The sequence below is a fragment of the Dromiciops gliroides genome, chromosome 4, assembly GCF_019393635.1.
Source record: "Dromiciops gliroides isolate mDroGli1 chromosome 4, mDroGli1.pri, whole genome shotgun sequence".
In the NCBI taxonomy this organism is placed as follows: Eukaryota; Metazoa; Chordata; class Mammalia; order Microbiotheria; family Microbiotheriidae; genus Dromiciops; species Dromiciops gliroides.
This window is the reverse complement of record NC_057864.1, coordinates 489,042,275-489,330,632: the sequence shown is the minus strand read 5'-3', so window position 1 is coordinate 489,330,632 and position 288,358 is coordinate 489,042,275. Positions and strand designations below refer to the sequence as shown.

The window sequence follows — 288,358 nt, the reverse complement described above, 5'->3', positions numbered from 1 at the left end:
CTTTCTTTTCTTTTTCTTTTTTTTTTGCAGAGAAATGAGGGTTAAGTGACTTTCCCAGGGTCACCCAGCTAGTAAGTGTCAAGTGTCTGAGGCCCGATTTGAACTCAGGTCTTCCTGAATCCAGGGGCTGTGCTCTATCCACTGCACCACTTATCTGTCCCCTAGCTGCCCCTTACAAAATACTTTCAAGAAAGAGGAAGTACCAATGATGGAGGGGGGTGGGGAAGAAGGCCTTATGTGGGAGGTGGCAGAGGGACTGTGCTCGAAGGATGCCAAGGATTCTGTGAGGTCAAGGTGATGAGGGAGTACATTGCAGGCATGGGGGACAGCAGAGGCAAAACCAAAGAAGGCATCACCTAGAGCAAACAGCTAGTAGGCTAACCAAGCCTCTATTCCTTTTACCCAGACCTCAGGTTTTGGTTTTCCCCTTAGCTTTCAGCTCCATCCAGAGGGTTAGCAGTGTGTGTGTGTGTGTGTGTGTGTGTGTGTGTGTGTGTGTGTGTGTGTGTAGGTAAGCTGAGGCGATTGATTTTTCTGGATCTCTCTTCTTTGAGGCTGAATATCTCATGCAGAGGTCATGATCTGGGGGCTGCCACTGCTGGAATGGGGGTAGTCACAGATTTGCATTACATAAGCCCAGAGCCATGTGGCCCATTCCTGGGGGATTGGAGCCTCTTAAAAGGAGAATTCTTTTCCCCTCCCCTTAGTGTTTCAGTCAGATATAAATTGCAGGCAGATTTATCTAGCTTTAAATCTTAGGGTGCCCTAAACAAAGCTTGTTTTTGTTTGTTTGAGGAGTGACACAATTCCTGTGTCAGACACAGGTCCTTTTTACAAACCACTTTCTCTTTTCTATGTGTTTGCTTTGTATCTGATCACACAAGTCCATTTCCAAATGGCTGCTCTCATTTCCTGTCTTCTTTCAGTGGTTTCAAAGCTACTGACTCATCTCTGCTCCACCAGCACACTTTTGTAGCTTATGTGAAGGTGGGCAGAACATTTTACTGATGACATTGTCTCATTTCATCCTTATAGCAGCCCCGAGGAGTAAGCACAACACTATGTTCTCCCTATTTCATAGATAAGAAAACTGAGGCTGACAGGCAGAATACCTTGGGCAGAGGAAAGATTAGAACCTAGGCTGCTTCTACGTTGGGTGTTCTTTCCACTGTGTCTATATCCGCGCTGTGTATATACACAGGTGGTAAGTGTCACTGGTGGGATTTGAACTCAAGATTTCCCTGACTTCAAATCCAGCACTTTAACCACTGCCTTAGCATGACAGCTCTTGGCACAGCATCTGACACATGATAGCTGCTTAATAAATACTTGTTCACTCTCATTTTACATGGAAATCTATACCTGTATATATGGAACTAATTTGCATCTGCAAAATGACTAGCTTTATAATAGTGATAGCTTTACAACTTTTGTCTCATTTTATTCTTCCAATAACCCAGGAAGGTAGATTCTGTTATTATCCCCCTTTTAGGAAGGAGAAAACTAAGGCTAAGAGAGATGAAGTGTTGCCCAGGATCATCCAGCCAGTAAGTGTCAGAGTCAGGATTCAAAGTTAGCACTCTGTGCCCTGGACTACCCAGCTGCCTGGATCAGTCAGTGAATAATTGATGAAGTCCCTACTATGTGCCACACACTGGGTATACAAAGCAAGGCAGACTACAATATTTGCCCTCAAGGAACTCACTGTCTAATAGGCTTCTTTATTGGTTGTTAGTGTTGGGAGTCACTAATACTGTAAAATCTCTCTCCATCCATATGAGATGTAGCTATGTATAGATACATGGAACATTAGTAGCCCTGAATGATTTACAAATGGATCTTTGCCAGTAAGCAGGTTACCTGATAGTCCAAAAGTGGCCGGAGATTTCACCCGCCATTCCATCTCATTCTTATTGATCTCCAAGACTACATTGGCATCCCCATAGTGCTGGGCCATCAGTGGCTGGAGGCTTCCCAGGTCGCCGGTGACCAGGGCTGTGTGGTACTGGTCTGCAGGAGCAGAACTTCGAGGGGGGTCTCTCTCCATCTTCTGAAAGATTCGGAGCTTTGCCCTCCCTAGGGCTGGCAGCCCATCTGTGGCCATGCTGTTTATCTGAGCAAAAGCCCTCCTCCCCGGGAGGGGCGAGATGACCTTATACAGGAGCAGCGATTTCTATTGTCATCTCTTCATTGTAGTCTGGCCAGGGCTGATCAAGGGGGTATTTATAACTCCTGTGGGCTCCCAGGGGAATGCTGGCTTGATAGGCCCAGGGTCATGAGACTTTCTAGATGCAGGAACAGTTATCCAGGACCTCCAGATAATGTGTCATGTTTATTCTAGACACAGCTACATCTATTGATTAAAAAAATACTCCACAAACCCAGCAAGCTCAGACAAATATAAACACTGATATTCCTCTTTCCAGGATAGAAGCCTTTTAGACCAGATAGATTTGAAATTCAAGAAAGGATAGCATTATATACTTCTTTGCTTACTTTTCTTTTTTGAGGAGGGGGTCCAGAGCTTTCCTTGATTTTTTTAGAACTCCCAGTGTGGAAGCTACCTCCACCAATGTAGGTCATGGACTCATCAGAAACCCAAGGCTTCGAGAGTTGCCTGCTGCCCAGTGATAAATGACTTGTCTAGGTTCACATAACTTGGATGATTCACAGACAGGACCTGAACACAGATCTTCCTAAATTTGAAGTTGTCCCTCTGTCCACTGTCATACTGACCAAAATACTTATGAAATGTAAATTGTGTTACTTCAGTAATTTTTTAAATAGGAAAACTAATGCTCCAAGATCTGATCTTTGAGTAGGAATTCTGGGCTGAGGAGCCAGCTCAGCTGAACTTGGTGCCAGGGCATTGAAGTTACCACCTTGTACAGTGTTGAGGTGGACTGGATGCAGATCATGGGAGCTGAGGAGGTTGGATACTTGAGGCATTGGAAGGGGGCTGGGCTTGGGAAGGGTAATAATGATTAGGAAAAGAATAATAGTCAGCATTTACATAATGCTTTAATGTTTGTGATGTTTAAAATCTAAATGTGGGTTCTAATCTGCCCCCCCCCAGTTTTGGCGGGGGAAGCTGGCTAAAATCATTGATAAATTCAGCAAGAGTTTAGGCTTTTAAGGATTTATTAAAATATATTAGAAGTTAGTGAAGAGAGAGAGAGAGAGATTGAGAACAGATTCCTTATAGCATGGAAAATTCTAGCTTAGATCTATTTGGTATAGCCAGCAAGAAAAAACCCTTCCTTTCCTACCAGCTCATGTGAAGTTCTGCCACTAAGCCGATGTCTGAATGAAAACAGGGACCCTCCATTTTTTTTTCCTGTCTGCCACCACAAGCTGTTCCTCAACAAAAAGAGAGAAAATTCAGCGAGTTAACCTCCGATTTCTAGGTCCTGTCTCCCTCCCCAAAAGGCAAGGTCCTTCCAGCTGATTGGTTGAGAGTGGTCTCCTGCTGATGTCAGTAGTCCACAGCTTCTGAGAACAACACATCACTCAGGGCCAGCCAGGTGTGGTCTCCATCCAATCACCCTTAAGTAGGTACTCAGTCAGTTTCTCAGTCTTACCCAATTCAATCAATTCCAAATCAATCTTCAGGTGGGGCCCCTAGATGTCTGCCAAATCCCATGATTTTATCACAGGTTTGCAAAGACATTACATGGCTTATCTCATTTGATTCTCACAACAACCCTGGGAGGAAGGTGCTATTATTACCCCATTTTATAAATGAGAAACTAGAGGCCCTTGCCAGTGTCATACAGTTAGTAAGTGTTTGAAGCAGGATTCAAACTTAGCTCTTCTTGACTTCAGGCCCAACACTATATCCACTGTGTCTCCTAAGTGCCTCTGAAGAAGATAATGAGCCAGGCACTGGATTGATTGGGAAGAGGGAGAGTGACCTGAGGCAGTTTGTTGGTACAGTGGATAGAGCACCAGGGCTGGAATCAGGAAGACCTGAGTTCAAATCCTGCCTCATACCTTACTAACTGTGTGATTCCAGGCCTTAATGCATTGGAGAAGGACATGGCAAAGCATTCCTGTCATGCCAAGAAAGCCCCCTGGACACTGTGGTCCACAGGGTCAGATGTGACTGAACAATAGCCACCACCACCACTAGAGTGACCTGGGTGCTCACAGATGGCAGTGGCAAGAATATTTATGGGATGGGATGAACTCTAGTGGGGGTCGCTTGATGATAGGATCAGAGGGAGGGTCAGACAGGGCCAGTGGGGAGCAAGGAGTGTGCCAGTTCCCCTTCCTGGCCCTGTGTAGGAAGAGATAGAAGAGGAGGAGCAGCCAATCCTGAAGGAGGACTAAGAGATGGAGCATCTTCAGGAGGAAGTGAGTGAGCACCAGAAGCTGGAAGGAGCCTGAGAGGAGAGACCTGGAAAGAAGGGGAGTTTGTCAACAATAGAGATAGGTTCCAGAAAGCACAGTGGAGAGGATGGGGGAGGCCTAGGGCCAAATTTACCCTGGGCATGGGGCAACTGCAGAGGTAACACTTTGATGCTGATACCCCTAGATTTTAGGAGAAGGGTGTGCTTATCAGGGGACTCTGGAGCAGGCCAGTTGGATGTGGGGCAAAGAGAGGGAGTGTGCCCTCTTGGAGTGCTTCCCCAAGGAGGGAGAAACCCTTCCTTGTTCTGGCTCTGTCCATTATGAAATTTGTTCAGTAAACATCGATACTTAGAGGAGAGGAAAACAGGAATAGAGTAGATCCCAATTCAAAGCAGAGACTGTCCAAGGATGGGTCAACTTTACTGGGGCCTGATTACAAGTGACCAGACCAGGGGCTCTCAAATTAGAGGGGATGAGAATCTCAGCTGCTCCAGCCTGAACTCTATCCAACAAGATGAAATAACAATCAGTCATAAGAATCAGTGACTTCTAAAGCTCTTACCCAAATGATCTCAAATGAGCCCCCCAACCTGAAATGGGATGTCATTATTGCCCCCATTTAATAGATGAGGAAACTGAGGCATAGAAAATTAAGTGACTTGCTCAATGTCACACAATAAGTTTGAGAGATGTGTCAGAGGTGAGATTTGAACCCAGGTCTTCCTGACTCATCTGGGTTAGTCTTTGAGAACCTTGGGTCACCCTTGCCCCACAATAAAGGATGCCAATGGAGGTGGGGGGACAGGCCACATCTGTGAAAAGCTAACCAGGCAGCCTTTTTTCAAGTCCCCCATTCAAGCCCATCTGCTCACCCCCACCATGGGCTCCTCCTGCCTTCCTGTTTTAAAATTCCAGAGCTGTTCTGCTCATGCTAATAACATTTCCCTGCTCTTAGGGGGCTTCAGCTCTCAGAGGGTAGTCTTTTTGTCATCTTTTCATTTTTCTGGAGACTGATTATGTTGGTAATTAGACTGATTTCTGAACACTCTGGTGAGAACCTCTCTGGATCTGACCTGAGTGGCTGGGGAGTGGCCCATTGGGTGGGGTCTCTTGTCTCTCCTGTCTCTGGCTCTTTTGAAGGGTGGGGAGGACGCTGAAGGTAATTCCCAGGAGGGTGGCCATTCCTGGCAGGTTTTGATGCTAAGTTTAGCTTCTCCAGCATGATTTATCTACAGCTCCCAAAATACCCAAGTAGAGGGCCAGAGAGAAGCTGGTCCCGAAGCAGGCTGGCTTCTTTACAGAGAGCTTAAAAATAGCCATGGGGGCCCCCACTGGGCTGATGAGCAGGGTGTGCAATGAATGACCGAGGATTCTCTGGGTGACTTCAGGAGCAGGTGCCAAAGGTCAGCCATTATTACAGGATCTCTACTGGAAGAGAACTCTGTGGTTATCCAGTCTAACCCAGGCTAACCTCTGTAACCTTGGCTAAAGCACTTAAGCCTCAATTTCCTCCCGCATAAAATGAGAGTGTTGGACTAGGCGACCTTTAAGGTCCCTTCCAGCTTGAGATACAGGATCTTCTTTTCTTGGAACTCAACCAGAATCTGAGGACTCACGGGAGGTCATCCAGCTTACTCTTCAAGACTTGCGGTGGGGGTGCTCACCACCTCCCAAGGCTGTCCACTCCCCGAGGAGCCATGTATGAAAGTTTTAGGAAGGCAGACTTAGCTCAGACATTACCAAAAGCTTCCTAATAATGAGAGCTGTCAACATTAGACAGTCTAGTGCTTCCTGAATGTTATGAGAGGAAGCTGCCTCCCGAGTGGAGAGAGAATTATCTTCAGAGCCCGTGAAACCTGGGTTCAAGTCCAACCACTGATGCACTGAGGCTGTGTGATCCTGGGCAATGCCCTTCCCTTCTCAGTGGGCCTAGAAATTGGCCAGAGGGTAGAGGGGGTTCCCACATCTGGGGATTCCTTAGATCAGTGACATCCCAGGTGCAGTCCCTGATTCCGCCAGGTACTGAAGCCTATAGTGCAAAGAAATGAAGAACACGGTCCCTGTTCATGAGAGAGTCACATTCATATGGGGAAGGAAACACATAGACAACAAGAGCCATCCATGACAGAAGTTCATCTCAGAAAGGAAGATCCTAGGAGTTGGGGAGAAGGGGAGGCTTAAACTTAGTCTTGAAGGAAGCCAGAGAATCAAAGAGGCAGATCTGAGGCTGGACAACATGGTAGATGGGCAGAGATGGGAGATCGAGTATTGTGTGGGAGAAGCCATCAGCCTTCCAACAAAGCTCATCCCTCTTCCTTATGACAGTCCTTCAAATACAACTACCATGTTCCCCCTTCCTTTTGTTAAACTAAACCAAATGGAGTGTAAGACAAGTCAATTCCTTATTTTAAAAATTGAATAGGTCTTACATTCACCTGGTCTGACCTTTGACTAAGGAGAGGCCGCTAGATGGCGCAGTAGGCTGAACACTGGATTCAGAGTCGAGAAGAGATGAGTTCAAATTCTACCTCATACACTTATTAGATGTATGACCCTGAGCAAACCACATCGTCCAGACTCAGTTTCTTTATCTGTGAAACTAATAATAAATAAAATATCAATAATATTTACTTCACAAGGCTGTTATGAGGATCAAATGAGACAATGTTTTAAACCCCATTGCAATCTTTTTTTTTCTTTCTTTCTTTTTTTTTTTGCTGAGCAATGAGGATTAAGTGACTTGTCCAGGGTCACATAGCTAGTAAGTGTTAAGTGTCTGAGGCTGGATTTGAACCCAGGTCCTCCTGAATCTAGGGCTGGTGCTTTACCTACTGCACTACCTAACTGCCCCCTCATTGCAAGTCTTAAAGCACCTTTTAAAGAAATTGTTCCCCCTGCATCTTACCAGGCCATTGATTTCCTACCCTCCCAGTTCAGCCTGGATCTCTTGCCTTGCCTTGGAGCCAGTACTTCTCCCATCATTTCAGCCTCTCCTGAATATATAATCATGCCTTATATAGTAAGGACACTTTTACATAGCACCTTACCTTCATTATTTCGTTTGATTCTTCCATAGGCCAAGAGAGGTGGGTATAGCTTGTGCTAGATCACACAGATGGTGAGAAGCAAAGCCCAGTCTGGAGACTAGAAATCCGGGGCTCTACCCTTGACCTCCTGCTGTCTCATATCCTTAGAAGATCATTATTTGGGGCGGCTGGGTGGTGCAGTGGATAGAGCACCGGCCCTGGAGTCAGGAGTACCTGAGTTCAAATCCGGCCTTAGACACTTAACACTTACTAGCTGTGTGACCCTGGGCAAGTCACTTAACCCCAATTGCCTCACTTAAAAAAAAAAAAAAAAAGAAGATCATTATTTTACTCAGCCTGGAAGGGCCACTTCCCCTGAGACTCTCTGCTGGCCCCACCAGTCCATGTTGCTCCCCACTTTCTCTAGGTCCTTTCTGCTCTTAGCATGATCTGACATACACACTTCACACTTTCTTACCCTCTCTTTCTTTCACCAATCCTTTCTTTTTTGTGAAGTTTTTACATAGTTTATTTATGCTCTGATGAAAAATCCATATCTTCATGGATCAACATCCTCCGTAGTGCCTTTTATTCCTTCTTTTTGCCAGCACTGACATTTGCCTTTGCATTATCCCTGACTTTCTTCATTTTCTTTTTGCCTTCCTTTCGCCGCTTTCTTGACGTCTTTTTCTTATACAGGCCATGCCTTGCAAGTCTGTGCTTTGGTTCATTTTCTTTTGCATAGTCAAGGGAATCATAAATCAGCCAAAGCCTGTTGTTTTGCCACCCCCAAAATGGGTTCTGAATCCAAAGACAAAAATGACATCTGGAGTCATCTGGTGCGTCTTGGCCAGTTTTTTTCACATTTCAGTCTTGGGCCCTGTGGCCTTCCCAGGATGAAGGAAGTCTATAACCATCTGTTTATGCTGCAGAAGTCTGTTTGTCATGAACTTCCTGGTTCTGATGGTTACGGTGTCATTCGTGGTGGCAGCCGGCTCCTCGAGCAGCAGGAGGAGAAAGGGTTTCACCAGTTATTTCCCATTTTTATTTCCCCAACTGGGCTGCTGGTCTTGGACACAAAACTCCCTCTTTTTAACTTTGAGATTCTCTTGGATATCTAAGGGCAATCAAAATTTCAGGAGACCTAAAGGGCAATGGAGAGAAGCGAGGCTGGGCACAAGCAAGCTTTCTTTTTTTTTTTTAGTGAGGCAATTGGGGTTAAGTGACTTGCCCAAGGTCACACAGCTAGTAAGTGTTAAGTGTCTGAGGCCGGATTTGAACTCAGGTACTCCTGATTCCAGGGCCGGTGCTCTATCCACTGTGCCACCTAGCTGCCCCACAAGCAAGCTTTCTTACCTTACCCATGATGACTTTGGGAGTGAGAAGTCCTGTAGAGGATGTTGGGAAGGTCAAATGAGATAGTCTTTGAATACTTCAAATCTCTCCATACAGGCTAGCTCGTTAAATCCCCCCACCCCCTAGGTAAATGAAGGTTACTATCCAGTGTCATCAGAAAAGGAGGTGAAGAGGGAGGTGTGGTAAAAATTATTTATGATAAAGTTATTTTTGCCGTTTTTAGCTGACTCATTTGGGAGGAGCCACACCTGGCCCACTCTGAGGTTATGTATGCTACTGAGGTCAGAAGTAGAACTTTCCATAGGCAGTTTTTGAAGGATCTCCTCTTTTGGGGGAGGAAAGATTGAACGCTCCCTGAAGGGAGGTGGAGGGTGCTTCCGGAATGCGAGGGGTCTTCCACCCTTGTGGTGGTGGTGCAAGCAATTTCAGACTGTCCAGGTGTTGGTGAGTTAATTATGGAAAACCCTGAATTCCTTTGAACTAGTTTAATTGGAAACAGTCTGAGGATTGAATAGGTTAAGTTTAGAGTTAAGAGTATTTATCTTTATTTCTATTTTCCTATTTCCTTATCTTTGATTTTTATTAGTTTTACCTTTGTTGTTTAATTAATTCCCAAGTAATAAAATCTGATCCTTTTGAGAATTAAAGCTTAAAGGCTCCTTTCTTATTGGCCTGGGAGAAATATCTAAAAAGGGCAGTTCAGAGGGGAGGGTGAACTTAAAAGGTCCCTCATATTTCCGGGACCCCAATATTAAGGCGAGTCACCCAAATAATGCTCCATATATCAAATTTTGGCCTTTTGAGAGGTATGAGAGATGGACAGTCCTAGGACCACACTGGTGCCCTCAAAAGTAACAGGACCAAGAAGAGGGACTCCAGGATATTGGATGGCCCTGTGGAGGGTTGGATTAGTGGATATGTCTAGCTACAAACATGTATTAAGTATTTACTATGTTCTGGGCACTGGAAGACAAATCAAACAGCCTGTGCCTTCAAGGTTCTTATGGTCTGTGGGGGAAATGGCAAATCCAACTCTTGGATGAGAACCATACAAGATACAAAGGCATAGATGGATGGAGACCCCCTTTCAGTGAGATCCTGGATTCATTGAAGTATCGAAACACAAGAATCTTCCCAACTAGACTAGTGTTAGATTATTCTCTAGCACCTCATGCAGCAAGAAGTAGTGGGTGGAAAGAGTAATGAATCTGAACACAGAAGACTTGGGTTCAAATCTTACTTCTGCTGCTTACCACCTGTGTGACCTTGGAAACTCTCTGGGTCTCAGTTTCTTCATTCAAAAAGAGATGGATTTGCACTGGATGATCTCTGTGATACTGTCTGGCCGGGATATTAGATGACTTAGGATTGGTGGACTCCCCCCCGACCCCCCAGCATTTACTTGGCTTTGTGTTCAACAAGACTGATTGGCCAGTGGACACTTGATGGAAGCTGGTATCTGACCCTAGCCCAGGTGGCGAATGGAACACTAGTGTTGGAGAACAAGGAGTGCCTGCCTTGCCCCCTCCCACCCCTCACTCAGCAGCATGGTCTTGGGTAGCTCTTGTTTCCTGCCACTGATGAGATGGATGCCCAGTTGATCCCCAGAGCTACTGCAGATGAGCTGGGCTGCCAGTCCTCATGATGACCCAGACAGGCATCTTGGAATGAGCTGAATGCAGAGCTCAGCTTAGTATTACCTCAAAGTGCCTGCCACCTTCCAAGAAGCCAGGCCTTTAGGGCAGTATATGACTTCTACTTTCTTTTCTCCTGGGAAAGGGGAAAGAAGGACCCTTTATCCTGCAAGATCTCAGAGCAAGGGCTCAATTCCCATCTGGGATAAGCTATGCTGCTTCAGAGTCGAACCAGAGGATCCTTGTCCTTGCAGTCAGCTTGTTTGAGTGTGAATCCTCATGACCCCACTGGGACACTATGCACTAGGTGCCTTATGAGCACTGGCCACCCACTGTGCCATGGCACTGCTCCTGGAAGGAGCTGTGGTGCTGGGGACTAGATAGAGGTGGGAGCTGGGGTGTTGGGGGCTGGGGCGCTGGGGCCCTGGGAGCTGGGCTGCTGGACTGGAGTGAATTTCTTGGGCTATTATGCAGCTGGTTGGATTTCTCCCAATAACCCCAGCTTTCTAGTGGGATTCCTTTGTCCCCTCCACACCTCTGCTCTCTCTTCCATCTTTTCTCTCTTTGATTTCTAAAGAAAAAAATAGTTGATTTTTGAATGGACAGCAGGCAGTCAGGACATACATGGATAATCACACACACGGTGATAATCACAACCACACACAACACTCCCCCCAACACATATATAAGCACATAATCATATACACAAATGAATAATTATAAACACACACATAACAGAGATATAAATAAACAACACAATATAGAAACACACAATCAAATACATACGAACACACACACAAAATGTTAAATGCAATAAAATACAAGGTATAATCACATAATACAAATCCTAGATGTGCATGACATATAAAGACAACACACACAAGTCTACAAAATACACATAAAACAGGGGGCAGCTAGGTGGCGCAGTGGATAGAGCACCGGCCCTGGGGTCAGGAGTACCTGAGTTCAAATACAGCCTCAGACACTTAACACTTACTAGCTGTGTGACCCTGGGCAAGTCACTTAACCCCAATTGCCTCACTAAAAAGAATACATATAAAACAAACATATACAAAGACATGTATGCACAAAGATGATCAATGTGCACAAGCACATATATATGAACAAACACCTACAAAACACGACCACAACATATAATCATATACCTCACACACAAAGACATCGATAAAATACATATATACAAACACAAAATACATATTAATAACACACATAAAACATACATGGAAACACATGCACACAAACAACATGTATGTGAACAAACAAAATGCAACTACAAAATATAATCATGCACTTCTAAATCACACACACAAACACAGACAGGAAATACATAAACATACATGAACCACATGCATGCACAACATATAAAACGCACACATTAAGAAAACAAATACACAGAAACACACACCCACATGTAAAACTTACATGCAAATAAATACACACAGAAACAGGTACAATGACACACAAACACAGAGGATGCATATAAACACATAGAAAGCACATGTACAGACATAGCCACAAACGCACACACATACAAACATTAGCCCCCCCCATAGCCACCCAGTACTAGTCACATATCCATTAATCTCTAAGATATGAAAGTACCCTAACCTTCTTCCTGAATACCAATGTTTGTGCCACACACCTCATTTAACAGAACATTAAAACGTTTTACTTCCTTCGATCAAGTGAATCTATTAATAATGACTTAGATTGTCTGCTCTGATTTCACATTATTAGGAGAACTCATTGGCATCCTGTGGCAGAGCATGCTCTGCGCATGCGAGTGCTTGTGCATGCACGGGCACACACACACACACACACACACACACACACACACACACGCCACTCCAGTCCTGAAGCTGCTGAGGCCCACAGCATAGACAAAGCTCGAGGCTCAAACCTGAGCATCTTTACTGCTCTCTTGTCTACAGGCCTCCAGCCGTGCCGTGGTTCAGCTCCATGGGAGATGTGTACGTGAGGGAGGTGCTCCCCTCACTGCAAATGCAAACGCCAGTGATTATGCTTGTGATGCCCACTCATGGTCATCTGTGCTGAAGTCCTCTAGCCAAGACCTGCTCTGACACCATCACCTGAGGCCTCGAAGGGTGAGCCAGAGATACCCAGGCTATGGCATGTCCATCTTGGTTGGAAAGCTTTGAGAGCCAGGTTTTGTGTAGGATTACCCCAGGCTGGCCACAGGGTGATGGATTTTTCAGACCCAGCATCTTTCAAAGAACAATTAGCAGCTGTAAAGGGGTTTGTCATGAGCAAAATGCTTTTCAACATTCCTCAGGCATGTGTGTAGCAAGCTAGATTGGACATTAGAGAACCCAGGTTCAAGTCCAGTCTTTGTCACACTCAACTTCTATCAGTTTCACTTATTACCTATAAAATAGGAGAGTTAGACTAGATGATTAGGCAGCTAGGGGGCACTAGAGTGCACAGAGTGCTAGACCTGGAGTCAGGAAGACCTGAATTTAAATCCAACCATAGACACTTACTAGTTGTGTGACCCTGAGCAAGTCACTTAACTTCTGTCTGTCTCAGTTTCCTCAGCTGTAAAATGATCTGGAGAATGAAATGGCAAACCACTCCACTGAAACAACTTAATAACAGTTACAAGACTGGATGACTAGAGGAGGTCCCCTGCAACTCTAAACTATGCAAATATCACTTTCCTTACCAATGAATCAATTCATCAACGTGTATTTAACCAGCATCTCCTTCATGCCCAGCAGAGCCAAGATCCAGGGATACACAAACAAAAAAGGAAAACCTCCCTTCTCTCAAGGAGCTGGCTTGGTCCAGGACTTTATGCAGAACTCTCTTAAGGAACTGTCAAGCTGCATTAGGCTTCTTGGCCTCCCTATTACACTGTTGACATTTTTTTTAGTGAGGCAATTGGGGTTAAGTGACTTGCCTAGGGTCACACAGCTAGTAAGTGTTAAATGTCTGAGGCTGAATTTGAACTCAGGTTCTCCTGAATCCAGGGTTGGTGCTCTATCCACTGCACGACCTAGCGGCCTGACATATTTTCAGCCCTCAGATCTTTTTCAGATTGCTATCAAGTCATGTATCCTCCATATTATGCTTAAGTTGATTTTTGAATCCATTTTACCGAGACATTTTCATCCTTATAACATTTCATCTTACCAGTTTAGCCCAGTGGTGTAACCAATCATGATTTTTTTTTCCCATCCTCACACTGTCCTCCAATCTCCCAGCATTCCTCCCCAGCTTTGGGTCACCTGATGGGCTAAGAAGGGTACCACCCTCTACCTGTCCAAGAGGAGGGATATCACTGAGGGTCCACTTTGGCTCCTGTCCAGACAACCTTCCTCATACAGAGCTATCTTAAGGTGGTGCAGGCTGCCTGCGGAGGGTGCAGGCCTCCAAGCAGAGGCTGTATAACCCTTTGTCAGACAAGTGGAAGAGGATTCTCGTTCACGGATGTTGTTGCCCGAGAGGCCTCCGAGCTCCACGCTGGGTCACTGTGATCTGCACAATGGAAGCAGCTCTGAGGGGCTGAGGGAGTGTCACCAGCTGAAGTGTATCATCAGCATCCATTATCCCTTCATTAGTCTCCACTCCACTTTCCTGATTGGGGGCACGGAAAGACAACTCAGCCCCATCGGGCTGCTTGTCCAGCTCTACCAGTCCCTGGGGTGAGGTGGCCATCCCACTCCATCCCAGGCCAGAGCACCTTATTCATGGGAGAAACAACGTCCCAGAAATGTCCGGGGGGACAGCCAATGTATCCCGTGATTCTCGGGGCTGGGAGGCTCTTTTTGGCCCCTCCAGCCAGTTCTCTGACTGGAACCATTTTCTCCCTAAATGAATTAACAGTATTCAAAGGTAATCTGCTGTTATTGCCGGGAAGTGTATTCCTAATAAATCCCACTTGATCTGGGCAAATCAGTTCAGGCGGCGCATAATTGAGTCTGTTCGCAAGGACTTGAGCAAGAATTCCGCAATCAGCGTTAATTAAGGAGATGGGACAATAATTCCTGCATAATTTCGGAGCTTTTCCCGGCTTGTGAATCACGGTAATAAGGGCAGTACTCAGGCTGGTGCTGGGCTGCTGTCGTTAGAGGCTGATTTATAAGCACTTAGGAGGCTCTAATTTCCTTGAGCTCGGAGCAGGGTCTCCCGACCCCCAACCCCCTCTGAGAGAGGGGATGGGGTGGGGGTGGGGCAGGGAGAGCACACAGGACTGCCATTCTTGTCACTCACTCCTTCGTGATGAATTTGGAGTGAAAGGCTTAACCCCACCCCCGACCCTTTATTACCTGGCTGACCTTGGGCAAGTGCCACGGACTGGGGAACCTCCTATTTTAAATGAGGAGGTGGCAGGAAATGATCTCTGAGGGCCCTCCTAGCCCTAAATCTGTGGTGACATTACAGGAGAGGAGACTGAGGCTCAGAGAGGTTGTTTCTTGCCTGAAGCCTCAGAATTTACAAGTAGTAGAGCCAAGACTTGAACCCAGGTCCTTTGACTACAGATTCAATATTCTTTTCACTGGGCCAAACTCTCTACTGTTCCCTCCTCAGTTTGGGTTTCTGCTTTTGAATGACCTGGGTGTGCACAATCAGCTTTATAAAGACTACAGAAGGAAACAACAAGGACAATGACAACTAAGAAATGACAAGTAGGTCAGTGCAAGGGATCCTCTGTTCAGTTCTGTTTCTGTAAACTTTTCAACAGAAGCATCTACTAATTCTTTCATTCAATAAGAATTTATTAAGCACCTGGTATGTGCCAGGGATTGTACTAGTCCTTCAGGAGTCATTAAGGGAACAGCTCTCAAGGAACTTCAGGAGAGAAACAACATATATGTGTATACACAATACAGAAAGCTACAAAGTAACTTGGGAGGGGCCCTCATCGATCATTTAGCAAGTGCCATTTTTATTATGGGTCAGGCAATTTGGATACAAAGAAAAAACAACCCTGGCCCTCAAGGAACTTCCACTCTATTGGAGGAATCAACACTTATGGGAATAAATAGAAAGCAAATATACACAAAGTGGATGAAGAGTAACTGGGAGAGGCACTAACAATTGGAAGTGCTCTACACTCCAGGGTCCTATGAGAATCGGTTATATGTAGAGAGGGCTTGGTATGAGACCTGGAACACACAGTAAGAACTTAATAATGAGCTCCATGCCATTATTATCCACTGTCTATTGGATGCCTCCACTCATATGTTCCACAGGCACCTCAAACTCAACATGCTGAAAATGGTCATCATCATCTCTTCCCTTCCCCCCCTCAAACTTTCCTATGTCTATGGAAGGTCTCACAATTCTTCTGTTCAATAAGGTTCACAGTCTCAGGGTCATTCTAGACTCTCATGGAGTCTAGAGTCCACATCCTACTTCTCAGTCACTTATTAGCAGGTGGCCCTGGGCTAGACACTTCTCTTGGCTGCAGTTTTCTCATCTGCAAGATGGGGATAATAAAAGCATTTACCTAATAGGATTGTTTTAAGGATCATATGAGATAGCATAGGTAAAGTGCTTTGCAAAGCTCCACCTAGACCTTCCCTATCATTAGGCAACCTTCACTTGACCCTGGCATACCTACAACTATTATCCACATTCCTCTCTTCAATGGCCACACTCCCTTAGGGTCTGCATTCGATGCCTTTACTCTCTCACATACCACTCCCTTTATGATACCTTGAAATCTGCCACTTGACTGGGAATGCCCAGGGTTACCAGACATCAAATAATGACTAAGTTCCATGGCTTGCCATAAGTCCTCACCTGCATTGACCTCTTTGCAGGTTTGGATGCCATGGATCACTCAGGTGGTTTTGAATTCCAACTCTCCTATCTCTTCTGGTCACTCTTGTATCTCTTGGTTCTTCTCCTACCTGTTTCATGGCTCCTTCTCAGGGTCCTTTGCTAAGTCATGATCCGTCTCCCACCTTGTACATGTAAATATTTCTCAAGGCTCTTTTTTCTGGGTCTTTTTCTCTTTTACCCCCAAGTAAACATGGCTATGTCCCTTAATTCTTCACCTCTACTAGGAGAGGAGTAACGTATTTCATCATGAGTCCTCTGGATTTGCATTTGGTAATAGTTTTATGTAGACATTGGGTTTCAAATCTGGCTTCAGACACTTACTAGGGGCAAGTCACTTTACCCTGTTTGCCTCAGTTTCCTCATCTTTAAAATGAGCTGGAGAAGGAAATGACCAACCACTCCAGTATCTTTGCTGAGAAAACCCCAAATGAGATCACCAAGAGTCAGACACAAGTGAAAAATTACCAAACTGAAATAACAAGATTGTGGGTGTCTTTAGCAGGAAGCCAGCCTTGATCTCACAGACTGATGGATCTTTCCTCAGACATTCCAATATGTATCTCATAACCACCCCCACTCAGCCTCATTGTAGACTAGCCTGTAAAGTCCTTGAAGGTGTGAACTTGTTACTCATTCTTTCCCCTCCAAAAGAACTTAGTCTTGGCCCTTATGCAATGAGAGCATGAATGGATGAATGAACTCAAGATTTAATGGCCCTGGTGAGTAGTTTGGGTAAACAGCATGAGCCCAAGAATAGGAGCTGTGGAGGTGATGACTCTCTGATAGGCTAAGGTTCTACTGTTACTACTTCATGGCACTAAAGCATGGTTTGTTTGAGTCCAGTGAGCTTAATTTCATAAGCACTAGCAAGTAGGAGTGGAAAATGTGGGTTCTGAAATCAAAGGGTGTGGGTTCAAATCCCACTTCTGGTGTTTCCTTCCCTTTTGAACACAAGCAAGCCACTTCCCTGCCTTTGCCCTCTGTGTCCTCCTTTGTGTTGGGCTAGATGGCCTCTGAGACCCCTTCTAGATTTAGCCTAATGAGCCTGTCACTCACTCTGTGCCAGGTGTCAGGGAATAAAGACAGAAAGGAAACCCCTGGCTTCAAACAACTGACAAGAGAGACACAATGTTTGTCCACAAGTGAATAAAAGCAAGGTATAAGTGAAGGGATACAAAGTGATTCCAAGAGGGAGAAAGTCCAACAAGTGGAGGGATCAGGAAAGACCCTGCACAAAAGCTGGCACCTGAGAGGCGCTTTGGAGGCAGTCAGAGATTCTACAAGATGGAGGTGGGAGGCTGGATGTTACCAGTTGGGCTTCCCCACATAGAGGCATGTTTGCAGGTATTCTAGTGAAAAAAAATAGTCCACAGCTCTCTCACCCTTCCATGCCAGCTCAGCCTAAAACCCTCACCTTCACCCTAAAAATAACTCAGCAAGCATTTTCTAAGTGCTGACTGCATGTTAGGCACTGGGGCCAAAAACACACAGCCCTGCACAAATAAACAGCATTCCTTGCCATTGGGCTTTAAGGCACACAATCCACTGTCCCCAAAATGTCCTTGTGACATTCATATTGCAACTCTTAATCCCCTGTTTCAAGATAAGGAAACTGAGGCTCAGAAAGGGGAAATGAGTTTTCCTTAGCTGCACAATTAGTCAGGATTCATACCCAGGTCTCTCCTTACTCAGTGTCTGGTGCTCTTTCTGTCACCTTACACTGCCTTTTAAGGGGGACCCCCCCATAAAACTCATTAGTGGATATGGAGATTCTGACAATTTTGCCATATGGGCTCTGAAGAAGGTCCTGGTCATTACTAGAGCTCCAACTAGGACAGGGTGACTTGGGCTTTGCTCCAAGGTAGAAAATTTGTGGGAAACTGCTACTATTCTCCACATGTCCTCTCCTTCCTGTCCTGTACCTTTAGCTCATCCTAGGGGCTCTTCCTTCCCTCTTACTAGCTTTAAACCTCATGGTTGTACTCCAGTCTACCAGCCCTCCCCAACCCTACTCCTACTGCCCCTGTACAAGATGCTGCCTTATGTCCCAGGTGTTGCCAGCTAATAATTATTCCACTCTCCTCATACATTTGGGAGATGCAGCTGAGGAATCCAGGAGCAATCTCTTATGTGGAGAACATTAACAACGGCTCTCATTTCTACTCTACAGTTATAATTATAAAAGGTTTTCCACACAATAGGTCTGCAAAGCATTATCACCCCCATTTTACTGATTAGGAAGTGGGGGCTCTGAGCAGTCACCCAGCTCTTTTCATGCTTAGGAGAGGATCTGAATGCAGGCATCTGAACTCCACCTCCAGGGCTTTCCCCACCTTCCCCTGATGCCTCTTAGTGGGGCTCATATATAAGAGCTCAAAGGGATCTCAGGAACAATCTACTTAATCCCCTCATTTTACAGGTAAGGAAACTGAAGCCAAATTAAGTCATAGACTCCTGAATTTAGAGCTAGAGGAGTCCTGGGAAGCATCTATTTCAATCTTCTCACTTGATTGAAGAACGACAGAGAGACAAACAGGTTATTTTAGCATTTACTATTTACCAGGCACAGTGCTAAGTGTGTGTGTGTGTCTGAGTATGTGTACAAATGCTGTTGTTGTTGTTTGTCCTTTGTTCTCAAAGAGGATCATGACATCAGGGTAATGTCATGACTTGCACTGAAATGGATTTAAGGGAGGGAGGGCTGTACAAAGTCATCAACTTCACTTTCTCCTCCAGAGCCATCTGGGTCCAATGGTAAGATATCAGGATGACTGGAGATAGTCCCAGATGTTTAAGGAAATTGGGGTTAAATGACTTGCCCAGGGTCACATAGCTAGTGTCTGAGGTGAGATTTGAACTCAGGTCTTCCCAACTTCAGGGCCAGTGCTCTATGTCACCTAGATGCCCCATGTATACAAATAAAAACAAGACAGTGGCAGCATCAGCCCTCAAGGAGCACATCAAGGGGAGATGGGAAAGAGGGTGGACAGGAGGTATGAAGTGGAGATGGCCTGGAAGTGTAGGGTATTCCTGGCTCTGATAAGATGAGGTGAAAGCTCACCCAATAAAGCTTGGTGTCTCAAGAGCAGAATTCAAAGTTTTGATGGCCGTAATTATAGAAACAGATTTAGAGGCAGAATGGACCAAAGAAACAGGCCAGTCCAAGCTGCTCATTTTTCAGATGAGAAAACTGAGGTCTGGGGAAATTAAATGATTTGCCCAAGGCCAGAGGCAGAGCTGGGATTCCAAGCAGGGTTTTCCACTGTACCATGACCCCTCTGCCCTATCCTCTGAGCTGAGGAATCCAGTGTGTGTGTTTATAAGCATCTCCTTGCTAGTTCTCCTGGCAGCAGAGGACTTCTTTGATAAAAGGGCACCAATATAATTTCTTTCACCTGTTTCTGGGTGCTTAGGTACAATGACCCCAAACACAACTTCAGGAGCCTCATTTCTTATTTCAATCAGGAATTCAAGCACTATCTTGACTTTCTTCTAACAGTTCAGACAGGAATCATGGAATGCTGACACCCCTAATAATGCCAATTAGTAATCAGCTGTCTCATGCCTCCTCTGATTACAGGAGTGTGTGGTGGGGGGAGGGAAATGGCCTAACCCAACTTCCTCTCCTCTCCTCTGGCTCCCATCATTCCAAAAAGAAGAAAGGAAGACAATGGACTATCCTCAACCTGGAAATATAGACCTGGCTGAACCAAAATGTAGAAATAAGCATTTCATCAGGTAGAAGCAATAATAATAATAATAATAATAATAGTAATAATAATAATAAACAAGAATAATAAAAGCAAGAATAATAACCACCCTCTTGTTCCTATGGTGCATCAGGGTTTACAAAGCACTTGCCTTACAATAAGACTTCAAAGTAGGGAGGGTAGTACTATCATTTCTATTTTGTAGACAAGGAAACTGAGGTTTAGAAAGGGGAAATAATTGTTCATGACTAAATAGCTAGTAAGTAACCACAAATTCCTCTAGAATTTCTTTCTTTTTCTTCCCTCCCACCCTCTCCTTCCTTCCTTCCTTCCTTCCTTCCTTCCTTCCTTCCTTCCTTCCTTCCTTCCTTCCTTCCTTCCTTCCTTCCTTCCTTCCTTCCTTCCTTCCTTCCTTCCTTCCTTCCTTCCTTCCTTCCTTCCTTCCTTCCTTCCTTCCTTCCTTCCATAGCTAAATAGGAGTTACTACATCCTGAACAAGTGATCCTATGGCCTTTGCTTGATGACTTCCAATGGGAGAGGGGGAGCTCACTAACCCCGCAATGACACAGCCAGTTCCACTGTTGGATAGCTCTCATTCTTACCAAGTTTTCTTATGTTAAGCCTAAACCTGTCTCTCTGCAACTTTTTTTTTTTTTTTAGTGAGGCAGTTGGGGTTAAGTGACTTGCCCAGGGTCACACAGCTAGTGAGTGTTAAGTGTCTGAGGCCGGATTTGAACCCAGGTACTCCTGACTCCAGGGCCAGTGCTCTATCCACTGCGCCACCTAGCTGCCCCTCTCTCTGCAACTTTTACCCCTTGGGTGATAGAGCCAAGTAGAACAAGCCTGATGCCTTTTCCAGATATTTTCCAAGAAGACACTTGAAGATCCCTCTCATGACCCCCAGAGTCTTCTCTTCTTTAGGCTAAAACCCTTAAGTTCCTTCATGATGCATTTTATGGCATGATTTGAATGAAGGTTCTTCATCTCTTAGTCATTCACTCTCCTCTAGACTAGGGCTTATCATTGCTAAAAATGCAGTGCTTCTCAGAACTGAACACAGCGTTTCAGGGTCTGACCAGGGAAAATTTAGGTTAGGGAATGGCCCTTCCCTATTGAACACTATCCCTTTTTTAATGAGCTCTGGATTCACACTGTTCTCTTTTTTTAATGTGAAAAATTTTGTTGTTATTTTTTTTAAAGATTACATGTAAAACAAATTTTTAACTTTCACTTAAAAAAATTTTGAGTTTCAAATTCTCTCCCTTCCTCCCTCCCTTTACACCCCCCCCCATGGCAAACAATCAGATATAGATTATAAATGGTTCACATTTTTTCTTTTGGTTGCCAAACCATATTGTTGACCTATATTTAGCTTTCAATTCACCAAAACTTCCCAATGCTTGTTCAGATTAATTGCTGTCTATTTATCCCCCTTCATCTTCAATTTAGGACATTGACTTTTTGAATCTAAGTATAGGATTTTATATTTATCCCCATCACATTTCATTTTATTAAATTAAGTTTAATATTCTGATGAGTCTAGATCTTTTTGAATCCCAACTGTCATTCAACATGTTCGCTATTCTTCTCAAATTATTTGACAAGGCTTAGCGATGGACTAGATTTGGAAAGCAAGGAAGGAGAAGGGGAAGAGAATCTTAAGAATTCAATTCTGAATACTGGGAGAATGGTAGTTAGGAGAATTGGCAAAAATTGAGAAGGTATAGAGGTAATGCTCATCTTGGGACAATGATGGTAAGTTACGTTTTGGGTATATTGATTTCCTTGGAACAACAGAAGATATAATATGAGTTTCTGCTAGGCAGTAGGGAATATGTCTGGAGCTTGGAAGAGAAGACTGAGCTAGAGACATGGATTCGAATTCAATTACAGGGGCAGCTAGGTGGCGCAGTGGATAGAGCACTGGCCCTGGAGTCATGAGGACCTGAGTTCAAATCTGACCTCAGACACTTGACACTTCCTAGCTGTGTGATCCTGGGTAAGTCACTTAACCCCAATTGCCTCACCAAAAAAAAATTCAATTACAAAGAGACAACAGCTTAAATTCTAAGGAAAAAGTATAGGGTAGAGGCTTCAGGATACCATGGAAGCCTTTGATCAATGATCTGAATTGTTCTGGTTAGAAAATTTCTGCCTACTCTTTGTTTCTAACTAATGGTGTCCAGTTAATTTTCATAGACTTGATTTTTATTTGTCTTATGAATCCCATCACTAAGAAAGAGTGCTACAGTATCTTTGCTAATAAAACCCCAAATGGGCTCACAGAGAGTTGGACACAAATGAAATGATTGAACAGCTGTTCATTGTACCCCAGGGTACATAATGTTGTACCAGATGCTATACACAGAGTTTCATCTATACATAGTCTCCGTCATCTAAGAGTTCATGGTCTAAGATGGTGGAAACTCAGATATGGACACTTAAACACAGGAGACACATAGAGGGAAATAGCCATTAGAACAATGTCCATATAACCTTTGACCCAGTTTTCTGAGATGTGAATTTAACATGAAGGATGTCCTGTCTCATCAGGGGGTGAGGGGGAGAGTCCAAATCATTGCTCTCTTTCTGGTGTCCCCCTCCAAACTACCTTCTGGAAATCTCAGAATATAACTTGACTATTATAGACTATTACAGCTCATGTTGAGGTCTCCAGAGATGTGTGTAAAAGGATCTCCAGGACCTGTGTATACAAGCACTCAAAGCAACAATGTATATTACAGATCTAGGACAGCCTTTCTTCTGCTTCATAGAAAATGCAGTAAACACCTAAAGATCTCAGAGTGTCCATAAACAATTGTTACAATTCTTCCCTACCAATGAGTCCCTCCTATCAATCCCCAGAGTACTCCAGTTCTCCAGCCTCATAGTACCACCCCGTGGTTTAGACTCTCTTTTGATGAGAAATAACTTTGAGGTTGCTAGTGGGACAATCCTCTAATGTTCCAGTGAGTGTCTTTTTCACCCCATTGATTTATACAAGCATTCATTCTTATGCTACTGTCTTGAGGAGTTGGACTTCCCCTGGAAGGAAAATGATCTCCTTTCAGGCAATCAGCATGATCAACAGCTATCTTGGGACCTCAATGAACTTTCTTCCAACTTGTCTTCCTTTCTCTTTCTTGGGTTTTTTCCCATTCAGCTCCTGTCCTTCCTGTTTCTGATCTTTTACTTGCCATTTAGGCAAGCGAGCAGCTAGGACCTGGACCTGGAATCAGGAATACTTGAGTTCAAATGTGGCCTCAGATACTTGCTAGCTATGTGACCCTGGCCAAATCACTTAAGCATCCTGTGAGTCTATTTCCTCATCAGTAAAGTGATGGGATTGGAATTACTGGCCTTTAAGATCCTTTCTAGGTCTAAATCTATAATCATATGATCCTCAGTCACGTAAGCCCTCTGAATCTCAGTTTCCTCCTTTGTTGTTGTTGTTTTTTTTTTGTAACAAACATTTATTTTATTTTTTTCCAGTTACATGTAAAGGTAGTTTTCAACATTCATTTTCATAAAATTTAGAGTTCCAAATTTTTCTTCCTCCCTCCCTTTCCTCCCCACCTCCACAAGACAGCAACCAATCTGATCTAGGTTATATATGTACAATCCACAAGTGCTCTTTTTTTTTTTTTAGTCTGTGTTCAGTCAATATCAGTTCTTTCCCTGGGAGTGGAGTCTGCTTCATCATTTGTCCCTTGGGATTGTCTTGGATCATTGCATTGCTTCCTCCTTTGCCATTTAGTTCAAATTCCTCTTTTTACAGTCATTTTCAATTGTAGGTGGACAACACTCTCATCCTGTGACCACAAGGCCTCTAAATTTCCTTTCAGCTCTAAATCTATGATCTTTCAAGACATGTCTATGTTTAGACATCCTTTATGTGTTCTTTGTGTATAATTCAGAAAAAGCACTAAGAATATGAATAGTAGTTATTTTCCATATGTAGTCATACATACAACTCATTGAACTGGTGCATTTATAACTGTAACTTGGATAGATTCTGCAACTAGAAAATGAGCTAGGCCCAGAATTTTACAGAAGAAAGGAAGCTTGATGTATTACCTTTGGGAAATGGGGCAATGCTTTTAATGTTCCCTCCAACCTTCTCTCTGAGACAAAGACCCCAACACTCATAGGTTTCCGGTAATATTGTGTGACTGAATAACGAAATAATACAGGCTCCAGAGGACTGAAGTAGAGGTTTACCCAAAAGGTGTTGGGAATATGCATGGTGAACATAATGCATAATGCAACATCATGGCTCAAACAGGGAATCACAGGGAAAATGTCATCAAAGAATTGCATGACCAGAGAAGAAGATGAGCTGCTCATGGGGGTGAAGGATAATGTATCCTTAAAAGGAAGGCTCCCATAATCTTGGGTGGGTCCTTGAGATGAACTCTTGGGAGGACATGCACAAGAGTCACATGGGAAGGATGCTTGTCTGCCTCTTTGGTGGAATCTCCCAAATCAGTGAGATCCCAGCTGAAGTGCTAGAGCAGCCCTCTTAGTGCCATTCCCCCATCCCCACTCCCCCTAATATTATCTCATTTCCTTTTTTGCATATGCTCATTTTAAGCTCATGCTGTCTCTTCCAATCCAATGTAAATCCCCTGAGGGCTGGGACTTTAGTTTTTGTCTTTGATTCCCAGGACACAAAGCACAATGCCTGGCCCTGCATGACTTGTTCATCGATCGATTGAGTAATCAATCAGCCTTCTTGGCTGTCCCTTCATGCCTTCAAGAGGAGGAACCCAGGGCTTTTCAGTGGTGCTTCTCCCCACTTTTGATCACTTTCCAAAGTGATCCAAGGAGGGGCACTGCACTTCAAAAGCAGAATTTTTGAGAATTTTGCTGGAGTGGGTGAACTTTCCACAGACACATAGCAGACCCTCCATGCCTTACTTACTACAGTCTTTGGGAGTTACTGCCTGTGACCAAAATGTTCCTTATCTCCTGACCACTGGAGGTCAGGGGGCGTGAGCCCATATCCTAGCATACATCAAGAAAAATAGGATGCAAGCTTTAGAGCTCTAGTTTTGCAGAGGAGGAAACCAAAGCCCAGAGGAGTTAAGTGACCTGTCCAGGGCCACACAGATGGTGACAGTCAGGATTTAAACCTAGGTCCATTGACTGCAAACCCAATACCTTTTGCTATGCCCATTTGTCCCTGCTAGGATTCTCCTTCTGCCACCAACTTTCTGAAAATCAAATATGTTGCTGGAAATGCATCCTCTTCATTACCAGAGATATTCCTTTATCAAAGAACTTGAGAAGGCTTACACAATAGAGAGCAACCCAAAGAGCATTTCAAGGGCATCGCCAGGACTTTTATGCCAGTGATTTTCTGAGCACTGAAGAGAAGGGACAAGACTTGTGTAGCTCCCGTGCCCATGCCTTTAGGAATCCAGCCAGGTATTTATGATGGAGCAAAGGAAGATGCTACCCAGTCTGGAGGTCTGTTTGGGGTGATCTGACTCACTGTTAAAAGACAGCTAGGCATTCAAGTGACACACATTCTCCTTCCCTCAGTCACCTGCCCTTCTCCTTTCTCTCCTGGACATTGTCACCCATTGAGAGCCAGATGTGCTAGCCAGCCAGCCAGCGACATGCTTGGCATTTCATGCTTTCAAATCCAGCCCATTCATTCCAGTTACCTACTAGAACCAAGGGGTGCAGAGGCGCATCGGGCTCTTTCATCCAGTCATCATTGGCTAGTTCAATAATAGCATTCACGTGCTTCACTTCAGTACAGATCAAATCCAGCACTGCCTTCTCATCCCCGGCTTCCAGGGAGAACTTTAATCTCTTCACCAGATCGGAGTTGAGCGGGTAGTCAGGAAGACAGTCCGAGCTGGACATTTTTAGCAAGTTAGACTGCAGCAGAATATTCTTCTCAATTGAGTCCAAAGAGAGCAGCTGTCACTGAGAGAGTGTGCTGGGGGGAGGAAGGGTGTTATAAATAGGATCGGCTCAGCTCTGATTACCGATTACCATAAGTGGGGACCGAGGCACAAGTCCAGCCCTCCCCTGAAAAAGGAACTATCCCAGGGTGAGAGAGGTATGTTTGTTTGGTTTTGATCAAGTCCAACGAGGACAGCCTCACCAATACAGGCACTTGTGGGAGGGGAGCACAAAAGGGCAAGGAGGCACTTGGGAAACTGTCCTGCCCTGTGACTGAATGACTTGATTATCTTGAAGACTTGTACATTAGCATGAACGAGATTCTGTTTGGAAGCATCCAAATCTTTTGGGCAGCTGGGGCACTTTGTCCAACTCTCTGTGTGGATAGCTTTCCTTAGCTTACACAGCTGACAACCACTTTATTCAACTGCTCTCTGAAAACATCAGTTTTTAGGTTTAGAGGACAATCTTCCCACCCAATCAAACAATAATTCAAGTTCCTTAAAGAAGCATTTATAATATATAATGAGGCATGAGTTGTAGTGTGCTGTAACAGCTAGAGGGCTGGCCTTGGAGTGAGGAGGACCTGGGTTCCAGTCCTGCCCCTGATGCATACTGGCTAGCTGGGTGACCCTAGGGAAATCACTTAACACCTTAGGGTACCCAAGGCAGCCCTCTAAGATGAAATTACAGATAAGTTACTGAACCTGTATCAAAGGAGGGAATTTGTATACCATGAGTTTCCCATAGGTCTAGACTATTAAAAATGGGAGAATGCTATTGTGCTGTAAGAAATGATGAGCAGGAGGAGTTCAGAGAAACCTGGAGGGTCTTGTGTGAGCTGATGATGAGTGAGATGAGCAGAACCAGAAGAACATTGTACACAGTATCATCAACATTGAGTGTTGACCTACTGTGATGGATATTCTTCTCACCAATGCAATGGTACAGAAGAGTTCCAGGGAACTCATGATAGAAGAGAATCTCCAAATCCAAGAAAAAAAAAGAAAGAAAGAACTGTGGAGTATAGATGCTGATTGAACAATATTATTTCTTTTGTTTTGGGTGCTGTTGTTTTTTTTTTTCTATTTTGAGGTTTTGCATCACTTCTCTGATTTTTTCTCTTATAACAGGATTAATGCAGAAATAGGATTAATGTTATTATGTATATATATATGTGTGTGTGTGTATATATCTATATCTATATGTATATGTATAGAGATATATAGACATAACCTATATCAGATTACCTGCTGTCTAGGGGAGGGGGGAGGGAGGGGAGGGAGAGAGAAAAATCTGAAATTGTAAAGCTTGTATAAACAAAAGTTGAGAACTATCTTTACATGTAACGGAAAAAATAAAATACCTTATACATTAAAAAAAATGGGAGAATGTATTATTAAAAAAACAAAGGGCAATTCTTTCTATTTAACCATAGTTTTGGGAGAGGGGAGGGCACAAGAAATTTAAACATATGCTCTGCCTGTGTTTCTGGGTCTTACAGCTCAGTTTGAGACTGTGGCTGGGAAAGATCCAGGGAATTCCTGGTTACTGTCAGATCATAACCCACAACTGAAAATAGATGGTCACTGGGGGTTTCAAAACACATGGACATTAATGAACTGGGCTAAGCTGGGCTTCCTTGGAGACTGGGATGAGATCAACTCACTTCAAGTCAATCGACATTTACATTTAAATGCTTCTTGTGTCTTAGGTGCTGGGGATATGAGGCACCATTGAGAAGATGACATTTGTATCATGTTTTACTGTTTCCAGTGTTTGGTTTACATGATCCCATTGGATTCTGATAACAGTCTGATAAGCCATGCAAAGCAGGGCAAGGCTTATTACAGTCCATCCTATGGATTGTCACCTCAGGAACCTTCATTTCAGAGGCCCTAGGTCATACAGGCAGCAAGTGACAGAACCCAGATTGAATGTAGGTCTCTGGTGCTCTTTTCATTACCACCCCAAATGAGGTATGGTCAAGTCCCTTTCATTTTGTCTCTGGGGGCAGTTAGGTGGCACAGTAGATTCAGATTCAGGAGGACCTAAGTTCAAATCCAGCCTCAGACACTTGACACTTACTAGCTGTGTGACCCCGGGCAAGTCACTTAACCCCAATTGCCTCACCAAAAAATAAAAAAAAGATACTCACTAGATTATCTTGTCCTGCCACTAGATTTTGATGACTCTGGAAGAGAGAGTAAGGCTGAAGACTTTGTGCAACTCTGCTTCACTTAAATCCAATTCATGTGCAAGTCAAGACATAATCATTGGTGCTCTCCAAAAACAGGATGAATCATAAACAACACCTTGGACAGCTCATTACAGCTCTGATTTGCACCAGTGTGATGAGTTACACCTACCTCATGGAGCTGGGATGAAAGGGACTTGACCATATCTCATTTTGGGTGGTAATGGAAAGAGCACGAGAGACCTACATTCAATCTGGGTTCTGTCACTTACTGCACCATCTAGCTGCCCCTGCAAGACAAGATAAAAGTCAGGATGTCTGGTGATAGCCCAGGGTGCAGTGGATAATCTTGGTGTCTTCAATGCCTGACTGAGTTCTAAGTGCTCCATGGTACCTGCTTCAGTCGTCTTCCTGACGGTTGGAACAAATTGTTCTCGTCCACCCATTCTACCAGGAGAAGTCTTCACATGCTTAGGGTAGACATCCCATAAGTCACTGATGGTTTTGAGGCCTGTCAATTACCCTCAACCTGGTTTAGCCCATCTGGGTTTTACCAGGGTGTGGCAGCTGCTGATGCCACAGCTTCATGGAACCACAGGTGAGAGTTGGGTGAAAGGTGGACACCAAAGGTGGGTGAGCAGCCCTGAAAAGGGCTCAGCAAGCCCTCAAACCAGAGATGCCCAAGAAGAGACAAATAGCCAAGACTGTTCCACTCCTTCCTAATGCTTTCTCTCAACTGTTCCCTCCTTTCCTCTCTCTACCACAGCCTTGCTGACTTTGTCCCAAAAGCTTAACTGGAATTAATTGATGCTCTTCTGCACTTTATCTGGGGCCTAATGATACACAGATCTTTAGACCCAAAGTGTGGAAAATCTCCTTTCTCTTTGGTTCAGCTCAGTCTCATTTGGGAATTTTCAAAAGGATATCTGGGCAGCCAGGTGGCGCAGTGGATAGAGCACCGGCCCTGGAGTCAGGAGTACCTGGGTTCAAATCCGGCCTCAGATACTTAACACTTACTAGCTGTGTGACCCTGGGCAAGTCACTTAACCCCAATTGCCTCACTAAAAAAAAAAATTAAGATTATGGGGGCAGCTAGGTGGCGCAATGGATAAGGCACTAGCCTTTGATTCAGGAGGACCTGAGTTCAAACCCAGCCTCAGACACTTACTAGCTGTGTGACCCTGGGCAAGTCACTTAAACCCCATTGCCCTGCAGAAAAAAAAAAGGATATCTGGAAACCAAAGGAAATAGATACATTTGAAGTCCAGTGACACTTGTCTCAGCAGACAATTAAGTGTCTGCTGTGTGCAGGCACTGTGCAGGATACAGCAAAGAAGAGGACATGGTCCCTACCCTCAGGCCCTTACAGTAAAGGAGGGCGTGGTGATAAAAAACTTTTTTTGGGAGGTTATCTCATTTTTCTTGTGACAAGCTATCCTAGGATCATAAATGGAGAGTTGAAAGGGACCTCACAGGCCAGCTAGCCCAACCCTCTCATTTTGCCAATGAGGAAACTGAGGGGAAGTGAGTTGCCCAAGGTCATTAGGTAGTTTGTGGCAGAAGCTGTATTCAAACACAGAATCTCCAGCTCCAGATTCAGTGATGCTTCCACTGCACAGAACTGTCTCTGGCCTTTCTCCTGCTTGGTACCACATCAGGACAGGATGAAGGACATGTCATCCTTGTCATGCTGTCTCCTTCCAGAATTGTATCCTAGATGTTTTAAGGGAGCTCACAGAAGTTATTCTTACACTATCATTTCTTTCTCTTCAGGTGGGTAACGTTTCATCATGATTCCCTACAATGCATTATCTCACTTGCATCCCATTAAAAAACCTGAAGGGAGACAAGGATGAAAGGCATTTGGGCTGGCATGGTTGCCAGGCACCAAGATGGTGTGGTTTCCTTAACTAGATAGTCAGACTTTTGAAGACTGGGACAATGTTTTCAAGTTTTCTATCTCCTACAGGGCTTGGGCATTCGATAAACACTTAAGAAATACTGTTGATAGTTATATAAATTGTGGGACACAAATGTGATGGAATAATATAAGGTATCTCAAAAGTCAGTGCAGTTGTTACTGTGCTGAATGATGAATATGAAGACTTCAGAGAATCATGAGAAGACTTCTCTGAACCAAAGCAAAATGAAGTTGGCAGAACCAGAGAAATACAAGCCACAGCCAACTAAGTAGAAAAACAAAGAAAAATGAAACTGAACACTATGCAATTATAATGACTGGGCTGGGTCCTAGAGAAGAGATGTTCAAGCAAACCTTCCTCCATTTTTTTTTTGCAGACCTGGGGTGGGGGTGGGGTGGGCTATGGACATGGAACATTGCCTATATTCCCAGACTTGGTTGATAAGTTGGCTGGCTTTGCTGAAATGTAAAGCTTTCCTTCATTAATTCTGTTATAAGGGGAGTCTTCCTGGCTAGAGGAGGAAGAATGTAGATATTTGGACATGAAAATTATGTAGAACAAAATATACCAATAGAAACTTTAAAAAGAAAAGTTTTTGAAATTCACCTCATTGCTCAGATTTACTAATTGGTCATTTCCTTCATTGGATTTTGGCCACTTGAAACCTGAAGGGAGATTAGACATCCAAGTGATGTTGACACTACCCTCCTTGGAGATGTGTAGCTCTGGCCATGTCCCAGTGTAAGGGAACCAAGGCTTATTTTCCTTGGTAAAAGAAGCCACTCAGCATCCATTTCTTTTTCCATTTGGTGTCACAGCCTTCAAAACACAGAAACCCACCTGTGTTAAATTAGCCAATTAGGCTCCACCATCTTGGTGCCTGGCAACCATGCCAGCCCAAATGCCTTTCATCCTTGTCTCCAGGGCTCACTAAGCCTGTGTTGGCTTCTGACTAAACAGTATCTCTTAATTCATAGCTAGAGGGTGCCAGTGTGTGGCAACAATCCAAGTGATTTGTGTTGGGAATCAACAAAAAGCCTTTCTTGGTTCATGGAACTCTGGTGGAGAGTTTTCGACAACTGTCTAGTTTTCTTCAGTCCTCATGGAACTCCAGAGATATGAAGAGCTTTACTAAAACACGGCAGAAATATTGCCTTCAGGGTCCCCCCTCCCTCCTAGCTCTTCCTTTGTGTTCTTCATAATCATTCCCATTCTATTGTGGATAAACTTCCTTCTGTCTTAAGCCCTTGGGACAAATGGTCCCATCACCTCCTCTCCTTAAAGAAAAGTTGGAAGTCTTCAGAGGAGACCTTTGAACTTATTTCTTTCCATGAGAAGCCATGATTTCTCAAAGGATTATAGAATCCTAGACTTCCAAGGAGCTTCAGAGCTCACTTATTCCAAGGGAGGAAGCATGGTGAGGGAAACAGTGACAGGTTCAGAGTCAGAGAACCTGGGTTTGAATCCCAGATCTGCCAGTTACTGCCTCAGTGTCCTTGGAAACATCATTAACCCCAATGAACCTCAATTTCTTCATCAATAAAATGAGGGAATTAGACTAGATAACCTCCAGGGTCCCTTTTAGATCTGAATCGATTTCTAGGATACTGGCATTTCCTCTTTCTGTGACTCAGTTTCCTCATGTATAAAATGTGGGAATTGAACTAGACAGCTTCTAGCGTCCTTTTCACCTGGAAATCCACAATCCTGGGATCTGTCCTGAGGGCTGGAATTCTTTGGACACATTCCCAAGCTCTAGGGTAATGGAAATGGATGGGGCTACCTATTCCATCTTCACAGAAAACTATTGGGGTGAGTCCAGAATCTGCCTCCTCGTTTCATTCTGTAATCTGATGACTGGATTTGGACTACAAAGACCTGGGATTCAAGCTCTATAACTCAGGCCAAGTCACTCACCATCTCCAAGCCTCAAACTCTTCTGTAAATGAGATGCACATCCAGTAGATTGGGAAGTGTGGCCCTGCATTCAAATCCTGTCTCTGCCACCTCCTCCCTGTGCCATTTTGGGTCAGTCACTGCCCCCTCTGGACCTCAGTCTCTTCTTCTGTGAAATGAGGAGGTTGGACTAGATGGCCTTTCTGGTACTTCCTAGTTCTAAAGCTATGCTCCTGTTAACTGTGTGTTAATGTGATACAAGATTTCTTGATAAATTCAGCAACACAGAGATGGCTGCTCCATCGGCATCGAGCAAGATGGAAAAGGGAGGTTTGGGCACTGACCGCTCCTTTGGAGGATGCCCAGCATTAGGTCCCCCACAAGAAGGCGTCCTTAGGCATGGGCAGCTTCTCAGGTCATGCTCTTTGTGGACAACACTGTTACAGCAGGTCCCAGAACCCTCTGCGGCTTCCTCCCTGAGATCCTTGGCTACTCAAAGGAGCTCACCCTGAGAATCTCTATAGAAAAATCTAAATGGATGAAAATTCCCCTTGTCTAGGCTCTAACATGCAGTTTAGCAGCAGGATCATTGAGTATATAATGTCAGCTCACTGGTACAGCTCATCACGTCATATACCTCAGACAAGCGCTGCCAGTGGACAATGAGTCACATCCAAAATTGAACAGGAGTAGGATAGTGGCTGGATCCCCTTGGGGAAATTCTGCAGGACTTTGGATGATCCCAGGCTGTTTCCGGTGCCAAGGCCTACCCATTCCACACAACATTACCTCCCCATCCTTATGCTGTATGACCACCCATGGTCTCCAAAGACTGAAAGCTACTTATGACCCAAAGAGTAATGGAGGCTACAGTGTATCACCAATAGTGACCTGTGCACCAGGACTGGGATAAGAGATGCTTTTTGTCTATACTTTTGATTTGATCAGTATAGGGAGCTTCTAGGGAGTAAACTCCCTCTAGCAATACAAGTTGGTGCTTTCTCTGCAACTTAGAGTCTTAAAGACTTACTGGGGGATGCTGAGATATGGTGACTTGCCCAGGTCACACAGCCAGTGTCATCAGAGGTAGCACCTGGGTGCAAGTTGTCTTGACGCTCAGAGCACCTCTCCATGCACTATGATATGCTGCCTTTCCTGTGCAAGGGGCATCAGGGACATAATTAGAAAAGAAGGCAGGGCTAGTCACATGGCCTGATTGGGGGTTAAAAGATGGATAGCCTTTGTGCTATATTGGAATATGTAAACAGTAAACGTACCCAGTGGAAACCCTTTGGCACACTGGGCTGATCTTCTCTGGAGCATCTATGAAAGGACATAGAGAAAAACTGGGCAGATGGAGAATGCATAACTCAATCAACAAAGCAATCAACCAGCAGGCAATCATTGAATGCTTACCATGCCATTGTGCTAAGTGCTGAAGAGACAAAGAAAAAGTAAACACAGTCTCTTCCTTCAAGGAAAGCTTGGCTTCCACTGCACTTCCTAGCTGTCCGATTATGAATGAGGAAACTGGAGCCTGGAGAGACATGGAGCAACATGGGGTGTAAGTAGTTAGGCTAAGTTTTGAACCCAGCTTGTCTGATTCCAAATCTAGAATTCTTTTCCCCATGTCTCTTAGAAAATAAATGCAAAATTACAGGAAGTAATTTTAAGAAGGAGATAACACTAACAACTGAGTCAGGGCAGGGGATCAAGAAAGGCTTTGTGTTTAAGGTGGTAGCTGAGTTATGCTTTCGAGGAAGCTGGGGATTCTCTCAAACAGAGATGTGTGTGGTAGGGAAGAGTACATTTGGTACACGGGGGACAGCCTATATATGAAACAGCATGTGTAGTCAGGCTGGAACATCCATAATGGACAAGCCAGAGAGGAAAGCCACAGTGGAGTCCCTACAAGCTCTGCAGCTCCTTATTTCAATTCCCACCCTCATTGATAAGTTCCATCTTTGAGCAAGTCAACATCTCTCTCTAAGGGCTCTAGGGGTACCCCTGAGGGCTTGGGATGATTCTTCTCTAATGCCATTAGGCTGTAGCCTCCATTCTTGTATGTTCTTTCCAAAGTTAACCACCAGCCCTAGTAAGTATCTCTTATAAAACAGGAATAATAACACCACCTACTTCAGAGGGTTGTTAAGATCAAGTAAGATGATGTATGCAAAGTGTTTTGCAAAATGTAAAGCACTAATACTTGCTAGTTATTACTCTGATACATTGATACACTCCTGCAATTGGTGCTCACTACAATTTAACCAATTTACATCAATTAACTTTTACAAATGCATGTTTACTGAGAAGATAAAGAACACAAGTTACAGAGCATTCTTTCCCTCTACCTTCACCAACCCTCAAGGTCACCTTCTGCCCTAATAACCTTTGGGAAGAGTGTGATCAAATTTGTATTACTTCTTAAATAAGGCATTCATTCTACTGAGTTCATTTCCTAAGGCAGTGTAGCAGATTGGTTATTCTCTTTCCTTCTCAGTTGCTTTTCATCTACTTGCATGCTGGGTGGTCATGTAGATTGCTTGAGCCTTTCCTTGTCATTGGGTTTGGCTTTCCACAAAATTGGGCACCAGCTCTAGCTTCCAGCTGTTTTTCAGCTGGCTATCCTCATCTTTTGAAACTCAGAAGGTTGAAGATTTATTAGCTACACCTTCACCAAAGAGTATGGAAGAATAGCTATAACAGAGACAGAAGCATCAGCAGGGTCATGCCCTCATGGACCACATGGTAATGGCTCAGGCGGGAGTTTCTATCCCCACCTAGAGGCTTACAGTACTCCTCACTCAATGCAACCAGGGAGGACAAGGAAGGGATGAATATTTCATTTAGTGCCTTTTTGTAATCATTCTCAGTTCCAGCTCAACTATCAATCAAAAGGCTCCTCTTCTTGTTTTATTTTATTTTCCAGTTACATGTAAAAGTAGTTTTCATCATTAATTTTTATAAGATTTAGAGTTCCAAATTTTTCTCCCTCCCTCCCCCCCCACAAGATATCCCCACAACCAATCTGATATAGGTTATATATGTACAATCCACAAGTACTCTTTTTTTAGTCTGTGTTCAATCAATATCAGTTCTTTCTCTGGAGGTGGATAGTATGCTTCATCATTAGCCCTTTGGGATTGTCTTGTATCATTGCATTGCTGAGAGTACTTAAGTTATTCACAATTGCTCATAGAACAGTACTGCTATCACTGTGCACAATGTCCTCTGGGTTCTGCTCACTTCACTATACATCAGTTCATTTGAATCTTTCCAGGTTTTTCTGAAATCATCCTGCTTGTCATTTCTTATAGTACAATAATATTCCATTACAACCATATACCATAGCTTCTTCAGTCAATCCCCAATTGATGGACATTCCTTTTTTATGTTTAGAATTTTATTTTCCAAATTACATGTAAAAGCAAATTTTGACATCAATTTTTAAAACTTTGTGTTCCAACTTCTCTTCCTCCCTCCCTTCCCAGCCCCCACCCTCAAGAACTCAAGCAATTCAATATAAGTTATACATGAGTAGTCATGGAAAACATCTCCACATTAGCCATGTTGTGAGAGAAAACAGACACAAACAAAACTTCAGATTAAGGAACTATCAAAAAATTAATAAAAAATTGTGCTTCAATCTGTTTTCTGATAGCATCAGTTCTTTCTCTGTATACGCATTGCATTTTTCATAAGTCCTTCTGAGTTATATTGGATCATTGCATTGCTGAAAATAACCATGCCCTTCCCAGCAGATCATCTTATACTATTGGTGTTCTTTTGTATACAGTACATTTCACTCTGCTTCAGTTCATGTAGGTCTTTCCAGTTTTTCTGATAGCATTCTATTCATCATAACCTTTATATAGTACCTTAAACTTGACAAAGAATTTTCTTTGCAAGAGCCCAGCAAAGTAGGTACCATACATTTTGCCATTATAATCAATCATCATAACTATTTACCTCCATCCTATTCCAAAAGGCTCTTCTTCTTAACATGGAAAACAGACTGCAAACAATGCCTGCCATATGTTGAATTAGGGTGCAAGGTCCTTCCATTAGATGCCTTTAGCTTTCCTGGGACAAGGCTCCCCTATCCTATGTGAGGACTGACCATGATATACCTGTTCATAAGGGATGGTCTTGGCAAGTATCTCATTATAGTACATGAAAGAAGAGTGGAAAGGTGGGTGGGAGCTATGTAGGAGAGAGCTTTAAATGCCAGGCCAATGATTTTGCAATTTGTTCTGGAGTCAAGTAGGATCCTCTAGAAACACTAGAGTAGGGGAGTGACATGGTAAGGTCTCTGTTTCAGGACTATCAATTTAGCATCTGTGCAGAGGAAGGATTGGAAAGGGAGTTGGGAAGAAGAGAGAACTTCACAACTAAAGTGGTATATCTGTGGTCCTAGAAATTAGGACAGTGCCTGGCACCTGGTCTAGTAAGCAATTAGAAGATACTTGTTGGCTATGTTAGTGGAAAGAAGAGGAAGGTTGAGAGAGATGTGGCAATTGATTGTCTATGTGGGGTGAGGGAGACTAAAGGATTGAGAATAAATTCCAGGTTGTGATCTTGGGTCACTGGAGGGGTGCTGGTGCCCTTGACAGACACAGGGGAGTTGGGAGGAGGGCTTGGTTTGGGGAGAAACAAAAAGTTCCCAATTTGGACCATGTAGTATGGGACTTCAACAAAATGTCAAAAACTGAAATAAGGTAATTTAAAGGAATAAATGGGAATTAATCGAGAATGCTCTCCAACACCAAATCAGAAGGGAGGTAAGGATGGAACCCTCGTTAAGCAGATAATAAAGATGACAAAAGGCTCCAAATACAGAGCTCACAGATCTTAATTACTGAGCTTTCTGTTTGGTATTAATCAGTGGCACATACGCTGGGCTAATCACGCCAGCTAATTTTGTTATAATGTAATTCTTTGTCAACCACGCTATGTATAAATTAGGGATTGAAATGTAACTAACACAAATTATATTTAAGGCAACACGAATCTCTTTATTTCAGCATTGGGTCTTTCCATCCTTGTGTCTTTCCCTCTCCTTTCTTCTTCTAATCCTGCTGTCTGCTGTAGGACAAACATGTCTCAGCTATTCTCTTGGTGGCCAGTGTGAATCGGGAGGAATTGTACCACAGATTTTCAAAGGACTTGAAGCACTGCAAGATACCTCAAGGTCATGTAGCCCAACTTCCTCATTGTAAAGATGAGGAAATCAAGACCAATAGAGGTTAAGTGACTTGCCAAAGGTCATAAAGAAACTATCCAGCAGGCCTAGAATTTGAATTCAGGTCCTCAGACTCCAGATTCAGTGTTTTCCCCACTTGGAAACTTATTTTTTTTAAATACAGGGGGCAGGAAATCATATTGCCCATCTTCTTGTCACTCATACAGCCATCACCCTAGTTCAGGTCCTCCATCACCTCTTGCCTGGACTATTACAATAGCCTCCTAACTGGCCTCCCTGCCTCATGTCTGTCTACTATTTCCAATACACCATCCACACAGCTGCCAAAGTTATGTTCCTAAAACATAGTTCTGACCCACATCACTCACCTACTCAATAAACTACTGTGGCTCCCTATTGCCTCTAGGGTCAAATTCAAACTCCTCTGTTTGGTATCTCAAGCCCTTCACAATCTGAGTCCAACCCACCTTTCTAACATCATTACACATTATTCCCCTTCATGCTCTCTAGGGTCTAGCCAACGTAGCCTTCTCCCTGGGTCCTTCCTTCCCTCCACTTCTTAGGATCCTCAGTTTCCTTCCAAACCAACGTCAAGCACCCTTTTTCTCCATGAAGCCTTTCTGGAATCCCTCTGGATGTCAGGGCATTGTCTCCCCGTGAAAGATATTAACTTGGACTTGATTAATATCTATTTTCTGTATGCTTATATGTCCGTGTTGTCTTCTGCAATGGAGTGTAAACCCTTTGTGAATAGGAATACTTTATTTGTGTCTTCAGTGCCTAGCCTAGCACAGTGTCTGGTACACAGTAGGTGCTTAATAAATGCATATTCATTTGATTCATTGTTGTCCCTTACTGCTTGAGGAAAAGGACCATTTACTTTTAGTCTTTGTATATCCTGATCCAGTGCCTAACTCATAGTAGATGTTTAATAAATGCTTATTGATTGATACAAGTAGTGACTTGCATTGGAATGTAGCTTTTGTTTTTATACCCCAAGTGTTTGGCATGGTGCCTGGCACATAGTAAACAAAGGAATAAGCATTTATATAGTGCCTACTATGTACCAGGGGGTAACTAGGTGGCACACTGTCCCTGAAGTTGGGAAGACCTGAGTTCAAATTGCACCTTAGACACTTGCTAGCTGTGTGATCCTAGCAAGTCACTTAACCCCAATTGTCTTAAACATCCTGTGCCTTTGCCAGTAGTCCTGATGTCTATCTTGCCACTGGACCCAGATGGCTCTGGAGGGGAGAGTGAGGTTGATGACTTTGCACAGTCCTCCCTCACTTAAATCCAATTCAGTGCAAGTCATGACATGATGTCATGGTCTTCTTTGAGAACAGACAAACAACATCAACAAGTATGTACCAGGTATTTTACAAGTACTATCTTATTTGATCCTCACAACAATCATGGTAGGTAGGTATTATTATTATTATTATTATCCCTGTATTAAATTTGAAGAAATTGAGGCAAACAGAGGTTAAGTGACTTGCCCAGGGTCACACAGCTAGTAAGTCTGATGTTGGATTGAACTTAGGTCTTTTTTACTCCAGGTCAAGTGCTCTATCCACTGAACTACCTAGCTAACTCTAAGGAATAGGTACTTAACAAGTGTTTGCTGATTGACTGTTGGTCTGATTGGTGATGTTGATGATGGTTAAAGTCACTTATACCTGTGAGCATGTCCCTAGGAGGTGGGGATCAGTGAACAGCAAGGGACCCTCAAGCTAGGGGACCTTCGGTGACTACTTTTTGTTACCTCTATGGGATAAATCAGATAGGATAAAGGTGAAAAGGGTTTGAGTAAACCTGCCCCACAGGAGGGGCTTCCAGAGCTCCCCTTTTATATTAGAAATTGTGGATCATGGTACAGTATTGGTGGGTGAAGTTCTGGGAGGAGGATAAAGCACTTGCAAAGGACTCTTGAGGGTCCTAGGAGAACCTAGAGGAGCCCTGCAGTGAGGACGGTAGTTGACACTTGTCTAACCCTCTCAGGCTTACAAAGGCTTTAAAGGAAGGGCATCAATAATCACAAACCCATAGATGGGAAGGGCCTCAACACTCTTCTTTCAACAGAGAAGGAAACTGAGGTCCAAAGAGGTCATGGATTAAAAACTGGAAAACCTCTGCCTAGCTGGAGAAGCAGTTGCTGGCTCTGAGCCCCAGGACGGTTGCTTCCCACCCTCTCCACTATATCCCTTGCCCAGCTTTATGCCAATAACACCCGTGTGCAGCAGAGAGCCCCCCCAATTAAAAACTGGAAGAGACATTAGAGATGATCCAATCTAACCCCTTCATTTTACAGAGGAGGAAACTGAGGCATATGGAGGCCAAGTGACTTATGCAATGTCAGAGGCACTTTTAAGTCAGGAAAGCTTAAAAACTGCATCGAAGAATCTCATAGTTGGAAAGAGTCTCAGGGACCACGCAGTCTAATTCAAGCTAGAATTACCCCAATCATTTCCCTGACACATGGTTTTACAGTCTTTCCTTGCTAGCCTGGAGATAGTGCAATACAGTAGATAGAGCACTGGTTCTGAAATCTAGAGGACCTGGGTTTATATCCTGCCTCTTCAGCCAGTGCCCTATCCCACACACCAGGCTGCCTCAGTTTATAACACAGAATGACAGAGCTTGAAGGGACTTTGGAGTTCATCTTATCTAACACAGAGAAGAAAGCTGAGGCCCAGAGAGGAGTCACTTGTCCGATGCCACTTAGTTAATGGGGCACTAGGGAATACAACTCCTATCTCCTGACTACTGGTACATGAGCTTCTACTTGTCCATGGGCCCAGGAGGTGACAGTGGTCATACCATTTTACATGCCTCAATCTTTTTTAAGCTGATGAAATGCACCCCATGGTCTTCCCTATTTCTTTCCTATCTGGGACATTAACTCAGATGTTCCTCACTTTGAGACTCTCTATTAGCTACATCATGCTGCTTTGTAGGAAGCACAAAGACCATCATGCCCATTTTAGAGATGACAAAACTGATGCTCTGAAAGGTTAAACTACTTGTGTATGGGCAGACACTAAATTGTCCAAAATGACCTTTGATCCTGTTTCTCCTGATTCCAAGTCCAAAGCACTTTCTATATCACCATGCTTACCAGTTATTGTCTATGCATTGAATTTCCTTTAGAAATGGCGTGTCATTGTAGATAATTGGTCTCTGAGGCAGGAAGACCTGTGTTCAAATCCTGCCTCTGACTCATACAGGGCAAGTCACTTCACCTCTCAGTGACCTAAGGCAACTCTCCCAGACTACAAACTGAAGAAAAGGTGCTCATCTGCATTGGTAGAGGGAATTTCCAGTAGTGATACAATTACAAATTAGGTATGCCATGTTGAAGACACGGAGCCAGGCTGTGATGGTGCAAAGTGAAAGTGGAGGACATGGTGTTAACCCTCACTGGCTCACAATCTAGTTGAGAAGCTAAACCTGTACATGACTCATTACAACATCTATCTATCTATCTATCTATCTATCTATCTATCTATCTATCTATCTCTCTATCTCTCTATCTCTCTATCTCTCTATCTCTCTATCTCTCTATCTCTCTATCTCTCTATCTCTCTATCTCTCTCTCTCTCTCTCTCTCTCTCTCTCTCTCTCTCTCTCTCTCTCTCTCTCTCTCTCTCTCTCTCTCTATCTATCTATCTATCTATCTATCTATCTATCTATCTATCTATCTATCTATCTATCCATCTATCATATATCCATCTATCTCTACCTACCTACCTATCTATCTACCTATCTATCTATCTATCTATCTATCTATCTATCTATCTATCTATCTATCATCTATCCATTATCTATTTATCTGTCCATCTATCTTCTATCTATCAGCATATATACACACATATATAAAATATGTACATACATGTACCTATATGTATATGTACATATGTGTGTAGATATATACATATATATCTGTGTACATACACATATAACATAAGGGCCATTACTGTGCTTCTAGGACAAGCTAGTAGAATCCCCAGGAGAGGAAAAGCGCTCCTAGCTGGGGTAGGTAGTAAGAGGCTTCTGGCATCTCATCTGGGTCTTCAAGGAGGGTGAGGTACTGCTGGGTAGACATCAGTTCACAAGCATTTTTAAGACTGTATTCTGTGTGTTAGGCACTAAGAAATAGCTCCTGCCTTCAATGAGCTTATGTTGTTGATGTTGTTCATCCATCATTCTCAAAGAGGACCATGACATGGGGGTGATGAAATGACTTGCAGTGAACTGGATTTCAGCGAGGAAGGGCTGTGCAAAGTCACCAGCCTCACTCTCTCCTCCAGAACCATCTGGGTCCAGTGGCAAGATATGCATCAGGACAACTGGAGATGGCTCTGGATGTTTAAGGCAAACAGGGTTAAGTGACTTGCCCAGGGTCACACAGCTAGTACGTATCTGAGGTGAGATTTGAACTCAGGTCTTCCCAACTTCAGGGCCAGTTCTGTGTCTATTGAGCCACCTAGCTGCCTCAAGGACCTTATATTCTATTAGTGAAGGCAGAGGAATGGGAGTGAGAGGATGAAAAAAGCATGAGCAAAGTTGTAGAGGCAGGAAACACAAGATTATATTTACAATTGGGACACTTTGATAGGAGTGGTGAGTTTGTGTTGAGGAGTAGTGGAAGATAAGTTTGGAAAAGTTGGTTGTGGCCAGGTCATGAAGGGTCTCAAATATCAGTCTATTGAATTTGTGTTGTATTTTTAGACAATAGGGGGCCATTGTGGGTTTTTGTTGTGTTCAGTTGTTTCAGTCATTTCTTACTCTTTTTGCCCCATTTGGGGTTTTCTTGGCATAGATACTGGATGATACTGGTGATTTGCCATATCCTTCTATAGCTCATTTTATAGATGAGGAAACTGAGGCAAACAGGGTTGAGTGACTTGCCTAGGGTCACACATTTAATAAGTCTCTGAGGTTGGATTTGAACTCAATATGATGAATCTTTCTGACTTCAGGCCCAGCTCTCTATGTACTGTCCCACCTAGCTGTCCCTGGGGCTTTGGAGGAGGGTGAGATATAATGAGAGCTGTGCTTTTGGAAGATTCCCCTGCATGGAATAGAGTGGAGGGGAAAAAAGACTAGAGAGAGGTTAGGAGACCAGCTCAGCATCTCAGAAATCAGAAAAGAATGAGAAAATACCCAGCAGCTCCTGAGAGGCAAGACAATAAGATTAAACAGTCCGTGTGATTATGCATTTGAACTTCTAATTTTAAAACCAGCACCCTAATTAGGCATAAATTATTTTACCATTCAAATGTATTCTGGCTAAAAGCTATCTCTCACGTGGGGGTGGGCTTGGGAGGGGGAGGGACAAGAAGCAGGCAAACAGGCTCTCTATAGCTCCTAATGAAGAAGGCAGAAGGTCACCCCATTAGTCCTTGGGGGTTTTACCCTCACAGACATGACCCCCAAGGTTCATAGCCCTGTTCCATGATTCGTGGCTTTTTCTGAGGGCATGTTTTCAAAGAAGGATTTCATTTCCATTGAGCTAACCAACCCTTCTTTCAGTCCATAGAGGACAGCTCCTCAGGACAGTGTATATTCTCTTTGTTAACCCCAAATTTGAATCCTGCTTCTGTTACTCCCCAGTGGTGTGACCTTGGGCCAGTTGCTTAACTTCTCTGGGGGTCATTTTCCTCTTCTGTAAAATGAGGGGATTGGACTAGTTGACCTCCGAAGTCCTTTCTGGGTCTAGATCTAGGATGTTGTGATGATGTGAGACATGGGCAAAAGAGGATGTCCAGATGTGGATTGCTGAGGGCAAAGGAAGCAGGCTAACCTCTGTGTACATAAAAATGAAGGGTGACCCTCACAGAGAGAAGTGACAGGCCAAGGTAGAACCAGCAATAATAATCATCATATTCCTCCAATAGATTAGGATTTATGAGCCACTTAGTTGATATCACAATTAGCCTTTAGAAATGGGTATTTAGGGGCAGCTAGATGGCGCAGTGGATAGAGCACTGGCCTTGGAGTCAGTAGTACCTGAGTTCAAATCCAGCCTCAGACACTTAACACTTACTAGCTATGTGACCCTGGGCAAGTCACTTAACCCCAATTGCCTCACTACAAAAAAAAAATAAATGGGTATTTAATAAAGTGATACAATTGGTCAGGGGCACAAAGCATCTCCCTCCAATGTCTGTGACATGTTCTCCCACTAGTACCTACAGAGTCCAGGGGACAGTGGATGCAAGCTTAGAGAGCATATGGAGCAAAGGCTACATTACTCATTACTGCTTGTTGCTCTAAGTCCTTTCCTCCCCTCTGTGGGGAGAAGGGGAAGGGGAAATAGGCATGGGACTTAACCTGAGTTATTATGTCTCTTTTCTGCTGAGATCTTTGTATAACTTTGAACCTGTCTTGCTTCTTTGTGTTGGCCTTGTGCTCATTGCCCAGTGCATGTGCTGCTGCCCACTGTTGCTGTCCCATGGACCCTGCTAGATGTCAGTGAAAGAATCCAGATTCTCAGGGTCTCTGAAATGGACAAGACTCTGGCCAAGGGAAGGAAAGAAAGTGAGACCAAGAACAGGGCTTGGCTCCTTATCTAGTAATTCCTTCTCAGGGTTTGGCTATGAGGATTCCATCTAAGCCACCAGGTGTCAAAAGATTCAAAATCTTCCCTTCCAAACTAGCTTGATGATTTTATGCAAATAAGGCATGACTAAGTCCTCCAGCCAATCTGAACAGACTTCCTGTTTTCCCTGGTTGGAATGGAAATAGCCAGGCCTCGTTTTCACCTACTGAACCATCAGAATGTGTTCTCAGCTGGTAATGGTCTCAAGGTGTAGCATTTTGTCTATGACTTTCAGTGGAGATGGGGCAATTTTGTTAATTGATTCAATTGACTCCTACTCTAACACTAGGATTATTCCCATTTTACAGATGAGAAAACCTAGGCACAGACAGGTTAAGTGATTTGCTCAAGGTTTCACAGTTAATAAATACCAGAGCCAGGATTCAAAACCACGTTCTTTTCTTCCAATTTATACTTTTCTAGGAACCCATATTGCTATAGGATGGTAAGGTATCACCTAGGTGCCACTGCACCCTAAGGATCATGGAACTTTTCCATCTGATTTGTAAGCTGACATGTTCCATAAATATTGTTTCCCCTATTAGAGTATGAGCTCTTTGAGAGTAGGGACTGTCTTACCTTTCTATCTGTATTTCCAGTGCTTTGTACATATTAAATACTTAATAAATGGTTCATTCATTCTTTCAGTAGTACAAATACTGGTAGTCCCATTTTATAGATGGAGACATTTCTTTTTGATTTTCAGAACTTCTATTTTTATGTTTAGTTGGCCTGATTTATTGCTTTTCTAGTGTTTTGGGGTTTTGGGGTTGTTGTTGTTGCATGCCCAAATCATTAATCTGGTCCTTTTTTTTTTGCATGTAACTCTTCCCTTAAGGATTTTTTCAGCAATATCCCCAAAGTTTGGGCATGTTGTTTCATTTGTGTAATTTTCTTTTGTCACATGATTTATTGTTTCTATGAATTGGACTTTGACCCAACAGTTCTTTAGAATTCACTTGTTCAGTCTTCAATTAAGTTTAAATTCTTTCTTCAAAGGTGATTGTCAGTTTTAATCTTTACTATGTTTTATTCCTTATTTATTTAAAATATGTTGAATATTTTTGCTTTTCTGCATGTGTTTTTATGTCCTAGTACATGGTCAGTTTTAGTAAAAGTGCCAAGCACAGATGATTAATATGTATATATTGTATATATTATTACATATTGTATATGTATATATTCTATATATTAATACACACACATGTGTGTATGTGTGTAAATTCTTTTTATCTCCATTTTGTAATCACCAGAGATCTATGATATCTAGTTTATCATATCAAAAGCATAGTTGTCAACCCTGGTAAAGTAGAATTTAAGTGGTTTGATCCCACTCTACCTCCCTTCTTTTCTTCAACCTGTCCAGACCCTGACCACTATTTCTTATATTTTCTTTCTTTCATTTTTGGTCCTTTTAAAATGACACACCCTCTGACAATTTAGGTCATTTGTTTTCTAAATACATTTTCTTCTATTTAAGAAATCCTTTGATTTTGTTCTGATAGTTCTTGTTGTCTCTTAGAATAGCCAATTTCCCCATTCTCTTTTTCAGGGAGGAATCTACTAGGGTAAGGTTTTCCATGATTTCTTCTAAGCTATTTTCCTTCCAGTTCCCCCCTTCAGAGCTTTTATGTCAATTTTAATTTAATATTTTATCTTACTTTATTTCTTCCAGGCATTATAATGCTTGTGGCCAAATCATTCTTTTCTGTGAAGCTCTCTTTTAATTTGTTGTGGAATTATTGTCCTTCTGAGTTTCCCTTTTGGGCTTCTCTCAACCCATATTATTTCTTTGTGTTTAGTATTTTGTCTACTTGTATCTCCAGACACATTATCTAGACTGGGGCTTTGTGCTTCGACCAAACCTGGATCCCTCCTGGAGCTCTTGGATGGGGAGGTCAGGTTGAGATTGGTCTGTCTCCCTGTAGTCTGCATGCCCCTACTTTTCCATGTTCTGGCTTCGCTTTTCCTACATATGTGACCTTGGGCAGGTCATTCCCCCCCCACCCTAGCCCTGTCTGTGTCTCAGTATCTTCAGGTTCAAAATGAGGATGATGGATTACGTAACCTTTGAGGTCCCTGCTAGCTCCCAAATTCTAAGTACTTACTTCTACATCACAAGAAAACAAATCCTTGTTGGTTCTGGACTGTTTAGCATTTTTTAGGTATCAGGGTACGAGGTAAAGCACATGCCATGGAGGATGTATGAAGGTGAAATGAACTTCTGTGGTTGTTCCCTATGCCATTTGAGCCTCAGCACTAAAGGACTTGCCTTCTAGGATGGCAACAATCTCCTTATTAATTTCTTGGTCCCTACAATGGCAGCAGGGTGGAGAGGCCTTTGCTAAAGAGGATTTGTCATTGAGCAGCAAGAGATACTCACTCAGCAGAAGGTCTCTTCTCTCTCTTTTCTGAATATGTGACACAGGGCTCATGCAATTCCCCCCTGGCTTTCTTATGGTTGGGGAGAGAGAGAGAGAGTATGGCTAACCCAGTGAATCACAGAATCAGGATTCAAAGAAAATTGGATAGGTTAGAACACTGGACTGAATCTGCAGAGATGACATTTAGTCGGCAAATTGAAGGAGTGCCTATTGATTGGAGAATGGCTAAACAAGTTATGGTCTATGAATGTGACCATGAATGTGTTGTTCATTCATTTTTCAGTCATGTCTGACTCTTTGTGACCCCATTTGGGGTTTTCTTGGTTTATTTGACAGATGAGGGAACTGAGGCAAATAGGTTTAAGGTACTTTCCCAGGGTCACACAGCTATTAAGTGTCTGAGGCTGGATTTGAACTCAGGAAGATAAATCTTCCTAATGCCATGCCTAACACTCTATCCACTTTGCCCATACTAGTATGAAATAAGAGTTGATGAAGGGGATGGCTTCAGAGAAAACTCGGAAGGCTTTGTATGAACTAATACAAAATAAAGTGAGCAGGACTGGGGAAAAATTTATACATCCATATTATAAGAAGAATCTTGAAGACATTTTATAAACTGATGAAGAATGAAATCTGCAGAACCAGGAGAATAATTTATCTAATGACAACAACATTGTAAAGATGAACAACTTTGAAAGTTCTAAGAACTATGCTCAAGGTAATGGCCATTTATGATTCCAGAGGACCTAAGAGGAGCATACTGTCTACCTCTTGACAGACAGGTGATAGATTCAAAGTGAATAATAAGACACATCTTTGTTTTGTTTTGTTTTTTTTAACACAATGAGGGAATTTGTTTTGCTTGATTATGCATAGTTGTTACAGGGAATTCATTTTTTCCCTTTTTTATAGGGTGTGGGAAGGAGAGAGAATAGATTTCTGTTAATTAAAAAATAAAACATTATAAAATTGGTATAAATGTAAACTCTTATACTTGGGTCCAAAAAATCAAATTCTTAAGTTCAGGTAGACTATAGATTGGTTCAAAAAGCAACTCTAGTTTTAGTGTACTGAAAGCTCAATTTTAGTCACCAGCATTACATGGCAACCGAGGAAGTCAGCACGTTCCTTGAGAGGCATGTTGTCCAGAGAGCAGAGATATTTTCAATATACTATTTTCTGGTCAGACCACATCTGAAGTAATGTGGTCAGTTCTGGGGCTATATTTTAGGAATTTCATCGACAAGTTGAAGCATATCCATAGGAAGTCAACTAGGATGGTTAAGGGAATGGACTTCTTGCCAGACAAGGATTGGTTGAAAGAACTCAGTAAATTTAGCCTAGAAGAGACTTAGGAAGTCTTCAAGTCTCTGAAGATCTTCTACACTGAAGAATTATACTCATTCTGATCCAGAGGGTAGAACAAGGAGCAATGGATGGAAAGTACAAAGAGGCCAATTTCTGCTCTACATAAGGAAGAACTTTATTAAAAATGAGTGCTGGGGCAGCTAGGTGGCGCAGTGGATAGAGCACCGGCCCTGGATTCAGGAGGACCTGAGTTCAAATCTGGCCTCAGATACTTAACACTTACTAGCTGTGTGACCCTGGGCAAGTCACTTAACCCCAATTGCCCCACCAAAAAACAAACAAACAAACAAACAAAAAATGAGTGCTAACTAAATGTGGAATGGATGGCTGCCATAGCAGGTAGTGAGTTCCCTGTCATTAGAAGCTCTCACCAAAGGCTAGATGGGCTTTTTTGGGGGGAGGGGGCATAGTGGAGGGTGAGGAATGGGTTACAGTTGATGGCCACTGAATTCCCTTCTAACTCTTGATTCCTTTGAAGTACTTTTTCCCTCCATTTTTTCAGAATGGTGATTTATTTCTTGCTAGTAAATGCAGGTGAGTGCCACCTGTCAGCATTGATTAGTAGGGGCTTTGAGTGTGTCCCTGTGGATATCAGTGGCCTCTGGTTTCATGAGAAGCCATCTGGTTCCTTGCCTTTCTAGACTTTATTTATGATTTCCTTGAATGACTGGGAGGACAGGCATGATCCCTCCAGCATGGGCTTCTGCATTTGAACTAGAGATACGTTGCCGGAGCTATGTGCTAAATTACAGGGTGCTCAGGTTACCAGACCATGCGCCCAGACTTTGGAGTTGGATGCTACACCTGGCCAAATAGATCACTCTGTCAGCTCTCCACACTCAATTCCCGAGCTCTGTCCACAATGGTGAGCAATGGTCCCTAGACAGGCATCCCCCACCCCTATCTATTAACCAGACTTTTGGTTGCATAAATGCAAAGAATCTAAGGCATTTATTTCTATGTTGTCAGTTCTCTCACTGTCCACAAGCACTTAGAATTTTGTTTATTCAGAACAACGAGTCTCCCAGTGAGTTGGGTTGTATGTACTGAACAATGGAAAGTATTAAGCACAAGGAGCATTACAGAATCAGAATAATAGGATTTTAGAGTTAGAAGGCACCCTGGGGGCCAATCCAATTCAACTCATGCCTAGAAAAGACTCCCATTACAATATACCTGACGAGTGACCATTCAGGCTTCAAAAATACCCACCCCCTATTGAAAGACCAGGCAGAATCTTCGGAGGAAGCTCCCTTTATTCTGGGATGTTTTGGGGGAAGTTTTCCATCCAAACTAAATTTGAGCATTTCCATCTTTCCTTCTTGGCCCTTCCTTTTATCTCTGAGGATTTATCCTAGCTTCCATTTGTAGAGCATCACAGGGATCTGCAAATGATTTTTCTTACAATAGCCCTCTGAGGTAGGGAGATGTGAATGTTTGTGTTCCCATTTTACAGGGGAGAACACTGAGGTTCTGAAAGTTTAAATGACTTACCCATGACTCCACGGCTTGTAAGTGTCTGAGGTAGGATTTGAACCCAGCACTCCTGATTCCAAATTCAGTGATCTGTCTATGGCCCCCTAATGTATCTCTTTTCTTGGACTTTGACCTCATTCCCGGGTTCTAGAACTTGAGAAATATTTAATCACATTCAATACAAGGCTCTGGTTGATGTGGGATGGAATTTGGGGTTCAATTGATTGTGAGTCATCCCAAAAGAATTACAAGACTCAGTGACTCAGTTTCCCAAGTTTTATTGCAATACTGTGGGTGACCACAGGGAGAGAACCAGAATAGTGGAAAGGTATCTCTCAAATAAGGAAAGGAAAGACAGTTATATTTATAGTATAGATAAATTGATTATCAATTTCATTATAATAATCTCCACCTTGGGGAGCTACAAGGGAGAGCCTGTCCTACTCATTATACTATTCTCCACGGAGGGGTGTTACAAGGGAGAACTTATCCTAATTTGGAGTTCCTGGGGTCCTAAGCCAACCCCCAAGGTGGGTACCTTTTTCAGTGGAAGTGTGTTTTGGGGGTTTACATGTCATAAGGTGAATCTGAGGACAAATTTGACCTTTTCTGTGCATGTCTCTTTCTGGTTCCCATGGCCAGTTTCAAAATATAGTCATTTTTCATTAGAATTTCTATAGGTTGTCTTTTTCCTTTATTGTTATTTTGACCTGACCCGTTCTGGTCCATTATGGATGTTGATCATTATGGGTATGAGAACCTAACATAAGTTATCCATTAACTGGGATCTGACTCCCTTTTAGAGCTAATATCTGTACTAGAGCTTGGGTCTTAGATTTTTCTATTAACCCTTTTTTGCCTCCTACATCATTATGGCTCATGGCTCTACATGTTCTATGACATGTACACAGGGGTGCACTTTTAAAAAAAATTTCATAGGATTACAGAATTCAAAATGGAAGGGGCCAGAGAAGCTATCAGGTACAACTCTCTCATTTACTAAGGAATCGGAGGCCAAGGGAGGTTTGTCCAAGTTCATATTGGAGGAACTGGCCTAAATGGGAATGGGATGCCTCCTGGTCAGTGGAGGTCTTCTTGAATGTTTTATGACTACTTATCAGAGAAGAGCCAGAGACTTGTCCAAAAGCACACAGGTAGTTAAATGGCAGAACCAGGATTTGGGTCCCATGGTTCAAAGGTCAGTGCTCTTTCTAGTGAAATCCTCACAAATTGTTAGGATGGTGCTCACTGCTTTTAACTGCACAAGGCTTCAGGCATAAATGGGAATTGGTTGAAAATCCATTTCAAGGGAATAGTTCCTAGACAAAGTGGATTTTGAGCATCTCTGATTTCCCATAATGCTTCCCAAATGTTCCCAACCATTCCTTAGAGGACATGGGCCACAAACACAAAATAAGCCTTAAACTTGTTGAGGGCGCAGAGCACCCCAGAAGTTCTCTGGGGCACATGGAAGAATCTTCCCTTTGAGAAACTAAACCAGAGGACAAATATGCCTAGAGAGATAAGCAGAACCAAATTGGACTGAGCTAGATTTGGGACCTCCACCCTTCATTCTGATCTCCCTTACCCCTGGGGAGATAAATTTGAGTGTGGCTGCGGCCTTTGTGTTCTGAGGAGATGGCTTGAGAGATCAGCAGCCACCCCTCACCTGATTCCTCTAGCCACCACCAGTGGTGGATGGTCCTCCCTCACTAAAGGAACTTTCCACAGGCAGATGGTCACCCCCATCAGTCCCCTATAAAAGTACCTATCAGCCTCCTGCTCAAGGAGATTGGTACCTCAGAGCCACGTACCTTTCTCCCCAAGAGAAGTCCAAAGACTTGACTTGACTTGACTTGATTTGACTTGACTTGACTTGACTTGACTTGCCTTGCCTTCCTTTCCCTTCCCTCCCTCCCTCCCCTCCCCTCCCCTCCCTTGCCCCTAAATAAACTACCATCTTGTTCTAACTGCTTTTGTGTGCAAGAGGGTATAATTCTTTAAAGAGGAATTCCTAAGAACCCCAACCCCTAACCACCCCATACCCCATTTCCCCCAGAACAAACTCTTGTGAATGGTTTGTCAGGAAATACCCTCCTTCTCCAAATGTGGTATTCACTCCCATTGCTCAAAAGTAACTGGACACATCATTTCCCAGCCTTCCTCTGTGATTCCTAGCTGGGGTAATTCCCCAAGTGGAAAACCTTGACTCAAGTGTATGGTTTCTAATGAATTTGAGTGGAAACAGGTGGTTTGCAGGCCATGCTGTGAACCAGAGCTCAATCCACAGCCCCCTTGCAGTCCCTGGCCTCTATCCTTATACTCTTGCGCAGTGATCTGACAGCTGTTGCCCTCTACCAAATCATCAGTGAAGATGCCACATCAAAACTGAAGCCAAGGTTCACCAACTTCACCCTGTTTCATGACCAGGATGGGCGATGTGCCGCGTCACAAGAATCAGATCAGAGCTCCCAAAGGGACCTTGCCAGCTTTCAAGACCAGCTCATCTGAAGAGGAAAACCCACAATTGTCCCAACAAGTGGACCTTCCAGGAGGGGGTGCCCACCATTTCTTACAGCTGCCCACTCCACTGGGACAGCTGCAAGGGTTAGGAAGTGTATCATGACATGGAGATTAAATATTGTGATGATCAAAATAGTTTCTCAGTAATTTAATAATTTTATTGATAAGACCAGCAGGTTATTAATAAGAGGATGGTCATTTAGCTGTTTCTCTTAGACCAAAGATGATCATGGAGGTGGGGCTCACAGTTTATATACCCTTCTGAACAGTAGGTGGTCAATGGGGCTGAGAGTGAACCACAGAAAAATTATTTCTATACAGGAACCCCCCCCCCCCCATACCAGACCAGACCCAGCCTTGGGCTACCTAGACTAAAAGATCTGTCTCTACCAAAGCTTGAAGGGTCTGATCAAAATGCAGGAGAGTTAATGTAATCTCATTCTCAGTAATGTCCTAAAAGGAAAACTGGATTGTCAGGTCTTTGGAAGAAGTGGGGAGGCTCTGAATCTCTCCAAGGTCTTGGTTATTTATACTCATTTCTCACAATATGCCTTTTTGCACTTTGCTCCAGGTTCTGCCCTCCAGGTACAATTAGAACCAATTCTAATCCCTCTGCCACATGACAGGTTTTCAAATATTTGAAGGGAGTTCCCATGTCTCATCTGAGACTTCTGCTTTAGATACATAGGTAGAGTTAACATTTATTAATGCCTAGTGCCAGGCATACCAATACAAGTAAGACAGTCCTTGTGTCTCCAGCACTTAGCACAGTGACTGCCACATAGTTGGTGCCTAATAAATGCTTGTTGACTTCCTAATGGGAGAAGACAACATAAAAAGGGAGTCTGGACAAACAGATGGGGTGGCACCTGCATGGACAAGAGGTGACTGAGAAATGTTGTAGAGCCCATGGCCCCCAAAAGAGAAGACTGAACCTCACCTATCAGAGCTGGGAGCACCTAGTGATTCAGTGCAGGTTTCCAGCTTAATATCCCAGTTTCTTGTACAAGTCTTCATATGACCACCTCTCAAGGGCCTTCTGTATTCTGGTTGCCCTTTTCTGCAAACTCCAACTTGTCAACATCTTTCTTAAATTGTGATGCCCACAACCAAACACAACATTCCAGATGAGGTCTGACCAGGGCAGAGGACAGTGGGACTGGCCCCTCCTTATTTCTGGAAGCTGTGACCCTCCTAATGAAACCCAAGATCTCATTGGCTTTTCAAGCTGCTCTACTTCATTGCAGACTCATATTGAACTTGTGGTCCACTTTAACCCCTGACTCTTTTACAGAATAACTGTTTTCTAACTGTATTTACCCCTCACATACTTGTAAAGTTGATTTTTTTTGTACCTAAGTGATTTTTTTGTACCCAAGTGCAAGACTCATATTTATACCTATTGAATTTCTTCTCATTAGATTCAGTCTAATGTTCTAGCATGTCAAGATAATTTTAGATCATGACACTTGTCTAGTGTTAACTATCCTTCATTGCTTGTGGCATCTGCAAGTCTGATGACTATACCATTTGTACCTTGATCTAAGCCATGGATAAAAATGGGAAATAGCATGGGGCTAAGCATAGATCCCTGGGCACCACACTGGAGACATCTTATATGACATCTTCATTTCCAGGGTTTCCACTAGCTCCTGAAATCACATTAAACCTCCATCTTTGCCCCCAGGACTGTCTCCAGTCAGGATCACCTTACATTGTCATCTTCTGCCTCTTCTTTAGACTCTTTGACCCCAGGAGACATACCTCTGCTTATTCCTATTGGTTGTGAGGCAGATCTTCTGGGCCTCATGACATGTCTGCCATAAGGTTAGACCTCCAGGTAGGACCTTAAACTCTAAATATTTGCTTCCCTCAACAGAATTCTCTCCAGTCACAGATAGAGTATCTGCACTCAGTTTTCACTGGCTGACTTCTGCCATCTCTTTCTGCTCATTCTATCCCTATAATTCTGAACTCCTGGTCCCTGATGCACAAGCCCCCTTTCCCTTCTCAACTGCTATCTTCCTCCCAGCCATTTCAACCTCATACCCCAGTGTACCGTATTAGATCTCTCTGCCCCTTCCACTGTGCTCATGGGCACTCCTGGGCCATAAGGAACAAACTTGCTTTCAGCTTAAACCTCTTCCTTGCTTGCTTCTTGCATCTTCTTGCATTCACTGAGACCTGGCTCCCTCCTGATGGCCACCACTTCCCTGGTTGGCCTTTCCAGAAATGGTGGCACTTCCATTTATACCCTTGGCAAAATGGTCATATGGGGGAGGCAGATTACTCCTTTCTCCCCATTGCCCAGTAGATAAAGTGCGGAAGACCTGAGTCTTCAGGATTCAGGAAGACCTGATTTCAAATCCTGCCTCAGATATTGACTAGCCCTGTGAGCCTGGGTGAGTCACTTAATGTTTTTGTGTTTCAGTTTTCTCATCGGTAAAATGGGGAAAATTAGAATACCCACCTCTTGTGAGGATCAAGTGAGATACTTACAAAGTGCTTAGTGCTGTGCCTGACACATAGTAGGTGCTATATAAGTGTTAGCTGCAATAACAAAAACAAGAAGTAATAACAGCACTCACTTCCCAGGGTTGTTGTAAGGATCAAATGAGATATTTCTAAAGTGCTTAGTGCAGTGTCTGACACAGTAGGTACTATATAAATATTAGCTTCAGTAACAATAACAACAATAATTACAACAATAATAGCAACAACAACAATAATAAGTAACAATAGCACTTACCTCCCAGGATTGTTGCAATGAGATCATATTTGTAAAGTGTTCAGTACAGTGCCTGACACAGAGTAGGTGCTATACAAATGATAGCTTTTATTATTGTTACTATTGTTAATTGAGTTTGTGAGGAGAAGATAAAGCAGTTGGAAAGGAGAAGGTTGGGGGGGTGGCATACATTTTTATGGCTGTGGAGCAGGCCCTTGGAAACTGAGGCTACATCTTCTAAGCCCTTCCTTTGCCTGCACCCTGACTTCCTTTAGATTTTATTTCCAGAGTTGATTCCAACCATTTCTTAGGACTTCTCTCTTGAGCCACTGGTGTTGATGCCCAAGGCTGCAGGGGGTTGAGCTCAGATTTCTTCCACACCAGCATTAGCCACCCTGTCTGCATCTCCATGATGCATTGACTACAGTGGCTCTCCCTAGGAAGGGCCAATGCAGCCAGCCAGCCCTGCCCTAAGTGCCCCCAGAAGCTGGGGCACAGAGGGAGCCTCTTGGGGGACCCATGGTTCTTAGACTGGCCTGCATTCTTTAATCTCTGCTCCACACTGCATTTTTTGTCTCCTTTACATTGACTAGTGAATTGGGTGTTGAAATGTTACATTTAAAGAGCCAAAGATTTTTGAGTTGGAAGTGGTCTCAGAGGCCATCAAGTCTCTCCCTCTTCCATTGTGTAGAAGAGAAAACAGATCCAGAGAGAAATGATTTATCCAGGCCCTACTTGTAGTGAGTGACAGACCTGGGATTCAAATCCAGGTTTTCTGATTCCAAATTCAGTTGTCTTTCCATACCAGTTCCATTCCCACATTACTTTTGCCTTTGATGTACAGTGTGTACTGGTTCCCTCTTCCCTGGTTCTTTTTTCCTTGTGACTGTCTAGGTTGTATTCAGAGATTAGCAAAAGACAGATTATGTGGTCAGTATGGATGCTGCCAAGCAGTCTTGGCCAGGGTGAGCCTACCAGGATCTGAGTCGCCTGCCCCTATGGTGCCCCATGATTGGAGCCACACACAAGCAAGTCTGGTGACTGAGCAGCCACCTCCATGGCCCTATTTTTCCTCTAGCTCATTATCGTAAGGATTTCTTTAATCCCAGTGAGAGCTAATCCAGCCCTTTTTGTGTGCGTTGGGGGAGAGAAGGGAGGGAAGTAGGATTCAAAGTGTTTTGGTGTCATGAGGGAAATAAAAAGAATCCTCCGGTAGCAGGAGATAATTTGCAAGACCAACTTTGGCTTGAGCTTTTTTCTAATGAACTCCAGTGTTTTCAGGATTTCCTGATGGCCAAGGGTGCCTGCCTTTTGAAGTGCCACTTGACAAAAGGCCCAGGCTGAGCGCATTAGAATGTGATGCTACCCATTTCAAGGTACTTGTGCTTTCAATGACTTGAAGAGAAAGCCTAATAAGGCAGGATGTTGGCATTATGCTTCATAATAACACACATGGACGCCCATACATATACAAGCAAGGCTATTTTGTGAGTGCTCTTGGGGGGGAGGCAATTGGACACACCGTTACTGACCATAATATTGTGGAAGAGCCACACTTGCTGCCAGATGAACTGTCAGTTGTGGAAAGTTCTTGAAGCTGGGTGGGGATGAAGGGAAAGCAGTTTTCACTTGGTTTAAATAGACCTCCCAAGTGGGAAGGGTAATCATTTTCTACTGGACCTTTTGTTGACTCACCAAGCTGGCCTGTAGAATGTCTTCCTGTGCTAAGGAATGGCCCCCAAGCAAGAGTCACCCTTGGGTCTGGCACAGCTTGGTGCAGAATCATATGAGCCTGTGAGATTTAAAATTGGATACTAGAGCATTAACCTCCCCTTTTAACTGTTTCCCTTATTTATCTCCCCGACTAGTAAACGGAAGAAGCCTCTGGTCTCTAGTTAGAGCTTTTATTGTTTGGTAGTTACAAGGTGATGTTGATTAGAGGGATAGGAAAGTAGAAATACAAAACAAATAGTCTTAAGTCTAAGTTTAGTCTATATTCCGTATAAAACTCACCAAAAACCCAAGGCCACCTTTGTGGGGAGAGAGCCGCATCAAGCACGTGCTGCTACGGCGAGCCGGGCCGAGTCGAACTCCAGTCAGCGTCTATCTGTGCCGCACAGCCAGCGAACCAGGAGAGCCAAAAAGAGAATCCACTTCCGTTCTCTCCTTGCCTTTTAAGCTTGCACCCCGGAAGTGGAGTGCTTGGGAGCCGGACTGGCGTGCTTAGCCCATGCATGGCTGTTGGTCTCCTCCCCGAAAGGGTGGTCCTTTAAAAACTGGCGTCTTTCCATATTTACTAACCAACTGTTAAAAACTTTTTACCACAAGCCACAGTTGGATAGGGCTAGTGAGAACCCTTTTTATTTTAGAGGTGAGGAAACAATCCCAGAGAGGGTAAGGAGACTGGCCAAAGTCCAAGATTAAAGGCACAGGATCCTCAGAGTTGCACAAGTGATGATCTAGGTTTGATTAAAAATATCAAGTTCAGAATATCTTTAGTGAACTTTAATTTCAACATGAGTCAACAGAACATCACAGAGGCCCAAAATACCCAATCAACCAACCAATAAATAGGCCTTTATTAAGCAGGTACTAAGTGACAAGTTCTGTGTTAGGTGTTAAGCATACAAAGAATGCAGGTTCCTATTTCTTATTCTAATAGGGAATTCTAATAGCATTCCAATAATAGCAATAAGGAGCTATTACTTAGTGCTTTCAGGTTCACAAAGTACTTTAATATACTAATTTTAGATAATATATAATCAATATTTATTAATAAAAACAATTACTATATTAATAATGAACATGATTATATGTTATATAATAATTTATATCTTTTATATAATATACTCATTTATTATACTCATTTGGTCATTGCTACCCTAGGTTAAATTAAGAAGTCAGTCAAATGAATAAACAATAAGTCACTACTATGTACTAGGCACTGTGCTAAGCACTGGGGATACACAGAAAGGCAAAAGACAGTCCTGGTTCTTGGAACCAATGGTGCAGCATATGAGGTTTCAGTTTGGAGTGCCTCTATTTGTGAAGGCCATTGACATTTTGAGAATACATCATTGTCCTCACCATAATAATAGCTGACATTCCTATAGCACTTTAAGGTGATTGAAGCAATTAATATATATTATCTCATTTGATCATCCCAGTAGAATGTAAGCTCCTTGAAGTCAGGGACTTTTTTGTTTTGGCACCTAGCAATTAGAAGTCATTTAATAAAGGGCTGTCAAAATGAATTGAATTGACAATGGTCCAGAGAAGAATAATCAAATTGGGCCCTCAGGGCTGGATCATACAAAGATTGGTTGAGGGAACTGGAAGGGTTTTTTTTTTTTGGGAGGGGGGGCAATGAGGGTTAAGTGACTTGCCCAGGGTCACACAGCTAGTAAGTGTCAAGTGTCTGAGGCTGGATTTGAACTCAGATCCTCCTGAATCTAGGGCCGGTGCTTTATCCACTGAGCCACCTAGCTGCTCCCAAACTGGAGAATTTTAATCTGGAGAAAAGAAGGTATGGAACAGGACATGATTAAATATGTCTTCAGGTACTTGAAGGGCTTACAAGATAGACAAAGGTTTGACTTTTTCTGCATTTCCTTTGAGGGCCGAATTAGGAACAAAGGGTAGAAAATCTAACTAAAAAGATAGACATGAAAGGAGTGATGATCTTGAAATGACTTTTGGCCTCAGACACTTGACACTTACTAGCTGTGTGACCCTGGGCAAGTCACTTAACCCTTATTGCCCTGCAAAAAAAAGACTTTTAGAAAAGTTAGCAATTATAAGCCTCTGATGACTATTGAATGGGAATAGAAGGGAATATGTATATTCATAAACTTCATGTGACATCTTTTTTGGGGGGGTGGGCAGGGCAATGAGGGTTAAGTGATTTGCCCAGGGTCACACAGCTAGTAAGTGTTAAGTGTCTGAGGCTGGATTTGAACTCAGGTCCTCCTGAATCCAGGGCCAGTGCTTTATCCACTGTGCTAGCTGCCCCATTCATGTGACATCTTTACAAAAACTGATCATGCGTTAGAGCATAAAAACATTATAAACACATACAGAAAAGCACAAATACTAAAGATGTTTCTTGCAGGTGAAGTCTAACTCAGGCTGGTTCTCCGGTAGTTCAATATTGGAACAAAGTGAGACATGGAACATTCAGAAATTAACAAAAGAGAGTTTACTTAGATATAGAAAGGGAAGGATAGTCAGAGCAAGGAAAGGATATACCATGACGATGCAGACTTGATTCAGCTAAGCATAGCTCTCTTATAGTCTTGTTGTTCATTCTGCTGGTTTTTGGTCAGAAGCCTGAGGGAGGAGCTGGAGTTCTTTGTATTTTGGTAGTTTTGTAAATAGATGCTAGGGACACTATTCCAGTAACCTGAGCCTTGGCTTCATGAGCCAATTAAATTGCAAAAACAGCTATAATTTTTAAGGAAAAATTAGCCTAGATTACATGTGGTGGGACATTATGATATTGTTACCATAACATTGTTATTGACTAAAACACACAAAAATTATATAGAGCATTTGAAGAAAAGATTCAAACTTAAATGGAGGCTAAATTATTAAATTCTAAAGAACTGGTGTGTCAAAGAACATAGAGAAACAATAGACAATTTCATAAAAGAAAATGATCAGGTGAGAGAACATGCCAAAACATTTGATATGCAGTCAAAGCAGTCATTAGTAGGGAAATTTGCATCTCTAAATATTTTCATCAACAAAAGAGAGAAAGAAAAGACCAACAAATAGGGCATCCAGTTTAAAAACTAGAAAAGCAACAAATAAAGGACCTAACTAAACATAAAAACAAATTCTGAACATTAAAAAAGCAAAAATTAAGATAAAAAACAACCTCCCATTTAATTGAGAATTAAAACTAATAGATTTAAAAAAAACACCTGACAAAATAAACAGCTATTAAAATTTTTAAAGGTAAAGAAAACCAAACTGCCAATATTAAAATGAAAAAGTTTAATTCCCAAGAAATGGAGAAAAATAAAAGAGATTATTAGAAATTACTTTTGGGGGTAGCTAGGTAGTGAAGTGGATAAAGCACCAGCCCTGGATTCAGGAGGACCTGAGTTCAAATCGGGCCTCACGCACTTGACAATTACTAGCTCTGTGACCCTGGGCAAGTTACTTAATCCTTATTGCCCCCCCCCAAAAGAAACCAGTTTAAAAAAAATTACTTTCCCCAATTTTATGCCAAAAAAGTAATAACTTAAATGAATGTAATAATATTTATATAAACATAAAATATTCAATTTATCAGAACAAAAAATAGATAATTTAAATAACCCAATATCAGAAAAATAAATTGAACAAATCACAAATGAACTCTTAAATGGGAAAATCCCCCATAGATTCAGATGGAGTTCAAAATGCATTCTGTCAAATATTTATTGAGTAACTAATTTCATTATATAAATTATTTGCAAAAATATGAGAAGAAGTGATTTTAACCTAATTCCTTCTACGTAACAAATACAATCTTGGAATCAAAATCAGCAAGAGAAGTAGAAAAAGAAAATTAGAGACCAATGCCCTTAATGAATATTGGGTAGAAAGATTTAAATATTTTAGAACTATTAGCAAGGGGGTTATAACAATGGGTTAAAAGGATTATGCAATATGATCAAGATTTATACCAGTATGGCTAGAAGGTAGGCACATATTCACTATTGGTGGAGCTGTGAATTGGTCTCACCATTTTGGAAAGCAATTTGGAACTATATGCCCAAAGTGACATGGGCTGTGTATACCCTTTGAATTGTTGATACCATGACTAGGTTTATACCCCAAAGAGATCAAATAACAACGTACAAAGATAATTATAGCAGCACTTTTTCTTGGTGCTGGAGACAAAGGGGAAGTTCATCCATTAAGGAAAGGCTGAATGAATTATTTGAATGCAATGGAATATTATTACACAATTACAAATGACATAAGGCATGATTCCAGAGAAATCTGGGAAGACCTATATGAACTGATGCAGAGTGATGAGCAGAACTATACAATATTGCAAAGAAAAATAGCTTTGAATGACTGAAGATCTATCAAGCAATAACCAACCATGACTTTATCATGCTTCCAACACAGGGGAGCTGAAGTTTCTCCTATGCTTTAAGAAAGAGAGAAGCTCCCTCCCCCCATCTCCCCACCCCAATGCGGTCTATTACAGACCAGCATCCAAGCTGGTGGCGCAATTATACTGGTGGGTTTAGCAGTGAGCCTGAAGCCACAGACCCTGGAGGCCAAGCAGGAATGTCTCAACTAGGGCTCCCTCAGGGGCCACTGCTTCCATGAGACCGTTGCTGATAGCCTTAGTCCTTGGAACTTTCTCTACCTTCAAATTAATTTGTATAATTTTGCATATGTCATGTTTTTACTCATGTTTACATGTTGAACACCCTCCCTGGCAGAAGGCAGGAGTTGTCTTTTCCCCAGTGTTTATCCCTTTTGTCTTTAGTTACCAAGTGCCTGGCATGGAGTGGGTACTTAATATTTGTTAAATGGAACTGAAAATGGAGCATGTTGGTCAAGGTGGCAATCCTACAAGATTAGGATATGTAAACTGGGTTTGGTTTTCCAATTTAACCCAAAGGTTTTAACCCACAATTTCATGTTTATTTTGAGAGAATATTATCAACGAAAGACTCCACTAATGTGGACATCTTTGTTCTCTTTACAAAACACTTGTTAATCTAATTACACAGTCACCTGAAGAGAGGAACAAAGGGTTGTATGCTATGACTTGGCAGGCATTGGAAGCTGCACACAGCCCCCTCCCTACCAACTGGAGAGTTGGCTTTTTTTTTTTTTTTTAGTGAGGCAATTGAGGTTAAGTGACTTGCTCAGGGTCATACAGCTAGTAAGTGTTAAGTGTCTGAGGCTGGATTTGAACTCAGGTACTCTTGACTCCAGGGCCGGTGCTCTATCCACTGCGCCACCTAGCTGCCCCTGGAGGGTTGGCTTTTAACCAGTGGGCCAAATGTATTTATTTTCCATCTGAAATTTAATTTCTTTTAGCACTTGAGTTATTTACTGTTTTGCGCAAAGCTTCCCCCTTCTTCTCTAGTCTCCTCTCATTGAGAACTTGATGCAGATTTCATATTGAGATCTGCTTCTCCAGTTCTTAACACGTTGAAGTTGCATTACGTCTTTTATGCCCAGCAATGTTTATCGAGCATTACCAGCCCAAGAGCTTGAACAAGTGTGCTTTAATCAGCCTGCAGTCAGTTCAGCTGAGATTAAAAAAAAGAGATTGCTCTCATTTTGTTTTTTATTTAATGCTCATTTGTCTACAAATATCAAATCATATTACTTGGCAATTATGCTGGGTGATTCCTAGGGAGGGCTGTGCTTTAGTCAGCTGCATCTTCCCTTCTGTGCCCAGGGGAAGTTGCATTGAACTGGATTGACATAAGGTCAGGAGACGTCTTTGCTCAGGACTCCAGGGGGATATGTTTCAGACTTTCTTCAATGTTGGGGATGGACAGTCTGTTACTTATGATTCACATCAGGCCTTGACCCACAGTGGGAAGGTCCAGGGCTGGAGAGGTCAGAACTTGGAGTCCAGAAGGACAGGGAAGTTCTGGAGGATGTGGGTGTTTGGGCTGAGTGAAGGGTCACAACTAGGAGGCCACATCTAAGGGAAAGTATGTTTGGAGACTCTACATCCATGGACGTGCCCCCAAGACACGTGGATAGGAGGAGGCAGCTAAGGAAAGGCTTTCGAACACTAGGGTCAGGTCAGCCAATGGGTAAAAAGGGCTGGATCTGGACTCCACGGTCTGCCAGAAGTCATGCTACCTGTATGACTTTGGAGAACCATTTAAACGCTCTCAGCCATGCTTTCCTCCTCTGGGGAATAGGGTCAGGGGTAGGGTTAAGTGGCTTCTGAGGTCCCTCCCAGCACCTCCACTGATAATACTGTGATAAGGGGCCAGTAATAATGGTGCACACTTGGAGGGTTACAGAACGCTTTACAAATATGATCTCATTATTCCCCCCATTTTGGAGAGAGGAAATGGAGGCGGGCAGAAGGTGACTTCCCATATACTTAGGAAGTGTCTGAGGTAGGATTTGAGTTCAGGTCTTCCTGGCTCTTGGTCCAGTGCTCTATCCAGTGCCCAAGCCAGCTAGCTGCCTCATACACAGGACTGTCAGGAAAGACTCCTTAGGAGGTTCCAGTCACACAGGTTGGGCTTCACTCACCCAAAGTTCAACACAGATCGCAAGGTCTCTGGTTTAATAGAGTTACCACCCTTAATCCTAGGATAGAGGCTTTCCCTTCTCTGCCCTGGTGGGAGGCATCCTGCTTGTTATGTGCATACAAGGTTCAGGTGGCATTTGAATGAGAGAAGGTGGGTCCCACTGGTATTAGGAGCTGCTCGTAGCCTCTCCATGGGCAGGAGGCTGGACCCTCCAAGAGCTCCAACACCATGTAACCAAACCAATCAATAGATGACCTTTTCTTAAGTGCTATGTTCCAGGCATGAATCTGGACCTGGGAATGATAAGACAAAAGGGAGAGATCCTGCAACTAATAAAGTTCAGTGGCCCTGGAGCCATCCAGGGATGGACCAAGGAGTCTGTAGGTATGGTGGCTGTCCAGTTTGTCTCCAGCAAAAACAAGCAACCCCCCCAAACCAACCAAACAAACAAACAACCAAACACAAACACAAACAAACCAAAGCACTTGTCAGAAAGGTCATTCTTATAACTCTGGACAAGCACATTGCAAACCCCATAGCACTGTGGAGTGTGTTATACCTGCAGAACTACAGACTCTCACCACTGGAAGGGACCTTAGAGAACACTGGGTCCGACTTAGAACCAAATGGAAAGGCATGCATTAAGGGAGGCCCCATGGTGTCCAGGGAGGCAATAGTCCAGCTGTCCTGGACTGCTCTGGTCATACTATCCATATGGAGACCTGGGATCAGCTTTGGGTACCATATTTTAGTCAGGATGTACTGAAGTTGGAGAGTATCTAGTTGAAGGTGATCAGGATGGGAAAGGGTTTTGAGCACATGACATATGAGGACGGGGCAATTAGATGGGGCAGTGGCCTAGTGCCAAGCCTAGAATCAGGGAGACTCATCTTCCTAAGGTCAAATTTGACCTCAGACACTTACTAGTTGTGTGACCCTAGGTAAGTCACTTTACCCTGGTTGCCTCAGTTTCCTCATCTGTAAAATGACCTGGTGAAGGAGATGGCAGATCACTCCAGTATCTTTGCTGAGAAAATCCCACATGGGGTCACGAAGAGTCGTACATGCCTGAAAATGACTCAACCACACATGAGGATAAGTTGAAGGAACTGGGAATACTTATGATGGAGAAGAGAGCACAAATTTGTACATGAAACTCATATCCAAGAGTCTGAAGGGCTGTTGCATGGAAGAGGAAGAGTTTCATTAAGACTTGCCTTAAGAGGGCAAGTAGTAGTGCTGGAGAAGAAATTTTGGCTCTTTAGAAGGGAAAATTTCCTAACAGTGAAAGGCACTCAAAGGCAGACTAGGCTGCCCCAGTTGGTAGTGGGTTCTTTTTCATAAGAAGTATTCAAACAAAGGCTGGATGCTCATGTTGGGTGTGTTGTGGAAGAAAAGGCACTCACATTTGGGTATAAGTGGGGCAAGACAGACTATGAATCCTCTTCAAACATTGGTCCTTATTGGACACGGATTCTGTGATCCTGTGAGCAAGTATGTCTTCTATAATACCCATGACAAGGGGCTTCCAGCCTCTGAAGTATAGTGATGGGGATGCTGGGATGGTCCCATGGAATTAATTCCATCTTTGGACAACTTGAATTGTTGAGAAAGGTTTCCTAACATCAGTCACAAATCAGTCTCCATTGCTCCTGGTTCTAACCTCTAGGGCCCGACAAGAAGCCTTTCAAATGCTTGAAATCAGCTTTCACACCTTCAGCAGATGTTCTATTCTCCAGGATAAACAGAATGACTGTGGAAAGGCAGATTTTAGTTCAATATTTTTGTTGTTCAGTTGTCTCAGTCATGTCTGATTCTTCATCACCCCACTTGGGGTTTTCTTGGCAAAGATACTGGAGTGGTTTGCCATTTCTGTCGTGTAGCTAGTAAGTGTATGAGATTGGATTTGAACTCAGGAAGATGTCTTCCTGACTTCAGGCCCAGCTATCATTGTGCCACCTCGCTGCCCACTTTCATATAAGAAAACATTATTATTCCTCAATCAATGCTCAGTCGACAAGATTTGGAGTTCCTTTGGCATTCCGGGCATACTTCTCTAGACAATATTTTTCCATATAGTTCCACACCAAACCAAACAAACTAGGAGCCTGTTAAGTGTAAAATTTTTATTTAGCTATATAAAATTCATGGATATAGGAAAGAATTATATCTTTAATTGCACAAGAGGATATGTATATATGCAGTGAACAGATGAATAAAATGGCACAATAGAACAATAGATAAGTCTTGCTGATGTTATTAGCCTACCAGTGAGGATGCCCTTTAATTACTAAGCTTTTCGCTTAATACTCAATTCTGCACTACAGAGGAATGGCCTGGCAAGGAAAGGTCTTGGAGTGTGTGTGTATATGCACATACACGCACATGCACGCAGGCTGTGTCTACATTATGTACAAACCATTGGAAGGCTAGCATACTTAGCATACTGAGGAGAAAAATATTTTGTGGTGGTTTGCCAGCTTAGGAGCAGAGAGTGCCAAAGTACTAAGTGAACGAATATGAGAAATACAGGAACTGTTGTGTCCCATGGGTGGACCATCACCATTGGAAGAATTTTTTTTCCTTTGGGCTTCTTCAGTAGGCAGGATTTTCTTAGGTCTGCATTCTGGGGCATTGATTCATTCTTTTCAGAGAAATGGTCAACCTCAACATCAATGAGAGAGTTAAAGATGTGAAGAATTACTTTTTCTCTTTTCCCTTCTTTTTCCCTTTCTTTTCTTTTCCCTTTCCTTTCCCCTTTCCTTTTCCTTTCTCCTTTTCATCAGCTCCAGACAATGCAATCGCTCTTTTCTTACCCAAAGGGGTCTTGGAGTACCAAGTCTGAAATAAAATAAAGAAGGAAGAAAATGTTAAAGTTTTGTATACATTCTGTGGAGGGAGCCTTAATAATCTTATTTCAATTCTCATTCATGATGAAGGGTCTATGTAACCCTTGAAAACTGGGCACCAGACGAAGGTGAGTGGTTTCCCAAATGGATTTCCATGTTGACATGACTACACATTCTGGGTATTGCCTGAATCCAGCCAGGGACACTCTTCTCTCAAATGGCTCAAAATTGAAGAGAAATATAAGGTTACAATACCTGGTCATTTGCCTCCTAGTCACTAGCCATTGATTAAAAACATAGGAAAATTGATTCACAGAAGAGATTAGACATGGAGTCTCCTTCGAAAGAATCAATTTACAGATAGAGGTCTTTGAGAGAAAGGATGGCTTCATTTTCTGTATTTGTATCCCAAGTGCCTGGAACAGAGTAGGTCTATAATATGTTTGTTGATCAACTGAGTAAGTAAAAAATCCCAGAAACAATGGATCATGGTAGTGTAGTATTCAATACACCCAACAACACCAGCTGCTGGGTTAATAATTCCCTATCTAACAAAAAATTCTGGAAAAATTGGAAAGCAGCCTGGCAGAAACTGTGCTTAGAGAAACATCTTAGACCATACACTACAATGAACTCTAAGTGGATACATGCTCTAACTATAAAAAGCCATATCACTCAAAAATTAGAGGATAGAGGGGACTGTCCTTATAGTCAACAGTGGCTCCATTTTTGGCTAAACTGCAGTAATTTGCTATAAAAATTCCCAGTGATAAATGTTTGTTGGAAGGGAGTAGTAGCCACTGGATAGTGGGACTGAAATGCCAGGAGCCTCCCTGGTTGTCATTGTTAGTACTCTGCCAGCACTGGTCTGGAAGATTTGATTTTTTCTGGAACAACCCTCATAACTTAGGGAGCCTGGGGAGCCTGGGGAGCCTGGGGAAGGGAGCTGGGTAATTAGGGGCCAGTTACTAAAATTCCCCATTCACCAGATTTCTCTTGCGAACTATGTTAGCTGATTATTAGCCTGTTTCATGGGCTCTTAGAGACAAAAGTACAATTAAGGGCCCATCCTGGGGCATTTTCCTGCATTTGGCTATCCAGTACAGGGGTTGAAATGAACAACCTGACCCTTGGGCAAGACTCACCCTCAGTCCCTTGAGCCCCTTCAACTCTGATTACTATGGTTCCTTGGTCCGATCTATATACAGCAGAGTATGACCCCAAATATAGGCTTTTTCAATCCTGCCCCCCCATCTCCCTCCTCAAAAATGTAGTTCTTTGACCATAGACATAGACCATGCATTTATTGAGCACTTACTGAGTACATACCAGGCCCTGTGCTAAGTACAAGGAATACAATAAATCTAAAGACAGGCTCAGTGCAGGAGGTTAGAATTCAAGATACAAAGTTCCTGGGTCAATGGTTGGGGTAGCAGGAATTTCCTCAGTCATTGTAGGGTGAGGATCCCACCAAAAACACTCACCAGCTGGATGAGCTCTCTGAGCCTCAGTTTTCTCCTTTGTAAAATGGAGATAATAATACTTGTGTTACCTAACCCACTGCATAGATCATAGGATTTTAGTTCCAGAGCTGGAAGTGATCCCTGCAGCCACATAGTCCAACTCCCTCCTTTTACAGAATAGGAAACTGAGGCTTAGGTAGGTGAAATAATTTACTGAAGGCCAGCGAGCAAGAAGGTTCAGAAACAGGATGCTATGGGAGAAGTAGTTACTACTATTATTTGTTTAGTGTTATTATTAAAATGCCAGAGAAACCCATTAGATTGTGAGCTCCTTGGTCTTTTGCTTTTCTTTGTATCTGGAGCATTTAGCACGGTGCCTCACAATAAGTAGGTACTTAATAAATGCTTATTGATTGACAAGGAGCTGCTATCACCACCACCACCACCATCACCATCAACCACTGAAGTCGTCTTCTGAGGATGCAGCCAAGGCTATGGCTTCCAAGGCTGTACCAATGGAAGACAAGCTCTAACAGGTCCTACTACCAAGACCGAGAGTCTTGGGGCATGGGCTTAGCCATGGATTGCATCCCCTTGACTTCAGATGTCGGTTGTCTGTGCACCAGGCCAGATAAGCCTCGCCTGTTGGATTGAAAGTTTTTAATTGGGCAGTTCTCAGAGGTAGACCACTAAGATAGAGGGGCTGTGGTTGCACTGGTGCATGGAGCCCCTGTATTGATGAAAGCCACTGTCCCTGGATGTAATGAGGCATCATTTTAACATTGTTCTGGGGTTGGCAGCACGGGTTACCTTCTGTTGTCAAAGGCAACAAGCATCCCTAGGATCCAAGGCTAAATCAGAAGGCCTGGGGGCTAGGGCCAGGAGTGGGTCATTCTCTCACTTTGGGAGGGTTGGAACAACAGGGCTTGGAGATAAGCACAGATTAGGTACCTACCTCTCCCTCAGCCCCTCCCATTCCTGGATGGGGTAGATGGGAGCCATTGGCTCAATCTACTCCTCCTGCTACCCCCCCCCCCCAGTCACCATTGCATCCTGCTATAGAACAAACACAATTCTGAAACACAGCAATCTTGGGTTCATTAATTCCCTTAACAAGAGGAAAACTCTGGGCGATGCTGATCATAAAAAACAACACAGGATGAAGGCAATGGTTCTGTGATTTCACTAGTGAGGAAACGCCTTCTCCTAGTGCAGGTTGCCACCTTCTCTGTAACGTATAGTTTTCGTCATCTAGAACCTTGAGAAGTGCCATAACCTGTCCAGGATCATGGCCAGTTGTGTCAGAGCAAGGGCTTGAAAGGGGCTCTTCCTGGCTCCGAGTCTGCCTCCTTATCACCTAACCCCACTGCCTTAACCACAGTTTTAATTTGTTGGATAGAATACCAAATTCTAGCTCACTGAAGACAAGGGACAGCTGAAACAATGAAGACTGAAGGAAACAAAAACAATGGGTATCTGGATGGGAGATGAGCAAGAGGAAGGTCAACAGGCTGGAGAGAGGTCCAGTCTGGTGGAGGGCAGGGCAATGGAGCAGTCAGCCAACAGAGATGTGTGCTGAGCCGAACAAGGGCAGATCTTAGCCCAGGCCACCATGCTCACTGCCACCCCTCCCAGCCCTGCTTCAGACTCTCTGGACTTCACCATTGTGACCCTCCCTGGAATTGCCTTCTGCCACGTTGGTTCTCACATTGGGGAGTTCCTTTCAGGGGCCTCCGTTTTGGGGACAGGCCCAGGCTGGCCACAACTCATTCACTTCTCAGTTGTATTTCTGATTCTAAACCATGTCCTCGCACGAATACCTTCCTCCCCTTTTCAGCTCCCCTTTAAATGTTTTCTTCTACCATTAGAAGGTAAGCTACTTAGGGTAGGGCATGTTTTTATTTCCAGCACAAGGCAAGTGCTTGCCATTAAAAACAGAAAGACAGGAGCCAGGTCTTAGACCTTTCACTATCTGGTGCTGGAGGGACCTCAGAAGCCCCCTGTTTCAACCCGGTTGTTTTACAGCCAAAGAAACTGAGGCTCATTAAGAGACATAGTCATCGTGCCGTCAGACCAGGAAGGTCTGAGGAAGCATTTGAATCAGAGATCTAACTCTAGAGCCATGGTTTTTCCCCACTGCAGTCACTGGTCTTAGGGAGCTGCTAGGGGCAGCTTAAGGTCACATAGCCTGCCTGGTTCTCCACTCACTGCACCACATTGTCCTTCCAGCTATGTAAGAGTGGATTGGGCTGTTTTTGGGGGCAGGGAGCTCTTTCTACCTATTTTTGTTGTTCAGTTGTTTCAGTCGTGTCTGACTCTCTGTGGCTCCAGTTGGGGTTTTCTTGGCAAAGACACTGGAGCAGTTGGCCATTTCCTTCTCCAGCTCATTTTACAGATGAGGAAACTAAGGCAAACAGGGTGAAGTGACTTGCCCAGGGACACACAGCAAGTAAATGTCTGAGGCCAGATTTGAACTCACAAAAAATGAGTCTTGCTGACTCCAAGCCCTGGCATACTGTGCATTGAGGTGCCCCTTAGCTGCTCCTACCTAATAGAGGTCTTCAACATGAAGGATAGATCACTGTCAGGGAGGCCATGGGAGGAGGTACTGGACCACTTGGCTCCTGAGGTCCCTCCCACCTCAGAGTTTCTGTGAGCACGACCCCAAATGTGAACAGTCTCAAAGGTGGCTTAAATGGGATTTTCCCCTGGAATGATTTATTAGGCATCACTTAGATTTCTCTTGTGCATTTGGGATGTGTCTGACAACCACCTTGGCCATGAGTAGATTCTCTTAGTTTCAGAACATTTAAACCATCACCTTTCTTTGAAGAGGAATTCCAAATCTTGCTCTGCCCATATAGAACATTCCAAACTGAGCCCCCGATGTTTTAGGATGGTGACAAACTGGGCAATAGGACCAGCAGGTGGCAGTCATAATTCAGTGTATTTAGTAATTAGTTTGAGTGCCAAGTATCACACTAGGGAATGAATCATGGGTTTATTAAATGATTCAATTATTCAATGCATTGATCAAGAAAAAGATCTGGCGCCTAATTTAGGGAAAAAACATGATAGGATTAGGAAGATGCCAGGCTGCAGCAAGGAAGAGAGAAGAGGCTTTGGGTTCGAGAGCTTTGTTCCTCATACCTGCTTAACTTTGGGCAAGTCATTGAAACTCTTTAGGCCTCGGTTGCCTTGTTTGTTAAAAAAGTGGGTGGTGGTGAAAGGGAAAGGGTTTGGACTTAATGGGCTCTGAATTCCCTTCCAGCTTTAAATCCAGGACCTTTGACCTTCCTCTACCTGTGTGACTCTGGACAATTTTGAGTTGCTTCTCTGGTCTCATTTTCCAACTCTGTAAAATGAGGGAGTTGCATTAGATGGTGTCTGAGAGGCATCTGGGTGGTACAGTGGATAGAGCCCTGGACCAGGAGTCAAGAAGACCCGAGTTCAAATCTGGCCTCTGACACTTACTGGCTGTATGAGCCTGGGCAAGTCACCTAACCTCTGTTTGCCTCAGTTTCCTCAACTATAAAATGGGGATGAGTATACCACCTACCTCCCAGGATTGCTGTAAGCATCAAATGAGATTGTCTTTGTAAAGTGCACAGTACAGAGCACGGCACAGAACAGGCTCTAGATCAATGCCGGTTCCTGTCCTTCTGAGGTGCTTCTCAGCTCCTAGTTTAGAACCCTCTGATTTGTACCCTAGGTCATAATATCTTTAGAGACATCTAAGAAATACAAGTGGGTGAGGGAAAGAGGATTTTAAAAAAATATCATAAGAAAGAGTTTAAAAAGCAAATGTTTAGTCAAGAAAAGGTGACCAGGGGAACTCATTAATCTGGAAAAGATAAAAGAGGGGCTAGCTTCAAAACCAGATTAGAGACAGCATTGGAAGGCAATCACGCTAAAAAAGTTGTGTCCCCCCCAGAAAAATTCCTTCATCTTGAATGGAATTCCAACTGCAGGTGAAGTTGGAGTTTTTGCCCCAAGTGACACATTTTTCACCTTCCCTAGAAGCACTGGGAATTCCTTGCTGGGGAATAAAGCACTCTTTATTATGGTTGGAAAGGGATGCATTTCATAGAAACATTTCTTTAATGGTATCTCTGAGGCTTATTTCTAAATATTATATGCTTTAATTAAAAATATTTTTTGGGGTAATTGGGGTTAAGTGACTTGCCTAGGGTTACACAGTTAGTAAGTATCTGAGGTTGGATTTGAATTCAGGTGCTCCTGATTCCAGGGCAGGTGCTCTATCCACTGTACCACCTAACTGTCCCCAAAGATGATATACTTTTTAAAAAAATCCACCTTCCCTTCATGATATAGTAAGACATGCTTAGTTTTCCTCATTTTAGGCAGCTTAGCATAGTGGATAGAAGGCTGTCCCTGGTGGCACTTATTAGCAGTGTGTCCTTGGGCAAGTCCCCTAACCCCACTCAGCCTCAGTTACCTCATCTGTAAAGCAGGAATGATAATAGCACTTATCTCACAGGGCTGTTGTGAGGATCAAATGGAATCTCCACAGAACATTGTGCAAAAATAAGGGGTCATTGACACCTGTTTCTTCTAAATTTGGGAATCTTTCCCCTTCATTTTACTTGTTTCTTTGGGGGTGGGGTTGAGTTGAGGGGGGACGTGAGTGGGTATGTCTTTGCTCTGTGGCATCAGAGTGACCCTGGATATTAGATGATCCCAGATGTTGAGGTGGAAGACCATTGGGTTCAATCTTTGCCTTTACAAAATCAAGGGCCTTGCCTATGGGGCACAAGTGGGTCTGGAGCCCAGGTTCTCTCAGTTCAAACACTGGCTGGTTCTCTAGAAAAGGGCCAAAGAGGAGAGGGCAGGGTTGGCACAGGGCCACCTTCTTTCACCTTGCCATAGACCCAGCTGTGCTGGCCTCACCTTAAAGGTCTCTTCTTCCTCTTTGTACACGGGGTCCAGCCGGGCCAGGCTGGCGATGAACTCCACGGCTGTCAGAGCCTTATGCCTCTGCTGCCGGACTCGTCGGTCTGTGAGGGTGCTTTTCACCACTTGGACGATTTGTCCCTGGGTGAACCCATCAGTGACCTTGGAGAGACAACTGATGTTCAGTGAGTTGGTGATCTTTCCTCCCGCCTTTTGAATCACTTGTTTCCACAATACTGGTTTGTGCAAGAAAAGAGAGCGTGGAAAATTGGATTAGTCAACACTCTAGCTTTCTCTGGAAAGCTTCACCTCAGCATGAAGAATGTGGAACCAGAAAGTCCCCATCCAGCTGGGGGACAAAGAAATACAAATCTCCAATGCCTCCCTCCACAAGAGCTGCTATTTTTTTTTTACAGTATTGTTCAATGAAAAGTAGTTCTTAACTTAGAGTTGGGAAGATCTAGGTGCAAGCCCTGCCTTGTATATCTTCCAGATGTGTAACCATGGGCAAGTCACCTGAATCCTCTGAGCCTCAGACTATAAATTGTAGCTGGGTTTTGATGTGCATTGGTGAAGGCAGTTGCCACACTCATAAAATATCTCAGGGTGTTGAAACCTTGACATATTGAATAATGCCACTGGATGTTTCTAAGGATTCTGCTCCCTACAACCCAAATCTACTGTTTTAATCCCCAACTCTCCTGTTGATAATGCGGGGCTGCAAAGAGCTCCAACTTTCTGTATCCCCAAGGGCAATGGAGGGGGCATCGTGGGACTAAGTTGTTCATGGTGTAGCTGCTGCCACTTTTAGTGAGCGTTTGAAAGGTGTGCAAAGCCCTTTACAGAGATCACGCCATTCGAGTCTCATGACAGCCCCGTGACACAAGCATGAAGTTCACTTAATGGATGGAGAAAACTAGGTCCAGAGCACAGTGGATAGACTGACTACAGGACTAGGAGTTAGGAAGCCCCGGGTTCAGAACCTGCCTCTGATGTTTATTGCACGAGCCACTTAATGTCTCCTTGTCTCAATTTCCCCAGTTGTAAAACTGGACTGGGGGACCTCAAAAGTCCCTTCCAGAGCTAATTTGAACATTTCCTATGACTTGTCCAAGGTAATACAGCCAGTAAGTATCAGAATTAGTTGCCTGGTACCAATATATGCTTCTCACTCACACAAGTTGCTTCTCACAGTCTCCAGGTTTAACTTTCCATTACACACACTGTTCCACTAAGCAGAACATCTCATTTACAAACCATTCAGAGAATGGGAGTTTTCCGCCTAGACTTTGCCCTGAACAAATGTGTATTTTAACTTTATAATTGTGTGGCTAAAGAGCCAGCTTTGGAGTCAGGAAGACCTGCGTTCCAGTTCTGTCTCTGACCTGTCCTGGCTGGGTTGCTCGGGTCACTTAACCCTTGAATCTCCCCAGTAACTCTCTAAGGCTCTAGGCTGTGACTCAGTTCCCCATCTCCACAGGTAAGGGAGCTTCCTCCCATCACATCCCTAGACCTGAGTTGGAAGAGACCTCAGGGAGCATGTGGTCCAAGCTTCCCACTTTACAGAGGAGGGAAATCGATTTGCCTGAGGTCACCCTAAGCTGGGCTTCGAATCCATCAGATCCCAAATCCCTTCCCCTGGGCCATGTTACATCTCTTACTGGCTAGGGAGTTCAGCATGGAAATTTAACCCCCCTTCCTCCTCTCCCTCATCCACTCCAGGAATGATACAAAGATGGGAGTCAGCCCCTAAACCTCTGGGAAAATGTTTAGCTGGATCCCGGGCAGTGAGGCCCAGAACACTGAAGCCTTCTCTTGAATTCAGAGCTACAGTGAAAACAAATTACAAAATTAGACAAGGCCCAAGCTACAAACTTCAGAATGGACTAAGCCACACAAATTAGAGGATGCTTATTGCCGTTGCCTAAGGACTCCTTATTTTACAAAAAAGGTTGACTGCAGGGCTCCTTGAATAAAAAACCCAAGTCCCCTTGCTGCACTTAAAATACCATTTCAATGACAAAAACTCCATTCACGCACTATCTTTGCACCAACATGTCTACTCTTAATGGGAGCTAAACCAAGAGTGGGCCATATTCTCTGTAACTCGTTGAATAGTATCCTGGTGGCATAAAAGGCTTAAATGCAGTTTGCAAAGGGACCCGATTTATACCTAGAGATGTGTTTAGGTACTGGGGAAATCGGGCTCAACATTTGTAAGGCCCTTTGATGTTCCCCGAGGAAAAGGTTATTAAAATGTTTTTAAAGTCTAATTTTTGTTAGAAGAGTTAAAAACTTTGACTTGAAACTAACCACAGGCCCACTTGACTAATCCTTCTCTAACAAACTCACAATTGGGTTATCTGGATCGACAGCAACCATTGTTTCCCTGCTACCTGTTTTGTATGGAGATCCAGGGCAGGCACTGGGAGACTTAACATAGAAAAAAACAGTCCCTGCCTTCCTGGGGCTTGCAGTCTAGTAAAGGGTCACGCACCAGCACAGAGAGCCTGATTGCAAAATGTTAGGCCCAAATGCCTGTGTGTGGCCAGAGGCAGCTAGATGATCAGGGAAGAACTTGTGCAGGGGTTGCTGTTTGTCATGACCTTTATTTTTTCATAATTGCAAATGACTTAATTTTATGAAAATGCTTACTTGAGTAATTATTTACTCAAAGGTTAAATTTGCTACAAAGTCTCTAGCAATTTTTTTTTTTAACCAGAGGCATATAATGAAGTAATTGTGGTCCTCCTAATTAAATTCTTAGTAAAGAATAATACTTCCTTTTTCTCCTTCTTATATTTATTCCTTCTTTATTTTTAACATTATTTTCTTTTTAAATTTTGAGTACTAGATTTTCTTCATCCTTCCCACCCTTCCCCCACCCACTGAGTAGGCAAGCAGTGATATCAATTATAGGGGTGAAATCATGCAAAACATTTCCATATTGGCAAGAAAAATATACTTCAATTTCTACTCAGAGTTCATCAGTTCTCTCTCTGGGTGTGGATAGCATCTTTTCATCACAAGTCCTTTGGAATTATCTTGGATCATTGTGTTGATCATAGGAACCAAGTCTTTCACAGCTGATCGTCATTACAACATTGCTGTTGCTGTGCACAATGATCTCCCACTTCTCACTTTACTTTGCATCGGTCTCCTCATGTTTTTTTCCTGAAAGCACTCCCATCATAATTTCTTATAGTACAATAATATTCTGTCACAATCACATGCCAGAACTTGTTCATCCATTCTTTAACTGATGAGCATCCCCATAATTTCTAATTCTTTGCCATCACAAAATGGAACTGCTACAAATATTACGGTACATATAAGTCCTTTCCCATTTTCTTTGATCTTTGTGGGGTACATGCCTAGTAGTGGTATTGCTGGGTCAAGGGATATGCACAGTTTAATAGTCCTTTGGGCATAGTTCCAGATTGTTCTTCAGAATGGCTGGACCAGTTCACTACTCCAACAACAGTTTATTGATATATCTATTTTCCCTTATTCCCTCCAGCATTTGCTATTTCTGATAGGTGTGAGGTGGTACCTCAGAGTTGTTTTAATTTGCTTTTCTCTAATAAATTATTTAGAACATTTAAAAATGTTAATATAGATAGCTTTGATATCTTCTGAAAATTGCCTGTTCATATCCTTTGACCATTTAGTGGTTGGAGCATGGCTTTTATTTTAATAAATTTGATTCCGTTCCCTTTATATGTGAGAAATGAAGCCTTTATCAGAGACATTTGCTGTAGCTTCATTGTCTTTGGTACTTTTTTTTTTTTAGAAAAATGTAGTTTCCCTGGTTCTCTCTTTCAATTAGGTCTCATTTTACTTTTGCTTTGTCTGAGATGGATGGCCCCCCTTCGCTTTCCTCCCTTCAGCTGAAGCACTGCTTCAGCTTCTTCTCCAGCCATTCATTTCCATTCTGTGCATGTCTTTCTGTCTCAAGTATGTCTCTTGTACACAACATATTGTTGGATTCTGGTTTCCCATCCATTCTACTGCCCACTTCCATTCCATGTGTTAGCTCATCCCATTCACATTCACAGTTATGATCACTAACTCTGTATTTCTTTCTATCTCATTTTCCTCTCTCTCTCTTTTATCCTGTCCCTCCTCAAAAGCCTGTCTTGCTTCCAACCACTGCTTCCCCCAATCAGCTCTTGTCCTTATCATGCCCCACTTTTCTCTCCCCCGACCATTTCTTTTAACCCCATTCCCCTCCTCTCTCTATTGGGTAACAGATTTCTAGAAATCCAATTGAGTTTGCATATATTGTTTCCTCTTTGAACCAATTATGATGAGAGTGAAATTCAAGTATTGCCTGACACCCCTACCTATTTCCTCCTCCACTACAAAGCTCTTCCTTGCATGCCTCCATTAAATGAGAAAATTTGCCCCATTCTGCCTCTCCCTTCCCCCTTCTCCCAATGTACCTTCTTTCTTACCCCATATTCTTTTGGTATGTCTATGTGTGTGTGTGTAACCTATAAACTCTGGGATTTGGCTTTAATATTTTTGAGATTTTTCATTTGGGGATCTCTTTAAGAAGATTAATAGTGAATTCTTCCAATTTGCATTTGCATTAAGGGCAGTTTTCCTTAATAATTTCTAGAAATATGATATCTAGGCTATTTTTGATCATTGCTTTCAGTAGTCTAATAATTCTAAAATTATCTCTTTCAATCTTGTTTCCAGGTCAGCTTTTTTTTCAATGAGATATTTTACATTTTCTCCTATTTTTTCATTCTTTTGACTTTGTTTTATTATTTCTTTTTTTTTGGTGAGGCAATTGGGGTTAAGTGACTTGCCCAGGGTCACACAGCTAGTAAGTGTTAAGTGTCTGAGGCCGGATTTGAACTCAGGTGCTCCTGACTCCAGGGCCGGTGCTCTAGCCACTGCACCACCTAGCTGCCCCTTATTATTTCTTGAAGTGTCATGGAGTCATTAGCTTCCATTTGTCCAATTTTAATTTTTAAGGAATTATTTTCTTCAGTGAACTTTTGTACCCCTTTTCCCATTTGGCTAATTATACTTTTTAAGGAGTTCTTTTCTTCAGTGATTTTTTTGTGCTTCTTTTACCATTAGGCCAGTTCTGTTTTTTAAGGTGATATTTTTCCTCAGTATTTTTTGTTCCTCTTTTACCAAGCCGTTTTCTTGCATCACTCTCATTTCTTTTTCCAATTTTGCCTCTACCACTCATCTCTTTCCTTAACTCTTCCAGGAATTCTTGCTGTTCTTGGGTCCAATTAGCATTTATCTTTGAGGCTTTGTTTGTAGCTATTTTCACACTGTTGTCATCTTTTACGTTTATGTCTTGGCCACTACAATAACTTCTTAAGGTCAAGTACTTCTTTGTTGTTGTTTTTTACTCATTTCCCCAGCCTATTTCTTCACTTTGAGCTTTATGTTATAGTTGTGTTCATACTGTGTGGGAGAAGAGGCATTGTCTAATTTCAGGCTTTTTTGTGCTGTTTTCAGAGCTAGTTCTGGGGGTCTGCAAGTTTTTGTTGTGTTATACTGGGTGTTATACTGGGAGAAGCATGGTCACTGCTCTTCTGGTCTTTGCTTTGGTCTTTACCCAGGAAAGATCCCTGCTCCTCTGCTGCCAAAAATACTAGTGCTCCTCTTGGCCCTGAGACTCTGACCAGGTCCACTGTTTTCCTGAAGCCACTAGTGCTAGTGCTCCTCTTGACTATGGAATTGTAACCAGGGCCACTTCTCCTTTTTGACCAATTGCAAACATTCCTCTTTCCTGGAACTTCAACCCAGAACTTATAGGCAATAGAGTTGTCAATCAACACCAGTGTCAGAAAAAGTTCCCCTGTAATTTCTTTCTGATGATAATCCAACCCCCTTACTGTCTCTGGGCTGAGAGCTCCTGAAGTTGCTGCTTTTGTTATGGACTTTAAAAGATGGATAGACATTTGATAGGTAGGGAGAGGGAATTCTCAGAAAATGACCTGAGCAAAGACATGAAGGAGTTGGGATGCAATAGTCCAGGGCCAGAGGGATATCCAGCTTGGCTGCAATGAAAAGTGATCAGAGGAGAGTGGAATGAGACAAGTCTGGGAATATATGATTGGTATATCCAGGTCACAGAGGGCCTTGGATGTAAGGCACAAGAGTCCAAACAATAGGGAGCCACTGATGACTTTTGAGCAAAGCAGTGGCTTGGCTAGGTCTATAAGTAATAAAGATTATCCTTTCATCTCTCTCTCTCTCTCTCTCTCTCTCTCTCTCTCTCTCTCTCTCTCTCTCATGTATCTATCTGTATATACCATGGTTCTGAGGTGGGGGAGAGTATGAAAGGGAAAAGACTTTGATGGTGGCAATTGTTATGGTCTGGGAGGTGGTAATGAGCGCTCACTCCAGGGGGTGGTGGTAAGAAGAGGCAGGAGAGGACAATTGAATGAAATACAGAAGTAGAAACAGCTCATAACTAATGGTGTTAGAATTGAGGATGAGGGAAGAGTGAAATTTCTTCCCAAGGTTATCCATGTGGGGAATTGAGCAATTGTTCATTGAAGGAGTTAAGGGACTAGGGCATGTTTAGCTTGGAGAAGGGAAGACTTGGAGCTGGAGTTTGGTGATGGCAATCCTTAAATAGCTGAGGGATTAGCCTTGTTCTGACTGTCAAAACCAGGAGCAAAGGTTTGGGGGAGGAGAGAGCTGGAGAGGGGCAGATTTATAGTCACAGAATCACAGTCATAAATGTCCCTCAGGGGGGTTCTGAGCCAGAATACTCCTTTCAAAATCCCTAACATATGGTGGGTCATCTAGGCATCAACTGAAGACCTCTAAGAAGGAACACCCACCGCCTTATAAGAAGAGTATGGTGGAAGGAAAAGTGTGTTGGGCTTGGCACCAAGAAGACCCAGATACTGATCTTGCTTCCAATCCATAGACTTTACCCGAGGCTCAATTTCCCCATCTATAAAATCGATGTAATAATAGCACCCACTCCCCACGGCTGTTGTGAGGATCAAATGAGACTATGGAGGGTGTTCTTGATTAAACTGTTATATAAATGTATACATCTCTCTCTCTCTCTCTCTCTGGTTTTATATAGAGAGAGCACACATACACATACACACATATGGTTATTTTCACCTTCCCTTTCATGGTACCTCCTTGGACCTCAGTTTCCTTATCTGTAAAATGAGACAGATGGACCAGATGGATTCTGAGGCCCCCTCCAGCTCCAGGTTTATGATCTTATCCAGGTCCTATGACCTTCCCAGACTGTGTCCTTGACTCCCCTTACACTCTCCAGCTCCAGCCAAAGGAGTCTCAGGACATTCAATCTCCCGCCTCTCTCCCCGATGCCTGGAATGCTCACCCTCCTCACCTTTTACTTTTGAAAACCTCTGGGTCCATTCAAGGCTTAGCTCAAGGGCTCACAATGACAATGTCTTTAATATGGATTTGTTTTGTATTGACTAATAATAGCAGCTAGATATAACAATAACAGACATATCTAAATCTATAGCATTTATACAGTGGTTTAAGATTTGTAAAGCACTTTGCATATGTTAACTTCTCTGGTCTTCTCAACCACTCTGAGAAATAGATGCTGTTAAGAAGAAACTGAGGCAGACAGACATTAAATGGCTTGTCCAAGGTCATAGAACTAGTTAGTGTCTAAGGCAGGATTTGAACTCAGATCTTCTGGCCTGGAGGTCCAGTGCTCTATCCACCAAACCACCTAGCAACCTCACCTGTGTACAAGTTTCCCTTGAGTGGAATGTAAGCTCTTTGAAAGTCAGGACTATTGAGTCTCTGTTTTCCCAGCACCTAGAATACAGGAATTTAATAAATGCTTGCTGGTTCAGACTGGGTGAGATATTGTAGAGCCCCAGGAGAATTTATCCTCTTCCCAAATAGGGCTTTTCTTTCCCTTTTGTTTTTATAGCCCGGGCACCACACAGCTCAGACAGGACATCTCACCTGCTGTCTGGTACCCAGAAAGCACTTAATAAATGCTTCTTGCATCGAATTTCTATTTTAAAATATGTGAGAAAAAACAGCTTCTGACTTCTTAAAAGCAGCCAACCAGACATGGGTGAGGCCCAAGCTCAGAGGATGCTCCAGGTTTGAGACAGGACTCTCTTATTTTCCTTTCTGAACTAGCACATTTTGGTGCACTGGGAATCAGACACAGAATCTGTGACAAAGATGCCAAAAGTCTGTAAGGCGAGGGATACACTTCTCCCCTCCTTTAACATCCACAAGGGCTCTTGTTACATGCCTGGCCCCAAAGAACCCTCCCTGTCCAGTTCCATCTTGCCTACACAACGTGAAACACACTCACAGCAGAACAAAGCCATGTTATTGTACTTTCATGGCTCCCTGCATCATGTTTCAGTGAAATCCTCAGGTATGGGGGCTTCCCCAGATCCTGGATTTTTGCTTAAATCATTTCTGATGAAAGCTGGGAGAGGAAAGCAAGGCCTGCCCCATGGCTTGGTGCAGGCACAGTCCTAAGAACACAAGCAGTGGTAGGAACTATGTCATACAGGGCTTGGAAAAGAGATTATGGGGACTTGCCGAATCTGGAGGCATAGTCTGGCCGGGGGATCATGATAATCTTCTGGTAGACTTTGCACAGGGGCTTGATATCAGCCTCAAAGGGGCGCTTGGTGGTGCCCACAATCAGGATCCGATCCTCGGGCTTCATCAGTTTGATGATTTTGGGAAGCTGCTTTTTCAGGCGTCTGGGTTCCATCTGGGGGAGAAAAAGAGGAGAGAAACTGACACACAGAGAGACAAAGACAGAGATAGAGACAAAGAGAGAAACAAAGGCAGAGAGAGGGAGAAACAGAGACAATGAAAGACACAGAGGAAGAGAGAGACAGGAGAAGAGAAACAAAGACAAGGAGAGGGAGAGACAGGGAGAGAGAGATTGAGAGACAGAGACACACACACACACAGAGAGAGAGAGAGAGAGAGAGAGAGAGAGAGAGAGAGAGAGAGAGAGAGAGAGAGATATTAGCTTGGATAAGGGGGAAGGATTAAGGATTAAGGGCAGGGGCAGCTAGGTGGCGCAGTGGATAGAGCACCGGCCCTGGATTCAGGAGTACCTGAGTTCAAATCCGGCCTCAGACACTTAACACACACTTACTAGCTGTGTGACCCTGGGCAAGTCACTTAGCCCCAGTTGCCTCACTTAAAAAAAAAAAAGGATTAAGGGCAGGGCAAATCAATCAATAAGCATTTATCAGACACCTACTATGTACCAGGCATTAAGGCTAGATTCTTAGCTAAACTAACTCAAGCATCAGAAAGTTCTGACTGTTACACACTGAGAAAAGTTTCCTGGTTCTGTGTCCTGCGACAACAATTGGCACATCTGGTCAACTCAGGACTTGCTTCCCAGTAGGGCCTTGTGATTTGGACTGCTGGAGTGTCCTCCATTATTCATTTGTGGAACAGAGGAAGGAAGGAAAGAAGGGAGGGAGGAAGGAAGCACCTGTCCCAGGGGGCCAATCCTCTGGACTAGCCTGGGAACCATCAGCTGCTGTGCTTAGGAAGGAAGCTTGCTGGGCTTCATGGCAAGGCCTGGATGGAACAGACTTTCCCTCCTCTTGGTTTCTTTTGTAAAAGGATCGATTGCTTTAGGAGAGGAACTAAGGGTTTTCATCAGTATCTGGCTCAGCAAAGCTACTGAGGTTTTAGCTCCAACCTCCTCGGTGCCTGGTCATGGAAGGAGATGGAACATATCGATGAAAAGCAGTTCTTCCATCATTAGATGCCTATTGTTTCCGTATGAGTTCACCACGAATGGTAGGGAGCAAATGGGAGCCAGTTGGGCCCTGGGTTCTCTACAGGACCAGAAGCCCCCAGATTAGAGGTGGAAGGGAGTGGGGAAGTCATCGAGTCCAGCCCTCTCATCTTACAGAAACTGAGGCCCACAGAGGTCAAGCGTCTTATCCAGTGTCACAAGGTACATCACTGATCATTGATCTAGAATGAAGAAGGACTTCAGGGGCCAACTATTCCAAACCCTTACCACCCCCACCCCCACCCCCGCATTTTACAGATGAAGGAACTGAGGTCCAGGGAAATGACTATCCAAAGGTCACAGATATCAAGTGTCAGGGGCGGAATTTGAACCCCGGTCCTTTGACTTCAAAGCTGGCAGTGTGCTTCTATGAGGTGACGTTGCGATTAAGGGTCCCAGTCCAGCTCTAGCCTCCCACTGGACTCTAGCTACCTCTTCCTTCTATTGATTCCCAGGTGGCATACAAGGCTTACAGCTGTTGGGGGCTGTGAAAGGGGATAGCCTTGAAGGTAGAGATCAAAGACCCAATGACCTCTCTGTCTGCAATGTCTTTTTTTCAGCTGGGGCTCCAACAGCTTTCACACTTAAGGACCAGACAAGTCCCTCTTCCCATCCCCTGTGAGAATCATGGTTTGCTACAATCAGTCATCAATGTTTATTAAGCCCCTACTGTATGCCAGCACTGTGAATACAAAAACCTAAAATACAGCTATGCCTGCTTTCTCTATGTCCCCTGGTCTCCAAGCACTTTGTTGTTATTCAGTTGTTTTCAGTTGTATCTGACTCTGTGACCCCATTTGGGTTTCTCTCAGCAAAGATACTGGAGGGGTTGGCCATTTCCTTCTCCAACTCATTTTACAGATGAGGAAACTGAGGCCACCAGGGTGTAGTGACTTGCCCAAGATCACACAGCTAGTAAGTGTTTCAGGCTGAATTTGAACCCAGGATGATGCGTCTTCCTATCAACTATCAACTTATTAGTCTCAGGTCAAAAGAAAAGGCGCATGTGTATTTTGAAGGGGCGAAGTGGGATTGGAGCCTATCACTGGTTTCAGAATCTGCATTTAAGGAAGAGAAAACCTCAAACCTGGCATCCTTGAGTGGCTTTGGCTGTGCCATGGGGCACTGTCAGCTGACAATTAGCCTAGAAGTGGTGGTGGGTTCTTGGAGTTGGTATCCACAAGCAGCTAAAAACAACAAACAGCTGCTCTGGCTCTTGGGCAGCCTGTGGATGTTTGAAGTCCACACGGTAACAATAGATGTGAAACTTCTAAAAAGGGGATTTTCTTTTGGTTCCTAGAACTTTGTTCTGCAATCTGGAATAAGAATAAATGACAGAGAAGGCAGGCATGGGGAAAGCCAGGGATGAGAAGAGGGACAGATGGGAGTCAAGTGATAGGCTGGCTCATCCGCACTGAGGCCTTTAAACAGAGGCTAGATGACCAGTTGTTGGCTATGTTGTAGCAGGTGTTCCATCTTGAGCATGGGTAGCACTTGGTGGCTGCCAGAGTCCTTCCTAAGGCCGCCTTCAGAGCAAGCTACATCCAGAGCAATGGTCCAGTAACCAAGGGGTGTGGCTGGCGATCCCTCGTGGGTGTGTGAGAGGATATTCACTGCCCTCCCTGCTGACATCATGACATTTGGGATCCTTGGATCCAGTCATGTGTTATTCAAGGTGACCCTGTCAAGAGGTTGGGTGCATCTCAGGAGGACTTCGAGGCCAAAAGCCATGAAATCCCACTCTAAGTGGGCACCCAACTTTCCTCATGAGACTAAGGCTTAGTGATGAGTCAGGAGGTGGTTGCTGGGATCTGGCTCGGCTAGAAGACAGATCGCCATGAGGTCAAAATTGTCACTTCTGCCATTGGGGTCTGGACCCTAATCTTTGAGGATGCCCTCACCCAGGGTGCTCATGACCTACAGTCTCACTGATATGTGTGGTGCTTTCTACCCCAGGGAGCTCAAGACTGGCCCCTAAGGGCACCCAGCAGTTCTGAGGTTCTGATTCTTTCTCTTGAAATAGAATGTTAGGGTTTGTGTCTGGACTCTCTTCCTATATCCCCAGCAACTATCATTGTAACTTGTCCATTTTTGGGGGGGTGGGACCAGACATGTGATCTCATCAGCAGAGGGAGCACCTGATGAGTAAATGCCCTCTCCCAATGCAGACAGACACCTTTTCTGGAGACCGGCCTTCCAGAGTTGTCTGGAGAAATAAGGGGGGAAATTGGCTTGTCCAGAGTCACATGGTTATTAGTATGTGTCAAATCTGGGGCTTGAACCCAGTTTTTCTTGATTCCCTCTCCTCTATGTCACACTACTCTGCACATAGTAGGCACTTAATACACATGTTGAGTTGAAGCAAAGGGAGGCAAAGAGAAATAGGAGAATAATGGAGAAAGGGAAGAAAGAGTAAATGGATAAAGTAATAAAACTTTCTTTTTTGCCACGTCCCCAGCATATGTGTTGGGAGTTCTCGTTCAACATCTCTGTGGCTCCTGGAATTAACCAGAGACAGCTGCCCTACCCTCAGGGGGTTTACATTATGGTAGAATTCCTCATTTCTAAAATGAGGGGAACAGACTAGAGGACAGCTAAGGTGCCTTCTAGGTTTAAGATCATATAAGTGATACACATCTAATCAAACAAAATTGCTTGGAAGGTGGGTGGGGAGTGAAAGAATTTGGAACTCAAAATTGAAAAAAAGAATGTTAACATTTTTGTTTATATGTAATTGAAAAACAAAATAGAAATTAAATGAAAAAATACACAAGTGATGAATGACTAAAATCCTTTCTCTGCTACTTACTACCTGTGTGTCCTAGGACAAATTACTGAACCTCTCTGGGCTTCAGTGGTGTCCAAGGTCCCATCCAGTTTTAGGTCTATGATCTTATGCCCGTGGGTAGATTATTTCACCTTCATGGGCCTGCCACAAGGGGGCGGTGTGTGTGTAGGCCTAGAAGGTCTCCACTTCTATGGTCTATGATTCATTGGTAGCCCCATAAACACACATCCTTGGTTCCTAAGGGAGACACTGCAACCAGCCCTTGTTGGCCTGACAACACCAAGAACAAACGAAACCCTCAGGTCTTCCTCTGGGTCACAGAGGCTGAGGAGTGCAGGGAGTAGGGGCCAACCCACTCTTCTCTCTCCCAAGGGATTCCTTTTCAGGGCTTGCCTGGAGGTTTCTACCATGAAGCTGACATCAGCCCTGATGCTCAGCTCCCTCCCAGCCGACCAGCTCCAAAGGGCCTGAGCAGGTGTCTTTGGCCAGTTCAAATGTACTTCCTGGGTCATGTCACCCCATTTCATCCAGTGGCTGGCAAGGACGCTTTACACCCAGTCTAAAGCCTTTGGTTGATTGAGAGGTGTTCCTCCCTGGTAAAGGTATCTTGGTAGTTACTTTAAGTGGGGTGGGGTAATTGTGCAGTTGGTTTTCTCCATTGATTCCCACCTTCACCTTTAAAAAAGAGTTTTCCATTAGCTCAGCTTGTGAAGTGCTGAGCCCCATAGCCTTGAGGAGGTGCCTTGTAGGCACAATGTATGACATTTGTCTTCATTGATCTCTTTCAGGGAAAGCTCATTTCTCAGATTCTAGACAGGTGAAAACAGTCCCTGCCCTTAAGGAGATCACACCCTAAAGAGGGAGACAACATGTGAATGGGTACATACAAGATGTAGCCGGTGAACATGGAAGGTTCTCTCAGCAGGGAGCCATTAACAGCTGCACCAGATAAAAAGAGGCTGGGGAGGGGGAGGAAAGGCCTCCTGCGGAAGTCGGCATTTGAATTGAGTCTGAAGGAAGCCTAGGAAGGTAACAGATGGAGGTGGGGAGAGCATCCGAGGCATGGGGAACAGCCCGTGAGCTGGGAGGTGGTGTAGTGTGTGTGAGGACCAGCAAGTAGCCTGGTATAATAGGAAGGGGCCGGGCTCTGAAGGCTTGTGACTGCCACACAGATCCAGGAGGCAAGAGGGAGAGATGTGGGGCTTACTGAATTGGGAGGCAACAGAGTCAGACAATGTTTTAGCCAAATGGCTTTGGCAGGGGGCAGCCAGGTGGTGCAGTGGATAAAGCACAGGTCCTGGATTCAGGAGGACCTGAGTTCAAATCCGACCTCAGAAACTTGACACTTACTGGCTGTGTGACCCTGGGCAAGGTACTTAACCCTCATTGCCCCACCCAAAAAAGAAAGAAAGAAAGAAAGAAAGAAAGAAAGAAAGAAAGAAAGAAAGAAAGAAAGAAAGAAAGAAAGAAAGAAAGAAGATGGATTTGGCAGATGAGTAGAGAGGATGGATGGGGAAGGGAGAGACCAATCAGAAAGCTACTGCAATGGTCCAGGCAAGAGCCAACAAGGCCCTAAAGTGGGGCAGTGGCTGTGGGAATGGAGAGAAGGAGATGAATACCAGAGATACTGTCAAGGTTCTTTGGTTATTAAGATTCCATGTTTTGGCATTTACTGATTAATAACCCTTAAAAACCTTCATTTCTGACTGATTTTGTCTGATGGCCCTCTATTATGAGTACTTCTACTACAGTTTAGAGGCATATCAATTGGAAGCTTTGTCCACTTCATAGAATGAGAACCCAGAGCCCAGGCTCTGGAATGACAAAATCAGTCCCAGACTCCTTTACGGTGCATGGGTCACTTAAGCAGGAATCAAGGGCCACCCAGAACAAAGCACTGATCCTTAATTCTAGGTGGAGAAATTGAACCCACCCCCACCCCCAGAAGCTAATGACTTGTTGGTGACCTAGTGGTGAAGACGGGCTTTAGTCTCCTCCCAGCATAACAACTGGGCTTCCACTGCAGCCACAGCAGGGCTCGGGAAGGTGAGAGTGACTCATTTACCAAGATGCTCTAATGTAATTTCTGCTATTCTTCAGTAGAGAGAAATGAGTACCCCCACAGAGCAATCATTGGTTACCTTTTCAGCAGATCTCTTGGATTACATTATAATGTAATTGGCTCATTCATTTTTATTCGAATAAATTAAATAACGCAAACAACACTAATTTTATACTTGGAAAGCACTTGGTAGATAGGATTTGAGGTGGCACCTGACCCAATATCAGCAAAGAAGTGATAGCTTATCCACCCAGTCTTTCTCTTAAAGAGACAGCGAAACTAGAAAGGGATGCAACTTACTTTGCTGCTCTGTGTTAATATTAATTTGGGGGCAGCTAGGTGGCGCAGTGGGTAGAGCACCAGTCCTGGATTCAGGAGGACCTGAGTTCAAATCCAACCTCAAACACTTGACACTTACTAGCTGTGTGACCCTGGGCAAGTCACTTAACCCCAATTGCCCCACAAAGAAAACAAAAAAAAAAAGAATACCATATAATATTAATTTGGACAACTCCAAAGTTGTGAATAAACCAAGGTCTGAATGTTTTCTTAATGCAAAAGAAAGTACTTCTTACTACACTCATCTCTGATGTTTGAGAGGCTGACATGCTGGGACAGTGTAGATAGGAGACCCTTGCTCCTATTACTGGCTCTGGTTTTGATTAGCTGGGTGATGATGGTAGAGTTGATTTCTCTCCCTCTGAGTCTTGCATCCCTCATCTGTAAAATGAGGGGGTTTTCCGCCAAGGTGCCTTCTAGCCAGAATAGTTTTAATTCTATGATGTGAATCCCACTTCTTTCACTGGAGGTGAAAGCTGGAGCTGAGAGATACCTTAATGGTCTAACCCTCTGGTTTTATAAATGAGGAAACCAAGGCTCAGAGAGGCTTGCCAACGGTCACACTAGTGGTAAATGGGAGATCTGAGATTCTCACTTAGATCTGGTGATTCCAAGTTCAGTGTTTTACCCACTGCATCACAGATCAGTTACTGTGGGACAATTTATCTCCATTCTGTCTCTAGTGCCATGGAGTGAGTTCTCCTGCAAAAAGGACTTGAGTTCTTCGGACCCTAATTTTTCTTCTTTTTTCAAATGAACATTTTAATGTAAAGTTTTGAGTTACAAATTCTACCCCTCCTCTCCTCTGACCCAAATTCTTCTAAGGGATAGGATTCTGCCTAGTTTTTGCATAGCTCCAGAACTTCAGGAAGCTTGAAGTCCTGGGACATAGATTTCAAACTGGAAAGGTAGTCTGGTCCAAACCCTTCATTTTATGGATGAGGAAGATGAGGAAATGAAGTGTCTCACCCAAGGTCACGAGGAGTTTTGGGGATTTGAATCCATGATTTCAAATCTTCCATCCTTTCTACTGTTCTATGCTCAGCCTATAAAGACAACAACCTCAATGCTGTAGGGACCTCTGACTAACAAGATCACAGACCCCAGAGACATGTGGATGGTGACTGCAATACAAAATCACATAAGGACTTTAAGGATAGGTTGGCTGCTAGGCAGAACTCCCTTCCCTCACCCCCTGCCGCACTCTGTTTCTGTCTGGTAGACTTTTAAAAATCTTTAGGCTCTTATATGAAGTTCTTTAGGTTGCTAACGTTACTACTGGTTAAGTGTCCAGAGTCAAAGTCTTTATCATGGAGTGTGTGTGTGTGTGTGTGTGTGTGTGTGTGTGTGTGTGTGTGTGAATGCTATTAGCAGGGTAATGGGAAATGAAAGCTGGGTTCATTCTGTAGTCCTCCTGTACTTGGGCTATCCCCAATCTAATATTTTTATGTGGACACAGGCACGTTGGTGCACTTGGTTGGTATCCCCTTCCTCCTCCTTATCACTACTTCTGGGCACCTTCTCAAGCCATTGCTCCAGAGTTGGCCCAGCCATGTGAGGATGGCCTATTGCTAATGAGGGCAAGCCTTCAGCAATTCCAATTTGCTTTAGTGCCATTAACTCCCTCGGATGATGATGATGATGGCCAATGCAGCTGTCCTCTTGCTGCATGGCACACAGAGACTGAGATGCCAGGATGGCTTTTGGTAGATGAAGTCACAGAGTGTAATGGGGTGGAAAATGTAGGCACAGATTGGCTTGCAGAATCTGGCACATGAAAGCCACTGACCAGCTCCCAGAAGGGGAGATTGGAGTGACAGCACAGCTCCAAGAATGAGGAGGGTACTGAGCTCCCAAATCTCAGAGCAGGGAGGGACCCTGGGGGCTTCAAGTCCAACCTATGCCCCACAAGGGATCCCTTCCACAATATCCCCAACAGTGCCCAGCCAGTCTCCCCCAGAAAACCTCCACTGAAGGCAAACTCAGCCTTTCCTGACTGCTCCCGGTTCCTCTTTGGGACAGGTCACTTTTAGCTAGATCTTCCTGACATACAGACCAAATTAGCTCCTTTTCTACTTCTCAATTCCCATGATAAGAGTTAGCAATTATATATCCCTTGGAGTTTTACTAAGCACTTTACACATAACATCTCATTTGATACTCACAACAACTCTGGTAGGTAGGTCCTATTATTATCCTCATTTTACAGATGAGGAAACTGAGGCAGATAAATAAAGAGACTTGCCCAGTATTGCACAGTTAAGTGTCTGAGGCTTAATTTGAACCCAAACCTTTCTGACTCCAAGTCCAGAGCTCTATTCACCACATCATCACTGTTCATAGTTTTACCTTTTGGGGCCAAGAGAAACATGTTAAATCCCTCCTCAACAGCACATTCCTTTAAATATTTTGAATTCTCTTCTCATGGGACCACGGCTCTAGAGTCGAAAGGCACCTGGGGGGTCACCTGGTCATTTTTAAGGGTGAGCAAAGTGAGGTCCAGAGCTGTTAATGATGAATAAAAGAGCTAACATTGAAACTCAGGTCCTCTCACACTAGATTCATGCCTGGTATTTGAGGATAGCAGCAACCCTTTCTTTATTGAAACATTAAAACCTTTCCTGGATGCATAAGCGTAAAATGGTCCAAATCTGCCATCAGATTTCCCTAGAGTGCTCCAGTCTTGCTCCTCAGCACCTAGGACAGCGCCTGGTGAGCAGGAGGCACAATGCTTGTTGATTGATTAATTGCTCCCCATCATTGTTGCTCTGGGCATGTCAGAAACATGGGAATGTGTGCCTTTTAGCAGAGCACTCAGCCACGAGAGGGAGCCAATTGCCGTTCCCGTGTCAAGTAATAAACGAGGCTTCTAAACAGTTTCTGAAATGATAGGGCAATCAGGGATCATTTAGGAGAAGAAAGGATGGTGCTTCCACTCTTTATCCAAATCATCCCTACCTTCTCAAAGTGATGTATAAAACATAAGAGCTCATGATGATTAAAACCCTTATGAATTTAATCAGAAATTCCCAGCTAACCACTATTTGCTGTGGTGTAAATTGATGCTGAATAACAATCATGGGGAGCTGCCTTTAAAAAAAAACCAACACCTTGTGGGAAACGTACTGGTGATTGGCAGGGGGAAGTTACAGGGACCATGGGGGGCTGTGAGAGGATAGAAAAGGAGGAAGGAAGCCATTGAAGTGGGGCTCCCTGGAGGTGCCCCCGCAGACAGGGCATCCCCCAGGGGAATGGAGGGTCTTTGTTCCCAGGGCCAGGTATCGCAGTGTTTATCATTGCTAACAAAATGAAGCCCTCATCCTGACAAACGCTGACCTGCTGAAATTTTCCTCGAGTCCATCAGAGTGCTCACCCTTTGGCTTCTACCAGCTCCTGCCTTTGCCCCTGTGCTTCATTTCCCCCTTGGGTTATTGCTGAGTACTTGGGTCCTTTAGATTACACGGTCATGGGTTTGGGGCTAGAAGGGATCTTAGTGGTCATCGAATGAGCAAAACTCAACGGGAGATATAAATGCTAGCTATCATCAGCTCCACTCCAAGCCTTTGTCTGGTAGAGGAGGAAGCAGAGGCCAGAGAGGAGAGACTCACCAAAGCTCACACAGTGACAGAAGCTCCAACCCAGGTGTTCTGAGTCTAAATGCAGGATCCCTTCCACTGTATCAAGTTCTGGCTGCTCTCCCATGACCCTAGTTTCCTGTGACTTATCTCAAACCCAGCAAGGCTTCCTCAGGAGATGCTGCCACCCCCAGATTCCAGCCCTACCCCAGACCCCAGCAGAAAAGGAAACCACAGGGGCAGACAGTACTTGAGCAGGTCTCATTTGGGGTTGGGGAAAGATCTGAGATGGAGAAAGTAACCAGGAGCAGGCCATCACCTCCTTTTCAGTCTTGGGGATTTTTTTGTAGAAGGTTTTTTCAGTTTCTCCAATCCAGACCACCGATGGTTGTAATAGACGAGCCACCTAAACAGAGGAAAGCAAGACATTTATTGGGAGCACATGTTTCTTTCCTCCTCTTGGATGCACATTTGCTACTAAGTGAAGAAGGGAACTTATGAGCACCCTGTTTTGTGTTCAAAAGCTCCAGTGATTAGAATAGGACCTGACACACAGTGAGCACCTGATAAATTCTCATTGACTCACTCGTTTAGAAGAATGTCATGGGATCACAGACCTTAACCTGGAAGGGAGGGACCTTTGAGGGCATCCATTCAAACCCGCTGATTTTACAGAGGAAGAGACTGAGGTTCAGGGAGGTTTCATGATTCAGGCTCCAGAATTAGCATCTACATAAATTCTTTCATTTTCTAGAGAATGGAGGCTCAGGGAGAATCAGACTTCTGATCACAGGCACCAACTCTAGAGATGCAGAGTTGATAGGGTTCTTAGAAGTCATCTTAGCTCAAACCCCAAAAGGTGTAGAGGACAGAGTGCCAGGCTTGCAGTAAGGAAGAACTGGGTTCAAATCTTTTCCTCAGACATGGTAACTTGACTGCCCATTCTGGGCCTCAGTCTCCTCAGCTGCAAAAAGTTTGGACTCCATGACCTCTGAGGTCCCTTCCAGCTCTTAATCTGTCACCCTATGATCCCACAGAGAAGTTAGATGACTTGCTTAAGGTCACACAGTCAGTGAGTGGAACAGCTGGGATTAAACTTTGCCCTCAAACACAGTACTTTCACCACTGGACCCCACGGCCTTCTATAAACAGCCTCCACACTCAGAGACCACCCGATCCTGACATGGCATTCGTTCACAGTCCTGTCCAGAACCTCGATGGGCCATTGTAGATGTGGAGGGCAGCGATGCCACCCAAGGCTTTCCCTCACACCTCTACACTTTCTCTCATGCAGATATCATTAAAGGCTTAGAAATCCTTCGGAGGAGTCCTCCCCTGCTTATCTGGAGCCCCAACTTTCTAGCCCCCTGGGAGGGGCGTTTCCAGCTGGAGATGAATGGGACATTAAGGCTTCCCCCCATGTTAGTTACATTCACCTCCCAGTTCTCAAGTTTATTCATGTTTGTTCACCCACAGAAACGCTGCCTTCTTCAGCATAAAGAGATCCAGGCTTTTCTTTGCTGTCTCGAACCCTGCTGGAGAGACTGTGCGGGCGCCTCCGGACATGGATGAGGCTTAAGGGTGGTACTTGGCTAAATGTCGCTTGGTGATTTATAGCTCTGGTAAAAATAATGACCACGCACGGGAGATTCTCTTCAAAGCCCTGGGAGACACAGATTTCTCTCTTTTTTTCAGCAACTTGGGGCTTTGTGTGAAACTGTGGCAAAGACGCCATCTCGGCTGCAGTTTCCCTCATTAGACATAGTCAAGTGGAGGGGGAGCTGTGATACTGTGTTTTTTAAACCAACAGAAGGCCTAAGCTGAGATGCCAGTGGGCAGTGCCACACAGGAGGTGATGGGCAGAGCCCCTGGGCGTGGGCTGAGGTTGGCTGTTTCCCCTACTTTGTTGTATATGTGGGAGATAAGCAGGGCTGAGAAAAGAATGGGAGATGGGAACAGTGGCCGTTAACGTGGTGTGGGCTGGACAGGTGGGGTGTGGGAACTTATCCCGCTCACCCCACCTGTGAGGGTCTGGAGAGAGAGCCATCAATGCCAATGGATATTGAGCAACTTTCATGCCCTCCCTATTCCATCTCACTTAAGTGATGGGGTGGCCTGCCCGGAGGAGATAGAGCTGGGTGGGGAGGGGTAGAGGAGACCTCACTCAGTTCCCGGACATGCTCCATTTGTGTCTGCCTGCTTCCTGGATTATGTTTCTTTATTTTGGCTGACGCTAGGAACCCATTTTTGGCATGACGGTCAGCCCTGGGACTGAGCAGGGACCCGAGTTTAGTTCATTGTATTAGAAAAAAAGCCACCGAACCCAATCCAAGTGGCAACAAGTTTAAGCTGCACGCAAGATGCTTTTGCTAAGCCCACCTAGACATGAGGTCATGGGGTTTAGAGATAATCTGGTCCAACACCTTCATTCTGAGGGTGGAGGGCTGGGGAGGGATTTGCCTAACATTAAACAGCTTGTAAAGAGCAGAGCTGGGGCTGCAGCCAGGTCCTCTGACTCAAAATGCAAACCTTTTCCCACTCTTCATAGAGAAAAGTTTTTTTTGATTGTAGTGGGGGGATGGGGGAGGCGGTAAGGGGGCTTTTGCCTGAATATTTAACTCCTAGAGGACAGATGAGTGCTTTTGTACAATCCTGGGTTATCTGAGGATTAGGACTCAGGAACAAGACCCGGGATCTTAGATTTGAGGCTGGAAGGGACATCAGAGGCCATTTCACCCGTCTCATTTTACAGATGAGGAAGGTGCCCAGGGAGGATCAGTGACTTGGCAATAGGCACACAGTGACAGCTTATATCTGAACCCAGGTCTTCTGACTTGAGAGGCAAGGCTCATCCCAGTACAAGGAGATCTTTGACAAATCACTTTGGTCCCCATTTTCTTGAATTTAAAATAAAGGCATAATGAAATACAAGTCGGATGTTTATAGATTTGAATGATGGTCGTCACTAGTTACAACTGGGAGAATGTGTCCTCAGAGGGGAGAGGCAGCTGGTTCTGTCTTAGAAGGACATCTGGAAGAATGTTTTGGAGCTAAGGTCGAATTAAGTTAATTTAATGAATATTTGACCGTTTGATTTTGGAATTGGGGAGATCTTTTACTCCCTTGTTGGAAACCAAGGGCCCGGCAGGGGAAACAATTTACATCCCAGCATCACGGATTCAGCTCAAGGTCACCTAATCCACCTGCCCCATTTTACAGATGGGGCCAGGGACATCACATCAGAACTGGCCTTTGACAACAGGTTCATTATACTCTGCCTCCTCCTGTATCTGCTCCTTGTAACCTGTCTTCCTGTGTCCCACAGCCTCTCTGGGCTTCTTTTTTTCAGCTATTAAATGAAGGGGCCCACCCTTTAATGCCTCAAGTTCTCTTTGCCCCTGTGCCTCCCACCCATATGGTGGGCTCCGATAGTCCATATCTTCCCCCTGTCTTCTCTCAGTCCAGGCCTGGATCTTCTCTTTCTTTCCCTAGGACTGATCTGGCCAGGAGCTCAGGGCATTATTTTCTTCGTGATTCACCTTCTTTTTTGACTCTTTCAGAGTTTCCGAGGATGGCCCAGAAATGGGGGGGGGGGGAGCTCTTACTTAGGCTGAGCTCCAGAGCCTGCTTCATGAACTCTCACGGCATTTGCATGTGTGTGTGTGTGTGTGTGTGTGTGTGTGTGTGTGTGTGTGTGTGTGTGTGAAAATCCAAGTGGCTTGTTGCTTGCCCATTGTATGTTGATGCTGAAGTAGTTCCGGTTCCTCTGGTTATTTTGGGGATGAATTCTCATTTCCCTTCTTTGCAGGGTCCTGGGAAAGACTCTCTTGATAGGACAGTTCCCTCCCTGGTCCCAGCCTCTGAGACAGGCTGAACAAGTCGAGGGCCACTTGCTGGTGGTGACTGACCCCCACAGGACTTGGATGGGAAAAGGCCCAGGCATGAACCCTCCTCAGCCATCCCCTGGGCGGAAGGGCTTTGTTTCCTGAAGGAACTTTGTTTGTTTGGTTTGTGAGAGGCCCCCCCACCCCCTATGCCGGGGACACAGAGGCTGAGGGCTCTGTAAAGTGCTCCTAGCAAACATCTCTGAGATGACATCTAATAGGAAAGGAGATAGCTCCAGGATCTGGGGGCCTCTTGGGGCCCTTCCTGACCTTTTCTATCAGCTTCTTTATGTCTTTGATCCCTGCTGGAGGAGTCCAAAGGCAAGCCACCTCTCAATAGACAGAAGCAAGGGGTCACTTACATGCGCTCCTTTCCAAGCCAGGACCCATGAAGGACCATCCTTCATGGCCAAAGTTCCTGGAGGAACAAGGAATCACGGACAGACCATGCAATCTGGAGTCATGGGGTCACAGGACCATAGATTTAGCACCAGAAGGGATCTTAGGGGCCAGCAACTCAGACCCTCTCACTTTGCAGATAAGGAAACAGGCCAAGAGAGGGGGAAGTGTTTGCTGAGGGTCACAGGGTTCCTAAGGTATGATAGGAGAATTCAAATAATGTGGGATCTGAATACAAATCTTCTTGACTTCTCATAGGGGACCAGAGCACCTGGATTTGAATCCTGGCTCTGCCACTTACTACCCAAGTGTACAGGAGTCTCTGTACTTCCCTGGGCCTCAGTTTCTTCTTTGGTCAAATGAAGGTTGGACTAGGTAACCTCCAATGCTCCTTCCGGCTCTAAATTTATAACCCTCTTAAAAGGGGCCTTTTCAGTTGTCCTGCTGTTGAAAAAATTGGCAACAGCTTCTTTCTCCAAAGGGGGAAGGAAATTCATTGTAAAAACAACTGAATCTGGGATCTCCATTTGCTTTCCTTTCATTCAAAGGTTGGATGGATACCAAAGTCATACATTAACTACCAACTGCACAAAACAGACCCTTTTTGAGTCCGGATTCTCTCTTTTCTACAAGACTAGCTGTCCCACAGTAACTTTAATGAAAGCCGGATGTGTTTAGTATCAGCTGGGTATGGGAGCCGGCTATAACTTAGAATTCTGTGCCCCTTTCTCCCATCCATCGCCAAGTAAGATGAGACCGGCAGCAGATTTGGGTGGCTGTGGGGGAGAAAGCAAGGCTCAGTGAAGTGTTGCTGTTCTTGTGTCCTGCAATTGATTATTTGAACCCAAGTCTAAGCCATATGTGTGTGTGTGTATGTATAGGTATGTGTATAGCTGTGTATCTCTATATTATCTCAACATTCTTGAGTTCTGCTCTCCAGACCAGATCCAATTAGTTCTCAAGAGCGGTCACATCCATTGCCACAATGTTCAACCTGCTCCTGCTCTTTAAACACAGGGCCACCAGCCTGGTTCAGTCCCTCATTGCCTCTTGCCTGGACTCCTGAGCTGGGCTCCTGATTGTTCTCCTGGGCTCCAGGCTCTGACCTCTCCAATGCTGCTAGATCGTAGATTGGATCTGTTGGTGTCCCTTCAATGATTTTCTAATGACTCTAGGATGTCTGGGGCAAGGACTTCTGGTGAACCAGGCTACGCAAGTGGGCTCTGTATTGGAGACACCGACATCTGCTGTTCATGGGCTCTTGGGCCCCTGTGCTTGTTGGACCACCTCATAGCATGTCATCTCCTCCTATGCCTCACATAGGCTCCCTCTTGCTCCTCCCACTCCCCAGTCCGTCTTTTGTTTTCACTTTCTCTCTGGGCTTCTCTCTCATTCCAACCTGTGACTGGTGCAGTGGTATCTTCTTCTTTCTCTTACCGCCTTGTATAGACTTTCACTTGTGCTGTTACTTATTTATCCCGTGCCTGCTCATGTGTCTCCTCCTATAAAACGAGCCCCTGGCTTTCAGAAAGTGGATGGTTTCATTTTTGTCAGTGAATGATTGACCAGAGGGCTGCCCCGGGGCTCGGAAGGCTACTTGATGTGCCCAGGTCATGTAGCAGAGAAAGGATGGCAAGCCAGGCTCTCTCCACAGTCTCATGGCGTTGTTCATTCTAATGCACACTATATTTATCTTTTATATGGGTGACTCTCCTAGTGGGCTGTAAGATTCTAAGTACTTCCCCTCCCTGATACAGAAAGAACAAAAGGAAATAAGGAAGGAAGGAAGGAAGGAAGGAAGGAAGGAAGGAAGGAAGGAAGAAAAAATAAAGAGAAGAAAGAGCAAAATGAGAGGGGGAAGGAGGGAGGGAGGACATTCTTCCAGGGCAGGCAGGGACCATGTCTTAATTATCTCTGCATCCCCTGTGCCCAATGCGGTACAGTTACAGACTCTGCCAATCATTGGACTTTAATGACTATTTTTTGACAGAATGGTAAGCCGCAGTCTGTGCCCTGTCCTGCCCTTGGGTTCAGCACACCAATCAGCAGGCACCTGCAAGAATTAAGGCACACCCCTGGGTCCGTGTTTTTTCTACACGTTGAGCATGAGGCGCCTGAATGAGGCCTTTTGCTTAGGCATCATTGATTTCTAGAGAATCTGAGAAGTGGCCTGGCTCAGAGTCCTATTAGATGCCATCTCAGGGATGTTTGCTAGGAGCACTTTTCTGCTTTTCTGCTTCTCTCAGTTAGACCTAGAGAGTGGCTTGCCCACCCAGTCTAAGGCTGCCCCTCCGCTGCCTTCCACCCCAGCCTGCCCTCCCCACGGGGACTCATCTCCATTGTTCTCAGAGCACCAGCAGGCGGCTTGAGGCTCAAAAGCCCTCCGTGTGAATCATCTGTGGGCAGTTGGCTCCATCGGCCGGCAGAGGGCTCTTTCGTTCTGCGAATCAGGCGCTCGGCTGGCGAGGATGCAGGGTGTCCTGCTCCGGGGGGAGGGCTGAGCGAGGGGCCCCACCACGAGGCTGGCTCTTAAAGACTGGCAGGTCATGGGGCAGGCTCCTGGTGCCCACCATCTGCCCTCCAGGGAAGCCTGGGGATGGGGGGGGCTGCCTGCCCAGTCTTAACTGGATCAGGGCGGATTTCTGAGGCTTTAATGGTCCCACAATGAAACTCGGTCTGTTTGTTTGGGGCCGTTACTGGGCAACAATCCGTGGGAGGCAGAGCTCGGCCCAGGGAGCCTTCTCTCCCACAGCCCTCCCCTGGCTGGCAAAGGGCACCGGCACTTCCAGGAGTTAGCGACTCTGGCTCTGACGATGCCTAACTGTCCTTCTAGGAGAAGGGATGGCAATTGGAGACATGGGTCCCCTTGCAGGCAGGACGCTCTGCTGACCAACCCATGGCGGGGGAGGGTCGCCAGCCTGGGGTCTCTGGGATTGGACAGAAGACTCGATGATCCCAGACTTCTTTATCCCCTTCCTGTCGCTTTAGAACTAAAAGGGACCTTGGAGGTCATGTGGCCTAGCCTCACCGGCCATTCTGTCGCTGTTAATTGTACGGATGACATCGATTTACTGATCTGAGAACATATTTTATCCCTTTTCCCTGCCTAGAGTGGCTGCCCCTGGAGGGCAAAGGTTATCTTGCTTTCGTCTATATAAGTCCAGAGATGAGAAGAAGGCCTGGCACACACTAAATAAAGCCCCACTTTTCAGGTTAGGAAACTGAGGTCTAGAACGCTTCTCCCTCCATCCCTGCCTCTCTATCCTTCCTCCGTCAGCTCAACACGTCTCCCAGCATTTTCCTGATCCCTCGTGGCCAGTGCCCGGCAGCACACCCACCCCCCTTCTCACTTTGTATCTATCCACATTTCTTATCTCCCTGCACGTGCAGGAGATGCCTCCCTCGAATGCCAGCCCCTGGAGCCTCACCCCTCTGGAGAAGAATCTGCTTCTCTGTTGGGCTTTGGTCTGTCTAAGGCAACTAGGTGGCAAATAGTGACAGCTAGCATTTCTCATAGCACTGTCCACATGTTATCTCATTTGATTTGAAGTGGGTCCTATTGATATACCCAGAGAAGTCAGACAATATGCCCAGGGTCACACAGTGAAGTCTCTAGAGCAGGATTTGAATTCAGCTCTTCCTAACTCCAAGCCTGCACTGTATCCACCTCGCTACCTCCCATTCTGGATGGAAGACTTAGGGAGATGAGTTCTAATTCTTCCTCAGGTACTGACTGTGAACCTGGCTGAGTCAATCCTCTTTCTCAGCCTTGGTTTCCCCATCTGTGAAATGGGGATAACGATAGCACCCAGCTCATCGAGCTGTCGTGAGGATGCGATGAGATAGTGCGGTGTGTAAAGTGCTTTGCAAACCTTAAGGTGCCATCTCAATGGGAACTCTTAGAATCTCAAGTTATAGTCTGGGGGCGACAATGCCCCCAGTTCTACTGGAGTCATTCCAGAGTCTCATTCCAGTCTAACTCCTGAACGCATTATCCTCTTGGGGGGGACCACCTGACCTGGCTCTACTCCCTGGGCTCCTTGTCTTCCATGGACTTGACCACACCCTCTCTTTTAATAATGTTGTCTCCCCCAGTTAGGACGGGAGCTCCTGGAGAACAAGGGATGCCTGAATGTTCTATTGGCGTCCCTGGCAGTTAGCCCGGTGCTGGTACATAGTCAATTCTTTCAGAAATCCCAGGCCATTCCATTAGCCACATGGCTCTCGGAGGTACAGAGCACAGAAGGTCCTGCCTCAGAGGGCAGGACCTGGAGGAGGAAGATGGCGGAGCTTTGGATCCCCGGGTACAGTACCTTCATGACCATGTGGATCATCATTTGGAGGCCAGTCTTGCCCGGGTACTTCCCGGCGATGTTGGTTGAGGACAGATTAAAGAGGTTGGCTCCAGTCTCGGTGCAGATGGCGTGGACCAGCATCTTTTTCCCCACGCCAGAGGGTCCCGCCAGCAGCAGCGTCTTCACCAACGGCGCCCTCTCATGAACCGTCTGCGAACCTGCAGGGCGTCACAAGGGCACGTGTTCTGGCTTTTGCTGCAGAAATCAGCAGTTATTCACTTGGATTTGCTCCCCAAATTATTATCTCAGGGCACGAGCCCTGTTTCTTTCATACAGATTCACTGACCAATGCAGACTGGGGGGTTCATGAGCCCTTTTCAGGCAACACCAGACATAGAAATCTGACACTAGTTCACATGTCCGTGATCACAGGATCATGGATTTCAAGCTGGAAGGGGATTACAGATGAGGAAACTGAGCCAAGACAGGTTAACTGACTTGCTCAGGGTCATACAGGTGGTCAGGATCAGAGGCAAAATTTGAACCCAAATCTTCTGACTCCAGAGCCAGAGCCTTGCTATTATGAACAAAATAAAACTATTACTTCTATGCTGTGTTTCTCAACGTTCGACCCAAATAAATAGGATGTGAATGAAAAGAAAAGTTTATTACTAAAGATGGATTATAGTCACTGGGGTGATGAGCACCCAGAGAATCTAGATTCTAAGATGAGGCAGCATTGCCTAATAGGCAGAGGGCTGGACTTAACTCAAGGTCCCTGTGTTCGAATCCTGCCTTGGATATTAGCTGGATTTCATCTCTATGAATCTCAGTTTCCTCATCTATAAAATGAAGGAGTTCTTTTTGTTTCAAGGACAGTGCTCTATGTATAACCTATATCCAATTTTTGGACTTCTTAATGGTGGGGGAGAGAAGAGAGGGAAAGAGAGAATTTGGGACTCAACATTTTTAAAAAGTGAATGCTAAAAATTATTTTAGGTATAATTGGGGGAAAAGAAAACATTAAATTTTAAAAAGGACAGTGCTCTCTAAACCTTTGAGTGCTCTGCTGGTGTGGGAAAGTTCCAACCTTGTTCAAAGTGTCTTGGTGGGACATGTATGTATGGGGTGGGGGAGGAAGACATCACTGAATATGGGCACCAAAGCGATTCCATGGTTTCCTATACCTCCATGTAATTTCTGGTCCTGATTCAGAATCACTGAAGGCTCTTTGTTACTTCTCTGGCCCAAGGAATTATAGGTCGAGACCCAGAAGAAATTCCAGGGGCTGATCAAACCAAATTTCTAGGAGGAGGAAACTGAAGTCTAGGTGTGTTGAGCGACTCCCCCAAGGTGGTGCAGCTTTAAAAATCATGCTTCATCTACTTTTCTGTTGCCTTGCTATCATGAGCCCTCGGATCAGAAGGTCTTCTGAGGTTGGAAAATGTCTTCCGTATGGCTGCTTCCTCTTATGATCTTTCTGCTCCTCTCATTTTCCACTTTGCATGACCGCTATTGTGTTCCTGTCCTGATCCACTGACTCAAAGCTCATTGAGGGCAAGGTTTTGTCTGCACCATCTTTGTATTCTCTGAGCTACTAGTACAGAGTCTTGAACATAAATGTTTTTTGGATTCACTCTATGTCATCTTGCTATTCAGACCAGTGGTCATATTATGTTAACAATAATAGAATAATATCCATCATGGCAGAGCATATAGAGAAATGGCTTTGAAGCCAGGTACATGTGAGTTACACTTCTTACATATGCTGTATGTGAGACTGTGGGCAAGTCATTTGACCTTTAGGCACTCTAGACAACTCTCCAATACTAAGTTACAGCGAAGGAGCTGATCTGTGTGGGTGGAGGGAGTTCCCTGTACACATAAAATGACAAATCTAGTTACTCTTCCTTATTCATAATGATATATAACATAAATACAAACTGGCAGAACTTACTTATTGTGTGTCTTCCAAATAGCCCACATTTATGTTTACAATTTCCCCCATGATTCATGGATTACCACTATTTTAGTGAAATTTAAATTGTGGGCCCCTCCAAGGGCAATGGGGGATACAACAAGTAACCAGATTGGATCTGTCTCTCTGTCCATCCGTCCATCTGTCTGTTTCCCTCCTCTTTCTCTCTCTCTGTCATTCTCTCATGCATGCATATACAGTCCAATATGGCATCAAAGACATTATCAAAGAAACATAGCTAGTAGAAGATGGGCCATTCATGTAGTTTCAGTGAGGAAAAAGAGATGGTCAACCCCCGTTCTTCACTGTTGCCCATGTGAAGTCAGGAGGCCTGGAGGAGAGATCCCAGGATCTTGGGCTGACTTTCCCCTTCCTTCCCACTCCACCTAAAAGGGGAGGATTTCTGGAAGGACATGGGCAGAAAGAAGCAGCACAGGCGGAGAAGGGCTGAATGGCCTCCAATCTTCCTCACTGGAAGGGTTACTGACGGGTGGGGTCACAGGTCCACTGAAGGAAGGAAGCATTGTGCTGCTTGGGTGATTTTGTTCTGGTGGTTGATCAACCTCCATCCATAAAAGCTCTTAGACCAGGTTTATTTCATCTTGCTTAGATGCCCTACAGATTTCTTAAAGCCACAGACCACTGAATAGCCCCACTGGTTATACACGAATGATTTTATAACCAACTTTTCTTTTTCCTGATGAGAATTTGTTCCTGGAGTACCAGGAGGGTAGGTCAGCTTCAGAGATGTGCAGGGGAGGTTTTCTATTTTCTATTTTCTATTGAACCTTGGGAGTCCATTTCTGTGGCCTCTGGGATCGGTAAAGCTAATCTTGGACAAGTCTTCCATGGGCAGCTCTGATGAGGAGTGTACTCCTGAGTGTCTATCAGCTAGCTCACTGGCATCCAATGCCTTTGCTACTTCAAGCAAGGGTTATTCTGTTATTCCTGACAACAAGGATCAGATGCATGGGCCTGTGTAATCTGTGCTTTTAAACTGTGGCCAATAAACCCACTCATTTTTATAACAGGCTTAAATCTTTAGCCAAGGAAACTTAATCTGGATACCCCGGAGTTTGCTTATATACACTGTTGATTTACATAAATTATGTATACATTAGAAACACATAAAATGAGAACAAGTTGAAAATGCCAGGCACCACTTGCCTTCGTGAGCTGAGAACCTGAAGCTGCCTTCCTCTCTCAGACAACAGACACTCATAGTTTAGTCCAGAAACTTCCTGTCATTTAGTATGTTGTAATGGGAACTCCGGGAGGCTGCACGATTCCTAGTTTTACTTACACTTATTTTAACCCAAAGTTCCTTTTGCTTCAGGGGACAAAAAGTGAAGAGAGAGATTCCACATCCCTTTCCAAGCCAATGCCATTTTGAGGGAAATGGGTCCAGGATCTAATCAAGGGGAAATGTCATGCTACACACGTGGCTGCCATCTTATTTTGAAGGGAAATAAAAGGAATTCTCACTGAAAGGCCACAGGCTCATAGATCTGGAGCTGTAAGGGACCTTAGAAGTCCTCTGGCCCAACACCCTCATTTTCGTTTTCTTTTTTTTTCTTTTTTTTTTTTTAAGTGAGGCAATTAGGGTTAAGTGACTTGCCCAGGATCACACAGCTAGTAAGTGTTAAGTGTTTAAGGGCGGATTTGAACTCAGGTACTCCTGACTCCAGGGCTGGTGCTCTATCCACTACGCCACCTAGCTGCCCCTCCAATACCCTCATTTTCAAAAGGTGAGCATTGATTGGGGAGCCAGAATGGTAAAGCTATTTACCCAAGGTGACCCCTCGGGTAGAGACAGATGGGATTTGTATCTGGGGCCTCTTACTCCAGAGTCAAAGCTCTTTGCACTGCCCCACACTGCCTCCCATCAAGGACCCACCTGCCACCCAAATTCATGCTGTTAGAGGACAGGGCTGGCCAGGGGGGAGCCCAAGTGCTACCTCTGTCACATGGGGTGGAGGTCCCACCATTCCCAATGAAAGCCCTTATCGCATTAGGGTCATTCAGAGATACAGCAGACACCGCTATGGAAAAAGCCAACGTGTAAGGGGTCCTCAGCCTCCTGAGTCTAGAACCCTAGAGAAGCCTGCCTAGAACACGACATCGAATCATTGTAGAGGAGGCCGGTGAAAGCGCACGCAGCAGGTCAAGGCTCGTGCTTCCGCGCTCTCAAGCGGACTTTGACTAGCTCCTGAACGCTCCCGTTCTTCAGCCCCCAAGAGTTGCCGCCTCTTGCAGATGGCGCCGCAGCCTCCCCCTCCCCGCCTTTCATGAATTCTCAGCCCCGGTGCTCCTTCTGCTTGTTACCTTTCCCCACTGATTTCCTTTATGTCTCACATGCAAACCCGAGAAATGCATACTTGTCAATGGCTTTTGTGGGTCTTTTATGCTCGGCTGAAATGAAACCCTGCCTTCCTTCCCAACACTTAATTGGAAAACAGATATGCTGCAAAGGGCTTTTGGCGGCAATCCGTCAAGCCTTGTCAGAGCGAGAAATGGTGTGTGTGTGTGTGTGTGTGTGTGTGTGCATGTGTAGACATGCATATGTACGCCGAGGAGGAAAATCCACAAGTCAGTGTCCTCTTTATTACCTAATGGGAGAATCCCGTACAAGGTGATAAGCTGCCTCACGTCAGACAGGGATGGCATCGGTTCTATCGATATGTGGCGGAGGGTAGTTCCCAGGTAACAGAACTCGCCTGTGGGGAGAAAAGAGGGCTGATAAATGGGAAAGTATTTTGTTCCAAAATGCATTCTGCTAAAAGATCACCCCCCCACAAAGAACATCGGCACTCTGAGAAAACCTAGTACCTCGTGGGTTAAGGACTCCTGGGAGATGGACACTGTCCTTGAAAAATCTTGTAAAAAAGAAAAATAAGTGACTGTTCAAAGGAAGAGCTGTTTTGGTGCAAGCTGGCCAGGCCCGTTATTCACATCAGCTGTGGCTTGTTGTCAGCTGTCAGACACTTAACAGCACATTCGCTACTGATGTTTTCTAAGTTTCAAGTTGCCACATTTCACTGTTGGGGTATTGAAAAAGGGGCAAAGTTTTAAACAATTAAACATAAACAAGAAAAAAAACCCAATCCAGATGGTGAAACATTAGCCTTCTTTGTTTGGCATTTTCTCTTGCTGATGCTTAATATTTGTAGATTTTTTAAATAAATGAGTGATTTGAGGGAGATGGGAGCTTAGGGTGGGAAGCTACAAATCTCAGTGAATAGTGGCACAGTGAAGAGGGGTTGTGTCTGACCAGAATGTAGAATAAATAGAGATGTCCCATTCCGAGGGCAACAGTCATTCTCATTTTATAATTTTTAAAGGAATATCAAAGGCATAATATAGGAATAAATCTTTACCAGTTTAATTAGAAGATATCAAAGGGCTTAATTGTAACCAGTCATAAATCCTAACTGATATTTTCTGACTAATTTAGATAAGGTCACCAAGAAAATTAGTTTGGCTGTCTTCATTTGTCACAAGGATGGATGTTTCAAAACCTTTGCCTGTTCACATGATTCCTTTCTGAGTGGAACATGAACCTATAATAAAAAATATCATGAATGAGTCCTCTATATTTTGATTTCTTTTTAACTGCCCATTCTCTTAATAACAAGTGTCGATTTGAGTAAGCCTTGGGTGTTAGGTACTTGGAAGATTTTTTAAAAGTACCTAGAGTCTAAGAAAACTTAAAAAGGTTTAGAAATCTGAAAGGAAATGAGAGATTTGTTTTGCTGTTTAAATAAATCAGCTGGTGATTTCTAGATTGTTGTACCAGCCACCCTTTCACTGTGTGTCTGTGTGACAGAGGTGTCCTTGAGAGTGGGAGAGATGGCATTGGTAGGGACAGTGCAGTAATGATGACAAGCTTTCATTACTGCTCTGGCTAGCCCAGCTCTTTAATGAGGATGTAATGAATAGAAGCCTGGTTAATTTTGCCTTCACCCGAGTAGGGAGGGATGCTGGAGCGACCATTATGATGAGCATTTATTGCCAGTAAACATGACATTAGGGGTCATATGAAAGTGACCCCAATTTGCTTGCTTCAATATAGCCATGTTAATGCCCAGATGCACCATATTTTGCAGAAATTAACTGATTTTACTTAAATGGTAGCCAGTTAAATTAGGGGGTGTACTGTTTTTCCTGTTTGTTTGGCTGGAGAGAAGGGACTCTAACAGTCCTGGGCACTGTGCCAACCTGGGGTGAGCGTGTTGAAATTGTATTCCTGCAATTCATCACATGGGCTTGGACCATTGAGCCCTCCACCATCCGGCTTCAGGATGCAGAGAGTACTCCTTGCGTATAGACCAGAAATTCTTGCCAGAGAGAGAAGAAGAAAAGGAGAAAAAGAGTTAAAGAAAAAGACCCACCAAAGAAAGGCAAAAGGCAGTAGTAAAAATAGCACAGTGAGCAAAAGGAGGGACAGAAGTCCAGAACAGGAAGCCCAAGGCAAGACAGGACATCTCTTCAGAGAAGCTGGTAAAAACACCCTTTTGTTCTCTCACTCTCCTCTGTAAAAGAATGACAAGAAAATAAAGAAAGGAGGCAGAGCAGAAGTAGAATCATTCCCTAAATCTGTTGCTCGGAGAAGAAGGCTGGGAAATTTCCTTGGAGGCAGAGAGGCAGACAGTGCCAGGCTCTGCATCCTGAGGCTATAACCACAGACCAAGGTGTCCAGCCCCTTCAGAGGAGGGGAACACCCATCGTCAAAAGGTCTGTAGGTAATTTCCCATCAAGTCTACTTATACATGGACCGCAATCCCCACGTGCAGCATCTGATGAGGACAGGCTGGCAATGACATCTCTGCAGTGTTATGGCATTTTAGGGACATTAATTTCAGGAACGGATAATTTTCTAGAAATACTGAAGGGTGAAATGGGAGAGGTTTGGGATGCTACTCTTCGTGGTGAAGGAGATGCTGTGGCTTATGATAACAGGGTGTATATTCAAGCCTAAAATCTTATTGTAACAGCAAGCTTTGTCATCTCCATCATAAGCGGCTAAAAGAGTTATCTGTAATTTTAAGTGACCTGATTAGAAGTGGTGATTGTCTCAAAGGGATAATGGAGAAATGGGTGAAATCATAGATTTTGGCATTCGGATGGGCTGGAGTTATAGAAAAATTTAAAATATGACATTTATGTAGGGATGTATATATCTAACTGAACAATAAACCAAAATATACATTTACACATTCATATTTACAAAATAATACATTTACAATTATTTACATTGAAAGATAATTTCTACATCTATGTCCATAATATTGTTATTTCTGCCCACTAAATCATCTCCTGTGCTCTGATGGGTATGTCAACTCTCTATTTGGGTATGTTTCCTTTGATATAGACACAGTGTGTGTTTATTATGCCTTACTCCACTCTTCACACACTCTAGGGTTCAATCAAGCTGGCTTTTCCATTGTTTCTTGTACCTTTCACTCCATGCCCTGGGGCCACGCCCTGTCTCTGTGCTTTGGTCATAGCTGCTCCCCAGGACTGAAATGCTTTCTCCTCACTTCTGCCCTGGAATCCTTTAGTGGTCACTTTCTCCATAATGTCTCCATGTTTTCTCTCTCTCCCCCAATTTTATAGATGTGTATTAGTTATTAATGACTATCTTGGCTCTGACTGTATGGTCCATATGACTGTAGACTCATCCCCATCTCTCCTTGTTCTCTACAAGAATAATGGTGACTTTCTAGGATACACTCCAGGTAAGGTATACCTATAGTGTTCCTTGGAGATACTAGGATGGTGACTGTCCTCACAAGAACAGGAAATGAGATCGTTCTGCTCGAGATGCAGTCAGGCTGGCTCTTCCTGATCATCATTCCCTTGTCTGGATGTTTGCTCACCAGCTGTCTAATGGTAGGTGCTAAAGTAAATGTACCTCTTTCTCCTGGGAGAAGTGGAGGACTCCTCAAGGGAATGAGAAGGGGAATAACATACATGCTGTTAGGTTTGCTGGCTAGGTAAGGGAAAGAGGAGGGATATAATTCAGAAATGAAGGTGATGTAAACCCCAAATTTTAAATATTTTAAATATATATTATATAATATCTAAAAGCATATTTTCATTTATAATATACTTATACATCACAAGTATATTATAAATCACTATTCATGATATCTTCCTATTATATAATATTTTATATTACATATTTATAAACAAAATTTAAAAGTAAACAATGACAAAAATAACAGATTATAGAATTTAGGCATGATTCAGAATCATGCTCAGTGGCCTCTCTGACTTCATTATATCTCCTCTCTCTTCCTCTGACATCTGTCCTTCTCCAACCTTAGAAGACCTCTCTCTTTCTCCAGGACCTCTTAATGATCATTGACTATATCTCAATAATCACATTTATCCTTGCATTTGGTGCCCTAAGATGTAATTCACCTGGGTAAGCTGACCTCAAGGAATCGAAGGCAACTATGTACTCTTTCTTTCCCTCCTTATCTGGGCATTCGCCTTTTGATTTTTTCTCTGTCCTTTCAAGTCCAAAGAGCATCTTCTCTGACAGGGAGAAGAGCAACAACTCTGTCCTCTCAGTATCATCCATTATGCCTGCCCATCTGTCCCAATCAGGTATCCTGTCCCTCTTATTCCTCCTCCTCCCCGTCCTCCATTTTGTTATTCTCAGCTTTCTTTGACAATCTCAGCTGATTCTCAGCTGTGCATTCTGGGTACTATTCTTACAGGATCGGGTTGTACATCTGCATTCCTTTTTTTAAAAAAAAATTTGTCTGCCTTTGTTTTTATCTTTTGTAAGAATCTGTCAAAAACTCATATTGGTTGGTGAGTTTCCTGCGCGTCTCTCTTGAGACAACACCCCCTTCCCCTTTCTCCCTTAGAAGAATCATTTCTCTTTGGGTCTTCAAAATTTAATTCTTGATAGTTTGTCATACTTCTTAGTCAGACTTTCCCTAAGGAATTATTGTAGAATTATGGGCACAGAGGTTATGGACATCTTTTATTCTTGTTGTGTACTGATAGATTTATCTTTAGAAATATTCAACTATTTGCAATTCTACCAGGATTGTATGAATGTACCTGTTCCTTTAAAACCCTGCTAGTACTGAATTTTATCACTTTTATTTCTGCATATTTGAAGAGTCCCACTGGCTTATTTTCCCATTCCTTTCCACTTTTTTGGGGGGGTCCTGTGCAAGTTTGTTTAGATGATAATTACTTTATAATTTTTTTTAAAGCCTGAGAGGAAAATTTCACCTTCATTTGCTTCCCCCTTTCAAAATATTGCCTCTTCTATATAATTTTTGAATGATTTAATCCAGTTCTACAAAGAAGCTGACTGGTATTTTTTTCAGGATTTTCTTAGGTATTTGTTAAATAAATTAAGCAGAAAATCTACAAAAATGCAATATTTCTGGAAAGTGCTAGTCTCTTAGCCCTTTTGACCAAATATAAGCATCACAAAGAATAAAACAAAAACTATCTTACAGAATACCACATTTTCATTGTGATGTGGTGATTACTGAATAATGGCCATTGCTAATTAGTAAAAATTAGGTTTTGAATGATGGTTAAAACTAGGTGTAGTGGTTTATAAAAATTATAACTCTTTCCCCAAAGTCATAAGATAAGCTTGGTATACCATTTTTAGCTTGGTTAAGTTGTTGAACTGTCTCTGCCTTGCCCCTGCCCCTGCCTCTAAAACCTGTGTCAAATTCTCTGAACTCAAGCACGAAGTTCTATTGTCCCCCTTTGAACCCATGAAGATAAGGGACTCTTCCTGTTGTGAGGAGATGAGTGTCCTGTTCACCCTTGGTTTTATCTTTTTGGCCAGATGGGGCACAGGAGGCTTCTTGTATCCAGGTAGTCATGAAGCCTCATTTTTGGAAAGAGTCTCAGAGAAGGAACCAGTGATAGTTTAAAAATGGAGAAGAAAAGTGAGGACATTTCTTAGCCCCAACTCTGGCCAATTCCTCTAGGTTTTGTCCTCCTCCTAGAATCATAGGATGTTAGAATTGGGAGGGCTCTCTGGGGCTAGCCAGTTCAACAGCTGAACAAGAACGCCCTTGTTGATAAATGGCCATGCAGCCTCTGCTTGGAGACATCAATGAGGGGAAGCCCACCCATCAATCTAAAATCAGTCTTTTGGGACCTATCACTTCTCTTTAAGGATTTTTGTGTTGTGGCCCTCACACAGAATGTTGCCACTCAGGGATGCTATGGCCACGTCCAGAGGAATGTGTGATTCTTTCTTTCTCTTTCCCAGATGTCCCCTTCACCTTGTACACACATGATGGTTCACAACCATGGCCCAAGGGACTGGACACAGCAGTCTAAAAGGCTTCTTGCCATTGGAGAAAATGGGACCCTTGATATCATGGGAAGCTGTTATTCCCCTAGCCTGTGGAAAGATCACTTAGAATATACTTTACCAATGTATTCAGAGAGCTGGACTTTCAAAGGTCTTATTAATAACCCTTCTTCCACAAGTTCCTTATATAGGGAATCCAGAGTCCTACAAATTAAATGAGCAAATGGTTACATGTAAGTGTAAGTTAGGAACACACAGTCCCAGGCAAGGGGAATAATGTCATATACCTTAAAGCAAGTCAAGGTCCCTTTTGTCAAAGGGAATCCTGAAGTGACCCTGCCAGCATTTCTGCAATGCCTTGAAGTCATTGGGCTTTTAAAATCCTACCTTGTCACCTCCAGAAGCCTATCTGATGTTTGCCATTAGCAAGAATGACATCACCAGGTAACAGGAAATCAATCATGATTCCCACAATCTACTCTTTCATCAATCTTCATTATGGAACAATTAGATATTAAAAATTACTCAATAATGGCAACACTCTGAGCCCATAATTATATATTCAATTAGCTCCTGCAATCAGTGGTAGGTCATCAATCCTTCTTGAAATTTATTTATGTATATATTTATGTGTATATTTATCACATATGGCCCTTAGTCTAGTTGTTTAAAAGAAGGCTCTCTTTGAGTGACCAGGCTTGCATATGGAATGATTCTAATTCTAATTTCAGGCTGTGGGCGTGGCTCAGTTTTCAGAAGATGTGATGATGGGTTTACCAGTTTAGAGATGTCCAAACCATTTCCTTTCTGAAAGGCTTATGGGCACGTAGCCAGCACCCTTGTGATTTATACCAATTAAGAACAAATAGATGTAAAAGCCACCCCACTTATTTAATGAATGAAGCATCCTATGAAATTATCTGGGCTTGGGGGACACAGCAATGGAGATTGTTCCAGATGAAATATCATTGGGGTAGCATCTTCTGAGATTCTTCATCATGGAGTGGAAAAACATTTATTACAGGCTTACTATAGGCCAGACACTGGGATTACAAACCATCATCATCAACAACCACCACCACCACCAGAAGTCAGTCTCTGACCTGCAGGAGCGCGTTTTCTGGTTGGGCAGTAAGCCCACACATATAGGAGGCCTCAAATGAATTTCCTGCAAGACACCCTTTATACCATATCTTGCACATGGGCTATCAATGGTGATCTTTGGAATCTTATTCATGTCTACCATGCACTTCTGCATGGTCAACTGGGTCACATATAATGTCAACCGTATGGAGAGTACTCTGAGTAGTAATGAGTTAGCATCAATATCAGAATATCAGCATTGGAAAGATATGTATGATTGTGTGTGTGTGTGTGTGTGTGTGTGTGTGTGTGTGTGTATAGCTTTGGATGACTGGAAGTTCTGTACCACTTTCTACATGCAATCCAGTCCCTGCCCCTTCTTCGTCCTATCCAACTCCAGGGGCTGTCTACCTTCAATGTTTGTCTCCAAATGCGTCCTGCTGGATCCACTCAATGGATTTACCATTCCTCCCAATCCTCTGTGCAACAAGCATTCTTCATCCACTTGGTTTTCTCTTTGTGGATTTTTGGGCCAATCTCTTTGAAGTGGTTGTGGATCTCCTCCAGAAGGAGCTGCAATGTTCTGGGGCTTATTGCCAAGAATACATTCACCCCAAAGAGGAACAGCTGGAGGACTTACCTATGTGTAGGAAATACCTCCTTCACTGGGCCTCTGCCAAGGGCAACCTCCATGTCTGTAGTTAACACTCTAGCAACCATTTATCTCCTTGTTTGCTGCCTGGCTTGAAGTTAGATCAGCAGTGAATAGAGAATAAGACTTGGAGTCACAAAGACCTAAGCCACTGAATAGCTAGCTTTGTAGCCTTGGGTAAGCCCTGGGTATTATAATAACAGTGCCTTACTTACTCCTATTGGTGTTTTTTGTGAGGGTCATATGAAAATATGATATAATTTACAAACTTTTAAGATGCCGTGTTATATTGTTATAATTATTGCATGACTTTCACATATGCATGGGAGATAACTTGGAGTCTTTAAAGATTTGTCTTGCTTTCTGACTTTTTTTACACAATAAACAAATAGTAAATAGAGAGGAACCCTGCATCCTTGCCATATTTTTGTCTCCATGTTGTGACTTCCTTAATGGAGGTGTCCTGTTCCCTTCCTGTATTTTCATCAGGGATACCCTCAATATACCTAGAGATAATTCTCATAAAGTCACAGGAATGAGAAAGTTGGCATATTGGCTATAAAGCTTGACTGATCTCTTCTCGATTGCCTTTATTTTGTGTAATAATACTGCACTATAATTTTTTTGTGTCTGCATCTTGGAGATGCATTCTTCAGTGTTCTCAAATCTCTCTTGTCTCCAGCCCAGTTATTTTCTGTAAAGACTTGGTGTGGTCCAGATGCTCATCCTTGCTTCATTATCCTAGCTCCTTTCTTACTTCCTTTTATGACACATCAGGTATTTTACATGTTAGGATTTCAAACATGGCATTTCCACTGCATTTAATGAGGAAGACAGATTTTTCTAAAAATACTAAGTAAACCTGATTCACCCCGCCTTTTTTTGTGAAGATCTACTTCTCCTCTTTCTCCTTGGCTCATCTGTACATGCTCTGGGATGATATGGCTTACGTGGAGTTCATGCCGAGTTTTCTTCTGGCTCCTGCTTCTGAAAGTCACTGCTCTTTGATGCTCTGCAAGGTGACACCATCCTGCTCTGTGAGAATTTGAAACTGAGTCTATGATCTCACTGGCATTGTCTGTACCTTTGTGACTCTCTACTTGGCAAAGAAATAAGCGTTTGGTGGCAAAGGAGTTTAAAAAAAATGTTCTTTTAACAGCAACAGCAACAACTCTAATTAGCATTCATGTGGTGCTTTAAGGTTTGTAAAGCTTTTTACATAAATTATCTCACTTGAGACAGGTGCTATTATTATCCCCAATTTGCTGATGAGATAAACTGAGGCGAAAAGCAGTTTAGTGACTTGATCCAGATCACACAGCTAGTAAATGCCTGAAGCAGGATTTGAACTCAGATCTTCCTGATTTCAGACCCAGTGCTCTATTTCTTTTGCCATTTAGCTGCCTATTTGACTTTTAGTCTATTAATTGTGACAATTACTTTACATCAATTTAACTTTGTCAATGTCCTTTCTTTGATCTTTTCCCATCTTTGGCTTATTTTGATAGTCAGGTGGCAGCTGTTGTAATCACATGTAGAATCATCTTCTCATATTTTGTTTATTTTTAAATTTAGAGCTGATTCTCAAATGACTCCACATCAGTAACTTGTCACTTTTTATTTGATATGATTGTTGTTTTTTTGTTTTACTGTTGTAGAGTGCTTGCTATGCCTAGTACTTCGGAATTTCAAACTCTCTTCTTGAAGAACACTTTCATGAGGCATACATAGGCAGGAGGCTTCTGAGTAGTTGGTGAGTCTTTGAACTCTTTTTTCCCTTAATTCTCAACAGTATCTTTTGACAAATGTTTCACCATTTCCCCATATGGCCACCTTTGTATTGAAGTCACTGAGTATCAGTGTACATGTTGACATGGTTTGACAGACTTTGAAATGCTCTTCATAGGATTTCTTGGCCTCTCTATCCTCCCTAACATATCTTGGCCTCTAAGTCACAATTATCTTCATGGTGGTGGTGTTTGCTTCTGTCCTTTGTGAGCCCTGAAAAGTCTACTATATTCCCACTGTCCCATCAAACTATGTTTTTCTTACCATTGGCCCTGTATGTACCAGAAACCACCAGTGGCTGCTTTCTCCCCAAGGAGAATCTGTGAGCCATCCTTCCACTGAGCTACAGAGTCCTTATTTCTTGTGGTCTCCATGTCATATAGTTAGTAAATGTCTGAGGCTAGACTTGAACTCAGGACTTCCTGACTCCAGGCCCAGTGCCCCCTAGGTTAAATTCTACCCTTCCTTCCTTCCCCTCTCTCTCTCTCTCTCTCTCTCTCTCTCTCTCTCTCTCTCTCTCTCTCTCTCTCTCTTCTCCCGCCCCCCCCCCCAACATCTCTGCTTCATCTGCTTCCAAGGGACTTGGCAAAACTTCCTGATGTATGGCTGGGAGCTGAGGAGACCTGCCCTGAAGCAGTAAAGATTGTGGAGCCTTGTGGAGCACTTTAAAGTGAAAATATGGGGCTGGGAACTTTTTATAGTTTACTTTAAAATGCTGTTTGACAGCCTCTTATTGTGTTCCCATGAAAGCCTCAAGGGCCCACCCAGTAATGGTAGATGAGGGTGTGTCTTGACCCTGGTTTTCAATGAGAGTATCTTTTACATTCAAAATAGTTCTTTTCAAAATAATTTCATTAGTGCACTTTGTTTAAAGTCATTGCAGAGGTATTTGAGCTGCATGATTCCTTTGAGCCAACAGCCATTTTGTCTTAAAAGACAATGAGTATTTTAAGTTATTCTTATTCAAGAACATTAAAGCATTTCTATTGAAGCTTGAAAAATGGAAATGTATTTTAATACACTTCCACCCAATTATCTGAAATTTACTGGCATATAGTAAGTACTTAATAAAGCCTTGTTTCCTTCCTTCCTGTTGGTGCATTATTAATTGAAATGCAGCTCCCGGTCCACACACGCTGGGCTACCTTTTCCTAAAACAAACACAAAACCTGCTCAAAGCTGGTTGTCCTCAGGAAGCACAGACAAGTGATGCCTTCTGTGAGATGGCTGACCCCTCTCCCAGGGACATCATTTATATAGCATTTTATACTCTCCAGAACATTGTCGTCTCCACGGTCGCGTTTTATTCTATTTATTTTAATTGAAATCACAGGATCACTTCCTGAGAGCAGGAAGAGAATTTAGAGTGAGGCCAGAAGAGAACATTGCCTCATGGAACCCAAGGCACCAGGCTCCAATCTCACCTCATATGGGCAAGTCACAAACTTCTCTGCGGTTAAGTGGGGATGGGAGGGCTCGTCTTGATGGCATCTGAAGTTGGTTCTAGCTCTCCTTCTAGGACCCCATGCTGTAAACCTTCATTTGCAGATACAGCAGCGAGGAATGGTACAGGGCTGGATTTATATTTGGACCTAGGGGAGTCTGGGTTTCAAATTCCACCTTTGAAACTTGCTTCAGTCATTTTTCGGTCATCGTGACCCGATTTGGGGTTTTCTTGACAGAGATACTGGAGTGATTGGTCATTTCCTTCTCCAGCTCATTTTATAGATGAGGAAACTGAGGCAACAGGGTTCAGTGACTTGCCCAGGGTCGCACAGCTAGGAAGTTGAACTCGGGTCTTCCTGATGCCTAGCCAGGTTCTCTGTGCCCTATGGTGCCATCTAGCTGCCCTTTGACAGGAGCTGATCAACTGCAGAAAAGTCTAAACTTGGAACCTCAATCTCCTCATTTTTAAAATGCCTTTAAAATGCCGGGATGTGACAATGTTATGTAAAGTACTTCACAAGGGTTTCTGTATAAATGACAATTATTAGTAAAACTAATATTTAATCCTTCTTGACTTTTTCTTTTTAAAAATTTTTAAAATTAAAACATTTAAAAATTGTTTTTTAACTTTTTTAACTTTTTCAATTAGTGTTATTATAATTCACCTCATTTAATATTCTTGATAGAATTCTGAAAGGGTCCTGGGACAATTTGCTCTCTAGCTATTGGCCTTTTACTTTTTAAATATTCTGCAGACCATTGCTCAGGGGATGGGACAGAGGCTTTGTGTGTTGGGCACTGGGCTAAGGTCTGGGGACAGAAAAAGGCAAAAGACAGTCCCTGGCCTCAGGAAGTACAGTCTAATGGTGGAGGTCACTTGGAAATAACCAGGTCTCTATAAGTCTAGTTACCAAGCATTATTCAATAATTAATAAATTATTAACAATTTAATAATAATAATTATTTAAGAATCAGGCATTCTTTCTCAATATCCCTTAAAGCTAGTTCTGTCTTGCTGAGATGATTTCCAATTTATGCCGCCAGTAGCTTGTTTGTATGGAGGTATTTGCCTATTGTCACCCTCCCTCACCCCCTGACATCAGGGACTGTCCTTGGCCTTTCTTTGTATTCCCAGCACTTAGCCCAATGCCTGGTACATAGTAGGTGCTTAACAAATGCCTATTGGCTGACGTTTAAGTGCCTACTAGGTACTGCAAGGACTGGGCTAAGTTCTGGGCATAAAGTCAAGAGCCAAAACAGAATGAAAGCATTAGAATGGAGGCTCATCCCATGTGGGCCCCCTGAAAATCTTGGAGCTTCTTGGCTAGGTTGCGTGAAAGCTCTTTCCACATTCCTTCAAGATTAATACGATTGAATGTGACAATGTCAATGACAAACCTTGTCCTTTTCTGGATCAATGTCCTGGCTCTGTGACTGAAAGCAATTCTGGAGACCACTCTGGCCCCAGGACAGTTTTCTGGCTGAGTTCTCCAGGGGGTATTTGGAGGCCTGTATTTGCGGGAAGGGCTTGTCATCAGTCAAAACACACAATAAACAAACTGGTGGATAATTCTAGCAGCCAGGGGGAGTCTGCCAGGTATTTGATGATGGATGCTAAATCCTGACAGGCTGCAGTGTGGAGTTAAACAGTTTCCATGTCTTCTTCACATAATTTTTGTAATCGTCATAATCACAATAATTGTTGTTGTTAAAACACAAAGAAAAGGAAACCCACAGACTGACACCCCCAATGTCACACACAGGGGAAGTGTAGGGTTGAGATCTGAACCCAGTTCTCTGACCCCCAGACCTGAGCTCATTCCTTTCTAGTTCCCTTGGTTGGAGACAGTGTGGTAACTGTGAGAAGATCACTGAATCTAGAGGCAAAGGAGCTGGGTTCAAATTCTGCCTTTGCTACTAAACACCCCTACCCCCATCCCCGTGTAATCTTGGGCAAGTCACTTTCCTGATATGGACCTTAGCTTTCTCATCTGTAAAACGAAAGGTTAGGATTAGATAGCGGCTTTAAATACCAAAGATCCTATGACCCCTTAGGCAAATGAGGAAAATAACCTCAGAGGGCTTCACGGTCTAGGTCAAGGCCAGGGAACTGCCTCTTAACTGAGGCTCTGGCCACTGTGGTGCTGCTGCTTCTCCAGGGCATATGTATCAGGAGAACTGGTGCATTCTTTACCTGTCAGGGGTCAGGTCCTTCTCCTTTTTGCCTTTTTTCCCCTTTCTTCCTTTCTGAGAACAAAATATAAATAATTATCTCACCATTTAGGAGAAACAGATAAGCATGGATAGAAGTAGAAATCAGCTTAAAAAGAACTCTGCAGGAAAAATGAATTCACTGAGGATTGAAGCTGTTTCTGAGCCTCCTTTGGACTTAGAAGTCCTAGGGGTTAAATGGGAAGATAACTGACATATATTTAGCATTTTAAGGGCAAGCCCCCACTTTCCTCCTGGCTCACTTCACAGCTCACAATGATAGCACACGCCACAGTGAATGGCATTTTCCTCCAAACAGTCCAGTGAGTAGGTAGCATCAATATTAATAGCTCCACTTTTCAGAGGAGGAAAACTGAGGCTGAGAGTTTGAACATCTTTTCTAAGGTAACAAGCCTAGTAACTAGAAGCAGAGGGATTTGAATCCGGGTCTTTTGGTGTGAAATCCTGTGCTATTTTCTTTTCTTTTAAAAGTGTCATTGGTATCTTTTATTTTTATATTATCCAATTGAACATGCCCCGCTGCCCCGTGCCCCCACACACCTCCCAGAGAAACATGGACTTATAACAAAGAATAAAAGAGAGGGGGGAAAAGAGCTGATCAGACCTGCCCAACATATGGACCAAGTTGGACGTTCAGTCTAGTGCTCCATATCCACAGTGCCCCGTCTTGGTAATGCCAAAGCTCTCTCCACAGCAAAGAGATCTCATGCTTCTTCTATTCCCTCTTCTCTCCTGCCTACAAATATATTCATGTCTTCCCCTGTCCTACAAATACCATCTTGCTTTGAAGGTTGAAGTGTTTATCCCAGGTCCCTTTTCCCTTTCATCTAGAAAGAGGAGTCAACATTCATTATCTGAGAGCTACATAAATAATAGAAAGGAAGAGTGTGCTTAAGGCTAAAGGAGAGAGCCAGCCACTGGAGACAGCAATAGCAGTGAGGGGGCTATTCCAGCAATGTGAACAAGGAAGGAGATGGTGACCCAAGTGAACAGACACATGATCTTGGAGACAGAAAACCCTGGGACCGGTTGCTCAACCCCTCTGAGCCCCAGGCAGAGGTGGACCTGGATTGGTGGAGGAAGGTCCCCACCAGGAATGACCAATACCGATGAGACCATAGGTCCAGGACCAAAAAAGAAAAGGGTGAAGCCAGGTAAAGGGCTGAACAAGAGCAGAGACGAAAGCATGGATGGGAGAGGAGAAATGGACAGGACCTGGCAACTGCCTGGATCCAACGGGAGAGGTACAGAAAGAGTCAAGGATACCTCCAAGGATTTGAGATTGACTGACTGGGAGGATGGGGGTGTTATCAAAGGGAAGGGAGAGGCAGGTTTTTGGCAGGAAGATGATGAGTTCAACTTTGGACATAAATGTGAGGGGCTGGTAGGTATCGAGGGGGAGGGATCCCACAGGGAAAAGAATTAAGTGACTCGTGGATTGGAATTGATTCATTGGGTGAGGCTGTAATGGCGTCTTGAAAAGGTGATGAAATCTTAGCAAGTTCTTCTTGCCAAGACAACACAGCATGAACCTCACTATGGTGGAGCAGAACATGATCTTAACTTGTTGTTAGTAAGATCAGATTCCACCTTTGACACATACAAGGTGTATTGACCTTGGGCAAGTCATTTCACTTCACTGAGTCTCAGTTTCTCCACCTGTAAAACCAGGGGGCTAGACATGGTTTCCAAGGTCCCTTGAAGCTTTAAAACTATGGTCCTTTGATCCAAACCTATTAACTTTGGCCCCCAAAAGATGGGACCAGGATTGTAGAAGCAATAAAAATATGTTTTCACTGCATTTGAGGTAAAAATAAATAAATAAAGGATGCCCTGGTTAAATGTGCGACTTCTGTTTGAAAGCCCGATACAGTCCGTCCCAGCTAACATTCCTGGGAAACCTCCCACATGGCAATGCCTTGTTAACTTCCAGTTTGAGAGACAACCACCTTGGAATTTAAATGAAAAGCTTTGGACTATCCGCCATCTCTCAGTGACTTCAGGAGACAGTCAAGAATCCTTCCATTGTCCATGAGGAGAATCAGAGGATGAGAGGATGGTTATTTTACCCTTTTCTCCTCTCCTCACTCTCTGTTTGTCTGTCTGTCTGTCTCTGTGGGTCTGTCTGGTTCTCTCCCTCTCCTTTCTCCCAATTTGGCAAATAATCCCGGATACTTCCACTCTACTTAAAGTATCCAAGTGCAATGTCATGGTCAAGAAATACTCTTTTGGTTTTCTCATCAGAGTCAGCTTCCTAGGTAATCAAGGAACAGAATTGGATATCTCTTTCAATGAACAATATCACATTTGAAAAAAGTTGTATTTGAGTGCTTTGAACATCAGCCTGCATTTCCATTTAAAATTTGTGGGAATAGTCAAATAAGTGAGTCAGTGTGGACTTAATGGCCTTTAAGCTCCCTTTCAGCTGAGATCTGGGAGACTTCAAGCTAACTGCAGACTTTTATCTGTTAGTTTACCAAGTGTAGAGTCCATATGTTAGGGTTAGGGTTAGGATTCATACAACAATAAATAAGAAAGTGAACTAAATTTCTGGGGGAGAGTTGCTTTTATAGGTCTGGACATAGCTTTTCCTCTAAAGGTATTATCTAACTCAAATAACTTGCTCATTGTGACATTAGTTATTAAGACAGAGATGACCCTGCGGCTAGCAGGGTGACATTCTGTCCTTCATAATCTTTCCCATGTACACGTCTTAACATAGAAAAGCAAACAATAATTTGTGGGTCTACATGAATGAGAAGAAAATATCTTTTTTTTCAGCGTAACAATCAACTCAATCTGTAATTAATTTATTGACCAGAAGGTAGCTTCCGTTCAGCATTTCCCCCAGTCAGCTGAGAGATGTAAAATTGTAGGTGTATTTTTTCACATCAACATATGTGGTTCTATAATTAACATCAATATTTCTGGGAAATCTGGCTGGAAAAGATATGAGAGAATTGGAAAACGTCTGGTAGATGGAGTTGCCGCATCCTTTCTTTGAAGCACTTAATAAATATGGTTCAAAGGCAAGCCCTTTTTGAAAACTGATGATTTACTTATTCAAGTGGATGAGAGTTTAACATTTGTGGGTGAGTATGAGTGATAATAAACCCCGTGCTCTTTGAGAGGGAGATTCAACAGCTGAACTTGCTGCGTTTTGCAAACATTGATTTGGAAATGGACATTTATGTTTATCCATTTTCCTGGGCTTCTGCCACTGAGAAGGGCCTTGGAGGGTACTATCAAAGTGCTTTGTGTGGTACCCAGGGGGAGGATCAGCTCTCCCTCTTTCCTAGGTTCTCCGATTCACTTAGATTGATCAAGGAGTAACTCTAGTATCAAACAGCAACAAGATTAGGTTTTCTCAAACATTTCCTCAAAATGGGGAGTGATGGTCCTTTTTATTGGCTAACTGGAGTTGGTACCACTTGAGCCATTGTGAAATATGGCACATCGTGCCTGACATCCAGTGGGCACTTAATAAATGCTTAATAAATGAGTGAATGAATGAATGAATGAATGAATGAGCTCTAGCTAGACCACAAGGCTGCCACGGTTCAGACACACCTATGGTTTTATCATGGAATTACAGTATCCTGTCTTGAATTTCTAATCTGATTAACACTCTTATCTACCCAATTGAGGAGAATGTTGCTAAGGTCATATCTCATTCTGATGGAGAGACTACTAATTCCTGAAAGGCTTCAGATTTTCTTTCCTCTTCCAGTCATTTTTGTTTCCAGCTTTTGTTAGGTTTAAAAGAAAAAGAAACCTCTTTCTAATTTTATTCTTTTCTTTTCTTTTGCACTGTATTATATTGGGCACATTCCAAAAGATGGAAACGGTTTCTTTGGAAAACTACACATTATTTTAAGGAATCTTAGTGCAATATGTACATTCAAATGACACAGCAAATATGGTCAAATTGTAAACCAATATTATTTTCAATTAAATGAGATCATTTAGGGGGCAGCTAGGTGGCGCAGTGGATAAAGCACTGGCCCTGAAGTTAGGAGGACCTAAGTTCAAATCCAGCCTCAGACACTTAATACTTACTAGCTGTGTGATCCTGGGCAAGTCACTTAACCCCAATTGCCTCACCAAAAAAAAAAAAATGAGATCATTTAAAAATACATGTTAGTGTAATCATATTTGCATCTACACCCAGTACAAATGGTATTTAGACTTTACTCACCTCCTAGGATTGCTCTGAGTTGTGCAAGAAAAGCTGGTTTAAACCTTCAGCAATTTAATTTTATTCCCAAATCTGTATCACAATGAGAAATGCTGGTATCAATCTGTATTATTGTGAGGGGCACTGGTATATATATGAGTAATGCTGTATCATAATGAGTGATCACTGGGAGTTGGAAAGGTCCTGAAGAGAAAGCACTACGTTGGAAGCCAACCTAACCATCCAATCAGCAATGGTTGATTGTGATCGGTCCTACTGTCCAGATGCCAATGGTTGATTGTGATCGGTCCTACTGTCCAGATGCCAATGGTTGACTGTGATCGGTGCTACTGTCCAGATGCCAATGGTTGACTGTGATCGGTGCTACTGTCCAGATGCCAATGGTTGACTGTGATCGGTGCTACTGTCCAGATGCCAATGGTTGATTGTGATCAGTCCTACTGTCCAGATGCCAATGGTTGACTGTGATCGGTGCTACTGTCCAGATGCCAATGGTTGACTGTGATCGGTGCTACTGTCCAGATGCCAATGGTTGATTGTGATCGGTCCTACTGTCCAGATGCCAATGGTTGACTGTGATCGGTGCTACTGTCCAGATGCCAATGGTTGACTGTGATCGGTCCTACTGTCCAGATGCCAATGGTTGACTGTGATCGGTCCTACTGTCCAGATGCCAATGGTTGATTGTGATTGGTGCTACTGTCCAGATGCCAATGGTTGATTGTGATTGGTCCTACTGTCCAGATGCCAATGGTTGAGGCAACTGTGGAAGGTTTGTCAGAAATGAGAAGGCCATTTCCGCCCCAGAGTTACCCATTGTTCTTTGGCACATGCAATGGACATTCTGTGCTTGCCATCTTTGTCATAAGAATGATGAAATGGAGAGTTTGGGAGTCTGGAACTCAAAGAAGCTACCTTATAAACAAATCAGGGCATTTAAAAAAATGTAAGTTAAGCATGATTAAAGCCTGGTGAGAGGAATGTGCATGCGTGCTCACACACACACACACACACACACACACACACACACACACACACACACCCCTATACACAGAGGTAGCTCCAATATCCGCACTGAAGATAATTCCATTTCCATTGTCAAGTTCCTATATTAATTCTGTCTACAGTATACATAAGATAGAGTTCATAAAATTATTACTTCATTGGTATGTAGCAGGGGGAGGGGCTATGCAATAGGGATTCAGCCATTAAATTAAAAGTAAATTTAAAAGGGAAAAGGCAAAATGAAAGTGACCATCATTGAGAATGATGCTGGTGCCATGATAAGTCACAGAACTTCTGGGTTGGAAGGCACCCCCAGGGTCATGTAGTTCCACCTGTACCCTAAGAACAATGCTCACTATAATGTCCCCCAGCAGTCATCCAGCCTCTGCTAGTTGGGGTGACCCATCTCCTTGTAGCCCATTCTCCTCTGGGACAACTCAGATTGTTAGCAATCTTTTCCTTCCACTGAATTGAAATCTGCGCTTCTACAACATTCATTCACTGTTCCTTCTTCTTCTTCCCTCTGGGGCCGAGCAGCACAAACTTAATTACTCGTCCATACGGCAGCCTTTCTGATACTTAGATACCTTTTGCATCTCTCTGAGGTCTCTTCTCCAGGCTTAGCATTTTCAACTTCTTCCCCTGATCGATGGAGGGCATGGTGTTGAGTCATCTCACCACTTAGTAGCTCTCCTTGAGGAGGGCTTCTAGGTAGTCCCCATCCTACCCCAATGAAAATCCTTCACATAATGCAACACTGCAGGGTAGGGGATGTCAGGATCATCCTTGGTCTTGCTCCAGACACTAAGACCCTCTGAATGAGGGGACATTGTTTCAGTTAACTCTCCTGGCCCAAGCTACCCACTGAGCTCATGGTTCACTTTGAGGCAAAAGGTGAGGATAATGATCATTTGCTTCTACTTATGGTGAAACCATCAAGAATGGAATTCAGGAATCCAAAAAAAAAATCTGAAGGCTTGAAGATGTGTGAGAATTAATACAGCAGTCCACATTTATGAATGCTATTTTATAGTATGTATGCATGTATGTAGACACACTCATGCATACACACACACACACACACACACAAACACGTGTTGTCCCAAAAGTCTTAGTGCAGCTTTAAAGTTTTAACCTGAATATGCAGGCATACTAGCTATGATCCTGGTCCCTGTACCTGTCTGCCTCAGTTTCCCCATGAGCAAAATGGGGTTAATGATATAGTGAATAGCACCTACTTCCCAGGGTTTGTGAGGATAAAAGGGGATAGTATTTGTAAAGTACTTTGAAAACCTTAAAGCTCTATATAATTCTAGTACAATGGATATAGAGCAAGGACTGAAGTCAGGAAGACTCATCTTCCTGACTTATAACCTGGTCTCAGACACTTCCTAAGCCATGTGACCCTGGGCAAGTCACTTCAACCTGTTTGGCTCAGTTTCCTCATTTGTAATCTGAGCTTGAGAAGGCAATAGAAAACCCCTCCAGTTCTTTGCCAAGAAAATGTGAAATGGGGTCACAGAGTCTGACACTACTGAAAACAACAAATTATTATTATTAATTATTGTTATTTGGTAGTTACTATGTTAAGGGAATTAGGGAGATGTAAGGAACTCAACCAGAGACTCATTTAACCAGTGAGTGATCTCCACATGATTGCTCTTAATTTACTAGGGAGCAATAGGTTTATTAGGTGAAAATAGGTAAAATCCAGATTCCTAGGATCACTCATCTGTGGAAAGGGGCCTCTGAGACCACCTAGTCTGAACTCTTCATTTTACATGTGGACACTGAGACCCACAGGAATGAGAGAGATGTGGAGGAGAGCGTTCTAGGATTAATACTTTTGTCTTTTAATGAAGAAAAATAGCCAAGACATTTTATCATAAACAGATGGTTTTCTTATTTCTTTCCAATTTCAAAGCTGCTTATGCACTTTATAGTATTTACATAAAATGGGATTCTGAAGAAGTGTATATGTCAAGAATATTTCATGATGTGGTAGAATGATTGTTTTCCAGAGTCTTGGCAAAGAAATAAATTGCTCCTTGCAAACGCTCATGCCCTTCACCCCGATGTTGTATTGAACTACCCTACATTTATTTCTTCTATGCGTACACATATACACATGTATATGCATACAGACATGCCTGTTGTCTCCTCAGGAGAATGCCAGCTCCTTGGGGGCTGGGATGACTTCACTTTTGTCTTTGTATGATCTGATGCTTACTATACAGTAGGTGCTTAAGCAATGCTTGTGACTGATACATACTATCTCTCGGTTTCATTGTTGTTTTTCTATTCCCATGACCAGCACAATGCATTGTACGTGCTAAGAATTTAAGAAATACTTATTGATTAGCACATGTGAACTCCACAGTAGAATGTAGTAGGGATGTTTTTATTTTTGCTGTTGGGCCCCAGCTCCTAGCCCAGTGTAAACACACAGTAGTCACCTAATAGATGCACATGGATTGATGGTCCATTAACAGCTCATGGGCAATTTTGCCCTCAAATCTCTAGCTTTGCTTTCCAGGAGGAAAATATTCTTCCATACAAACTTAACAGTATCTTCTAAGTCCATTGAACATGGCATTCAGGGGGCTGGCCTATAAACAGATTTCATAAAACCTGGGTTTTCTTCAGAATATTTTCTTCAGTATACTGCAGGGATGGTTAACCTGGGATCCATGAGCTTGTTGCTTTTTGTAAATTGGATAACTGTTTCAATCTGGTTTCTCTGTTAATCCTGTGTGTCTTAATTGGTGCGTCTAAAACATTACGCTGAGCAGGGGACCCTAGGCTTCACAGATTACCAAAGGAGCCCAGCACATCAAAAAAAGGGAAGGAACTCTTGAATATAGGTGAGAGGCTTCTTGCAGCAAGTGGAAGGAGCGGTGTCCAATGACTAAAAGTTTCAGTAAACCCAAAGTCAGTTCACAGCGCCCTGGTACGACTTCATCTTATTGATCCTAAAGTCTATAAGTGAATGGCAAAATGACTCCCACAAGCCCACCAAGGCAGACGTTGCCTGACATCTGACCCCACCATTTGGATGGGCACCAATGAAGAGCAGAGCATTTATGCGGCCAAATTCCAAGGCCCCTCCCTTGCTTTCATTCCCTATGTATTGAAAATAATGATGACAACAATAACAATAGCAGCTACATTTCTATAGCCCTTACTATGTGCCAAGGATTGTGGTAAATCCTTTATTCATTTCCCCATTTGAGATCACAACAACCCTAGGAGGTAGGTACTCTTGGCCATACCATTTTACAGATAAGGAAACTGAAGCAAACGGAGGTAACATGATTTTCCCAGGGTGAAACAGTGCACTACCCACTGAGCCAGCTCGCTTCCCTAGTCCCCCAATCCTTTGCATCTTCCTTCTGGATGTTTCTCATTTGTTTTTGTCATCTTTGTTCTCACTGCATCCAGCCCAGTTCAGCCGCCATCATTGCTTGGCATTCTAGCCCTCCTCCATCCCCTGCCCTGCTTCTGCATCACCCTCATTTGCCTGCAGAACTTGAATAATCCCTCACTGTATTGAGTATTTATTGGTGAAGCCAGTCAAATATTGGTTCTTTCCATTGTGGTAAAGAGGAAAGAATCATCCTTGTGGAATCAGAGGACCCGGGTTCAAATCCTACTTCTCATGATTACTCCTTGTATAAACTTGGGCAAGTCACTGACCTCTCCCTGGGACTCAGATTCCTTAGGAGAGAGGGGGAGAGAGGGGAACGGAGGACATAGCCCCCGAGGCCTCTTTCTTTCTTCTTCTTTTTAAAAAAGCATTTTCTTATTTTCCAGTTACATATAAGGGTAGTTTTCAACATTTGTCTTCACAGGATTTTCAGGTCCCAATTTTTTTCTCCCACCCTCCCTTTCCTCCCTCCTCCCCAAGACAGACAGCAGTCTGATATAGGTTATATATGTACAATCACAGTAAACATATTTCTACATTAGTCTTCTTGTGAAAGAAGAATCAGAGCACAAGAGAAAAACCTCAAAAAAGAAGGAAACAAAACCCAGTCCCAAAGTAGAAACAGTCTGGTTCAATCTGCATTCATAATTCACGCTGAGACCTCTTTCAATCCTAAGTCTATGATCCTGGGATACTTTGGGCCTCAGTTTCCTTATCCGTAATTTAAAGGGGCTGAACAAGATCGCCTCTGCCAGCTCTAACCCTTTGGACCTAAAGACCGATGAGTGGACGTCCACCTGGTAGGATTGCAGTAGACATCAAGAGGCCGTATCCTGAGGTTGTCTACAAGGTCCCTCCCAACTCTGAGATTCCCTCACTTTGTATTTAAACTCTTCTGCTTAGGAGGAAGGACTCTGTTATTTGGATTCATCCCCCCAATTCAGTGGGGGCAGCTAGGGGGCGCACTGAATGGAGAAGGGAAGATTCCTCTTCATAAGTTCAAATCCAGCCTCAGACGCTTACTAGTTATATGACTCTGGGCAAGTCACTTCACCCTGCTTGCCTCAGTTTCCTCTTCTGTAAAATGAGTGGAGAAGGAAATGGCGAATCACTCCAGTATCTCTGCCAAGAAAACCCCCCATGGGGTCACCAAGAGTTGGACATGACTGGAAAGTGAGCTTATTTCTTGATGGGGCCCCACGTGCACTGTACTGTTCTGACTGGGCCACCTTCCTTGCTGTCCAGAAGACCTGCTGAGCTCATTTCCAAACCGGTCTGCATTCTCTTCTCCCTTTCATGCGGAATCCCCTCCCTATCCTTCCAGGGCCAGCTCTGACCAGTTCTGTCCTCTTGAATCTCCCCTTCTCTGAACTCTGTGGGAACTGTAATCAACCAGACAATTTAGCCTTGATTTTAAATGGTCTCATAGCATTTGCATAATTTTCTGGGAGGAAGAGAGAGAGAGATTATTTGAAAAAGTGGGGGAGCTTGTAGGGGGTCAGGGAAGGTCTCCTAATGGTCTGAAAATATAATTTTTATTCTCTACTTTCTTGTTCTCAGCTTATTGCTGTTAGAGGGTTCATACCCATAGACAAATATATTAAAAAGAATTTAATACATGGACTCCTCTGGAGATGGGGAGGAGGAGAACTATGAATAATTCTGAGCTATGTAATCATCAAGAATGTTTTATGTGCCAGACACTGTGCTGGTGGCAGGGATTGCAAAAACAAGAATGAAGCAAGCCTGCCCCCAAAGTAGAGGCAGTGTGGTGAAGCAGCTATAGTCAGGAAGACCCGAGGTCAAATCCAGCCTCAAACACTTACTAGTGATGTGATCCTTAACCTCTCTGAGCCTCAGTTTCCCTATCTGCAAAATGGTGGACTTGACTTCTAAGGTCCCTTCCAGCTCTATGGTCTGGAATCCTATGAAGCCACTTTGCCAGCCTGAGCCTCAATTTTCTCATCTGTGAAAGGGAGCAGTTGGCTTTGCTGGCTGTGAAGGTCTCTTCCAGTTCAGAGCTATGATTGCCCTTTGACCTGCCATCCCACTAGCTACAGAGATTAATACATATCTTAAGGGATGACAAACAATCTCAGAGATAAGTCTATTGACTCAGGAGTGTGTAGTTTCTTTTAGAGAATGAAGCTCGCGTGAGTTCTTCGAATCTTTGTTGTTAGGAGATAGGCTGGACTAGATGGCTTCTTGGGACCTTCCAGCTCTTGGCCCATGATCCTAGACTTGTTCCGCTTGGTCCCAGAGCAAGAGAAATGGTTAGACGTCACCCAGAAGTAGACTGAGGACTGATATAAGCAGAAATGTCCGGATCGATAAGAGTTTTCCTTCAATTTTCACAAATGCCCATCCCTGGAGGTTTACGAGCAAAGGCTGAATGTGCCAGGGGGCTGTGGTTTCTGGTTGGACAAGAGACCTCAAAGATCCCTTCGAATTCTGAAATTCTAAGTCATGTGGAGTAGTAATCATTTAATATTATTTCAAATTTAAGAAGAATGGAGTCAGGAGGCACAGAGAATGTTTGCTCACAGTATGTGAGAATAGACTTCGAAAGAGGAGAGCATCCGATCAGGGCATCCAGTGCAGGTTTACTTAAATGATGCCCAGGACATTTCGCAATTGCTGGTGAGAAGTTCTTGCTGAGCTTGGAGAAACTACAGTTCGGGAAAAGATGATTCCTTGCTCTCTTATTTTTATTAGGATGTGATGCTGAATCTTCCTGCTTAAAGATTAGGAGTCAGATACTCCCGTGGTTTCCCCATCTGGTTAGAACAGCATTAGGTAGGGGCAGCTAGGTGGCGCAGTGGCTAGAGCACCAGCCCTGGAGTCAGGAGGACCTGAGTTCAAATCCGACCTCAGACACTTAACACTTACTAGCTGTGTGACCCTGGGCAAGTCACTTAACTCCAATTGCCTCACCAAAAAAAGAAAAAAAAAAAAGGACAGCCTTAGGTTACTGCCTCTGTTCTCCTCGGTCTCCATATGCAATTTTAATGAAACCTCATGGGATTAGGGAGTTAAAACTGGAAAGGGCTTAAAAAATGCAGTAATTTTTATCTTTCCTAATCAAGAAAATAAGATCACAGATTCTGAGCAGAAAGGGACCTTACAGGCACCCTGGTCCAACCCTCTTATTTGACAGATGAGGACCAGGAGGCTCAGAGTGGTTACATGACAGGCCCAGGGCCACGAAGCCAGAAGCTTCACGAACCATAGATCTGGAGCTGGGATGGACCCTGGAGATCATCGGGTCCAATCTGCACATTTTATCATGAGGAGGAGACAGAGCAGATGAGTGATTTGTCCAAGTTAACACAGATAAGTAAACTACAGTCAGGATTTGAACTCAGGTAGTTGCTAGTAGTTAGAGCTATAAAGGACCTAAAATCATCATGGCTTCTATCCCTCACCCCATTTTACACAGGGAGAAACTGAAGCCCAGCAAAGTAAACTGACTTGCCCAAGGTCATGTTCCTCATAAGTAGCAGAGTGAGGATTTGAACTCAGGCCCTGTTCCTCCAGGGTCAGCACCTTCTCTGTGATACTGAGCACACCCCTTCATCAGAAGCTTCTGTGATAGAAGGTCTGGACAGCCCTGAGGACTCGGCTCCCTCGATGCAGACAGCATGGATGAGGAGGGGGAATAAGACCTTGAAGTGCTTTTCCAATATGATCTCCCCCTCAAAGGCATTCTAACATCAAGGGCAGCAAAGCGATTACAGGGTGGGATTTCAGGGGTTCCTTTGTATCCCACCACTCATATTTCCTTTTTTCCTGCTGCTTAAAATCCCATTAAGGGAGGGGGAAAGGGGAAAGATCTTTCCATCCACAACTGGAGAAAAGGAAGTGTCCAGAGGAGCTGAGGCCACAATTCTGCCCAGATGTGCTTCAGTTAAAGGCTGACTGGTCAGTCAATAGAAGGTCCCAGAGGCCTGAGACAAAGGAAGGGGTAAAGAGAACGTGAAGAACGTGTCACAGGGGAGAGGGAAAAGGGACAAAGGAGGGGGAAAGCGAAAGAAGCTGCAGTTGGAGGGGAGAGATGATAAACCACTGACTTCACAACTCTGTCTATGGCTAGCCTGGGTCACCTTGACTTTGGGACCAGACCAAGGACAGCTCAGCAATGGAGCTGGACTGGTTGAACAAGATTCCCTTGTCTTTTTCTTGAAATGACTCTTGATAATTATCACTGCACTTAGGATCACAGAATTGTAAAAAAAAAAAAAACAAAACAAAACAAACCCAAACCCATAAAAGACTTTTCAAATATAATTTGAGATGTTTTTCTTTGATTTTTAAGCAAACAAAGGAAATGCTAGGCAGGGCTTGATGCCCTTTCATTTGGTGGGTCTGGGATTTTCCAAACCACTGATCTCTGAGCTGAAGAGCAGAATTCCATTTCATGGAGGATGGGGTCAATTCAAATCTTACCTTCTTCTCCTTTTTCTTCTTTGCTTTTCTTGGGACTTCCTTTTCTCTGTCAACAGCTAATTTTAGTTTCTTTAGTTCCTGTCTCATCAGCTCATCCACCTAGGTGGGGATACATTAACAAATAAGTTTACAGCAACTTGGAATGATGCGGACAATTCTTGTGAATGATTCTTAGTCGAATTGTTAATGGGAGCAATGAGTGCTAAAGCATGGGTAATGTTCAATTTTCAGGCTTACAGGATCATAGCTCTAGAGATGGAAGAGACCTATGAGTTCTGAAGCTATGGAAACTGAGGCACAGAGCACTTAAATAACTGAAGTAACTTTGTCACACAGATAATAGCCACCAAGAGCAGTATTCAAACCCAGATTCTCTGGGACCAGTCAGAGCTGTGCTATATCCCTTTAAACCTTTTGCATGCATAATGCACTGAGCCCTGAGATTCAGATAAACTTTTAAAAATAACTGAGGTGTTTGTGTTAATCATTAATAAACTCACCACTGTTGTTGATAACAACACACCTGAAGTCTGATTTCTGATTCCAGTTCTTTCCTCTTCTCCTCCTTGATCATCTCTGGGTCATAACCCTGAGGGAAATTCCAGGACTCATCTTTGTCCCTCCAGATTCCTATACCACAGCAGGACAAAGGGAAAATCAGAGGTCATACATATTTTCTCCCAAATAAATCTCCACTGTCCCAGGCTGTCTTTCATAACCCCAAACTCAATATGGTGCTTTAAACAAAAAAAAACAAAAAAAACCACACACATTGTTATCTTCACAACAAACCTGTGAGGTAGATACTGTTTTGTGAAGGTCAAGGGGAGAAGTCTTGGGTCATAAAATAGAATTGAGATTCTCTACTTCATGATCTAACAACTGGTAAGACGGACAATAACACTGGGTGGTTCACTGACAAATTGACTAAGCAGAAAGTTCAGCACATTTTGATTAAGGACCTACTATGTGCCAGACACATTGCTAGATACTGGGGAATGAAAAAGGCTGTCTTGAATGAGACTGAGATTATTTTTTTTCCTATAAATCACACACACACACACACCCACGCACAGGAAAAACTCGGGAGACTCAGAAGAATGCCCGCCATTCAGATGTTGACCAACAGTTGGGCGCATGGTTCCTTGAAATGGTTCAGCATTACCCATCGAGGTCATCTAGTCCTTCCCTGTTTTACAGATAAGGAAACTGAGGCCAAGAAAGGTTAAATGGGAAAGGTCACACATGGAGTAAGAAGCAGGGCCAAGATTCAAACCCGGGTCTGCCTTTCTTAATGCTCTCAGTCCCTCGTGTCTTCCAGACAAAATTGCCTTGCGTTCATTTTGCATGTTTTCTATTTGCTTATTTGTTTTCCCAATAGAATGTTAGCTTCAGGAGAGCAGGGACAGTTTTGATTTTGCCCTTGTAATCATCCTGGGGCCCGGCGGAGTGCCTGGGGCATGGATTGGAACTTTGATTGCACCACTCTAGGGATGTCCTGGCGAGGAAACAGGCTCTACCAGAGTACTTGGCCTCTAATCCTCAATTGAGTGTCTGTAAGTATTGCCTGGGGCACTTAGAGATGAAGTGCCTTGGAAGAAGGCGCTGTGGTTGAGTGCAAGGCTTCTTAAACTTTTTCTACTCACGGCTCCTTTTAGCCTGAGAAAAATTTTTGTGCAAACCCTGGTATGTCGGTATATACAATTTTTCGTGACCCCCACATTCAGTTACGTGACCCCATATGGGCTTGTGACCTAAAATTTAAGAAGCTTTGCTTTACTGGACAGAGGAGCTGACTTGGAGTCAGGAAGATTTGAATTCAAATTCTGACTCATACAGTGGCTAGCTGTGTGACTCAAGGCAGCCTCTGAGCCTCTCTGTGCCCACCTGTAGAATAAGAGGGTTGGACCTGGTGCCCTCCACGCTCTAAATTTATGATTCTCTCAGTTGGCCAGGGTCACACAGCCAGTGTGTGACAGAGTCAGGATCTGAGCCTTGGTCCTCTGCCCCTAAATCTAGGAATCTCCACTGTCCCAGGCTGTCTTTCATAACCCCAAACTCAAAATTCAAATTATGTTCAGGGTGCCACCATCTAACCCAGGGTCCTATGGCCACCAAGCCCACATTTTTTTTTGTTGTTTGTTTTTAGTGAGGCAATTGGGGTTAAGTGACTTGCCCAGGGTCACACAGCTAGTAAGTGTTAAGTGTCTGAGGCCGGATTTGAACTCAGGTACTCCTGACTCCAAGGCCAGTGCTCTCTATCCACTGCGCCATCTAGCTGCCCCAAGCCCACATTTTTTAAGAGACGTATGCCAGAGATGGGTGTGGTATAGAATAAAGAATCCTGGATTTTGTGTCAGAGGTCTTGGGAGTTGATCCTGGTTCTGCAAGTCATGCTACTTGTGACATAACCTATGTGGGTCTCAGTTTCCTCATCTGTAAAATGGGGTGATTGAGCTCGATGATTTCTGGGGTCTCTTTCCTGCTCTAAACCCATGCTCCTGTGATCTGTGTCCCATTTGACATGCCAGGGGCCAGGGGAGAGCTCAGCTGAAGCCATCAGCGTAGACAAGAAGTGGATGGAATGCACAACCCACAGCAGGATCTGCCAGCTCTCTCCAGGTGGAGGGAAGCTGGGTAGGAAGGGCCACCAGATGGCCTCTGTAATTGGCTTTATTTGTCTCTCTCCACCTCCATGGCTTCAATGAACCCTAAGGGAATAAAGCAATGTAAACTACAGAGAGGAGTAAACAGATGCGGCTCAGCTCAGGGTGGCTTCATACCACCCAGCTCAGTACGAGCTCTACCATGAAGAAGGCATGTTCTAAGGAGCCATGTTCCTCAATGAAAGCTGAGTGTGAGGTGTGGACGTGGCCACCAACCAAAGGAAAATGACTTTCAAGGTATTCTGGAAACACGGGCTTGGGGGCTCTTGCTATTAGTGGGATATTACAATGCAGCTTCAACAGATGTGGCTGACAATCCGAGAGGATGAGGAGGACGAGGAGAAAGATGGAAGAGGAGGGAAGGACATTCTGCAAAGTGAGTGTGTGGTTGGGACATGTTTACAGGAGAAAGTCCTAGATTCTAGAAAATCCTAGGGGGTTACCACTGGAAGAAGGGGGATTCCAGAGCAGAGGAGGAGCCATATAGGAAATAGGTCACGACTGATCTCAGTAGAAAAGAAGTCTGTACTCTACAGAAGTCAGCTCCCTAGTCAATCTTCCTGGCACAGACCTCTTCTTTAAAACAAAGGACACTGTACATTTCTACAGAACTGAGTTAGAGTGGCCTTCGTACCTTTTACAAGTATCTTAGTAGAGATTCTAAAATTCCAGTCCTAAAGGAGTAAAACAATTCTTTAATGGGGCTCTTTTACCCCTTGGGCAGTCTGGCAAAGTCTAGCCACCCCTTCTTAGAATCATGCATTTAAGTGCACACAATAAAATATGGGGTGAGAAAGGAAATCATTTAGACTGAAATGCAGTTATCAAAAGAATTTTTTAAGTTCACAGACCCAAGTGAAGAACATTTGTTTTAGAGCAAAAATTTGGAGTCACTTCAATGTCCCTAAAGTCTCACTGTAAAGCTTAGTCTAAAGCTATTTAAGCTGAATAAATAGTGATTAAAGCTGTTTAAGCTTAATTATTATGCTTTAGCCTTAATAAAGCTTAAAGCTGCACCAAGACTTTGGGGATGCCCCATATAGAACTCTTGGAAACAGATACGGACACATTCCTCTATGGTGGAAGAATGCTTGTAACAAAACAGCGGCCGTTAGGTGCCTCATGTAGAAAGGGAGGGAGGGAGGGAATGCCCGTTTTCTTCTCAGATGTGGGGGTGGCCTATTACCACCAATGCACCCACATATAAGAAGCCGCTTGAGGTTTCTAAAGCACCTTCCTCAAAATGGCCCCATGAAGTCGTTGGCATTTATACACACGGGAACTAAGGCTCAGAGAGATTAAGGAATTTGCTCATGGTCAAGGCAATAAGGGTTGGAGCCTGGATTTGAACCCAGGTCGCCTGGCTCCAGGTCTAGTACTCTGTCCAGTATCTATGAGCTTGTAAGTCTTCCCGGCTCCCAGGGTAGGGCCATATTATGTAAGGCAAAAGCTGGGGGTGATGGTGATATCTAGGGACGGTTTGGTGCTGGGTGGGATGGATGTAGGTGGAAGCAAAGGAGCCAGTGGGAAGGAAGAATAAAGGTTTGAGGGAGGAAGGGAGGACCCGGAGAAGGAATTCGAATGCAGGGAAGACAGCGATGAAACCCAAGCATCCCATGAGCCTGGTCCAGCCCTGTGTGCTGCTCCCTCTGCTGCCCTGGGGGCTACAGAAGAGCTCGCCTCCCAAGGTCTTTTGGGGAAATGGTGCTGCGTACTTAACCATGGGGCTATGATAATAACTTCCACACATGCCCCTCCTCAACCCCAGCCCCCATAGGCCCAGAGCTCTGGGAAGCACCTAAATAAGAGCTGACTTCAGAGTAAGCTCCAAGTCAGGTGTGGTTAGCACACCAGCCACACCAAGGTTAGCCTTCATGTGGGGTCCTAGGAGCGAGGGACCCTGGTGGCCGCTCTTTGGTTTAAGGATCCTAGAGACAGAAGATTACATGGAGGGGAGGAAATAAACAGTGAGAAACGATGACTCTTATGGTAACAGGGAACTTTCAATAAAGTTGTAAATGAGCTTTTGTTATACCTTCATTTTGCATTTTAAAAACTCCCTTCCTAAATAGACACTTAGCACAGTGTGTGCACATAGTAGGTGCTTAATAATGACTGATGTAGCATAAAATGCTGAATTAAAGATTACATCTGCCATTGGTAAATATAGAGCTATACATCACAGGTGCAGCCCCCATCCCTACACCTATATGTACATATGCATTATATCTGTGTGTGCATTTATTTATATCCATATCGCTAGATGTATGACCCTGGGCAAGTCATGCTCTATGCCTTAATTTCTTATTTGTGAAATGAGGAAATCAATGGCCTCTAAGATTCCTTTTACTTCAAAATCTATACTCCTGGGATCTATTTTGTTATTTAGTCATTTTTTCAGGAGTGTACAACTCTTGCTGACTCCTTTTGAGGTTTTCATGGCAAAGACACTGGAGTGGTTTGCCATTTCCTTCTCCAGCTCATTTTACAGATGAGGAAATGGAGGCAAACAGGGGGAGGTGACTTGCCCAGGGTCACAGCTGGATTTGAACTCAGGTCTTCCTGACTCCAGGCCTGGTGTTCTATCCATTGTGCTACCTATCTGTCCTGAGATCTATTTCCATGTCTTTTTTTTTTTTTTTACTTGCTGGACCAATAATTTCACTGGTGTAGGGAAGTGCTAGTGAGGAAATTCTCTAGCCACTTTCTCCTTGACTTATAGTATCAGAGAGTTGCCTGATATCCTGAGGCACTAAGTGATTTGGCCAGAGTCTCACAGCCAGTCTGTGTCAGAGGCAGGTCTTGAACCCAGGTCTTTCTGACTCTGAGGTGAGTTCTATCTCAGCCCCTCTAGGCTGCCCTTCTTGGTAATTAGTAAATCTTCCTAATCTCTTAAACAGGCACACGAGCAGACACACGTACAGGACAGCCAAGTGGCTACAAATACTGCGGTATTGTCCTTATGACAAAGGATAAGAATTGGACGCTGACCAACTGCTACTATTGGGAATTCTAGGTGAGGAAACTCTTTTCCAATGAAGGTTAGTATTTTCCCTGCAACGTGTAGTCTCAGAGAGTTGTCTAAAGCACTGAAAAATTCAGTGACTTACCCAGGGTCACACAGACAGGCTGTATCAGAGGTCTGACTCGAAACCTGCCGTCCTGTCTTCAAGTCCAGCTTTCTAACAGCTATCCCAGGCTGCCTCTCTTTACTGCGGGTGGGTACGCATGTGTGCCCACGTGCACGTGCATCTGCATGGTCTCTCTTGTGTACTTGCTTCTCTGTGAACATGCTTCCCCTAGTAGACTGAAGGCTTCCTGAGGGCAGGGATTGTTTGCTTTTGCCCTTGTATCTCAGCACAAGTATCTGGCCCGCTAAAAACAAACACTGGCTGGTGAATTAAACTCCTAAATCCTTAAATGTTGACCTTTTGGTCCCAGAGAACAGAGATTAAAAGTTGGGGGGCAGCTAGGTGGTGCAGTGGATAGAGCACCGGCCCTGGAGTCAGGAGTACCTGGGTTCAAATCCGGCCTCAGACACTTAACACTTACTAGCTGTGTGACCCTGGGCAAGTCACTTAACCCCAACTGTCTCACTAAAAAAAAAAAAAAAAAAAGTTGGGTTGGGTTGGCATCCAAATATGACAGAGGTTTTGGTCATTTTTGTCATCAGGTAGAACTCATTTTCTTCTGTCTCAACTGAACTATTTAAGATTTAATTTATTTTCTTAATAACACGTCTGAAATGTACATCGGCTGGAATTCTGGCATATTTAATCTGCTACTCTAGATAGAATTACAGCAATTATAAATGCTTTCCCCCCACAAGTTAGATTTAAATCTGTAAGTTTTCTATCCCCTTGAAATGAATTAGAACACGGGTAAAACTTTTCATACTATGTGTTGCTTGTTGCTAATGATTGCTTTCTCTTTTACAAACTGTGTCTTAGCATTACCATGGAATTTAATACAAAAAGGAACATATCTGATTTAACTATTGCATGAATTCTGAATTATTCAAACAAAGGGGCTGGAGTGTCTATATCCTGTGACCTAGAGATTCTATAGTTAGGCACACACCCCAAGCAGGTCAATGATCAACAGAAAAACTCCATATTCACCAAAACATTTGTGACTTTTTTTTTTTTTTGGTGGTAGCAAAGACCTGGGAACTAACAGATGCCTGTAAATTAGGGAATCAATAAACAAGTTGAGGTGCATGAATAGATATTGCTGGGTTGATAGAAATGATGAATTAATCAACAAGCATTTATTAAGCACCTACTATGTGTTTTGCACTGTGCTAGGGGTTGGGAATACAAGCCCAAATAGTGAAACAATATCTACTCACAAGGAGTTTATATTCGGGGAGGGGAGTACACATAAAAATCTATGCAGAACAAACATGAAATTAATAAGTATGATTTTTTACAAAGTCGTTCCAGAGAGTCTTCGTGCAGAGGATGGTATCTGAGCCACGTCTTAGAGGAAGGGCAGGAATCTGTGACGTGGAGATGAGGAGGGGGCTCGTGTACTCCAGGTGAGGGGACAGCCAGGGCAGACACAGAGACGGGAGAGAGAACCTTCTGTGGGAGGAATGGTGTGGAGGCCACTTTGGCCGTGTTTCAGAAAGCCGAAGGGGGAACTATTTCCAATGACATTTGAAAGGCAGGTTGGGGCCAGGGCTTCAGAGGCTAAAAAGAAAGAAGGGTTTGTCTTTGGTCCTAAAGGCAACAACGTCCCTGGAGTTGATTGAGTAGAAGGGTCACATGGTCAGACCTTCACTTAAGGAAAGTCACAGTGGGTAGCATGGATAGACAGATGGACAAATGGATGCTCAGACAGACAGAAAGAGTGGGGAAGAGACTTCTGCCCAGGACATCACTTAGTAGGCTGCTGCAGCAATCCAGGTGAGGTTTAAGCAGGACTGAACTCAGGTGTAGCTTTGTGAATAGGAATGTAGAGAAGGGATTGGATATGAGAGATGCTGAGGAAGTAGAAATGGAAAGTTCTGAATAGAGGGGAAGTACCAGAAAACTTATAACAACTGGTGCAAAGTGAAATGAGAAGAACCAGGGAACAATGAGCACAATGACTCAAACAATGTACATGGAAAGAACCACAAAACTGAATGCTATGAAATTATGATTAAGCTTGGCCCCCTCCCCAAATAATAATAGAATTTATATAGCATTTTACAAGTATCTCATTTTGTCTTACAATAATCCTTAGAGGTAGGTGTTATCATGATTATATTATTATTACCTCCGTTCTACAGATGAAAAAGCTGAGGCAGACCAAAGTTAGGTGACTTGCCCAAGGCCACACAGCTAGTAAGTATCTGAGGCCAGATTTGAAATCAGGTCTTCCTCACTCCATGTCTAGCAGTCTAGCCACCTCGTAAAAGGTATGTGAAGGTACCTTCCTACCCTTTTGTACAATCAGTGGACTATGGTTGTGAAATTCTGCATAAAACATCAGACTTCTCTTCTATGTTGGTTATTTTTTCTAAATGATCCCCCCTCTTTTTTTCTTATGAAGGACAAACGGCTCTCTTGGAAGGGAGGGAAGGGCACAGTAATAAACACAGGTAATATTAAAACAGAAGCTATCAAAAACTTTTAAAGGAAAAAACAAGAAGTCTCTTCCCCACTACATGAAAACGCTTTAAAGCAAAGTTCTTTGCTTTCTTAGGAAAATCATATATTTTTCTACATGGATAAATCAACGAAAATGAGGGAAAGCATCTGTTTTTCCCCCCACACTATGGTGAAGGGCAAATGAACAGAGATTCTTGGACAGTTTTGGTGTTTTTGTTTGTTTGTTTGTTTTGGCTTACCGATATTTAGATTCTATTGCCCCATACAATTCCTCCATTCTTCTACAGCTTGGCACGCCCATCCTGCTTCATATACCAAGCAACTACTGGCAGGGTTTGCTCATTTCAATTAGAGGTAATTTTAACCGATGCTTTCTTTGGGAGTTTTTCATCCTAAACCCTTCTCGGGAGCCTCTGGGCTTCTCCCGGAACTGATCAATTCAGGATGCTGGTTTCAGCCACTGTAGGACCTGGGACAGCTTTCTGGCAGTGGCTTTTTCCCTTTTACATAGACAACGATTGCCCAACCTTCTCTGACAGCCCAGCATTTGCCCTTATCCTAATAATGTTTAAAACTAGGTAATGGCAGTTTCACGTTTTCTTTCAGGTCTGAATTTCTCTGTTCTAAACTCAAAAGGGTAAAAGAAAGGGGAGAAAGAGGAGCTTTGATTATAGGGGAAGGACCTTGGGGAAAAGGCCTTCATTTCTTTAAATTACTGCAACCCCGTCAAAGGATGTGACCCATGCCATGCTACCCACAGAAGGGGGAGACTTGACTGAGCTCATTAAAAGTGACCCCCTCCGGGGCTGCCCCAGCCTGGAATTTCCGCCTTGAGGGAAAGACGTGTTCCACAGGCAGCATCAGAATTTGAAGCTTTTTGCGATGGGTCATCAGTCTGGCCAGCCAGAGTAAAAAAACACAGTATTTTTTTTTCTTTCCTTTAAAAAAATCTTAAAACCACATATTTTCTTTTCCTCTTAAAAAAAATCTTTTTATCTTATAAATCACTATCCCCTCTTATGCATTGGGTTTTAGAAAAATAACCTGGTGACCAAGTGGTTTTAAGAATACAAAACTAATGCTTATTATTATTTTTTTAAAGTGGCCACAACTTTATTAGAGATTTAAAATGGGTTTGAAACAATCATTACAGCTTTTAAAAATGTTTTCAAAAGAGGACTCAATGTGGTGTAATGGAAATTTTACTATCAAATTTAGAGTAAAAGGTTCTGAGTTCAAATGCTGATTCTGTCACTTGCTATCTGTGTTTGCTCATCTGAGCCTCAATTTCCTCATTTGTAAAAAGATGGACTTGGGACTAGCAGCTCTTCAAAGATTTAAAGCTAGTCCTCTTGTTCCACCTAAGTCTTTGTTTCTCTAGGCTAGCCAAATCTAGAAAGCCTTTTTGGCCCCAAGGTCCCTGAAAGGCAGGGACCATGTCTTGTTTTCCTGTAGACCCCTGCGATCCTACATGTCCAATTAGTGTCCATTGGATGGATGGATGTTGGGTGAATGTTAGGGCTGGTCCAAGGGATTCTCTAGCTATGACCTTGAATTCCAGGCCAGGATACCAAGCAGTTCTTTGATCAGGTTGTGAACTGGGACTCCATCTTTGTTTGATTGGATTATCTCATTAGCATCCCACATTTCCCTTTTTTATTTTGGGTGGGACAGAACAAGCCCCACCGGATGGTTGGTTTTGAATGGCAATCCTGTCCCTCTTCCATACTTCCTTAGTACTGTAGAGGGCACTGCCATATTTCCAATGACCAGGCTCACATTCCCTGATGGTCACTCTCCCTCTGTAATCCAATCAGTGGTCCAGCGTCTCTGTTCTACCTCCCTGCTTCCAGTCTCCCCCTGCCCCAGTTCATACTCCATATGACTATCAAAATGATTTTCCTAAAGCACAAATCTACTTATGTCACTCCCCTAGTCTATAAACGTCAATAACTCCCTATTAACTTTAAAGCCTGATATTATTTCATCTTTATCTTATTTTAAAAATGCCGATTGGTTTTTGTTTTATAATGTATTTGATTATTAGTCTGGTAGTTTTAATAATTTAAAAATAAACACACAAATCTTAAGGGGTGCAGGATCAAAAGAGTTTGGACACTGTTGAGTTAGACTAACCCTTTCATTTGACAGTTAGGAAGCTGAGACCCAAAGATATTAAGGGACCTGTCCAAAATCATAAAATCATAGATTTAGAACTGGAAGGGACTTTGGAGGTCATTTTGTTCCTTTTAAAGGTGAGGAAAGGGGCAGCTAGGTGGCACAGTGGATAAAGCACTGGCCTTGGATTCAGGAGGACCTGAGTTCAAATCCACTTACTAGCTGTGTGTGACCCTGGGCAAGTCACTTAACTCCAATGACCTCCCCCCCCCTGCCCCAAATGAGGAAAACGAGACTCAGGAAAGTGACTTACCCAAGGTTTACACAGGTAGCAAGCATCTAAGGTGGGGTTTGAGTGCAAGTCATAGGATTCTATGATCATGGATTTAGTGTTGCAAAGGAATTCAGAGACCATCTGGTCCAATTCCATTTTACAAATGAGGAAACTGAATTCATAGAGGCAGAATTTGAACCCAGCTCCTCTGACTCCCTATCCAGTATCCTTCCTGCCATGCTGCAGTAAATAGGCAGGCCAGCTCTTGAACCCAAATCCTAGGGTTCTATATTGCAATTTTACTGGAATACTTTCCGTAGAGAAATCAAAGCCCTTTTCACATATTCTCATGTTAAAAGTCACTTGAACATAGCTTGGACATGAAACTGAAAATGCTGATCCACGGCTTCCAACTTATGGTGCTTCTAGTCCCCAGAAGCTATAATAAAATCAAAAGAGAGAGGTCAGATGTATGAGGTTTCTTTCCATCTTCCTGGGGAGACTGTTAGGTCTTTGCTGATTTGGTTTCTCATTCCTCCGGGGCTTGTTGCTTTTCATGGGTTACATACATATTTTAGTGCACATATAATGTTGTTACTATTTGGGGGTTCTTTTCCCTATTTGAACATGGGAAAAAGCAGCTACCTAGAACAGAAGGGACCAGTGTGGAAAATCTGGGGTGATTTTTTTTGCTATCAAGATGTAATTGCTGTTTATGCAAAGGTGTTTTTTTTTAGTAAAAAATATTAAAAATTGCTGAGTTGTGGTTTCTTTCCAGTAAGTATGTAGGCTTATAGGAGGCCCATCCCAAAGGGAACGTCCCCTCCAAACAAACGAGTGAAGGAGAATGCATGGCCCTGGCCAAAGCCCAGAGAGCAGCAAAAAGAAAGAGGCACATCATCATGACGGAAAATGTCTGTGGCTGTTGTACACTTTTCAAAAATCCCTGAAAGTCTCTGGGGTTGGGAGGACACAAAGATGGTTCTCTGGGGTTTTCAGTCCAGGCTACTCTGAGAGCGAGCTAGGAAAATATTGCCATCCCAGTCCTCTCCCCCAGTCCCCATTCTTGAGCTCTGGGCTCTGGGGAGGGGAGTTGGCATGAACTCTGGTTTCAAACAGGGCATCTCAAGTTCTTTCAAGAAGGCCATGCTGAGCTCTCGGCTAAACTTAGCCCGTTGCAGCTCATTTGCACATACGGGTTCCTGGGGCTATACATCTGCTTTCCAGTGACATTTTTTACAATTCACTTGCTTCCTATCAGCTGTCAATTTCAAGGCCTAACTGAAATTCCCAAGGTCCAAGCTGTGCGTCCACCCTTGGAGAAAAGATCCCAGTCTCTGGGCACACATATAAGCATCAAGGGGGCCGATACCCGAAATTCCATCTGTCAAAGCTTCGAGACTTTGGAAGAAGCTTTGAGTCCAATTTAAATACCACTCACCCAGAACCCTCAATTCCCTTCAAAGCCCAAGTGTTATACCATGAGCCACAAAAATTAAAAGACCAAAAATAAGGCATTGGACTAGAATCACATGACATGGAAAGCATGAAAAAGTTACTATTTGTACCAGTAAAAAGAGTTTCAAAATGAATCCACTGAAGGGTCGATGTTCACCAAGAATAATAGGATCAAGTAATGCAAAAAAGGTTTTTGGCAAATTATCCCACCAATTCATGACAAAACATTAAAAACTAGAGGAATACAGAAAGCTTTTTTCAACACAACAAAAAATATCCTTTTGATACTAGCAACAACACAAATGGAAACAATGAATGAATTCAGTAAAATTTCAGTATACAAGACAAATTCATAAAAATTTATATTATTATATGCTACTAATAAAGAGGGAGATTTAAAAAAAATCCAGTTAGGGGCAGCTAGGTGGCACAGTGGACAGAGCACCGGCCCTGGAGTCAGGAGTACCTGAGCTCAAATCCTGCCTCAGACACTTAACACTTACTAGCTGTGTGACCCTTGGCAAGTCACTTAACCCCAATTGCCTCACCAAAAAAACCAAACGAAAACCAAAACAAACAAACAAACAAACAAAATCCAGTTAGCTTATGGAACAAAACATTTAAAAGGAAAAAAATGAAGAGGAAAATGGAATAATGCATTTAGATTGTAGAAGGCAAACATTTGCATGTGATAAAAATATGATAAATTACTGGTAGATAGGTTCAGTTACATATACATTTGTCCAAAATACAATCAAGGTAAAAATAAAATAACAGGTTTGGGAGGATATCTGCAATAAATTAAATAGATAAGAACTTAATTAAAATTAATGAACTTTTCCAACAACACCTACAGCCTTGGATAAAGGGATCAATGACTTTGTCATGACTTTAGAGCTAAATCCTAAGGACTTATCCAAAGGGAAAACTGAATTGCCTGGGGTCACACAACTATTAAGTTTCACATCAACAGAATCTGAATTCTAGTTTTCTAGACTCTAAGCCAACATTCTATCCACTTTACTTATAAAGGATAGTGGATATGAGCAGAGAATGTTCAAAAGAAGATAGACATACTTATAACATTTTCTTGAGAGTGTGTGCGCGCGCGCGCGAGAGAGATCCAGATTCATAGAATTGCAGAACTGAGTATATATATATATATATATATATATATATATGTATATATATGTATATATATATGTATATATATGTATATAGACATATAGATATGTATATAGATATATATATATGTATATAGACATATAGATATGTATATGTATATAGATATATAGATATAACCTATATCAGATTACCTGGAGTCTAGGGGAGGGGGGAGGGAGAAAAATCTGAAATTGTAAAGCTTGTATAAACAAAAGTTGAGAACTATCTTTACATGTAACGGAAAAAATAAAATACCTTATATGTAATTAAAAAAAAAAGAATTGCAGAACTGAGATTTGGAAGGGACTTAATTAGATCCATTGTCCAACATATATACCAAAGGAATCTTCATGGGAACATGTCTGACAAGTATCCTCCTGCCTCAAGACCTTGAAGGAGCTAGAACCTGTTACCTCATGACTTTGGGACAACTCAACTATCTGACATTCAGCCTAAATTGGTTTCTTTTCAGTTTCAAATCATTGCCAACCCAATAAATATCTGCACAGAGCTATTATTTCATCCCTGAGTCTTCTTTTCTCCAGTTGAGCTCTGCCAGTTTCCATCAACTGATGTCTTATGTCCTGGGCTCAAGGCCCTTCTTCATCCTGGTGGCTCTCCTCTGCATACTCTCTAGCTTGTTCTTCTTAAACCATGATGCCCAGAAAATGAACACAAGACTCCCGATGAGGTCTGATGAGGACAGAGGACAGTGGGATCATTCCCTCTCTTCTTGGAGACTGAATGGCTCTTTATGCAGCTCAAGATCACAGTAGCTACTGATGACTCATATTAAACATGAAGATTCTTTTCATTGATTCTTTTCAGGTGGATAGGCAGAAGGATCTCTGCCTTCTCTGTATTATACTTATGAGATTTCTGTTTTAACCAATTAAAAACCTTTACATTTATTCCTACTGAATTTCATCTTGTTGGATTCATTGCAATGCTCTGGCCTGTCAAAATCCTCTTGGATCCTGACTGTCATCCATGGGGTAACAATTGCTCCCAGCTTTGTGTCATCTGCAAATCTGATAAGCATCCCATTTAGACTTGATGAAAGTCATTACTAAAATTGTTAAACAGAAAGGGCCAATAATAAATCCTGTGGTACTATCCTGGAGACCTTCTGCCATGCTGGGAAATGTTTAATCTCAATTGGAGAAATCAAAATTAAGACAACCCTAAGGTACAACTTCAAACTCATCACATTGGCAAAAATTTCATATATGACAAAAAATTCTAGACAGATTGTGGTGAAATAGGCACACGTGCATTCCTGGTGGAATGACAGTCATTTGAAGATCAATCAGGCAGTGCACAACAGAGTTTACAAAAATAATCATACTTACCTTTTGCTACAATAATTCCATCATTGGGAATATATAATTAAAAGCATTACTACAAAGGGAAATATCTGTATGTTCAAAGACAGATATAGAAACATTGTTTGTAATTACAAATGGCTGGAAAGAATCTATATGTCCAATGATTGGTGAGTGACTAAAAGACCTATGGCATATCACTGTAATAATATGTTGCAATTAAAATGATGACTATAAAAAATATGAAGAAACTTGAACACTGATAAAGTAATGAGAAGTGGGGGCAGCTAGGTGGTGTAGTGGATAAAGTACCAGTCCTGGATTCAGGAGGACTTGAGTTGAAATCCGTCCTCAGATACTTGACACTTATTAGCTGTGTGACCCTGGGCAAGTCACTTACCTCTCACTGCCCCACCCAACCCCCTGTCCCCCAAAACAAACAGACAGATAAATGAATGAATGAATGAAGAAATGAAGAAAGAAAGTAATGAGAAGCAAAGAAAGTAGAACCAAATGAGTAACATACAAACTGACAACAACTACATAGAAGGAAAAATGCCTAAACAAAAGCAAGAAAGAATGGAAAATTCAGAAAAGGTCAACAAATAAGTAAGTCAGTGACAATTTTGTACATAGAAGCTGTTTCTTAATTAAAAATGGCTGCAAAAACTGGTTGTTATTTTTTTTAAGATTACAGGTATGCTAAACTTTCTTTGACGGGCTAAGAAGTATTTATCTTGGCTATGATGTGCATAGTGGGTTCCTAAATAATTTCAACACATACACCATGGGCTAAATTCTAAAATTACTTTCTTGCCTTGCTTATAATTAACAGGGTCCAATGAAAAGAAGAACAGAACAACTATGATACCCATTTTCTTATTTGTATTGACCTTTGTATTTATTGTTTCCTTCTTCTATGTCTGGGATGAAGAGACTGGGTGCCATTTTCCATCTTTCATCTTCTTCATTCTGCAAAGAAGAGTGAATTCCTTAATGGGAGGGAGTGTTGGTCAGTTGCAATGAGAAGAAAATGTTCTAGGAGTCAAATGGTTGTGTAGCCTCATTCATAACTCATGCAAATCAACACCCACCCCTTTCCCCTTGTTCACAAACCCTCCTTGGAGCAGGAGTTCTCACCCTGAGATCTGTGACATTTTTTTTTAATATGTAGTAACTGTATTTCATTCAAAATTGATTTTCTTTTTTATCCTGTGGACTGTATTTTATTCATTTAAAACTATGATTCTGAGAAGGGGTCCATGGGCTGCACCTTATTTCCCTCAAAGGGGTGCGAGACACAAAGTTAAGAACCTCTGCTTTAGAGGATCTTTCCAGAGGTTTTGGGCCCTTCCTTTGGGGCTTTCACTATTTCATCATGCCACCCAATATCCAGGCAGATCAAATTTACTCTGTACAACTGGTCTTGGGATCTGGGAATGACAACAATCTAGTTGGAGATGACTTGCCAAATGTATTGGAAAAACCCATAATATCCCAGAACAGATAAGAGTGACTCAACTTCTTGAAGAAGGAACTCTTAGTTAAAAGGATGTGATAGGATAAAAGTCCTTAGTCAGGGTGGGTAGAGATGAGGGCAACAGCTTCATATTTCTATTACATTTTTGGTTTGGGAATAGCAACTCCTTGAGAAAATTGTTCATGGACCATTTCGGAAATCTCTAATTTGGATGAAACGGGATGGTAGCAAATGCTGAGTTCACATAAAAAAATAAATTGCACTGGGTGTAGTGCCTGGTGTTTGGTCAGGGCTAAGAGTTTGCAAGAGGGAATTCAAGAACTGGATGGAGAATGTCCCATTTAGAGGAGGAAAAACAAAAGTAAATGTCATGTTTTACTCAGCTAGGTTTCCTTCTTCCTGTGTGTAGGCTCGGTCTCATGCTGTATAATTTTGAAGAAGAATCTTTTAACAAAGGTGCCCTTTATTTCATGAAGATGCCTGTGTCCTCCTTCTGGCACATCCAAGCTATGTAAGCCTCAGCGAGTCATTTAACCTTGGGTTGCCTCAATTTCCTCATCTGTTAAATGAGGATAATACTAGCATCTACATCCCAGGGCTGCTGTGAGACATAAATGTGATAAATGCAAAGCTCTTAGCATGATGCCTGGCATATAGGAAGCACTATGCAAATGTGAGGTTCAAACAAATGAAGCAATCCCTCCCCTCATGGAACTTACATTATAAGGGAGGGGAAGGGAGAACAACATATCCACAAATGATCATGGACACAAGGTAGAGAGAGGAGTCAACAAGGGATTGGCACGTGCCGGCACACGTCATCACAAAATAGACAACATGTTGAGAAAAAATGAAAACATGGAAATTCTGTCCTGAAACTCCTCTAGCATAGACTTTTAGGACTTTGATAAATGAAATTCTCATTTAAAACATTCACTGGTTGACCTTGGAATTAGAATTAGAAGCCAGAACTTATTTTCACTTTGTTATTTGAGTATTTCTCTAGCACCAGTAATGATTGATTAGTGCCAGAGGAGGCACACTTGAGCGATATAATTTGTATGCCTTCCACAGAAATGTTTCATGTGTTCACATTAGACACTTCCTAGCTATGTGACTGTGGATGAGTCACTTCACTGCTACCTGCCTCAGTTTCTCATCTGTAAAACAGAGATGAAAACTTAGCTATCATGGTTGTTAATAGAAAGAAAGTGAAGTGCTTCACCCACTCTAGAGCACTAAACCCTAGCTATTGTTATTATTTTTGAGATGCTAAGGTTGTTATTATTTTTATGAGATGCTAAGTTCCATAAGGACAGGGACCACTTCTTAGCTAACCCTTGTATTTCCCCTGGGACCTAGCATGGTATCTCACACAGCAGGCAATTCATACATTTGTTGAATTGAACTGGTTTGAGTGGCTGTAGCTGCACCAGCCTGGGAGGCCATGGGTCGAATAGGACAGCCACCTGCGGACTGGATCTCCTGGGTGTCGTGAACACGGAATCCCTTCAGATGCTTCCATCTGACTGGGGCCAAATTTCTGTTCTGAGTTACTGAAGCTGATCTCAGCGACCTTTCAAAGTATATATTATATACACACATACATATATACACATATATGTATCCATATCTATGTCTATACCCATACCCATATCTGTATCATTTCTCTCTCTCGTGAGGATTTATGTGCAACAAAATGCTTAATAAAAACATGCATTTAAATCTCCCATCATCACCGCTATATGCACTTAAATGCACATGAAAACACTCACACTGCTCTTTCTGTTTAATATTCCATTCTAGGTATTTGCCTCATTGGAACTCAGCTTGGTCAAATGGTTTGACACACTCCTGGAAAACAGTCACCCTTAGCCCAGTTTCCTCTACACCTTACTCTGGGACTCAGACAAAGAGCAGCTCTCCTGGAACGTGCTGTTAGTCAGGCAGCTGCTGTTGAGGGATGTGCGTTGGGAGAGGCTTAGATGAGTAGGTAGCTATGTGTCAAAACTGCAGCTGCTGCCTTCTCTGATGGGGCTTCCCCGGGCTTGGCTCCTACCTGCTCATATTCATATTCCAATGTCAACACCATCACTCAGCACCTTGCGGAGAAGAGGCTATTGCCTCCCTGCAGGATTCTCAGCCACACCAGAGAGAGGGAAAAAATAAAAGCCACTGGTGCCCAGCTAGAGGCTTGCTATTTCCCCTGGAAAGTGGAAGTGGAAATAGAAGCTTTCTTTCCCATAGATCAGGACATGAACTTGACCAAATTTACAGACACATTTTAAAAGGCATATTTTAAATAGCTTTTGGCATATAGTTAAACTTGAATTGAATTTGAACACATCTGCTGTATCTCACTCCTGACTATCTTTGGGCTTGTGCCATTTCATTCATTAATCAGATGGTGGTGGGAGCTGGGACTTCAGAGACCCTTGAGTCTGACCTCCTCATCTGAGAGGTGAGGAAACAGAAGCAGAGAATTTTTCAGTGAAAATCCCACCTGCTACAGGAAGCCTTTCCAATTCCCCTTAATGCTCTGAAATTATTTCCAATTTACCGATTTACATCTTGTTCATAAATAGTTGTTTGTATGTTCCCCCCCCACTAGACTACAAGCCCCTTGAGAGCAGAGATTATAATTTAACTTTATATCCCTATGGTTTAGCACAATGACTGACACATAATAAGCACTTAAGCTATAAATTGTCTGAGGCAGAACAGAACCCAGGTCTTCCTGACTCTGGGTCCAGTGTTCTAGGAGAATATGACACACCTACTAAGTGCTGGGCGCTATGCCAAACCCTTTAACTCTTTTCTCCTTTGATCCTCACATCCACCCTGGGAGGGAGGTACTATTGTTCTGACCTGTTGGTATTATTCAGTTGAAGAAAATGAGGCAGGCAGAGGTTAAGTGTCTTTCCCAGGGTCACACAGCTATTCTACCATAACTTGTTACTCTTCCATTTTGTCTTTGAATTTACTTTCTGGTCTCCAAAATGCCTGGCCCCCCAACATGAGACAAACTGTACCCACCTATGAGATTGGTAGGGTTCACTGATGTGCTGGACCCAATGTGACATAGGGAAAGTACTTGATTTATAGCCAGAAAAATGGGGGGTCTAAATTGTGCTCTGTCACTTGTTAACACAGGTGACCTTGGGACCTCTCTGGTTGTCTGGTTGCTTATCTAAGGCCCCTTCCGACCTGAAAACCTGGTGATCTGATTTTTCACAGACATGACAAGCTAGTTCCATCGAATTGAAGGGGAAGCGTATAAGGAAGCAGCTAATGGAGAAGACGAGTCAAGGGCTCAAGAGGGGCTGAACTTTCACAGGGATTAAGGATATCTTTTCTCCTGGGGACAGAGGGAAGAGAAGTAAATGGAAGTAAATGCTGCTGCTGAGAGGTTTTTGAGAAGCAGGAATGAGGGAGCTTGTGCTAGATGCGTTCAGGGCCATTGGTCATAAGGATGAGGTCAGAGCTGAAGCGGACAGCCTGGGGACCAAAGGAACATGGTCCTTAGACACTACCTAATTCAACCTGCTCATTTTATAGATGGTAATACTGAGGCCCAAGGAAACTAAGTGAGCTCTCCAAGGTCACACAAGTGGGATTTGAACCCCATCCTCTGGCTCCAGAGCCAGCTCTAGTCCCATTACACCAGACTGTCACCCTTTCAGCTTTAGAACTCCAACTCAGGTGGGCCCACTGTCCTGAGGGAGGAATGCCTCCCATGGCCTGCTCTATGCTCGCTGTGGCTATGCCTCCCCCGGTCCCCATCCCTCGTCTGGCCGATAGTCTCACTTCCCTGATGTGCACCCTCTGAATCCTGCTCTCCCACTTTCCACCTCGTCCCTTGATGCCTCCACTGGCCCAAACCCCCTTCTCCTGGATATGACTCTGCTGTATGTGTTATCTCCACCATTAGAATGTAAGTTCCTTGAGGGCAGGAGCTGTCTTTGCTTTTATACTTGACATCAGGGCACTTAGCGAAGGGGCTGGTACAAGTGCTTGCAAGTGCTCTTGAAATTAGTCAATTCATTTCTTCATTCACAGGCATGGTTTTTAAGTGATGATATCTATCCCCACCCTGCTCCTTCTGAGATAAACTCACAGAAAGTGTCCCTTGGAGAATGAGTGTCAGCCTAACCACCCCATCACAGAGGGCAAAATGGGGTTCTACATGTTTTGGGGTTCTTGCTGAGACCCAAACCCCATTTAGCAAAAGAAATCTGCCAAGATCCAGTGGGAGTCAGAGGCCAGTGATGAGATCCCTTCCTCCGCAGGCAGGCGAGGCTGGTACCCACGAATCACGCCGCTCAGGCTGCCCAGACAGCTCTTTGCCAACGAGGTGGGGCCAGGGATCTTCCCAGGAGAATTTAGCACTAAGTCAAAAGATGTGACTGACGGCTGGGTGAAATGGAGAGGGACCTCCTTGGTGCTCACAAGGTCGACCATGCGCTGGGAACAGGTCAATGTTTTTAGATAGTTCCAAATGTCTCAACATATATTGTGAAAAATAAGAAAGATAAACAAAGATGGAAGCTCTGGAGTGTGCCTTGTTCTTTTTATCTCCTTGGCCAATATGAGATCCCTGCTCCCGACTGTGGGGCAAATGGAATGATGTTGGTAGTGATGGCCCAGTGCTGGGGACGGGGATAGGTTTGCAGTCCATTCCCTCCTGGGACCACGGACTTAAAATGAACCTATTGTTAAGATGCCTTTCCTATCTGCAGCCCTTTATCATTTGGAGGCCCTGCCTAGGGAGGCTCGCCTATGAAGGGCATTTCCTGTCCTGGCATCCATTTCTTCACTTGAGTCTATAAGCTTAAATTCTCTGGTAACAATGATTGTGTTTTGTCATTAATGGCAATGATGATTACAGCATACAGCAAGAATTATGATTACTCATGTTTCTTTGGTACTTTTAAGTTTGCAAAGAATTTTACATAATTTATCTCATTTGACCCCCCAAAAGCCTTTTGTGGTAGATGTTACTATTATCCCCATTTAACAGATGAGGAAGCTGATGGAAAGCCAAGCACCTTGGCCAGGGACACATCGCTTGCTCAGATTTCAGGATCTGAACTCAGGTCTTGCTGATTTAGATCCTCTATGCCACAAGGTCCTTTAGCATGGGAGTTCAGAATATTGCTAGGTGAGTTTGTGCTTGTAGGGAGAAGGGTAAGGAAGGTGCCCTATAAGCTTTATTGGAGAAGTTAAATTGTTTCCTCTCGTTCCTTAGTCCACTCTGCAAACTTACTGGGACTGACCTTTTAGTAACTTCTTGTGGGTGACTCTGGGAGTGTCCAGAATCCTCAATGTGTCTGGTTTCCAACATGGCTACACCTATTGCTTCATTTGAGGCTTTGGAGCAGCCTCACTGAAGAGGGCTCCCAGTTAGCTGAGCTCCAGACACTGGGCACTATCCCATGGTGGGCACCCCAAAAACCAGGGGGATGGAGAGTGCTGCATGAAAGGCTGAGGTTTGGCATTCCAAAGCCCCCCATCTTCAGATTCCCAGCAAAGGGAAAAAATAGTGACACCCTCAGAAATCACTTTTAAAGATTTTAAGAGAAATGCAAGCGGTAGAGAAAGCTTCATGGTGTGTGTGTGTGTGTGTGTGTGTTTAGGGTAGCCCCTGGCAAGTTAAGTAACTGGAGACAAGCACAGGCTTGACAAATTATACTAATAACATTTAAAAAAATAAAAATTCATGTTGAGGCTACAGATTCAAAGATTCAGATTTTTTAAACTACTAGTAATTTAAAGAAGTGTGTCACTCATAATATTCTAATTTCTTTAGCATTTTTAGCCATCTCTAGCTTCTTACACTCCTAATTAAACTTTGTTTTCAATGTGCCTGTGATTTTTCATCAATTATTGAACCCTTTCTACTTGTGTGAAGTTTGGAGAAACGATTTACTTTTGCCCTCCAGATTTTCTCAAGGCCACAGAACCCTTGAACCTTGTCAGGAAACATCTCAGGGTGGTGGTGGGTTCAAAACCTGACTCTGCCATTTACTCCTGATGTCAGTGGGGAGGTTGTTGGGTCTCTCTCAGCCTTGGTTTCCACATCTTTGAAATTCAGGGAATGGCTTGGATGACCTCTGATGTCCTTCCCAGCTTGTCCTATAATCCTGTCGCTTCACTCGCCTGTGACTCAGTTTCCTCATATGTACCAGGACGGGGCTGGCGTAGTTGGCCTCCAGGTGCCTTCAATTATGGCAGAGATTATCATACAGGCATTCTATCTCCTACCTTCACCCTCTGCCTTGCAGCCCCTCCTATGTGGGACAATCCTCCTCCTTATTGAGGCCTCTTAGACCTTCTGGCTGGCTTTAAGAGGAGCTCTGACCTTGTCTTTCTGCAGCCCCTCCTGCTGCTCAAACCATCTGCCCATAGGTTATCTTCCATCTCCTCTCTACCTTGTACCAACCTACTTATATACGTGTTCTCTCACCCTTAGAATGTAAGCACCTTGAGGACAGGGCATGCTTCTGCCTTCATTGTATCCCAGGTGTTTAGCACAGGTGTCTCCCACATTCAAATGCTTAATTAATACTTATTGATTGGAGTGACTGATTTCTTGTAAAAGGATATCAAAAAGACCCAGCAGGATTTCATCCAAGATGGATCACCCCAGACTCATGTCATTTCCTTTCGTGACAGGGTGTCTCAATACCAGGGGATCTTCAGATCCCCTTTGCTCAGAAATAAAGTTTAGATTTCCAAAGGAAACACGAAACACCCTGAATCCAATTCTGTTGCTCTAGATGTAATGAAAACATTTGAAAATGTCTCTTGGGAATATGGAGAGATGTGGGCTCGAAAATGGCAGCACTCAATGTGTCAGGACCCAGTTAAATGGTAAGACCCAAAGGGTAGTTGTTAATCATTTCAACTTGGAAGAACATCTCTAGTAGTGTTCTCCAGGGAGTTGCTCTTGGTTCTATCCCTTCCACCATTTTGATCAAGAGAAGCCAAGTCATATATGGTCTGCCTGTCAAATGTGAAGGTGATAAAAGTGAAGGGAGATAACTGATAGGCTGGATGATGGAATTGGAAGTCCTAAAGATCTTGACAGGCTAGAACATTGGGGTACACCTTGGAGGATGGAATGTAACCAGGATAAATGTAAAGTCTTATTCTTGGGCTCAAAGAATCAACTTTACAAGTGTAAAAGAGGGGAGGCTGGGCCAGAGAGCTATTTATTTGTCTGAAAAATGAGCCAGATAGACAACTGGGAGGTCACCAGGAGTGAGGGACCCAGCATGGCAGCTGAGATAGGTATAACATCCAAGGTTACAGATGTGCAGCTGTCCTCTGCCCTGGTCAGGCATCTGCAGTACTGTTCTGGGTACCCCGTTTCAAAAGGAAGATTGATAAGCTGGGGAACATTAAGAGGTGGGCACCCAAGATAACAACAGCCAACACTTTATAGTGCTTTAACATTTGAAATTGCTTTGCAAAATATTATCTCATTTTATCCTTAGCAATCCTGCAAGACAGGTGATGAAGAGTTTCACCACGGAGACAATGAATGTCCCATGGCAAATGAGGTCTATCAAAGGAACTTGGGATGTTCAGCCTGGAAAAGACAAAACTCAGGGGAGTCATGTGGATTCCATTTGGTCTGCTCAGCTCCAAGTGCTGAGTAGAGTTGGAAAGAGGCAGTTCTCAACTCAATGGAAGGGAGAGAATTTCCACTCACTGGCGTTATTCAGGCAGATTTTGGATGCCCCCATCAGGTCTGGAACAGAGAAGACTCTTGTTCAGGTGTGGGCTGGTCTGTATTGTCTCTGGGGCTCCTTCCAAGTCTGAGTTTCTAATATTCTGTGAAATACATTTTCTTTCTCAGAACTTGGGCAGAAAGAACTGCAGGCTGAACTCACTACAACACACACCACGGGCTTTCAAGGGCTCCACTTCCCAGGGATGTGTGATGGATCAAGACGCAGGTTAGGCTCTGCCCCAGCCAAGATGGAATCATTCTGCCTCTTTATCCATATCAATTATCCAAGGCAGGAAATGGCAAGAAAAATGTGGCTAATGAGAAATGAGAACATTTAGCATTTTGTTATCGCTGACAGCAATACAATGATGAATTTGGGGAAGTCATCCCAAGCTCGGAGATTTATGGGGCAGTTTCCAGCAAGCATTTCCAAGTGCTTTTAAGATTCTTAACTAATACAGTTGTTCACAATTGATTTCAACATGCTTAAAAACACCTAGCGTCAAATCAGAGGGTTTTAGTGCTAGAAGGGAAGGTATCAGCTGTTTAGTCTCCTTAGCTCGGCATTGAAGAGCCGCCACAATCTGGCCCCAAACCCTTTCTGGTTTCATTTCTATGACTACTTTTCACAAACTCTGCATCTCAGACCAAGTAGCCAGAACACAGCCAGCGGGCCCCTCCTCCCCTCTCCCAGAGCATTCGTGAAACCCGATGCCATTCTGAATACTGGATTCAACCTCATCCAACAAGAAGCACTGATCGAGCCCCTTCTACATGCGAGGCACCGGGCTACATGTTGGGGACACGTGGTGAAGAAATGAAACAGTCCCTGCCCTCCAGGCGCTTCTGTTCCTCCAGCCTGGAATTCACTTTCTCTTCACCCCCATCCTCCCCACCTTCATTTTCTGTCCAGGTTTAACTCTGGCAGAGAGGTTGACTCTATCTGCCCCAAGCCTTAATTCCTCCAGGAAGCCTTTCCTGATCCCCAAATTCTCAATGTTCTCTCTTTATTTTTCTGGTACCAGGTATATTTGGGTCCTCCTATCCTCCTAGCACAGTGTACATTCCTTGAGAGTAAAAAGAATATTTCCTTCCTTCCTTCCCTCCTTCCCTCTCTCTCTCCCTCCCTCCCTCCTTCCTTCCTTCCTTCCTTCCTTCCTTCCTTCCTTCCTTCCTTCCTTCCTTCCTTCCTTCCTTCCTTCCTTCCTTCCTTCCTTCCTTCCTTCCTCCTTCCTCCCTTCCTCCCTCCCTTCCCTCCTCCCTCTCCCTCCTTCCTTCTCTCCCTCCCTCCCTCCCTTCCTTCCTTCCTTCCTTCCTTCCTTCCTTCCTTCCTTCCTTCCTTCCTCCCTTCCTCCCTTCCTCCTTCCTTCCTTCCTTGCTTCCTTCCCTCCTCCCTCTCCCTCCTTCCTTCTCTCCCTCCCTCCCTTCCTTCCTTCCTTCCTTCCTTCCTTCCTTCCTTCCTTCCTTCCTTCCTTCCTCCCTTTCTCCCTCCCTCCCTCCCTTCCTTCCTTCCTTCCTTGCTTCCTTCCTTCCCTCCTCCCTCTCCCTCCTTCCCTCCCTCCTTCCCTCCCTCCCTCCTTCCTTCCTTCCTTCTTTCCTTCCTTCCTTCCTTCCTTCCTTCCTTCCTTCCTTCCTTCCTTCCTTCCTTCCTTCCTTCCTTCCTTCCTTCCTTCCTTCCTTCCCTCCTTCCCTCCCTCCTTCCCTCTCTCTCTCTCTCTTCCTTCCCTCCTTCCTACCTTCTTTCCTTCCCTACTAAAATGTGGCACACAAAACATAACAAGGTACTTCAAATGTATTTTGGCCAGGGCAGACTGAGACAGGACTGTCACCTCCCTATTCCTGGACATAATATCTCTCTTAACACAACCCCAGACTGCATTAGCTTTCTTGGCTGGCATAAAACATTGTTGATTCCCTTAAAATCCCGGCCTTTTTTCAGGTAAGCTGCTGCCTGGCCGCCTCCCCTGTTCTGCGCCTGGGGGCTACAATGGAATGAGTTCCCACATAGACAAAGAACCTGGGTTCCAATCTTGGGTTTGATGCTTTCTTCCTGCATGACCATTGGGCTTTCCCCTCCAGAGGCCTCAATTTCCTCACTCGTTAAATGAATGGATTAGACTAGGTGGTGTCTGGGGTCTTGTCCAGCTCTAGATTTATGATCATTTTTATCTTAAGTTTTAAAAACACAATTCTAAGGTTTTACACTCATCCCTATCGAATTTCATCTAATTCAATCCAGTCCAATGCTCTAAGAGCCTGGAAAGAGCTTTGCCCTTGACTTACTGCTCCCCACCCCTCAAACAGAGGCCCTGAAGGCCAGCCATAATTTGGCTCCTTCCTGCCTCTCTTGCTTTATTTCCTTCTCCTCTCCCTCATGCACTCTATTCTCACCAAACTGGGCTCCCCATCAGCTCCCTGATTTCATCTCACCCTCTGCTGTGTAGTCAGACTTATACAGGCTGTGCCCCTGCCTCTCTGGCTTTTCTCTCTCAGCTGCCTCTACCAGGACGCCGCCTTGGATGCCCCTAGCTGAAAGGGATTTCTCTTGCCTATAATTGATCATAGTCCCTTTTTACCCTGATCACCATCTCCACCACCTCAGGGCTCCCGAGTCTTCTCCATTCTGAGATTCAAAGCTCAGACGGAATCTACCATTTTCATCATTGTCTCTCCATGCCTACTATGGTCCATTGCACAGAGTAGGCGCCTGGATTTGGATAGAAGCTTCCACTGAGATGGTGCTTTGTGGTTTACCAAGGGATAGACATCCTTAAATAATCAAGTCAGGGAGGGAATATGAGTTAGTGGCCTGGCCACAGTCATGGGAATTTTGTATTTGCTTTTATTATTTGGGACTCGGCCATTCTTCCTGCAAATTTTGGTTAACTAGAAGACTGTTTTCATATTAACCTCACCTGACCTAAACTTGTCCCGTGGGATGTGAAAATATACTTAGAGCCTTAAACAGTCCTTAGAGAAGAAGCCAGAGGGAGAATCTCAACTGTCCCTGACTCCTTGGTGACATGGATGTCCTTCTCAATCAGCCTATTGGGGAATCCTCTAGGTGGGGCTTAACCTGCAACCTCTCTTCCAGAGCCCTTGACTCTGCTTAGCTCTGTCTCACTTCAATCTGATTTCTGATTCCAGTGCAAGTCAAGACATCACTCTCAAGATGTCGTTGGTCCTTTTGTTTTTCAGGGCAATGGGGGTTAAGTGACTTGCCCAGGGTCACCCAGCTAGTAAGTGTCAAGTGTCTGAGGCCGGATTTGGACTCAGGTCCTCCTGAATGCAGGGCCGGCGCTCTGTCCATTGTGCCACCTAGCCTGACTCAGTTTCCCTATAGTTTGTTTGATAAATGAGGTTTGTTTCCTTAAGGGATGGGTGAGATTGCGACTCTGTTGAACAAGTTTGTTAAACTTTTATGACATTGAATAAAATGTGGGATTATGGATCCAACTTCTCTTTAGCTTTTATGGCCTAAGAGGAATCTACAAGATTGCAAAATGTAAATGATTTATTTCTCTGTCACTCTGTCATATTGCCTATACGAGGATTTGTAAGAGTCCTGATTTGGGGTTCAATTTTTCTCTGAGGTCTGAACATATGCTTGAGCATAATAAGTGCCAGGCTCAAAGTCAGGAAGATTCATTTTCCTCAGTTCAAATTTTTTCCTCAGACACTTCTTAGCTGTGTGACCCTGGGCAAGTCACTTCACCCTGTTTGCCTCAGTTTTGTTATCTGTAAAATAAGCTGGAGAAGGAAATGGCCAACCACTTCAGTATCTGCCAAGGAAACCCCAAATGGGTTCATGAAAGTTGGACATGACTGAGATGAATGAACGCAACAAAAGGTTGTTACTCTTGTAACTTCTGTGTTGTGGTAAGTATGTATTTGGCAACAGTTCCCACCACATGAACTCAGAGAGGAGACATTTCTCTCATAACAGTCACACAGCCAGGAAGCTCTGGAGGAAGGAAGCCTTAAAGGAGGGAGGGGGGAAGGGGGACCACGGGAAACCAATGTCAAAGTCATGTACACAACCACGAACACTCTAGAACACAAAAACCCAAACCACCAGCAACAACAACCCTCCTCCCAAACCATTTATTTTAATCTCCTGGTCGTTCCTTGGCTGATACGGTGTATTTTCTTCCTGACACGGGGCTGAAGAAAGCACCCGAGACAACTTCTGAGACACAAAGTCTCAACACTTTCCTGACTGACTCTTGGGACCAGACTTTCTGTCTCACTTATAAGGAAACCCCAGGAGTGGTTGATTTAACTCTTTCCTTCTTTTCCTCCATTCAAAGTTATCGGATTGGAAAGCTGTGACCTCCAACTAAAGATCAACGTTAAAAACAGACAAACACATTTGAAATGCTTGCAAAATCACCGGCATATCCAAGGGCGGATGTTTTTTCCACCCTAAGAAAGGTAATGATTGGCATCCCAACAAGTGTCTACACTGGTGGGTTTACTGACCGAGAAAACAGAAGTGACTTATAACGCAGGAGTGGGAAGCTCTGGCAGCGCCCGCTGCAGACAAAGATTTTTTTTTTTTTTTTACCTTTTTGGTCTCCTTTTTTTCTGCCTTTTCTTTCTTTTTCTTTTTTTCTTTCTTGTCCTTATCCTCCTTTGCCTCCTTCTTTTTCGCCTTCTTTTGAAGTTCTTCTTCTTCCTTGGCTATAATGTCCTCGATCACCTGTTTAACAACAGCAAATCCACATTGTTAGGACCCAAGGCAATTGTGTGTGTGTGGGGGAGAGTTGGAGGGGATTGTTTGTTTTTGTTTTTGCAAAGACAGAAACAAATCCTTTTTCTGGTTCACGCAAGTTCTTAACCTCTACTCAGAATTTAACCTCAAGGCTCAGCTCCAGGGCCACCTCTTTTAAGAGGCCTCTGATTCCTTCTGATGGTTTGTTTGTTTACAGACTCTACTTGTCTGTGATCCCTGGTACCTCAACAGTAGACTATAATCTCCTTGAGGGCAGACACTATTTCACTTTTGTCTCTCTAGCATCTAGCACCTGCTTGGCACTTAGCAGGCACTCAAAATGCTCACTGTTGGACCAATTATTGCTTGCTATTTCCTTTGTAGTGACATTGATAACTTTTATCATGACCTTAAAATGCAAAACAATTCTGCTCTTCTAGAATTTAAATCTCTCTCTCCCTCCTTCCCTTCCCCTCCCTCCCTTCATTTTGCATTTGCTCTCTACTGCGAGGGTCTTCTAGTCTTCATCTTCCCCTCTTCTGGAAGCCCCATGAACTTATACATGGGCCAGAAAACCTCTAGGGGTGACCTGGTGCTCACCACTGGAACCCCAGCAACTCTCAACTATAAGGAGTGCTATCTCCAATCCAATTTGGGCACAGACCTCCCTGTATCACATTTCCTCCAGAATCCTGAACTCTGACATTCCACCCTTCAGTCTAAACCTCCCATCCTTCCACTTTTATTCCTTCCTCATCCACACCTTAACGGATTCTTCACTCTATCAAGTCCTCAAGACCCCATTACCAGCCCCCCTTCCCTTCCCAATCCTGATTCTTCTCTCCTCTGGCTTCTCTTGCTTCTAACCTTGCCATGACCTCTTCCCCCATCACTATAATGATCCACTGGCCACCATTTTGCTCTCATGATAACCTTCTTGGCAAGCTCCCCTCTGATTCTCTGCCTGTGGTTCCCTGCATGCTGACTGTTACTAGAGAAGACCCACCAACTCCAGTTGGTTTTGTTTGCTAGGAAGAGATGGGGCACGAGTTGGGCGGGCTTCCACTGATACTGAGTACCCCCTCTTCCCTCCTCGTCTCCCTGGCACATTACTCACCGGGATTGTTCCAAACCATTCCATCCCTCCTTAAGTCTGAATCCCCATTCCTCCCCGCCCCCCACTTTGCCAAGCTCATGTCTTTCTCTTGCCCTGGATCCCATAGCCTCCAGCTCCTTCATCAGGACATTACTTCATCCATCATGCCCTCTCATAGACCTTCACTGGCTCCTAAGCCCACACAATGCTCACGTACCCCAAGTCTAAAAACAAAGAGAATCTTCCCCTTCTACCCTCTTGGGCTTCCCTCTCCCACCCCCACCCCCACCCATCAGCTTTTCTTCAACTTAGGTTGTTACAAGAAGGACAGGGTTTTATACCTAGAGCTGGAGAGGACCTTTAGGAGCATCTAGTCCAATCTCTTTACAGATGAGAAAATCGTGGCCCAGAGAGGTTAAGACCAATGGTTAGCACAGTGCCTGGTACATAGAAGGTGCTTAATAAAGTGCTTGTTGAATTGGATTGCAGTTTAGACTTGTCCACAGTGGCAGATGTGGGACTCGAACCCAGGACTTCTGCTTCCAACCCCACTGCTCTTTTCACCACCTCCCAAAGTATGGATGTATTAATAAATTAAGGGGATCTAAAAACCAAGGACATCAACTTTTTGGGCTGTTGTTAAAACCCCAAAGCACTTTAAAGGTTCTAAACAGAAAATGGCGAGGTGGTGGGAGGTGGGGGTGGGGAGGAGTAGAGGAGTGTTTAGCCATAACTCAGTCCAGAAACTGCACTGAGAAATGGACATGGTGTCAGAGAAAGACTAGAAAAGCACTTACCCAGAGACAATGGAGAAGCACATGGTAGATAGGAACAGCTTACAATGTGTTACTGGTGAATAACTGCCTAGGGAAAACGGCGCAAAGGACACCCCTGGAGAGATGCAGGACTAGGGGGAAAGTGCCGGGCCAGTCACAGTGAGAGTACGGGAAACCGATGGACAACTCAGGGGATGCCCAGAGTTCCAGACAAAGCACCCCCACCCCAAGCGTGTTCTCTGGACCTCCCAGGGAGGGCTTACAGGGAGATGTGGACCAGAATTTCATTCTTCTGAATCGAGTGATTTTTTTAATAAACACAGGGGGATCTTGTATTTTGTATCTCTTTCAATCAGTTTTGTGATAGTAGTAGAGGTGGTCTGCTACAGGACAATACAATGGAAAGAGTGCTTTTAGGACTCTGTAAGTCACTTAACCTCTGTGGGACTCATTTTCCTTATCTGTAAACAGAGGGAATTGGTTTTAATGACTCCTGAGGCCCCTCCAGGCTCTGTTACCTATAATCTTCTGAATATCATTGGAAAATCAGACTTTTCCCTATTAATTCTCTCATCAACTGTGACCTTGACTTGTGTGCCTGTCACTGAGGTGAAAAAATATTCTGTTACTTGACTTTTTCTTTTTAAAAATTAATTATCAGGGGCAGCTTGGTGGCACAGTGGATAGAGCACCAGCCCTGGATTCAGGAAGACCTGAGTTCAAATCCGGTCGCAGACACTTTACACACTTACTAGCTGTGTGACCCTGGGTAAGTCACTTAACCCCAATTGACTCACTCCCCCCCCCTCCCCAAAATGAATTATCGGTGGCACAGTGGATAAAGCACTGGCCTTGGATTCAGGAGGACCTGAGTTCAAATCCAGCCTCAGACACTTGACACTTACTAGCTGTGTGACCCTGGGCAAGTCACTTAGCCCTCATTGCCCCCCCCCAAGTGAATTATTCTGCCTATACAATATTGTGTTATTTGAGTTAGGATGACTATCTAGTCTATTGGTAGGGTAGCCACTGGGTACCTAGACCTGAGTTTAGCTCAAGGCCTTCTCAGTTTTTTCTGGGATGGGGTCTTGAGCCAAATGGGGATAATTATGATGATTAAAAATACCGTATATTTAACTTGTGATGTGAGATTCCAGAGTTGAGTGCAATACATGCTATAAGGAGAACTGGTTACTTAAGCTGAAATAATGGGGACTTTGGTTGGAGGTGTCATCCTGGAGTTTAGGTGGGGCGAGGATGAAGTTCTGCAAATTGTTGAACATATCCCTTAGACTTTAGAAATATGGATGGTAAATTATTTAGGAAAAAAAAAAGCTAGTCCGGTCATTAGCAGGTAATTACTGGTTGACCACAGGGGCTAAGCCAGAATGCAGGTCAAAGGGGTCTGAGGTCATTAATGAGATAACTCAAATGAGATAATCTAGGGGTATAAACAAACTCCAAATGGGAGAGCCAGTAATGGCCTTAGATCGTTAATGAGAAAGCATAAAGGAGAGATGCTGGTTCAGGGTCAACACATCTGGTCAAGGTTAAAATGAAAGCCTTCCATGTGATAGTGAGAGAATAATAGTTTTAAAGGCAAATAATGTAAAAGTATTTTTTCTTAAGATACCCATATCATGACCCAATAATTTACTTCAGAATAAAGAAAAGAATAGGTAATAATCAGATTCTCATTTTGTTAAAAAATTATATGATTTTGGCATGTCAGAAATACATCTCCTGGTAGGAAATGGGTGTGTGTGGGGGAGGTTTTAAACAATCTAATTGAAATTTCCTAAGACCATTGTTTTATTGTATCTTGAAAAGAAAATTGGGAGTGGGGGGAAGGTTAGCTAACAAGTCCCCAGGGTCCTGGAAGAGAAGCTAAAAGACTGTGATTCTTTTCATTCCTTTTCTATAGCATGGTGACCTCTTCATCTGAACTGCAGAGGGCCTCCAACCAGCCTCAGGTAAGGTATGTGATATCATTATATTTAGATTTCATTTTGACCCCACGTTCGTCTTGTCCTGCTGAGAAAACAGGGGTAAAAATCTATATATTTTGAGCCACGTTGCCTTCTTTGTCTTCACACAGGTTGGGGTTGATGCCCAGATTTTAATAACTGGCAAAATTAAATCTCCTACTGCCTCTTCAAAGTACATTGTGGACCACTCCCTACATCCTTGCTGCTCATGTTTAGAAGAATTGCACAAACAGGTCTTTTTTTTTTTTTTAAATAAGTGCTACATAGTTTTTGAACAGCCAATTGGATTTGCTTATTGACTTCTGTGTTTTATGTGGAAAGAACAGAGTTAAATTAAATTATGGGGAAAATAGATTTCAAATGATAAATTATTTAAAATGTACACTTTCTCATAAAGCAAGATATGTGTTTGCCAAAGAAAATACTTTGATGGTGTAAAAAATCTGCTATGAGAAAGAAGGGGGAAAGATGGTTATATATTACAGTCCCTGAAATCTCATTAGTGAATTTCCCCAAGCATTTCAGTATTTTATATTTAATTAAATATGGTAATTTAAATCCCAAGCACCATTCCGTCATATCTTGTGGTGATAATCAGTGGAGCAGGTCATTTTCCGGGAGAGATGAACAGATTGACTGGAGTTTCAAATCACTTTTAGGGTCCCAACTGGGCCGTTTCATTCCAGACGGTGACAGAGCTACTGGAATCAGCTTAGTCCCAGGTGCCGTGACAGACCCAGGCAAGGATGCAGGAACATTGGATCAGCCAGCACTCTGACCTCTGTCCCCTGCTGTGAGCTTTGCAAATGGTCAAAAATGCCAGTTGTTGGAAATCAGGAGAGCACTTCTAGTGGGCATCAGCCTAATTTTCAAAAATAACTCCAGAAATGCTTGGAAGATTCTTTGAAGGTCTGGGTCTTTTGCTTAAAAGCAAATACACCTGAGGAACCTGGATCAAATTGCAAAGACTTGTTGAAAAGTTGAAAGAAGCTGAAGGACCGTGTGCTATTAATCTGCCTCATTTGGCAAGGGTTGTGGGGCCTTTCCTAAATATGTGACTGTTTCTATGACATCTAAATCTGAATACTGAACAAAACCACATAAAGGGAACAAAGGGAAAAAATCTTTAGAGAAGTGGTTAAAGAATATTTTTTCTATTCATACCCAAGTTTTACTAAAAGAGCAAGTCACTCATATAACACTACACTGTCTACAAAGCCCTTTCTAGGAATCAAAAAGAATCCAGTTGGCCTTGGGGTTTTGCTTTTCATGGCAAAAACTCACATAAGAAGAATGTTAAGGGAATTATCTCAACAAAATTATGTATGTGAAGGATAAAATATTGAGAGGGGAAGTTGTATAACTAAGTGGAGTAATAATAATTCATGCATATATCGCACTCTACAGTTTACTAAATTCTCTCTAAAAACACCCTATTCAGGCAAATAATGTCAGAACTATTATTCCCACTTCAGAGGTAAGGAAACTGAGGACGAGGCAAGTCAAGTAATTTCTTTATCTTCACATAGTTCATAAGTAGTAGAACTGAGACTTAACCCAGATCTTCTGACTCAGCCTAGGGCTCTCTGAATGAATGAATGTATTTATTTATAATTTACTATTTTCAAGGCACTGTTTTAGAAGTTGGGGTACACACAGCAAAGAAACTCTCTCCCTGTTCCATGGGTGCTGATGTTCCACTTGGAGCAGGCAGCACACAGAGGAAGGCTGAACTTTAGGGAAGGTGGAAAGGATGAAGGTCCTAATGGCTAGGTAGCAGAGAAGATGACAAGGGCAGGGGGCTGGATGTAATCCAGTGATCCAATTTGGCTGGAGTGTAGAGGGAAGATAAGGCTTGTGGAGAAATATGTCTTCTTCACTGTCATTTTGATAGCTAAAGCACATCTATTTCTTATACTAAATCATGAAACTCTGAGTGGTTGGGTCTTGCACCCTCTCCCTCAGGGCCTGAGGGGAGCTGGTTCTGGATGTGGAAGTGGTTTGGCCAGAATTACTAATATAGTCTTCCTTTCTCTCCATTGCTACAATGCCTTTTTCTTCAATATCATGCTATCTCTTGTCCTAGACAGGATATATTGTTCCCTACTAAATGCCCAAGGAACATATTTGTAATCAATCATTCAATCAATCAATCAATCAATCAACACGGAGTTATTGAAGGCTAATTACGGGCCAAACACTGTTCTAGGTGCTAGGCATGCAAAGGCAAAAACAAAGCAGTCCCAGCCCTCAAAGAAATGACATTCTAGACAATCTGTGCATATGGGAGTTCAAAGGACACACCCAGTAAACAAAGGAAAATGATTGGAGTCAAAATGGTCCTGTACTGAAATTCTATCACAGTTGTTATTACTCCTAACATTGCCCTGCCAACAGAAGCAGGACCTTCATGAAAAGATCACTTAATAAACGTCTTAGTACTGGTAAGAGTGAGACAAGAAGAGAAGGTGAGCAGAGGGAGCCGAATGGATGAGATGAGCAGAAGTTCTCTGTGTTTTGACTTTATGAGAGATGAGCTGCTGAGCCCGGCAGGGCTAAAAGGCAAGGAGGTCTGACAATTTCATTAGGATTTAAAGGTTCAAGTGTTTCGATCGTTTTTATTCTTCAAAATATGTAGAATTTCATTCACCGGGGTGCTCTTTGGCCAGATGGCTAGAGAGGCGTGTTAGCATCCTCCAACTTCCCCCCACACCTTCTTATACCATGTCAGAGAACCATTCATTGTTCTAGCTTATGGAAAAAAACCAATAAAGGCGAGATGGTGTGTTGTCATGAAGAAAGTTCTGGATTTGGTCCTGAATTTGAATTCTGTCCCCATCACTTAATACCTCTATGCCTCTGGGAAAATCATTTAATTTCCCATGCCTCAGTTTCATCATTTGTTGGAGTGGAGGGCCTCCCAAATACCTTTAAATTCTATTTATATATGAACCTATAAGGGGAAAATACATTATGAATCTGATGCCCACCAATAAGAAGGAATTGGCTATTGGGTATAAATGATGAGGACTTTGTAAAAAATGGTCACTCCATCTCAGAACTTGTAGAGTAAAAGTAGAAAGCCAGGAGTGGTTTGGCATGGCTTCTAGATTTGGGGAAGGTATATGTCAAAGGGTTTTGAGAAAAGATGGGTAGGATCCCACAGATATAATTCTATAGAGGAATCAGTCCAGGAGGGGTGAAGACCCAAAGAGAAGCAATTCCAGGGAGGAGGAACAAGTGGATATGTCTGAGATATTGTGGATGAATATTGGATTCATGGACTAATAGTTTTAAGAGAGACATGTAGAGTGGATGGAAGCCAGGGCAGACCACAGTGATAAATACAGATGCCTAAAGCTCCATTGAGCCAGGGTTGGTGAGGAAAGTCAAAACTAAGAGAAAGATCAAAGAAGGGAGAGGCCTGATATTTAGGGCATATGGACCAATGCTCTGAGGACAGAGCTGCTCCAACCTTATTTGTCATCTGTTTTCTCTGTTAAGTTTTTCATCTTTAGACTATAAAGCACAGAACAAAAGAGTTAATAGTTAGGCGTAATCAATCAATAACATGACAAGCTCTTAGTACATCCCTGCTTAGTGTGAGATAAGGAGAGAGCAAGAGAGCCCTTAGCTGCCCTTGAGAAAAGGAATCTCCGTACAATCTCAAAAAATTAACTGCATGACTACAAGATGGGAGAAGCACAGACACAGAACGCTTTGCAATAGATGCTGGGATTTTAGTGAATAATGTGAGATGGCAGCCAAGAAAGCATTTGGCTTTACTATGCCTGGCAAACAGTAGGCTTTCTATGATGCTTATTCCCGTCTCCCTTTCCTATTAGAATGTGAGCTTCCCGAAGGCAGGGACTTATGACCCCAGTGCCAAACACAGCACCCTACACATAGTAGGTCCTCTAAAATGTTGAACTGGGTCATGGATCAATCAGCTCCTGCTCTGTGCCAGGCGCTGGGACAAAAGTGAAGCCAAAAGACAGAAGCAAAGCAGATCCTGGCCTCGAGGAGCTTACTGTCTAATGGAGGAGACAATCTATAAAGAAACTATTGCATCTGGGTTATGTACAGGGTAGATGAGAGCAACTGTTCTCTGAAGGTTTTCTCAGCCTTTGAGAGGCACATCCCTGCTCACCAAAGAATCATGGGAATCTTAGCATCCAAGTTATTTGGAATCTTGATTTATGATTTCTGTGTCCTCCAGGAATTCTTTGCCTTCCTAAGAAGTAGGACTCCTGCCCAAATAGCTGCATCCAGGTGCCTGGGGATTCTGAGAAGGGGCTGATTTGGGAATGGTCTAAGCATGGGGCTGACATTTAGGATCAAATGTTTAAATCCTTTGGTTTAAGTGACTTTGTTGGAAGATCTTCTTCCTGTCTGCCTCTCTCTCTTTGTCCCACCAAGAGTAATTTTCTAAGACTTGGTCCTTGACTTTACAATCTTTTAGGTGCTATTTCCCTGGGTGAGCTGATCCTTTCTCCTGGTCCTCATTATCACCTCCATGGTGACGACTCTAACCACTTTCTCCAGTTCAAGCCTATCATCCAGACTCCCCAGTCTTATGTTCAGGGAAAGTTTATAAAGCAGCTAATACAGGCAGAGTATTATCTGCAAATTTGATCACTGTAAGAGAACTTAAGAGACAATCTAGCCTAATTCCCTCATTGAGGTCAATTGATTCATCTTACAGATGATAAGACCCAGGGTAGCTGATGCTGGCCAGATGTCAAATGCCCGGGTGGTGCTTGGGCTTGGATGAGAACTCAGGTCTTTTGACTACAAATGTAGGGTCTTTCCACCATCACAAATCTCATGCAGATGGACATTTGAATATCAATGGTCACATCGGGTTCTACACTTCAAAAATTGAGCTTATCTTTCTCTAAAGCAGACTTCCCTTCATAATACTCTTATTTTCATCAATGGCAACACCATTATCCAAATCACCCAGGCTTAAAACCTCTGAGTCATTTTTTATTTTTCCCTCTCTTTCATTTCCTATATTCCATACATTCAATCAATTACCAAGAGATATTGCTTCCTTCCTCAGCTACAGACTACACCCCTAACTCTGACCAGCTGTCTTGCAAATGTGTTCCATTCATTGGTCACAAGGATAATGGGTGAGAGATTGTGAGTGAGATTAGCATAAATCCATCACCACCACTGTAAAAAATAGCTTAAAGTGCATAATTATGGGGCCTGAAAGCTGGTGACTCTAATAATGGTTTCTAGCTGGTAAGAATATTTTCAAAAAGCATGGTAGCGGTATGTGGAAAGGACTTGGAAAATGCTAAAGGATGATTTTCTGATTTGGACACACTGACAGGTGCTTTTCCTTCTCACGTATCTTGAAGTTCAGTGGGAAGCTGATCTAGTCCCCACTTCTGAATGGGAAACAAGAAGACTTAGATTCAAATCCCACTTCAGACCCTTACTGACTGTGTAACCTCAAGCAAGTTACCTGACCTCTCTGAGTGTCAGTTTCCTCATATGTAAACAAGAGGGGGCTGGTTCTCAAAGGTACTAAGGTCCCCTCCAGCTTGGGATCTATCTCTTCTCTCATGGCCTGGGAGGCTTCATCTTCAGTGTGGACCCTGCCCCTTTGTAGGCACCCTCTTATCTATGCCTCTACCCTGTCCTTGAGGAGTTCCCACTCCTCAAGTAAAAGTAAAATAATAATAAAAATAAAAAGTAAAATCATAATAGTAAAAGCTGGAGGAGGGGTAGGTGAAGGAAGCAGGGAATAAGAGGATCCTGGGAGTGAAAACATACCCCTTCCTTCTATCGTTCCACCGTCAGGCATCCCCACACCTCACCAATTTCTCTGCAGCTTTCCCTACTCTCTCTGCTTTCTGGACAAGTCCCTGTGTCTGGTCTGAAATCATCTGGCCTGTTACCAATGGAAAAAGAAACTCAGGCTTATCCCTTAAGAGACTCTTAGAGATTAGAGGTGATTGAAACCAAAAGGAAGCGAATGAAATATGAAATGATGACCTGGTCCCTTAGGCAGGGAACCCCGCAATCACCTTTGACTTCCCTCTCCTTCCCCAACATCCAATTAGTGACTGAGTCCTGTCAGTTCTGCTCCAACAATGTCCCTTGGATCCACTAGACCTTTCTCTCCACTCACATGGCCACTATCACAGTTCAGGCCCTCATTACCTCTGGCTTGGCGATGGATATGGCATCCTAATTGGTCTCCCAGCTTCCTGCTCTGGCTTTTAATCAGTTCTCCACAGAGCAGTGAGAATAATCTCCTGAAGGCATAGATCTGAGCTGACTGTATCACTTCCCTGCTCAAACACCTCAAATGGCTCCCTATTATTTCAAAGATAAAAAATAAAATCTTCATTCTTTCATTTAAAGGCTGATTCCATCTCACTCTGGTGGACATTTCCAGTGTTTTATTACATGACCTCAAACATTTTCAATTCCAGACAAATTAGACCAAGAAGCTAGTGTTGCTCCCCAAATTCACCAATAATTTCCCAGTGACTGGGATTAGAGGGCTATAATTCCTTTTTGGACTGTATTTGTGATTATACTAGTCTAAAGAAATCAGGGCAAGGTCTTATCCTCTGTCAATGCTGATGGGCACTTTCTGAACCTTATAATATTCAAGAGTTGCCACAGAAAAGAAAGGCTAGGTGACTTTTCCTCGGTCACATGGGCAGTATGTGTCAGAGACCGGACTTGAATCTAGGCCTTCCTGACTCCAAGGGCAGCTCTCTAGCTATTAACCCATGCTGCTTCTCCTTCATCAATGCATTTATTTCTTCTTCTTCTTCTTCATGGGGCAATTGGGGTTAAGTGACTTGCCCAGGGTCACACAGTTAGTAAGTGTTAAGTGTCTAAGGCCGGATTTGAACTCAGGTCCTCCTGAATCCAGGGCCGGTGCTTTACCCACTGCGCCACCTAGCTGCCCCTGCATTTATTTCTAATGTCAGAAACTGCCCCATCCATGGGATTATGGGTATTAACTTTGTGCTAATCCAAGCCATGTGCATACCAGAGAAGATTCACAGCCTCTGCTACTCATCCCCACACAGAGGACTCACTTTTGAACAGCACACAAGAAGTACAGTGTTACCTGGGCTTGGTCTCTCATTTACTCAGGGGTCCTTATAGTTAAAATTCACACTGAAGTGTAAAAGGATTGCTAGATCTCCAAGATGGATTATTTTCTGGGGAACAATTTGGTGAATGGTGAAGAGAAGGGTGCTGGGTGCTGGGGAGGGGAAAGAGGAAGGGGAGAATGTGCAAAGGAGGAGGAGAGGTGGTAAGAAAGAAGAGGCAACAGCAAAAAAGTATTTTCTTCCTTCACAACTGGCTTGGGGTAGACTAGGAAGTCTTTGCATCTCTAGTACCTAGGACAGCGCCTAGCACCGAGTAGGCCCTAAGTAAATGTCTAAGGATTGACTGACGGCAAATACTAAGTTGGGTTGATTCTATAATTAATGAGGGGGGCATTTTACACTACTAACCTCCCATCTTGAATCATGAAGTAATGAACGCAAATTTGAAAATACCAGGCAATCTATCAGGCAACTGGCAGTATCACATATTAAATGAAACAATCTGTGTGCACAGCGGGAATGTTAATCCCATTATTATAAATGGCAATTCAAAGGAATATCAGTGATCGTAGATATCCTAAAGATTCTTTACAGGGTTTATAGCAAGTGGAGCCTGGAGGCTGTTTTCATCCTTCCTCCTTAGATGGTGGGTTCTACTGGGATCCCACTCTCCATTCGTATTTTGTGCACAGACCGACTCTTTTAGAGTTTAAAACATTTAAAAGCAACAGCAGGTGTCAGTTTGTAATACTTGAGAAAAATTCCCTAGCAAAATAATTTATGACGATTAATATGATAATGTGAATTATTTCATCACCCCCTCCCCCAGTAACACTGCTTAAGACCCTCAGATCTTTGATCTGCAGCTGGAGGTGATCTCAGAAGCCACCAAACTCCCTTTTATTTGACAAATGAATAGACCGAGTCCCAGTGTGACTTGTCCAAGGTCACAGAGGTGGTTTATGTCAGAGGTGGGATTTGAACCTCAGTTCTTTATTTCAGAGACACTGTCTAATGTTGCCTCCCCATGAGGCCACTGTTTATTGTTCTTTCAACCCAAGGGTGATGAACAATTGTCCACCCAAAAGCCTGTCATTTTGTTCAGTGACCGCCATTCGCATAAGAAAACTTCTGAGGGAGAAACATTTTGGGGGAAGAAGAGGGGAAGAGTCTCATTTTGTTGGAGTAGAATACTCCTGAAGATGAGTAGTAAGATAGAGCTTGCAAGGTAGCTTGGGGCTTGATTGGGGCAGGCCACTTTTGAAAGGCAGGCAGGCAGAGGAGGGGGCAGAGGGAAGGGGGAAAGTGCCTCGGGCTCACCCCTCAGCATATGAAATCTATGGCATACTTTTACCCACCAGAGAGCACTGAGGACAGTTACCGTGCTTTCTCTCCATCCTTACTTGGAAGTCAGACAGGAGGCTGGGGGGGGGGGGCACATCCAATGTCTCCTCTCCACTTTCCTAACATTTGCCCTTGACAAGACCTCCTATATGTCTTTCCTTTTAGGGACAGGGAGCAGACAGAGTCGCAGACTCCAGGATAAGGGGCCCAGAGCTCAGACTGGGCTGCCCATCTTGTGCAATGAGGCCTCTGAACTTCCCATGGCTGGCATCCCGGTAGGGCAGGTTACAGTGCTGGGCCCGGCAGTGCTGCTTCTTCCTCTCTGGGGCAGTCGAGTCTGGGTAGCCCTCACACGCAAGGACTCTGTTGATGGTGGCCATGGTTTGCTGTGGCAGGGAAATAGGAGACTCAATCTTCAAGTCCATGCTTCCCTAGGCTTCCACTAGGAGCAGGTAAGGCTGTCTAGGCTTTCCTTTGGTGGTCCATGAACGTGTCTTTTAAAATTGAAATCAGCCACATAATTGTCCAGCACAGGATATGAGGCAGGCAGGTCACAAAACTGCTTGGTGTGGAACTGGAGATAAAGGGGTAATGGGCAGCAGCCATGGCCTGGGAACCTGTGCCAGACAGAGGGCCTCACAGGCAGTCAGACCATGCCCAATTTAGTTTCGGTGATCCAACAGTCCGGGAGCAAATAGAAAACAATGAGCCAGAAGAATCTGGCAGGAATAGAAACGAGATCATGAGCTAGAGGAGACACAAGGCTAAGGGTTGAGAGACCCACCCAAAGAAAACAGAGGAGGAGGCTGAAAGCTGGGAGTCAGGAACCTGGAGATGAGCAGAAGTGAACAAGGGTCAGTCAGTGATGCTAGAGGCAAGTGATTACAGCAAGGAGCCCCTATTGGTGGCTGCATTTTTTTTTGGTGAGGCAATTGGGGTTAAGTGACTTGCCCAGGGTCACACAGCTAGTAAGTGTTAAGTGTCTGAGGCCAGAATTGAACTCAGGTACTCCTGACTCCAGGGCCGGTGCTCTATCCATTGTGCCACCTAGCTGCCTCTTGGTGGCTGCATTTTAATGAAAACTGGGGAAAAGATGAATTCAATGACCATCTTGCATCTTATCCTTTAAAGACTGGTTCTTCCTTTCTTTCCTAGGCTAGAAATGCAGTAGCTTTTCATGGGCTGGGTCCCACTACTCCTCATCATGGGAGCTGTTAGCTGCTCTGTTCCCAACCTGGGCCAATCTGCCCCCTCCAAAGGCAGTCTGGTGATCCCCTCCTAGGTGTGGGGGGGTATTACCATATTAATACTAGATTTAGTATGGACACCCAATCAGCTTAGGCCACTGCATTCAGGACCCCACACACGGGAGAACCACATGCTTTACCCTCTCAGTAACAGGACTGCAGGAGTGTGTTAGCATGTACAGTGTCTCACCTCCCATTTTCAAAGAGGTACCTTGTGTAGACATGGGAGCCATGCCAAGTAAGACATCACCTGCCAGGTGGCATGGCTTTTCAATAAATTTGTGAAGAAATAAATGTGTTCACACTTTAAGACTGAGTCACTGTGTCTCATTTCTATAGGCAACTGGCTCTGAGCCAATAAACCTGGCCAAAAGCTTTAGGATATTATCAAAGCCTGGCCAGGTAGGACTGGGCCTGGCCTCTGGGGGTCTCCTAGAAGGGTCTGTAGCTAAGCTTGTCTTGGATCCTCTTATCTCTCATTCTGTGTATGTGTCCCCCTCTCTGTCTCTCTCTGTCTGCCTGTCTGTCTCTCTCCTTCCCACCCTCCCTTTTGCTGTACCTTTAGGATCACCAACACCCCTGGAGAGATTTAATCCATTAAGTTCTGGAACTCTGGCCTCAGGGCCAACACTGTCCTGACTGACAACTGTGTAAGCTCATATGCACCATGGCCCCCTAGATGGAGCCAGCCCTGGCCAGGCTTCACATTCAACTCCATCCATTAAGTTCCCCACAAGCATGTACCCTATTAGAAGTTCCTTGAGGACAGGTATTAAGTCACTTTTGTATCTGTATCCCTAGTGCTTAGCAAGGTGGCTGGCACACAGTAAGACTTAATAGGTGGTTTTAATGTCATGTATCACAGCAAGCTGCAAAAATGTACCTACATACCTAGAAAGATGTAATTAGGCATGTAGAACTACCCACTGGAATCTGCTCACTCTTCTTTATAAACTGGCAGGTGACAAATCCCTCAACCACAAACATAAGAATTTAGCCAATAAATTGTACCGAAACCAGAACATTACACACCAAACTCACCCCAAACTGTTGGACTATATAACATCGATCCATAAAAAATTAAAGGACAAGGTTTTTCAGTGGATTGACCATATCACATAATCATAACATCCAAACTACAATGAATGAAAAGTTTGTAAAATCTAGAGAGTTGAGGGGAGGGGAATGAAAACCAGGTAGGGACAGGTGGAGAGCCATCTAATCCCCCATCTTCTTGTCTATTCCTGGAGATGTCCTGAATATATGTTCACTGAGCCAACACAAGATAAGTTGACTTCCCAATATTCATTCTACTAGAAAACAATCAGTCATTTTATCCTTTGGCATAATAGTTTGCAGAAGATTCAATATAAAGAAATAATAGCAGGGGAAAGGAACAAGTATTTACATGCCCATTATGTGCCATGTATTGTTCTTAGGCTTTACAAATATTTCACTTAATGACAGGATAATGACCTATTCGTAGACTATTCTCATCTAAACTCCATTCAAAAGGGTTCGAAGAATAATATGAACACCAATGGTGCTTGTCATAACAGCTAAAATTATTATGGTGGATTATTACTTACTAATTTATAGGACAGCTGGGTGTGCACCCATGTGCCTCCCAAGTTGGGAGGGAGCATCTGGGGGCTATATTGTGACACAGCTTCAAGAAGAATTTGCAGAAGTATCTACTCTTAGAAATGTGAGGGATATGTGGTGTTCTGTGTGGGTGCTGCCCATGTAGATCATGTGCACCCACATGGGTCTATCCAGATGTGATTCAAATAGAGGCAAGAATAGATACAATTCTAGAGTTTTCTCCCCACCCCACCTCCCACTCCTTTTCCAAGGGAGATTTTGATTCTTGTCAGGAGGGGAAGAAGGAGGTTGAAGTCAGCCAGGTGACCAATCTCTCCTCAGAAAAAGGGAATACTAGGTTAGAATTATATCTACCTACTTTCTTTTTTTCCTACCTACTTTCTTAAATATTGTTAGTTCAGGGAAATAATTTAGAGGTTCAAAGTGTACTTCTGATTTCTATCTCTTAATGGGTAAGGAGTGATCCAAGGTATATAACCAAAGCTTGACTTCCACCAAATGTCAATTCCATAATGAACACACATAGCAAATAAACACAATTATCTAAACCAATAGCAGGCAGAATTCAGAGAAAATAAACACAGAAGAATATTACCAGCCAACACAGAGGAGTATTTAAGTTCTCTCATTGGGAGAAAGATAACTCAGCTCAACCAAGAAAAAGAGTCTCAGATCTCACTCAAAGGGAAATTCTCTGAAGTCTCTAGTAAGTTGGGAATGAGGACATGATAGATGATGTTGGCTTTTCCAGTTCCTCTACATGATGGCTTCTTCCCAATATCTTTTTGTTCATTCAGACCTGAAGAGAATCTAAAGCCTTGTGTCTTCTCTCTTGAATCCCAAAGACCATGATCTCTTCTCTCTCTAGCTCTCATCAACACCACCCCACACACATCAGTGAAGCACTGAGTAATCATTCTCCAACAATGAGGAGAATCTTATACAAATAGCCATTTGAGCCAAGGGTTACAGAAAGAACATTATAGCCACTCTAGCTGCTGACTGATAAAGTACTCCAGGTAGTAGATATCTCTCCAACTTAAGAAAATAGTCAAACTTCAGCCACAGGATATGCAAACCACAAGGGCAAGCATGAAGGTCAGCCTGTCCTTTGGGCAAAAGGAAGCTACTGGGCACAACGGATTCTGCCTCCCAATTGACCTATGAACCTGTTTTGGATGCAAGAAACTCAGTCCCCCCAAGAGCCCGGGGCTATTGTGCCAGTTGAGACTGCAGAATAGCTGGAAATATTTAATACTAAAAAGCTTTTGAAACTGGAGAGATCTATGGAAATATTTGCTAGAGGATTTTTTTTAGGATGATGTGATGTCATATCCTGTAGAGACAGAATTTTCAAAAAAGAAATAAAAGGATTGTTTTATTAACAGTCATTAGAGCTGAGATTGTACAATCTGCACAAACTGAGTTTTCCACTTAGTAAAAATGTCTATCATTGGCCATAATTACACAACAATTTTCCTTGATGTTTTCTGGAAACCAAAGACACAAAGTTTTGTTTTGTTTTCTTCACCTTTCTATTCCCTGGGCTTCACATGGTGCCTGACACATAGTAGGTGCTTAATTGACTGCCATTCACTTAGTTAACTTTTTTCACCTTATTGCTGAAGTAGCCTCAGGACAGGACCCGGACATATGGTTTCACTGGCACATGGAACTCCTAGGTGAGAAAACTCCTTCCACAAATGCAGGTCAGTATCTTCCCTCTCAATTCATGACACAGGAAAATGAAATTTGTGGCTAAAACTTCTAATAAGTAACCTCTTTTGCTCCAGCAACACTATGGAAATCTATCCATCACTGATGGTTGCAATTTTCAGACTGGCGGGTTACTGTAAGATTTTTTTTTGTCAGCAGTCATTAAAAAAGAAAAAAAATAATTGTAAGAACGATTTGTCATAGGTTGGGCATGAATAGAAAAGCCAAGCAAGGAATTGTCAAATCTTTCAATTATCTTCTACCGGTATAAAAATATCAAGAATGAAAATAAGGACCAGATGTTAAAAGGAAAAAGGGGATAAATTCTGTTTAGTTGTAACCTGTTTTTGAAGGACAAAATAGAAGCTTTACTAGTAGGGAAACAATCTGCCATCCACCCTTCCCCCACCCCTGGTTTTGGGGAGTCTAATGATCTTCTTAACTAGGACAACATCTCTGAAACACAGTCTTAAAGAAGACTGAATGACTGAAATATCAAAGCAGAATGTGGTCCAATGCAGTCTGGTCTAGACCAGTCTAGTCCAATCCAGTCCAATTCTAGTCCAGGACAGTACAATCTGGCCTAGACCAGTCTAATCCAGTCCAATTCAGTCTGATTCTATCTGGTTCAGTCTGGTCCAGTCTACTTTAGTCAAGTTCAGTTCAATCTAATGCAAGAAATAGGTATTAACCCTATTACATGTAAGGTACTGAGTTAGCTGGGCATAGAAAAATTTAAAAAGCTACAGTTCGTGGCCTGAAGGAACTGAAGTTTTGTTCCTGGGGAAGGCAGGGGGTGACATGCACCCTGAAAAGTAAAATCCAAGATGGGGTTTGTTAAGGGGGTGGTCCAGACCAATTAGAAAAATCTGAAAAAGGAGACAAGACTTTCCGCTGAGGGAATCAGGGAAGACTTCAAAAATGAGATGATGCTTGGAGCCTGAAGAGGATTCTGAAAGATGCCTGTGTGTGCTAGGGGGAAGCAGTCATTCCAAGCCCACAAAAAACAAACTATATCTAGATGACTGTAATTGAGCCTGCGGTCCCATCACAAAACTGAAATTCTCAGGTGGGATTAAAAATATGCTGGAGAGCTAGTTACAGACTGTTGTTTGTCCTTCTTCTGGAAGAGGACCGTGACATCAGGGTGATGTCATGGCTTGCACTGACTTGGATTGAAGTGAGGCAGGGCTGTGCAAGGTCACCAACCTCACTTTCTCCTCCAGAGCCATCTGGGTCCAGTGGCTATATAGAGTCTATAAATTACTTTTTAAAACATCATATATATATATATATATATATATATATATAGACATATATAGACAAATATATATATATATAGACATATATATACATATATATATATACATATATATACATATAAGGCAATTGGGGTTAACTGACTTGCCCAGGGTCACAAAGCTAGTAAGTGTCAAGTGTCTGAGGCCAGATTTGAACTCAGGTACTCCTGAATCCAGGACCTAGGACTTTATCCACTGTGCCACCTAGCTGCTCCCCTGAGGTGAGATTTGAACTCATGTCCTCATGACTTTAGGGCCAGTGCTCTATCCACTGAACCACCTAGCTACATACAGTAATTAAATGAAGAAAACAATGACTCAGTCATTTTTTCAAATGTATAAGGTGCTTATGACAAATTCTGAATGAACTATGATAATGATGATAATATTAATAATAAATAGCAGTTATATAGTGCTTTAAGGTTTGCAAAGAATTTTTTTTTCAAATATTATCTCACCTTAGCCCCACAACAACCCTGGAAAGTCAGTGCTATTATCCCCATTCTTTAGATGAAGAAACTGAGGCAGACAGTAGTGACTTGCCCAGGATCGCTCAGCTAGTAAATGTCAGAGGTAGGATTCGAACTCCTGTCTTCCCGACTCTAGGATGGCATTCTGTGCATGGTGGTGCCCCCCCTAACTGATGATGCCCCAGACAACCTGGTAGAACAGAAAAAGCCAGAGTGGAAGTGAGGAGCCCTGAATTTCGGTCCCAGCCCCGTCACTGTGAAGCTGGGAGAAAGTCACTTCTCTTTTCTGGGTCTGCCAAGTGAAGAAGGCAGGAGCCTTGAGGATTTCTTAGGTCTCTTCAAACTCTCCCTCTCTGAGTTCCTAATCTAGACCATGGAAATTGGAGATGAGCTGTTGGGCAGTTAAGCTTTGTCTAGCAGAGGAATTCAGTGAAGGAAGGAAAATCCCCTTAGTATTTTAAGGGCACAGTACTGTAAGGCTGGGGCAGGGTTTTTTGTTGGTTTATTTTCATATCCTTGATTTGTATGTCTCATCTTGGCATGTACCCTGAGGCATGTACTCCAGAAGAAAAGGAGCAAGATTCCCTGCTGGGCCAGTCCCTGGCTCTTGATAACGGCCAACAATGGCCTCTTGACTTCGACACATGTTTCTAATTTAAACTCTGAGTGAATGAGGGAGCCAGTGAGTGTGTGTGTGTGTGTGTGTTCTTGTGTATGTGTGAATACAGATCCACAGATGCTCTCACCTACCTCACTACATTTGGGAATGAATTTAGACAAAGTTTAACGGCCGTGAATTCCCTCTTAGCAAAATTCTGAGAGGGGCGATTCATTGCCACTGCGCAGTCAGTAAGGAGGGGCTGATGTCACTCTGATAGGGTTCATCTGGGAGGGACTTGTGTGAGACTGCACCTTGGGTCTGTCTGTAATCGATCCCGTGGGCTGTGACATTCAAGTCTCCTCAGGGTTTCAGGTTCTCACTAGGAAGCTAAACCACAAACCTGCTGGCAAACTGGTGACGGGGATGCTTGTAGCACTTCTGCGGGGCTTTGTATCCGTCGTACAGTGAGGGAATTATTATTATTATTATTATTATTATTTTTAGTGAGGCAATTGGGGTTAAGTGACTTGCCCAGGGTCACACAGCTAGTAAGTGTTAAGTGTCTGAGGCTGGATTTGAACTCAGGTACTCCTGAATCCAGGGCTGGTGCTCTATCCACTGCGCCACCTAGCTGCCCCTAGTGAGGGAATTATTATTTTCATAGGAAATGATGAACTAAAGAGTCTGTCTGGCTTGATGAGTATTAAGCGATCCAGGCCCACGTACTCATCAGCTTGCCAACAGAAATATATCTACAAATGCACAGAGTCACTGACTCTGTTTTGCTTATGGTGAATACGTAAAGGATAAATATCCATGGGGCAAGATACTTAACTCTGTCCTCTGGAATCGGGCCCAGTCAGCCCAGAGAGCTCACAGTAAGTATTTGCTGAATGCTTCTCAGTCTATTCAGATGTACAGGAGACAAGAGAAATAGATCTGAGCTCGGGGTCGTCACAAAAGCTTACAAGGAATCAATTGCGGGGGAAGGTGGAGAAGCTTCTTTCATTGGGGTTGGCCAAGAGGATAGTTGGTCAACTCAACGTACTCTCAGGAGTAGGGACATGGGGATTTGCTCTTCATGGTGAAAAAAAAGAAGTTATTCTTGTACTTTCCCAGTATTGCCTAAAACTACTTAGAGGTTCCTGAGATCAAGATCAGGGAAGCTTGTTATTTCATTGCAAACAACAGCCCAAAGGGAAATAAGAAATCAATGGAAGTTACATGAACGGCAAGGCAAGAACAACATGGTTCAAGGCAATGGTTCTCAACCTGTGGCCTAAAGACTCCTTGAGGCCCAGAGAGTTGTTCCTTGGGATGAGCAAATCCACGCATGCCCCAGACACTGTCCCTGAGTTATTCATTTACCTGTAGCTAGAAGTGCAGAGGGTGACTCAGGATAGTAAAGAAGCAGACCTGCCTTCTGTGGACTGAATGGATAAAACATGTGTGACATATATGTATGTGTATACACATATGTGTTACTATTTACGATCCTAATTGCAACGGCATCCCATATTTGTATAGCATTGAAAGGTTTGCAAAGAGTTTGGGTTTTTTTGTTTGTTTGTTTGTTTGTTTTTTTAGTGAGGCAATTGGGGTTAAGTGACTTGCCCAGGGTCACACAGTTAGTAACTGTTAAGTGTCTGAGGCCGGATTTGAACTCAGGTACTCCTGACTCCAGGGCCGGTGCTCTATCCACTTCGCCACCTAGCTGCCCCGCAAAGAGCTTTTACAGATAGTATCTCATTTGATTCTCTCAATAACCCTGGACATTAGGTATTGTAAAATGATCTCAATTTACAGATGAGGAAACTGAGGATTTGAGTGTATAAGTGGCTCACCCAGGGCAACACAAGCCTGTAAGAATCTGAGGCGGGATTCAGAGCCGGATATTCTGAAATGCAAATCCAACCATCTTTCTGTTCCCTACTTTGGTCTCTCTTAATATCCTTTGATGCTCTTGTGCTTACTGAAATACAAGCTGATTTAAAAGCTTTCCTAAATTCACATGTAACAGAGACTACCCTGGGCGCCACTGCCTGGAGGCCAGGTAGGTGACATTTCACCCCTCCCATGGGGTTCTCCAATATCCTTAAGGGGGTTGAGGGGGGGGGTCGAGTCTCTTTGACATCGGCTCCAGACCCCAGCAGTTTTCTCAATTAATGGATCGCAAGATTACCACACCTGAGATCTTATCAGTTAAAATGGCCCCACTTCTGAATCTTGAATCTGATTACAACCCCAGAATATTCCCCCATCATACTTTCTCATTCCTAAGCCTATTCCTCTACCTCCCTACCACCTCCAGTGCTGATATCCCTCCCTTGACTTCCCAGTTCGTCATCCCTGTATTGGCCTCAGTTTGCATCCTTTAGAGATGGAAACCCGTTGTGATCCAAAGCAACAAGCCAAGACTATTTCTTTCAATGCCAAACGTTTCCAAATATCATGCTGGGGGGAGAGGGAGAGTGTCCACTCAAGCAGGTTTCCTGATATTCTCCCTGATTCCTCAAATGGAGAGTCACCCACACGTCCTCTCTGACTAGGGTGCCTTTTTTCCATTTGACCAAGGTGCAAAATGTTGTTATTGCTCTTTTTCAAGAGAGGTTCATAGAACCTCTACCACAAAGCCAGACTTATCTACCTAACAAAACCAAGTTTGTTTTGTCAGGACCGTAGGTGGCTATCTGAGAACCAATGGGGCTTTGTAACATTTACAGAGAAATGCTTCTACATCGGGTAAGTTGCTGAACAACTAACCAGTCTCCCATATCAAAAGGCAAGCCTTTAAAACAAGGGAGACACATCAATTGCTTATAGGATAGGAGATCCCTCAGGGAACTTGTCCTGGTTAAAATCACTAAAGTTTTCAGAGACTCTGAGGAAAGAAACCAAAGACGGGGGAGGAAAGAGGGGTGGGGTGGGCAGAGTTATCCACAAGGGGAAGTTCATGTTAATAATGTAAAGGACATAGTTCTTAATATAAAAAAGTGAAACTTTGTTTAGGGAGGAACCATTAAATGTGGATTCGTAATCAAAGTAATCAGAATGAAAAGTAGATATCCCCCTTTTGTTTTGTTTTCATTTTTTTGTGGGGCAATGAGGGTTAAGTGACTTGCCCAGGGTCACACAGCTAGTAAGTGTCAAGTGTCTGAGGCCGGATTTGAATTCAGGTCCTCCTGACTCCAGGGCCGGTGCTCTATCCACTGCACCACCTGGCTGCCCCTCACACCTTGTTTCTTTCCGTGTGTATCTTGATTGAGGAACACTGGCTTCCTTGCTGCTCCTCATATGTAACCCTCTACCTCCTTTTCCTGGGCATTTTCACTGGTCACCCCCTATGCGTGGGACGTTCTCCCTCCTCATCTCTGCTTCCCGACTTCCTTCCGGTCTCATATTTCACAAGACGTCCTTCCCAGTCTCCCCCAATCTTAGTGCTTTTCCCTTGAGATTGTCTGCAACTTATCTTCTGAATGGCTTCTTTGTATATAGTTGTTGTCATATTGTCTCCATTAAATTGTGTGCTCTGCTCTTCTCGTGGCGGCTAAGAATTGGACATCAAAGGAATGCCCATCAATAGGGGAATGGCTAAACAAGCTGTGGTATGTGATGGTGATGGAATATTATTATGCTCTAAGAAATGACAAGCAGGATGACTTCAGAAAGGTCTGGAAAGACTTGTATGAACTGATGTATTGTGAAGTGAGCAGAACCAAGAGAACATTGTACACAGGAACAACCATATTGTTTGATGAAGAACTGTGAGAGACATAACTATTCTCAACAATACAATGATCCAAGATAAACCCCAAGGACTCATGATGAAACACACTATCCCCCTCCAAAGAAAGAACTAATATTGATGGAACAGGCTGAAGCATGCTATTTTTCACTTTCTTTCAATTTTTTAATTCAAGTTTTCATATACAAAATTAATAGTATGGTCATGTTTTACATAAAAAAATTGCCCTGGAGCATTTGTGTATGTGGGTGGGAGTGGGTAGGGGTTTGAGCGGTGATCTGGACTGGCAGAGAAATCCCCCCAGCCCCAGCCAATGACACCTTGGATCCACTAGGGTTTTACATCTATGATCCTCATTTTACTCCTACATTTGCAGAGCACTTTGATGAAGCAGAGAAAACCATCCAAAGAGTCACTGACTGCCAGGCTGATGAGAGAAGAAGCGGACTTTTGTTGGGTGATGATCTGGAGTCTAAGCACTAGAATATGAACCTCAGCTCTGCTACTTCATTATCTACGAGACATCTTTCTGCAGAGTCGCTCCCCCCTCCAATTCTTCATCTACTGATGGGGGGACTGAATTGGTCTCACTAGTCTTCAAAGTCCTTTACTGCCCTAAATCCCATGAGCCCATGAATATGTTCGGTAAGTGGGGACCCTAGGGACACGGCTTGGATACCAACAAGCCAATATAACCAGATAACCATTCCTTTACATACCACCCCCGCCCTCTCTCTCACACAGTTTTATATGATTCCTGTCTCTGATATTTACCACCCATGACTGTAGGAAAGTCACTTAAACTCCGTGGGTCTCAGTTTCCTCTCAGGTCTCCTCCAGATCAAGAGCCCTGATCCCACGTCTGGGCCCCATTAGTACAAACTTCCTGCATAAACACGGTGAGGGGGAGTTCTTTTTATCTGTTTTAATGAACTGAATGATAGCCTTGCTAGCGAAAATTTTCAGAGAACTTGTCTGAAGCCATGGCTATCTCACTAATGTAAAAGACTTCAGTGAAGTCTCCAAAAGGTCAGAGGGCAAGCTAAGTAATATTTGGTGAATCCATGATGGATCTACAGGTACCATTTTATTACAGAATCAGTGGGAATATTTGAACCATCCAATCACCACCAAAAAAGAGCCCCGTAAGCAATTTGCTGAGGAATATGAAAATCAAGGGCAATCAAATCTCTTTTCAAAGACAAGTCAAGAATGAGACTGAATTTATTTAAATTTTTATCAATATCAGATTTTTTTATTACCTTCATTTCCAAATATATCCCTCCCTGCTCCCCTACCCAGAGAGCCATCTGTTGTAACAAAGAATAAAAAAAGATAGGGGAAAAATCACTTCAGTAAAGCTAATGCAACACACTGAGTCTGCTAGAATAGGCAAGGCTTGGTGTCCATGGAAGGGATGTACATTTTCTCCTCTTGAATATATTTTAAAATCATATCCTAAAATATGATATACTCTAGTGAACCTCAAGAGAGGATTTTAATGTAAGGAAATATTAGTCTGCACTGCATGCCTTGGTCACTTTTTGAGCTGGTTTATTCTGAATTTAAAAACCTCTCCTTTCTGACATTCATTCGCATTTTGGCTGTAAATTATACACATACCTGTTGTGGGGTCTTTTCTGAAAAAATAATTGCCGAACCCCCTTCTTCTTCCTTAGGGTAATCAGGAAATGTGCCGGTCATATTCCTGCAGGGGGAATAAAGCAAATTGAAATCAGAATACCATAGTAGCCAACTCTACTTCACGTCTCTTTTGTTGATTCTACCATCTTCCTTTAAATGACTGGTGATCACAAGTCTTATTTTCACTTTAGATCAGCAGGCTGGAAATGAGGTCTCTAATGGGGAAAAGTAATTGGATATAAACAAGGCCAGGTTTCCTCCTTTTCAGGGCACTGACGGGCTATGGCTGGGATTTGAGAAAGTCCCTTTTAAATTAGAACAGGCTTCCTCCACTTTTCAGTAGAAAGTGACTTTGTGTTTGACATTGAGAATAAAAACGGAAGCACAAATCACTTTAATTTGTTTAATGTGAGGACACAAAACGGATAAACACAGGTTTGGGAAACTAAACAGAAGGCAGAAGTAATTCCGAGGACAAGCTCAGGAGCACTGCTCTCTGTACAAACGCAGTCTGTGCATGTTCCAATCATCCCGAGGACCCAATAAGCTGACAAAAACCGGTGGTGTTTTACGTTACAAGCTCAATTGTCCACGGGCCTCGGATGTTTATACTTTCCATAATCATGTCATTTCTGCATTTCAAAATAGGCTTCAACTGCCACACGGAGAAATTTCTAGGAGGTCAAAGTGAGACCTTTAAGCAAGCCACATGAGGCACCTCATGAGTACCAGGCATCCTCCATCTAAAAAAGGAACAAGGCAACTGTGCTGAAGTTTGTGGGGAAAGCGTTCGCATCTCAGACTATATTTGTTCATTGCTGGTGAGCCAGTGAGTGAGTTTGGAGACGTGGCTTAATAATTGATGAGGATGATGGCTAGCATTCATACAGTACTTTAACATTTGCAAACCTCTTTACAGATATCTTGTTTTGTCCTTACATCCATCTTGGGAGGTAGGTGCTATTGTTAACCCCATTTTACAAATAAGAAAATTGAGGCAGAAGTCAGATAAATGACTTGTCTGGGGTCACACAGTTAGGAAGGGTCTGAGACTGAATTGGAACTCGGGTCTTCCCAACTTCTGGGCCACTGAAGTGCTGTGTCTGCCTTCTCATCCTGTTGATGACCGCCGAGCCCTATCTTTACCCATGATGGGTTGACGGTACTACTGTATTCTAGATTCTGAATGTATTTCATTCTATCCAGAGGGGGTAAAAATAGAAGATGTACGAAGTTACTATCACAGCAGTTTCCTTTTTAAAAAAAAAATTCAATGGCTGAACAAGTTGTGGTATATGAATAGAATGGAATCCTATTGTGCTGTAAGAAATGATGAGCAGGAGGAGTTCAGAAAAACCTGGACTTAGGTGGCCTGATGCTGAGCAAAGTGAGCAGAACCAGGAGAACATGGCACACAGTAACAACAACATTGTGTGATGGTCAACTGTGATAGACTTGGCTCTTCTCAACAGTGCAATGATCCAAGACAATTCCAAAGAACTCATGATGGAAAATGCTTCCCACATCCAGAAAAAAAGAACTGTGGATTATGAATGCAGATTGAACCATACTGTATCTATTTTTTTTCTTTTTTGAGGTTTTTCCCTTTTGTTCTGATTCTTCTTTCACAACATGACTAATGCAGAAATATGTTTAATGTGATTATGCATAGATAACCTATATCAGATTGCTTTCTGTCTTGGGGAGGGGGAAAGGAAGGGAGGGAGGGAGAAAAAATTGGAACTAAAAATCTTACAAAAACAAATATTGAAAACTATCTTTACATGTAACTGGAAAATAATAAAATACCTTTATGATTTAAAAATAATAAAAATCAAAATCAATTAAATTTAAAAAATTAAAAATTCAGTCGATTTCCTTCCTTGGATGTTAGTTCCCCAGCACACACAACACATTGATTTCACCATCCATCTTTTCCAAGGTTTTAAAATTTCTGCCATTGAAAAACAAACCTAGGTGCAAAAAACAAGGAAGCCAAATAAAGGAAGGACTGAAATATCCAAATACCCAAAAGGGTGTTTTCCATTACATGAGGTGCAGCTTTCAATGGTCTTCCTGACACTTCCCACCAAAGAAGAATTCATTTCTGCAGTCACTTTTCTGGTTAGGAAAGGGTATTTTCACGCACATGACTTCATCTGTACTGGTGTTGCAGAGTGAGAAAAGTCCCGACAGAGACCCTGACAACCTGTCTCTGGCCCCTGCTAGCTTTGTGATCTTGGGGCAACCTCTTAGACTCCCCTGAGGGACTTGTTTTCTCATCTGTAAAATAAGGGCAATTATAGCCATTGACGACCTCCTCCACCAGGGTGCTGAGGGGTGACTCATCAGCTATTAAGTGTTATATACATGTGAGCTGTCACTGGTGCCAATGATTAGTTTTCCCCTGAAATAGAATCAATTCTACCCTTAAAGACCTGAAAATGGAGTTTTCAGAGTACTGACTTGAAGTGATATGTAGAAGGTTGCAGTTGAGAATGTGGTCAGCAAGACAAAAATTGTTGATTTTTTGGTGGGGGGTTGGATTTGAAGGACTGTTTTTCCAAGAAAAAGACCAATGGCACTATCCAAACAGAACAGTGATTCATAGAACCACTACCAGAGCACAGTATTCCCATGAATGGTATCTCCTTGGGAATATTAGATGCTAATAAGTCTGGTCAAGACTTACCAGTAGAAAGAACAATGGGTTCATTTTTTTTTTTAAACACCAGAAGGCCCAACATGTCAATTGATGTAAAAATAAGTAAATAAATGGAAATAGATACTTGAAACTCAAAAGGCTCTGGAATGATTATTTTACACTACATGACTTTCCCCATGTCTTTATTATCAATTTCTTAATCATTCTAAACACTTTTCAAATAATGAAAGAAATAAAATGTGGTTTTACCTACAGAGATCAAATATGTGAAATGATGCTTTTACTTAAATACTTTATACTTTTGTTATAAATGAGGGGAAATACTCCTATATTTATTTCTGTGGGGCCCATTCCTTTGCACATAGTAGTCTTTTTTCCCTTTAAGAACCAGTAGAATTAATCAAACATTTATAAAATCTTGTGAATAATATATTTATAGTATAAAAGAAAATTTTATCTTTGCATGTATCTTCTACTATTTTACTAATTTATTTAAAATGTTCTGGGTTTTTTTTTTATTTTTAGAAGTTATAGTTTGGTTGTAATAGTAATATGACTTTTTTGTTGTTGTTGTTGTTGTTTTGTTTTGGCGGGGCAATGGGGGTTATGTGACTTGCCCAGGGTCACACAGCTAGTAAGTGTCAAGTGTCTGAGGCCGGATTTGAACTCAGGTACTCCTCACTCCAGGGCCGGTGCTCTATCCACTGTGCCATCTAGCTGCCCCACAAAGGATTTTAAAAAACTGAATGGGCTGCTGCTTCTCAAGCAATGTGAAGATGTTTGTAATAGCTAAATATTATTACCCTCCAACTTGGTCCTATTCCATATTCTACAATCCATGTCAATGAGAAAAGTCCCATGTCTTTTCAAATTTTACTTAGTGATCCAATGCTTAGAAACATTCACAAATAGGGCAGCTAGTGGTGCAGTGGATAAAGCACCAGGAGAACCTGAGTTCAAATCTGGTCTCAGAAGCTTGACACTTACTAGTTGTGTGACCCTGGGCAAGTCACTTAACCCTCATTGCCCCACAAAAAAAGAAACATTCAGAAATTTACAAATCCTAAGGCCAGTGAATAATAGGGCCAGTGATCTGCTACTGCTGCTGTTTGGTTGTTTTCAGTTCTGTCTGACTTGACCTAATTTCCTTCTCCAGCTCATTTGACAGATAAGGAAACTGAGGCAAACTGGGTTGTGACTTGCCTAGGGTCCCACAGGTAGTAAGTAGCTGAGGCCAGACTTGAACTCAGGAAGATGACTCTTCCTGACTCCAGGGCTGGCATTTTCTTCATTGTGCCACCGAGCGATTCTATGATCTGCTGCATCTAAAGCATTAGAAAAATTCCTTGCTCTTATTTGTACTCATGATATTATCAATGGAAGAAACCAATCCCCCAAAAGTATGAGGAATAGCTTCTGGTGGTATCCTTTGCCAATAAGTGATTCCTAGGTAATGAGGTATCACTAGACAAATTTTGTCAAGCATTCTCACTGAAGAATCCTTTTTTTTAAATTTATTTTTTAGTGAGGCAATTGGGGTTCAGTGACTTGCCCAGGGTCACACAGCTAGTAAGTGTTAAGTGTCTGAGGCCGGATTTGAACCCAGGCACTCCTGACTCCAGGGGTGGTGCTCTATCCACTGCGCCACCTAGCTGCCCCCAGAATCCTTTTACTGAAAATTGCTAGAAGGCATTTACTCCTGTTGCCTTGCAAGGCAGGCTGTAAATGTATTCAACCTGTGTCAAAGAAACCAGTCCAGTACGCCCTGAAATTTCAGTTGGCGGTACGTGCTGAGGACAAGTACTTGCTCAGCAGATTCCCCTGCTTGAGAAAAGATGAGAAAAGAAGCCAAGATAGCAGCGTGCCCGTACATAGTGTTGAAGCTAATGAAGCCACAGTTTGACAAAGGCTACAGTAACTCATGTACAATAACCCACGGCAATAATTGTACGTCCCTTGTTCTTTCCCTGAGGCTTGCAAAACATAGGTGGAGCACAGTTAGCATCATTCACCAGAACCATGGAGAACTTCCAGACACAACAGACATACCGGTCAGAACACATTAGTAATGAAATCTCCAGAGAAGATGCTTCCAGGACACTGACGAGCTCCAGGTGCGTCACTGTCACGAGCGTCCTCCCCTCCATCCAGATGCTCAGAGAACAGCCCAGAGCAAAAGGCGGACACACCTATTCTGCGATAAGATTGAGATAGGAGGAGATGCTCCTGACTAAATGTTAAGGTGGGACTCAGGGAAAGAAGCAACTGGAAATGTTTTGGCCATGACCTCCATCAGCAGTGAGATAATAGATAAAAAGGTTTGTGACTCGCACATCAGATGTGGAGAATGCATCCAGAAGGTGAGTGCTGAGGAGCCAGTCAGAAGTTACAGCACAATTGAGATGCTCCTCCAACCAAACGTACCCCACTTGAGACCCTACCTATCGTGCCGGGAAAGGGCACAGGTGTAGGCTTCGCTTGCAAAAAACCCACAAAAAACCCCCAAACTGTGGCAAATAAATAGTAAAAATGTATGCAAAGTATGACTCCTATAAGTGATTAAAAGGAAATATGTTTGGTGACAAATATTGTCTTTCTCTTTGTACAAAGACATAAGCAGATATTATAATTTTACTTCAAGATAAACATTTCCATGCTCCTATCTCTATGTTCTTTGCCTTTTTCCGTTAAAACATGAAGCATTGCCTCAATTGATGCCATTGGGTCCTTCAGAGTATTCTGTCCTTCCTTCAGGTCCTTAGGCTTTGCAGGGTAGGGAGCAGTCAGGGGCAAGGGGATGCCTGCTGTGCCTGCAGCAAGAGGGGAGAAGCCTTCTTTGTGTCTGGGACGCAAGAGGGTGCTGAGTGAACGGTTTAAGGACTAACATTCTCCTGTGTTAATTCATAGCCCTTTACTTTGCTGAGGTTCCCACTCTCTTGTCCTGTGGATTCAGTTATGATTTCTCTACATCTGGCTCATAATTCCCTTTGGTTGGGGGTGGTGCTGGTGAGAGTTTGTCGGGAATGGGGGAAAGGTCTAGTTTACCATCTTGTTGGTCATGTGACTCAGAAGCTTCCAGGCACATCTGGATTTCAGAGAACATGACGACCTCCATTGGAAGATGGAGTCCCTGTACCAATAATCTCATAGGAACCCTCTCTATCATGAAGGAGCCCACTTTTTCTTGGGTGAGGGATGGCAAATGAGGAAGGAAATAGGGGATATTCCAGGGTTAGGGGTGGGGTTTCTTGGTTCCCCTTTGCACAGTGACATAGCCTGGAAATTCTAAAGGAGAAGGAGGTCCAAGTGACTGAGGGGTCACCACCAAAAAGCTTCAAAGACTTGCCTTTTCATAGCTAAACTGTGGCGAGAGGGGCCATACCAGAGGGTAATGGAGTCATTCACCCTGCTCATCCCCAGGGGGCCAGAAATGGAGTCCAGGGAAGCTGGATGAGATATTTCTGCACAGCTCAGGAATGAGGCGTTAGCACCTACAGGCATTGCCTCTTTTTTTTGGTGGGGCCATGAGGGTTAAGTGACTTGTCCAGGGTCACACAGCAAGTAAGTGTCAAGTGTTTGAGGCAGGATTTGAACTCAGGTCCTCCTGAATCCAGGGCCAGTGCTTTATCCACTGTGTCACCTAGCTGCCCTCAGCATTGCCACTTCTTAGCAGCATACATGGGGGGGGGGGGAGACAGTCAAGAAAACTCTAGTCCCACGGGAACAGAAACAGGACAGAGTTCATTACATTAGTAAAGGTCATTAGGAGAGACAATTGGAGATCGGGGTGGTGGTGAGAGTTTGTCAGGACTGGGAAAATGCCTTTTTAAAAAATATATAATTCTTGAAAATCCCATTTTAAAATGATAGGGCCTTCAGCTCCTTGCCTCCAGGTCAGGATGAAAGGGCTGAACTGGGAGTCAGGGACAGCAAACATGAGGAATGACTCCCACATTGCCTCTTACCCCTGTAAAAGACATGTGAAGTCACAATCTCTGTAGAGCTGAGAACCAATGCCCTGCCTTAGGGTAAGAAGCCTTCCAAGGCTAGAGGAGCCTATCTTCAGAGGCTGGTGACCAGAGCACGTCGTCTGGATTCCCCCAGTGGCTCTGGCCCAGCGACACCAGAGAGATGCCGCCCTTGGGGGCTGGGAGGGGATTAGCCAAGGACCTCAAATTACTGCTCTTTCAATTAACTCCCTGGTTTGCATTTGACTTTAATTCCTTGAAGCCTGTCCACCCCAGCTCCGGCCCTGACAGCCTCATTCAGGCCCGAATCTCTCTCTTTTACAGGCCCAATGCCAAGACCATTCTCTGTGCGACACCATCCTTTTAACTTGGGTCTGTTACCAGGGCTGTCTCTAAATCACTAAGCCTTCTCCCCCATTAGAGGCCCACTGTCCAGCCCCTCCCCCAGGCCCTCAGCACTGCACTAACTCCCAAACAAATTGCTTGTTATGTTCCTGAAAAGACACAGCCTGGGACAAACCCTTACGGAACATTCTGTCCCCTCCTGCTCTTTCTTTCTTCTTTCTGGGACACAGGGTTGGTGACATGGGGAGAGAGATCCTTGGTGGACACTCATGAGAGATTGGCCATCAAGTTCCATAGGATGAAGGCCACACCTCCTACAGGAAGTCTTTCTGGATTCCCATTCCCAGCTCCCAGGGCCTTCCCTTGGAAATGACTTTGCATATTTAAGGTCTGCAGGTGGCCCAGTAGACAGAGTGCTGGGCCTAGAATTAGGAAGACCGGAGTTCAAATCCAGCCTCAGACACTTACCAGCTGTGTTGTTAACCACTTTACCAGTGTCTTCAACTGTAAACTAACTTCACTGACCTCCTAGGGTTGTTGTGAGGATCAAATGAGATATTGGTCAAAGTGTTTAGCATAGTACTCAGCACACAGTAGGTGCTTTATAAGTGCTAAGTATCATCAACATAATATATATTTTTACTTGCTTTTCTGAGTACATATTGTTTTCCCCTAACAGAATGTAAGCTTATTGAGGGTTTTGACTACTTTATTTTGTCTCCATATTCCCAGGCCCTATTACTTGTGCCTGGCCCAAAGGACAAAGGTTTGTTGAATGAATAAATGAATGAATGAATGAATGAATAATTTCCCCATATCAATCAGTAAGCTCCTACTCTATGCCAGGTTCTCTACTATGACATGAAGATCCAATTACAATGGATAAGCATGGGCAGACCATGAAGTTGGCCACAATCAATTCAATGCATCAATGAATCTTAGATATGCCATATAGCTGGACAGTGAAGGACGACTCCAAGCCAGAAGCACTTAGTAAGCACCTACTGCTAGCGAGGCTCTGGGGACAGGTGCTAGGGAAACAAAGACAAAAGAAAACAAAAATGCCTTTGGCTTCAAAGAGCTGTAATTTTACTGAGAAAATTCCATAGCGCTTTTTTTCCCCCTTATTAAGTGTTAAGTGTCTGAGGTCATATTTGAACTCAGGTCCTCCTGACTCCAGGGCCGGTGCTCTATCCACTGCGCCACCTAGCTGCCCCTCCATAGCACTTTAAAAAGCTCTGAACTATTGTCTGCTGCCGAGGCTGATCTTTTTTTTTTCAAACTTCGGTATTCCACAGTGAAGCTCCATAGCTGCGTCACATAAGAACAGCAATTACAGGGGGCCTGAAAGTCCCTGAAAAGCTTCATATCCGGAGCAAAATGGGTGTGGAATGTTAGCCACGTGGCTGTCACACAAGAAGAGACACGAGGGGCGGCTAGGTGGCGCAGTGGATAGAGCACTGGCCTTGGAGTCAGGAGTACCTGAGTTCAAATCTGGCCTCAGACACTTAACACTTACTAGCTGTGTGACCCTGGCCAAGTCACTTAACCCTAATTTCCTCACTTTAAAAAACACAAAACAAGAGACACAAGGCATCACCAAGAACATATGGGACCCGAAAGGGAGGTGGCCAGTGAAAGCCAAAGTGAGTGGGAAAAGGGTGGACAGACAGAGACCACTCGGGTCTTGCACTGGTGCCCACGGAGTATGAAAAGTCCCAGTGGAAGTCTGCCTCTAGGCTTTTCTGGCAGATTGATGACAGGATATAGCCAAGGGTCCTGAACCAAGGTCCTCCCCAATGCCTCACCAGAGCAGGGGTGAGGGGTGACCCTATGTCCTAAGTCTATGCCCATGGAGCACAAACTCTGGCTGAGTCTACAATGCTAGGAAGAGCTCAAGAGCAGGCTTGTCAAAAGCCCATGTCTGCTTTCTGAGGACAGAACTAGCCAAATGTTAGAGTCCCAGCCCTGGAAGGCTGGCGGTTAGGGAGGAATTCTTTAGCCATGGAGATCCAGGAATCAGAGGCACATAACTCTATGGTTATCTTTGGTTGGCTGTCAAAAAGCATTTGATTTGGAGGAACAAAAACAAGCTGTCTTCCCAGTGTTCCTTAAAGAGAGGGCTAATTACTAATGGGAACTGAAGTATAAAACATAACGCTCACCAAAGCTGTCCTGGGTGATCATGAAGGGGGTTCAGTACAGAATGCCAATGGGAAGGGGATTCCCTAGAGATGAGGTGAAGTCCTACCCATGTCCTTGTGGCAGTGTGATGGCTGCAGAAGGCCCCAGAACAGTCTAGAGTGTCCTAAATGAGATCCATAGGCGCTCAAAAGAGTTTGAATTAGTTATTCACACAGGAAACACAACCTCTGAAGAACTGAAGTTGGGGATGACCCAGAGGACAATGGAGAAGGGCAGGGTGGGTGTGAGTAAGTGATAACATAGCATGAATAAGGAATTCTGTGGGATGAGTGGGGTCCAGGCAAGTCAACAAGCAGTCATTAAGCACCTACTATGTGCCAGGGACCGTGCTACATGCTAAGGAAAGGCAAAAAAAGTTTCTGAGTTTACTGCCTAATGGGGGAAAAGAATATCCATTGATCAGCATTTATTGTGCCTGGCACTGTGCTGGGGGTACCAGAAGTGCAAAGAAAGGGGAAAAATTCTCTCCTCTCAAGGAATTTAGTCTAATGGGGGTAAACGAAGTCAGTCAGTCAGTCAGTAAGCATTTATTAAACACTTCTTATGTGCAGATACCATGCTAAGTGCCAAGAACACAAATAAAGACAAAAACAGTCCCTCAAAGTGCTTAAGTGCTAATGGGGGAGTAAATAACTAGGCACAAACAAGATATAGAAAGTAGATGGAAGGTAGTCTCATTAGGAAAGGTACTAGCAGGTGGGCAAAATATGGCAAAAAAACTGTCCAAAAATGGGCCAGTCACCTAGTGAGAATAAGGGGTAATCAATGGATAACCTATAGGCTCCTTTGGGAGCCACCCAACATGAAGAGAACATGATGGGGGCTGCCACAACATTGGTTCATGGGAAGGCAGGGATAAAGGTCACCCGAGATGGGCAGGCTACACCCAAGTAGCACTGTTGAAAGGTGATTGAAGAGATCATAGATTGGAGCATTTGAGCAAGGATGTGAAGGTCCTCATGGACCACAATCTGCACCAAAGGATGGAGGACATACATTGATTGATGAAGCGACTGAGGTAGGATTCAAACCCAGCGCTACTGCCCCCAGGTGCAGAGCCCTTCCCACCATGACCCACTACCTCTGTACAGAACAGTTGCCGTGTATATATCATCCCTGTTAAAGACCTTCCTCTTACTAGGCACAGAGACATCCAGGTTCCTCCCTACCCCTCTAACCTCTCCACTGCCTGTATGAGAAGGGTAAAAGTTCATAGACTGGCATTCAAGCAAGGTCTAGCCTTTGCCTTTCCTAACATTCCCAGTACTGGGCATAGTTCCTGGCACAGCCATAAGTACTTAATAGAGGTCTGTGGACTTGACCTCATCCAATCTATCTTTCTTAAAAAAACAATATGGCATTGATCAATCAATAAGCATTTATTAAATACCAACTATGTACTAAGCACTGGGAATACATAGACAAAAAGGAAACAGTCTACCCTCAAGGACTGTACATTCTTTTTTGTTTTGTTTTGTTTTGTTTTAGTAAGGCAATTGGGGTTAAGTGACTTGCCCAGGGTCACACAGCTAGTAAGTGTTAAGTGTCTGAGGCCGGATTTGAACTCAGGTACTCCTGAATCCAGGGCCAGTGCTCTATCCACTGTGCCATTTAGCTGCCCCAGGACTGTACATTCTAACAGGGGAGACAAGTGTACATATCAGAGCATATACCAGAAATAATACACAAAATGAATATAAGGAGAGTTTGGTAGGGGTTATTCTGACAGCTGAGGGGGGGCAGGGAGGGCAAAGGGGCATCAGGAAGAAGGGTGGAGCTTGGGGACTGGGCTCAGAGTCAAAGAGGCCAGATTCCAGGCTCACTTATTGGGGAAGTCACAAGAATTGTGATGGAGAAAGCCCCTTGAGAATAGGAATCTCATTGTTGGCAGGCTGCGGCAGTCGTGTTGGGGGAAGGGGAGGAGAGATGTCATTTGGTCCAAGCTCTCTCTAAATCTGTCTAATAGCATTATAATGTGGTTCTACTGTATTAAAAGTTCATGCAATTTAAGTGGGGTTTAAACTACCAATAATCCTCTCATCCTTCAATAATTATCTCCACACAATGTGGTGGGAATTGCAATACCCTCCCCCCACCCCTGCTTGTTATCAGCACTGTTTTCCTCACTTTAGAATTAAATATTTTATACTCTGGCTCTTTTTATGAATCTAGCTTCACAAAATAATTTCCCCTAGCATAGGCAGATACAATCAAATGTTTTACAATTCCCTTAAGCAAAATCCCTAATTTCCTCTCTTAAACCATCCGAATCCCTTAGTACCCTTTTGAGACTTCAGGAAAATGCAGACTGCAGACTCCTTGAGTTAATTAGTTTCTTTCCTCCCCCCCCCCCCCCCACCCCAAGTATTAGTTTCTTACTATCTGCTTTGGAAAACTAACATTTGCCTAATTCTACTTCAGACCTCTTCCTACCCTAAAGCCACAGAGCATCTTAATTCCTCTTAGGGACATTTCCCTTCTCCTCTGAACCCCCTTAAGTGGGCTTCCCCATTTTTGCAGACAGGGCTTATTAAAAAATCTTATTTTGATTTTTTTCTCCACTAAGAGACTAATAGCTATTTCCAAACAATTAACATTTTTCTCATCATCAGCTTTTTTTTAAAACCAGGCTAACACTACAATTTCTCCTTCTTTTCTCTTAAAGATTCTAATTAAATGCTATCTTTATTCCTTTTCATTGCTTCCAGAAAAAAAAGATAAACTCTCTTTCTATTAAGGCAATTTAAGGTTTCTTGGATTCCACGATGTTTTGTATCCCTTTAAACTTCTGTTGTTTTTTTTTTGTCCAGGGTGAGTTGTCATCTCTTTTCCATCTGCAGCAAATGGCTTCCTATGGTTCATTTTCCTTTGTCCTTCAGCTTCTATATCTAGATTTGGCTCCCAAATATTCAGCCTCAGGTGGGTTTTTAAGTAGGAAGGTATAGAATTCTCAAAAAATCTTCACCAAGAAAGGACACTTTAAAGTATATTCTTAGCCCTTTTTTATGCCTTCTTGCACTGTCATAAATTTTCCTTTTTTCCCACCTGGTTTAAGAAAAAGCTTTTGAATATCTCTGTAACACAGCTGGGTTTTTTCTCAGTAATTAAATTCATAATCATCTTATCTGTTAAAAAATTAGATTAAAAATCCCCATGGCACTTCATAACTTCTCTCCTTCCCTGAGTTCCCAAGTAAATTCCATTTCCACTGTTTTCCCATCTATATTTTCCTACTGCTTTCAAAAAACACAATCAAACCTTTCTCTTGGGTAGTTGCTTGGTAGGAAGCTGTATCGTGTATTTCTAAAATAAGCTTTGATGAAAAATGAGCTTTAAATACAGGCAGATATGGAAATTGTCTTGCTATTCTATTGGTGTGATGATTGACCAGATTTAAATGTCATCTCTAGGTGGTGGTGTAGAGGGCAGAGCTGGCAGGTTGTACCCACTTCTTATTCCCCAAAGGCAGAGGGCCAAATCATCCTTCTCTACCCAGGGGAATGGCTCAGAGGTTGGGTTTCTTTCTCTGATTGACAGCTGCCTCTACTCCTCCCCACCGCAGGTGGAGATGGCCAAGCCATACTGCTCCAGCCCAAATAGATGGGGAGTAACTAGACAAGAAGCTAACTCTTGATTTTCAACAGGAACAATGCACAAATACACCAAGATTCTTTACTCTCCTGGTCTTAGGAAATACAGACTCCTCCTCCCGGTATGAATCCATGTAATAAGATGATTAGTCACCAGGCTGGACTGAGATCTTCTTCTGCCCTAGGTTTAGTGCATGTACACTCCAGTCAGCTACTGTGTAAATTCCAGTTAGCTACCATGTTTCCCCGGCCCCTGCACCATTCCTGCAATAAGCAAACACATAGAGTACGGTGTTCAGGGTGACCCATAAGTGTTTATAAGAAGTAAAACTAAGTCAGTAAAAAAAGAACTTATGGCAAAATCAAAAGACAAGCCAGAAACAGGAGCTAATGAGAGGTGAGCACAAAGACGGCAGGGGAGGAAGGCAGGAGAGAAAGAAACCGCAGCTTTTCCCACAGTTCTTAAGAGGGGAATCATTTGTCAAACTTAGTCTGAAGTCTTTTTGATCCCTGGAGTGCAGGCTGCCCCTGAGGCTGGCCTGTCTGCTCCATCTCTGGGTCTGGACCACACACTGTTGGGCCTCCTCGGGGACTGGATGACCATGGTGCCTGCTGGCTCCGCTCCCCTCACGCAACGTCCCCAATCCATCTTTTCCACATTCTGGCTGCCTGCACCGTCCTATCAGTTACTTTTAAATCTCCAGTGATATGACCTGGATGCTAGCTCCATGGTGAGTTCTGAGAATCCCCAAATGCCCAGCTAGCGCCTGGAAGTTTCTTCCTTTGCCTGCAAAGGGAGCCAGTTCCTTTTAAGTGAATGTGACATCTACGCAATCTATGGCCCATTGACAAGGCCTCAATCTTAGACATACTGGGCTGCTTCTTTGGATTTTTCTTTCTACAATCTCTTTGACTGATGCACGTATGTAGGATTTTCCCCGAAACCTCAAAATGGACTCATTTTTACATTGTACCAAAATGAACCAAAATAAAAGGGACCTCAACTCAAAAGTAAACATGCAGACTTAGAATTTACTTAGTACAACAAAATTTGCAAAGCAGGACTGGAATCCCCAGTGAAGACAAGGCTCTTTTCCTTTCTGGTGGCTCTCTACTTGCCCTACAGACCTATAAAATCTTCTCAACTATGTGCACCTGGAAAGGAAAAAGGACTTAGGGTGTCAAGAGAGTCAAGCGCTTCTCTTCTCTGCTGAGTCTTCCATGTCCAAAGGTCTATATTGTTATTGTGCAGTGAAGAAATGATAATATGGAAGGTTTCAGAGGAAACCAGGAAGACTTGTATGAACTGATGCAGAATGAAGTGAGAAGAACCAGGAGAACAATGGACACCATAGCAATTATAAGGAAAAAGAATGTGGAAAGACTTTAAGAACTTTGGAAAGAACAGAATGCCAGAGGTCCAGAGATGACGTGTCCATCCTCTGCCTGACAGAAAGTGATGGCCTAACCATACAGAATGAGAAACACGCTTTTAGACAGGCCAGGGAAGGAATTTGCTGTGCAAGACAATGCAATTTTAAATAAGAATTTCTTCTTTTCTTTGTTTCTCTCTGTCTCTGTCTCTGTCTCGCTCTCTCTCTCTCCCTCTCTTCCCTTTTTCCTCCCTCCCTTCTTTCTTCCTTCTTTTTTTCTTTCTTAAGAAAGGGATGAGTGGGAGGAATAGAAAATAAATGCTTGCTAATTGAAAAAATAATATTTTTTTTGAGTGGAAAGCCTGATTAGGCCATGGGGAACGGGAATTCAAAAGCAGTTGGTTCAACTGTTTTATGCACATGTTGTTCTGGAAGGAACAACAGCTGAGGAGTGAGGGTGGGATGAAGAAATACATCCCAAAGTGGGGACGGATTCATCCTTTATGGAGAAAGATGCTAGAGAACTTTTTAAAGCATCAGAGGGCTTTCAGAGACCTGCACAAGGGACTTTGCTTTTGTTTTTGTTTTTAGGAAACCTGTAGGAGGGAAAAGAAGATGCAGCATGTGTTGAATGATATGAGAAGCACAGCTGTGGGAAACTGACCCACTGAGTGCCCGGAACCAGGAGAAAAAAGCTAACTAGAGAACCCTGTGCTGGAGCCCCTGAGAAATTGGCGAAGTAGGGGAGCCAGGTAGCTGGAAGGAGAGTAGTTTTGGATGGAGACCAAAAGAAGGGGTTCAAAGGAGAAAAACCTCACTTCTCCAGGGATCTGGAGTTCAGCTTTGGCCAGCTGCAAGAAAGGAGAGTGGGCCCAGGGTCAGGCCTAGGAAAGGAGGCCTCTCTTCCCTCCCCTGCCCCAACTGACAAGGGAAAAATGTCTGACAGAAAACATTCAGTGCTTTAAACATGCACCAGGTGAACATGGCAATTGAAGGTTATCAATAGGCATGTATTATGCACCTCCTCTGGGTCAGGGAATGGGGTTGCTGGCTCTCCACCCCAACCATGCCACAACTGTGTGCCAACATTCCAGCCCACTCTCTCCAACATTCTGGTACCTGAAGCAGGCAGAAGGGGATGGAGTCCCACTAGAGAGAAGGGAGGAAATGATGGGATCCCAGGGATGGAGGAGGGGAGAAACTGGATTCTTTTTCTTTCCAATAGCCCTGGGCAGCAGTGAGAGAAAGGCAGCAGGGCTGAGTGGTAGGGGCAAATCGACCCCATTATGTTAGATTAGTAATCTAATTCAGGATGGGTTGCATTGCAGAGATAGTAATTTTACATTTCTTTGTGCATTTTTGGTAACAGTATGGTATGGGAAACATTAGTTGATTCTGAAAGGCGGAAGACCTGTTTTCGAATCCTGCTTCTGACACATACTACCTTTGTGACCTGGGCCCTGGTTTCTCAGCTGCAAAGAGAGCTGGAGTCAGAAAGATCTGAGTTTAGATATGTCTGCTGTGTGACCTTGGGCAAGTCACTAAACCTTTTTTGGCTATGTAAATGTTAGCTATTATTGTTATTATCATCATCATTATTTTTCAAGGAGATAATTGTAAAGTGCTTACCATAGTGCCTGACACATAGTAAGCACTGTATAAATGTTAGCTATTATGATTACAATTATAGAAAAATAGACCCTGCCCTCAATGAATCATCATCATCGTCGTCATCAGATATGCAAACAAATGTATAGGAAATATTCATCCTTGTTAAGCCTAGAGAAAATTAAAACCAAAAACTGAAGAAAGGCTTCCTAATTTAACAGAGACAGTTGGGAGAATTCATCGAGAATGAGGGGCAGGAAAGAGATCTGAACTTGCAATTTTTACCATTTACCCTGGGGGAAATCTAGCTGGATAAGAAACAGAGACATTTAGAAAAATAAGCATCTTGGGGCAGCCAGGTGGCGCAGTGGATAGAGCACCAGCCCTGGATTCAGGAGGACCTGAGTTCAAATCCAGCCTCAGACCCATGACACTTACTAGCTGTGTGACCCTGGGTAAGTCACTTAACCCCAATTGCCTCACCAAAAAAAAAAAAAGAAAAAGAAAAAGAAAAAGAAAAAGAAGCATCTCCAGGGTGCCGAGGAGATGAATCTCTTCCATTAAACAAGTGGAAGGAATGATTACGAAAAGAGAGCTGTGTTTGACTCCATCATCATCATCATGAACATTTCCATGTGCTCATAGAGCAAAGAAAAGCACTTTAACTATATTATTTCATTTGATTTTCACAGCCACCTGGGGGGAGAGGTGCTTTTATTACCCCCACATAAAAGATGAGGACACTGAGCCAGACAGCTGTTAAGTGACTTTCCCAGAGCCACCCAGCTATTGAGTGTCTGAGGCTGCATTGGAATTGAGATCTTTCTAACTCCAAGTCCAAGGTTTCATAACTTGTGCCACTTGGCTGCCTCTAGATGAACATTAAATTTTAAAAGATGTATAAGAAAAGTACAAATTTGGGGAAATGTCCGTGCCAAATATTAGAGACAAAACTTGAAATCTAAAATATTTAAGAAACTAGGACAAAACACACAATGACTGAAGTAAGTGAAATGAGTGAAGTGATCTATAAAAGGAAATCAAACTCCAGAAAAACACGAGAGCAGTTAACATCCTAACACCTCCTTCCCTTCTCATAGCTGAAGTGGGGACTCCTAGGACAGAGTAGTACATGCACATTCAGACGTAGTCATCCTATCAGGTGTTCTGGAATTATTGTTTCTTATAGTCAGATAGGAGAGCTCTAGCTGGAGGGGGGCATGAAGCGACTGTCAAAAACAAAAGACATCAATAAAAACATTTAAAAATTCATATAAGGAACTGTCAAAAAGCCTCAGTCTTTATTAGACAACTGATTAAAGCATATCAAACAGTTGTCAAAAGAAAACAAATTGTTAATAAACCCTTGAAAAAATGGTCAACCTCAGAGATCATCAAAGGGATGCAAATGAAGTAATTATCACCTAACACCCATCAAATTGGCAAAAATAATTAAAAACAAGAAACTCAGCACCGGCAGGACTGTAGGAAAACAGATATAGCTATTCATTGCTGGCGGGATTGTCAAATTATAGAAGCTTTTTGGACAGTGATTTGGCAGCCCAGGAACCAAGTTACACAAATCATTGTGCCCTTTGACCCAATAGTTCCATGGTTGGGAATACTGCTATCAAGAACCGAACCGAACCAAACAAGTCGCCTGTTCCAAGATGTTGATGACTGTGCTGGATGTAATTGTGAGAAGAAAGAAAACAACCCAAATGACCCTTAGGAGGGGAATGGTGGACTAAACTGTGGTCCATGAATGTACTGAGACACTCAGACCAACAAGTGTGAGGAATACAAAGAAACCTGGAAAGAAAGATCTCTATGAAATAATGCAAACTTTCCAAAGGCAGAACCAGAAGAATGGAGGGCACTCCTAACTCTGACCACAGAGGGGGAAAAGTCCATGGGACAAACCCCACCCAGAATCCTGGTGATGATCCCCTCCAGCTCTGTATGTCTGTGATTGGAAACCTGTGTTGAAATAAATGCCTATCAGTGGAAACACTAAGTAAGTTTAATTGGTCAACTGACCAGTTAAATGTTCAGTTTTCAATAAAATATTTAAACAACAACAATTAAAGATTTAATGAGTCTTCAAGATGCGTTTAATTTTCCACCAAGAAAAAGTTGAGAGATTGGGTGTACATGGCCAATAATGATCATCATAATTAGCTAGTAGCTACAAAGCACTTTAAAATTTACAAAGTGCTTTTTTTTGTGAGGCATTTGGGGTTAAGTGACTTGCCCAGGGTCACACAGCTAGTAAGTGTTAAGCGTCTGAGGCCAGATTTGAACTCAGGTCCTCCTGACTCCAGGGCCAGTGCTCTATCCACTGTGCCACCTAGCTGTCCCTAATTTACAAAATTCTTGATAGATATTACCTCATTTGGCCCTCACAACACCCCTGGGAAGTGAGTGCTGATATTAATCCCATTTTATAGATAAGGAAACTGAGGCAGAGGTTAAACAACTTGTGTCCCACAGCTAATAAGTGTCTGAGGCTGAATCTGAACAGGTCCAGTGCTCTATTCCCTGTGATCTCATCCATGTGGACATGTGCTCAATGATACAGGACATAGATCATATCCCTGCCCCACCCCCAATTTCACAACATGTGGTCCACCCATCATGTTGGGACCTTCATTGATTTCTCCTGCTATCTATAAGAAGAATCACAGTGAAGTTTTCTGTCTCTTCTTCCTCAGTCTCACCACTTGCCCACTCCACCTTTGTTATCACATGTTCATGTGTTGGCTTACATTTTTCACTCTGCTTCCTCCTCACAGTCCCTTAGTTGTTCTCTGTTGTGGCTTCTCATGCCCACCATGCTTCTCTCCATTGGGCCCTCTGGGTGAACCTCAATCCATCTTTTATTCACTGGTGTTTCATGACTCCCAGCCAGGCTATATTGGCAGAATCGTGGGATGAAGAGAGTTGGCTCATTCTATAACACTGATTAGCAAAAGCAGATGAACAAATTTAGAAAGCCTGTATATCCAAAGAGCATCTAAAACTCTTGAATATTATAATAACTGTGATCCTCATAGTGGACTTGGAGTCAGAAGATTTAGCTATGAGTTTGGGATCTATCATTCAACTAACTGTGTGGTCTTGGGCAAGGCATTCAATGCCTTTGGGCCTCAGTTTCCTCATCTGTAAAATGGGGAGAGTCCTTGGTCTATATACCTCATATAATTGCTGTGAATAACCGTAAACTGTTGTACAAATATTGCAATGTCATCAATATTCTTGATATCTCAACAAAGTTTTAAAAGTGGACGTCAAAATTGTCTTATATATAATTGGGGGGAAATTCTAAATAAAACTGTTAGAATATTCTTGATATCTCATCAAAGTCCTACAACAGAAGTTAATTTTCTTTCTCATTTTGGACTTCTAAATATTTCCTTGAATTGGACGGCTTTGATGGGTGGAGCTCCCTGAATGACTTTGTTCACTGCTCTTCCACATCCAGTATAGCCAGGATAAGGAGGGACCCCTCCTGATCTGCTGGGTGGGGGCCCTTCCGGGGTGCTGGCCACACATTCTGGTTTCCTGGGGGTACACATGTGCACTAGCCTCTGCTCATAAATCACTTCATATTGGTTATGGCTCCTCGGGGTTCTGCCAATAAGAGTCCTCCAGGATGTTCTCTGGTGAACAAAGCCCCCTCTGAAGGCTAGAGAAAGGAAGAAGGATGCTTCCATTTTTTCTGGAGCATTTTTGATTTAGAGATGATTGTTGGCCTTCCAGCTGGGGTGAGGGATGGAGGGGAGAGGGGACTTTTCTCCCCCTTCCTCAGCAGCCATGGCAAACAGAAGCTTGAGCACATTGAAAGGGTGATCACCTAGTGTTCACCACGGTGAGCCTGAGAACTTGAGGTCTCTGGTGGTCCCTTCTTCTGTTCTACCTCAGGAACCTCATTGTCCTGCAAGATCACGTCAGCCTTGGCCATCACACCTCAGCAGTCTCCTCTGCCCTGGGAGTCTTTGAACGTCGGGGTAGAGCCCAGAGCTCCGCCCAGAACCCACACTTAAGGAAAGGACCTAGGGTGGCCACCACTCCATTTCCCACCTGGCACTTGTACGGACTTTGCTATTGTGTTCTTCACCAGATGCCTTCCTCCCTACCCCTTGGGCTTTCTTTAGTCTGTTGTTTTCCTCCATCAATCAGCCACTCAATCAATACACATTTATTGTGAGCCAGTCCCTGCTATGTGTAAGCTCCTTTAGGGCAGGGACTTTTCTTTTCCATATTTTTATCTCCAGCACTTAGCACTGTACCTTGGCCTGTAGTAAGTGTTTAACAAGTGTTCACTGGCTAATTGCTCTGCTTTTCTCCCCCGAATCCATCCCGAGAGATGGATAGATGGATGAATGGATGGATGGATGGATGGATGGATGGATGGATGGACGGATGGCTGGCTGGCTGGCTGGCTGGCTGGCTGGATGGATGGAGGGATGGAGGGATGGGTGGATGGATGGATGGATGGATGGATGGATGGATGGATGGATGGATGGATGGATGGATGGATGGATGGAGGGAGGGATGGATGCTTCCAGCCCTGGTGGCTCCCTTCTGAGTTCAAGGGTTCCTAAGGTTCTTGGGCTGCTGCCAATGCCCAGAGGGAGGGGCTCCCTTTCAGAGGAGAAGATCCTGGACCACGCTACACTCCAGAGCTGCTCCTGCTGTTCGGAGATCCAACCTTCAGTTGATCTGATAGTGCAATTGCTGAAGGGACTGCCATCATCACATTTTATTTAGTGCCCCAGCGGTCACGGAGTCCAAGCCCTTCATCTGGGTCAGCGAGTTGGTCACCAAGCATTTGTTAGGTGCTTATTACGTGTCAGGAGCCATGCTAAGGGCTGAGGGTATGAAGAAAGGCCAAAAACCCAAGTGCCGAGGCCCAGGAAGGTGAGGGGACTTTCTCACAGTCACACATTGTGAATGGCCTTGGGAGGGAGCAGCGACCTGGGCTGGAATTCCCATCTGATACTTCCTCATTGGCCAACTCCCTTAACTTCTCTGCCTCTCAGTTTATCTCCAATATAAAATGGAGACGATGAGACTCTCCTTCCCTCCCTCATGAGTGGCCAGAAGGCATCGCGTGGGTGTCTGAGAAGTGTTAAGGGCTAAAATTCTAGCTAGTCTGTCTAAAATATCTAATGAGTGGTCGCCAATAAATTATAAGCTTTAGCAAGAGTTAGACTTTTAAGCATTTATTAAGGAAAACAAGAATTTGGTAAAGAGAGAGAGAAAGGCCTAGATTTCTATCTATTAAAGGGAGAGCACATTTTTAGCTCCCTTCTCCGCCAGCGTCCCCAGGAAAGAGCCCGAGACTGAGCGCCAGTCTCTTCCTTCCTCCTCCCACTAGTCCGCGTCACTTCCTGAATCCTGAAGAAAAGACTCCTGGTCTTGCCCTCAAAGACCTTCCCTTCATGGGCAGAACTCTTCTACAGTAAGTATCCAGCAGGTGGCATTATTCCAATCGTTACAGAAGCAAGTGCTTTGTCCACCACAAAGCCTCGACGCAAGGTTTGTTCTTGCTCTGGAAGAGTGGCCGGTCTGAGTGGAATGTGGGTCTTGGGCCAACGTGTAAGGCAGAACACTACGCAAATGTTAGCCATCAGTGTCACCCACCAGGCCTTCTCGATCAATCCTCTGCCAGTCCCTCACAGGACTGATCTTCTCCCTTCATCAGTGAATTGAAACAGGCGTCTGAAATCTCAGGCTCCTTGCCCAGGCCTCTACACATGGTCCTCACTGGGATTCCCGGGTTGTGTGGCAGGCATCAGATCTTGCCTCTGGACCACATTTTAGCAGAGGGTGAGTGGGAGGGAGTCTGGCAGGCTCTCCATACAGTCTCAATTTTCATTACAAAGAGATAAGCCTATTCTATAAATTCTGCTAAGGACCCCTTGGCTTCTATCATAACTTACCCTGCCTAAATGTTATTACTTTTTTCTCTCTCCCTAAGAAAATGTTTTTCTTTCATGCTTTTCATGAGTCTCCTTAAAAATACTTAATGTGCATTGAAAGATCATTTTCTAAATAAATGACCAAGATAAAGAGTGGTCATAAATAATGCCCGATTCCCACATTTTAACATCAGCAATGGGAGCAGCTAAAAGCATCTTAAATTATAATATAATGTGCTTGTAGAACAGACCAAGGGTCAGCCAAGGCAATAACAACAAGGAAATAGAGAAGAGAGAAGTAGAGGAATGAGTAAGGGAGGCTTCCATCATGTAGCTTTTTGTTATCAGGAGAGGAAGAAAGTCCTATCTTCAATTCAAGGATCAATCATAAACTCAAGCTACACAGCAGGAGTCGGGCAGGACAACTGTTGCCTTTGCTAGTTCTCTCCTCCTGATAAGACATCATTTATTCCACAGACCTTTTGCCAGTTTTCTGGCCTCATTGTGTTATTTCTCACATGTCATTTCTAGGGTCTGCTTTTAACAAAACACTTCCTTATCACTAATTAAAAAAAAAAACAACCCAGCATAACAATGATTCCTTAAATGCTTTCAGTTAGTTGAACTTTTGGCTCAGCTGAGAGAACTGGGGCAGGGGGAGCATGGTAGAGCTTTGGAATACGTTTGGATGTTGACTTTGGGTGTTCCTCCTCCTCGGTGTGACAGGAAGATACCCAGCACTAACTGGGTGACCCTCGTCAGTGATGGAGGATGGAGCTCGGTTATGGAGACCCTGAAGCTCTGTGGATCAACTTCCTGGACCCTCATCACTGCTCAAATCCCCCTTAGACGCACTCTCTGTCTGGGGCGACGAGCTGCACAGACTCGACAAAGACCACACAAGACTGGGATAAACAGATGCTCGTGACTGACCTTCCTCCTAGAGGGGATGGCAGCCAAGGACTCATGAAACAACACCAGAGGGGAAGAATCTGCTGACAACTACAGTGGGGTCACTGCCAGCTTCTCAGAACCATACCTGTCATCTACTTCCCCAGTCTCTCAAACTCCCCACAGAAACTTAGGAAGGTTGGACTGATCTGATGAAGGGGCATCAGCAGAGGCTGTATATATTCCGAGCTTCCTAAATGGGCCAGTGAAACAGCGTTCAGGAACATGGCTGTAGAACCGGAAAGATTGTTACAGAGTCCCTAACCCAACCCCCTTATTCTCCAGATGAGGAAACTGAGGCATGGAGAGGTTATGTGAATTTCTCAGGCCCATGAGTACCAGAGCTTGGATTTGAACCCCAAACCCAAAATTTGATTCAAAATCCAATACCATTTACCCGGCACCATGTTGCCTCCCATCCTGGGATCCCTCCATTCTACAACTCTTCCCTTTTCCCTCCCCCAGCCCAGCAGCATCTCCATCTTATAATATATGCAAGAGGATTCAGAGGATGCAAAGGTCAGCATTATGGTTGTGACAATATATTTGCATCTCTAATAAAGATTTTTCTAACCCTCACTTACATTTCTAATTGTCTAAGTGTTTTTCCAAATTACATACAGGGCTCAGGCAGCTGCTGGGATTTATTTTTCTACTAACACTAATTGAAGATTCCCTAACAACAATGAGAATTTGAAACACAGAGATTCCAGTTAGGCTCAAGAGAAAACAAACTGGAGCAGCAGCGGCTACAGCCAGGTTCTGGGGGAGGCAGCCAAGAACATTTAGGAGATAGCATGGGGAAGAATAAATAAGGCATGAAAATGTCTAATAAGGTTGGCCAAAAGAAATAACCCTTTTCATCAAGATAAATGATTGTACTTGGGGTTCTCATGGTCAGAGAGCTGACTTTTATTGTCAGCTTGATGTGCTGTTGTTTTTTAGCTCTTATTCAAGTATCTTAAATTGAATGGAAACAGGATCCCTCTTGGAGTTCTTTACGTGCTGGATGGAAAAATCGTGCCATTTGGTGAAAACAATGCCTCCACATTACCAGATGTGTGTCTAGTGAAGGAGGATTATGGCCGTGGCCTACAACGAACAGGATTTTGAAGTGCGGTCACGGTGGACGGAGAAGCCCAGCATGGCTCACACACTCCCCTCCCCTCCCAGAGTATTCAGTTCATCAGTTATAGGTTCTGATTTCTAGCTGACACCATGTTCCATCTTTCTGCCCCCCCCCCCCCCCAGCCAAGCTTGCCTGGAACAAAGGACAAAGGACAAAGTCTTTTCTCTTCAGCTTCCTGAAAAATGCAAGCCATCATCTTCTGAGCTAACCACAAAATGCTACAGAAAATACACACAGAGGAGGGGAACATGGATGCAATTGATAATCTGCTCTGGACTCGATCAGGAGTGAGAGTCCTTGCCCTCGCTGGCTGCTCCTTTCTTCTCCCCAACCCAGCCCCTTCTCTTAGACCTTTTCTCAGACTGAGCCCACTAGGTGTCATCCCATACACTGGAATCTGGAGACTTTGAAGGTATCTCCCAGGTTATCTAGCACAACATAGACCTGAAAAGCCAAAGGATTTGGTCAGTGAAGCTACAGGACATGCCAGCAGGATCTGGGGACCTGGGATTCACAGCTGGAAGGATCACAGGACCACAGGATCACAGGACCACAGGACCACAGGACCATAGGACCACAGGATCACAGGACCACAGGATCACAGGACCACAGGACCACAGGATCACAGGATCACAGGACCACAGGGTCACAGGGTCACAGAGTCACAGGACCACAGGATCACAGGACCACAGGACCACAGGGTCACAGGATCACAGGATCACAGGACCACAGGATCACAGGATCACAGGACCACAGGATCACAGGACCACAGGGTCACAGGATCACAGGACCACAGGATCACAGGATCACAGGACCACAGGACCATAGGATCACAGGATCACAGGACCATAGGATCACAGGATCACAGGATCACAGATCTAGGGTTTAGAAGCCACCTAATCCAACCTCATTTTACAGATGAGGAAACTGAGACCCAGTGAGGTTGTTTGCCCAAGGACTCATGGGTAATACGTGGCAGAGTTGGGACTCACTCCAGGTCCCCTGACTTCAAATCCAGTGCCCTCTCCACTGCATCCTGCTGTCTTCTCACACTGACTTAAAACCTTGACCATCCCCCATCCTATGAGGTAAAGCAGGGAGAAATTACCTGTAAATCCACGTGAAGGTTCAGGCATTCCCTATTCTCAGCACCCAAGAATATTCATTCCCCGCTTCACCCCAGCCCCAAAGGAATCCCAAGTGCATCCAGCTCTCCAGTGAGCAAGAGCAGCAGTTCCAGCTCAAACTAAAGCTGCCAAGGAGAGTTGGTGGAACATAAGAAGGGGCTGATAGGACAAGCTAAGTCTAGAGGAAAGAGAGGTGGACTAGAGGATTTGTGCTTGAACACATGAGAAAGCTGAATCTGGGAAAGCGTGAAGGACATCCAAGTTGAATGATCAGTGAAAACTTCAAAAACACAATCCAGTTAAGCAAAGATCAATAGATAAAAATAAAAGTGAAGAAAAAGCTTAAGGGGGGAAAACAGTGATGAATGGATGTGCAAGACAAAGTAATGGATTTGGAAGACAAAGGAGGAAGCAGGGACATTAATCAGTATATCAGAAAGTAAGGGGGAAAAAAAAGAAAAAGCTCAACACTGTATTTGAAGACCTGATTAGAGAAAACTCCTCAGTCAGTATAAAATCAAGAAAATCTTGATTACTAGCCACTCCAACTGGCCCCCCACCCCTTCCTTGCATTTAACTTTCATTTTCTGTACATGCATAGGGGCCTGGACCTGTGATTTTACTGGTAAAATGAGTTGAATGAGGAAATTCCCTTTACCAAGGCAAGTTGGTCTCTGATCTGCAACTTAGAATTTCAAAGAGTTGACTAGCATTGAGAGGCTAAGTGCTTAGGGTCATGTCAGAGGCAAGATTTGAACCCAGGACTTCCTGGTTCCCCGTCTGGCTTTCTATCTGCTATGGGATACTGAGTTCAGAAGACTTAAAAATATTCTAAGTTGGCCACCGAATTCCTTCCACATCGACATCAGTCTTTTTAGACATCCTATCTCTTTGTCAGAATAGTTTCTCATTTTATCTTCAGAATTTTCTTCCCGAGAGCTTCCCATTCCTTTTGTCATGGCCTGATCTCTCATCCAGAACTTGAGGTCATCGGATTTTGTTGATCCTTCCTCTGATCCCTTTGGGATGTGCCCACCCCCCAAAATGAGCTGATTTCTTTTTCTCTTTCACAAATACTGAGATAGAATGACAATCTCCCACCGATTACAGATTCTCATTGTTTTAACCTTAGCTACCAAGGCTTCCTTTTCACTGAGAATCTTTAAAATGAATTTATACACAGATCACAAATGAACTAAATACATGCCCTAAAGTTGGTCATTTACTGATGAAAATGCTGAAAAAGACAAGGCTTTAATGCTACCATCTCTGCAATTTGTTTGGAAAACCAACTGGTGACAGATTTAGGTTCTGGCAAACTACTCTGAGTTCACACACTGAGCTAACCATAAACATGGAGAGATCAGCACTGGGGGAGAGAATTTTCTCCTCACGGATTTCCTGCTCCAGTGAAATCATATGTCTGAAAACAAAACAAACAAACAATGTGCCCCATGGCTCAGCCTCCCCACTCAAGACCCTGAAGCTCATACAGCCCTCTTCTGACCCTCCGCACTGACCTCAAGGGGGTAATTTTCTATTTTTGGTAGAATACCCCCAATAAGAATTATTCCAGGAAAATCTGCCTTTATCTCATAGGTACACTTTGTATCTGTTTCTCCCAGAGTGGCCAGGAGGGCTCTTTGCAACTCCCCTCCAATCATGGAAAGTAATAAGTGAAGGCAATAATCCATGGTTCCCTACCTCAATGCCATCAATGCATCCTGATCCCTGTGACTGTCTTAATAATGATTTCTTGTATTTTAAGTACCACTGATTAAACTGCATTTTAGTGATGAGTTTCACGACAATAATAAATTTTCGGTCTTAAAATGTGTTTTAGAAGACAAGTGCTGAGCATGGGTGAGACTGCTGCGGATCTCACCTGGAATCCTTAGGGTGTGTGTGGGGGGAATCTCTATCTTGATTCAACTTTTGTAAGGGGATCTTTTGGCTGTTTTGTTAGCTGGGGAAAGCCCACCCTCAACTGCAGACACTCCAGTTGTGTCGTCTCTCCCTACCCAGATACCTCCATGTCCTCAGGTCTTCATCCTCACTACCTCCCCACCCAAACCTTGGGGTCTGCCCCTGTACCCCCCTGGTGAGTGTTCGCCTGAGGCTGTCCAGATTCAGGCCTTTCCAGCCAGTCCCCTCCTTCCCCCCTTTCCAGCCCCGTGCCCCACCTTAGGTGAGGCCTCCTCCCACCTCGAGGACAGGAATGGTCTTTCTTGCTCATTGTTGTACCAGTACTGGGCACAGTGCCTGGTAGGCAGAGATTACTTAATAAATGTTTTATCAGCAAATCAACATAGGACTCACTGATGTCAGACATTCAGCGCTAGGCCAGGAGTCAGGAGGAACTGAGAAGAAATTTGGCATGAGACACTTCCTAGATGGGCAAGTCATTTAAGGCAAGTCCGCCTCAAAGTCCTTCTCTGTAAAAGGGGGATAATAATAGCACCCACATCCCTCCCTCCCTTTCTTCCTCCCTCCCTCCCTTTCTTCCTGCCTCCCTCCCTCCTCCCTCCCTCCCTTCCTTTCTTCCTTCCTTCCTCTCTCCTTTCCTGTCTTCCTCCCTCCTTCCATCCCCCCTCCCTTCCTTCCTCCCTCCCTCTCTTGCTCCCTCCTTCCTTCCTTCCTTCCTTCCTTCCTTCCTTCCTTCCTTCCTTCCTTCCTTCCTTCCTTCCTTCCTTCCTTCCTTCCTTCCATTGAACAACATTACATTTCATGGCACTTTTGCCGGATGATACAATGGATAGAGCACTGAGCCTAGAGTCAGGAAGACTTGAGTACAAATCTGACTTTAGGTGGTCTTAAGCAGGTCACCTGACTGCTGCCTGCCTCGGTTTTCTCATCTGAAAATAGAGTGAACAGCTGCCTCCAAGTAGAGCTGTGAGGATCCAGTAGGATATTTGTGCTTTGTACATCTATGAGCACCAGATAAAATATCTGCCAGCTGCTATTATACCATGATGAATGACTTGTTCTGGGTACAAGGGTAACATTGGCTTGGTATAAAAAATCATTTTCAACATGTTTCAGAAGTAGAAGGCAGGAAATTATGGGAAATTCAGCTTATTAAACAGTGAAGAGCAAAGGAAGGAGAGTCTGCCAGAAGCCTGTTGAGAGAACCCCCTTAGCTGTAGCATCCCCAGTGCATTAAGAGACCAGGCTGGAAAGCCAAGAAGAGGCCCAAGTAAGGAGGGAACAGATCTGTCAACATGCTTATAACATCCTTGATGACAATGGAAACATTGCATCTGGGCCCTAATACCTCTGTCACTGATGTTTGGGATAAGGAAATCATACTAAGGAAAACAGTGATAGTAACAAGACCAAGGACATCTAGAAAAAAACCCTGGGGGCGGGGGGAGGGAGAGAGGAAGGAAAGAGAGAGAGAGAGAGACAAGGGAAAGAGAGAGAGGAAGGGGGAAACAGAGAAAGGAGATAGAGAAGGGAGAGAGGAGGGAAGAGAGACAGAGATAGGAAGGAGAGAGAGAGAGAGAGAGAGAGAGAGAGAGAGAGAGAGAGAGAGAGAGAGAGAGAGAGAGAGAGAGAGAGAGAGAATTAAAAATCCTAGGGAATGTTTTCAAGATATTGGCAAAAGAGAAAGGTAATCGGTGGGAGGGGCATCATGGACAACATCATTACCAAGGAAGAGGAAGAGAAGAGATCATGAGATTATCTCAAATCGCTGAGTCAAAGGCCATTACCAATAAGACCTTTATCAGCCTCTCACACACTCACCAACTCTGCTCCATCCAGTTGCTAACTCCCTTCCTCACAATCACCCTGTGCTCTATTGGCACACACTTCATACATACTCATCCATGTACATTTTGCTTTCCTCCAAGGGAACGTAAGCTCATTGAAGAGAATTCATTTTCTCTTTGTATCCCATGCCCAGCACGTGGTTGGCACAGTATGTATTCAGTGCCTGAGTGACTGAGCTCATCAAATACTTATTAAACCCCCATATCTAGAGAATATACATTAAAACAACTCTGAGGCGCCACCCCACACCTATCAGATTGATTGATGTGACAGAAAAGGAAGAGGATAAATGTTGGAGGGGATGTGGGGAAAATTGGAGCACGAATTCACTGTCGGTGGAGCTGTGAACTGATCCAACCATTTTGCAGGGCAATTTGGAATTATGCCCAAAGGGCTATAAAACTGTTCATCCCCTTTGACCCAGCAGTACCACTACTAGGGGTGTACCCCAAAGAATTAAAAACCTGGTGGGGAGGATTCATTTGTACAACAATATTTATAGCTGCTCCTTTTGTGGTGCTAAGAACTGGCCACATGACCCTGGACAAATAACTTAACCTTTTGGTATTCTAAGCAACTCTGTAAAAGTTAAAGTTGCAGAGGAAGCAAGAGGGAGTTTCCCCATCTAAGAGATCCCTAAACTCATGAAATCACAGGTCCATTCCTTGGCTCTATCTCTGTACCTGACAAGCATTCATTACCCTGAGTATTTGTATGGAAGCTGGGGTGGTGGAGATGTGGTGAAGAGAGGATGCCGATGGATGTTGAAATAAGGGAGCTGAGTCAGAGACCCAAAGTGGAGAGGGGCATGGCCAAGGTGGTGGGAGGTTTAAAACCTAAATTGTGTGGTCGCCTTAAATTAGAAGCTTTAGCACCAGTCATTGGGCATTAAGCATTTATTAAAGCATACCAGGTTTTCACGTGGAGTTCAGAAAGTTAAGAAAAGGCCTCTCTAGCCTAGAGCTCCAGCCTGGTTGGGTTCTTTCCCAAGTCCTTCACCAGGAGCCTGCTTGAATCACAAACCCCACCGAATTGAGTCTGGAAGCTTTTAATCAGTCCAGAGCATGGGAGGGCCTTACACACTGCTTCAAGCTGATTGGCTAGCGTCCTCCAAATCCATTGGCTCACTGGTGGTTTCCAGTCAAGGTCAAAGTTTTGGCTTCTGAGAACAATATCTTCCCAAGGGCCAGCCAGGTGTGCTTACAATCCAGTTAACCTGAAGCAGGCTAGTCACAGTCAGTCACTCCCACTTAATTCAATCAGTCTAGATTAATCTCCAGGTGGGCCTTTGAGCATCTGCCAAATCCCATTCTTTTATCACACTGGGAACCACAGAGATACAACCAGTGTGTCAGTGGCAGAAGGCAAGAAAGACTACTGAAGGGATTCTTTCTTGACAAAGGTTAGTTTATGTAGAAACCTTGTCAAAAACGAAGCAATATTTGTAAGTGAACTAAGTACGTGTATCATTTAATAAGGTCCTTTTCATCAGTCAGTAGAAAAGTAGAGTATATATTATAATTTTCTGTTTGTTTTTTGTTGCTTGGTTAGGTGGCTAAAAATAAAAAATGTGTGTGTGTGTGTGTGTGTGTGTGTATTTCAATCTCTTAGTAAGAGAGCTTGTAAAAGTTTTCACCATTTGCCGCGACATATTTATTCAAGCAAGCATTTTTGTTTTATTCTTTAAAAAAATTAAAATACAGATATAATCTTGATGTAGAGTCCGGTTCAATGTTGGGTCAAATGAATTCAAATAAACAACTCTAACACTGAAATTACACTTATATGCAATTAATATATTCTGGATTGTAACTTATTTCATTAAAAATTTTACTTATAGTCAACAAAATTAGTAAAATAGATATTTAATATGAAATCTTACAGAAAATAGTAAGCATATGAGGTCTTGCTGAATACTTCTTTTAATTCTCAACAGAATACCTCACCTAAAGTATTTGCAACTATTTCATAATTAGTTTTATAATTTTATATTTGTAGTTTTCATAATTATAGGTAGAATAAAATTTTTATGTTCCATAATTGTAATTATATAGTGTACATTTTAATTCGGAGCTTGTGGGGCAGAAGTTATTATTGTAGTTATTGTAAGCATTTAATGAATAAATCTAAAATATTATTAATAATTAGTATATTAAATAAAGCATAACAAATAGTAAGTTAAATTAAATTATTGTGGATTCATTTTTTTTGTTGTTGCTAAAAGGGGCTCATGGGACAAAAAAGTTGGGAACTGCTGAACTAAAGTGTCAAGTGGAAGATATTGTGCTAGACACTGGGGAATACAAAAACAAACAGTTACTACCCTCAATGAGATTACATTGTGCTAGGGAATGATAACATGTACATGTAAGTAAATAAATGATAGGAGGAAGGAGGTGCTTTGTCAACTAGGAAGATCAAGGTTTTGCCCAGTAGGAAATTCATTCTGTTTTGCTACAGAGGGTAACCAATAGAGATTGCAGAGAGACAGATTCAGGCTTAAAGATGAACTTCTTAACCACTGGACCTGTTAGGAGGCAGTGTGTCACCCCTAACAGGGATCTACTTGTTCAGAATATTGTGGAGGTGATTGTGGTATAGATATTGATTGGACCAGGCAGTCTCAAAGATTCTGTGAGTCTTTAACTCCTTTCCTCTTTATTCCAGTCTTAAGAGAGTCCTTTAGTTTGTTACAACGTTTATGTAATTCCAAGGCTTTTAAACACGGGTCCTGAGAACTACCCTGAAGTTCATGGTACATGCTGCATCAGCATCTATTAAAGACAACAGATACTTCCCTGGAATGCTGCTGATGTAGTTGGCTGGTCTGGTGACGTCACCTACTTGGCCATTTTCTCCACTATATGGTGCTGTTACCTGCTGCTTCGCTGCAACTCCACTGAGTTACTGCTATCTGCTGGATATGCTATACCAGCTGCTATGGAGCATCTTCCCATAGGAGAGTGCTCATGGCCAAAGCCTCCAGCTCTTTTGTAAGTCAGACCTTACCACTGTACCAGTCAGCCAGTCAAAACATTTAGGTCAAGTTTTAAACTTTTTGCTTTTCTCCTAAGTGCCATCTCCTAGAATCTTCTGGATAGTTGCTTTTCTGTGAGAAAGTTCTTTTCCCATCCCACCATACCCCAGTCCACTAGTAATCTGTCTAGGCAAATTACCCAGGATTATCACTAAGCAAGACTGGAGCTGGAGTTTACCTTCTTTGTCCTACAATTCTGCAAACACCAAAATCACTGTTTTCTCTACGCTTGGGAGCCTCTACTAATTACTTCATGGTGTCCACCACCACTGGCTTCCTTCTTTCCACCAATATATATACATCTTTGATACTGATTTCAATAGACGCACCTCTGAGGGGCTTTTTTTAGGGCCATTCTTTGTAACCCTGTTACTTAGCACATTGCCTCCACACACTTAATAAATGCTTGTTGAATTGACCAATGTTCTATTTAATAACAATAATTTCTTTTGGTGCATCAGGATCAGGGAGGCATGTGTATAACTGAAGAAAACAGGAATGGAATTTCACGTCTTAGTAGAGAGCAGAGGGGAGCAGAATTTTGAAAAGTATAAATTAGATAACTGAGACTAGATACTGTTGATCACCTCCAAGAAGCAGGAAAGCAAGCAATGGGATTCCAAGAAGGGAAAGTTGAGGATTAATATGGAAGGGGGAGAAGTAGATTCTCTGGGTTCTGTTTGTCAAGGGACGAGCCTAAACGTCAGGAAACACGTTTACCTGCGTGAGCCTCTTATTTACCTGCTTAGACTCTAGGACTCATACAGGGACAATCACCAAACCTCATTCTCCATTTTATTTCCGCCTGCAATGTTCACCAAGACATTCTGCAAATGATTATAGGACCCTAGAATTTTAAAGCTAGGAAGGACCTTTGCTAGCACCTAGCCTAATGCTCTTATTTTAAAGATTTTAAAGTTATTGTTGTTCAGTCTTTTCAGTTACATCCTATTCTCCCTGATCCCATATGGGGTTTTCTTTTTTTTTAAATTTAATTAATTTTTTTCCAATTACATGTAATGATTTTTTTTTTGAGTTCCAATTTTTTCTTCCATCCTCCCTTCCCTCCCCACTCCTGAAGCCAGCAAGCAATCTGATATAGGTTATACATTACAGTCATGCTAAACATATTTCCACATTAGTTATGTTGTAAGAGAAGACTCAGAACAAAAAGAAAAAATGCAAGAAAGAATAAACAGCAACAACAAAAATGAAAATAGCATGTTTCAATCTGCATTCAGACTCCATAGTTCTTTTTCTGAATGTGGAGAGCATCATTGGGGGTTTTCTTGACAAAGATACTGGAATGTTTTGCCATTTCCATCTGTAGCTCATTTTACAAATGAAGAAACTAAGGCAAACAGGATTAAATGACTTGCCCAGGGTCACACAGCTAGTTACTAAGTATGTGAGGCTGGATTTGATCTGACTCCTGGCCTGGTGATCTATCCATTTCAGTGTCACGTCCTAGCTGCCCCAAAAGATAAGGAAACTGAGGCCCAAAGAGAGGAAGGAAGTTTTTTAGAGTAAAGACAATGAGATTCAAACCCAGGTTCAAATCCCAAATTTAGGGCTTTCCCCTTCTCTGCTACTTACTCATTATTTGCTGAGCCACATTAAACTACATAAAATATGCCAATGTCTTTCTATGATGAATCAATCAATCAGCAACCAAGTATTAAGCACCCTCTGGGTTCCAGGTTCTGATCTGGTGCTGGTCCTGACTCTCTCAATATACATCGATTCCCTTCATCTTACCCAATCATGGTTTCTCTTAAAAAGAACTACCTAGGGACAGCTAGGAGGCACAGTAGATAGAACACCAGCCCTGGAGTCAAGAGGACCTGAGTTCAAATCTGGCCTCAGACACTTAACACTTACTAGCTGTGTGACCCTGGGCAAGTCACTTAACCCCAATTGCCTCATAAAAAAAAGAACTACCTATTTTGGTATTTAAATAAATCAATCCTGCCTTCACAATGGGCTTTGTCTAAGGGTGTTCAAAGAATGGAAGTACCACCATTTTTTTCACGATCACAGATTGAACAACAACAAAAGAAACCCGAACTCAAATCATTTACAAAACTACATTATTCAATTGTTTTCTTTTCCATTTAAACATTTTACCTTTTAATATTTCAGCTGCATAAAAATTGAGGATCACTGTAATAACTGACACAACACAAATTCTCAATAAAATAAATTCCGTGTAATTGGGGATTCTTAAAGCAAATTACCACAAAAATATTCTCTGTTTACTTGCATGATGATAAAACATAAAGTGCCTTAAAATAAGGCTGTGAACTTTGGCCTATGTAACAAAAGCAATCTGTTTCAAGCATTCTGAATAATAGACCTATATTTTTGTGTCAAACTAAAGCATGCTGGGAGTGGAAGATCCAGCTGAGGCTTAGGTTTCACACGAGAAACGTTTTCAAGGTTTTCTTGTTTAAATGAGATTAATTTTTAATGCAAAAGGCTGGTTTAGGGAATTGTGAGAACATTCTTACAGTAAAGAGCATTGCCAAAGCTGTTTTACATCTCAGAACGCTGGCACTGGAGAGACTTTACTAAGTGAGCTCCTCTATTGTAGCTCTTCTTGAACATCTAACAACATCATGGAAAAGTTCTTGAGAAAAAACTTCTTTTCAATGATAGCTTGTACTGTTGAGAAGATTTTCTCTATATTCATCCAACATTTAGTTCTCATCCACTCATTGTTCTTAGTTCTGTCCTTTGGGGCCAAGGAGGACCAGCCATGGCAGCTCTTCAGATATTTGAAGACAGATACCATACTCTCACCACCCCACCTCCAATCCTCAGTCTTCTCTAACTAAGATAAGCATTTCCAGTCAAAAACCATGACTGTCTTGCTACTGTCTTTTGAACATTAGGACTATCACCTTCCTATTCTCAAAAGCAATGCCATCCTTAATGTTGCCCAAGATCACTTGTGATTTCTTGGCTGCCATATAACAGGAATAACTAATGTTAAGCTTGTGGTCCACTAAAACCCCCAGATCTTTTTCAGATATACATACATTTAACAACATTTTTGTGGGGGTATGAGTATGCATATTATCTTAGCTAGGTTGACATGAAAATTTATATGTTGACTTTTGTTTTAATCTCTAGGGAACAGGGGAAAGTGTGAGAGGCTACTTCCAAAAATATTGCTGCATTAGAGACTGAATTGTAGGTTCTCTATCCCCAAGGCTAATTGATTGACAAATTCTTTTGGGATCTGCAGACCAATCTGGGCTGGAGGGGGCAGTTACTTAGTTCTATAGACCACAGGAATTTAAATCAGGCATTTGTGGAGCCACAGGACTTTAATAATTTCCTTCTGTATTTGTGAATCTCATTGTATATTCATATTTTCACACCTTTGTCATAGCAAATTTACAGCCTTTCTCATTGTGAGACTCTGAGAAGTTATTTTAAAATGTGACTTAGTCCTTGCCCACAGCATTTCACACCTGTTATAGAACACTTCATAACTCAAGGAGTCAAGTAAATTTTGACTAAAATAGAATAACGATCAACCTTTTGATCCATTTAGAGTTGTGTGGAAGGAAGACAGGACCGAGAGTCGGGAGTCCTGGGCTCCACTCTTGGGAAGGTCATATTACCCTGCTAATAAGCACTGGCAGCTCTGTCACCTGAATGAGGAGATGGGACAAAGCATCTCAAAGATACCCTTTTACTTTAAAAGTCAATGATGCCGGGGGCAGCTAGATGGCGCAGTGGTTAAAGCACCGGCCCTGGAGTCAGGAGTACCTGAGTTCAAATCCGGCCTCAGACACTTAACACTTACTAGCTGTGTGACCCTGGGCAAGTCACTTAACCCCAATTGCCTCACTAAAAAAAAAAAAAAAAAAAGAAAGAAAAGTCAATGATGCCGAAGACAGTTGATGCTGGACATTGCCCGCAGTCCCCAAACTGGGCACTTGGCATGTACTAAGCACTTGAGAAATGCTTTTCTTTCCCCTATTAACTCTTTTATTTTTAATTAATTTTTTGTTGGGCAATGAGGATTAAGTGACTTGCCCAGGGTCACACAGCTAGTAAGTGTCAAGTGTCTGAGGCTGGATTTGAACTCAGGTCCTCCTGAATTCAGGGCCAGTCCTTTATCCACTGCAGTGCCACCTAAATGTCCCCTCCTCCCATTAACTCTAAAGGTGGGCGGTGGCTTAGTGGCAGATCAAATCACACCACTCCATCTCGTCCTGAGTACTGAGTACCCTGAAACTTTGGTCATGAGAACACATTTCAATTGTATCTAGGATCATAGGTGTGAAGGAGGCCCAGACATCTCCACTCAATGGAGACATTTTAACTAGGCGTGATGGGATTGATTGTTGGGCGTTGTGGGGCCTGAATAAAACCAGGAAGCTTGTTTGGAAGGGAAGGGATTAAAGAGTCTGGAAGTTTAACCTTGGAAGCCTCTCCCCACACTCAGGCTCACTAAGAAGGCGCTGGCTGGTGTGTGTGTGTGTGTGTGTGTGTGTGTGTGTGTGTGTGTGTGTGTGTGTGTGTGTGTGTGTATGTGTGTGTGTGTGTGCGACTGGCTTGGCCTCCGTCTCCTCTCCCCTTGACTTGAGGATGACCTTTAGAGGGCTGGATGGTTGGGAGCTGTTTATCTGGATGCTGACAGGGTGCCCAGCTGGGGCAGTGCCTGCCCTGGGAGGCAAGGACAGACAGAGAAGAAAGGCAGGTTCAAGGCTGGACAAGGAACCCAACAGGAAAGTGACACGACATCTACGGGCAATATCTTTTAAAAAAAATATAAATCAATTAAACATTTCTGTCCTTCTAAGATCACGAGTGAAGCCTGATTACAATTAACCACACTTGTGCAAACCACATCACTACCATGTTTATGTAATTAGGGTCTACTGAAGCTCAACATAAAGGGAGGGAGAGTATTTCTAACGAGTAGGGACTGAGTAACAGAACAAACAACATCTCTAGGCTAATGGGGCAAGGTGTAGGAAAGGAAGGAGTTAAAGAACTAAGGTAGTCTGCTCTCTGACAGTGTCTGGAGGATCCCAGTCAAAGGCCCCACCCTCCTGACAGAAGCCTTTCTGAGAGTCAGCTCACTCTCCTCTGGACTCCTGAGCCAGCCTTCCTCTCTTGGTTTACTTCTCTGTGAACATGTTACTTACTCTATGCAGTGTTGCCCCATTCCCCCAGTAGAGGCTATTTTGTCCCCGCCATACCACCAGAGTAAATAACCACTTAAAATGTTTTGCAACAATATTTCCCCCAATTCCATGTCAAAGCAATTTTAATATATATTTTTACAAGCTTTGAGTTTCACCCCCTCCCTGAGGCAGTAAGCAGTCCAATGCAGTCACATAAAATGGAAAATCCTCATTTTTAAAAGCTAGTTACATTTGGCTGGTTAATCGATGCCCACTGATAATGAGGGTGGGGAAGCACTGGCGGGGGATGTGAGCTACAGTATAGAAGCCCCCCTCTGGCTCTCCCTAGAACTCCAAAGGGGAGACAGAGCAGCTGTGATCTAGAGACCCAACACACTGGGAGGGTCATATCAGCGGGCTGCTACACGTTCACAGGACAAAAAAGGTTTCTCTTTCCTGTAACCCTAATCAAACAAACATGACCATTTCGACTGGAAGGTGTGTCAGTCTACTCCTGAACGGCTCCCTCGCCATCCGTGTAATTTTCCTAAACACCCAGTCTCTACTTCTTAGAACGTAAGTGCCCTGAGGGCAGGCATTGTCTCCTCAGGTCTGGTGCTGTTCAGTCCAACTCTTTGCAATTCCACGTGGGGGTTTTCTTGGCAAAGGTACTGGAATGGCTTGCCATTTCCTTCTCCAGCTCGTTTGACAGCTGGGGAAACTGAGGCAAACAGGGTTAAGGGACTTGCCCAGGGTCACCCAGCTATTATGATTTGAATTCAGGAAGATGCATCCTCCCGACTCCAGGCCTGGTACTCTGTGCACTGTAGCGCCCCCTAGCCTCCGGCCCATGCTCAGTCCTGGAGAATACAGAGAGACAGACTAATAAAGTGTATGCTCTCAGGGAGCTTACAATCCTGAAGGGGAAAATCAGAGGGGTGAAGCAATTTACCCAAGGTCACACAGCTAGTTAGTGTCACAAGCAGCATTCTAAGCCGGGTCTCTTGCCTCCTGGGCTGGTGTCTATACAATGATTCAGGTTTATAAGACGGGGTCGGAGAGCATGCCCTGAGAGATGGAGGGTCTTGCTCGTGGAAGAGCTGGGACTGGATCAATGAATCCGTGTTTGGGGAGTAAAGTGCACGTAACAAGACTGAAGATGCAGGAGGGAGCAGGTCATGAAGGGCTTTGAACGCCAAACAGAGCGGTTTGAAGTCTCTCCTAAGACAATAGGGAGCCACTGGAGTTTAACAAGTATGTGTGTGGGGGTGATATGATGACCTGAGCCTTGGGAAAGTCACTTTAGTGTTAAATGGAGGATGGATGGGACGGGGAGAGACTTGAGGCAGACAGACTCCCACCCCTACCCCAGCCATGGCAGGAGTCCAGGGGTGAGGTGATGAGGGACTGCCCTGGTGTGGGGGCTGTGCCAGAAGAGAGAAGGGGGAATAATTGAGAGATGCTTCAGAGGTGAAATCAACAGGCCCTGCTAACAATTTGGAAATGGTAGCATGAGAGGTAATGAATGTGGGACCACAGTTAGCAGGGGATGGAAGGATCACGAGGATCTGTCCAGGGTAGAGGAGACATGGGCATGTTTGTAGGCAATAGGAAATGGACCAGTGCACAGAAAAAGACTGAAAATAACTGAGAGAGCTGGGATGACACGGAAGGTCATCTGTTAGAGGAAATGGGAGGGACCAAATTGCTTCTGCAGGTAGTGTTAGACTTGGTAAGGAGGAAGGTTACTTTACCAAGTGAGACAATGGTGGAGAGGAGAGAGGGCCAAGAATATATAATATATACTTATATGTTTACATGCAGATCTAATAGACAAAAGGATAAGTGCGATAGCATGGATGGATGGATGGATGGATGGATGGATGGATGGATGGATGGATGGATGGATGGATGGATGGATGGATGGATGGATGGATGGATGGATGGATGGATAGATGAGTGGATGGATGGATGGATAGGTGGGTGGGTGGATGGATAGATGGATAGAGGGATGGATCAATTGATGGATAGGTAGGTGGGTGGTGGATGGAAGGGAAGAGAAGATGGGGGAGGAACCAAAGAATTCTTTCATCTGTGTAGGATGAGCAGTGAGCCCCCAAGTCACTTCACCTGTCTGTACCCCATGAGACTCTCTTTGGTCTTTAAGACCAAATCCCCCTTCTCTAACTTGGATTGACTTATCTGTGAGCATGTTACTGTATATCCCTTCCTTTTCCCCCAAGTTCTCTGATGGCAAGGGCTAATTTTAGCGCCTGTATGCCCAGTACCAAGCACAATGTCTGGGACAAACATTAGGCACTAAATAAATGCTTCTTGTTGTTGATGTTGATGATGAGTTGCAACACAGCTGACAATCTCTCATGGTAGAAGTTTCCACACTGGGAGTTCTCTGCCTCAACAAAATCACCAGCCCAGATCAAGAAGCAAATGTGCACTTTATATATGCATGTATATACACACAGTTAACTTTACATTTATAGATGTATATGTATAAATTCATATGCACTCACAAATACACATACAGGTGTAATGCATGATTCACTTCACTGCTTCTGAGGTGGTCTGGTGTTGGGAGGACCATACCTCAGGAGGCCAGACTCTGGCCCTCACTTTCTTGTGACCTTTGGCAGACCCTCAGCTTCTCTGGGACTCCTCTTCCTTTGTACAATAAAGGGGTTAGCCTGACTGAGCCCCAAACACCTTCCAGGCTCTAAACCTGAAGTGTGTGTGTGTGTGTGTGTGTGTGTGTGTGTGCAGGTGAAAAGTTGACGATGTTTGGACCATATTCAGGTTCCAAGTATAATGATCATTGTTAAGTTCCACTGGAACATAATTTCAGGGCCAAGCACAGTGATACACCTTGCTCTGATCACTCCAGGGATCATAGAAGGCAGGGAAGCCCCCGGCATCCCTGCTTTTCCCCTTTCAGGAGCACACTGAACATTGCGGTAAATAATTGTAGATCACAAATCTAGGCATAACCTCAGAACTTTCTACCAAGTGGGAAAGTGACCTGCTCTGGATCTGGCCGTGATTTAGAAAGCAGAGCCACTGAAATGATAAATTTCCCCCTTGTGGCTTGACACTGAGGTTCAACTGGTTTTACTGCTTCAGACTCACAGCACAGAGATTTATCTGTGTTTCATCAAGTATGAAAAATATATGGATGGAGGGGTTTCCGGCCGACCCCCCAAAGCCATTGAGTGCCTCCATTAATGTCAGCAGCCTCGTAAATTCCCAGCCTGTATCAAGCAGGCCACTGCGGCTGCACAGAAGCCCCCAAAGGTGTCCCTGGCCTCCTGTAAATCCACTCACACTCAGTAAAGACTATTAAGTGCACATGGATTTAATTAAACCTGGTCTTCCTTTGAAAGCAGGGGGGGGGTCACACCTTCTTTAAGGGGAGGGCAAAAATCGAGGTGTGAAATAAGTTTTTTTTTACTGAAAAGTTCTGATTTATTCTTGTATTTTTCCTTCTGATGAGTGGGAATCCATAAGCAAGCACACAGATGGCTCTAGACGGCTGTCTTTTTGTGTTATTGTAAAGAATTATGCTGCATCAAACAATCTTGTTCTTCCTGCCATGATCCTGTGTTCATGAAAACATATTTCTTGGTGCAAAGGAACAATGTGTCATTGATTACATGATTAGCTATTTTGGGGGGAGGCTCCTTTTCTGCTGAGGAAATGATGCTTTTACCGGCTACTTTCCCTCTCTCTCTACTACCCTAAATGTGTTCTTGGATGGAATAATAAACAGACAAGCAGTGGTGGCTCATTATGGAAGAGAAGGGTGGATGAGGGCGTGGGTCTCCTCAAATACGCCATCCTCAGTTTGCACTGATGATTCCCTAGTTCAAATCTTCTGACCATTAGTCACCCATCCGTCTTCTTCATGTGAAGCAATATGCCAGCTACTTTTCCCACTTAACCAGCCAGAAAACAGCAGGGAAATAGTCATTGCAGGGAGAAATGGGTAAGAGCAAGATGGAAAGTTAATCATGCTGGGGGCCGTGGGGGGAGCAGGAAGCTTCCTGCTCATGTGGGCCTCCTTTTATTAATAATCTGTCACGGGAACAACAACGTCCAGCAAACAAAGCAAAAAGCAAAAGGAAACAGTTCCACTGGGTACGAATGAGGACATTCTTCCAAATCACAGTCCGGCCAGTGTTGGGAAAGACAAGGGAACAGGGATTTTTCTGCTTGGCCGACCCACGTATATTGTAGATGATACAGCTTGGTGGCATCCCAACAAGAGGTTTCCTCTCCCAGGAAACTCTCTCCCTCCTTAGGGATGCCTTCTTCTTGAGTGACCTCTGCGTGTCCTGTCCTGCGCACTGCTGGGAGCACAGTGGATCTCACTGGTGTTTTTTCAAAACTTGTTTGCTCCCTAGAAGTCAAAATCTTTTCATCTTTCTCATTTCCCAAGAAAAATGCAGATGAGAAAGGACCACAGGGCTCATCTTCATCTCTTTCACATGAGTCCCAACCAAGCTGTCAAGCCAATTGCTGCCCTCCATAGATAAAGCATCATCTCCTGAATATCATATGGGAGGGCCCTGCTCTCAGGATGGCTGGCTACTCAAGGCTCAGTTAGCCTAGGGTGTGTTAGTGTAATTTGATTTATGGGAGCTGTTGTCATCAAAGTACATATTCTTTGTCTCAGTCTCACACCTGTAGCACTTCCCTGAATAACATCCTGAAAGTTTAGTTCTGGTGAAATCCCCCCCCCTCCCCGCCCCAATCAGAATCTAGATCCTCTTTGGCCACTAAAACATACAAGAAAAAACGTTCTGTGTGGATGGACTTTAAAAAATAGGAGTCCTGTGTGACCCTGGGCAAGTCAATTAACCCTCATTGCCCCACAAAAAAAGAGTCATGACCTATTGTAGCTACGTGGCCAGAAGGGACTTTCAAGGTTATTTTAAAGATGAAAACCCAGGGACCCAGGCAGGTAAATGGACTTGTCCAAGGTCACACAGTCACAAAGGAAGCACCTGGGATTTGAAGCCAGGTCCTCCTACTCCACAGTCTGTATTCTTGACACTTTTCTATGCTGCTTCCTTCAAAATGACACGTCTGATTTACTCATTCACATGTGAACATGTTTTCTCTATCTTGCTTTTAAAAACCCCCAGGGAAAGACATTTTTACAACTTCTCTTAAGAACTCGTTTCCATATTTAACAGCATTTGCTGTTAGAAAAGCCTGGGAGTGAGACAGCTTGGGCTCAGGCTTGGCCACTGCCTCCTTGAGGAACCTGGCGCTTCCACTGGGGGCTGGGAGGCTCCTCATCTATCAAAAGAAGGGGCCACACTCAGTGCTCTCCACGGGGGGCCGGTCTTCCCGTTCAAGCCCTCTGGGATCCCGTGTTTCTCTCCCCTCAAAGAGACTTTCTAGGTCCTTTTCTTCTTCTTAAACTTCTGGGATTTTGTCATCATGGGCCCCTGCTCTGTACCCACTGACCACAACCCTTCCCAAAGTCCCGCACGGTTACCAGGCCACTCATCCCACCTGCACCTGAACACAGGCGCCCTCTCTAGCAGTCATCCAGTCCCTGCATGACGGTGACCCCATCTCCCTCCCCACAAAGCCCATCTCACCTGGGGCAGCTCCCCATTACAATTGCTGTTGTCACAGTAACAGCTTACTTCCATCACTGGCCTCGGTGTGCTCTGAACCATCAATAAGACAACTGCTGCTGCCAGTATTTGTGGCTTGGACAAGAGACAAATGCTGAACGTTCCCATCTTTGAGGACGGCATCTCTGAAGCCAAGTCCACAGCTGGGGTTAGAAGGACTTGGACAACCTCACGGCCAACTGTTTCATCACCAAGTTCGAATGAAGACACGAGAAGGACATCAGTGAGGACAAGAGGTCTGTCTGACATCCGGGGACCACTTGTGAACATGCAAAGTGCACCGAGGCCAGCGTTGAGACTGGCTCCCCCGGGGAGGTATCGGAGTCTATACTCCCATCGCCCGCCTCCATTTTGAAGAGGTGAATGCTGGCCTCTTCTGTGGCACACTGGCCCCTGTGGAAGAGGCTAAGAAAAGCCGAGCTGGACCAATCACAGATTCAAGATGTCTCCCTGGTGGGAATGTAGAAGCTTCCACAGGACCTCTTCAGTCCTGACGAGGCCGCAGCCTGTGGTGCAGCTGTCCAGGCCACCATCTTGTCTGGAGAGACATCTGAGAATGTGCAGGGTTTGCTGCTGTTGGACATCACTCCTCCTTCCCTTGGAATTGGAAGTGCCAGTGGAGTCATGACAATTATGCTCAAGCGTGATGCCACCATCCCCATGAACTATAGAGCACAAGCATCCATCGGAGCTGGGATCTGAACTAAGGTCTTGTGATCCCAGAACTGGCCTTCGGCATGGCAGCTTTGATCCCACTTGACAAATGTATTATACACTTAAGTACAAAGTGTTGTTAACCCTTTCAGCCCAGCACTTCAAGGGCACTAGCTCATACCCCGGCAGCTGATGGTACACGAATAGAGCACTGGGCCAAGAGTCAGGAAGACCTGGATTCAAATCTGGCCTCAGACACTTATTGGATGTAAGACCCTGGGCTAGTCATTTCTCATCTGTTTGCCTCGGTTTACTCATCTGCAAGATGGGAATAATAACAACATTCACCTCCCATGTTTAGCATGAGGATAAAATACTAGTTGCAAAGTGCTTTGTAAAGTGTGTAGGTGTAAGCACTATAGAAATGTTAGTGATGGTGGTGGTGGTGATTATGTTTTATTTATTGTTATTATTATGTCTTCATCCTTGTGTGGCTTCTCACTGCTGCACCTCACCCACAGTACTTAACCCTTGCGGACCCTGAGATTGTGCAGTTCTCAGCTGGTATTGCTGCTGAGTCACAGTAATGAGCAATGCTCAACTGAGATGAATTGTCCAGACGTGTGGTACAAAGAAGACATTTAAGTATCCCTGTCTGTTGATTCTCAGCAATCCTCTACTGGCATTTCCTCTATTGGAAACTAAGCATGTCTAAAGATGAACCACAGGGAGCTCAGATACGAAGCCCAGCCCTCTCATCTTTTAAAGATGTTATGGGTTGGGTCAATAGCAATCTCTCAGGTGTTGAATATTACACACAGGACAGGAAAGCCAGTCCCTGAGAGGAACATACTTTCCGGAAACCAGATCCAAAACAAGCCAACAAATCACCCCCCGCCAACTTAACCTCACAAAATGATGCACTTCCTGGAAATGCCACCAAACTGATTTCTACAAAGAAAGAATGTTCAAGTATCTAGGAATTTTTTTTTTAGTGAGGCAATTGGGGTTAAGTGACTTGCCCAGGGTCACACAGCTAGTAAGTGTCAAGTATCTGAGGCAGGATTTGAACTCAGGTACTCCTGACTCCAGGGCCGGTGCTTTATCCACTGCGCCACCTAGCTGCCCCATATCTAAGAAATTTTAAGGAGCACGGACGCTTCAGGAAGTAAAGTAGTTAAATATAATGGGACTGAAATAAAACCCCAGGCTTCATCTAGCCCTTCTATTTCACAACAAAAGAAACTGAGGTCCAGAGAGGTTAAGTAGATTTTCCCAGCCACACAGATAAAAGTATCTTTTGAACATTGTAAGAGCTTCACAAATACTTTTTTCCATGCATCCATGCATGCATCCATCCATCCATGCATCCATGCATGCATGCATCCATCCACCCATGCATCTATCAATCCATCTATCCATCCATCCATCCATCCATCCATCCATCCATCCATCCATCCATCCATCCATCCATCCATCCATCCATCCATCCATCCATCCATCTGATTATGGATCCATATTCTCCGACTCCCAATCCAAAGGCTCTTTTCCTTGCTGCTTCCCAGCTAGAAGGGCATGACTGTACCCATGGAAAGGGGTAGAGCAGTGAGAAACTGCCTAGAGATGAAAAGGACTGAACAGAGAACAGCACAGTGTATAGAGGCAGGTGAACTGCCTCTTCCTCTCACCTACATTCGATGAACCAATGCCGGATCTGGTCCTGGAGGCTCTCTTTGATGTCTGCACCTTCTAACATCTTCAAATTTGTCTTGATGGTAACCAAAGCTTCTTGATACTCCTCCTCGTGTTTCTCCTGGACCTCATAACGTAGGAAATTCACTTTCTGAGCATTGAGAAGTGTGTTGTTGAAACTTTGCAGGTGTGGTGATGGGTTCTGAAAACACCAAACAAAAACCCCACCCCAAGCCCAAGGATTAAGATCATGGAAGTCAAAGGAAATGGATTTTGCATATTAGTTCCATGAATCAAATGAGAAACTGTATTTCAGAATGTCATGTGAATCTTACTCTTTTGTGTATCTTTGGGCAGGCTGTGAAGCCTATGCATCCCCTCTCAGAACTGTATTTTTAAATGTATAAAGTACAGGATGGCAAAGGCAACCTATCATATTGAAATTAAGATGTGTTTTTTTTCCTATCCAAAGTCACAGACCCTTTAAGATCAAACCGCTAGTGTACCCCGCCCCCCCCCAGTCAAGAGGGAAGTGCCTACTAGGGAGATTTTCATTTTTGATGGAATAAAGGAATTTCAGATCTGGAAGGAATTTTTAGAGTAAGTTTCAAGCCCTATACCTGTCTGAACCAGAGGTTATTCATACTCTTTTTATGTACAGAAGAAAATTATTTAGTATTCATTTTCATTGCTAGAAAGTCCTAAGAAATATCAATTAATTCATTTATCAATAAATATGTAATAAGCCATCAACTTGTATGCATGTACGACACAATGCTAGGCTCATTGGGATGGAGGGGTGTGGTAAAATATGAAAGTTTTTAACAGTCGGTTAGGATAAGTGAAAGACGCCAGTTTTTCAAGGACCACCCTTTTGGGGAGGAGATGAACAGTCTGCCTGCTGCGCATGTCAGACTGCCTGCCGGGTACAGTCCGCCTGCTGCGCATGTCAGACTGCCTGCCAGGTACAGTGCGCCTGCTGCGCATGTCTGACTGCCTGCCGGGTTTTTTTGACTTCCGGGGTGGAGAGAACGGGAGTAGCCTTTTTTGCCGGCTTGGCGGGACTCCGGGCGGCGCGGCACAGACGGTCTGACTCACTCCAAAGGTGGCCTAAATCGGTTTGGTGAGTTTTTTATAAGGAATATAGACAGCCTAGATTTAAGACGATTTGTACTGTATTTCTGTTTTCCTATCCTTCTAATCAACAACACCTTATATACAATAAAGGCTCTATCTAGAAAACCAGAAGCTTCTTCCATTTACTAGTCTGGGAGATGAATTAAGGGAAGGGTTAAGTAGGGGAGATTTATGATCTAATATCCAATTTTAAATCTCACAGTTTGGCGACCCCGAAGGGACCTTAAGGACCCTCCCACCCTCCCTAGTTTGGCCATAAGCCGGCTAATTCGGTGGATTTTCCAAATACCCCCCCCCCCCCCCCCCCGCGGACTTTCCCTTTGTCTAATCTCCCTTAAAGACTTTAAGCCTCTAAAAGTCTTGCTTTAAACAGAAAAGCCAGCCCAGTTTAAAGGGCAAGATGCTCGAATATTCTACCATCCCTTTGATTTTTCTCATCGGAATGTATTGGGACAGCATAACATCCCGACTTAGAGGAATAGTTTACTCAATGGTCCTTCATAACATTATTGGTTTTTTCCTCATTCAGGCAGCAAAAAGTTTTTTGTATAATAGTATACGTGAGAATCTTTGGGAAAATACGTTTAATATAAGTAGAAATTTTATGCCTGCAATTGAAATACCTTTTAATACCACATCCATAGTTCATACGACTAAGGATTTTATTTTTTTTTGTTGTTTTTTTTTTGTTTTTGTTATTATCATTGTTTTTGTTATTATCATTGTTATGATGTGGGGGAAACTCTCACATATGGAGAGAGACCTCAAAATGGCTGTTTCTACTAGAGATGATCCAAGTTCAGAATCAGATCAGCAGAAACTACTCCCTCTGCAGGAAGCTATAGAACATAGTAAGAAGGGAGTGCCAATTCAAGTCAGAAAATATAGCCCCTTTAGACCAAGTGACTTGAGCGCATGGAAATCAATCATCCCTAGTTTTGAGAAAAATCCAAACACTGTAATTTCACAGTTAAGGACTATATTTAATGCATATCAACCCAGTTGGGCTGATGTTACTTGCCTTTTGGAAACTTTACTGTCCCCAACTGAGATTACAGATATTATCTCAGCAGGAAATGCCCTTGTTGCGAAAGGTAAGGCCGATGTGGAATGGCCTCTAAAGGATCCAGAGTGGAATTATAATGATGATAGGGATTTCCAAAGATTAAAAGATGCTAGAGAAACACTTCTGAAGGGAATGGAATCTTGCTCTAGAAAACCGGAAAACTGGCAGAAATTTTTAAGCCTACCTCAGGAGGCTAATGAAAGACCAAACAGATTTTATGATAGACTTTGTGAGGCCGCTAGACAGTACACCAGATTGGATCCAGTAGATTTAAGAGATTCCTGTATCATTCTCAACACATTTGTTTATAATTCACTGCCAGAAATACGCAGATACTTTCTGAAACAATGTCCAGACTGGAGAAATCTCTCAGTAGATAGAATTAAGGAACTTGCAAATTATGTCTTTGACTCACGTGAGGAAGATCCAGATCACCCTAAACAGAGCATTCTGGCACCAGCGATTCCTAGTCAGCCATGTGGACACCGGAACAAGGACACTAAGGTGTGTTGTTACTGTCGTAAGGAGGGGCATGAATTGAGAGAATGTAGGACTTGGAGAAGAAATTCTAATTCTAATTACAGGCGAAATCAAAATAGAAATAGATCTTTTTGGAGGAATACAGAAAGGCAGTACCAGAATAATGGTAACCAAGACCCCCCTCAGAAGAGGACACAGGAATGATGGTGTCTTGGGGAGGAATGGAACATAGATAATGAAAGCCATATATTCCCAGATCCAGATTTTTTGAATGCACTTGTGCCAGTCCATTCACCTCCCCAGAGTAATGAACCACATGTCACCTTAAAAGTGGGGGAGACTTATTATGATTGTCTGCTAGACACAGGAGCCTCTAAATCAGTATTAGTAAGCAAACCAGATGCTGGGTGTAGACCTGTAGGATTTTTGAATGTAGTGGGAGTCTCAGGAAAGAGCCAGAGAGTGGCAAAATTGAATCCTCGCATGGTATCTATGGGGCCCTTAACAGTGGAACATTCATTTTTACTCATGCCTGATGCCCCTGTAAATTTATTAGGTCGTGATCTCCTTTGCAAGCTTAGAGCAACCATATCTTGTGCTCCAGATGGGGCTGTCTCCTTACAATTGCCAGAGGATACTGTTCATTTATTACCTATTTTACTTACAGAAGCTCAAGGAACAGCAGGGGAGGTATCCAAAATCCCCTCTGACATTCCTGAGTCTTTATGGGCCTCATCCCCTAATGAGGTGGGGCTCCTTAAGTCTGCCATGCCTGTTACCTTTAAAGTTAAGGGGGGACCACCCCCCTCCATTCCACAGTATCCATTGTCTAGGGAAGCAATAGAAGGGATCACCCCTATAATTGAGGCTTTGAAAAGCCAGGGTATTATTATTCCATGTCATCACTCTCCATGCAATACTCCCATTTTGCCAGTTAAAAAACCCAAGCCTGGGCCAGATGGTAAACCTGTTTATCGCTTTGTGCAAGATCTTAGAGCGATTAATAATTATGTTATTCCTAGACATTCTATAGTCGCAAATCCGGCTATGATAATTTCATCCATTCCCTATGAATCTACATGTTTCACAGTGGTAGACCTTTGCTCTGCCTTTTTCTCCATACCAGTACATGAGGACTTCCAATATTTATTTGCTTTTACCTGGAAAAATAGACAGTGGACCTGGACTAGACTCCCACAGGGATTTGTAGACAGTCCCACATTATTTTCCCAAATTTTACAGCAGGATCTGGCCTCTATTACCTTTAAGGGCTCCACACTAGTACAATATGTAGATGACTTACTTTTGGCCTCTCCTAATGCTGAAATTTGTCAGGAAGATAGCCGTCACTTACTGCTGGAGCTGCACAAGAGAGGACACAAGGTTTCCAAGACAAAGGTACAATGGTGTTTGCCCCAGGTAGAATATTTAGGATTTATTTTGGCTGCTGGAACTCGCTCTGTCTCTTCTAAGAGAGTCCAGGCCATTCAACAACTCTCTGCCCCCACTACTAAGAGGCAGTTGAGAGCCATTCTGGGAGCAGCTGGGTACTGTAGACAATGGATACCCTCTTTTGGTGAAATTACTAAACCCCTCATAGCTCTTACAAAAAGTTCTGTTCCAGACAGTTTACAGTTGGATCCCCAGCATCTCTCAGCCATAAAAGAATTAAAACGGGCCTTGTTATCAGCACCTGCCCTAGGACTGCCAGATTATAGTAAGCCTTTCACTCTCTTTGTGCATGAACAAAGGGGGGTGGCTTCTGGAGTCCTGACTCAGTCACTGGGGCCTAACCAACGTCCTATAGCCTACTATTCAATTCAGCTGGACCCTGTAGCGGCTGGAGCGCCACCTTGCCTTAGAGCAGTGGCGGCCACAGCGCTTTTGGTAGAAAAAGCCTCTGATTTGGTCCTAGGTAACCCTCTAACTGTGCAATGCCCTCACGAAGTGGAGGCTCTCTTACTACGTCACAGGACACAAGCCTTTTCAGATCAAAGGTTGGCTAAGTATGAAATAACCCTGTTAGGTAATGAGAATATCACTTTAAAACGCTGCACAGTTCTTAATCCAGCAACACTACTCCCTAACTTACCATTCTCGGGGGAACCGTTGCATGACTGTGCTTCTTTAGTTGATATGGCTGAAAAACCCCGTGATGATCTTTTTGATACACCTTTAGAAAATCCTGATCTTGTCCTCTATACAGATGGTTCCTCATTTATGAGAGAGGGAACCCGTTTTACTGGAGCTGCTGTAGTTTCTGATTATGACACCCTCTGGGCAGCTTCTCTGCCTTCCCATTTTAGTGCACAGGCTGCTGAACTTGTGGCTCTTACACAGGCCTGTAATATAGCTAAAGATAAGAGTGCCACCATTTTTACTGACTCGAAATATGGCTTTGGCATATGCCACTTTATTGGTATGATTTGGCGTCAACGAGGCTTTCTAACATCCTCGGGCAAGGCTATTGCCAATGGGGACCTTATCAAGGACCTCTTAGATGCCCTAAAACTGCCTTCTTCCCTAGCCGTTGTACATTGCCCTGCCCACACAGGGAATAGTGATCCTGTTTCAAAGGGAAATGCACGAGCCGATTCTGCAGCCAAGCTTGCTGCATTAGAAGCTCCTGAACATGTATTTAACCTTTCACCTTCTGAGGATATTCCTTCCAACCTAACCTATGACGATTCTGAAGTAGAAAAGTGGAAAAAGAAATTTAAGGCGAAACAGATCAATGGCATCTGGGTGTCTCCGGAAGGTAAGCCATTTCTTCCCCGGAAATTCTACCACCAGGTATGCCTCTCTGTTCACAGAAAAGGCCATTTTGGTACACAAGGCATTGTAGACTCTATTAAGAGAACCTGGATAGCACCAGGTGTGACTAATACAGCATCTCGAATCTGCTCGAGCTGCTCCACATGTCAGTCTTATAATCAGTATGCTTTTAAGGCCAAAGCTTATGGAGGGCGTCCTCTAGCATATACACCTTTTGAGCACTTACAAATTGATTATATTACTATGCCAAAAGCAGGACATTATAAATTTTGCCTTGTTATAGTTGATCAGCTCACTCGGTGGGTGGAGGCCTTTCCCAGCCCCCGAGCCACAGCTGCCTTTGTTGCCAAAATTCTTCTTAAAGAGATAGTACCTCGTTTTGGCCCACCAGCCCGCATCGATTCTGACAAAGGCACACATTTCACTGATTCGATTTTATCCCAAATCTACTCTTTCTTGGGAGTGACTCCAAAATTCCACACGCCCTACCATCCACAAAGTTCAGGCCAAGTCGAACGTATGAATAAAGAGCTTAAGAGTATGATTGGCAAATTATGTACTGAAACCCATTTGAAATGGCCTGATGTTCTACCATTGGCATTATTCTATCTACGAAGTAGACCAAGAGGAGAACTTCATATATCTCCTTATGAAATGCTTTTTGGTCACCCTCCTATCCAAGCTAAAACTTTTTCCCCAGTTTATACATCACTGGTGGGAGGTGATACTTCTGTTGCTTCCTATATACAGGAATTACAGACCAGGCTACGTGAACTCCATGAGGCAGGAGCTGTGGTCCAGGCAGGACCATTAGACTTTTCATTGCATAACTTCAACCCAGGAGATAAAATATATGTAAAGAATTTTCAGAGAACCAGTGGAACTCAACCTGCCTGGGAAGGACCTTTTCAGGTATTATTGACAACTCCTACCGCCATTAAAATTGGTGAAAAAGACTCATGGATTCATTGCTCTCATATAAAGCCTGCACCATTCATAGGTGAAGAGATTTCAGATAGACCTGAGGTAGACGCTAAAGAGGTAAAAACCCTAACGATAGCAACTGTTAAAGAGCAAAGAAAGTTCAGAGGAAACAGGAAGTTCCCATTTAAGAATCCCACTGATCAGTTAAATGCTTTGGGACTCAGTCTTCGTAAAGTATCAGGAGACGGAAATTGCCTTTTTAGGGCTTTAGCAGACCAGCTAGAAGGTCACTGTAGAAATCATCTCAGACACAGACAAGAAGCTGCTTCTTATATGATTAACCATAGACAAGAGTTTGAGTCTTTTATAGTAAATGACTCCCCTTTTGAAGAATATGTTGATGAATTAAAGAAATTTGGAAAGTGGGGAGGAAATGATACAATTGTAGCATTTGCTAAGCAGCATCAGCTGAATGTTGTGGTTCATCAATTAAATCAGCCTTTATTGAAAATCAGTGGCACAGACAAAACTGATGCTACAGAACTCCACATTTTCTACCATAAAGAACATTATGACAGCATTAGAAAGATCAATGACAATTCAGAAACCCCTGCCACTTTGGCATGCAGAGAATTGGGGAACCAGTTAAAACAATGTGGCATACCCCAAACTCTAGCAGCTTAAATACCTTATAATTTAACAAGCATTTCCTTCTACAGGCAAAAGCACTGAAGTACATGGCCTAGTTTTCTGGCCTACCTCAACTATTTTTTTTTTTTATTTTATTAATTTTTGGGTTTTTTTGTTTTTGTTTTGACTTTTGAAAGGCACTGAAAAGACCTGGAATTGACTGCACCTTTAAGTTCTTTAAGAGCACAAAAGGGTGCTTAGCGAATCTTTTGCTTTTTATTTTTTATTTTTGGTTTTGCTTTGGTTTTTTTTTTTTACTTTTGTTTCTTTTGCTTTTCTTTAAAACTAAATTTTGTAAACTAAGTGATTATTCAAAGACATTTTAAGTATATGCTGTGGGTGAGGCTATCGGGCCTCAGAAGCTACCAGAATTCTTCTTTTTTTTTATTTACTCTTTCTTTTTGAGAGAACCATGAGTTCTAATGAGTTTTGTTTTATTTATTTATTTTTCTCCTTTCTCTTGTATGTTGTTCTGTTTAACTAAAAAGTACCAGAAATTGCTTGATACCTCACTGAAAACATTGAATATTGAATCTTGCTAATTGAAGTCTTATTTCTTTTTGATGAATTAATCACCACTTTAAGTATCTGCTACTGTTATACCAGAGAATTCATGTATAAGATGATGTGGTCTACTTGCTAAAAGAAGATTATGTAATAATGTCTAAAAGAAGATTATGTAACAATGTCTAATATAATCAGCTATTTACATTCGTTTATTATTTATATGTCATTATACTCTGGGTATGGTTTGGAATTATTGTATATATCACTAATATATTCTCAGTTATGCAGCATAGCACACATTTTTACCATCATATTGTCTTTGGTGAAATTAATGAGATTTCAGAAATATGGAAACTTATCATTTCAGAGACTAACTTGCTGTGAACTCTGACGCAGGCCCTGGAGAGAATATATGTGCAACAAAAGGAGAGACAGGTATACGTAAGTCCATGGTTTGCTTATGATGGTGACTATGTAGAGCACAATTACTAGGCACAGTCCAGTATTCATCCTCTCTCCCTCCTAATTTAACCTAATTTAACTGAACTTATTTATCTTTTTATCTCACTCAGTTGAATTCACCTGTGGCCTAGCACAATCACTGGCTGTCTCAGAACCATGAGATATGGTATGATAACCTTTCCATAACATTTTCAGGTGTCATGAACACATACTAAATTTGGCTTTGATCCAGACACATGGTGGTAAAAAGTGTTACACATTGCATAACTACCTCAACCCTCTATTACAAGTCTAACCATATAAAGGAGGGAATGTAATGGAATTTATTAATTTGATCATTGACAATGCTATGCTAAGGTTTTAAAAATACAGCAATTCAAACAGTTAAAGAAGATAATCCAGCTTTCCAGACCAGAGTCCAGAATCCAGTTTTCCAGACCAGAATCCAGTTTCCTCCTGATGACATCTTACCACTTCAAGAAGACAAGAGAACTCAGAGACTTTATATGAACTGTTTTGCTTTATTAGCTTTTACTATCTCCTTTCTGTTATATACTATCTGTAACATGTACTCTCTGCAGAGGCTCTCCCTTTGCAAGACTAATGTCAAAGCGTCGGTTCATGAGAAAAAAAAAAAAATCGCCCCTCTGGACAAAACTTTCCTCTCTTCCTTTTCTGTATTGTTGTTCGCATATTATTAGTCAGCAAAAGTTATTATATTCTTTTTACTGTTCCATCAAGGAAACATTCCGTTTCTTGAGGAAGCAAAGGGGGGAAATGTGGTAAAATATGAAAGTTTTTAACAGTCGGTTAGGATAAGTGAAAGACGCCAGTTTTTCAAGGACCACCCTTTTGGGGAGGAGATGAACAGTCTGCCTGCTGCGCATGTCAGACTGCCTGCCGGGTACAGTCCGCCTGCTGCGCATGTCAGACTGCCTGCCAGGTACAGTGCGCCTGCTGCGCATGTCTGACTGCCTGCCGGGTTTTTTTGACTTCCGGGGTGGAGAGAACGGGAGTAGCCTTTTTTGCCGGCTTGGCGGGACTCCGGGCGGCGCGGCACAGACGGTCTGACTCACTCCAAAGGTGGCCTAAATCGGTTTGGTGAGTTTTTTATAAGGAATATAGACAGCCTAGATTTAAGACGATTTGTACTGTATTTCTGTTTTCCTATCCTTCTAATCAACAACACCTTATATACAATAAAGGCTCTATCTAGAAAACCAGAAGCTTCTTCCATTTACTAGTCTGGGAGATGAATTAAGGGAAGGGTTAAGTAGGGGAGATTTATGATCTAATATCCAATTTTAAATCTCACAGGGGTATACAAGAGGCACAAGTTATAACTCCTATCCTCAAGGTGCTTGCAATTTGACTGGGGAAAGGGGTTAGTACTAACACAACAACAACAATGACAACACAATAGGTAAATAAACCAAGGTGCTTATGGGAGGAAAGGGATGGTTCACTGTAGGTTAGAGTTCTCATGGAAGATATAATGGAAGACATAGGACTTAAGGTGGACCTCAGGGAAATGGAGGGCTTTGATATGGAAGCAAAGAATGGGGAGGGAGTCCTAAGAGAGGGGAACAGCCAAAAACCAGCCAGGAGGGACACACCATCCTTTGCAGATGAGGAGACTGACTGGCTGGACATCTGCCATCCTCCATAAAAGAGGTTAAGGTTCTGTGATCAAGTGAATATCACTCTAATAACCATACCAAGTCTTAATCAACCTCACACTTGGCACATCTCTAGTCCAACACCATCATTGCTCAGAGGGGGGAAAGAGTATCAGAGAGATGAAGGGACTTGGCCAAGATCACATAAACAGTGTCCAGCTCTCAATACCTCACTTCTGACCGAGAGTCTCCCCATTCAATGATATGGTTTACGGCCAATACCACCCAAGATATGAAAAAGTATTTGCTATAAAGGTAGTTTAAAACGAATTTTAAAATGGAATTGCAACTACAATCATTACATTTTTGTTGTTGCTTGTCCTTCATTCTCAAAGAGGAACATGACATCAGGGTGATGGCGTATCTTGCATTGAATTGGATTGAAGTGAGGGAGGGCTGTGGAAGGTCACCAACCTCACTCTCTCCTCCAGAACCATCTGGGTCCAATAGCAAGATATACATAAGGATGACTGGAGATGGCCCTGGATGTTTGAGGCAATTACCCAGGGTTCATACAGCTAGTAATGATGGAATCAAAGAACTCTCAAACTGAGGGCTCATTCTTTCCTCCCCGCCCCCCATACCTTCCTTTCCTCCAAATTTCCCTGTTTCTATTGAAGGCACCACCAGGCTTCCAAGAACTCAATTTTATCACCTGGGAATCATCCTGGACTCTTTGCTCTTCCCTCTCCTCTACCAAACACCAATGAGCTGCCATGTCCTTTCCACTCCATCTTCACACTGTCTCTCGCTTTCTCTCAACTCACAGAGCTGTCACTCAAGTTCAGGCCCGTGGCAACTTTTCCTATTGTAATAAGTATTGAACTTCTCTCCCTGCTTAACCTCTTCCATCTCACTCTCTCATATAATTGTCAAGATAATTTTGCTAAGAGTTACGTCTGCTCCCCTGCTCAAGAATATTCAGTTGCTCCCTATAGCCTTTAGGATAATATACTAACTCTTTGATTCAGCATTTAAGATGCCCACAATCTGTCTCCCTCTGACCTTGCAAGCCTTTTTCATATTCCCCTTCTAGTCAAACTGGGCTACAAGCTGTCCCTTTGAACGTGACAGTTTCCTTCCTATTTCCAATCTTCCCAATGTGAACCTAAGCCACTTAACCTTTGTGATTCTCAGTTTCCTCCCTTGTAAAATGAGGGTCTTGAACTTCATGGCCTTGAAGGTCACCCCCCCATACCCAGAAGGCAGCAACTCTTCATTTGGCCCCCGAGAATCCTCATCAGCCCCTACAATGTTCAGCTCGTGCATTTACATGCTTCAAGCCCACCCCAATGCTTTCCCAGTCTGCTGATTCACGCAGCTGCCATTTGTATCCTCTCTCATCCTTCACAGAAAAGAAGATCCATGAGAGCAGGGATTGGCCAGTTTGGGTTGGCAGCCCCAGCCCTGAGCCTCTGTCATGTAGGGGATGTTTGATAAACATTTATTAAGATAAAAGGGAATTGGAAAAGGCCCATTTCTGAGAAGGGAATTAAATTAATGGAATTCTCTTGTAGAACAGCCTCTCCATGGCAGGATTTTTATGTTTCTTCTGCAATTTGTTGCAGAATTACTTTAGCTTTCATTAAAGTAATGAAAATGTCATTTACTTAATCATCTCCTGTTTCTAAGCCTCTATCTTAAATGGGCATGGTTCCTAATGCGAGCATTTAAAAAAGGAAAAATATTATTTACACATTTGGAGATTTTAGCTCCTGTGAACACTGGTCATTACAGAATGAAAAATGCTCGTGACTATTTCCTCTGCTTTCCCAACAACACTTTATTGATCGTTTTTATTGTTTTTCAATTAGCATGTCTTCATGAGTGAAGTGGTCCTGCTAATTTGTCCCTAAACGGTGCCACTTTCTTTTTCTCCCAGATGGATACACACCCATCCCATATGGGATGGTCTTTTTCTCATCTCTACCTATGAAAATCAATGAAGCCCCAAATAGAGGAGCCCTATTTACCATTATCTCCTTAAAAGCTATGGACTTTTATCACCTTTAATTAAATATTTAGGGACCTCTTCTAAAGAATAAGGGACAACCAGTCACCCAAATTTGAAAATTCCACCTCTTCCCATTTGTATGGAGTCTCATATTTGAAAAGGTTCTTTAATAGACACTTAGCTGCTTGTTCCTCATAAAAATTCTGAGGGGGGGGGGCCGGGGAGCACATATTCCTATTCCACTTAAGATGTGAAGAAATGGAAATTCATAAGTGACCTGCCTGAGTCACTGGTTCCACTAGTTCCACTGGTTTCACCAAGCTAGTTAGTGCCAAATCAGCTAGAACTCAGGATGCCCTGACTCCTATTTAATCAGTCTGAGAGGCAGGGATTGTCTTATTTTCATCTACCCAGCACCCAGAATAATGTTTGGCACGGAATAAATAATAATTAAGTTCAGGTACAACCAAAGACAAAAACGAAACATCCCTGCCCTCAAAGGGTTTACATTCTATTGGCGAAAATAACATGTACATATGTAAGGATATACTTTCAAAAAGGAGTGAAGGAGGAGCACTAGCAGCTGGAGAGAGCGGGAAAGCTTCAGGTAAGGGTTGGTATTTAAGCTGAAGTTCCAAGGAAACAAGAAATTCTAAGAGGTACAAATGAAGAGGGAGTGGAGTCCAGGCATCAGGCACAGCCTGTGCAAAAGCATGGAGGTGGAAGGTGGAATATCATCTAGAAGGAACAGGATTCTTTTGGAGCACATGTCTTAGTCTTAACATGTGTGTATTTATACACACTCTTTTATGTAGACTTTTTCTGATAAAAATTCATGGGGGTCATTTGCAGCTTCTCTCTCTCTCTCTCTCTCTCTCTCTCTCTCTCTCTCTCTCTCTCTCTCTCTCTCTCTCTCTCTCTCTCTCTCTCCCTCCCTCCCTCCCTCCCTCCCACTGAGTTTAAAGGTGGTAGATACTCTGTATACACAAGCCAAATGTTAATGAGCAATTTTTCCCCCTTTGGGCCAAGAGCATCCTTTCATCTTTAGCAACTTGTCTGCCCGTGTGAAATTCAAATTTGTTAACTCACCACATAAACAGCACCTCATTTAAAAACAAATTACGAATATTAGAGGGAGCCAGAGAACGAGGCTGTAATGCACTCGGTATCGAGCGACATCAGCTGAACAATAATGCATCTTAATGAAGGCTTCCCACGTGAATACACCATGATATTTACAAGCTCTCCACCGTTAATGACCCGGAACTGGATAACGAAACTTACATTTATAGCAAGGTCCTCTGTCAGCAAAAATATACATATTAATAATTGATGTTGCTGTAAAAATAGGACATAATATGACGCTTCTTGAGTTTGTGGGAAAATAGGACTGCACGGGCCATTAACTTAAAATGCTTATCTAATGTTTGATGGGCTTTGTCTTTTAAAAACCCTTGTTCAAATTAGTGAAACAAAATGGACATTTGCCCAAATGAGAATCTGGTCAATCAATCAGAGACATTTAAATATACTTACAAAGAAGTGATTTTAAAAGTTTTCAACATCAGAAAGATCACTGCCTTGGGGATGTTTTGCCCTCAAAACTCATATACCATCTCCTACCCTCACCAAAAGGAAAAGGTCTAGCAACAGCTATAGCTAGAAACCACCTAATTACAAAAGGGAAAAAAAGCATCTTATGGGATCCTGCAATCTGAAATGCTGAGAATAATTAGCATCCTTTGTCTTTTGAACACAGGATGCCTTACTGTTCATTTGGAAATACTCAGAGGTACTCCCTCAGCCAGATCATTGCCTGCTCCAAGTATCCTTACTGCTCTATTTTGACAGATGGGATGCCTAATGGCGAGGAGGTAATGGCTCTCTGATTGTTTCATTTTGAGGTGGGGAGGTGAAGAATGTATTCCTTGATTTATGAAAATGACCCATTTCATTTCATTATATTCCAGACTAATGTTCTTATGTTTTAAATACTGTGCTATGTAAATATACAGCAGGAGCACCGCCCCCCGCCACCCCAATGAGGAGTGGAGGTTGGGCAGAGGACCAGAGATTGGGTATTATTTAGCCTTTCCCTCATAGTGAATTCAAGATAAAACAGGTTAGCTTTCTTTTGTGATTCCCCAAGATAAATCCAGTAGATGCTGCTATTCCTGCTCTCTGTTATTGTCAAAAGGTTTCCACTGTCAATGTTTTTCTTCCTGAAAATCTTTTGTGTGAAATCTCCTTCTTGGATTGTTCTTTGAAAAGACTGATTACGGGTCTAGAAGATTCAGTGTTAAATGTTAACAGATGTCAGGATACTTTGCAGCTTGAAATTGGTCACACATGTATTTTGCAACAAAACACATCCTATTTTTTTTAACAGTGCGTTTTGTTCAATGGGTAAAGTTTTCAGGATGCTCTGTTGACAGAAAGCTTTCCATTTTATCATTAGAAGTGGCCCAGAGGAGGACAAGGAGGAAGGGACGGTGTGGAAGGACCACGACCTGCATTGTTGGAGGGAACACTCAGCTCATTTTCATCACAAAGTCCCTGGGGTCTTTGAATGCATGAGATGTGACTCTAAAGTCATCGAGCTGAGGATGTAACACACATATAGACTCAATGAATACTATGCATATTGCCCCCTTGTAGGTCATTCTCCTGGGTCAAGGCCAATGCCATTGCTCCAGCTGTGTTGGAGTGCTTATTGGGAACTGCTGTCAGAGCACGTGGCACACTCCTCAGCCTAGGCATCATTCCGATAAATCTTTGTCCTCTGAGGATGGAACAGATTCCTGAAAATGTCCCCGAGTCCCTCAGGGAAAATGCTGCTGAATAAGATGGGTGAACCAGCTGGGTAGCCAAGGATGGGGGTAGTATCTGGGGGAAGAAAAGGGGGTCACTATAAAGGAACATGATTGATTTTCTTGTGTGGCTTCAGATGATTCCAAAAATGTCTGCAGAAGCAGTGCATTGGTGAAATGTCCAAGCAAGTGCCCCGGGGAGAAGACAGGAGGCAAGACAGTACAGCGGCTGCAGAATGATGAAGCAGGAAGACCCGGCTTCTACTGCTGGTTTGAACCCTTACTGGATGTGTTAACCCAGGGCAAGGTCTCAGGATTTCTGAGCCTCAGTTTTCTCCGCTGCACAGCGAGGGTAGCACTTACCCCGAGGAGCAGTTGTTAGAATCACACCAGATGTATTCTACTTTGCATAGCCTGCAGTCAGTGACTAATTCTTGGAAGGGAATGACCCTCATTTCACACGGAAATTCAGACAAGTTTGTTTTACACAGCTGATTTCATCGAAGGATCTCGAAGGAAGGGATTTCCCTGTATTTCAGGTTTCAGTTTGACACTTCTCAAACTGTCTGCTTCCCCTCCCCTTTAATAAGTGCTCTTTCAGGCAAGATTTATTATAACAAAAATATTGATCTCAGGACAATATCCAAAGTAGGTGATGGCCATGTCAACATACCAAAGGAAGGTCAAAGGGATCCCCAGAAGGAAATCTATGACATTCATGGAGCCTTCTTGTTACTTGATCTACTCCACTGATGCTGCCAATTAAAATAATGGTCACATGCATTCTGGAGAATACTATTTATTCTGGCTGGGAGATTCCAGAATGCAAACATTTAAAACACTGTATCTAGGAAATATGACGACCCCACAAAATGTGTTTGGTATGGAGTACGAGAGAGCTATGTTATGGGTAATGATGTCATATTATGTAGGTTTCAAGGCCATTCCCAAATATGTGTTCCTGGGCCTCCTGCCAGACTTCTTCTTTTGAAGATCCTCAAATATGATCTGACTGGATAAGCCAAGTGATTTAGGCATTAGTACAATGTAGCAAAAAGAAACAATGGGAAAGAATAATTTCAAGGTAGCAAGAGAATACCTTAACCAGAAATACATTAGAAAAACAGCATATCTAGAAATCTTCTTGGATCTCAGGAAAGGTTTTGTTATGACAAATGTATCACTACACTCTTGAGCCATGTGTAGAGATATTTGCCATGACCCAGATATGTTTGTCATCAAGATCAAATTCAAAAGGACATTGATTAATTAGAGGATTATAGCCAAGAATCCAAATATACCTCCTTCCTTCCATCAAAAGAAAAGCCAATTCTCTCTCTCTCTCTCTCTCTCTCTCTCTCTCTCTCTCCTATCTCTCCTCTCTCCAATCTCTTTTCTTTCTTTCTTTCTTTCTTTCTTTCTTTCTTTCTTTCTTTCTTTCTTTCTTTCTTTCTTTCTTTCTTTCTTTTTTTCTTTCTTTCTTTCTTTCCCTCTCTATATATCCTTATATCTATATAGATATATCCATATATCTATTGTTTCATCGAGGAAACACCCTGTGTTTCTTGACAAAACAAAGTGGGGAATGTGATAAAATAATGGAATTTGGCAGATGCCCAGGAGCCCCACCTGATTTAGTATTGTTTGAATTGGGTAAGAATGAGAAACTAAGTACCCACTTAAGGATGAGTGGATGGAGGCCACACCTGGCTGGCCCTGAGTGATGTGCTGGTGTACTACTGACGTCAGCAAGAGACCACTCTCAATCAATCAGCTTGAAGGACCTCCCCTTTGGGGGAGGGAGAGAGGAACCAGGAAGGGAAGAGACATTCATTCTGGCATGAGGGAGAGAGAAAGAGAGGCGGGACTCAGGTGTGTGCTCTTTGGGAACTGCTGAGGCCGGGTGGTGCTGTGATTGAAGGTCGCATAATTTTCCTTCTCCTATTCCTTTTTTCTTTGTCCCTATTTCATTAACCTTACTTGTGTTTTAAATTTGTTCTCATCAATAAACCCTGTTTTGTTTTTTTTCTGAAAGAGACTGTTAATCTCCTTCCTTACCCCAATATTACAGCAAGTTGCCCAATTAATTCCCCATACTAAATTTGGCCCTTACACTATATAGATGCAGATAGAGATATGAAGAGTATTAGTTCTAATAATAGGTCTATATGTATATATAAAATGTGTGTTAATATAAGTATACATACACACACACATGAACCCAATAGTAGAAAAGGCACTCTTTAAAAAAAAGAGTATACATATAAAAGCTAACATTTATATAGCTACAAAATCTGCAAAATATTTTACATGTCATCTCATTTTGTCCTCATAGCAGTCATGTGAAGCAGGTGCTATTATAATTCCCATTTTGAAGATAAAGAAACTGAGACTGGGAGAGAGTGAATGAGAGGGTCATGTGGCTCCTAAGTAATTGAGGCAGGATTCAAGCTTAGCATTCCATATATGATTAAATTATCAGTCATTTCTATTCAGGATAAGCCATATCATCTCACAAATAAAGTTTAAAATGCAAGCTTTGTCCTAGGTCACCATGTTTACCTGGCTCTTAAATTTAGGAAGGAAGGTGGTCTAAGGTAAGGAGAGAGTGATTTACAGACATCGGGAATGCCAGCGCAAAGCCAAGGAGATGGGAGATGGTCTGTTTAGCTGGATCACAGAGTGCACAGAATCACTGAGGCTGGAAAGCCAGGCTGGCACCAGGGTGTGAAGGGCCCTCAAAGATACAAACAAGAGTTTATCATTCATTCTAAAGGCAAAAGGGATCCACTGGACATTCCTGAGTAGGGAAGTCACAGGATCAGACACGCACTTAAGGAAGTCTCTTTGGCAGCAGGGTGGAAAACGGACAAGAGTAGGGAGAGGCTTGAGGCAGGAAAAGCAGTGAGGAAGCTGTTGCATTAAACTAGGTGAAGGAGGATGAGTATGAACTAAGGGGGTGGCTGTGAATACAGGAAAGAGGGCCAGATAGGAAAGATGCTACAGACTTAGAAATGAAATGATTTAGCAGCTTAATGGACATGACATCAGGAAGAGTTTGAAGTCCAAGATAACCCTGAAGTTACAAACCTGGAAGATTGGAAGACCTGACATGTCTTTGATGGAAATAAGGAAGTTTGGAAGAAGACTGGTTTGGGGAGGAAAGATAGGGAGCTGAGTTTAGGATGTTTTTGGCATGAGATATCTCTGGGATGTCAGGTTTGAAATTTCCAATAGGTAATTAATGATTGGAGACTGAAGATCCACAGAGAGTCAGGACTCTGTGAATCATCAGCAGAGAGATAATTATCAAACCCACAGCAGCTTTTGAGGTCACTGAGAATACAGAGGAAGAAATGGGTTGAGGACAGATTTGGGGAATAAGCAAAGTTAGGGGGCATGATATGATGGTGAGCCAGCAAGGGAAATAGCAGGAACAATCAGATAGGTGTATGAACAAGGGAAGAGTAAACGTCATGGAAACCTAGAGAGGAGAGAGCATCCAGATGGTGATCCAGAATATCAAATGCAGCAGGGAAGTTGGGATGTGAACTGATCACCAGCATTTGGCTATTAGAAGATCAATGGTAATTTTAGAGAAAGCAGTTTCAGTTAAGTGATGGAGTTGGAAACCATATTGCAAAGGATGAAGGAAATTAGTGAGAAGGGAAGTAGAAGCAGTGAATATAGTTAGCCTTTTTCAAGTATACTCTAAAAAGAGAAGAGATATATAGGATGATCACTTGGGATGATATAATCTGGTAAAAGATTTTTAAAGATGGGGCAAACTTGTACATAGTTGAAGGCAGGAAGGAAGTAGCAGTAGCTAGGGAGAGGTTGAAGGTTCGTATGAGGGGATTGATTGAGAAGACAGGAGATGGAAGGATCAAGCACACATTGAGAGAGGTTAGCCTTGGGAAGGAAAAGGGTTTTGACTTCTTGGTCAGAGACTGGGAGAAAGGAAGAGAGAGTAAGAGACGGTGTCAAGGGATTCTGAGATGAAGAGAAGGGAAAAGATGGAACTCATATGCACTGGCTTCTATTTTCTCAAGAAGCAAAGCCCTCAATGAAGAATAAATGAAGGGCACAGCTAGGTGGCGCAATGGGTAAAGTACCAGTCCTGGATTTAGGAGGACCTGCATTCAAATCTGGCTTCAAACACTTGACACTTACTAGCTGTGTGAATGAATGGGGAGAGGAATAGCGGGAAGTATGAACAGAGAAGAGAAGAGAAGATTCAAAACAGCTTCTATGAGGAGTGAGGTGGGGAATGAATTAGGGAAGAATGAAAGGATTACCTTACTGCAGTGAGGGCACAGTGGAATCTGGATCACATGAATTTGTCATGTATCCAGTTAGACTGGCTATATGACCTGTACTCCACGCAGGAGTACAGGAATAGGAGTGGAAGAGCTTGACGGTGGGAATGAACTGGGGATGATACGTGGCATCAATAGGACGGTATGCAAGGGATTTGAGAGCTGAAGACATTTAGCAGCAGGATAAAGAAAGAAAGTGAAGTCCCCATTGGGCTAATGGTATGAGAAAATACTGAGGGGTGGAGAGATTGGAGCTCATGATGAGAGCAAAGATTAGGTTTGGGAGGGGTGAGGAAGAGAAAGACATGCAATGATGGGAGATGATGGTCAAATGGGTGTGTGTGTGTGTGTGTGTGTGTGTGTTTAATTAAGGAAGTGGGATGTTTGTTGGTAATGGTAGGGTGTGACCATCCCAATGAATGGCTGAGGTGGAATAGGGTATGTCATGGGATTTAAGGAAGCTAAGGAATTGGGATGTCAGGGAGCTAGAAAGAGCATAAATGGTGAATTTTAAGGTTCCCTAGTCAAACAGTAAGAATCAGGCAGCAGAAGACAGTGAGTCAAGTGCATGCACTGTAATCATATTTTATCTGCTTGGTTTTCCTCCCATGGATTATTGGGCAATTCACTGAAGAAGACCTACAGAATTCTGGGGCTTATTACTCTGTAAAATGCCATCCAAAAACAAGATCGTTCTTTCTAGGGAATCCCTCTTCTCGCCGCATTCTGTGCAAGGGGTCCTCTATGACCTTGGTGAACATCTTTGGCCCAAGCATGTGTGTCTCTTTTATGTTTTTGTTGATATCAGCCATTAGTGGTTGTCTCCATGACTGCATTTATCAATGAATCTTTCATGATATCCACATAGAGGTGAGAGATTCCTCATTGGAGATTTGCTTCTACGGATTCATTTTGCTCTATGGAGGCTCATGCAAGAAAAAGCTCTTTCACAAGCTAGCAAATCTTGGGGATTCAGGATGAGGTTAAACAAAGGAACATTTAGTCAGCAAGCTCATGTACTTTACCAAGCACTACACTAAACACCAAACAAAGACAAAAATAACGGCAGTGCCTTCCCTGAAGGAGCTTTCTAATGAGAGAGACAAGACATGGAGGGGGTATGCTGGCTGGGAGGGGACACTTTGTTTTGGAATATTTCAGGAATGGGGATCAGAGCCCCAGGAAGTCGACTGGCCTACCCCTTTCGGTTGTAGTAGCAGTAACAGCAGTATTGATTTTATTATTCATCAGAGCAGTGAGGAATAGGTGAGTACAGAGGTATTTATTCATAGGGTGGTTAGTGAGAAGATAGCAGAGTTAACTGAAGTGCTACATGTGTTGTCTTGGTATAGTGGGCCAAACAAGGCCCTCACCAATCAGTATTAGTCTATTCGCAAGGACTTACGATTTGTTTTTGAGTGATGGCATATTTAAATTAGGTTTTGCTAAATTCACTAAGCATAAAAGAGGCACTTTTACATTGGGAAAACCAAGAAAGGAACAACGAGGCAAGGCTTCCTGCCCCCATTTGATTGTTAGGATACCCAGTCCATCGGGAGGGGAGAGACAGCCCCCACTCGGAGGGTTAGAGGGCTGTCCCCAGAAAGTCTCGGTATATTTATGAATGGCTTAGATCAAAGGAAGCTGGGAAATAAGAGGGGCTTGAGAAGCAGTTTGGGGTTCCCCTGAAGTGATCGATGCTTTTCTGGTCAGATTTACTTTATTTTGGAAGTTGAATGGGTCTTAGACACCATGATTTATTTGTGATTAAGACAAACATGTGCAGCAGAATCATGTGGCTTCACTCCCTCAAGGGAAGCATGCATTTCTAAAGTTCTGGGACATAGATTTTCATACTTTGCTCAAAGAAAATAAAGAGGCTCTCCAGAAAACGACTGTAAGCACTTTGGTTGTATGCTGATAGCAGAGCTAACCAGGGAACAACACTGTGGTCATTCTCAGATTCCCCTAACCATTGGAGAATTTGAAACGTTAAAAAAAATGGCTGAGATTTTAATTCAGAATTAAATAGCTCTGCAAAATAAATGTGAAGAAATTCTATGGGGTTTTTTTTTGCAAGTCTCCCCCCAAACGGTGGGGTCAATAGGCTATTTTGCTATTCTCAACAATGATGGAGGAGGAGGCCTTGCAGTTTGCATAAGGACTGGAATACAGGGAAAGCAAATTTATCATATTTACACACAAAGATCTATGGTCATTTTTGGAGGGCTGGCATGACTGTACATCAAAGGGATATGACCTGTGGCACTCGACATATATATCAAGGCACACAGCTGTCTGGTCCATTTGTTTTCCTTAGAGTCCAGAAAGAAAGGCACAGGGGCATTCAAAAGTGAAAGAAAATAATGAAACTAAAATAGAGGAAGAAAAAAGAGCCAGCCTAGAGTTATGGCCCTGTTTCCTGACAAAAAGCACCGAATGGGTGGCCAGGGGTCTTCTTTGTATGTTTCTGCTTCAAGAACCATGCCCCACCCCCAAGACAAAATCCAAGTCTTAACTGTTTAATCCAAACAGAAATAATTTTCATCATCATTTTTCCTTTGAAAGAAACATCCTTTCAATATGTGTTTACCCCTGATGATCACTATTGCTATTATTCTGAATGAGACAGAAGTGTATAAGATAGAGTTAAAAAAATGAACAACCACCCAAAAAAGCCCACATATTAGCAGATGCCAGCCATGAGAAAGGTGATGAGAAAATTCATTCATTATCTCTCTATTTGGAGGTCTATTCCAAGGGATAAGTGCTATTTTTTTTAAAGTCATGTTTTATGCCTTGATGCTTCCAATTGAAAATGCTAGGTGAACTGGGCTCCCTAGGGGGAAATGGAAATCTGCAATTCACCCCGGCACTGGTGTAATATACAAAACAACTGCATTCAACTCAACAGGAACTGATTGACCTCTTACTATGTCTTCAGGCGGCTAGGCCTGGGGAAATACAAGAGCAGGAGATTATAACCTTATTGGTGAGACATCATACACACACACACACACACATACACACACACACACACACACACACACAGAGCAATTTTTAAAAGCATAATAATAATACAAGAGAAAACACAAGTGCGTGGCAGAAGGGATGGCACGGGCACTAAATAGTAAAGGAAGGGGAGGAATCCGTACTGAATGAGAAGAGTAGTCCATGCCCCCGGCACCACCCTGGGCCATTCCTTCTGAGGGTGGCACCAGTACAGATCTCATTGAGTAGAATGTGCTTCCCTACAAAGACTAGCCAGAGCCCATCAACAACTCTTCACAGAGTCATTAGTCATGAACTGATTTGTCTGAAACCTCTGAGAACTCCTCTATACTTCTGGCCCAACCTTCAGCCTTCCACACATCTAATACTTTGGAAGGTCATCAGGGCTTTTCCACAAAGCTACCTTTTAACGCAGCTTTAGAATTTACTAAACAAATTCAGCAAAGAAATCCATATTAAACCCCATGACCAATACTTACTAAGCACTTTGTAAGTGTTCATTCATTCATTCATTCATTCTTATTCTATCTTCGTTTCAAATCCTGCCACTGACATAAACCAACTGTGTGACCCTTGGTGAAGCACTTAATTGCTCCCATCCTCAGTTTTCCCATCTGTGAAATGGGAATGATAATAGGACCTCTCAAAGAGCTGTGAGGACCCAGCGAGATAATATATGTAAAGCACTTTGAAAATCTGAAAGTGCTGTACAAATGCTCACTATCATTATTCATATCTATAAGTCCAACAATGTTCCATAGAGAGGGAGCTCAGTGGCCCAGTGATGAGGGGGCCGGGTCTGGCATCAGGAAGATCTGTTGTATGACAGCCAGGCAAGTACTTAACCTATGTTTTCCTCAGTTTCCTCACATGTAAAATGGGGGGAAATGACAGCACTTATGTTTATTTATTTTTTTTAATTTTTGGTGAGGCAGACAGGGTGAAGTGACTTGCCCAGGGTTACACAGTAGTGTCTGAGGCCAGATTTGAGCTCAGGAAGAGGAGTCTTCCTGACTCTAGGCCCAACATTCTATCCAGCGTGCCACCTACTTTTCGGGGAGGGTACTTTTCCCAAAACTTTTTCCAGTTCCCAATATGCATTTTTTAAAAGATCAATCTATAAATCAGTCTTCAAGATTTATTAAGCACTTACTGTGTACCAGGTATACAGTAGGTACTGTATACCTAGTGCTAAGCACTAGGGATATAAAGAAAGGCAACATCAGCCCTTGACAAGAGCTCATCATATTCTGATGGGCAAGACAACACCCAAACAGCATTGTGTGTACAGGGCGGATGAAGGCAATCTCAGAGGGAAGGCAGGAGCAGCTGGGGAGCGGAGGGGACTGGGAAAGGACCCCCCCCCCACCTCAAGAAGGGGCAATTTGAGCTGAGCCTTGAAGGAAGCCAGGAATCTGGGACCAGGGGGAGAGGAAGGATGACATTACAGGCAGGTGGCACACCCAGTGACAAGGCAGAGAGATGGGGAATGTAGGGAGGCCAGCATTGCCACAATGATACCCAGTGCTCTCTCTGTGTAGACGGGCTGTGGTTTCAGGTCCATGCCTTTTCTGATGATGTCTAGGCCTTGTACTGTTTGGTCTACCATTAATTAATCTAACCACAGCCCGCCTGTGACCCTTCTTGGACACCTTCTCACCATGCTGCATAGACTGCCACCACTGCCTTCATTTCAACCTCTCAGCACCCTGGACAGCTCAGGAGCCTAGCTCTTGCCTTAGCTTCTGCCCGTCCTGCTCCCCAGCTCTCTTTTCTGGGTGGTATTGTCCCATTAGCAGGCCTTGCTTCCCTGCATTCAGTCAGTGTCTGGCACACAGGGAGCACTCACTAAATGCCTTCCTGATTCACCTACGCACAATGGGTAGTTCAGATTCTCTACCAAGGCAGGCGCTCACACAGAGGTCAGAAGTGGTACAAGGACACTCTCCAGGTCTCTCTGAAGAACTCTGGAGTTGACTGTGTGACACGGGAGACCCTGGCACAGCACCACCCAGTGCGGCGTGCCCCCATCAGAGAAGGCTCTGTGCTCTACGAGTGGAGCAGAGCTGCAGCAGCTCAAAAGAATCGAGATGCACGGAGTGAGAGCCCTCTCCACTCCACACGTCCACACGGACCATTTGTGCCCGGCCTGGGGCAGAGCCTCCCGAGCTCCTACTGGCCTCATCAGCCACGGTTGGGCACGCTGTCTTGGCTCTAACACCCTTTTGGTCCTCTGCCAGGACGGAGGACAGCCACCACTCGAGTCTCCATTGGAATGTAAGCTTCCTGAGGGCAGGCACCGGCTTTCTCTTTCTCTGAAGCCCCAGCTCTCAGCACAGGGCCTGGCGCGCACAGACAGGAGAGTTTAGTCGTGTTCACTGACTAGCTCTCTCGTGCTTCAGGATCTGCTCCCAGCCTTTCTACCCACCATGAATCTCTGCTCCAAAGTCACAGGGTCTGTTTAACATCCCTCAAGAGTCCTTGAAGGGCTTTGGTGCAGACCTATCCCTCTGTCCACTGGATTGAACTGAACACTTTCTTAAGGTTCTCTCAATGCCTGCTCCTGTGCATGGTCTGGGCCCCCCCCCCCCCCAGCGCTGGCATCAAACCAAGGGTACATTCTGCTCCGGGGCTCGGAAAGTGCTCCTGGTGGGGAGATGGGGCGACTTCTGTGAGTGCTTCTCTGGGAAGGACGGCGCATGCCCTCCCCATTCAGAGGCCATGGGGGAGGGGGAGGCCTGGGGCTGAGGTGTCTCCCAACAACGGCAGAGAAGATTTGTCATTACGGTGTCTCTGGGAAGGTCCCAGAGGAGCCCAGTTCTCACACACACATGCTCCAGCAAACATTGGAAAACAGCACTGGGCTGAAAAAAAGAATCCAAAGAGGAACTATAATAAATGCCTTCATTGGACCCAAAACTGTCCCACGAAACAGCCAGAGGCCTAGGGCAATAGGAAAGAGATTGTGCCAGAGAAGCCCGTGTGAGAACAGACAACTAAGATGAAAACCTGCCAGTGTAGACCAGAGACTCCTCCAAGGGGCCCTAAAGCCTGTAGCTCTCGAAGTCTGGGGGTAGGGCTGGGGACTCAGACAAGGAAGCTCTAGGGAAGTTAGAGATCTGCAGTTCTGGCAGCGATGACCATGATGACCAGGGCATGCGCCAGGGTGGGACACACAGGGAGGGAGGCTGTGTCATGATGGGCACAGAAATCTCAGTGGAACAGCCCAAAGCAAATACAGAATGCCCCCTGACCTAGGAGGCAGGCACAAGGGGCCACTAACACTCCAGGAGAGTCGAGCAAAATCTCAAGTGGGAGGGAGATCCTGAGATGAGTCTTGAACGAAACCAGAGGGAAGAGGAAGAGAATTCCAGAGATGGAGGAGGCCCCAGGCAAAGACATTCCAGGGAGAGATGGCATTTGGAGGGCCAGAAACAATTGGAACCAGACATTCATTAATGAAGGGGAGTCCATAGTTTCCCATCATTGGTCATTTGGGTGTCCACTCCTTTGACCATGAAATCCTCTTAAACTTAAAAAAATTCTCTAAAATGAAGATATTAGAGATTTGTCATTAAGTCAGAAAGAAGATAGGCAGAAACAGGAAGAGAGAGAAAGAAAGATAAGGAAAGAGGGAGAAAGGGAAAGAAAGCAACAGAGAAAGAGCAGAGAGACACACAGAGAGGTGACTCATAGACATTAAAGCAGGCAGAAGTTTCACTTTTTGCATGAAGACTCACCATTCCTAGAAATATCATTTCTTCTTCCTTTTCCTTTACAGTTTTCTTATACTGGTGGAATGAGCGCCAGAACTGGTTAGAAACAAGAATTGTGAGATCAGTGAGCTGGTTATCATGTGGAAAAAGGATACCCCTCCTGCGCCACCACCCCTCCCTCAGCAGGCGCCTCGGTTCCCTGCTGACCAGGAAGGCAGGACCCTCCAGCCCCATGAAGGCAGAACTTTCACAGGAGGAGCTTGTCACCCCACAATTGGCCTCACTATAACACTATAATTAGCAGTCACATGGCCCTTGGCCCAATTCACTGCCCAGTGTTAGCTGAACTTTCCTCTATTTCATTATAAATATTATAATGTTGTATTTAATGTATTACATTTATTTATATATATTTATTTATAAACATATGTAAACCATAAATATATTTATAACATAAGTATATATTTATAATAAATAAATCTATTCATAATGTATTATAAAACAAATTTATTTATAATATAAATATATAATATATTTTAATATAAATAAATGTATTTGTAATATGAATATATAGCATATTTAAACACAAATATATAAACATATGGAAATATAAATAAAAAATATTTAATTAAATTGTAATATAATTATATATTATATATATTGTAATATAATTATATATTAGAAATAAACAGAATATAGAATTATAAATGTGGTCACTGTGAATGGAGACTCCATTGGCACGAGGAAAAGGTTTTGCCCTCTGTATCTAGAACCCCTATAGAGTTCCTCTCCTCCATGCCAATAGACTCTTCCTTGGTAAAGGTGATAAAATGAGAGGAACCTTGATCTGGGAAGGAAAGGAACGTATGCTTTCTATGTTTGAAAAAAATAATTTCTAAGGAAGAGACAGGGTGACCTAGTGGCTACAGAGCTTATGATGGAGTCAAGAAGATGTGGGCTCAAGTCCCACTTCTGACACACCCTGCCCGTGTGACCCCGAGCAGGTCATTTAACCTTGAAGATACTCTCACCCAGAAACCCTCTATACTACACAAAAGCAGCCCATTTTATAATGGTGGAGGGGATTTGTTGTGAGATTGGCCCACAGTTCTTAGGAACATATATTGAGGGCAGGAAGGAACCCTGAAAGACATCAAATCAAGCTTCCTCAGTTTATACCAATGAGGAAATTGAGAAATGCAGGCTGAGAGAATGTGACTTTCCAGCATCACACATCTAGTAAATGTCTTTGACCCTGGGTCTTCCTGCTTCCCAGTCCAGTACCCTCTCCATGACACCATGCTGGCTTTCAGTGGTAAGTTCTATGCCAACAAAACCCAGATGCAGGTTCCCTCCCCCCCCCCAAATACCAACCACTCCTAGGAACTATTTAAAAATTCTCAGCTCATGCAGTCTTTTATACCCCCTCCATCAGATCTTAGTATTTGACCCCTATTTATCAAAAAGATCTTCTTCCATGAAAACTTAGCTTACATCAGCCCCCAATCATCAATACCCACTTAAGAATTTTGAGGGGAATACCTCTGAGGTGTTATCCTTCTCATCTGACCAGAGAAGCAGTTGGCCATTTTCTCCGTACACAACTGGTTAAGTCTCTTGGAATTAAATCCAAGGATGTTGGGAGAGGTCATAGGGGCCGCTATTAAGTGAGAGCTTGGCCCAAGTCGTTCCTGTTCACAGAGGGGACACTGAGGCGCTCATTCCCAATCCTGTGACTTTCTAGCTGGCCCAGGCCAGTTCCCCACCCCAGCTGCAAACAAACACACTGGCACCTTTTGGATCCGGATGGCAGCACTGCCCAAGTCTGGAATTTTTTCCCCATGAAGCCGGGCCTGTTTTTCTCTAATGTCTTGGTGATAGATCTGCCGCATGAAGATGGCTCTCAGGCGGCCTTGGCGGGCTCTCTCTGAGATCTGGATCAACTTCACGGCTTCTTCCAGGGGCATGATCTTTAGAGGTAGCTTCTGCAACAGACAATGGACACTTCCTCCATGAAACAGACCATCCATCCACAAGTAATCATTTCAGACACTTTAATGAGGACAGGAGGTGGGGAAAGAGCATTTCCCCCCAAATTAAGGAACACTGATCACTTCTTTTCTACAACTATTTAAGCACCGAACCAAAACTAGAGGTGGGCAAAACAAGCAAGCACCCAAGGTCCAACACTTGGGAACAACCAGGGACACTTCTGAAATGTCATTTTTATATATAAATGCACTTATTTTTAATACCAGGCAATCCCGCTCACCTTGTATTAAGTCCTCTGCATCAGGGTTAAGCACAAGGACCCCAGTGAGCAGCAATGAGCCGTAATGGGGCTTCCCAGGCTTTTTGACAAGATAGTTTAGTCATTTTGATCAATCAACAGGCATTGATTCAGCCCCTGCTCTGTGCCAGGTACCGGGGATGGAAAAGTTAAAAGGAAAGCAGACGCCTGCTTTTGGGGAGCGGACATTCCATGGAAAGAAACAGCATGTACATGGATAAGGAAATATACAGAGGGGCCACTAGGTGGCACTGCAGTGGATAGAGCACCAGCCCTGTAAGTCAGGAGGACCCGAATTCAAATCTGAACTCAGACACTTGACACTTACTAACTGTGTGACCCTGAGCAAGTCACTTAACCCCCACAGCCCCGCAAAAACAAACAAACAAAACCACACAGAATACAGAATAAATACTGAGTCATTACTGGAGGCTGGGGATTTGGAAAAGCCTCATGTAGAATGTGGCCATGGAGTTGGGCTAGGAAGAAAGCTAAGGATCTCCAGAGGCTTCCGGGCACAGGAGATACCCTGGGCAAAGGCAAGGAGAAGGAATACTGCATATTCTCTGGAATGTCAAGTTCATGAAGGGAAAATAAGCCTGTAATGGGAGGGTAGAGTCATAGTGCTAAGGGCTTTAAATGCCCAACAGTTTGCATGTGGGGGCAGGAGGGCCTGGAGTCAGCAAGATCTGAGTTCAAATCCAGCCTCAAATACTTCCTGTGTGACTCGGGGAAGTCACTTCATTGCTTCAGTTTCTCGTCTGTCAAATGAGCTGAAGAAGGAAATGGCAAACTAGTATCTTTGCCAAGAAAACCACAAATGGGGACATGAAGAGTTGGACACAACTGAACAACAACAATAAATTGCTTGTGTTCTGGGAAGCAATAGGGAGTCCTCGGTGCTTTTCATATAAGAGACATTTCATCCTTTTCTCTCTTCCCCATCTCATTAGATGATCCTAAATGCAAAGATTCCATAGCTTTTTCTTTTCTCCACTTTTATTTTAAATGAAATCCTATCCAGTGCTATGGTTCTTAATGGTAGCAATAATGTAGATCAGAAATGTCAGTCAAAATAATAATTCCACTAATTGCCTATTTGCCTTCAGCTTGGATTTTTCCTGTGGGAACATCAATAACCAAGAAATCTCCAACATCCCTGGGCCTGTGTAGATTTCCCACATGAAATGAGGAGCTCTGACTAGGTTGCTAAGGTCCCTGCCATCACTGACCATTCTAGAATTCTAATAGGAAAATTATAATCACCATAGGACTGAGGCCAGTAGTTACCTTCCTTTGTTCTATGGGTCACCATTGCCACAGAATTCACCCCCAAGTGGTCAGATTGCCTCTCTCCATGTTTAATGAGGCTGATCTTGTGACCCTGCTTTTGTGAGGTCATGCCAGTAGAAGCTGAGTTCTGCTGAGTTTTACCATACTAGAAAGGTTTCCATGATGAGGTGACCACTGTCTATCTGCCCCTGCCTTGCCGATGTGGTGCTGCATGGAAAACCCTCAACCTTCCTTTCTAACATCCAGCTCTGTCTGCTGAATACCCCTCTCTCGGATAGTCCTAAGGGCTCCCTTTCCTAGGGTCAATTAAAAGGGTGGCTCCCTTGGACAATAGCCTCTGCTAATCATATCATCCTCATAGACAGAGACCTCATCTTTCCGTCTTACGGGTGAATAAAAGGTTGACAAGTTCATGGACCAACGAGATGCCATCCATCTTCTCAAGGGGGCATGTACATATCTTGCAAAGAGGAGAAACAATCAAATTTTCAAAGGTTCACCTCCATCCAGGTGTGAAGGATGTGGGTGGATGTTCTTACCTCATCCCTGTTCAGCCATTTACGAAAGCTTCAGAGAAGCCCAGAGAGATTCCAATGGATAAAATTCATCACTGGAAGCCATTCATCCCAGGAAGGATGGGAAGTGATCAAGAATGGAGTTCTGAAGACACAAAGAAAAATGGTTCCATTGAAGAGGAAAACCAGATGTTGTCTGGGGGGATGATGCAGAGATACAAGGAGCTCATAAAACAACTGGGATTTTAAAAGCCATGCCCAGAGGTTGGAAGCAAGGCCAGGCAACAGAGGCCGAATTTTTCCAAAGCATGAGTGGCTAAGAATGTGTCAGGAGGGCTAGATCTCAGAAGAATTGGGGGCTAGTAAGAAAAGGAAGGGGAAACAAAGATGGGTTTTACAGCCCCTCTGTTAAAGGAGGCCCAGAGAAGGGATCGTGTTAACTGATCAGAGGGAAAGCGGAGGTGCCCAATTTTCATTTGGATTCTGTATTTTCTGCCATGGATGATGAGATTTAGACTAAATAGAGTAGCATAAACATGAATAATAGGGAGCTGGTGTGTTAGAGCCAGCTTGAACCAGCTGATAAAAGTTAGATTTCAGTATGAGCATTTACGTCTTGGAAATCAGAATATGCCACAAAGCTGGATTTGCTTGACTGTTTTGCTGATTGTCTAGACTTAGCAAAGCAATGGAGAAAAATGTTAATAGCGCTGATTAAACTTAAAAGTGTGTTGTACATATATTTTCCCAGAGAGCTGGTTGTTAAACATCTACCAGTACACCCCCTGATTGGTATCGCATATAAGTAAGGATATGACAAGAGAGCACCTGGCTGTTCTTGATCATTCCAAATTGCCCAAATGGATGACATTCTCAGGTTCTAAAAAAGTAATAGCTGGGATTTCTGGGCCTCTTCCAGGGGTATCTGAAAGACCATGGAGAACTGGAGAGTTCCTGCAGAACTGGAAAGATCCAGGTTTCCAGTTTGAGAGAAAGGGAAGAGAATAGAATCTGCAAACTCCAGACCAACAACCACAGATTTGATAACGTATTCTGCAAGTTCCGCGGGACTCACAAACGTCATGAGGGATTATTAGAAAAGGAAGCAATGATCCCAAAGTGCAGGAATGCTACATCAACAATGTTTCTCATGCCCTCACATCCTTTTTTGACAGCCATGGAACCGCTGTGATGGGGGTAAGCTGCAGATACAGTTTACTCAGATTTTAGCAAAGCATTTGGGCAGAGCATTTCAAGATATTTTTGTGGTAAAGATGGGCTTGTCAACAAAACTATTTGATAGATTTGGACCAGAGTGGTCAGAACCTAAGAGTAAACATTAGTGGTGTCATGTCAACTTGCATGGTGGCCCCCCGTACAACACCCCAGAGATCCAACTGTGCTTGGCCCTGGGTTGTTGAATATTCTTATCCATGATTTGTATGAGGAGATACATGGCATGCTTGTCAAATTTGCAGATCACACAAAAGGGGAAGGAACAGCAACATATTACATGATGAAGTAAGGATCCAAGAAGATTCTGGATGGCTAGAGCATTGACCAGATGGAACACGGTCCCACTTGAGTTAACAAGCTGACTTCAGAGGTCCTAGATGGAGGAGGAGGCATGATGAGTCAGCAGTCTGTCTGACTACAAGATCAAGGCACATTAATAGGATGCTATGGAAGCCAAGCAAATTCACACAATCTGAGTCTACATTAAGAGGGATATGGGTAGACAGCAGTCTGTCTGAAGAGACCCAGAGCTTCTTAGGGGACTGCAAGGTCAGCAAGTATTAGCGAGGTCCTATGAAAGCCAAGAAAGATGATACAAGGCTATATTCAGAGAGAGGCATGGCATCCAGGAATAAGGACCGATGGTCCTGCCCAATCCTGTCCTAGTCAGGTGGCATCTGGAGGGCTGTGCTCAGGTTCGGCTTCTACCTTTTCAGGAGGGTGTGGGTGAATTGACGAGTGTCCAGAGAAAGGTAGCCCAGAATGGGGAATCATCTTAAGTTTGTGCCACATAAGGAGGGGGAGAAAGCACTGGAAACCTTTGGCTTAGAGATCAGAAGGTGGGGGAATGTGCTAGCTGACTTCCAATGTTGAAGAGTTATGATATGAGCGAGGGATTAGAGACTTTGCCTGTGCCAGGCATTGTCTTAAGCACTTTTCTTTACAGATATGATCTCATTTAACAATGAGATATTTGATCTCGTAGAAGGAAACCAGGAGAAATAGGCAGAAGCTGCAAAAGAGGGGAATTTATGTCTCACGTCAAGAAAAACTTCCTAATAATCCGAGCTGTACAAAAATGGAACGGGGCACACCTCAGGGACCAGTGGAGGAGGGTTCTCCCTTTCGGAGGTCTTTATACAGAGGCCACTGCCAGATGGAATAACATTTTCAGGTATCAGCTGGGATCCTTGAGATTCCTTTCAACCCAGAGATTCTTGCCTTTTAAGCTGGGTCTCAGACATCATTTTTCATCTGGTCATTCACTTCTGATCTCTTCCTTTCTCTTCTCAAATCCCTACTGTCTGCCAGAAAGAATAATGGAAATGCTCTATACTCCCTGAGCTCCCTGCCCCACCAGATTCCTGCTCCTTGCCCACAGTTTCAGAATCTCCAGGATTCTTTCCCCATTCCTTATAGCTTTATTATTCATTCCCACATGAATCATGCATGAGAAGCATATAGCTGCCGGCCAGTCTGGCAACTCGGAAAAGGAGCCTGTGTCCTGGCTGCCCAGGACCAAGCCAACATGTTTATGCCAGATAAACACAGCAGGGAGGATTCCCTTCACCAATCCCTACAAAAATAGCGGAGCTTAATAAATGCTTGACTTGACTTGACTCACGTGACCTGGAATGAATGCCCTGAGTCATTGCACCTGGCACCTGGGTGCCTCCTCCTTCTAGGTAAAAGGAGAGACTCCTCCTTCCTCACAGGATCTTCATTTGGCCTCCATGGCAGCGACCCATTCCAGGGGCCGTCGACTAGAATTTCCCCATCATCTCCTAGCTCGTATTCTTCTACTCTTCAGCCTCTTCACATCATTCTTAGTTTTAAGAGTCTTCTTCATTTTCCACCAGGAACATTTTATTCCTTCCTGCTGAGGCACATTTCAGCCCTCACGGTCAGGACAGCAGAGAGGCCTTTCTCTAGCACTTGAGCCTTCTTCTCCAGAAGGAAAACCAGTGGCTGTTTAGTATATGCAATATATCTGTATGTGTAATATATCTGTATATACATACATATGTGTGTGTGTGTGTGTGTATGATGTATATATAGATTATATATGTAGCATGCCTATATGTAATATATGTTTGTGCACAGAGAGATATGTATATGGACATATAGGTGTGGGTACACAAAGCCATGAAATCTTTAAAGAATTTAGGAGAATTCTGTCACTTGTGCTGACATTGAGCTCTTCAGCTGATTCTGTGGGGTTCCCCTGGCCTCTGTTGCTAATGACCACAGAGCACTGCTTGGTTGCTGTCCACATTTTATGACCTATCACTTCTGTCATTTCTTTTCCCTCTCTTTTTTTTTAAGTGAGGCAGTTGGGGTCAAGTGACTTGCCCAGGGTCATACAGCTAGTAAGTGTTAAATGTCTGATGCCGGATTTGAACTCAGCTACTCCTGACTCCAGGGGTGGTGCTCTATCCACTATGCCACCTAGCTGCCCCTCGTCATTTCTTTTCAAAGAAAATTTTATATGGATATATATTTTTTGTTTATAGGTCACCTGCAGTTGCTGATGGGATACATTTTTGCTTTTCATCTATATCAGTTCTATGGTCATTTTTGTTTCCAATTTATCTATTTTTCTTCTAACTTTCTAGATTTCCTTTTTTTGTGCATCTTTCTGTGTCTGAAGACAGCACTTTACCCAGGTATCATCAGGAGACTTGCTATTTACTGCCAAACCCAAATCCAAACAAAAGCAGCAAACGTCAATTATCTCCCAGGCCTTTCAAAGAATCCTCCAGCTTCTAGCCACTTCCTTCATCTTCCCCTTGCTTCCTCCTTTCTAGGCAAACACTGGATATGGCTGCTTTGGGGTTCTACCGACCACAAAACATCCCTATAGATCACACCCTTGAAAACTAAACAGCTACAGACAACAGCATCTTAGGCCTAGCTCAATCACTGTCAAGACAAGTGTTTACTAGTAACATCTACTAAATTACCTCATGACAGAATCATTTGAGCAATACTAAATTCTTTTTAGAAGAGTAATGATGGAGGCAAAAATAAATTTAAATTCCTGCTGTATTAATTCAAGGCTCTAAGAATGATTCTCAGCCCAAAGCCTGAGCTCAATCTTGCCTTTCCAAAATTAGTAGTACAATGGATGTTCTGTTCGATGAACTTTGGTAACTATTAATTGGATTGATCCCTTGTATTTTATATGTGAACAACATATAGATGACTCCCTTCCTTCCTTCTTTTCTCCCTTCAGCTATCCCTTCCTTCCTTCCTACCTGTCTCCCTCCCTCCCTCCCTCTGGTCTGACCCTGTCACTTGCCCATCCAATCAACCCCGTGGCTCCCTGTAGCCTTTAGGAGCATTTTATCATTTCAAACTCTCCTCAATCTTGCCTCAACCCACTTTTCCAGCTTTATTACCCAACACTCTCCTTCACAGACTCTACAACCCCCCCAGGCTATCCTAGTCATTGTTCTTCCCACAGGATGCTCTTCCCACTGAATCTCTCCTTCTCCCAGGGCCAATTCTCCTACAGGGAGAATTTCACCTCAAAGCAGAATCCTTTGCTTCCTCCAAACTCAGCTAATGAAGCATCTTCTATATAAAGCAAAGCTTTTTCTCATCCCCATAACCTGTAGTGTTTCCTCCCCTCCCCTCCCCCAATAATCTCCTTCACCCATCCGTACATACACATATTACTCTGTCCTTGACAGCACTTTGGTCTTTGAATATAACCTGATTTCTCAGTGTTCTGTGGTTCTTCCAGTAGCACTGATAAACGAAATGTCAGAAGTATTATTCTACTTCATGTTTACCGTGCCCAAAGTCTGCCACCTTCTCCTACCAGTCCCAAGAAAGACAGCATTCTTCAGAGCTAGCCACAGAGAGAGTTAACACCAAGTATACTTTTGAGAAAGTGAAGAAACCAGGGACAAACCAGGTGCAGCGCTTCCAATCCAGCATTGGCCAAGATCTGAGCGAGGATCTTCTCTCGTTCCCTTAGTACCTCCATCTTCTCTTTCAAAAAGTACTTTGGAATGGGAATGTCTAGATGTTCCTGGGAAAGAAAAAAAAGAGATCAAGGAGTCCTTTGGATTCACATGCAATCCTATGAGCTCCCATGGATTTGAAGCCTTGAGGTCTGGCAGCCCTTATAATCCCATTTGACAGATTAGAAAACTGAAGCTGAGTTTTTAAGGGTTTTGCTTGGGGGCACCCAGTGATCCTAACAAGTACATGAATCAATATACCAACAAGGCTGGTAATTAATTTCCATTTCTATTTTTATGATGAACAAGCAGATGCAATGTGGTTTCACAATGACCATAAATCTGCAGAGTGGGAAAAACTTGGCTAAAGAGTCAGAGGCTTGAGTTCAAGTACCACCTCAGACATTTACTATCTTGTGTGATCTTGAGCAGGTCACTCTGTCCCTGCGCTTTCATTTCTTCCTCAGTAAAACGGGAGAGTCAGCTTTGGTGGCCTAGAAGTTCCCATTCAGTCCTAGGTATAGTATGCTATAAGTTAGGGGCGAGAAAGAAAAAATTTGATGACTAACCTCGTGGTTTTTTTTATCACGTGACAATTAAAAATATGAGCGATATTGTTTCTGGGTAATTTAATCATTTTATTAATACACTGACAGGTTATTAATAAAAGGAAGTCTACTGGCCATTTCTCTCAGAACACCCTTCCAATTGTAGGAGGTCCATCACATAAGCAATCAAATCCAGTTGGTTAACAACAACCAAATATAATTAATTGATTGACATGATTGGAGGAGGGTTATATTAAAATGAAGTCTGGGGATGCATAACTCAGGCCACTCAACTCCTCCTGATAAGATGATTTCAAAGAAAAAAATGTAGGACCCCCCACCCCCAAGCTGATCAGGACAAAATAGTTTCCACCTAGGTGTAGTTAGTGAAATCGGATCAGTAAAGTCCTCTAGACAAAAGGATCTTTTGCCCCACCAAGATTCTTTGTAAGCTTGGGTTGGGTTTGATCCAGAGGAATCCTATTTTCAAGGAGAACTAACTAGACCTTTGAGTAGGGGGAGAGAGAAAGGACTAAGAAAAAATGGGAGATCACTGGGTCCCCAAGGTATCAGTTATTAATAATTATTTCTCACAATCAGAATGGAACAAAACCTTACTGATAATGACTAATTAATGGAAGACCAGTCTGATTTTTAAATGTTTTCAGGGAATGTTTCTTTTCAAGCTTGTACAATAATTCAAATTAGGCTGAAAATGTGTTGCTAGGTAAAGGACCTGGGGAACCCGCTTTGATGAACAGACAAATTTGCTGTTAGGGGACCAAGTGTTTGTATGTAAATGACACTTACGGACTTCTAAGGAATTTTCTGTTATCTTCTTAACCTTTCTTGGCCTCCTGCTCTCCAAAGCAAACTTGTTTCTCTGTGAGCTTGTTTGCAAAACCTTCTTCCATTAAACAAGAGGAAAATCCAGCCCAGCCCCAGTGAGGACTCCCAGTAATTCCAAATCCCTCAACTCCAAACAGCTACATTGGAATCAAGCCAAAATCTATAGTCACAGTAGCAAAAGGTTTCTAGCATCTTTCAAGTGCTGCATGAAACAAGTAATTAATTGACAGGACCAAAGCACAACTGAATCATTCCCCTAAATTCTTAGTGCGTGCTATTAATGTACTGTGCATTCGCCACATTGAAATTACATTAAGATCTCTGCTAATTTGAGAATGCAGCGAATTTTAAAACATGAGACCTTAAAAAATAGAAATTTCTAGAGTCATTTCAGTTTTGCTAATTAAATATACACTATGTAATGGTGTGATTTCTAAGATTTCCTTAAGAATTCTGCGTGATGTCATCAAAATTCCCATTTATTAAGAATATATTTCTCATGATTTTTCATCATTTTGATGAAAATAAGGTTTTTCACAAGATAATTCACCCAGGTATCTTTGAAAGCTAGTATTTATTTAAAGCAAGACACTGAAATTGTCTTCCGATTTTATTTGGCCCAGAGGATCAAACCATTTTAATAAATTTGGAGAAGCCAATGTTTTAAAGCTACCAGGATATAAATACTGCTATTTCCCCTATCATTTTGCTGTCCTATTTCCAAGAGTACATCTGTCATGTCTGCCACAGAGAAGTTTCATTAGAAAATTCATTAATTGGTGCCCTGTTTATACTTTTATTATAAACACTAATGATTTGTTTGTTTGAAAGAAGCCGAAGCCTTCATTACAGTCATTTGTGCTGTGAGTGAAACACATTTTATGTTTCTCAGCAGGGACAAAACACACGACAATGTTTTCACATATTGATACTTGCAATTAAAATCCAGGATGTTATTTAAACTAACAAATTAATGTCCTTTATGAAGAACTACAAATAGGGTTCTCTTTCAGAAACAGGCTAAAGATTGTTCCCTGCTGAGAACATTCTTCTCTTAGAGTTTTAGACCAGAATATATAGGCATGTTTCTTAAGGGTGATATCAGTATGACTGTAATGTACAAATGATATCATTATTTCTCCTGTTTCTGTTCTAAGAAAAGCACAAATCGCAACAAAATAGCCCCATTCTATTCTGCTAACAATCCCCCTCAAATGTTTATTAAATACTCACTATTCTGGGGCGGCTAGGTGGCGAACCGGCCCTGGATTCAGGAGTACCTGAGTTCAAATCCAGCCTCAGACACTTGACACTTACTAGCTGGGTGACCCTGGGCAAGTCATTTAACCCCCATTGCCCCACAAAACAAAAACAAAAAACCAAACAAATACTATTCTAAATTCTGGGAATACAGAGATGAAAGGACCCAAATCCAATGGCTCCCCATCGTCTCTAGGACCAAGTATTGAAAGCCCTTCAAAGTTTCACTCCAGCCTTCCTTTCCAAATTGATTATGCATAATTCCCTTTCATGCTGTTGCCCACAATGCCTACAAAACTTTCTCTCTTCACCTTTACCAGAGAGAACCCCTGGCTTCCTTCAACAATCGGCTCAAGTATCACCTTCTATAAAAATTCTATCCTGATCTCTTCAGTTTCTAGAGACCTCTGACCTCGTGAAATTATGCTGTAGCTACCCTTTCCATGGTTTGCATTTACTCATATACATCCGTGTTGTTTCTCCCATAAAATGGGAGCTCATGGAGGTCAGGGACTGTGATTTTTGGTTTTTGTATTACCAGTGAATAGGGAAATGTTTTCTGCAGAGTAGGCTCTTAATAAATGCTTGTTGAATGAGTAGATGGATTAGATGAAGATAAGATGAAAAAATCAGAAAAAGAAGTAGTGACTTCAATTTTAAAAAGTGATGGCAGGGGAGTAATGGGAGGGTTAGATAGAATGGACGAAAAGTAAATTTAGACCCATGATGCAAGCCACAGCTACAATAAAGTCCAGCTGGGTCACGTACTTCCTTTACTTAAGTCGTAAGGTGCTTTAAAAAAGAAAAATATACTCATTTCTAACATGGAGAAGAGAAAATGTTTATTGAACATAAGGAAGAAATTAGTTCAGATAATATTGTTGGATTTAATTTTTCAAGACTAAAATGAATTTTGCAAGGTATAAAAGCAATGTAGAAACAGATTGTGGGGAAAATATTTGTGGTAACAGGAAGTAATCATCTTTTTGTTTTAAAAAAGTCTTATTAATGCCTTTTGGTTTTACATGAGTAAGGTCTATGTATGCCCCAGGTCCATCCCCAACAATAAGCCTTCTCTTGTAAACAAAGACATTTAAGCAAAACTAACCATTACCATTAGATTATGAGTTCCCTGAGGACTAGGACTGTCTTTTGCCTTTTTGTATCCCTAGGGCTTAGTATAATGCCTGGCACATAAAAAATGTTTATCGATTGACTGATTTGTCACAAGGACTGCATCTGATATGTTATAGAACATGCCTATCACCTCCCCCCTCCCCTGCTCTGCCCCCATATCGCTTCAACAAGAGGAGGAAATGCATTTCCTCAATCTCCCCTTTTAGGGCCTGAACAACCAATGAAATTTTGATGGCAAGGAAAAACAAAAACAAAACAAACAAACCCCCGCACTGAGTACAATTAAGACAAATTACTAGTGATTTCTGGATACCAAAAGTGTAGTGATTTGTTCTGCATATAAAAGACTAACATGGGAGAGTGGAAAGACTCCAAGACTATGGAGAAAAAAGATCTGGGTTCACGTCCCAAGCTGACCACATCTCAGTTGTATGACTCTAGCAAGGTCCCTTTACCTTCTCAACCACAGCTTTCTCAGTTATCAAATAGTGATCATGACTGTAACATTCAATTCTTAGGGTTGTTGCAAAGACAGACTCTGCAAACTGAAAAGAACTCAATGTGAGTGACCAGCAATACTCTGATACGTGTCTAAGTAATCAGATAAATACAGCATTAGGGTAGATGTACTGATAAATGTAGATAAAATCTATGGTTTCCTTTTCTGGAACACCAAATGGTATCTGGTGGGATATGATTTTACTATGACTCACAGCCAAAATGTAGGAAGAAAGCAAAGTCATTTGAGAAAAAATGAGTTCCTGATGAGTGACTGATTGATAGAAAGTTCTCAGCAAAGAAGGGTTCACTTTTCTAGGAGCCAGTGAATGAGCAGTGGATACATGTCAGTCATGAGCATTCATCAGGGTCCTCCTTGTTTTGGAAAAACTTATTTACCAGGCATCCCCCACCCCCACCCCCGCCCAAGAGGCTGAAACTAGAACTACCAGAGAACACAACAGGGACAGGAGAAAGAAGCGGAGGGGTTTGGATTTCCTCCGGGAACTCTTCATCCTTAAACATTCCACTAAGATGTGGACGTAAACACATGGTTGTTTTTGTCCATGGCTCACTCTCTGGCAGGCTGACCCCTAGTCCCAGAGCTCTGTTCTTCTCCTGTCCATCAGCAATGTCTCTTCTGGGCTTCAGGGTTTTCTTATTTGACCAACATAGGATCTCAACTTACTGTTCTTGGGTTCTCAGGGCAGTAATGGGTGGGGGGGAGATCTGCCTCCCCCATCTTGTTTAAGGAAAATAAAATAACTTCCAAAACTCTTGTAAATCCTTCATTTAATCCTCATCTATTAAGCACCTCCCATACAGTTGAGGCTCTGGAGATACAAAAGTAAAGAAGAAATGGTCCCTGACCTCAGGATCAAGGGATACATTAACAACTGCTCTCACTGTTAACAGGCTCTAAGATAATTGATTTCTCTTTTTAAAAAAAATATTTGGGGGGGCAGCTAGGTGGTGCAGTGAATAAAGCACCGGCCCTGGATTCAGGAGGATCTGAGTTCAAATCTAGCATCAGACACTTGACACTCACTAGCTGTGTGACCCTGGGCAAGTCACTTAACCCCAATTGCCCTGCAAAAAAAATATATTTGTATGGATACCTTTTGATTTTAAACATCATCTTCATTTCAGAATATATTCTTACCTCCACTCCCCTATGCTACAATGAATACTTTTAAAAAGTTTACCAAAAGAGTTTCACAAAACATAATAAGAGATCGATCAAGTCCCACTAGAGAATTGAAGTGGACGGGTAGACCATGCCAGAACCATGTCGGGCAGCTATTTGTTCTCAGTGTTTGGTATGCAAAGATCTACATCCATAGTCCCCTACCTTTGGAAAGAAGGGAGAACAGCACTTTCCTTCTGTATAAATCATTTATAAAATAGCTTTGTATGAGTCCTGTGAAAGTGTGGTTGCTTGAATTTTTCTTTTCTTTTAAAAATTATTATTTATTTAAAAAATTCTTTTCTTCCTTCCTTCCTTCCTTCCTTCCTTCCTTCCTTCCTTCCTTCCTTCCTTCCTTCCTTCCTTCCGTTCTTTCTTTCTTTTTGCAGGGCAATGAGGGTTAAGTGACTTGCCCAGGGTCATACAACTAGTAAGTGTCAAGTGTCTGAGTCTGGATTTGAACTCAGGTCCTCTTGAATCCAGGGCCGGTGCTTTATTCACTGAGCCACCTAGTTGCCACCTAACTGGCCCCTATTTTTAATATTCTTTTATAAAAATGAGTCCAAATTCTCCCCCCCTCCACCCTTCCCTCACCCATTGAAGAGGCAGGCAATATATAAATTATACATGGGAAATCATGCCACATTCCATATAAGCCATGTTGCAAAAAAAAATAGTGTGTGTGTGTGGAAATTATATTTCACTCTGCACTCAGAGTTCATCAGTTCACTCTCTGGAGATGGACAGAATTTTTCATCAGGGGTCCTTTGGAATTATGATGCAAGAAAATTCCAAAGGATCCATGATGAAAAATGCTCTCCACTTCCAGAGAGAGAGAAAACTGATGAACTCTGAATGCAGACTGAAGGAGACTTTTTTTCACTTTCTTTATTTTTTCTTCTAAGTTATTCATCACACATTATGGCAGTTACTATGTACAATGATCTCCTGGTTCTGCTCCTGGTTCAGCACCAATTCGTTTTGTCTTCCCAAGTTTTTCTGAAATCATTCTGCTCACCATTTCTTATAGCACAATCATATACCAACTTGCTTAGCCATTCCCCAGTTGATGGGTATCTCCACAGTTTCCAATTCTTTGCCACCACAAAGAGAGCTGCTATAAAATACTTTTGTACAAATATGTCTTTTTTCCCTTTTCTTTGATCTCTTTGTGATACACACCTTGTAGTGGTATGTCTGGGTCAAAAGATATGGACATTTGGGGCAGCTAGATGGCGCAGTAGAGCACCGGCCCTGGATTCAGGAGTACCTGAGTTCAATTCTGGCCTCAGACACTTAACACTTACTAGCTGTGTGACCCTGGGCAAGTCACTTAACCCCAATTGCCCCGCAAAAAAAAAAAAAAAAAAGATATGGACATTTTATAGCCCTTTGTGTGTAGTTCCCAACTGTTCATCAGGATGGTTGGACCAGTTCACAACTCTACCAAGGGTGCATTAGTGTACCAATTTCCCCATATCCGCTCCATATTTGTCATTTTCCCTTTCTGTCATGTTAGCTAATCGGATGGGTGTGAGGTAGTACCTCAGAGGTGTTACAATTGCTGCTTGGAATTTTCAAACTTCAACATTTACTTCGGATTCACTAGAAATTCCAAATTATTTGCATGTGAAGGAAGAGGACAGGTCTTTGGATGTGTTCTTTTTAAGTACAGATGCTCAGAGGCAGGCTGAAAAACCTATTAGGGATGAAGCCCAGAGTCAGAACTCCCAAACTAATGACTGGCCTCCTTTAGCCTAAGCAGTCAGGATGGGCCCAGTCACAAGCTTGGAGAGGAAAACAACTTTGAGGCTCACCTCATATCACCATCATAGTCAAAATTCTTAAATAAATGAATCAAATTTTAAATAATTTAAAATAAAATTTTAAAACTTCTAAATCATCTCTAATACTCTCACTCATATGTTTTCCAACTATACATTGCTGATTTAGAGGGCAGAAGAGGGAGGAAAAGGGAGGGAAAACATCCATTTCTATTTAATCCAATATACTTGATAGAAGTAAAGTTGACAAACACTGTAAGTGCAGCGTGCCAATGGGTTCAAGTTGGCAAATCAAAGAGCTACCATGTAGAAAGAAGAGCATGGTTTTGCTTTTAAGTTTTTTCATTATCCCATCACGATTCAGTCATTTTTCAGCCATGTCCTGCTCTTCATGACCCCATTTAGTGTTTTCTTGGCAAAGATACTGGAGTGATTCGCTTCAAAAGAAATGTCCTTTTTAAGGTGACATATAGTGTTTGATTGGGATTTGCAGTAATATTGTTAATAAGCATACGCTTGATATTTTGTTATAACAAAAAGTGGCACCAGGATTTTCAGTACTTATGTAATAAACAACCCACATATGTATAACACTCTGAGATTTACAACAACTCTGTAAGGTAGATAGCACAAATATTATCCCCATTACACAGATAAGAAAGTAGAGATTCAAAGGCAAAGTTACTCAACCACACTGTCACACAGTCTAAGTCCAATGCTCTTTCTGCTATACCGCCCTACACAGTGAGTCCAGACACTAATATATCAATAGAACAACCATTTCAACAGATGCAATGACTCAACTGGTTTGAGGGAGACATCTCACCAGCTTCCAAAAGGGAGACAGACAGACAGGTGGGTGAGAGACAGAAGGACATGGAGACAAACACCAGGCTAGAGAGAGAGACAGACGAGACATCCAGAGAGAGGCAGAGCCGCTGAGAGTGCCAGACAAAGGGAGAACTCACAGGGGCCAGTTTGAGGTCTTGCAAGATGTCATCAAAGTAATGGAACTCTGAAAACTCCAGCTCGACCATCTCATTCTTGAGCTCGAGGATGCGGCCCATGACCGCGTCCAGCACTTGCCGGATGAGGATGCGCTTCTGCGGGTGCACGATCTGGTCGTAGGCATTCTCCAGGTTGCGGAAGATCTGCACGTACTTGATGTAGAAGGTGGCCAGCATTTGGAAGATCATCACCTGGTCCTGGGGTGGCTCCAGAGCCTTCTCAGACTCTCCCTCCAGCAGAGAGTTCAGGGCTTCTTGGGCTTCTTCCCACATCTTATTGTAGGTTCTGAAAGAAGAAAGAACAGCTTGAAGAATGGAAATAGAAACAAAGTGGCGCCATAGTGCACCGAGCACCAAGCTGGAGTCAGGAAGACCAGTTCAAATCTGGCCTCAGACACTGACTCACTAGCTGTGTGACTCTGGGCAAATCACTTAACCCCCTTTGCCTCAGTTTCCTCCTCTGTAAAATGAGCTGGAGAACAAAATGGCAAACCACTCCATTAGCTCTGCCAAGAACACCCCAAACGGGGTCACGATAGTTGCACACAATGAAAAATGGCTGAAGACTAACTGCATGGAAGTCATCAAAGGTTCTCTCTGACGGCAGAGCATCATAAGACCTGAGTCCAAAGGGGCTCAGATCCCGTTGTACGACTGGGGTGAGACAGAACAAAAGAAGTCCCTGGCTCTGACTGACCCCAGTGGCTGGGAGCCAGGGAGATGCAGACTAGAGACGAGATGCTTCCTTGGTGGGGTCAGATAAGCTCAACTTGGGGCGAGGTCCTAACACCGAGGAAAAACCACTCCAATTATGCACCCTTCATATGATCACCCCCCCTGTCCCCCCCCGCCCGAGCATATCAATCAGCAGACCTTGATTTAGCACTTCACAAGTGTTCAGGCAAGAAAAATCAAGATAACAGTCACTCTGTGTCAAGGCCTATTCTGGGCATACAAAGAAAGGGGAAGACCCAGTCCACTTGCTCAAGGAACTCATAATTTAAGGGGAAGGCAACCAGTAAACAGCTATGTTCTAAGCAAGGGAAAGTAAAACAATAAAAATAAATGAAGCTGTTGCCCACCCTGAAGACCTTACATTCTACCTATATCCACCTACAGCAACTGTTTTTGTTCTGCCCAGAAGCTCTGAGGGTCTTCCCCTCCCAGACTGATTCTTTGGTGAAGGTAAACTAGGCCAACCATTCTTACCTAGCTTTAATCACTAAGTGGGTGTAGCCCCAGAAAAACCGAGACATGGCTTAGAAAGGCCAAGGTTCCCCACTGGATCCCAGCACATCTCCATTTGTCCTGACTTACGTCTTGCCACTGGACTCCGATGGCTCTGGAGGAGAGAGCAAGGCTGATGTCTTTGCACTGCTCTGCCTCATTTAAATTCAATTCACTTGTAAGTCAGGACATCACCCTGCTGATGTCACTGGTCCTCTCCAAGAACTAACCAGCAATAATCTCCTTAAAAGGAAGGCAAAGGGGGGGGGGCAACTGGGTGGCACAGTGGATAAAGCACCAGCCCTGGATTCAGGAGGACCTGAGTTCAAACGTGGCTTCAGACACTTGACACTTACTAGCTGTGTGACCCTGGGCAAGTCACTTAACCCCCATTGCCCAACAAAAAAAAAAAAAAAAAAGGAAGGCAAAGGAAGAAATGAATGCGAGTTAACAAATGCCTCTAAAACGTAGGCCACAGCTCATTTCAGGAAGAAGACTGTTAGCTTGAACATGGAAATGCTAACCCTCACTGTTTTTCTATGAAGATGCACTGGGACCTATCTCTTTACGCCACATAATTTATGGTCACACAATTAAAAGGGACTATACCATTTTTCTCACTTTTGGATTAGATGAATAATTACTATACAAATCCCAACAAAACCTAACAGTGTGTATGCCGCAGCTGTCTGTCTTGATTTAATATGAAAAGTCTACATTTTGCCAGTTTCCCATGTTTTTATGGGTTCTGAGCTAAGGCTGTCAGAATTATTTTCCCCAGGTACTTAACAAACAAATTGCTTTTTCATATATGGGGGCAAAGGGACTCATGAGAAAGTGCTTCACTTAGATTAGTTGGGGAAAAAAAATCCTATCTGCATATAGAGCAATCAGTGAGTATATTGGCTCCAGATTGGAAAATAAGATACATAAAGATTTAATGGTTTGAAAAATCCTCTTCTTCTTTATCCTCATTCCCTGGTGAGTGAGATGTGATCAAATAATAAATAAAGTCCCTAAAATAGTTGCCTAGTACTCTGCAGTCAATGGGATGCCTTTATGTTAATTTTGTTACTAGAAATATAATTGAGAGCTTAATTTGCATTTGTCTACAGGGAAAATGCTATGTAAACTAAGTTAGAATCGAGGACTAATGAAATGATCACAAGGTTAACAGATTCCATACATGCCCTGCACAATCTTCTCCTTAATCTCACCCCAAATGCTCCTCTGCAGAAAATATTCAGTACTACATCACTGCTAACTTTTAAAAAAACAATTAGATATCTAAGGGAAAATGAAGGTTTGGAAGGAAATGATAATTTAAGTATTAATAGAGGTTTATCTGCCTCCTCCCTCAAAAACTGGTGAAGTAAGCAGGGTGTACCAATAGTTAGAGTTTTCTTTTCTAAGGTTTAAGTTTAAACCCCAAATACTTCAAATACCTTAAGCGATCAAGCTTAAAACCACACTAACTGTTGTTGGGGGTTGTTTATTCGTTGTTGAAGAGGACTAATGACATCACGGGTGACGTCTTGACTTGCGTGTGAATTGTATTTAAGGGAGGCTGAGTTAAGTTATCCTGGATAAGACCAGGAAGCACAGTTAAGTGGTGTCAGAAGCACGCTAAAGTGATGATGGCAGATTGCTTTCATCTCCTGGGATCCTTTTTTTACCCAGAGCAAAGGATCTACTAATTTCTTGGTTTGCATTAGTGAAAAATTCAGCCTTGAAATGGTAGTATGGCCAACAAAGGGAGCTTTAATTCTGAGCCCCATTTTCACTAACAGGAAGGAATTTGGCTATTGGAGTGGAAAGGGTGGGAACCATGGGGAAAGTGACTGCTTGCTTCTAGAGTCTGTGATTGAGAGGGAGAAGACAGATCAGAGTAGTCTAGCATAAACCCTAGATTTGGAGAGGGAAAATTGCAAAGGCTTCAGAGGATCACCTGAAGTAGAATTCTACAGATGAAATCAATGCAGAAAAAATTAGAAAATTCTTACAAAACGATATTGTGAAGACTAGGAGGGAACCTATTCTAATGAGGAGGAAAACAAGCGTTGTCTAAAGAGGCTAATGTGGATGGCCAACTAACTGAGGTTTGGGAAAAAATGCACAAAGTAAGTAAGCAGGGAATTCTATTTGCTGCAGATATGATAGTTTACTTAGAAAACATCAGAGAATCAGTAAAGGAGGCTAATTAATAAATGAATAATTTCAGTAAAGTAGCAGGTTAGAAAACACATACCACCAAATCAATGCTATTTGTGTATAGCAATAAAAAAATTAAGGAAGAAAAAAAGTAAAGTTTCAAAAGACCTAGAAAATGCATTAAAAATATGAGCCAATCTATCAAGGCATCTTCAGGACAAACAAATAAAATTATAAAACACTCTTTAAATAAAGACTAACTTAAATAATTGGGGGTATAGTCATTGATTATGATTGTGTCATACCGATATACTAAAATGAAAATACTACCTAAATTAATGCATAGGTTTAGTGGTATACCAATTAAAATACAAAAGGAACAGTTTATAGAGATAAACAAAATAACAGAATTCACTTGGAGGAACAAAAGGTCTAATTTCAAGGGAAATAAAGAATAAAATAAAGGAGGAAGAGCACTTTCAGACACAAAATTATACTTGAAATTAGTAATTATCTAAAAAAATTGGTATTAGTTAAAAGAGAAAAATAAAATAATGGAAAAGACCAAGGAAGGATCAGAAACTATTGAACTCAATAAATCAGTATTAAGCAAGTCTGAGTACATGGTTTGACAAGAATTCTTGGGAAAATTAGAACACAGTTTGGTAGAAATTAGGCTTAGACCAAAGTCTAATACCAAATAAAACAAGAAGCTCTAAATAGATATATTACATGAATATTAAAGTTCATACCATAAAAAAATTAAAAGAGAACCAGATCTGTTACTTTTTATACCTATGGCTAATAGAGGCAATCAAAAAAGATAAAATGAGCATGAAATTAAAAAGCTTTTGCATGAACAAAATCAATACAACTAGACAAAAAGGAAGGTTGTCAATTAGGGAAAAAGTATACCAAATTATCTTAGAGAAGAGCCTGATATCCAAGCTATATAGGTGAGTTAAATGAGTATAAAAAATCAGAAGTCTTTCCTTAATGGATAAGTAGTCAAGAATATGAATAAGCAGTTCTCTAGTGAAGAATTCCAAACTATTTTTTCTAATAATAAAACATTTTTATTTATAGTTTTGAGTTTCAAATTTTATCCCTTCTTCCCTCTGTAACGATTGGAATGACGCCACCTGCTGGAGACCTACTGTAGAAGAGTTCCACCCATGAAGCGAAGGTTTTTGAGGGCAAGACCAGGAGTCTTTTCTGTGGCATCAGGAAGTGACGCGGGCGAGTGGGAGGAGGAAGGAAGAGACTGGCGCTCTGTCTCAGGCTTTTTTTCCTTTGGACTCTGGTGGAGAGCGGAGCTAAAAATGTGCTCTCCCTTTAATAGATAGGAATTTAGGCCTTTTTCTCTCTCTTTACCAAATTCTTATTCTCCTTAATAAATGCTTAAAAGTCTAACTCTTGCTAAAGCTTATAATTTATTGGCGACCACTCATTAGATATTTTAGACAGTTTAGCTAGAATTTTAGCACTTAACACCTCCCTACCCTGCCCCCTCTCTGAGGCAGTAAGCAATCAGATGTGGGTTATATATGTGCAATTATGTAAAACATTACGATATTAGTAATTTTCTATAAGAAAATTTAATAAAGAAAAGAAGTAGATAAAAGAAAAAAATTAAAGTGAAAATAGCATGTGTCAGTTTGTGTTCAATATTAGTTCTTTCTTTGGGGGTGGATAGTACATTTCATCATAGTCCATTGGGATTGTCTTGGATCATTGTATTGCTGAGAAAAATTAAGTCATTCACAGTTTTTCATCAAACAATATGGTTGTCTATGTGTACAATGTTCTTTTGGTTCTGTTCTCTTCACTATACATCAGTTCATATCAGTCTTTCCAGGCTTTTCTGAAATCATCCTGCTTGTCATTTCTTATAGCACAATAATATTCCATCACCATCATATACCATAGCTTGTTTAGCCGTTCCTCAATTGATGGGCATTCCTTTGAAAATTCCAAATGATTAACAATTGTATAAACAATTGCTACAAATCATTAATAATAAAAGAAATATAAACCAAAACAATTTGGGATTTCACTTTACATGCAGAAAAATGACAGAGATGGCAAAACATGGAAGTAATCAACATTGGAGGGGTTGTGGAAAGATGGGTACATATACACAGTTGGTGGAGCTGTATGTATTGGTCCAATCATTCTGGAAAGCAATCTGAAATCATGCTAAGAAAGTGAGTACAATATCCATATCCTTTGATCCAGGAATACCACTACTTAGCCCATATTCCAGCAAGGTCAGAGATAGAAAGATAGGTTCTACAAGTACCAAAATCTTTAGAGTAGTACCTTATGTTGAAGTAAGGAACTAGAAACAAAGTATGCCCATCAGTTGGGGAAAGGCTAAACAAATTGTAGTATATTACTTTTATGAAATATTAATTCCACATAAGAAATTAAGAATATGAAGAATAAGCAAAGCATATAAAGACATGAACTGTTACAAAATAAGCAAAAATGGGGAAACAACGTATATGATTATTACAATGTCTATGGAAGGAACCAAAAAAGATCAAAATTGATTTTACTGCATTAAAATGAACAAAACTGGCTGAAGAGATGAAAAAAATTGACTTACCTTCTTTGTAGAGATAGAGGACTATAGGTATGAAAAATTGCATTTATATCAAACTCATTTCATGTTGGTTAGTTGGAATATTTGGAAAGAGATATATTTGGTGACTAAAAAGATATAAAACAAAAAATTCTCATTTAGAAAAAGATAAAATAGCTAATTTTGATTATATGAAATTGAAAAGCTTTTACATGAACAAAATCAATGTTACTAATAAAAATGAAGCTGTCGGGGCAGCTAGGTGGTGCAGTGGATAGAGAACTGGCCTTGGATTCAGGAGGACCTGAGTTCAGATCCAGCCTCAGACACTTGACACTTAACTAGCTGTGTGAACTTGGGCAAGTCACTTAACCCCAATTGCCTCACCAAAAAAAAAAAAAAAATTAAGCTGTCACATGGCGGGGGGGGGGGAATCTTTGTATCAAATATCTTTGATAAGGGTTTGATATCCCAGATATATGAAGGATCAAAATAAAATAATAAAACCAGAATCCATTCTCCCATTGATCTATAGTCCAAAGATATGAACAAATAGTTCTCAAAAGAAGTACAAATTATTAATAGGTATATGAAAGATTGTTTCAAATCATTAAAAATAAAAGAAACAAAAATTACACCATAGGCCAATGAGCTTGATTTTGATTCATGTGAAAATTCTAGAATAGATCATTAAAATGATGATTTGTGAACATCTAGGAAAACAGGTCATCATGTCTTCATCAAGAACAGATCAGGGCAGAACACATTCATTTCTTTTTTGTTTTGACAGTCAGTAAAGTAGCAAATCAGGGTAATGACGTAGATGCCATTTACCTAGATTTCAGCAAAGCATTTGGCAAACATGGAGATGTGGGCTGGATAATAATTCCATTACATGGTCTTCTTATACCTCGCACTCGCCTCCCATCCCTATGTACTCTGTTTTAGTAACACTGTCATCCTTGTTGTTCTTTGCACAGGATAATCCATCTCCTGATCCAGATATTTTTTTCCAGCTTCACCTCATGCCTAAAATACTCTCCCCTTCATCTCTGCTTATTGCCTTCCCTAACTTCTTTCAAGTCTCATTTAAAATCTTATCTTCTACAAGAAGCCTTTGAGAATTCCTCTTCATTCTGGCGCTTCCCCTTTGTTATTTATTTTCTCTTTTCCCTACACATAATTTGTTTGTACACCAGTTATTTGCACGTTGTCTCCTTACCGTGCCTTGTACATAGTAGGTGCTTAATAAAGGCTTGTTGACTGACATGAAACTGATGGAGTGATTGAACTCAAAGAATTGTTGTTCTTTCTCCTCCTTCAGCAGCCAAAGAAGCCTCTGCCAATTGTTTTATTCTCCCCTGAGGGGTTCTCCATCAGTGGTCAATATTGCCCTGCAGCCTCCTCCTGGGATTGTACCTCCACTCCCACCAGGTTTTGGACCACACATGTTCCATCCAAGGGGACCACCACCTCCCTTCTTGTGACCCATCCACTATACTCAGGATCCCCAGAAGATGGTGGTTCACGGAGGAAAACACAGAAGTTCCTAATATCCCGCTATAGTGGTTGCACTGTGAGGAGGAAAGGTGCCTTAGAAACGTGCCGTGTAAATCTTGGAAAAATATTTTGTGGATTTTGATCATTGTCAATGTGGGAAGCCTCTAAAGGTTCTTGAGCATTAGTGTGACATAGATGCATTTCCAGACAGTGGTTCAGCATCTGTGTGAAGGCTGGATTGGAGAAGAGAGAGACTTGAGGTAGGGAAACCACATAAGAAACTAGTTAAGATGGGATGAGAGTCTGAACTAGAGTAGTTTATGGTAAGAATAGGGATAAGGGAAAAATGTTTGGGAGAGATAATTAGCAATACTTAGCAACCCACTGAATATAGGGGGTGAATGAAAGAAATGAGTCAATGGTGATTTGGAGGTTGGCATGAGTCAATGGTGATTCCCATCTAATCAGTCTACACACACACACACACACACACACACACACACACACACACACACACACACACACACACATACACACACATACACATACACACACACACCACCACCACCACCACCACCACCCCTCTATGCCCTTGCCTATGCTATTTCTCCAACTAGAATACTATTTTCCTGCCCCTACCCCTAATTTTACCAATCTAATTCTTACCTTTAAGACCCAGTTTCTATTACATCTTCAAGATTTACCTGATTGGCTAAGTTAATAGTTCTTACTTCCTCTGAAACCCAAGCCCACATTTTTTAAATATCTCATATTAATTTGCTGTACTGTTATCTTCCACCTCTAGCCAAAACTTTCCTTGAGGGCAGGGAGTGTGTCTTAGGCAACTTTGCCCCTGAGCACTGAACAGAGAGCTGTCTATAGCAGACACAGATCAATGACTATTGAGACTTCTGTGCAGGCAGATACAGGCGGTGCTGTCCAAGACCTGAAGGCACATATACCTTGGCAAAGGGGAAGTGAGCAATACTTTCAGTTTCACCTTTGATTCTTCCTCTCTCAGTCCAACCCCTCCCCCACCAATTCCTGTCGGTTCTGCATCTTGCATTTGTCCTATTTCTAATGAAAGCTTCTTCATCTCTTGTCTGGACTATGTATAATAGCCTCATAAATGGTCTTCATGCGTAGAGTCAATCCCCATTGGGTCCATCTTTGCCAGATCCTTCAAAATAATCCTCTTAATTTACAGATACCATAAGCTCCTTAAGGCCAAGAATGATAACATTTTGCTTTATAATCCAGCGTCATGTCACTTCCTTTTTCAAAAAACTACCTAAATTTTTTTTTAATCTGTAGTTTATTATGGACAGTCATTTAAAGCTCTCCAGAATCTGGCTCCTACATTTCCAGGCTTGTTGCACATTAGTCCCCTTCACAATATTACTTCCCAGCCAAGGAAACTCTTTTTTCTCAACTTGATATCTTGTCTCCCATTTCCATGTATTCACACAAGCTACCCTCTCCTCAGACTATCTCGTTCAGAATCAAGGTTCAGATCAGGCATGACCTTTGTGAAACAATCCTTGACTTCCCCAGGTTCTGGTATTCTCTCCCTTCTCAAATGACCATTTCATAGTCGTAGAGCTGATGGGGACCTTAGAGCTCATAAATCCCTTCTTTTTAGAGATGAGGAAACTGAGGCCCACAGAACAGAAAAGACCTGCTCATGGTCACAAAGTGCCACTACCATAATCAAACCTATGTCCCCTGACTCCAAATCACCGCACTCCAGCTGAATATAAGCTTTTTTTTTAAGTGAGGCAATTGGGGTTAAGTGACTTGCCCAGGGTCACACAGCTAGTAAGTGTTAAGTGTCTGAGGCTGGATTTGAACTCAGGTCCTCCTGAATCCAGGGCTGGTGCTTTATTGACTGCGCCACCTAGCTGCCCCCTGAATATAAGCCTTTTGAGGGCAGGAGTTGCTTCATTTTTGTCTTTGCACAGTGCCTGAATTAAATCACAGTCACTCAAAACAAATCAGCACAACAATCCACACAGGGAAAAATAAGAGGAAGAAAAAGTATACGAGGAAAATTTTGACATGCAGTTTGATGGGCATCCCATTGAGTTATTCTATCACTAACTATAACTTGGAAAGTGGAACAATGATCTAGGTCACTGACGAATAAGAGGAAGCTATCAGGCTAGACTGCTTTGGAAAAATTATCTAGGACGTTCAAACATCCAACTCCCTCTGACACATAATCCATCTTTTTAACCTCAGGGTTGCTCCCTTGATGCAACGTGGCTACAAATGTTGTAACACTACCAGAGCTAGAGAATGTCACCCAAAAGGGATATACGTGGTGAGCCTAAGCCAACTTTGGTATATCAGCTATGGTATAGAGCAGACCTTATCTCTTCTCCAGAAACCTCCAAAGTAATTAATTAATGTTCTTCGAATAAATGAAATGTTACCAATAAAGACTGGTATGCAGGAACTGAAATAAAGTATATAATTAAGGAAATGGATGACAGTAAAGGAATGGGCTAGTTATGAAATGAGAGTATAATCACAGCATTTGAGAGCTTCTCTAATAGCCACTAAGTGTTTAAAATTCCTAGAAGAAGGTCCCCAGCATGGCACGTAAACCACCAAGGGCAAGAATCATGCAGGAGGTGAAAGGTTGGGTGTGTTACAATGGAGGCCATGACTGAATTAATAAAATCACAAATCCATTCAAGTTGCCGAGTCTCTGTTTTTTCATTGAAGGCTATTACAATTTTTTTCAGAATATATTATTAAAGGGAATTTGGTAAATAATATTTATAGGGTTTGTATGGAACAAAGTGTTATATTCTAGTTCTAGCTCATGAAATGTAAAGACTGAAATGAATTTATCAAATACTGGGAAACTACAGAAGTAAATGGAGAAAATATAATTTCATATAAAAAAATGGATAAAGACTAGACTTGTGATATACTGGTATGGAGAGGCCCTGGCAAGGAAACTCCTTCTACTGCTGCAGGTAAATATCATAGATTCTTTCTTTCTTTTTTTTTTGCAGGGCAATTGGGGTTAAGTGACTTGGCTCTGAGACTAGCTCTCTAACCACTGTTTCTCATAAGAGAATGAAGAAATTTAAAATAAAAAAAATCTGAGGTGAAGGAATCATTGAACAGTGGATTCCAGGGGGGAAATGATAAGAATCCCTTTGTCCTGGAAGGGAGGATTAGAGCTGCCCTTTTGGAGAGGGTCCTTCTGTCACACCCACACCCTCCCAAAGTGGGGGCTCATGAACGTGGTCACTCTCACCTGTCCTACCCCAAGGTCTCACACTCCCACATTCACTTGTCTGATCACAGCCTCCTGCCTCCTCCCCCGTACATCTTCCTCATGCTTGTACTGAATCTCCAGTCACTCTCATCCGTCCCCCAGTTCCACAGCCCCTCCTATTCTCCTTGTCAGTCTGTCATTTTCTGCCTTTACTTTGCTCCCTACCCATGACCAGCCATTTCACTGCCATATTAACTACAACCTCCTAGCAATGTTGGGGACTGTGGTACCATTTCAGGCCGGGCAACCTCCATCAGACCGATTTCTCTTTGTTATTCTTTTGGGTTTTTTTTCACTCTTCCTTCCTATTGCAGCTCACCTTCCTTGAGCTTTGCAGAAGGTCATCCATACGGTTTCATGGCAAATTCATCCCATGGCCTTCATTGCTGCACCTTCACAATTCTTTTATTTGTCTCTTTTCTCGACATTCTCTATCTTTACTATTCAAACCCCTTTATGTCCTTTTTGGAATCCCCTGCTCTGTGACCCCTATGCCCTAATTCTCTCTCTAAGCAGAAGGCTTTCCCTCCCAATCTCCTAATCAAAGGCTTATTATCCTTTTATTATATTTTCATTTTTTATTTATTATTTTTACTTGAGCCCGAGCTATAAGAGACCTTAGAGGTTATTTGTCCAATGCCCTAAATTTACAAATAAGGAAAATGGAACCCCAGAGAGCTGAAGTGACTCAGCATCGTAGAATCTTAGGATTCCAAAGCTTAAAGGAGACTTAGGGGTTGTTATGTCGAATTCCATCATTTTAAAAAAGAGGAAGTTGGGTGATTTGCCCAAGATGGCACATGTGGTACATGACGGCACATGGCAGAGCCGAGATTCAAAAACAGGTCTTCTTCTTCCAGAAAAGAGGCTCTTTCCACTGCAGCACACTGCCTTCCTGAAGAGATCGAGGCACTGAGGGGTTCATTTGTTGGTTTTGGCTTTTTCTCTTTTAATTTGCTCAATGAAGGGGTGGTGGGTGGTGGGAAGGACAGAATTAAAAAAAAAAAACTACTTGTTATTTGAAAAATTTAAAGGATTCTACCAGTCTCTGTTTAAAAAGAGAGACAAGCTACCTGTGAGCACCCCTTAATTCCCCTCTGCCACACGTTAGAGCTTCTCTCTTCATGCTTACCCTGGCTCTCCTCCTTCCCTCCAGCTTCAAACAAGGAGGTGGCTTCCCACCTGTAGCCTTCTTCCCATGCTGCCTGGCTCTACCAGGATGTGGCTCCACCAGCCAACCCTTCTTTCTTCTGTATCTTCTGATTGCCTTCAAATGAACCCTTCACCTCAGCCTATAAACATCCTCTGGTATCTCCTTTGCCTTGGATACACTGCCTCCTCTTCCTCACCTTCTCTCAGGCTCCACCTTTACTCCCTACTCACTCTGGAATTGCCTGGAATCCGACTTCAGTTCCCACCATTTTGGGGACCTCAGAAAGCTGTTTTAGCAATGAGTTTCTTTTTTAAAAAATTTTTTTAATTTTAATTTTTAAAATTTTGTTGAGGCAATTGGGGTTAAGTGACTTGCCCAGGATCACACAGCTAATAAGTGTCAAGTGTCCGAGGCTGGACTTGAACTCAGGTCCTCCTGAATCCAGGGCGGGTGCTCCATCCACTGCGCCACCTAGCTGCCCCTAGCGATGAGTTTCTAGGGGCCAAGTTCAGTCGCCTTTTCTCAGCTCTCTGGATAACACGTGACGCTATTGGCTCTCTCCTCCTTTTTCAAACATTTGTCCTTGACACTGCCTTCTTCTGGCTTGTGTACAGGGTTACTCATTTCCCCTGCCCTTCTCTGTTTCCTCTTCCCGATTCTCTTCTTCATCCTGCCTCCTAACATCAGTATTCTCCAAAGCTCTGTCCTGGGCCCCTATCCCTTCTCTAACTATCCTTTCCCTCGGCGATATCATAGCTTCTGTTTATCACCACTACTGGGAAGCCTCTACCACAATGCAACCCTGCTGAGGCCAGGCACAGTCTATTTCAGCACCTGTGTCTCTGGAACCGACACGATGCCTGCCAAAGCATAGATAGTTCATACAGGCTTGACTGATTTGAAAAATTGTTTAAGTAATATGTGAGAGGTCTCCTAGGAAGTCGTAAGCAAGACTGATGGACATGGTTGATTTCCAAGGAGGAGGAGGGAAGAGTCAGAGGGAACAAGAGACAGGCATCCAGAGCTAGAAGGACTCTTAAGGATTACAAAGTGAGCCAAAGTACTGAAACAGGACAAGTGATGTTAACACGGATTTTTGACATAAATTGCATCCTGTATGTCTGGCTCTGCAATGACATATGGTAGGTAGAAATTCATAAACTAATACAAATTTGCTAAATCACGGTCATAGAAACCATGGTTGCCTTCCAGATCTGTTGGAAAGGACGCCAGAGGTCATTCTGGCCAACAAGCTGTTCTTGGCTTGTGCTTGGAAGGAGATCTGCCTCCATTCTAGGCAGCCTATCCTGCCTCAGCATAGATCTCAGCGTTTAAGAGTTTTCCTGCCAGTCAGTTTAAACATGCGTCTTCCATTCCCCCCACTGCTTCCAATTCTGCTGTCTGGGGTCAAAAAGCACAAGGTGAGCCCCTCTTCCACGTGCCAGTCCCACAGATACCCGGAGAAAGCTGACACCTCCCTCATGAGTCCTCTCTTCTCCAGGGTCCACACCACTAGATCATTCCTTTGGCAGGCTCACAGAAACTCCAGACCCTTCACAGGAATCCAGCGACCCTCAAGGCTCTGGATACGCTCTAGCTTGTCAACAATACTCAAGCGAGCAATGGAGCTGAGATTTCATTCCTGGGGAACTCAGGAATGTACGGAAGTTCCCTCTGCCAACTCAGAGGACAATCCATTTAGGACTAGAATGTGTCCTAGAGAATTTCTTGAGGCACACAGATGTGAAGTGAATCTCCAGGGGTTCACATACCTGAGTCAAAGATGGGACCTGAACTCAGATCTTTGTTATCCACAACTTGTCCACTATCCCAAGACGGTTCTGAATTCAATAAACTCAGAGAATGATGCAATGAAAAGAGCACTGGATTGCGGGCGGGGGAGGGGGGTGTCTGAGGATCTGGGTTCAAATCTTCGCACTATCTCTTTATTACCTGTGTGATCTTAGGCAAGTCTCTGGACCTCAGTTTCTTCATCTGTAAAATGAGTGGGTTGTCCTAAATGGATTCTGAGGTCTCTTCCAACTTTAAACCTATGCTTCTGTGATTCCTTCGGAATCTAATTTATCGTGCTTTATGTGCTAAATTACTTGTCCGGGACGGGGGAAGGGGGGGGGGGGGAGGGTAGCAGGGACCGGCAGTGGTTGCAAAGATCAGCTTTCTGAGGTTAAGTCCGGCGCTCTGTCTCCATGTTTGTCCCCTTCCCTAGTCTTAGTCCCCTCTCCCCCAGTTTGTCGCTGTGCATTGCTGTCGCCTATGGAGCTTGTGGTGTTCTAGAAGCCCCAGCTCGTCTTCGTGGGCTGAGCCGCCCTCCCTCGCGCAGGTACTCACGCGTTAGACATGGTGGGGCCGGGGGTTCGCTACCAAGGGGCGCAGAACTTCACAGAAGGGTAGGCCGCGGCTTCTTTGGGGGACTTCTTTGGGGAGCGGAGGGGAGGGGGCGGCGGCAGCGGGGGTGGACACACAGCAGCAGCTCAGCAACAGGACGCTGCGCTTGCGCTCTACCTCCTCCCTTCCTTCATCCCTCCCTTCTCCGCGTCCTGCGGCCCCAGGGTTACTATGGAGATGACGCCTGTGCGTGCTGGGTGGGATGAACCATCTGGCGATAGAGAGGGGGAGAAGAGGCTCCCCTCAAACATAAGTCCTTAGTCCAGCCCTGCCTAGCCTGGCCCATTGAGCTACTTAGCCCCGCCCCTTGTCTGGTCACGCCCCCTCACTCTAAGAGGTTCTGCCTCTTAGAGGAGCCCCGCCCCAACCTGTCTGCTCCCTCCACCAAACCCTGTCCTATTTCAGTCAAGCCCCGTCCCTTCAGTCTACACCCAATTCGGCACCCCACTCATCCCCCCCACAGCCCTTAGGTTGTTCTTTGCAGACCCTTCTAACCCTCCCTCTGAGCCCCCAGACTCCTCAAACCCACCCCATCTTCCTTCCTTAGCTCCACCCCTAGCCCGGACCCAAAGTCCCGCCCTCTGACCCACATCCAGTACCCTTGAACCTTTCCATCTCCTGGGCTCCTCCCTCTCAGCCCAGGCCCCTCCCCCACCTCCACCCTCTTATCTCCTGGATTTCTAATGTTTGCCCCCGTCCCCCATGTCCCCCATCCCAGAGACATCTCTTCTTCCATCTCTCCTTAAATCTTCATTTGTCCCTGTCTGTCCCTGCCCCCTCCCTCACTCCATCAAGACCCTTGAATTTGTGTTCACACCTCCCTCCACCCCTTCCCTTTTTCTTCAGGTAAGGCTTCCTGAAATCCCACGGAGAACCGAGGGCATCTCTGAGCTCCTGCGGGACCTGGGACAAGTCCTTTCTTCAACCACGTGGAAGGGCTTGGAGGTCACTCCAGGGGAGGATTGGTTGAAGGGGGTGATACACAATATAAGAGGGGGAGGAGCCACTTACCGACCCTGGGCCTCAGTTTCCCCGTCTGTAAATCAAGGAGGCTGGGTTAGGTGATCCCTGAGATCCCTTCCGGCTTTAAATAAACGATCTCAAGAGCTCTGAAAAACTGGGGAGAACAGCTCCAGTCTTACAGGAAGGACTTTTAAGGGTTTTCCCCTTAAAATTCCCTTAGGGTAACATTTAAGCCGTTTACAACGGTGGGCTTGGTGTCAGTTTCTAGGGAAACTCTTAGAATGTATTAGTAAAGAGATGATTGATATATATGTGTGTGTGTGTGTGTATGTATACATACAGTTGATGTTCAATCATTTCAGTTGTATCTGACTCTCCATGACCCCATTTGGGGTTTTCTTGGCAGAGATACTGGAGTGATTTGCTATTTCCTTCTCCAACTCATTTTATAGATGAGGAACTAAGGCAAACAGGGTTAAATGACTTGCCCAGGGTCACACAGCCAGTATGTGTCTGAGGCCAAATTAGAACTCAGGTCCTCCTGACCCTGAGGCTGGAACTATCTAACTATCCCTCTCTTCCCCCTCTCTCTCCATGTGTATGTGTATGTATATATGTACATGCACACACATATCTATAGCTATACTTTTTTTTTTCTTTTGAGCCTGGGTCTCTCTAATTGGGCCAGGTTGGAAACCCAAGGGCTAATCACAGTCTAATCCCACTCATCAGCTTTGACCTCTTTCTGACCTGCAGGATTTGTTGTATTGGTGCCAGCCTTCTGGTTTTTGCCTTGCTGCAGCTCAGAACTCCTAAGCTTGATAGAACCCCCCGGCCTCAAGGCTCTCCAATCAGCAGGGATTATAGGCACATGCCACCATACCAGGGTTAATGAGCCTTTCCAAAGGGAGAGATTCAACATCAATGACTTTGTCAAGAACAGATTTTTGCCAGACTAACCTCATTCCTCTTTTGACAGGGTTACTAGATCAGTTGTTTAGCAGAATGCCACAGATTGAGTAAACCCAGATTTCAGCAAAGTGTCTTGTGACCCCTGTGTCCAGAGGACTGTCTCATGGCCCAGAGGGCCCAGGAATTCTTAAGGGGAACCCCCACCCAGGAAATCCAGGGAAATGCATGCCTTGTTCATACTGAACAATAGCCTGACTCTGCTCCCTTTTGAGCATACTGTTCACAATATTATAGAAGAAAGTTTAACCAAAAGAAGAAAATCACCTACAAAAATCCTTGAAGGAGCAATTCTTCATGTGCAAATCCTGAGTCACAGTCTTGGCTATGTGGCTGCCTCTGATGGAAGAACAAGAACATTTTCTCAGAAGGACAGTCCACAGAAAACTAGACTACAATCCTCCTCAAGACTTTGTCTGAAATGCCCTCTACTACTCGGTTGGAATCTCCTGGGTTTATACAACTCCCTCCCTACCCTCATCCCCCACTGTGACCAAGTCCCTCACACCATCTGAACTGACTCATCGTCATTACTTGTGTTCATCCAATGGCTTTTAAGTAATTTTCAAGCAAACTAAAAGGTGATTAATCTATTGATGGAGACATATTCTCACCTGATGAAAGCATAAGGCTTTCTCATCTTGTCATTCACATTAAGTGGGGTTGGGTAATCGCCTAGAGTGCACCCCATTCTTACAATGAACCTTATGGTCAGTCTACCATGACTCTTGAGAGGCAGGACATAGGAGACCTGGATGTCAATCTTACCTTTAACACTTCATGGTTGTGTAACTGTAGGCAAATTTGTTCATCTCCCTGAGCCTTGGTTTATACAACCGTCTGCTTTACATCATGGTTGGGAGGAAAGTGCTGCATTAAGTGCAGAAAGAGCCCCCTCATTTTACAGGTGAGGAAACTGAAGCCCATGGAAGTGAAGCATCTTGGCCATGGTCACACAGGTAGCCAGCATCAGAGACAGGTTTGAAGCCAAGTTATCTGGCTCCAGAGCACTACAGCATTTCTTTATTATTATCATCATTTGCTGTTCTTCCTGTACTGTAGCATTCAGCTTTTGGCCGCCAGGCCCCTACATGGATGACAGCTTCACTCATACCTCCGAGCTGTGTGACCCTGGAAAAATCACCTAACATCTCTGGGCCTTAGTTTAACCCATTTGTAAGATGATGGTGTTGGACTAGTTGGCCTCCAAGAGACCTTACAGCTGTCTTGCTATGAACTCACTGAGCAGATATCTATTTCCAAGAGTCAGCCCATTCCTTTTGCTCTGTTTTAATGGACTTTGGAGACTTTAATTAGGTAATGGCAAGTCATTGGAAATTTGTGTCTAGGGGAAGGATGTGACCAGAGCTATACATTCAAAAGCTTAATGGGGATGCAAGGTCTAGGATGGATTCAAATCAAAGCTGTCAGATGGGAAAATGTCTCCTTAAGATTCCCATTGAATTTCTTCTGGGTCATCTATTGTTGATAAACATTTGGCTCTTCAATCACCTGGCATGGTGTTACCAAAGCTATTAACTATCATAAATCTTGAGCAAGTCAAAACAGATTGCAATTAACATACACCAGATGTTTTTCTGTAAGAATTACAACTAGGATTAAACTCCAGTTGCTGGCTGTTTTCCAAGTGGTTTGTTCATTGGATTTTCAGAAAACCA

The 288,358-nt window shown here is 43.3% G+C and overlaps 2 protein-coding genes across 2 annotated transcripts in view; both read right to left on the bottom strand.

Moving 5' to 3' along the window:
* ASB18 (ankyrin repeat and SOCS box containing 18) overlaps positions 1-2,104 on the bottom strand; it is a 37,461-nt gene extending 35,357 nt beyond the window's left edge. Inside the window, exon 1 of the mRNA XM_043999625.1 lies at positions 1,861-2,104. Within this exon, the coding sequence (XP_043855560.1) occupies positions 1,861-2,104 (244 nt within the window). The remainder of the gene's footprint in view (positions 1-1,860) is intronic.
* A 62,679-nt stretch (positions 2,105-64,783) lies between these two features.
* IQCA1 (IQ motif containing with AAA domain 1) lies at positions 64,784-284,817 on the bottom strand. Its single transcript, XM_044005245.1, has 19 exons — positions 284,691-284,817; positions 270,390-270,714; positions 262,108-262,227; positions 254,648-254,839; positions 252,879-252,950; positions 227,320-227,525; positions 182,448-182,532; positions 157,695-157,829; positions 144,803-144,881; positions 129,828-129,934; positions 129,305-129,403; positions 116,191-116,243; positions 109,149-109,231; positions 103,326-103,433; positions 98,757-98,956; positions 90,480-90,566; positions 80,163-80,340; positions 71,601-71,839; positions 64,784-65,218 (listed from the first exon to the last, which is right to left on the bottom strand). The coding sequence occupies exons 1-19, from the start codon at positions 284,699-284,701 to the stop codon at positions 65,078-65,080; spliced, it is 2,520 nt and encodes an 839-aa protein (XP_043861180.1). The 5' UTR covers positions 284,702-284,817; the 3' UTR covers positions 64,784-65,077.
* Positions 284,818-288,358: the final 3,541 nt, after the last annotated feature.

Coding starts and splice junctions, on each gene's coding strand:
- IQCA1 (XM_044005245.1), bottom strand. Junction 129,404..129,827: donor AATCAGAAATCAGACTTCAG/GTGTGTTGTTAT, acceptor ATCCCCACCTAG/GTGGATGAGCTGATGAGACA. Junction 116,244..129,304: donor AGAAGAAAAAGGAGAAGAAG/GTAAGATTTGAA, acceptor TTTTGTTCTCAG/AAAGGAAGAAAGGGGAAAAA.